The sequence below is a fragment of the Platichthys flesus genome, chromosome 19 (assembly GCF_949316205.1).
Source record: "Platichthys flesus chromosome 19, fPlaFle2.1, whole genome shotgun sequence".
Classification (NCBI taxonomy): Eukaryota; Metazoa; Chordata; class Actinopteri; order Pleuronectiformes; family Pleuronectidae; genus Platichthys; species Platichthys flesus.
The window spans coordinates 4,385,526-4,673,883 of NC_084963.1; the positions used below are offsets into that span (position 1 = coordinate 4,385,526).

The window sequence follows — 288,358 nt, forward strand, 5'->3', positions numbered from 1 at the left end:
TGCCTGTGACAGAGTCTGATGAATCCCAAATGCTCAAGCTGCCTTTTGTTGTCTTTGTGAAAGAGGCCTTTAAGACGTACAACTGGTCGGAAATTGCTCCGGCGTTCGGGGCTCCACTTCCCACATTACAAACATGTTGTCATGCAGGGTTCAGCTAATGAAGTCCAGGGACCTCGGCTGTTCTGTCAGGTGGACGACTTCTGTGTCTTTGTAGACAAGGAAATCTTTGCTTACGAATCTTTGGCTGAAGTGTGTTTTGGTTATTTATTGATATTTACTTAGTGTCTGTACGTTTAGATTCATTTTCTGTTGCTTTCAAATTAGGTATAAATATTCACTTGGACTCACCGGTTAGATTTTGGTGGTCAAAGGTCAAAGGGGCCTCAGAAAACATGATTTTGGCCTCTTGAATGTGACACCAACACAGACTCCGTGGTCACTTGGACTTGAAGATGATGTGATTTGCTTTCAGTGCTCGAAGGTCAAAAGTCACAGTGACCTAAAAGTGAATCTGGAAAAAACATGTTCATGTAGATGGAAACTGCACTTGTTGCTTATGAATTCAACTTGAACTTCCTCACTGAGAGAAAGTTTCTTCTTCTTTTAAACATAACACACACACACACGAATGAGATAAACAGCCTGTCATCACAATGACTCCGGCAGCTTATCACTGTTGCTTAAACTTCATGTTCTTCACAACCTGATAAGAATATGTGTTATTGCTCTGTGCAGGGTGAGGTGCGGCTGGAGAGAGCAACACAGCTTAAGTAGTAAACCTAGACTTACATTTTACAAAGTCCTTTAACATGTAACTTTGAATTTAAACATTTGGTTTTTGCTTTATTCACCATTTCCTGCCAATTACTGTTTGTTTATGTTGGTGAAACATAAATATTACACTTCAGCATATTTTCTACTTATAGCAAACATATTTCCTAGTAGAAACCTGATGAAGGTCTCATTTTGATTCATTATGAGTTTGAATCCACTGTGCGAATGTGCCACCTGTATTAACGCAAACCCACACAATATATACATGATAGATTTTATTGAGATAAAAAGAACACTGCGTGAAATCTTCAAGCTATTCACATTTTCTCCAGATGAAAAACAAAACTGGAAAAAAACAAACGACAAATAAATAACATAAAATGTGCAAAATCCAACATAATATTGCATCAATAAAGGTCACATGGTAAAAAATAAGCAGCAGAGAATGAGATTGTGTTTGACAGTGAATGACACAGCGCCCATGTCCATCCTGTTCAGGTCACAGCTAAAGATGGTGAAAATATTACCTATAAATAGTTCACGTCAATAACTTCTGCTTTGAACTGTGTTTGCATAATTCCACTGTAACACGATAATTAAAATAAGTCGGAAAACATAATAAAAATAAAGATTAAAGTGCGAAAAAATAAAAAAAGCAAACCTATAAAACACCCAAACAACAAAATATATAAATAAATATTCTTAACTTAATCCCATATACCATTTCTGTCTCATTTCACGACTCTGAGCCCAACTCCACAGAGAGAAAATATATTGAGATATCAATCGAGAATCACTACAGCTCACTGCCGCCACCTAGCCAACAAAAAGCATCACTACAACAGCTTCACAAGAAAAAAAAAACAAATCTTATGGAAATTGAAAATTGTTTAGTCCCAGATTTGAGAAGTATTCAATGTAAAATTTTAATCTGTATAGGTTGGAAAGAATTGGCCATTTTATAATTCAATCATGTACATTCAAAAAGTACACACCTCTAAAACCCATTAAATACACTGGATTCCATATTGTTGTGTACTAACTAAAACTAAGTATTAACACTACTGTTTAAGAATGTGTGTGTGCAGTCTACATCTAAAAGAGTGTGTATGATTTCAGCTGTGTCTTAGTGATTTATAATATTTATGAATGACATCCCTCATCACTGAAAAGCCAATTAAGAATTCCAACATGTTGACTCTACTGTACATTATAATTTAAGAACAGTAGCATAAGAAGAAAATAGCAACAGGTCACACACAGCAAGTTAACATGTAATATGTAGATATTACTTTCAATGAACACACTATTGTAAAAGTTACTCCCTTTAGTATTTATAATAATTACACAAGATACTGCCGAGTTGAACTTTAAATTGTCTTAAAAGCTTCAGGAATAATTTGTCATAATTTCACTTTTGCTGCAGCAACTGAGCCAAATCCGTAGATACACATGATGATTAATCAGCTTCCTGTTTAAAAGTGGACAAAGAATTGTTTTACAACGTAAGAATAAAGAAAGAAATGTAAAGCATCTTCAACAGAGCATCTTAAAAGGTGGAATAATTCTCCCTCCTCTCTTTCCAGCTAAATCAAACAAAGCTAGATCCAGGTCAAGATGCTGTAAAGTCAAAAACAAACAAGGAGTAAGCACCAGGTCAGAAACTCCACAATCATCGTCCATCACAAACATTTGGCACTGAGAACCGCTGCTGCAACTCAGAGGAGCAGAAACTGGCTCCTGTTAAAGCTCGATCAGTCACAGATGATTGTGGTTGTTTTGTGGTGGTTTTTAAATGTTCTTTTAAAGTATATTGACTTTTACTGCTATGGCAGACGAAGACGTTTCAAAGCACAGTGGAGTAAATGTGGTGAGAGTGACACTGCTGACCACGTGCAGGTGTCCAGCAGCCTGTAGTTGACCTTTGGTTGACCTTTGGTTGACTTTTCATCGAGTAAGGACGAGGGCAGCTCGTGGTAGTGAAGGTGTTTAAGAGCTCGGGGCACAAGATGTGATGTGAACGCTTGTAGGTTTGAGTCCCTCGTGTTGGTGACAATGAGCAGCCATCGACAAAGTCTCTGCTGAACGATGTGTCAAAGCTTTAAAGGTCGGAGACAGTTATTGAAGAAAAACGAAAAACGTGATTAAAACCTGATTTTGAAAAGCTAATTTGTCCCAATCTTTTTCTTCTTCATCTCATAGCAACTGTTCTTCATTCAGCAAATAAATCAGAAAAAGATTGATTTGTCTTTCCAGCAAAAATCTTTCAAATACAATTTCCACGAAACTTGAGTCACAAACATCCTCCAGTGATTTCAAGTAGGTAAAAGTTGTTTCTCACATTTCTTTCGACACGGGATCAGCACCAGACGACACTGGTGAGTCAGTGGCCTCTAAACGTCAATGGCCACCCCGTGTTTGGTGGAGATCACATCCCTGGTCCCCGTCAGATACATGAGCACCGAACACAGGTGAGGGAGCGTGGCCGTGGTGCTGATGTACAGCCAGTAGGGGATCGGTGCCGTGTTACCGAAGGGACACAGCCACAGCCCGTGGCGCACGGCATCCCGGACGTGGTGCGTGGCCATCGAGATGAAAATCATCCAGGGCAGGGAGCACCAAGCGTCTTTGAGGCGTCCGATCCACATGAGGAAGCGGAGGGAGAGACAGAGCACGGGGATGATAGAGGAGCAGTGGAGGGGAGGACGCTGAGGGAGAGACACGGCCGCCTGGAAGGAAACAGGGACAAGGAATCAGCCGTAAATATTTTGAAACTTGTTCTTTGGTTCGAAGAAATCCATCCTTAATATACAAATATCAATATTTCAAACATTAATTGCAAGAGTTCTGCAGAAATTGAAGAAATTGTCAAATAACAATCAAGACTTTGCTTGATTTTCATCACATTTCTTCTGGCTCATTTTCTGTAAAAGGTTTCACCTGTAAAAAACACATTGAATAAAGAACTATGATTAAAAGTGGTGCTCTTACCTTGAGTGACAGGGATCCAGCCATGTAGAAGTGATCCAGGTCTATGATCGACGCCAGCAGACCAGCCAGAAGCACCTCGTACAGATCACTCTTTTTCCTCAGTCCAATAACAACCGCCCACGACCACAGGCCCACCAATCCGTGTGTGGCGTTGTCCAGGGCGGCGCGCAGCCACAGGTGGTTCTGGATGACCGACATCTGGAGGGTGTGGTCGGCCACCACACAGAACATCCCCAGTCCTGCAGACGCCAGCAGGGAGGCGGAGCTGAAAGTCTGTAGGAGGGCCTGAGCTTTCTCTGTCTCCACAGCCAGGCTGAGGGGGACAGGGGCCCCTTCGCCCCTCAGGCCCAGGCCCAACAGCGGGGATGAGGAGGGGGAGGAGTCGAGCTTGGAGTAGAATCCTTGCATGTTGACAGACGGCTGTGGGGGCCAATCGCCACTGAAGGTCAAAAAGATTCAGGTAGACTGGAGGAGGAAAGAAGGAGAGGGATTAATGAGGGCGTCACCATCTTTCCTCTGCCTTCACTTCTGCTATGAGGCCACGATGGCGATCGTTGAGGGGGGGAAACATCACCCTGTTTTACTCTCACCTTGACAGTTTTAAGCGAAATCAAGATTGTTATGCACTCAAACTACCAAGGGGGAATAAAAGTACATAAATTGAGACACCTACAGCCACAGGAGGGCAGTGAATTACACCATGAACGAAAGGAGGCATTTTAACATCAGGTCTGAGATGAGAGGAAATATATCACTTCCACATTCGAGTCTAATGAATTGGAATAATCAAGAAAAATGGAAGACAGGGATATAGATAGATACGTGGACTGATAGATAGATAGATAGATAGACAGATAGATAGACATGTTGACTGATAGATATGTGGACTGATAGATAGATAGATAGATAGATAGATAGATAGATAGATATGTGGACTGATAGATAGATAGATAGATAGATAGATAGATAGATAGATAGATAGATATGTGGACTGATAGATAGATAGATAGATAGATAGATAGATAGATAGATAGATAGATAGATATGTGGACTGATAGATAGATGGACAGACAGATAGATAGACAGATAGATAGACATGTTGACTGATAGATATGTGGACTGATAGATAGATGGACAGACAGATAGATAGATAGATAGATAGATAGATAGATAGATAGATAGATAGATAGATAGATAGATAGATTCCTGGTCTAGAGGTTTAAGATGCAGCTGGTTGACTCCTTGTTTAACCTGATGGAGAGGACACAGTGTTTTCATGGTGTGAATCCACAGATGTAGTTTAATCTGATTCTGTTTCTCACGCAACACTGTGAAATGTAGGATAGAGTCACGTGACATCGGAATCCACAACAAGTCCTCCATCTCTTGAAGGAAGAAACGTTCTAGATCCTCAGAATGAAACAGGAAGTAGCTGCTGGTGAAAGTCTGCACCTGCTCACAGCTCCAGGTGAACGTTAGCATGCTAACTGGGGTTAGCACCGGTTTAATGTCATTCATTATTCTTCATCGCTTATCTTGTTCAAAAAACACCAGCATCAATTGAGCTAACAGCTAGCTCAATGCTAACCGGCTAGCAGTGACAGATGAGGCTAACGGCTAGCTCAAAGCTAACCGGCTAGCAGTGACAGATGCTGCTGCTGCTGCTTTGTGTTGGCGGACAGCAGCTAATTAGCAGCTTGCTAAGCTAACACCGCTAAATTCCGTTGCACGACACGCGTCACGTTACGTTAAAACACGTTATTAAACTGTTTTGTGGTAAATTATCGTTTTGTTGTGGTTTTTATGAATAAACACAAAGACACTCACCACATCTCCCTGCATCCGCTGTCACCAACACTTCTTCTCTGGTGTATTCTGTCAGGGTTAACGGGTGAAGGCTCTGCTGCCACCTGCAGGTCAAGAGAGGAACAGCCGGGAAGAGCAACAAGTAAGAAACACAATGAATTTCAGTTTCATGTTTTATTTGCCATGTGCAGGTTAACACAGGGTCAAAATTAAAAATAAGTTAGAAAGAACTTAATATAAGAAATTCAAATACAATACGGAACTAAAATGATATACATTCAATTAACTGTATGGAGTGTGTAGTTAGTTACTGCACTGTGTGTGTAACAGCTGTTTCACATTTTTTCCAATCAAAGTGCAAACAGGCTGCTGTGTAACTTTAGAAGCCTGATGTCCTGATGGTAGAAGCTGTTGGTGGTGCTGCTCCTGCACCTCCTGCCAGATGGTAACACAGAGAACAGTCTCTGTGCTGAATGACTGTGGTCCTTGAGGATGCTGGTGGTAAATGTTCAGGATGGCTGGGAGACTGTTTCCATTTCCTTGTCTTTGAGCAGGTTCGAGTGTGATGACAGGAAATTGGAAACATTACTATATTTAAAAATGAAGAATTTCATCCTAAGAATATTATCCAACTAAGGATTATGGGTAAAATAGAGCCTATTGGAAGAGAGGGCTATTTTCAACATGTGTTTAGTTTTTACACGTGTTTTTAGTGTGTATACACTAGTGAAATCTAGTGGTGAAGTGTCATGTTGCAGCTTGACACCTCTCACCTCACCTTCTCCTTCCAAACATGATGGAGAACCTGATGAAAGCATCAGTTTTCCTCAAACCTCAGAAGATGATTAGTTTGAACAAACTAGGGTCAAGGAAACAACAATATATTCAATAGATCCGTTTCACCTGAATCTTACACACTGAACCTTTAATGACACCTTTTTTAGTTGATACTGTATTTTTACATGCACCAGTGTAGCCTCATACATTGCAAAAGAGGTTTGGCCTAATTTACTGAATCTGATATACTGTACTTCAGATCTAGCATCGCCACTACTACTGAATGAAAACCCCTGTTGAAAATAAGGTAGATGTAAATAAGGAGAGCTAACAAAGATAAGAGAGCTTCCCTGAGAAGGGGATCGTCATCGTCAACAAGACCAACACATAGAGCAAAAGTAAGAGTAGTAATCAGAATAATGACTTGTGGCCTTCATTGATTTGTGAGATAAATTGGAATAATTCAGCACCATGGACAGACACAGTGACAATAATTGTGTTCGAACGTTTCAGCACCACAGACAGTGCATAGTCTCTGCTGCCCTCCAGTGGCCACAGCCAGGAACTTCATTTTTCTATGACATTTGTGCAACAAGTTTACAGCTGTGACAGAAGATTAAAAATAAGATAAAGTTGCACGAGTTAATAAATGGGTTTGAAGGTTCATCTCCACTGTGGTTTTCTGGCATTGCGGAAAAATCTGTATAATTCAAAGGGAGAATCAGAATGACTCTTTAGAAGCCATGAAACACAAGTGAAAAGAAAAATTTCTAAATTACTTTGTTTTTAAACGTGAATAACACATCACTGCCATTATTAAAAGCTCAAGTGACGAATTAGCTGCTGGAGCTTATGGATTCCATTGAAATGGTATGGAAAAAATAATTGAAACAATGGCCAGAGCAGGGAATAAAAAAAATGGTATTATTGTAGAAGAAATGAGAAAACTAATAATGTGACTTGAAAGATTTACAGTGAGATGGGTCTGTCACTGGGAGAGGCTCGACATGGAGCCCAGGAAAGATGGAAGCAGATCGTTGAGGCCTTATGTCTCTGAACGGATGAGGAGGATGAAAGAAGCAAGTGAAAACAGGACATAAACGATGGAGAGAGAGAGAGCGAGATATATATATATATATAGAGAGAGAGAGGGAGAGGGAGAGAGAGGGAGAGAACCAGAGCAACAGACGATACGCTGAGGAGAGAGCGAAAAGCCGGGAAGCAGAGATTGTGTCATTCATCCAGTTATCAGTGAAAGGTCAAACCAGTCATTAGAGCAGAGCAGCACTGTTAGAACTGACAGGCTCTGGATGAGACACACACACACACACACAGACACACACACAGACACACAGGAGGTTAATGCGGATCACATTGTGGCTGCACACAAAGAAGAGCGTGTCTGAACATTTCCGCTGCCGTTTAATTAAAGCTCAGTTGAGGTGAAAAATTGTAAATCGTCACCTATTAACTTGTTTTCATTAAACCCAGAAAATTGGATTTTCTCCAACACAAAAACAAGGAGAACAATAACAGAGGCGTCCTCCTCTTCACCCCCATTCTTCACGTCATGCTCCGTCATTATAAATATTAATTGGGTTCTCATAGGCGCCACAATCTAAAAAGAAAAGGAAAAAGAAAGGAGGAAAGAGTAATGAATGAAACACCCACACGAGGAGCTACACGTGGGAGTGGGGCTGACAGCTGTTAGATGGTGTATTGACTCGTCCTGGGTCTCGGGAGCACTCCACCAGAGCTCGTCAGAGTAATGAAAGAACAAGTGCTGGGGAGAGAGAGTATTGGGGGGGGGAGAAAGAGAGAGAGAGAGAAAGAGAGAGAGAGAGAGAGAGAGAGAGAGAGAAGGAGAGAGAGAGAGAGAGAGAGAGAGATAAAGGTCAAAAAGGAAATCTGGCCCATTTATGGCCCATTTCATCCTCCTTCCATTTTTCTTTTGAATATATCTGTCGTTATTGTAAGAGTCTGACAAGTGTTATGGTTACTGTGGTTTCAGTTATAGTTTTACTTCAATCTGTTGTTTTGGCAGAAAAGTTGTCTCCACTTTTATTTTAAATGTGGTTTTCATATTGAAGCACGATGGATGAGCCCCAATATCAGCTGTGTCCAACCAGCCGGTACTTCATGATGTCAGACAGGACAATGAGCAGAAGCTGCCTGGCTGCTGGTGAGTCCGGAGGCTGGTGTTGAATGTAAGTAAATAGAATAAATGAAGGACTACAGACCACACACCTGATTTCCCTGTGCCTCACATCCTGAGCTGCCCTCATCCAGCAAGCAATGATTCATAATCCACCTCGTCATGTGATTATCATTCGTCTGCATGTGTAACCTTTGTTAGGGGGCGTGTCAGAACAGCCAGGGTCGATAGTTTCATTGTCCCCTGGCTGTTCCACCAAAGTGTCAACCATCAACTGATAATGTGTTTCAGGAGCTTTTGTGGTTTCCGTGGCAGAGACGAGCTCCACAGACTTTTTAAACTCTGCAGAACTTTTACATTTACAAAAAACCTTCATAACACACTGGAGGAAATAAAGTGAGAGAGCATCATAAGTTCGACTTTGAAGTCTTCAGTCTGATTGTTGCTTCCACCGATGAAGAGTTTGCAACTGGTTTAATAACAAACAGCCGTTATGGGTGAGCTCAACATCTGAAATACTAAATATCAAACATATCCAGCATAAGGATATAAAAAGATTATAAAATAATAAAGGCCACAAATCCTCAGCGGTGACAAAACCAACTGAAAGATACATTTCAAATGTCAAGAAAGAAACCGAAGACCTATGAAACACCAATTCAATAAATCCGAACTGTAAATATACCTTGCCCCCGGCAGCCAAATTGAGAGAAAATGTTGTTGCCACGAGTATTGATCTGTAAAACTTGAAATGAGATGGTGTTTGTTTATGGCTGTGGGAGCTAAGATGCATCAACTCTGTTATTACACTGAAATATGATTTGGGCTGTGTTTAAAGGTTGATATATTTCCCCCCCCCCCTCACCTCCATCTTGTAAATATCAGGTTCTGATACTCAGTGTTTGAAAAAAGGCGAAATGAGCACGAGGCCTCGGTGTCGTCATTCATTGTGAAATGGTCACATTTAATGGTTGAAACCTGTCATTGTATATACATCTATAAAAAAGACCCCAGGTACAGGTTACGACATTCTACTGCTAATACATACATTATTATTATTATTAAATAATAAACTTTTTGTTCAATGTTAAAGTTACATATCATAGTTTACAAAATAGGATCAAGGAGAATTAAGCCATTATGAATGTCTGAAAAAAAGGAAAAAAAAAACTAAAGTCCTATATGTGTGTTTTTTATTATTTGTCCATAAAATCAGAAAAATACAATAAAGCACATCAATATTCCTTTGAATAACATAATATTAACTGGTGATATTGGCTACTGAAATGTAAACTGCAAAGAGACTCTTGTAAAGGCGTCAGAATCGGGAAAGCAAACAGTATTTTTGAGATATTGTATTTTACAGCACAGAGCAGAATGAAAAAAAACCCAACGCAGCTCGTTCTAAATGCTTCACTTTGTCGCCCTCGTTACGAAGTCGAAATCCAAAACAAAAAAATGTGTCAGGGAAAGAAATACAAGAATTGTTCAGTCTCAAATCCACTTAATTCGTTTTGATTTACAATCCAGGTCCTCGTCGCCGGGCGCTGAAAGCAGAATGTAAAGCTAATCGTCTAAACAAGCCAGACTACAGATACCGACATTTTCAGAGTGTTAGTCCTTGTATCGGAAAAAAACGACAACCGGCTGCCGCCGCCGCCGCCGCTCCTGACTGGGCCATCGGGGGGGCGAACAGATTCAGAGTCTGATTGAGTATAGGCTAGATTTGTGGTGTCTTTGTTAAATGGTTGGTTTATACAAACAGGAGCTGCAGGGTTCCTCCGATTCATCCCAAAGTTTGATTCCTGTACCGTTTAATGCAGGACACACACACACACACACTCACACTCACTCACTCACTCACACATGCATTCAATTTTGCGGGGTGTTGATCCCATGACGAAGGCAGGCACAGGCTTCAGGAAGCTCGATGAATCGTTCGGGAGCCGTCTAGTTGGGGGTGAAGTTGAGTCTTTGGCATGATGGTTTAGCTGTATGGGGACTGCTGTGGGAACTATACACACAAACACACAGGCTCGATATATGTGTGTGTGTTTGTCTGTGCAGCGCTACGATTTTAGCGGAGGGTTAAAATTAAGACTAAATCAATCGATCGATCAATAAAAATAACAAAATAAAATAACAGAAAAAGGGTTTGTTCTCTTCCTGGAGTTGATTTTCTTGCTCTGAGGAGGAGATTCCCTCAGTCAGTCTGCTGTGGCCCATCACAGCCACCAGGGGGCAATATAAGACTATTGGTGCTGATGTGGTGCTTGTTGCTGCTCCTGTTGCTGCTGTTGATGATGATGATGATGATGATGATGATGTCACTTTTAGAAGCTCCTCTGAAGATCTTCCTTGTCACCATTTAATCCCAAAAATGCGGAGTCGCATTATCATTGTCTGATTCCAGGTCTGTGTAACCTTGGTGAGTGAGTGTGTGATGGACAGAAACGATCAATGCACTGAATCCTCGAGACATGTGCAAAATAGAAAAAAGACCAGCCGCCTCCTCCTCCTCCTCCTCCTCTTCCTCCTCCTCCTCTGACTTCTCTTCTCCGTTCTGGAATAAGACGTTTGAATCTGGAGAAAGAGACAGAGGCACAAATTAGGAAGGTTAGCGCCGGTTTTAGTGACCTCTGGTGGTGTGTTTGCAGATTGCATTGAACTGGATAAACCCCTCCCTTCGAAATGTATATAGGAGATACAAAGGCTTCCTTCAGGTTATGTACAAAATGTAGAAGACCCTCTGTAAAGACGATGTTAAAGTAGTTTGTGTAATATTGTTAACAAACGCAGACAAAACCATAACCTGTGTCTTAATATCATCGTCTTTATTCTCCGATAGATTTCTGCACACTGGATATTTAAATAGAAACTTCTGTATAAGAGGTCGGTGGTCAAAAAGACAGAATCACTGGTTTCCTGGATTCTTATCACATTTGTATTCATCTGTCAAGTGACTAACTTGCTTTGTTGTGGAGTAGAGCCTCTCTTTAATGTGATGAAGTATAAAGTAGCCTTACTTTGAAATACCAAACATTTTACTCGAGCAACGTATTTGTTCCTTTCCACCTCTGCTGGCTGTGTGTTCACTTCCTGTTTCTCTCTTCATCTTCCTTCAGTGTGTGTCCACATTTTAAAATAAACGCTGCGGACCCACATTACGGAAACAAATCATAAATCTGTCGTTCTCCTTCCACCATGCGTGAAGTGCACCTGACAGATTTATCCACCGGACTCGCTTCACCCTCCAGTGGTTCAACCCATCAGCTGCCGCTCTCTCTCCCAGGTGCAGCCATGTTTATATGTCCCGTGGTTAAAGGTGTCGGTATGGTCGAGCAAAAGCCATTTCCTGTTTGCCTTCATCGTCAACATAACCGCCGAGCACGACTTTCACCATCTCAGCACAGGTTGTATCTATGTCCTCCACGAGTCTTGTGATATCACCTCATGATTTACAGGGTGAAACCTTTCAAAGAATGAAATGGGACAGCTTTGAATTTCACTTCAGTCCCAGTAGGGGTTCCACAGAGAAACGTGAAGACCCCCCTCCCCCCCACACTGACACCCCCAACCCCCCTCTCGCCTGGGTCATAAAACGAACCCAATAGTTATTGCTTGAGACATCAGTAGACCTGCATCGACCTGCAGATATGTGACTGAAGTTCCAAGATCAATTCCAAGATGAGGGGTTGTCGACTCATTACTAGAGGTGTGTGTGTGTGTGTGTGTGTGTGTTTGTGTGTGTGCGTCTCTCACCACATGAGCAGCAGCAGCATTCCTAACAGCAAAGGGGAGAAGAAGGTGAGGAGCCTGGCAGCTCTGCCCACTGGAGGTTCAGCCTTTTGTGGTGCGTTGGAAGATGGGATGGGAGATGTCTTGGTCTCTGGAAAAAAGAAAAATAACAACAATGAGAAAACACAACAATATTTGCTGGGCATATTTTTTAAATCAACTCCAAAACTCGACTAAACCCTCGTTCTAATTCGTCCTTTATATAATTCCTGGTGCTAAATCTTCCCCCGAACATCATTTTGATGAATGGACACTGAAACATGCTCAACCTGCCGGGGAAGAAGCAAACAGAAAAAGAAAATACAGTACAGAACCAAATCAATTCTAATCTGCAAGCCTCAATCAATACATGACTTGTCAAGGCAGTTATGAAGTGAACTGGACAGAGGAAGAAAAAAATCTCTCTCACAGTGAAGTGGGGGGAAGAGAGAGCGCGAGAGAGAGAGAGATAATATATGGAGACAGAGAGAACAGATAGCGAAGCGCAGGATGAGGTAAAAACCCTGAGGTGAAGAACAGGAGGTGGATAGATGGGGAAGAAAATGGAAAACGTGGAAGTTAATAAATCGTTAAGGAAGCAGATTAATACACACAATGAAAACGTATCCTTCTACACTCCCCTGATAGACTGTAGATCTGGATTTTACAGCCCATACTGAGACTGGTTTCACATTCAGGTCACAGAAATGAGGATTTTTAACTTTTTATGCTATCGTCCATCAGTTATTTTACCCTCTGTACCATCAGTGATGCCAAAATTCCCATAATGTATAATGATGTCATCCTTCGGTGACAGATTTAGGAGTAAATAATAATCAATACAGTTTATTTATGTGTTTATTACATGTTTTTTTTTTTCATTTGGCAAGATGTGAAGGTTCAATACTTTGTCTAAACATCAGCTGTGTATTGATTTATTGATATTACTCTTCTAGAATATGACTCACAGATGTTAATTCGCCCAAAGTAATGTGCACATTTTAAGCCTCTGTTACTTGAACATTTCCTGCTTGGACTCAAAGTTGAGCTGTTTTATTTATTGACTATATTTACATATACAATTTGAGAAGAGTTATGATTTCACTCTCCTGCATTTTTCCAGTTGGTACAATTAAAAAGCTTGTGGCAAAAACACCAACGTGCTGAAAAGTTCCTGTGCATAAGCAGGTTTTCAGAGCTTCACTTTGGTTTTTACACGTTGTGACAAATACAAATATCACAGTTTAATGGTTTAACGTTTTCCAAAACGTGGCAACTGCTACAGCTGCAGGCGGCACAATACGTATTAACTTGTGTGCACTGTTTGCTGCTTGATCTAGAACCCAGAGCATTTCTTTCTCTTACTGGAGAGAGAATATGATTTCCCTCTTCTTCCAATTAATGACTGTTGTGTGGCGTCTGGGGGGGGGGTAGATATTAGGAAGAAGCATCCAGGTGTGAAATAGAGAGAGACAGAGAGAGAGAGGTGACGGCGTTCAGTGCTAAACACTTCCAGCCCGCAGCCAAACACTGTGCTTCAGAGTGGTGAGGAAAATAAAACATATGCAGAAATGACGTGGCAGCGGCGAGGAGAGGAGAGAACCTACATGTTAAGTTTTAGAGCTTTTCTATGCTTATCGATCAACTTAAAGTTCTTTATACAATTTATATTTCTGCTGGCACCAATCATGATTCTGAATCTTGCCCAAGGACACAGCCAGGGATCAAACCACCGACCTTATGCTAAGTGGACGACCCGCTCTATCTCCTGAGCAACATCTGCCCACCGGCCACTTTGCAGCTTGATAAAGTGGATTTCCTGTTCCTATTCTTTGGAAGCGGTGGCTGCTTATTAAACACCTGCAGTCACATAATCTTGCTCCACGACATTTTATAAATATTTCTTGAGGTGAAGGATGAGACAAGTGATTCATCTTTTACAAGTTCAGTGCTTTACACTGTCCAGGTTGTGTCTTTATAGAGGAAAAGAAACAGAGATGGTTGCAACTGGTCCACTCGCTCATCCGATGGGCTGAACGTCAATGGACAGAACCAAACCGAAGTGAAACTGTCTCCTCTTCTTCACGGAGTGTGCGTCACCTCATGGACACAATTTAACAGTAACAAGGGAGGTGGAGGAAACAGGGCAGAGGCAAGTGGACAGAAAAGAGAAGAGAGGAAATGGAGAAAGTGTGAATGTGTGATCAGACGCCACACTACGCAGTAAGGAGTCATTTAATTTCCTTTTCGGCTGAGCGGACAGGATTGGTCGGAGTGTAGATGTTAACAAGCCGAGTTGTCCCTGAATGAACCTTTTGTGTTTATTGGTCCAGTCATCGACAGGCAATCAGATATTTTCCTCGTTTCCCTGCAGATGTGATTCAGCCTCATGTTCATTGACAGACCGGTGGCTGCAGATTGAATAATTAGTTGATTCACATCCCAGAGTCGCATTTCTTGTAAATGGTTTTTAAGTAAATACGTGATTTGTTTCTGCTTTTCCATCAAAAATGTTCTTTTGATGCACATTTTCCATGAAAATGTGCATCAAAAGATATATCAAGAGATATTTTATACATCAGTGGGGAAAAACAAGCTGCCCACTAAACAGATGCAATCAGTCATTCAGGAAGTAGCATCTGTAAATAAAGTGGAGTGAGGCCAGAAAAAACTGATGAAGTGTGACGTAGGAAGGAGGAGAGGGAGAATGAGAGGGAGAACGAAAGAGAGAGAGATCGAGAGACCTTCAGGCTAAAGAGGGTGAAAGAGAGAAGAGAAAACGGAGAGAGGGACGGGAAGCAGGGAAGCAGCAGCTGGATTGAGAGGAGGCATGAGGAGAATCTCAATAACCTCCTGTTCTGTCCCTGAGAACAAGAATAACACAACAAGTACTGAGCGAGTGTGTGTGTGTCTGTGTGTGTGTCAGAGGGCGACGCTGTGCATGTGTGTGTGTGGTGCTGTTTAGACATGTCTGAGTTAGAGCAGCATGTTCTGTGTGTACCGTGTAACATATGTTTTTCTAAACAAGCTCCTTCAGTGACGACTGTGGTGACGCTCAGCGTGTGATGCCGCACGCGTCCAACAGGAGTCACTGTTGTATCGCAAAAACCTGAGAGTTGGGAAGTGCCAATGGACAGAGACAGACAGACCAAACATTTTAAACAGAGAGAAATGAAGGAAGATTTCACACTGGGTCGTATTCCACAGTTTTGCCCTGAAAATGTAACTTTCATGTTGTCCCATTTCAAACGCTCCTTCAAATGCAGCTGAAAAGTAGCATCCTGTTACTCCTGAGCAACAAAACATCCAACAGGTGGATCCCTCTCAGGTCCAACCTTTCCCAGGATTCATTGCAAGAGAGCTAAAGAGCTAGATACTGTTCATGGGTGGGAGATGCAAGGCCAACAGCAGACGCAAATAGGATTGGTTTGGCTTTAACTCTGCAGACCGAGTCCTCTGGAAGGATGTGGCTTGGGGATCGGGAGAGAGTTTATATCTTTGGCAGGTTGACGTTACTTGCTGGATCATAGGAAGTCTCAAAATATTCAATCACACGCTACCCCTTAAGAAAACGCTTTTTGTACTGGGCCTTCTTATATTTATACACAGTTTTCTAGTAACTGATGTAGTTTGGGATATCGTACCGGCCTGGGAGGCATCTTGGGACGGTGCATATGAATCTGCAATCTAGAAAGTTCCAATCAGCCACATGCACGATGAAACCTGTCCACTTTCATTAAGTGTTCACACAGAAGCTGCAGGGACGTGCACGCCGCTGCGTTCAGACTTGGAATGTACATCTCGTTGTTCATGGATCATCGGCACGTTGACGGATTTGGATTTTGACAACAGAGCCATTTTTGATCTGACACAAGGATGTTGTCCTTGAGTGTGTTAGAGGGCGTCAGGGCACGCACAGAATATAATGATCTACAATGATCTTCATGTTAAAGAATCATTTATAATGCTTAAAAAAATGAAACTAGAAAGAGCAGTGCTGTTATTCTGTAAATTAAGTCAAATTGAAATTGTAGCAAGAGACGTGATATGGCGGCGTCTTTTCTCCCGGAGGCGTCGAGCAGAGGCTCTCAGGCTGATGTGTGCTGATTTGTCTGGAGGCGGCCGGATCTTGCAACTTAAGCCGCGATAGAAGTTCAAGGCTATCAAACGCTTTCAGTATACTCAATTTAATGATAAAGGAAGTTATTAACTGAACTTAATTTCATACCTAACTGGCTCAGGAAATTAACTGTGTGACAGCCGCCAGCACAAAGAACAACATTAAACCGGAATCCAGCATTATCTTCTTCACGATGGTAATTCTACAGCTCATGCGACTTCAACATTGATAGAAACCAAACTGCATTAAATAAATATTCCTTCCTGACTCTATTCTATATTTATCTTCAATCCACTTGATGTGTGACTCGTGGAAAATACAGTCATGATCTCCAGAGGATAAACTGTTTGAACTTTCCTCTAAATGTTCCCCTAGTGCCGCCATAAGAAACCAAAATTTGTCTTATCATCAAATTAAAACAACAACGATAATAAATATAATACTTATTAATAATCTCACTTGTAGAGGACTTTAAAAACTAAAACAGATGGTGAACAGGTTCAACTTGTCAAGTTGAATCAGTTCAGCTGACTGGTTTTGTTTAAGAGCAGCAGAGATGTTTTGTTTTGAAGTCAACCGGCTCCGGTACTTGACTCAACCACTGAGACTTTCTCCCTGGGGAAGGAACAGAGAGTTTAAGCTTTAGCAGGGGTGTGGGGGGGATAAAACTCACCGGTGGGAAAGTCTCCTTCAGTCGTGGAGGTGATGGGCAGAGGATCTTCAATCCAGGGCGTGGCGTGGACGGCGACGCTCCAGTCGCTCCATGTTCCGATCTCTGTGTCCTTGGCCGCCACCTGTGGATCACAACATACCTGATTCATTTATTTAGACACAAGTTACACACATAAAATATTTTAGCAAATTTAAACAGAAGATATTGTGGTAATTGCATGAAAGGCATTTTTTCGCAATCAAACCATGAACTCTCTGATTACTGGACGACCCGCTCTACCCCAAGAGCCACAAATCTCTAACTTTTAACATCTGTGAATTCTTAACCTCAGTCCAGGCTTTATAATGTGATAAGATCATTTCAAATGACCAGACTTTAAATAAATTTACTGTATGTAAAACAGTTTTGACTTGTTCACTTGAGCAGTGAGATGGAGGCGTTACCTGGATGATGTATTCCTTCCCCGCGTAGGCATCAGTGATGGTGTGGGAGATGCTGTCAGATAACTCCACCTAATCCAAGGGAGGAGAGCAGGTGGTTAATAGTGATTAACAAAATAAATCTTATTCAGGATTAAAGTTCTCATGACCCCAGGGATATGGAATTCCTCCAACATCAAGAATGATGAAGTAAAAATAGGAAGTTATGAGTTCCTGAGTCAACTTTGGGCCTGGACGTCCTTCCAACCAGAGCTCTACCCATATATTATGTGCTCAGTATAGAAATCCAGGCCTTTAATGTTTTATGGTGGGTAGATTCCACCGGGCCATAGAGTTACCATGTTTAATTCAACCTCATTTATTGACAACACACCTTCATCATTATTCTGTGCATAGGTCAGGTCTGTTGCTTCATTCTCACTGGGTTTTACATTTTCTCTGTGGAAGCGATTGAACCTCCACGTCCCTGCGGTCTCCACAGGCAGGCACATAACGACAAACACACACACACGCACACGCACACACACACACACACGCACACACTCGTGCATGCAAAATACCAGCAGTGTAATTGATGATTACAGCAGATAGCTCTGGCATCAATGCCACATAATCTGGTAACATAATATGACGCACGGCAAAATTAAAAAAATCCCTTTTGTGCAGACTTTAATTTGCAAAGCACAGCGGAGAATGAACTGCATGTTTGAGTCACTGGGGAGTGCATGAGAGAATGATTTGCTGCTGCTCTGTAATTTATAGTTAGTGGTGTGTGTGCACGTGTGTGTGCATGTGTGTGTTTGTGCGTTTGTTTGCCTTTTGGCCAGTGTCTGACGGACCGAAAGAAAAGGGAGAAGGAGGAGGGCGCTGCTTTTTCTGCTCCTGAAGTGAAATTGAATGATTTAGTGACGTGTCTGTTGCTTTCTGCAGTCTGCCAGTGCAGCAACACACACACACTGTCTGTACACACACACTCAGACACACATTAGACCGACTCAAGAGCTGCAGGTTATTTGAAATCCTTCGTTTTAACAAATTGATATTTCGCAGTATTATGTAAAATAGACAACATACAACAACAAAAACTCTTATTAAAATTAATACAATTTAACCAATTCTAAGGAATTAGCCAGAGGACTTAATGTTTAGAAGAAAGAACCTGCACTACATTATACTGTCTTATTGGATATTTTAAGGATTTATACACAAAATTTACTTACTACAGGTAGATGTACATTTATATCTCATAAGGCTGGAGATATTTTGCAAATTTAAAGTTTTCCTCCACGTTGGGCTTCTCATCAACATGCTAACATCTGTGTAAGTCAAGTGAACTTAGATTTCTACATATTCCCGATATCTCCAGTCTGCAATTTGGTCGGAAAGCCCCTCACACCAGTGCATCCTTTTAACAACTCTCCGTAACCAAACCCTCCGACTGGGGTTTTCTCTCCTCAGTTCCTCAGGATGTGCAAATGTGCAGTTGATCTGACAAATAACCCCCTTGTACATCCCCAGCATCTGTGCCCACGTCTCTCTTCCTGTAATCTCCCTCTCATCGCTCAGCCTCTCCGGAAAGTTGACCGCTCAGTTTTCAACATCGCCTTGATCTTCACAGCCTCCATTTATCTGCTCTAATTCTCTGTCTCTCTCTCTCTCTCGCTCCGCGGCCCCACCCTCGCCCTCACCCCCTGTTTTGGAAGGAAAAGTTCAGGCCCTATCTGTCCAACCGAGCGCTACATTTACAGGCTTAATTTCATTAGCGGAATGCAATAACAACGTCATCCGAGTGTGCATGTGTTACATGTTCCCGCTGAGTGCTGTGTGCCTGCGTGGGCTGTACTCGAGGTACATTGTATACAGTGTGCGTGCATGTGTGTGCTAACAGACATGTGTGCGGTGTCTTCCGCTGTTTACATGTGCACCAACCAGCGTATCCAACCATAGCTTCTATCGACATTCCTTCCAGACTCTAATGTGCACATGTGTTTGCATACAAACGTTTATGTTTTGTGAAAGTTCAGCTCGAGTCTGCGTTCATGTAAATCTGTGAAAGCGTCTTTATAGTGTTATGAGAAAATATCCCGCTCTCCATTTGTTTCTCTTTGTACTCGCATGTTTAGACTCATGTCAGTGTTCCCCTGTTGCTTTGCTATTGGTGTTTACGAGGCCAAAGTGGAAGTAGTGCTTGTAGAGGCAAGAGTGCACATGTGTGTGTCTGTGTGTGGAGGAGAAAGTAGCATAAACAGCTTAGAGATAAACATTTCCAAAGAGATGGATTGTGTTGCTGCGTTGCCAAGTGGCTAAACAGGGAGCAGCGAGAGCAGTACTTAATATCATGTAGTATAGGGAGCGGGGGGGGGCAGCGATGACGAAAGATGAGGGGATGTGGTGGTGGTGGTGGTGGGGGGGGGGGGGGGGGGGTAGATGGAAGCAAGATATGTTTTTTGGAAAAGGCTGTCGCTATCGCTGCCAAAGAAGAAACCACAGTTCACACTGCGAGACCGAGCATGTGAGCTGCCCAACCCTCAACGTTAAGATATGTAGAAGTGAACTGCCAGAGCACGACCTCTGACACCCTCACGACCTGGAGGAGTGAGACTTGTGTTTGGAGTTGATTATGTGTGACCTTCCAGTGGATGAGTTGCTTAACAACCCGGCCAACGTGAAGGACGGTGAGGGTTACGCCATTTTAAATTTTTATTTCTCTTTGCGTTTTTTAAAAGCAGCTCAAATGATCCTCAAGCTGTTTGGGTGCTGCAATTAAAACAAAGTCTTCATGAGCATATTCACTAAAAGTGTATTTGCAATTGTGTGTGACTCACCCATACACACCCACACACAAATATTTATGTTCCCATAATTGTTGTCCCCCTGACTCAGGGTAAATATTCAGCAGACCACAGATATAATATGGTAATGATAATGATAAAGCCAAATGGACTGGCCACAAAATGGATAATTTTTAGAGTAATGATGCCTAAATGTCGTCACTCTGGAGAAAATCTCATGCGTAAACACCTAATGTCTGTTTGGTGTAAACAGGGGAATACGAGCATGGATGTTTAAATATGAACCTGAGAACACGTAGAGCAGAAATCCACCTGGATCTCCTGACCTCCTTCAAGGTGAGAAACCCAAATGCATTTCTGCCTGCTCCCTGAACCAGGGTTCAATCGCTTTGCTGTGGAATAAATCACACACATGCACACCACAGACACACACACACAACCACACACAGAGCTACAATGCAGACACACTTCAAGAGCTTCTGCACAAATCCAGACAATGAGAGGGGCAGAGAGAGAAGATGTGAACATTCCTCAGGGATTGCATAAGGAACTGTGAGGAAAAGAAGTGACCCTTCACTTTTCACACATCCTCTCCTTTCCTACCGTCTTTAACAACTTTTCAAGTGGGATCTATAAAGTTTGAATCCATCCAATCTCCTGCAAATACGCACGTGCACACGAGGTCTTATTATGGGCCCGGTAAGTCCAATAAAATCACATCAAACATTTGAATCTGTGGAATGAATCCTATATGGCCTGATATATTTTATGGTCCCAACTGAAGCAGCAGGTCAGAGGTGGAAGGGACAATAAAACAAGCCCAGCAGGAAGAGGAAACACCAGAACAAGAGTGAGAAATTAGGAGGAGAAGAGGAGAGGGGGATCAGGGAAATGCAGAAAAGTGAGTGTCTACAGAGAGAAGGAGAAGCAGGGAGAGGGAGGCTGGGAGAGAATTGGCGTCGGTGGTCAGATCTAATCCAGTGAGCATGTCTGTTGTCCTGGAAAGGAAACCCAATTATATGGCACTTCTACTGGCCCAATGGCACTCTGTGTGTATGTGTGTGTGTGCGCACTGAGAAGGTTGGTCTCATTAGGTTGACTGACAGCTCCCATTTTTCCACCATGCTCTCCTCCCCATTTGAGAACACACACACACACACACACACACAGAATACGCCAGGTCCGGGGGTAATTTCTCGGACAGTATTTCTCTCTTTGAAGCCCCGATCGCCGCAGCGGCAATTACTGTAAAAGGAAGTTAACCCCCCCCCCCCGCCTTCGGGAGGAACCCGGTTGCAAAATCCCGAACTAGACCTTGCACTCTTTAAAAAGCGGGTGGTAGCTTCAGAAGAACGGCGAAGGCGGCGGCGAGTATTAACGGCGTAACGCTGGCATGTCAAAATGTTTCAGACACAAACGCGTCATGAGAGATAAAACTGAATTCAGAATTGATCCCCTGCTTCCTCCTGTACCGGCTCTGAAAACACTCCTGTCAATGTCAGCAGGTTTTTCTCTGCCAGCAGCTTTTGGATCCTGAACAAATGAGGCCGGCAGCGTTTTTAGATTGACGTCGTCAAATGTCACGAGTGGCACGAATGATTGAATGTTAGCTGATGGAACCGAGGTCTACAACCGACCTTGTGAGGGGCCTGAGGTCATGCATGTGTAGATAATGCATGTATGTATTCCTTATATACGTGATAGATATATTTGTCAAGTGGATTCCTACATTGCAAAGTCGTGACTTTGATTTTAGAGGTGAGGTACAGGGCCGTACTAAAGAAAAACATGGTTCACCTTCCACCACGACTCAATCTGAGCCGTCAACCATTTCAACGTTTCCCTAATGGATAATTAAACTCTGGATTACAGAGACATTTTCCTGGCTGCCTGTTTGAAATCACAACACATTTGTCTTACATTTGACGAACAGATTATCTTTGAATAAACCGATCAGACTCAGACATGGAGGCAAATTTAAATCTGGGGTTTTTGCCAAAATACTGAATTAGAGCAAAATGAAGTCCAATAAAAACAAGAGTCGTGCTGCTTCAGATTGAGCTCAAGCTGCTCAAGAAACCTCCAGAGCGGCATCCTCACTAGGAACATTTGTCAAAAAGCCTCAAACTACACAACCCCCCCCCCCCCAAAGAAACGTCCCCCATGAGCTCCTGTCCGATGCAATGATGAAAGCTTGAAGCTGACAGCACATGATGAGCTGTGAAACTGCTGCACGCTCGACCACCGCTCTCCCAAGACGTCCGCGTTGCCAAACGGCAGCTGGCATCGCTCACTGGGAAGTTGTAGCTTTTAGCGAAAACATTTTCAGTCTCTGTAAAATGTTCATGAATATCTAACAAGACGGGGAATAAGGCTGCACACAGAGATTATGTGATATTTTCATGAATTTCAATGCAATCAACAGGATATTCTAAGTCTTGGATGACAGTGGGATAGACATATAGACCCTGGAAGAACCGAGGATTCAAACCTGTGTAACTGTTTAGGAGGTGCATCGGTTTCAAACAATGTCACAGTCGGTAACTAGAGGGCATCGCAGAGTTGAGAGTTTCTGACGACAACAAACACTGCGTTGGCGGAGGAGGTTGAGATAATGTAGCTCTAAAGAAAGCGGCAAAATTGTCCACGTTGAAAACTAAACGCAAGAATTAAAGCAAAGTACGACCAGAGGGCTCCGTCACTTCACATATTCTTATGTGATGTTAAGCAAAAATAAGCTTTAAGGCATCGGTACTATCCTCAAACACTGTGGAGCCTTTGTTTTGTTCCTTTATTTCCTGTGTTCATCTTCCTGAGCATGAAAAATCCTCCCTTGTGTTTCAGATATTAACAACCTTTGTTGACTTCCTTGTTTCTTTCTATCAGAACTTTATTGGCCATGAGACACCAGCTCCCAGGACGAGGTCAACACAGTGTATATATATATATATATGTTTGTGTGTGTGTGTGTGTGTGTGTGTGTGTGTGTGTGTGTGCTGACTTATCAAGAGAGGATCGCAGTGTGTGCGTTTGAAAGCCCGAGGATTGACATGGTGATCTAGAAATCAATAGAGGCAGAGGAGAGGGCAGCGGCCCCCATTCGTCTTCATTCACCCCTTACACAGTAAGTTCTCCAAAGAGCCGTGAATAGAAAACACTGAAATATCCCAAGTGCAATCTGGGTAACACGCTGGAGATAAGAGAGCTCGTTCTCCGATGCTTGATCTACGTGACACCGCTTTATATAATAGTGTTTAACGAAGAGAGCAGCCGCCTCCATGTTGCACGTCTGCTTTACTTTATATACTTCCCCCTCTCTCCTTACCTTATACATTTTATCGTTTTCTATACTAACAGAATGAGAACAGAAGACAGATTTAAATTAAAGGAGATATTGTTGATTTGAAGCTCACCACAGATGCACAGTATTTATCCCCATTTGGATATTGGTAAAGAACACAATTTGAGTTTAATGTAATTCGACAGCAGAGGCGAATGATGATGACTTTCATACTTGACAGCACTGAATCTGCTGCTGTGTGTGTGTGTGTGTGTGTGTGTGTGTGTGTGTTAAAAAGATGGGATTTGATAAATGGTCTGTCTCTGGCAGTGTCCTTTAGATGGGATGTTTTCCCCAAACAAGGTCTAAACATTTATCATGTCCACCTATGGATACAAATGGATGGCTTGAGGGACGGATGGTTAGATAGCCGGCTTAATGCATGGATGGAGGGATAGAGGGAAGATGAGTGGGGTGATGGTGAAACCCTGGGATTGCGGGGGGGGGGGGGGGGGGGGGGCAGTGGTGGGTAGGTGAAAATGAAACCGGGAGGACTGCTGGAAACTGCAGAAAATGAGGGAGAGGGAATCTGAAGCACTCATTACCTTCAGTGTCAGACTGGATGGAATAACCTCATATTCAGTGTCAATCTCTCTGTCATAATAATAATGTAACCATGCACCATCACATACGAAGAGTGTATCTACTGTCTGTGACGTACTTAGCATCACACAACACAGACACACACACACACACACACATCCCCTGGCTCCCTATCGATTCATCTAAGTGCTCGCAGGGACGGGAGTGACTTTTGGCAAAGATACAAAGACCATTACTACGCGGACGAGCTGGTGGAGGAGACGACCCGCAGCAAGGTGGAATGACACCGACGAGGAGAGCTGGGGAAAGAGAGGAGGGAAGGATGGAGGGAGACAAAGTGACAAAGGAAGTGAGAGGGGGAGATGGATGGGCGGCTGACGGAGGGGCCGATGCAGCGTGTCAGGCAGAAGGACGACGGCAGAAAAATAAATGTGGGATAAATAAATGAATGAAGCTGCTGTCGGTCGAGCGGATACAGATCAGACTAAAGAAGAGTTTTAAGTGCACCTCTCTGCTCCAGCTGCTTCGTTTAGTCGCTCTGTCTGTGGCTCTGAGCCTCTAATCTCATTTTCTACTGTTTGCAATGTTTTTTCCAATGTCTTATATATGGAGGACCTGTAAATCTGTAACACTACCTCACATTTTTTACACTACACATGCCTGTAAAAGAGGAAAACACCGGCTTCGGGTCGGGACACAAAAAACTGAAAATCCTTTTGGTTTGGGGTCGGGTTCTGTTTGTTTCCTCTCAGACAAAGAGGTTTCTTAAACGCCACAACTTCTGCAAAGACAAAACCATCTGCAGCTCAGGAACGTCAACAGAAACATGTGATCTTTGACTTTCTTGTGTGAGCATTGTGTTCTTCTTGAGAACTGTGGGGATCAGTGTGTTGACTGTCTGTCAGAATATCACTGATTATCCGGGACTGTGTGTTTGTTGTTATTATTGGATGTAAACTCATGTGTATGAATATAAGAGAGCTCGGATTGCATTTGCATGTATATTAATCTTTCAAATTACGAGAACCAGTCTACAATTGCTTGTGCGTGTTCATTATTCATATGCTCAGCAGCATTCACGAGTGTAACTGCTCTGTGAACAGTATGCATGGCTTCGTGCACGAGAGTGTCTGCATTGAAACGCTGGTTCTCAGCAGGCTGGAGTTCAGCCACGTCCCCAAAGGGCAATTACCGCACAGCAGATGCAGTTTCATACCGTGAAGATGATATTGAGCAATCTGAAAATTGTTCTTATCACGGTCGCTGGACCATTGCTTTAATTGCTATGAGAGTTCGAGTTCACGTCTCAGCGAAGGGAGCGCGGGGTAGGAATGGAAACAATGCAACATGAGGCCATGGGAAACAGAACAATGTGCTGAACTCTTGCAGGCATGCAGATGAGGCGTAGTTTCATCTGTCAACTCTGTTTGACGACTAGCTCTCAGTTACAGAGGTACAGGAGAAGGTGCAGGAGGGAAGTGCAGGGAAACGCTCAAGCCGATTATTCACCGCTTTATGGTTTTAGACTTTTTGATCGCTCACTTAAGTGCAAAGCTCAGAAGCCGTTGCACATATTGAAGTGTCATTTGATTTGTGTCATTCAAAGTCTGCAGCACACTAACACACACAGAAGTGGTAGTCGAGGTACGGCCGGGGCCTGTCGCGGCGGCAAATGTAATGAAATTGCCACTTTTCCAGAGCGCTGATGCACGCCGGGAATGAGACATTGGCGTCTCAACTGTGGATGTGTGTGTCAACAAGCCATAATGCAAGAATTCAACACTAACCATGTGCGCTGCCCTGTGGAGGGAATGTCCTGAAATGGAGCTTGTTGCACCTGAGTGAATGTTTCTGTACCAGCCTGAGGACAATGCATCTTAAAGTAGTTTATCATAAACACGCAAAATCACATGTATACTATTTTCAACAATATCAGGAAATCTCAGATAGGTCGGGCTGGGTACCGTTGCTAATAGATACAATCTTGATTGTTTGTCAAGCTTTACAATTCTGTCTGTATTATTCTCCTGCAATAACACAACATTGTTTTGTCTTTGTGTGCAAGACAGGGAAAATAATAAAAGGTCTGCACCACTTGCAAAGTGGTAATTTGGGTTTGGGCATATTCAAGAAAAGACAAGAACAGCAGCCGTCGACAACTGGTACAGCAGACGGGTTAAATACTGTATATGTATATAATAATCAGTTTACGCATGAATAGTAATAATATATGATTAACTCTATCTACATAGCACTTTTCCTGTGAGTGGTACAAAGTGTTTTACAAGGACGTAAACCCTCCAGACAGATACAGTGAACAGAGAAGAAACATGGAACAACAGTTGTGACAGCTGTGGACAGTTAGTGAGGTGGTGCTGCAGCTTCACGGCAGAGACCTGCACACAGCTTAGTGAACTCCCCACGGCTTCACCTCTCATGACCACAGACGAGAACCGGAGCTGGGATCAGTGTGCAGTCGATCTCTGCAGACGTACACCATCGTTTGATTCACTGGGAGATAGTCTAGAGTCCGGGAGCCACCTCGTGAGTTGTGTACTGATGCAGCAGGGGGGGGTTCTAGTGACACATTAACCTGCAGTTTTTAGGACTTTAGTGAAAGAAAGTTAGTGAAGCCTTTTTTGGGGGAGTTTGAAAAATATCTACAGACCTAGAAGCTCCTGTTAAAGGATTTAATTTGGCTCGTGACATTTTTCAAACTGTCAATATGTTTTAAATCCAGCACCCATCTTTTTTAAAACCTTTTTTTCATATGAACTAAAACTTTTCGGGCACTTTGTGTGTTTGAATTTTACATAAATTCAAAATGAGCAAATCAAATTCAGGTTGGAGTGTATTTTTAATTCCTTGTATCTGAACAAAATAAAGTCGACTCAGATTCTGATTTCCAGTTTTCCTGCCTCGTGTCGTCTCTAACGAGTTGTTTTCTGAAGTTTTCAAATCACCCAGCTGCTTATTATAATTATCATTTACTTTTAATTGTTACTTTTAAAGGTAAAATCCACCAACATTTTTAGGTTTCACTCTATCAGTATTTCACAGTCAAGCCAAAGTTCTCTTGTTCTGTTCTTCCTCCTTCAGCCCACTTTTTTCAAGCCTAACATATTCCAGAAGTTTTTCCATTCCTCCTCCTTTTCATCCCCCCAACCGTTCATCTATCTTCCTTTAACTTGAAACACCTTGTAAGCGATGGCTTATACAACTTCCCTTTCAAAGTAGCCTCTCGTGCTCCCTTCTTCCTCTCGTCTGCGCCGCTTTCATCCATTTATCTATCGGAGGCCGACGTCTCTCCATCCATTTCATTGCGCTCCTATCCACACGCCAGTTTCTCTTTTTTCCCCTCACGCATCATCCATTTATCTTCCAGTGTTCTGCAGTGTCGGACTCATGTGCTTTATTTGAAATATTAAAATACAATAAGCCTAACATTCTCTGCCCGTTGTCCCTGGACATGTAAGACTCCACAGTTTAATCACCTCCCACACTCGGAGCCTGTTATTCATTCTAACTACATGTGAAAGCCGTTCTCTCTCACCTCTGCTGTCAAAGAAAATTGCTCAGCAACACTTTAATTAGCATTCAACCTCTGAGGCTACAATTAATGATGTATATAAACGGGGGTATCTTATTTTGACAGCCTCGTTAGACACCGCTTTATGATTTATGTGAAGGGATGATAATTTAATATCTAAATGTTTTTATGATACCATTATCCATTTTCTTTTTAAACTAAAGACTGGAGATTGGTGAGAGTCAAATTTTATGCAAAACAACAATCAGTTTTATGTGCTGGCTGTCTCTGATTTCTATCACAAACTGACCTAATCTTGAATTAATTTGGGCTAATTATGCAAATGAAAATTCCGAGAGCAGAGATCAGTTAATTATCTATTAACTACATCACACACACACTTTCTTGTAGCACCGCCGACACTGTTTCCCCTCAGCACTTCATAAACTGGTCAGAGGTGCACCAGTAAAGAATGTCCAGAGGTGACGGGTTCAGACGTCTCCCATCTGAAAACCACACTAAGTGTCTGCAAAACATTAAAAACCCACGACCGCGGAGACATTCATCAAACGGCACGGTGCGAAAAGAAAAAAGGGAATACTCGCAGTTTTCAGCTGTCATCGACTGCATTTGTGTAATTTCCAAATTATGTGTTCGTAACCCAATCCAAATATTGACTTAAGGTTTCCCGCCCTTCACGTTACGCATTAGTTCACATATTGATTGATTAGTGGTGAGCGGGGGGGGAGAAAGTGTGAGTGTGTGTCAGGTTTAATAAGCAGTTCCAACCACGGGGATCTGAGGCGTTGCGTGTGTGTCCGTGTGTGTGTGTGTGTGAGAGAGAGAGAGAGAGAGAGAGAGAGAGAGAGAGAGAGAGAGAGAAACATATAGAGGAAAGAAGAGAGAGAGTTAACTTATATCTTTATGTGAGTAACTGTGCTAGGTGTCTATGCAACATGTGATTTCTTGCACATAAGCAATCTGTGAATAATTAGTTAACTATCTCTAACCAGTCTGAACGGGGTCATTGGGATATTCAGAAAACAAACCTCAGCTGGAGGTCTATCTTGTACCCCCCGAGCATTTAGTCTTTCAACCACCAGAAACCTATAACAAGTTCCCAGAGGATAAAAAACAACATGTTCCATTTCTTCAGATTGTTTAAACCATTAACCCCAAACTAATTCAGTGGTCGAGAGCATAATAATGAGGAAATCTTTACACGTGAGAGGCAGAATCCACTTAATACTCGTCCACTTTATAAATCACTTGAGTGTGTGATTTTAACGCCTGTGATTCATTTGCTGTTGACCGATTCCAAAGTGTAAGCTCCCAGTTTATCTCAGTAGAGGAGCTGAGAGCAGCTAATTCAGGAGGAGAATTAAAATCAAGGAAGCCTCAGGTGCATTTACTTTAGCTCAAGTTGTGTGAACCTGGTGAAAACAAGTAATTACACTTAGATTGAAAAGTGTTTTTACACTGCTACACTGATGTTTTACATTAATTTATTACGTATATTACATATATAATGTACAGACTAAGAGAGCCCTATGGAGATTTCTATAAATGAAGAAGTCTTAATATTACAAGAATAAAGCTAAATTTAATTTATGAAATGTCAAAATACAGCAAGAATAAAGACCCAATTAAAAAGAAAGGTGTAGTATTACAAAATCAAGTTGTAATTTAGAGAAAAGTTGTGATATTACAGGAGTTAAAGAAAGAAAGAAACTATATGTTATATATGTATTATACGGACTACATTGTACAGAATATAAGAAAGGTAACTCAAAACCAAAGAAAGTGAGCTGCTGTGATAACAGGTGTTGAAATAGAGAAAAAGACAGAAAAAACCAAATGCATATTGGTGCATCAATCATATACGTGTGCACGTGTGTTTCCATGTGCAGATCTGTAACCTGAGTTCTTGGAACAACACCTCTGCGAAGCATTGACGTGCATGATAATAGCGCCGCAGCGTTAGAACCCGAGCAGACAGAGCTTTCATCCCTGGAATTCTACAGTGGACAGATTTTGCTTTTGCCCTCAGGGGAACCGAACCCACAAGAAACAGTCGGCTGCAGTAACATAAGCAGGTGAGCGATTATGTCTGGCTGACCACAGATCAAACTTAAACTGCTGCGGGTCGGACCAGAGGCGTTTCTCTGGGTCACGACTCTTTTTGTGTCTGAGATCCTGTTAAATTTAATACTGTTACTAAAAAATTCCACAAAAAAAAAATCATATTTATTGCAAAAGAAGCTCATTCTCAGAAACACCTTATTTATCAGCTTCTAAAAAGTCTGCATTGAATTCAACTGTAATACGTTAAAGGGCGGATTGGTTTCTTTAAAGCAGCACTTTCCAGAAACGAAACAATAACCAGAGGTTTTCAAATATTAAATAACGCTCTAACAGGTGTTTTCCACTGTCGACTTACAGCTCCTGGTTATGGAGATCTGAACACTGACCAATTATAACCCCCTTTGTTTTTGGCTCGGAGAAACGATTCCGTTGGCTCCTGTGGATTCAACCTTTTTCCAGACTGTATTCCTTTGCCACCTCAACTTATTGTCAATGACGAAACTTGAATATCACACACACACACACACACACACACACACACACAGACCCACACACACAGACCCACAAACATACACAGAACTCACATGCTGCCACTGGTCCCGGATGAGTGGTCGGTACCGGAGGAAGTACTTCAGGGGGAAGTTGTCGATGTCGGGCCAGGTGGCCGGGCTGTGCCAGGAGACCTCCAGCCTCCGAGGGTTGAGACGGATCGGGGTCGCTGTCACTCGCTCTGGAGGATCTGGTTTGACTGTGGGGGGGGGATAAGAACAATCATATACCACCAATTTAGCACATAAAGCTGATAAAAGGTGCCACACGAGCGGTGGAAACAGCTGTGTGACATCTACTGCAGCTCAGAAGAAACACCGCCAAGTTTAACGACTATATTAAAGCAGCAGAGTGCCACATTTAAAGGTTTTTGTCAAAGTTTTTGTCAAAGTTTTTGTCTGGTCTCGATTACAAAGACGGTTTATCATTGTGCAGTTCTGGAAATCTAGAAAAAAAAACATCCTTCGGTTGAAGCTGTGGCCGACAGAGATTGGAAGCATCCCCGAAGATCAGAGCAGATTGGCTCAAGGTTCAACACATTTGTCTCCACCCATCACAGCACAGCACACAAAGAGTTAATGGACGGGGAAGTGTGGAGAATCTGTCTTTCTTTGTGTCACAGTAATATTTACTCCCTTTGAGGTTCAAGGCTTCAAATAGTTGACAGGAAATCAGAGTTTCAAACTAACCTGAGGCAGCGAGTTTAAAAGATGAGGGAGGAGAAGGAAAAACATGAGTTTTGAAGCTCTGCAGAAACTTTTCCTTGTGTTTCTGTACATGTTCCCGTTTCCTGGGTCGTGGGTTCAATCTCTCGGTCTCATTAAACTCACGGTTCAAGAACCTTGACTGTGCTTAACCTCATCATAATATTCTTCAGACTACAATGTCGTAGATATCCATATTTTCCTCATGCCTGTTCCTAACCAGTATTTCCTTTTCCTGCAGGATACCTACACCTGCATTCAGCTGTGAACCTCCCTGAATTCACTCAAGCTGCAATTAATGATGCGAAGCTTACGAGCTAGTTCAGGAAGCCGACTCGAGCTGCACTGCTCCAATCATGGGATATATCTCATTCTCCACAATCCTCTATAATACAAACCCTCCCAATTTGGCAGTAAGCCATCATTCCCTTTGCTTGCAACCTCAACTCTTCCTTCACGATTTATGTTGACATGCATTGTAGCATAAGATTCAGGAGGTGTTAGCATTGCACAGTCTACAAACATTAAATCTGATGCTCTACCAAATTTATTAGATCCATGTTGCACAGAGCGGTTTGCAATAAACCTATTATTATTAAAAGCGCTATTTCTGCGGAGAGAGAGAAGTGGATCCAGTTCAGAGCGAATCCAAAGTGAAGTCCGAGGAGACCAGGGAGCAGAAATACTGCTCTTTGTTCACATCAAGCTTTGTCCAACACATGCAAGCAGAGAACAAAACTGAGGGAAATCTGTATGGGCGGGATTTCCCCAAGGCCTTTAAAGCATTCATCTGACTTGAAACACATAGCATTAGCTTTGTGTTGCATGAGCAATGATATCATCCTCCTTATGATGACCGCTGGGAAGGCACCTGAAATCTGACCGAGCACAACTAATAACACTAGAACCAGAAAAAAGACCTTCTCCTACACAAGAGTTTTGAAATCTACAGAGACAACGGGGGTTTATCTTCACTCAGCGGTGCGGCTTCTAAAGGAAACAGTTGGACGAAGGTTCAAATGTACAACTGATGATTCATAAGAGAAAACTTTCACAGTATTTATAAGATTTAGACTTTAAAACATGGGATTAAAAGTAAAAATATGTTTCAACCCAGGTAAAAATAGAATAAAGAAATAAATAATACAAGAAAGTTGTGTGATCATAAGCGTCTCATTTTATCAGATCCAAGATCTGTTAATGCTTTGGCCTAAAAACATCCGTCATGCTTCCCATGGCGCTGTTTATTCTAATTTGCGTCCACATCACTGTGGCTCTTTCCTGGTTTAAGCGTCACATTGCAGAAGTCCCTGTGCCCTGTCCTTTATCTTTCAAATAGCTTCACGTGAAACCGTTTTATGTGGCGACTGTTGAAAATGGACAAGACACTAGAAGGCGGAGCGACTAATCTTTCTTTCCATAAAAGGAAAAAGAAAAGTGATGCAAACTGTCCTCACAGCAGAGATTAAGCAGCAGAAAAGCGATAAAAACATTGTGAGATCTGCAAAAGCTTAATCTGCATGTAGAGCTCAACGTACCAACGCATGTCTGAGCTCATCCAGGTTTTTCCCTTCTCTCTGGTTGCCGTTTTTCTAAATCCATTATTAGCTGCCATCGAGTTCTTTTACTTAATGCATCCAGGTGTGACCGCCTGACAAAAAACAGGACATAAAACTCTGTAGCTCCTCTCTCATGCCCTCACAACTGACCGTCAATGCTCTGTAATAAATAGCTTTTTCAAAAAGAACCCAAAAAATACTGGATGATGACATCCATCAGTGCACTTGAACAAATGGGTAGATACAGAGTGTCAGGATCTACAGCGATACCTCACAGAATTACTCAAAAAGGACAATGGAACAAAAAGGTTTTAAAATAAAAAGTCTGCTCTTCAAGAAAAAGCTGCAATATGTGATGTAAGAGCAGAATATGAATGCTTCTCCATTCACAAAGCCCATGGTTTGTTACCAAAGCTGATATATATAAATATATATAATTTAAAGTATTAAAATCTTCACTATGTTAAAAGGTTCACAAATATTCAGATATGTACTGAATTAAAACAATTCTTATTCTAATTACCTCAGCTTGTTTGAGGTCTTACTTGGAATAAGCAATAATCATATTAAGTCAAAAAATATTCAATTATCAACTCATTTAAACACCATAATCAAAATAATGAACATTTTCCAGGTCTCTACCCAAATTCAGTGCAGTTTTCTACTGAACAAATGTGAATGAATGTGATTCAATCAACTTTCTTCATGCAAATATTGAGTCTTAGGAAATCACAACAACAGCATGAAGCACTTATTAATTATCATAATTATTTATGGCATTCATGGCCAATATAGATATTATGCAACTAGTTTAGATTCATTTACCACAAATAACCGCTCAACATCCCCAGAAATTAAGCATTACACAATCCTACTCTGCGTTTTCAAGCAGCATCTTGAAACTCTGACAACAATCTGACCTCCAGCTTGTGTCGTTCTTTCCCTTGAAGCGGCTCTGCAGGATTTGGGTTCTCTTGGGTTCTAGGTAATTCCACTACTGCTCTTCAGAAACCTCCTGCTCTCCTAAAGACAGTCTTACTTGTTAGGTTTTTTTTGTATGGCAGCAATTAAGTTGGAATGACTCTGCACCTCCGCCAGGTCCAGGAGGGCTTTTTATTCTGCCGATCTCTGACCTCCTTTTGTAGAGGCAGCAGGAGTCAGCAAGATATCACAACACGCTAATTTTCCTTTTCTTCTGCTAAATGAATAGACCTGAATAACAGATCAGCTCATAAAGTGAAGCCTGGAGATTTGGTGGCATGAGGAAAACAAACAGAATTATTCTCTCGCTGTCATTGACCTGTTCGCTTTTAAAATCTGCTTTTTACTGACTACTACAGAGACAGAGTAACTTTAAATGAACCCTGGACACAATCACTTTCAAGGTAATGATGCTGCCTCACCCGTCTTTGGAATTCGGTTACACTCTATTCATTAAATCCCAGTGAATGTGAAACACGGTACCAAATGACAGCCGGGGCCCAGGTGGTGTAAAAGTTTTTCATTGTCGTGTGTATAAATGGTTTAACTGCGGCAGCCTTTACACTTCAGTTGTCGTTTGATCACTGTGACACTCGAAAGTTTTAATCAATCATTTGATGAGTCTGGAGCTTCCTTCAGGGATCTCTTTAACTGTACACACACACACACACATAGGCTCACGCACATGCACACACATGCACGCACAATCTCATCTCATCTAATTTCATCCCAGCTTTGGTCGGATGAACAAGGACAGTTGAGAATTGTCTTACTCCCACTCAGAATTCAGAAGTGCACCAGGAAGCATGAAATTGTTTTATTTATTTACGATCTGCCTCGTTGTCCCCGAAAATGAATGTGACTTACAACCTAGAATGGCATGAGAGAGACTTTTAACAAGGAGGCGATGAAGAGGAGGATGAATAGTACGACGCAGAAAAGCAAAAGAAACAGAAGGGAAACAGGGGAATGATGGAGGGGAGACCAATTTGAAAACATGTTTTTATGAAGTTTTGCGCTTTTCAAACTGTGTTTTCTTTGACAGTAACAGGTCTTTTCGTTATTTTTGACCAATTACAGCAGCTGTGTTGATTTATCAGTTATACTGGGGGGAAAAAGCCAGTGGTCTTAGCTTGTTAAAACAAACCACAGTATTTAAAGTCTGTGAATGGATCTTACCAGAAAGTGGTAGTACCTAATTTTATTAATTTCACCTAAGATGGTAGATATTTATCGGTGTCTGATTGTCAGCAGCGTTACACAAAAACTACTGGACGGGTTTCCACAGAACTTGGCAGAAGCATGAAGTATCGGTTGGATCCAGATCAGGTTACGGATCCAGGAACATCTTAACTTTAGGGAGTTTGAAACCTGTTTTGATGATTGTTAATTTGATGCAGATCCAAATAAAGATCCAGATGTAGTGAATTTAAATGTGGAATAAAAAGCTGATTTCTTATTTCTTTTTGGTAATACAACATTTTATTGTTTTCTAACTGCAAAATTAAGAAGTTTGAGAGAGAAATTGCGAGATATGACTTCTCAAACTTAACCCGAGAAGATTTGGTTGACAGCATCGAAGGGATAGAGAAGGGAAAGAGTTAGAGGGGAAGAACCAGGAGGGAAGAGAATAATAAAAAGTACAAAGTCAGGAGAAGGGCGTGCAGGGATGAATGGGAGAGCGGAGGCAAAGAAAGGAGCAGTGGGGTATTTTGCTATCACCAATAGTTGTGGGATATTTCCTCAGCCAAGGCGCTAATCCGGCTAGCATTAGCATTTTCATGAGTCCTGTGTCCGGCGCTTGGCAGAGCATGTCACCGCCTCATTTGGTTACTTATATGTACACACACACACCCACACACATGCACACGCACACACACACACACACACACACACACACACACTCGCTCTTCCCTTTTTCAATACACCCTCTCAACCGACTCGCTCCCCACAGTCGTGTTTGTGCGTCATGCACACCCGTATCGCACTCGGGGCAATACAACGGCGCTGAGGACAGCCGGCAGCAACTTCCCTTATCTGCCAAAGTCTTCCTCATTCCTTCTTTAAAATGAATTTCTCCTCTCCGCTGCTTTCCAAGCCTGAGCCGCTTATGAATTCTAGAGTCTGTTTGGTATTATGTGGCCCTGTGCAGCCTATGAGGGAACAAAAAATTCACAATCTAAACCTGCACTTTTCTTTACGAGTACTTACCGAGCAACTATAAAGGGGAAATGTAACAGTCAATCAAAGCACTAAGTTTTAAGGTTAATTTTAAACATTGATTTCTGTCACTTCCTGTCCAAGTCTGAATTAAAAACGTTCTGATGCAGGAACAGGTTCAGAGGTGGACTGGTTATTATCTAGTGCCTCTGGTAATGACCTGGGTGCACAGTCAGTGGGTTTCTCACTAATGGACTAAACTGCTGGTTAAAGAAAAGCTGAGCCTCTCTTCTTTCAGCCCGTCGACATTTATTTGGCCGTTGTCTTTCTGGCACCAAGCAGAGCTATGTGTGTGCTCAACAAATCTCCAGAGAGGGAACCAGAAGTGAATTAAATCAGTCACCTGTCGTGCAACACATTTCTAAATTGCTCAAGGGTTGGAATCCTCACAGAGATGCCGTGACACTCGGTATTTTAGTTAATTCCATGTAGGAGATGGGTCTTAAATTTGTCTCTGACCTTAAAAAGCCCCAAAATCGTTGTTAATTAACTTTAATAAAAATATTTTTAATTATTCTGCAGGTAGAATCATTGAGAGAGAAATATTTCAAAAAATATTCAAAATACCTTTTTTCTTTTGAACCATTGGAACTTTAATTAAACCATTTGGTTTGGAGAAAATAATATTTTTATCATGTACAGCTTCAACAGTGACCCACCCTGTGATTCACTCTAAATCCCATTGGTCCTGAGTGTTATAAGTTTTTTAATACAACACCTGTCACTTTATATGTGCTCTCACAAGAAAATTAATGAAGTTGCGGCAAAGGAGAGTGGAAGGGAAAACAACACGACGCAATCAAAACGTACCTATACTGGACTCCTCGAAGGAGATGGTGGTGGAGGCTTTCCCCAAGGCGTTGACCGCCGTCACATTCACTTTGTAAGGGAAGCTGGAGAAGACCTCCGGAAACCGGACGTGGCAGCGGTTCTTGTGGACGGAGTCTTTCTGCACCTCCAGTGAACGCTGGTTGTGTCTGGAGAGGAGAGGGGAATTCAAAAGCAGGGTTACACAAAAAAAAAAAACCTACTTGACAGGTTTCCCTCGAAACTTGGTGGAGGGATTGAACGTGAGCCGAGAAACAATCCGTCACACGGTGGTGGATGAATTCTTCTGGATGTTGATGAATAGATGTTAAGCCTTGGTTCTGCTCTTCTAGTTCAAACATTAAAAAAGTGCTGATTCTACCTCCTGCTATCCTGTGACTTTTACTATCTTACTTTGCTTTGTGTACATTGTCTTTACAGTTTTACTTCTTTATTTTACATTTACAAGTCGGCCACATGTTGTCATAATGTTAATCTACATTATGTGTTATTGCAGAACAGAAGTCAGATATCAGCGTCTTACAACAGAGCTCACAATCACAACTAAAGCTTTACGCTCAGCACTGACCTGCACACAGTTTGGTACATGAACTGGACTTTTACCAGCTTACTTTTATTTGTTTTTTTACATGCTTTTACTTATTAGAATTTATATCACATATGTGTGTAGGCTAAATCTTGTCCAACTTCACACAGTAGATTGAAATTCTGTGAATAGTGAGTCAGTAGTCTCAAGGGAACAGACAAGGACAGGAATAATTCTCTTTTGTTAAGATCTTGAGGGGAAAAAAACACACAAGGCTGTTGCTGATTTGCAAGAAAAACATCAGAATAAGCATCTCTCCACCTGTTGAATGCTTCTTTCCTCCGTGCTCAAAAAACATCCGCTGCCACTCTCCCTGCTAATCTCTTTATAGTCCTCTTCCTTTGGGCCTCTCTCTCTCTCTCCCTCTGTCCCCCTGCTTCACTCCTCATTATTATTCACACAGAATAATGCTGCTGTTACAACATTAATGAATCCACCTGCTGCGGCGGGAGCTGTGGGACGCTGTGATCTGGGAATATCAAAGGGAACATGACAGAGACAGACTCACCGGGTTTCCATCCACACGGCGTGAATATTTAAGATCGGCCCACTGTCCTGTTACAACGCGCCTGCACCCCCGGTGACACCGAGCGAATGATATTTTTAGTTTTTAACTTAAACTGTAAAGTGTCTTGTTCACATGTTCGTTTTTTGTTTTTGTTACAATGCAGTGTTTTTCCTTTCTGTTCTGTATGTTTTTTAAATGAATTTGGGTAAAAAACATTTAAATTTAAATCTAATACTTTGTAAAATCCAAGTGAATCATAGTCATCTTAAGTAGTAAGGTCATAGGTCGCAGGTCACAGGTCACACCAACATATGGAGATGAATAAAAGGCGACTGAATCAACAAGTTGCACCCGGACACTTTGATAAACTTACTGTACGTCCACTTCGAACGTGGTGGGGATGTACGTTGCGTAGAGCTGGTGCCAGCTGCAGTAGAAGCCTTTAGGGTAAGTGTTGGATCGACAGGTGACCGTGGGCTCCCGAGGCGGAACTACAGAAAGAGAGAGAGAGAGAGAACAAATACAAGAAACTGTTACATTCTGAGTAGAATTACTACAGTTTCACAAGTATTTCATATAGAACTCAGTCAGACAAACAGAAAAGTGACAGTAACACTGATAAATAAGTCGAATTGGTTTGTTTTGACACCATCTTGCTTTTAAAGTTATCAGGTCGGGTCCAACATCACTCAATCAATCTATCTGAGTCAAGTCAGCTTTTAGTTCATGTTTAATATGTAGGAAATGTTCACGTAATATTCTGTGTATATAAAAAACTCTCAAAGAGAATTTAAGCAGCACGTGGAAGTGGAAAACGTAAAGGAGACGGGAGGAGGAGGAGGAGGAGGAGGATGCTGTGTTGAGAAAGGAAGGATATTGGAGTGGTGGAGCAAAAGAAGAATAAAAGAGGTTGGCCGGAGAAAAAACAGAAAAAGGAGCGATGTGATGTTATGCCAACTCTGGCCTCCTCCAAGATTAGTGTCTTTTCTTCACAGCTAGTCAACCGCATACTTGTCTACCACTCCCTCTTTCTCCCAGCAGCGTTCTACCCTCTCACCCTTCCTACCCCAATCACACACCCCTCATGTACAGTATGTGTCTAGCTGCACTATCCAGAAAGTCAAGTTCCAATTGTATTATTATACTAAACAAGAAATATTTATATATCCTCAATAACTTGTCTTTTCTGTTCCTCCATTTACTCTCCTGTCATCTTCTTTTAAAGGTTTTTCATTTCACATGTGGTGCTTCATTGTTAAGGAGTTTTTCAGGTAATTGCTTTGCTCTCCAGAGATTAATTAAAGTCTTAAAACTCAACGTTCTACCTTTTATATGATATATTTATATATTTTTCTATCCCCTCCAAAAGATTCCTTCATGACCTTACAATGTCTTCACCTCAGTTAGTTTCAAAGATCTATGAAAAGCTAGTTATCCTCTGTCTCTCATTTCCTGTTGGGCTACTGTTCGCTATAAAAAGTCATGTAGTCTTATATATGTATCGCGCCCTATAACTATTGAATGTGAAGGTGAAAGATAAGAGGAGCCAACAGGCTTGACTACGTTATCTAACAGCTAATAACGTGCTGCTAATATTAGATAAACTTCCCCCGTTGGCTGCTCTGACTCAGCGATAATACAGATAATTAAACCTGACTCTGCCTCGGATTCGCCTCGCGGTGAAATGAGAGGAATCAGAAGTTGCCGACGGGGAAGTGATATGGAAAGCTCCACCGGTGTTTAGTTCACTCTCAATATGTCTTTATATGGATAATACAATGATAATTAAAAACATTTCACAAGGTTTGTTAACTTTCATTGAACAGGCTACACAGTTTTTATTGGCCTCAATGGAAAGCAGCCAATAAGTGATGTACACTACTGATAGGACCAGTTCACTGATAACGGCTCCATTCAAAACTATTTCATTCTTCCTTTCATTTACAGTCGGTAACACACACCGGGGTCAACCCGTCTTTAGGAGCCACTAACCCCCCGGCATTGTTGCAAACATGGGAAAAAACGACATGAGCTGCTGGGCCGGACAGGATTCGTGTCCCATGTGGGGGAAAACGATATCGGAGCGTGTTTGCACAGCTCACAGCTTCCAGGGTGTGTCCAGGAAAAAGAGGAATCAGTCAACAGAACCATGTTACAGAGACGGGTCGGAGATGTTTCCAGCTAATTCCAATAGTTTGATATGAGTTAAGTGTGAATGTCAGAGGTCAGGGGGGGATTTCCAAGTTTGTTGTTTTTGGGGATTTCTAAAGTTTAGATTCAAAGCTTGTGTTTTGGAATTTTACTCTGAATTGTTAATCATCAAATGCCTTAAGGTCAATCTGGATTTATCTTGGGAAGTTTGAAAGTGATGACATCTGCACACAACATGAGTACAAAGAATACAGTAAATTTCAAAAATCCCAGATACATAGTAGTGATATATAGTTTGTGGTACCTAAAACAAATGTATTTAATAAACAATATTTGTATGTTAATGTAAATAAGTCAAATAATCCAATATAAACTGTGAAGAAGTGATTTCACAGAATTGTTGTGTATTATTTTAAGTGTCAATGCCATACATTACAGTAAATTACTTGCGTTCAAAATAAAAACTCAGTTGTAATACGTATAATTAAGATAAATATATTTTCCACGTGTTTTTTCAACTGATTAATGGTCTTGAATGTAAAATCACATTTAATTCCATGTAAAAAAAAGATGTAAATGTTTTTGCTGCCACAGTTTTTACCATTTTCTTCTTCAATTCTACACAGTGTACGTTTCTCATCTTTAGGTTTATAAAATAAAGTGAGTGTCCTGATATCCAATCAGTATCCAGAGTATTTCCAGTGGCGACCAAGTGTCTCCAAAATAAGAGGTGAAGAAAACCAGCACACGAGGAAAGACAAACCTTCGGGGGGGGGGGGGGGGGGGGGCGTTACAAAGAGCAGACGGACATTTCACTGCAGCATCACATCTAAGATCCGCTTTTACTTCTGCATGTGTTTTCTATCTGTAACTCTAGGAGAGAAACATGCGACGCCAGCGGTGGTGAGTCTGATTCATCCACTTATTACTTTGAAGCCTCAGTTTTCATTAAATGGAGTTCTGTCACTTTTTGAAATTGCAGCACTTCCTAAATGTGACGCTTCTTGTTTTCTATCTCGGCCTCTGTTGGTTTACCCTTGGCTTATCTGAAATTCCTCTTTTTGGATCAATAGTCCTGACCTTAATTTGAGGAATCCCATTTATTTTTATTTTTTTATTTATGGCTCTATGAAGATGAATTGCCAATAAAAACTTTTCTGCAGCAGCTTTCTGTCTAATTAATTCATGATGTGAATACGATATTGCTGCTGCGTCTTTTGTCCATGGATTCTCTCAGTGTGTATTTGGTCAAACACACACACACACACAAACACACACACAGGCCTACAATTAGAAGGCGTGGGCATCACTGGCTGCCGTGGGGTCACTTCACTGTCACACACAGCTGCGTGTAAGCATTCACCCCGGCAACTAATTAGCCTGTCAATACAGCCAACAATGAGATGCCAGAGACGACGTCCAATCACACTCCATTAATCACAGAGAGTAATTGGGGCCATCTCAATCAACCCGCTCCTCATCTGAGAGTGTCAGTTAAAGAAGTCACAATCGCACAATTTAGAGCACAACACACCCACACACACACACAATGGGAGCTGCAGGGACCCGGTTCAGGCTTGGTGGAATTAGCTGTAATCAATCAAATGAGCTTATTAGCTACTTAGAGGAGTTCAAAGATGAAAACAAAGGCTAGAGGAAAAAACTAAAACCTGAAGCAGTGCAGGATGGAGGAGGATGAGAATAAGTATTCGCTCACGTCAGCCATGTTTGGAGCGAATTATTCTAACTCTGGGGTGTTTACTCCTTTAATTGAACTAATTCCGCCCTGAGTGAGTGGCGTCAATCAAACCTCACAGAAAGAGACGTGGTTTGTTTTGAGAGAGTGAGATCGTGAGGTCTGAAACATCGATGCTAAATGACCGCACGGCATAAAGGGTGAGAACGTACAAGGAGACAGATGTTTAATACCAGCTGCTCAACACAGTTTACAAGGGCGAATCAAAAACCTGGTCTATTTCTGACAAACTGGGTTCTTTTAAAAACAGTTTGATTAACATTTAGAAGACCTCAATTAATCATTTAACTTGAGGCTGAACATTTCTACAGAGACGTGGCTCCTTTCTCTGAGGCCGCCCGTCCTGAGAGATCCAATCAAAAGTGGTCAGCGCAGAGTTCTCGCTTCCTTGTGCGATGTGCAAATAAACACGTACGTCATTTGTGTTTTGCAAAGACAGCATGATGTTGTTTGCCAGAGTTTACAGATGTGTTGATGGCAGTGTTTGTGTATAAACTGCTATTTAGGGCACATATGCACTGTTTTCCACCTCTAGCCTTGGTGATCTTAATACCAAATCACAGTCGTAAACAAAAGTGACTTGTTAGCTCAGTGGCCAACAAGTACGAAAATGCCACAGGATGTAGAAACATCCAGTGTCTGAACATCGAAGACGAGAAAACAGAAGGAGGATAAGGAGGATGTGATGGGAAAGGACGGGTGAAACCAGAGGCGGGGATGAAAGAAGAAGAAGAAGAAGAAGATGGGACAGTGGCAAGAAGAGAAGAAGAGAGAGCACATGAACAGCAGACAGGAGATGAAACCGGACATCATTCTTTCATCAGATTCTACTAGAGTGGCCTTCAAAAATATAATCAAATACACAAGCACATTCAGCTGCAGCTCACTCGCTTTACAGAAAACAAAACATCAAAAGCTTCCTATGCATTAATGGAAATTGATTGAGGAGAACAGTGTGGAGAGGACCATGATAACGCAGCTGTAGGAGAAAATAAATCAAAGAACAAAGACAGAATGAATATTAAAGGCAATAAAACAGTGATTCTAATTAAAATGATATTGTGCATGTTGTCCCCTTTTTCCCTGTGAACCACCCGGTGAGACGTCACCTGAGTCGGTGGCAGACAGGACACCACTCATGAATAAATGTTATTTGAATTAGGGTGCTTTCATCATCTGGTTTATGAATTGCTAAATGTTGAATGTGATTTGGCGGACGCCCTTTGTTAGCCCCATGAAACGCACACCTGCACGTGCACGTGAGGTGGCTGGGGCTACTTTTGAATGATATCAGGTCACAGACTCATGGCTCATAAATCATAATGAGGAAAATAGGAGTAAAAGAGAGGAAGAGAGACACCAACTATTCTTTGAGAGCCTCGCTAAGCCTCACTCCTTTCGTTTTATCAATCAATATCAAAGATTCCATCAATTATTCATTTTAAGTTTAACCAGGCCTTGGCCTCTGGCTCTAATGCGGAACTCTTGCAACCACACACATTAAAAAAACATCTCTGATTTCAAGTTTCAGACATGGATTTGAAATCCAACCTTTTTCTGTTTCAATATGTAATGTTATACCCTGTTTAAGATCAGCAGAGAAGAGCAATTTCTACCTCAAGAAAGTTATGATGAAGTGTCTTAAAGTTTTCATCAATTAAAGGTGGGCAATCGCTTAAATGGCACATGCAACAATATATAAGGAACCTCCATTTTTAATCCTTGAGATCACACAGTGATCTTGGTGGATTATTCTAAACCTGTCACACAACAATTCTGGGTTTTACAGACACACACACACACACACTAGCACACAGACACACACACCCACAGAACTAAGTTCAAGCATCATCTCTATCTTCCTAAGGACAGTCACATGTCTACCCCATCCCTAACACTAAACCCAAACTCTAACCTAAACCTTTAAGCCAAGTAGTAACGCTCCCGGCGCCCTTTGAAGATGAGAGGACCGACCACCATGTCCCCTCTTTCCCAACATGTCCTCACTCCACAACACTCACACTGGTCCCCACAAAGATGGAAATTGAAATAGAGAGACACACAGAGACAAAAAAAAAAAATGTGATGAGGGACAATGACATCCAGTGGCCTGGTTGCTGGGCTGCAGACCCAGTGGTAATTGGTATTTGCTTGTGTTGGTTGCCTTCCTGTCGCTTTGTGTGTGCGGCTGTGTTCATGTGTGTGTGCACGCGCCCTCCTGTGACAAAGATCCTCTTTCGCGAGACCCAGAATTTTTGTGTGACAGGTTTAGAATAGTGGAGGAGAAGAAGGGAGAGTTTCGGCTTAGTGGGAGTATGAGAGAGAGAGAGGACTACAATGACACACCGATTATACACCGGCATTCTGCTCCTTCGTTGGCCTTGGTGAAAACACAAAAACCCCAACTTTCCTGGCACAGAGCATCTATTAACCATTTTCTACTTTCACAGAGTCCACTCGACAAACTCTATTTTCTGAGCACAGCTAACAAATCCATCTTTCTCTCCAATCCATTTATTAGTCCGTTTATCTATAATGCACATCTCGTTCGGTTTAAAAATCACGTTTTTCACATTAGGAAATCCTACTGGGACAAACCACATCCTCTCGGAGCCTGTGCTGCTCTGAATGGCAAAACTTGTTTGGGCAGATGGTTTTGGTCTCTGCTTGCATCGGCCTGCCAACGCCGGGCTCCCTGCATTTTAGATTAGCTCGGCCCGTGTGTCGTGGGGGGAAAGATTAATGTAAATAAGACTGTGAGGGCAAATCTTAGAGAGACAGAGCTGGTGCCTTTTTGTCCAGACCGGCTTTCATGGCGAACGGTAATGTAATTGTGGTGTAATATTTTTATCCCGGGCTCTGAGGCTATCCTGATGTATGCACATGTCGGTATGTACGTGGCTTTATGCAATTATATGCGGTAAAGTGAATATGCAATTCTATGTACATGTAATTGAATTTAATGTGCGTGCACTTTCCCGTAAATGACGTGCACTTGAATTGTCTCTTTTTAAAGTGTGTGTCTGGTGTATGCACAAAGCAACATTTTTGTATTTCTGAAAACTTTACGGATTCGGTAAATAAAGTTAGGTCAAAACCGAGTAATAAAAAAAACAAGTGTGTTCTGCATTTGTGTATATTTCTGAGTGGGAGTGTCCTTTATTGCACTTCTATTTGATTACACAGCGCCTCCAGTGTAGTTTTATACAATCGCTGAGATTAACTTAGTGACTCAGTGCATGAGAACTGAAACATATGCACCAAGCATTCCTTCCTTTCCTTTGATTCTTTTCTCCCTCGCTCACAGTCCCTGGGCCAGAGAGCGGCTCTGAAACACGAGGGATGGAGCTGCACAAAACAATGATGCCCTGGCATTCCAGGAATGTCTGTGGGCCAATTGGAAACAGCCATGTGTGAGAGATGAATGAATGAAAGGAGCATGAATACCTTATGAGAGCATCAGGAGCTGATAAGTGAAAGAGAGAGCGAGACAAAAAAAGAAACCCTGAGGTGTGTATGATGACGTTAAAGCGGTTTGACTAGATAAATGATCTGTTAAATTGTGTTTCTCATCCAATGTTCCCAAAATATACAAATATAAGACCCAAGCTGTTGTAAAGTTGAATCGCCCTTTAAAAAACACTTGAGGAGAAGGAGTTAAGGGGGGAAGGAGGTGTTGAAAGGTTCGTATTGACCTCTGCAGCTCTGCGGGTCAGACACAGGAAGGCGACCATTATACCTGGACACTTAAAATTCGCCGTCGCCCCCTCGTCTGTCTCAGACACACAACCACACACACACACATTCACTGACATCACAAATCTCATCTTGTTCAAAAAGCTTGCACATAACGGCTTAAATTTCACAGGAAATAAAACCAGAATCTCCTGCAGCTTCACACTAATAAACACGATCTCACGTCAAACACTTCCTATGGAATCGTTCCGACACTTCTTGGCTGCCGAAGCCTCTGATGGTGAAGGCTGCAGATGTTATGGGAAAGATAGAGTCATCAAGTCACTCAATGCTTCACAGAATGTGGGTGTGTTCTGATGAGATAGCAACCCACTGCGCAATGGAAAGTTTTCAAGTCCCCCCAAAGCTCAATGAATAATCATTACCTAATGCTCGTTGTTTAATATTTCAGGAAAAGAACAAAGTTGCAAAGCTCAAACTGTGAGTTTGAATTCCGGTTTGCTTGTTTTTTTAAAAGACACAACTATTACCTCACAGCGGGAGATCAAATTCCTTCACCGCACAGTATATCCTTTCCAGTTGTTTCTCTTTCCTCTCAATTTTCTACTCTCCCTTCCTCTTTCTCTCTTCCTCTTCCAGTCAGCAGACATGTAATGGTTGATTTGCATCCTCACTCAACTGGAGAAGGCTACGGTGTCGAATAAAGGAAAAGAAAAAACATCTGAAAGCCGAAACGCCCTGAAGAAGTACGACGGATTTGACCTTTTACACAAATAAACTGATTTACTGCGTATTTTTCATTCAGACTTTTCTTCAGAGTGTATTTAGTTTAACCTCGGACCTCTGCACAAACTAGTAGCATTGAATCCAGAAGCCTTCGAGAGGCCAGGCATTCCTTTCATGCGACTTCATTCTTACCATGTTTCATTATCATTTATCCTGACAAAGCAGTGGAGATCGCCAGGAAAGTTCGGGGAACAGCGACTGATTTGTTCATTTAAAAGTAATCTCCTTAGCGAAACCCGGATTTTTACTTTTCAAGCTGTAGCCTCACATGCCGGGACATTTATCCACACTCTTTTCTAATTCCTGTCTTGCCACAACAAAGGTCCGTCAAGACAAAAGCAGCTAAATAAGATTTATCTGACAAGTTATGGACTTTAAAAGACATAGTAGGTCAAAAGCACTAACAGTTGGGCTGTGTCATACTTAACATATTACAGTGTGACACTCAATAGTCATTTCCAGTTCTAACCTCTGAGAAGGTGTTCATACTTCTGTTGATTCGTTTGTTGGTTGGTTAGTTTGTTTGTCAATGAGGTAACACATCAATGGATTTCCATGAAAATTGTTGGGAGGATGGGAGATGGACCAAGAAGAAACTTGGTGTTGATACAGAAAAAGGGCGGATTTTATGGAATATGAGGGGGATGACATCCACCAGTTTCGACAATTTCTTGCAGCCTTACTGAACTTAAGGGAACTGTTGGACCATGGAGAAGGTCTTTGCTCTACCGAGAAACTTAGTTTCCCTCTGGTGTTCACAGGTACGGGTCAAATCCTTAAAAGTCTAATTCCCTATGTTGCACTCAAGGAAAGACATATTCTTCTGCCTCTATTCCATTTCTATACCAACCTCAGCCCTCTTCTTTTTGCTGAAACATAGTGACAGCCAAAGTACGAGTACATCATCCTGATGCTGGACAAGCTACTTGAAGAAAGTTGCAGGTGAAGTGAAGGAATACGTAGGAAAGTTGCTGAGGTCGATGCGGTGCCAGCACATTGATGAAAGTAGAAATTGCCACTCCATCAGAAGCCAGGCAGCTCCACTAAGCAGCATTCAGTATTAAACCTTGCAAAATTGAAATTTGAGTGCGTTAAAGCTGTTGAGTTGAGATGTCTCTAGCACGGCTAAGAGGTAAAGCTCGATGACACCGTGGCAATAACAGCCCGAGGCTCTGTCAGAGCCTCTCAGCCACAGTTGTTGGCGATGGTGACATGAGTGACAGGCCGGGATTGACCAATCAGAGGTGTCAGTCTGCCAAATGCAGAAACGGCTAACTGCCATCACTCAGGGAGGCAGAGGAGCAAAACAGGCAGGTACCACCAGGGTCCCCGATGTTTGAGTGGAAACAGCTGACTCTGGTAAATTCAGCTGTCAGACCCGGAGCAGGACGGGACGGACAGAGACAAAGACAGGCAGGGAGACAGAAATTAGAAGTGTCTGGCCGGTAAAGCTGGAGGCCTTCATTGTGAATTCAGCCGGCTGCCCTGTGGTGCGCTGTCTTCTCACATACACCGTCTTCTCTTCATGGGGTTATGAGAGGTGTCACGTTACTGTGGCGGCACAGAGGGTCGCTCTGCACAGTCTGAGTAGAAACCTTTAGATACGAGTGGAGAGCTGTAGATAAAGGCCGACAGGTAGCAGCAGACACGCTGAGACAGCCTGAAAGCAAGCGAGCAAGACCGGAGCACACACACAACCAACACAAAACTGAGAAACAAAGAAGGAGGCACAGTATTCCATGCAGTTCTCTGCACCTTGGGGCTACTATAACACTGATTCTTGGTAATACTGTAATGCTATTCTAATGGAATGTTTGCACAGAGACTTTACGCCTCATGGTTTCAATCAGGTCCTCCACACACCAGCTGTGCTCTCGCCGATCGAGCCCCGGCTCCAGCCAAGCTGGGAGATCTCAGCTCTTGGCAACTTCGGCTGAGAGAAGACATTTCATCTCAGTCTGTATCCACAAGGAAAAACAAAAAGGCAATTATCAGGGCTGCTCACATAATGGTTGTGTGTGTTAGTTAGCTGATGATACAGTAGGTGTGGTGTTGGGGCAGAAATATCACATGTGTTAGGCCGAGGGACACATCAGCATTTACTAACAGTTTTGGGGAATATTTAACAAATAACTGTTATAAACGTCTCTTTCCTAAGAAACAGTAGATTCATGTTTAATACACTTGAGGATTAACTGCCGTCTCAACTTCCTGTAACTGGTCTGAAAGCCCATACTATCAAGTTCAAAACCTGCAAATCATCCAAACTGTGGTTCAGTGTGATCTGAAATACATTTTGGTCTTTTGGTCCGAGGCACCTTTAACACATTAATAAATGTTTGGGTCAGACTAAAGCTAAAAGTTTGAAGGTTTATACAAAACAAGGTCGGTTTGAAAGAGCTACTGAAGAATTTGTAAGTAATACAACACCAGAGTAAAGATACCAAATAACTTCCATAAAACCTGCTAATGATCTAGTCATCATAGAGTATGGTAACTATTAAGTTTGTGCAGCCTGTGTGTTATATTAGATGCAACCTTTTCCCCTCGGCCGTTGCTCAGTTCACTTCTGCTCAGAGTAGAATGACCTGGTCACATCCCCCCGGAGGTGATTTATTGCTCTTCAACAAAGATCAGGCGTCACAGCGAGGATACGACGGCCTGAGGAATTAAGGACATATCCCTCGTAATGCTCTAACGTGTCCTTCTGTGACGATTCCCAAGCAAATAAAGTGTAATTATAAAATTCGATACCCTTGTCGTTGGGGGTTGATGTTCCCCCTAAGTTGCCAGTTGTGGAGGACAAGCTGGAGAGCCACAGTAAATTCTGGTAATAAAGCAAGTGGGAGTGGGTCTGCATGGTTCAGTGGAGGAGCAAACGCTGATGTCATTCTCTCAGCAGCCTTGTGGAACAGGCACAAGTGCAACAGGATGCTCTTATCGCACCTTTTCTCATTCCTTTTGAGGCTTGTTTGGATTTGACAGCGAAGACACACAAACACACAGGCCTGAGCCTCGAGTGAGGAGTGTTGCCCTGAATCAAGAGTGATGCGTTGAAGCGATGCATTCCTTCTCCTCCTCCTTCCCCTCCCTTCTCTTATTCCTCTCTGGCTCTGGCCAACTCCACCTCCTGAAGTTGATTGCGTGATATGACAAAATGGAAAATATTTTTGGGGGTCCAAAAGGGATCAATATAGAAAAAAGAATAAATGTAAAACACATTGTTATTTTTCTTTGAGGGATTTCTAACACGATAAAGTGAACTTTGCAGAATCCCCGAGACGCTGTTCTGAACCTTCGTGGCTTTTGGTCCTTTGAAATGAAATTTACTCAAAAACCCTTTTGTCGCAGGCTGAGGTTCAACCCGAGTGTTGTGCGATGAAAACGTTGGTGAAAAAGAACAGAAACACAACCTCCACGGAGTTGGATTTGTGCTGTATTTGTGTGCTTGTTAGCAGGATTACACAAAAACTACAGGGCGGATTACCACAGACGTTTGTGGGTCAGGGAAGCACCAACTCCATGTTGGCAGAGAACTCGGATACGGATGAAGGGATTTCTTTAACATTGCCAGAGGCCTATTTTGATGTTTACAGCAAATTCCTATGGGGGTTAATTAATATATGTTGTTGAAATAAGCATCTGGTATATCTAGGTGACTGACATTGTAGCTTACGTATCTTTTTTATATGTATTTTCTTACAAAAGTCTTGTGCCCCATCCAATTTACCTTGAAAGGTCACAAGCTGCCACATACCCTTTAAGAGTAAGTTGTATATGTATCTCAATCTTTTCGCTCATAGGCTGTAAAATGGGGCTCGGGCTGATCGTTTCCACTGATGGAGATTTGGAACCCCTATTTTAAAGATCACTGCTGAAAAGTTTAGACGTTAAAAAAGTTTTTAAATGCCTATAATGCTGGGAGTATCACATAAAGATCAATAGTTTCTCGGAGGGAAGGCTGAAGGCAGAGGGAGAGAACGCTGTGCATCTTCTCTTTTCTTTTTATCTTTTCAATCACTCTCCCTTTTATATCAATTTCTCCTGCATTTATTTTTCTCAATGCTTCCTTTCTCTATCTTTTTTTTTTGTGGTGATTTTAAATTACGGGTATCAACCAGCCTCAACCCTCGTGACCTGTCATTTGTTGATTACAAACAGCTTTACTGGAACCCGGGGACCTCGGCTGTATTACAGGGCCTGGAGCGATACGGCAACCTGTCATTATACAGTATTTTATCAGCCTCTTCCACAGTGTAGGGTTGCTGAATCATGAGCGTATAAAATGGTTAGAGGGGGGAGGCGGGCAGACGGCGAGGGAGAGAGGTGTGTGGGGTGGGAGGGGTGGTGGGGTCAGAGATTAAAAGCAACAGGGGGAACAGAGGGGTGGGGAGGGGGGGATGAAAAAAAGAAAGTGAGTGGGCAAGAGACAGAAAAAGAGGATAAATGACGCTCATTGTTCCTTCATCTCGCTGTCAGTTCTCAGTAATGCTAATCATTAGGCTAATCTGACAGGATGGTACACACACACACACACACACACACACACACACACACAGACACACACACACGGTGTCCCCAAGTCCCCCGCCCGTCTTGCATTCCAGTGCCCAGTGTCAATGAGAGGGAACCGCCACATTACATGGCTGTTTGTTCCCTTTGTAAGCTCGCCTGCAATGCTAGTAAGACCAGGGAGTGTGTCCGAGTGTGTGTGTGTGTGTGTGTGTGTGTGTGTTTGTGTGTGACCAAATTGGCTCTACTTTTAAGATTAATTTCACCATGGCGTTAAAAACACATTCTTGGAGGAGAATGGACCGAATTTGTCAGTTTACTTAAAACATCGACTTTGTGTTGCCATGCGGAATCAGCAGCCGCAGTAACTCCATCCTGAGGATTTAATTAAAAGCAGGCTGGAGTGAAAAAAAATATAAATAAAGAAATATCGCTCCACTTCTGGCTTTGCTTTAATGAAGGAAGTTGTTTGATTTAAAGCATATTTCACCCCCGAGATTTACTGCCATATTTTTTTACACTCAGTCTGGCGACAGTCGTATAAGTATGATTCGTTTTTTTTTTTTTTATTCCTTCACAGTCATGGTTTATAAACATAAACATAAAATGAGCCTTGATTTCAATTATATTGGGCTGTAATCCATCCGACATTCCCCGGGAGAGGAGCGGGTTCTGCCACGGCCTTGAAGGAGCGCTGCCCCCCCCCCCCCCCGTGCAGTGTTTATCTTCTGGAAGCAAATAAATGACAGGAGGACTTGAACCAGTAGCTGTTTTGACTGTTCACTATATTCTAATTTAATCAACTTGCTCTTCTACAACTTTATACGATCCAGCTTTCCTGACATCTAAACATTCTGCAGAAAGCAAAGTGAAAAAAAAAAAGAAAAAAGATTCCTCTCACTTCAGGGAAAGTTGAGGAGGCCACACAATCCTGGGCTTAAGTGCGATGCAGTACCGTTTGTTAAGTGTATACGTGTGTGTGTGTGTGAGTTTGTGTGAGTGTGTGAGTGTGTCTGGAGGGAAAAGAGGGATCTTGGTTTAGAATAGGTAACAGTGGAATGTAATTGAGCTGAAAATTGAAAAGCGGAGCCGTAGCAAAGCCAAGCTGCTTGTGCGTGTTTGCGTGAGAGTGTATGTGTGTGTGTGTGTGGGATGTGCAGACTTCACAACGTGTGTACTTCCGTGCACGATTTTGTGTGCGAGTAGCTGTGTTTGTTTGTGTTTTAAAACCAGAGTGGGATGCCGGTGTAATCCTTGCAGAGCCGGACCCCCAAGGATAACAGAATTTACTGCTGAGTGGTGGAGCCACACAGGCATGCATACAAGAACACACGCACACACACACACACACACACACACACACACACACACACACACACACACACAGGTACACTCAGGCCCATGCCAACTACCTGAGAGGATAGAAAAAGAAAAAAGAGGAGAGGATGAGAGCGTGCTGCGTCTCGCTCCCCTTCTCCCCAGACACACTCGGGAAAATTGGAAAGAGCTCGGCCGTCTCCTGCAGGCGTCACTCATGAAGGTTCATTTTACAGTGTTTACATAATACGACATATACAGGATTCGCTGCTACTTTACAGTATAAAGCCATTTTTAGCCAAACTCAAAGAGTGCAGAGTTTCCCTCTCGGTCAAACTGTAACCCTGAGTCCATGATTAACATGAGGAGCGGAGCCACAGATGTAAACAAGGACACAGCGTGTGATGGAGGTGAAGCTCCCTGCAGCGCTGTGAAGATGAGGTTATACAGGTTTAATACCTCATCTAGGAGCAGAGCTGTGACGACTCGCTAGCCTCGAGGTGGAGAGAGAGAGAGAAGCGGTGGAACCAAAAAATCCACATATTCAAAGTCTAGAAACTGCAGGAGGGACATGCGGTGGATTGCTGTGTGCACCTGTGTCTCTGATTCACCACCCGGTCGTACATTGTGAGGAGCCTTCAGCCCTGTGGACGCCACAGATCTGCAATTACACAGCTGGGCTCTCGCCTCAAATCTGCGGAAAGACCCAATTTATAAAAAAATACCGGTAATGAAATGTGACACTTTAAGACTGGTCCCATCCCATTTAATACAAGTCACAGATAAATGGTTCCCCTGTCATTTTAAAGCTCGTTTCCATCTCCATATTTATCTGAGCACCACGCTATCCCTAATATACAGATAACAGCATTTGAGTGATTGTAACAGCTGAATGGGAAAATAATGTTATTTTAATAGAGAGCCCTTAATATTTACGTTAACTATACCACTTATTTTGACAAAGGTAACTGACTTTAGGGTGTTAAAAAATATATGTTTCTCTCTCTCCAGCTTCCCCAGTTCTTCACCTTCCATCTATTCTGCTGGTCCATCCTCTCTGTGAGCATCTGAGAGCACGCTTGTATCAGTGTTAGTTCATGCCTCTGTGTGTGTGTGTGTGTGTGTTGTGTGTGTGTGTGTTGTGTGTTGTGTGTGTGTGTGTGTGGTCTACGGAGAGGGCTGTTTGACTGCTCGATAAGCGAGACACCCAGGCACTGACAGCTTCATCCATCAGTATGTCTGTCTGACGGACAGGCCTCTGTAGGGAGGTCACACTTCACACGCATATGTCTGTCTGTCCCAATGTGTGTGTGTGTGTGTGTGTTTGTGTGTGTGTGTGTGGTCAGATATAAATATTCCTCTGTGGACACACACACACACATTGACTTTGCCTCAGTCAGAATATCAATGTGAATCTCTGCTCTCCTCTGACGTTACCTCTTCTTTATTCCTGTCTTCCAGTGCGTCTGTTATTTTTCTTTTCCTTTTTACCTCATTGTGTTCTCATCCCTTCTTTCTTCTTCTACTTTTTCCCCCAAACCTTTCGTCCCATTCCTTTACATGAGTGGAAGTTCGGATCAAGGGAAACACCCGCAACATGTTCTTGTGTTTACTTCACCCATTAATCACACGCTGGTCACGCTGGCATGTGGGTTTATTCACTCTGCGGCCTGACAACCTTGGGAACTCTGCAATGTTCCATATGCATTCATTCACTCGCACACATGAATGACAATATCGGAGAATGTGAGAAGGTGCATACCAGACCGGTGCAGGAAGAAAGAGCGCTGTCACTCATTTCTCCGGAGGATCAAAACAGTTCCCAAACACCCGACAAGGAAGTCGGTCCTGGGCAACAGACGCAGCTAAAGGAAGTGAAGAGGAAACTGACCCCTAATTTCTGGACTAATTGACCTCAACATTTTTCCTTATTGAGGGACAACTTTGTTATGGGAACCTGATGCATTCATACCAGTGTCGTCATTGTGTTTGTCATTGTGAGATAAGCTGACCTGGGGGGGGCGCATCATTACTAGTCCCATTGTAACTTAACAGGGTCACAATTACCTCTAGGGACATTTAGTTAAACTACTGAGGTATTTTTGTGAAATCTGTTTGGTTTTAGTAATTTTTTTTTGAATATCTGATATTATCGTGACATTGTTTGATATTTAAAAACTAAAAGAACACAAGACGAGCTCTTTATTTTCTATTTATCTTATTCATAATCTAGCCAAATTTAACTCATTCTACTTTAAACCAATTAAATCATGCTTTTAATAAGTGTGACATTTACAGTTTGATTAATATATAACTCACTCTAATCTATCTATTACTTTTTACGCAGCCCAGTCATTCTTTTAACAGTCACTATATTATACTTAAAATGTCATGTTAACAGAGAGGAGAAAAACTGCATACATGAATAATCTGTATTTATGAAATGTGTTATGACTGAATATATGTTATACGATATATTAATTCATTGCCTTGATTTGTTTAACACAGCTGAAAAGATGTCACGGCAAACTTTAGTGCGTCCAACAGGGATTCTCTATTTTGATGTTTACCTGAGCTGGAATCTAATCCTCATGGGTTTTCAATGTTATTCGGTGGATAATTACAACTCCAAGTAATTATGCTCCAAGTTATGCTTTGTATAATGTTACTATTGGGTCTGGGAGTTAAACCCTGAGCGCTGATTTTAGATTGATTAGACAAAGTTAACAGCGTCCTCTGTTTGCCTTGTAACTGCGTATTTCCAGATAACCATCACTGAATTACTTTGATACTGTGGGAAAACTATAAAAGTGATACTTAAGGGGATTGGTGGATGGTTTTCTATGATGCACATCCGACATAATGGTACTTTTAGAAAAGTTTAAATCACGAGTCTGAAAAACACTGTTTGTCATGATTCGTCCATGTTCTGACACAAACTGCAGCGATGGGGCGTTAAAGGATTTTAAATACCTTAACCACCATGAGCTGTCTTTCTGTCTTCTACAGTTTCATGAAACCAAACACCTGTTGCATATATTTCAAATTGAGGATATTTTACATAGTTTAGATGTAAAAAAAACAACAAAACACATTCTATCTGTGTCATACGATTCACTGTGTTGACATTTTTGTGACATCTGACATTTTATCTCCCAGTTTTTCACCTCTCGCTCACTCTCTCTCTCTCTCCTTGCCTCTTTCCAAACCATCCTGAGTCTCTCGCCCTCTCACTCTCTCTCAGTCAGTCTCACATTCCAGACAAGCTTGGCTCCTTTGTCCTGAATGACATCACAGACACAAGGCCGTGACAGGCAGGACAGGAGGAATGCAGGGCGAGAGACGGAGCGAAACCATAAAAGAGATATATGATATATGGAGAGAGAGAGAGGGAAAGAGTGAGAGAGAGAGGGAGGGAGGGTAAGCAGATGATGGAGAGAGAGAGAGAGAGAGAATCTGTGAGGGAATGAGAAAATGTGAAAGAAAAAGGGAAAACCAGAGAGAGGGGAGAAAGAATTCCATTGATTCAGCAGGGCATGAATGGACTTCACAGAGGACTCCTCAACCAACACACACACTCTTGCCCTCCTATAACCGTCCACTCCCTCCCGCTCAGTCTCTCTCCCTCTCATCCCTCGTCTGTCCCCTCCTCCTCCGTTTGTAGGCCTTTCATTAATCTCCTTTAGAGGAATCAAACAACAGCGCCCCCGCCTCAAACCCACAGGGAGAAAGTTTCCACACAGGAGCCACTCAGTTACACAGCTTAAGACAACAAGGTTTCACCAAATCAGTCAGATGGGGCCGATAAGAGCTGCGCTGAGGGAGGTTTTATTAGACTATAAACTATCTCCTGATGGATGAAGTTTAGAAATGTTTACCTGCTTCAACGATAACTTTTCTGATCGTCCGTAGAGATTTGCTCTTATATATGAATGAAGGTTGTTTTATTTCATTCCAGGTTAAAGTACCAGCCACATGGACAGTTGTATCAACAGTATTTTGGCTGTTGATAAATGGGCCCTGTCCTTATCAAATACAATAAACTAATTGCAGCATCCTATAAGTACTTCATAAAAGTACATGTTCAAGGTGGTGACTTGCCAGCGTGAGGTCAAATCCACTTACTTATAAAGGGCCTTCAACACAAACAAGTTTGTTAGAAAGCACTTCATGATATTAGGGTGGAAGTTAAAATATGATGACATAAAATAAAGAAGACCACTCGTATAAAAATGCAGCAAAGCAGTCGCACCGAGAGACAACAAAATGAGAGGATTTAAGAAGTTTTCAATATGGAAATGGCCTTAATTTTCTCAAAGTGCCTCATTTAATGTGATCCTGCCACCTCCCCCCTCCCTGCTTCACCCTGGCAAGGACCTGTTTGGAAGCTGCTCCGGTAATCACAGCGGAAGGCTGCAGGACACCGTGGCCTTCCAGAGCCGTTACGGTGGAGAGCAGAAAAGTGGGACTGACGCAGGATGTGGGGACGACGGGCTAGAACGCTACGTGAACCTTTAACTCTGTGGGCCACAGAATCACACCCGACAGATCGCTTCCCCCCGGACGTATCAGTGCAACCACATCACAGGCTAGAGAGTCGGTCATTGTGTCCGGGGGGAAAGTAAGGGAGGATTACAGGGGGAAAAAAGAAAAAGAAAGAAAGTCAGAGGAGTGAAAAGTGAGACAAAAGAAAAGTGAAAGAGAGAAAGACTTCACGCACTGACCGCCAGGCCACCACGGTGACACAATCATTTGCTGTCGGATCGATAAGTCATTATCGCATTCAACGACAATACTGCACACACATATATGCAAAAGACACACACACACACACACAAACTCACACCCATACACACAGACGGAGATTTGAGATATCGAGTGGTTGGATGAACTTTTCCGCAAAACCTCTCTGCTGATGCGGTGAAATAATTTCACCCCATTAAAGGCAGCAGAGCGGCCTCGGCCAAACTAATTATGGAGAACTCTGTCAAACTGAAGCGAAGGGGGGAGTGGTAAATAAGATAGTGTGTGTGTGTGTGTCTGTGTATGTATGTGTGTGTCAGTGTGTTAGCAGATGAGGTACACAAGTCCAGAGCAAGCAGTGTGCCATCTGCGGATGAAATTAAGAACCGATGCTGCGCATGAAATCCAGAATCTGCTGCAATAATCTAAACCAGATCCCCTTCATTCTCCAATCAATATCACTCTGAGTCCATGATAATCTCCACGAAGGCTTGAGTGACACGAAGCAAAGAGACTCCTGGACGCAGCTGTCAGACGGCGTATCGACGGGGGCGGATAATCGAATCCATAATGGCAACGATAATTACTGCAGGTAGGAAATAAGAACGACAATAAGTGATCTCTCCATCAAGACGTCGGTTATTATTAGATTAGACGTGCTAAACGGAGCCGCCTCTGGAGTATTTTAGAAGCTTAGGATTGGGATTCGCAGATAATAAAGAAGGTTTGAGATTTATCTTTTTTCTTCACATTTCCCGTATTAGCGCGAAGAGAAAAGAAAAAGATCATCTTGCAACTGTGTGAAACACAAAAGCCTAATCTGGTTCAACGGTGCCAATTAACATTTAAATGAAAGCGCAATCTCTCCTTTCACTTAGTTCGACAACGGGGCTGATTAACAAACATTCATTTTCCCGGAATTCGTCTTTGTAAGAACAAGAAGCAAAAAACAACACAAAAAAAAAGAATAAAGAAAAAGACACATTCTACACACAGAACTGCGTCTGACGACCGCTGTGCCCTGCGAGGAGATTAAAATCAAGCGCACACACTTACACACACAGAGGGAAACACTGAGCCAGCGAGTCATTAGTGTGTGAGTGATGGTGTGTTGTGTTTGAGCTGACTCCGGTCTGCATCGGGGCCGAGATGCAATAACAGCAACAGGAGCTGATCAGCCAGACAATTACTAATAACCCAGGTTTTTGTCTGCTCATACATTTTCCTCCACATTCTGTTTTTCCATCTTCTCCCTTTAATACAAAATCCACCCGTGTTTTGCTTTGTAAAAACCTTCATGAGCCCGTTGGTCTCACTCATGCTTGTCTGCTGTCTTCTCTTTTATTTCTCCCCCCATCTTTTCTTTGCCTTATACTCTTAACGCCGTCATCTTTCTTTCTCTTTTCTCTCCCCTTTTCCTCCGACTGGCTTTTTTACATCTCCTCGGATTTCTTAATCTCTTTCTCTCGATTCCCCCCCGTGGACAAACAGCTGTTCCATTAAGGGCTTTTGATTAATTTCATAAACTACACCCCCCCCCCCGCACTTTTCCATGTGTGACAAGATGGAGGAAGAGGAAGAGGAAGAGAGAGAGGAGAGGACAGGAAGAGGGCTGATGGCACAAGAAGAGCTTGTCTGTTTGTTTTTAGTTTATGGGTTGAAATATTAAATATTTGGTTTACAATAACGTTAAGTGGCCTGGGCCTGAGTTATGGTGCCGTGGTGGCTTCTCTGTTTGTTTTGTTGTTTATGGCTCTGAAATATTAATCTTTTCTCGTAGACTAATAAGGCTAAGTGGTCTGGGGGGGGGGGCGAGTGAATTACGGCCCGTGCATCGGCTGCCTTAAGGAGCATCGAGCACATCTACCAGCTCGCAAGGCTCACGTCCCATTAGCGGCCGTGCATATGTCAATCTTTGCAAACACACAACAGCGTTCTCACGATTTCAAAAACACTGACACATGTTTTCCTATATGGCCATTATTGTAATATCTACTCCGTTTTTTTTACAGAGGTTACAGTAAATTCAACGTCTCTGATACACTTGAATATGGAGAATCTGTAGGCGTGGGGCAAGATTTCCTGTAAATGTTGAACAGCGAGACTTGACTCAGATATTCACCGTCTACATTGAGGGCACCGAGTATTGGCCGTTACGACCAGAGGCTAATTCATAATGGGAAGATGATGCTGAGGCAGCTTTAAGAAAAATTATACATATATTGTAGAAAAGTATCTACAAAACCCTGGAGGAAAAACTAGAAAAAAAAATCTGTGCTCAAAGCTGCTCCTCTGTTTTTAAAGAGAGCATCTTAGTATTAACCAAAGTACAAAGAAGTTAATCTTATTTGTCAGAATCATTAACGGATAACAAGAAACCCCCTCCGTGTGCTCGTGTCCATGTCCTTCACAGATAAGAACACAACTCAGGTTGATAAAGTGAGTGTGTGCGAGTCGCTTTTGTCAGCTCAGAATCATTTGGCGGTCGGTAAATAAGAACCTTTATTTTGGTTAATGGGAAGTAAACTAACTAAAATAACTTTAACAGCTCTTTCACATTAATTACATGGCTGATTGACACACACATGCTTCCCTCTCTGGATTTCACCAGGGTAAGACGAAAAACGTCACCTCTCAAACTCTGAACTTTGCGATCTCTCCGCACTTTAGGAATCAAATTCCAAAATAGTCGATTTGTCTTTTTTCCAGCAGATCCTCTGCTCTGTGAAAGGAGCCGCGGGGTAAAAATGTTCAATTGAACTTTGAGAGCAAAAACAAATATAGACAACAAGGGTAGAGACTTATCTGTTAGGGTCGGGGCCGCTCTGTTGGCATTTTTCAACACAAAAACAGAGGTTTAAATAGTTTTACTCACTTTCGTATGCATGTGTGTGTGTTTGTGCAGATTGGCATGTGTTGCTTCCTGACTGTATGTGTGTGGTGCGGGTCTCTGGGGGGGGATTATGACTGCATAGAGTAATGGCTGTGAGATAATTAATGGGATTAACAGATTAGACAGAAGATTACTGGCTGTTTCCATCGCGACTCCATGGACAGACAGTGAGATTGAAAAGAAGTGAAGGAATAAGTGAGATGTGAAATGAAAAAAAGAGCGAGAGAACTAACTGTTCTAAGGTCAGAAAGTTATTAGTCATAAACTGACAGAAATAAGTTCATAGCACAGATGTAGAAAATGGTCATGTACTGATTTTATTACTTTTTTAGATATTGATATGGATCTTGAAGTTTTGTTTGCTTGTATTGAAACAACATTTTACAATTGAGAATTGTGGCTTTTTTGCTGAATAAAAACACAATTGTACTTCTACAAACAAATTGTGCAATTCCATTGAATGCTCTTTCCAGTATTTATGTAAGTTTGGTACAAAAGAAAACCAAATTGTTTCGTTGGTTGTTTGTTTGAAAGCAATTACACAAGAACGACTGAATGTTTTCCATGAAACTTTGTGTAATTTGTTTTTGTGATCTAGTGAATTTAAATGTGGTTTCATAAGGAGACCGAGGCGATGGCGGAGGTATGCACTCCACTGAGAATCAAGTTTCTTATTATTTTTGACCTCTTTCTTCTGCTCTAAATAATAATGGACAGCGTGAATGTGAAGCCTTCGCTGACTCATTCGACTAAACTTTAAATAAGTGCAGGGTTATTGTTCCACACCTGGCGTGAACCCCAGGGGACCTCACCGGAGTCGGACTGAATGGTGAAGCCCGGATCACGGTTTTGAGGTATGAGTGTGACAGCTTCTCTGTGCTGCACCTGGATCTGACAAGAGCTGTCACACTTCACCAGATGTACCGAACGGTCTGGGTGGAAGAAAAAGAGAAATCCTCAGAGACTTAATGGGAGAAACTCACCTCCAGTCTCCTCACACTGGTCTCAGGAACAGGTCGGACCGATTCTTTCTGTGAAACCTCCGCTCAATCTCCCTTGGTTTGCATGCCGGCTTGTAACAGCAAATATTATATCCTGGCAATAACATCCAGCAGGATGTGTCCTCGTGTATTTTAATCATGCAAACCCCTTATTAGATTGTTATTTCTGTGTTGCTCAAGTGCCGCTGTTTGGGAAACAACAATATAACCGATTCCCCACGTCCGCTCTGTATTTGGAATATATTGAGGTTTTCGGTTTTGTGCGCCCCTGTGGCTAAAAACTACCTGCTACCATCAACAACCACGGAGGCCGACGTCACGTATCCTCACACAAACACACACATGCAGACACAGAAACATGATGAACACTATGTTCAGTCTTCGGCCCACACAGAGGCAGACTGGACAAGGCCATGGTCAGAGCCAGCCGAGGCCACAGGTCTGCAGATTTCTTGTCATAACATCGCAGCCTCCTCTCTGGCTTCACACAGGAAACCTTGGGTCAGGTTTTTTTTTTTTTTTTTTTCTCAATGTAAACACAAAATTGTCTGTAGTGGAGAAACACGTATATTTGTTTTCTACTGCTTGAATTCAGAGTATCCAGACTTCCGTATCTGCATTAACTACTTTAAATTGTAGTTTTTTTGAAAATATTTAATCGAGGTGAACGTGGAAGATATGAAACAAAAATCACTTTTTACAATTCACAAACAGTTCATCTACATTTCCTTACCTTGCTATTGAACTAAATTAAAATTCAAAAGGTAAAACTAGAAAATATTACTGCCCTGCTCTGTCACAACCAAATTAAATATTTAGTCCACTTCATTATGAAAACTCCTTTGCAAACCGTCATGCGTGGGAGCCACAAAAAAAGAAAGAGGAAAGGAGTGCGTTAGGGGCAGACATCGGTAATGATTCACTTTGAAATTCATTCATTGTGACATTAGTCATAATACACTTGTTCCTCATTATAAACACATTAGTGTGCTGCTGGCAGGTTGAGAGCTGCTCCGCGCCTGCTCTCCATTACACCCAAACTGCACGGAAAAAGAGAAGAGCTCATTGTTCTCCGGTCCACTCCAACGCAGAGAGGGAAACATATTCGAGGAGGATTGATGTTCGAAATGTATTCCTGCAGAGCCTCAATCTGACAGTGAGAAAAGAGCCGGGCAATGTGGAACGCGCTGAGAAACTTTTTGGGAGGAAAAAGCACAATCCAAACCAAAAGCATGGATCATATTGTAATAGTTAGTCCAGGGGAAGTGGAGCTTTACTTATTAAAAGTAATTTACAGTCAAGAAGGCAAAAGTGAAGAAAATCTTGACCACAATTGCTTGTAATATGCATATGACTGTGTGTGTCTGTGTGTGTGTGTGTGTGTGTGTGCTCTTGTATCAAAGGGCACTCTACGGTGTTAGCTGGATGTGGATGGAATGTGACACGGCTAACCGCTCCGTGCTGAGACACACAAATAACACCAACGTCACCTACGAAATGGTCCTTCTCTCACTCTCCCATCTGCAGACACACAAACGCACATCGGCATAGTAACAGTCACCTGGGGTGTTTGGGGAAATTTCTATCAAAATATCCCTGTGTAATAGTAGAACTCTTCACACAGAGCCATACGTGTGCATGTGAGTGTGTTCATTCATGTGTGCGCTCAGCTTCTCTTTTTTTTTATCTTCGGCGTATCCTGCAAGAGCAAGTCTGTGAAGCTCTGTGGTTTCTCTATGCGTGTGCATGCATGTGTTTTGGGTATCTCTATATATGTTTATATGTGTGTGTGTTTGTGTGTGTGTGTCTCTCTCAGGTTGGCATGAGGCCAATGTCAGTATAATTCTTGTTAGTGCTCTTTGGATCTGACAGGACATGTAGAGGCACATAGGCATGCCAGTAAGGTTTGTGTGTGTGTGTGTGTGTGTTAGGGTATATGTGTGTGTGAGAGTGTGTTTTAATTTACAGCAGAGAGATGAGGGAAGCCAGTCCATCATCTAAGAGCTCTCTTTTTCTCTCAGTATTTGCGTTTGTGAGTGTGCAACAGGAAATATGTTGAGAGGAGAGTGGCAGATTTAGTCACTTGATTTTTCAGAGCTGCAGAAAAGAGCCTCTGACACCAACTCCTAAATCTCCTCATCACGAATCTCAAAAGACTCCAAAAAACATTATGTTCATTGACGTGCTGCTCACAACTGAAGCATTGAGGGAGCGCTGTCGTATCATAATCACAAAAATGTTCGCAAACTCCCAGACATCTCGGAAAGTCAGTGTAGTTAACAGGATTGACCTTTAATCAAATCTAAAACAAACCCATTTCAAGGTTCCTCCAGGACCTGAGAGCTAAATAAACGCTTTAAAACCTGCAAGACTAATTTGTCCAATTATTTCCTTCTCGTCTCTGTCCACATTTTGAATATGCGCTGCAGGTTTCTGTCGCTAAAAGAGGTTTTGTCCTGTGTCTTGTTGTGGTGATATAGACGGAGCTTGTTGTTTGTCACGACAGCAAAAGTGGAATGCAAGAGCATGTTTTCTGTGTTGAGAGTGCTTGTGCCGGAGAAAGGCGAGTGTCAAAACAAATCAGATGTCAGTGCAAAAAACAAAATGGAATTTTTGGCATCAGAAACATCGGTGAGTGCGGCTGCGCCGAGCCGGAGTAATCTCATGTGGTCTTGGCACAGATGCAGGTGTCCCTTAGAACTACTGAGGCCCCCAATCATACACAATTCTCTTCACATAGGTTTCAATTTGAGTTCTTCAGCCATCGGAAATGTTTGCATGCAACAGCAGAAATGCAGTTTGGTTGGAAATGGGGTAATAAATTGAGTACGACACAGTCCGTACCGGCGGAGGTTGAGAGGTTATTTTTCCAATATCCGTCATCCAAAAGTGTTTGCAGGACGTATGGAAGCTTTTTGCCTTTTCCTGGATTGCATCCCCTTAGTCGTCTGATGGCGGCAGAAATGCTACCCTTCATCTGCAGCATTTAATTAAAAGGGATGAGGTGCATACGCGTGTTCAACAGCTCAATGGCTCATTCACTGTTTCTACTGTGACTGCACTTGTAGGTGCAACAATCAGCGAGCTGTTGCACAAAAGGTACAGACGTTTGTTGAAATATCTAATATCAAAATAGTATTTTCTTAATTGCAATAATCAAATCAACAGTTTTAAGTAGAAAGGACAAAATGCATGTGAATCTATTCAAAGGAGTTTCATGCTTTTTCATGTTTTCTTTTCTCTTGTGTGTCCTGTAGGTTTCTGTGTATGTAATGGTCTGAATAGTGAAAATGCCAAAAGTCCACATGCTCCTGAAGCTCCTCAAATGTCTTCAGCAAATACTTCCAGATCCAAATACTGCACAATGCACCTCTAGTGGCTGGTCTGGCATGTTCCCTTAAAAAAGTCAGGTAAACTAAAGTGGAAGCCAATGTTTCCTACACACATTGGAAGCAGGTGACTAATCACAACGCACTGGGCCTGTCAGATCAAGTGTTTCAGACAGAGGCTGAAAAGAGGAGCTGCAGCAATGGACAGGTGACATGCTGTGAAAAAGTCCTGTAAGCTTTTCACCATCTCCAGAAGCTTGAATTTTAGTGTTTTGGAATCTTCAAACTTCTCTCTCAGTCAACTTTGACTGAATTACCTCCTGATGAAAAAGTCTGTGGCTCCTTCACTTCACTGATTGGCCGTGATTGACATGAGCCCAAACCACACATACCAATTATCTATCCCTAATGTGACATCCGTTGTAACTGAGCCTCAGCTGCACAGACACTTCTGGTCGATGAAATTACACATAATGATAATCCAATGGTCACACTCAAGCGAGTCGCTGAACGAGCTGCCTTTTGCATTCGCCTCTTGATTCCAGGGTCGTTTGGAGTCTAAAATCGAGCGCTGCAGGAAAGTACTCCTAATAATACATCGGCCGAACCCCTGGCCCTGCATCATTTCACAGAGGGAGAGAGAGACTGACCAGAGGAGACAGAGGAGGTGAAGACAGGAAGCAGACAGAGGTAGGGAGAGAACAAGACAAAGCATTTAAGACAAAGGAGTTGACAGCAGGAGAGAAAAACGATGGAGAATGGAGATAAAAATCAAACAAGAGAGTGAGGAGATAAGTGTAAATTTACACATGAGAGAAAAGGATAAGAAAGAGGGAGAATATTAAAGGCTGGAGGACGTAGAGAGGAAAACACTGGAGCAAGCTGCAGGAGAGATGTGAAAGAAGAGAGAGGGAGCATGGGAAAGAAGCAAAGTGTTTGAGGGAGCTTAATGTGGCGCTTGGGTTGATGGAATCTTGAATGACCCCCTGCCGTGATCCGCTCATTGAGGAAGCGTCCCCACTCACACTCACACACACACACACACACACACACACACACACAGAAACAGACTTTCACACAAACAAACACAGACACAAAACGTAGGCTTAAACGTGTGGAATTCACATTGACGAAAATGTATACATCTCCTCTTTTTGTGCAAATGTGGTGACACACGCCCCTTACACACACACACACGCATACACACACACACACACTAAACCCCTTCTCTACCACCGTCCCAAGCTTTCATAGCGTTGTCCTGCTTCATTCCCCTTCCCCTCTCCTCACGCTGAGCCCTCTGCTCTGCGTCCCCTCCACTTTCTTCTCCTCTCCATCACTCCTCACACTAAACGTGAGGTGACAGTCCGTAGCCGGGGACGAATAGATCAACACAGGAACGAGAGAAAGAGCGAGACGGGGGGAAAACCAGAGGGTGAGCAACCTCTCGACCGGAGGAGAGGGGACGGGATAAAGAATCAAATGAAAAGGATTTAGTTGGAGAGATATGGAGGGAGATAAGGGAGAGTGTTGTTAATGTCAAGCTACAATTTCACTGGTTTCTCACATTTTATTAAAAAAGTTATACAGGATAAAAGTGTTGGTGCCTGATTCAATCCATCAAACTCTTTTTCCATGATTAGAGAATGATAATACAAATAAACACATTGCAAAATGGGACAAAGGCACAAACTGAACAGTAAATATGAGGCTTATAATATATGTGCAAAGTATTGTTGCCTTAAACCGTTGAAAGCCTTTTATCAGACTCACACAGAGGACACAACTGCTCTTTATGATGAACAAACAGGCGCCTCTGAGGTTAAAAGAAAACTTACCACACGCCGCAGTGGCTCTGAAGTTTGGTCTGGATTTTTCTCTTGTTCTCAGGGCGACTACAAATATTTCAGCTCATATTCCGCTTATTTCCCTGCAGGTTCAAATCTCTCTTAAAATAAAAGCTGCTTGCTAATGATTTGCCCTTTAAAAAGTAAGTTTGAAATGCATCGTCCAGTGAAGTAAAGCCGCCTAATTCTATTTCCTCTAGGAGGTAAATAACCTTCATTACACACAGATAACTGAGACAATAACACAATGACAACAAATACTCACTTTCTGTTAATGTCTCCTGCTCAGCTGAGGAGCTCAAACAGGCAGAGAAATATGTACGTAAGGAAAAAACATTTTAATGTCAACTCAAACAAACTATCCCCCCCAGCTCTAAACATTATTAAACACAGCCGCCGGGTCCGCTCTAATGTGCCGCCACTCCTTTGTGCCATTAAAAAGAAACAAGTGCATAATTCAGCTGCTATGAGTGTGTTTGAGGCCAATGATTATTTCAGGAATTCAAAGGATATGTTCTCAGCTTTGCTCATTATTTGGAGATGATGACGGTAAACAAAATACTGTGGCGCCATTTCAAGGTGTCTGAACCTTAATTACATTTTTAATAAACTCCCTGGCATCCGTGTGTGTGTGTGTGTGTGTGTGTGTGTGTGTTTGAATGTGTGTGTGTGTGTGTGTTTGTGCAAATTACCCACGAGAAAAGCATTTTGTGTGCGTCATTGTGCTTCTTTTGTTTTTTTCTAACGGGTAATTTCTTGACAAAGGCACAGGAACACACGCACACAAAGTTAATGTACTGTACACATATGTACACACACACACACACACACACACACGCACACAGACACAGATACGCACATGGATGGCCAGATGCTACATGGGCCATATCTGGTGAACTCCAAGACACGTTGATATTGAAGCTTCTAATGGCCGTCATTAATCACATGATACTAAATCACTTTAGAGATAGAGAGGGACGGAGGGAGGGAAGGGAGAGAGAGAAGAGGGGGGGCAGAGGAGGAATAAAATGGAAAATGTGATCAAGGACAAAGGTAAGAGAGAGTGAGAATGGATCTGAGGAAGAGGCAATCGGAAAGGAGGAGAGAAAAGGAGAGCGATTTGAGGGATCAATAATTTACTATGATGACATTGATTTTTCAGAACTCTCTCACACACACACAGACACACACAGACAGACACACAGCCTGTGGCGATTGCGTGTGATACTTGCAGCAGCTCTAATGGTGTGCTACACTTTGTGTTTTATTAAAGATCATGTGATAAACTGCTTCTAGTTTCTTAAATTTCAGGGTGACCTTCTCATTACATTATAAATCAAGATTTGATAAATATATATATATATATATATGTAGTCAATTTACCAATTCTAGGGAAACTGTCTGTGGTTGTCTAAAAAGTATTTGTTATCTAAATATTGACCTATTGGAGCGGCACTACACTTTTGTGTCCTTGAGCAGTTGGACTTGGATACGATGAAGTTATGCTACAAGCTGGTGCATATCTGTGTTGTTTAGCCAACACATCTGCAGCTCAATGTTTCTGGCTGTTCTGCTAATCCACTGCTTGTTTCTGTTAAAACATTTGTAGTTTGAATTAACACTTCCACTCTGGTGAAGTTGCTCTTTGTAGCCCGTAGCATTGTTTGGAGTTTATCTATCCAGCTGCATTACATAATCATGGCATAAACAACTCAGGAACCAAATATTCTTTAAGAGCTCATTACCAGTTTTTAAGACGGGTGTTATCGTGAGCCATGAGATGTGATACTTCCCCCCCCTCCCTAAGAACAGGAGAGAGAAACCAAAGGAAGAGATGTTCTCTGTTTCCTGCCTCTGGCTTGTGGTTTGCTGTTTGTGTGGCGAGACCAAAGGCGGCACCCATATCATTAGCTGTGCAGACGTATGAACACGTCCCGTCTATAAACAGTCAACAACACTGAGGCAAAACACTTCAGCCTTGAACGTGACCCAAAAACCAAAAAGCACACATCAGTAAGGCTGCCATAAGAAATGACTGGCCTCACTGTGTGTGTCTGTGTGTGTGTGTGTGTGAGCACATCACATAACCACTGTGTGAAGGGTAAATAACCGGGTTTGATGCTGCCAGGGGAAATTCCCCAGTCAGATTATATACAGATCAATTTTCATGTGGGTTTAGGGGTAGACAGATGTTGCTATGCATTTATCACTTCTTGGGCCTTAGTACACACATACACACACACGCACACAGACACACACACAAGCAGATGCCATGACTTCATCCGCAACACCCCGGACATCAACACTGAGACACACACAACTAATTAAATGGATTACTTTCACCGTGACAGTTAGTGCACTTTTTCTTGTTGTGACATTGGATACTGTTATCAGTTGACCCACTGCTCTGGTAGAAAAACCCACATATTTCCATGCTTGGCCCGGCTCACAGTCACAAATGTTCCTATGTGCACAGAAGACACGATAAAGCATCTGTTCACTGCAAGACCACAAGTCCTCAATCGAGCTGACAGTCGCCCACTTTACATTTTTCATTAGCACTGTTTGCTTTGAGCAGATGTTGTTTGAAATGAGTCGAACATAGATGCCAGGTGGGAAAAGCTATTTTTTTCAAAGCAAAACAAAATAAAACTAAGGTGCAAATGATGAGATGAGAAGAACATGAAGTGATTCTTCAAGATCTGCATTTCTATTCATGAGAAAAGATACGAGCGCCACCGTCAGTGGAACCGGAGCGAGACGACGGTCGATCCCCTGGTGGAGAACAGACACTGAGGAGAGGTGGAGCAGTGACACCTCCGCTACAAGGAAGAGGAACACAGGTGTACACAGGCTGCTCAGTTGAGCTTCAGTGCATCACACCGGTTTAAAACAGAAAGCGATAAGCCGAAAAAAGGGCACTGAATCTGACACTAGAGAGGTGGTGGCAGCCATTGGAGGGAGGGAAGGTTGATAATGTTGCTGGCTAGGATGGACGGATGGATAGATGGATGGATGGATGAATAGATGGATGTATTAACTTCTCCACAAGAGCTCATTTTGGCAGAGTGAAGCTTGTTGCAAGTTTTTCTCATCTAAAAACCAAGATAGGGCCCAAATTTTTTTTTTCTTTTTCTAAAAAGAACATTAAGAAAATGCTTCTTTGAAAGAGTTGAAAGGAAACTTCAAAAGGATAATTAATACCCATTGGGAATTTCAACCATACAGATTTAATAGTTCATGGCCAGGGGCCGTGTTTCTTGGACTGCACAATGAGGATGCAAAACAATACGGGGAATTATGTTTTTAGAGAATTAGTGGTCACATAACTGGAAAATAGCTTTTAATTCTTGGGATACATCCATGGTTCCAACAACAAGACGGCTGAGAGGGAGTGAACAGTTGTCTACTTGCTCTAGGTCATGACATGCATCTTCTTACGTCCTACTAAGCTTTGCCAAAAGGTAAAGTTGATCTAACCTCGACCATATTAGCACTAAAAGACAAAAACCCAGTGGCTCAGTCAGTGCAGAGCGGTTCACTGGCTAAGCCTTGCCTCGGTTTATGTAAACTACTTTTAGAGGGAAATGCAAGCACACTGAACCACTGCCGTGTTCGAGGAAAGTCTGAAGAGCCATTAAACCAAAGATCAAATCAATAATGACATCCTGCATCACATTACTCTGCTGCCTTCAGCCTATGACACCAGTATGTAATCGAATAAATTATGTTCCATTTACCCATGAGGCCATTAATCCCAATCTAATGGCTAAGCTTTGTGTCTGAATTGACTTTCAATAGCCTGTAATACCTTCAAAAATCTGAGGACAGGAGGGTAAGTGAGGTTCTACCAAACGCCTGATTCTCTGCCCTTACCCTTGACATTGCTCTATCCTGTAGTTTGAATTTTATAATAGGCAGCCATCCGGTTTCCTATATCTAAAGGATTTCTGAAGATATGAAAAAGTGTTGTCATGTAGAAACCTCAAATGAATAATTCAGTTTTTTCCACTACAATGGACAGCAGACATAGTCTCCCAGGAAATGTGTCTCGAGCCTTGGAAAGGAAAAAAACACGAGATTGAATTCTGTAATGACAATAGAGGCCAGATCTAATAAGCTGTGCTAATGCCTCTTTTAAAGGGGTATTTGATGCTCGCCGTGTTTGCCGTTAGCCCGTCATTAACCTGGAGGTCACGGTATCAAGACGGTGAGGACAGAGATGGAATTTTGAGCACATAGGCGGGTTCTGTTTAACATGGACAACGTGACAATAGAGAAATCACAAGATCTTCACAGCATTTCTTTCAAAGCTGTAGTTAAATAATGTAGGATGAGCTGTACATGTTGACGCAATACCTAGGATATTAATAATGCGGAGCTCTTTAAGGTGTAGAATACCTGTATGATATTTGGTATTTAAGTAAAAATATTTAACGTAATAAGAGCAAAATGTACTTTAACATAAATTTCAGTTTTTACATATATTCTATATACACAATACTATGTTTAATAATGCCAATAGATGATTAATACTGAATAATCTGTGCGTGAAAAGCATGTTACTTATATATATATATATATAGTTATTAGTTAGTTGTAGTTACTGTTAGCAGCTGCAGAAGATAAAACTACTTTACACATGGAAATACTTAAGCTAAGCTCAGTACTTAAGTTAATATACTCAATTTCTAAACAATGCACATACTCTCCAACCAACTTCTAGGAGTGAGAAATGGCTGGAGCAGGTTCATTTAAAAAAAAAAGAAAAAGTATCATATCTCAAAGATAAATATTCACATTGCCTCCATTCAACCTCCGATGAAAGACTATTTGGTTTCAGAGTCTGACTCGGAGAGAGCTGCGATAACACACATGCACAGCGGAGTCGGGCTGTGGATGGATGAGTTCATTAATGTGGGGCTACATGTGCCAAAAACAATCTTTTTGTCCGTGTAAAAATGTGTGTATGCTTTGCGTTCATGCATCTTACATAGTGTGTGTCCACTCTCAGTTGTGTGTGCACTGTAAGGGTGAGTGAGTGTCTCTGTGGGAGTGTTATGTATCTAATTGCTGTATGCTTTAATAATTTACATTCTCTGCTCTCTGATGCCCATCATTAAGAAATGAGGGAATTACACCCAGCTGCATGAGTGCACGTCAAAGTGAGTGTGTTTGCTCACATATGCTTGTGTCTGTGCAACTTTGTGTGTGTGTGTGTGTGTGTGTGTGTGTGAGTGTTTACATTGTTGAGTGTATAATCGAGGAGGTTTGCATTTGTGCACATACAAATGTGTGTACATCTGAGTGTATCCCTGCCTGCTCATGGAAGTGTGTGTTTGCATGCATGGCACTACTGTTTGTGTGTCTGTGTGTGTCTGTGTGTGTGTGTGTCTTCTCTGAACCTCTTCCGACCATTACGGTAAATGTACATTATTCATTGTGACCTGCCAAGATCATTATCAGCAGAGAGCAGAGACGGACAGAAGGAAATGAAAGGCTGGTCGGGGGAGCAATGGAAGCAGCTTTTGTCCTGTTGGATAAATCACATTTTACCTTTTGTCGCTGACTCCGGCTTGATCCAACAATATTTTATCCGATTTATCTGAACCCTGATGCATTTGTTTTTTATATTCCCCTTGTATCCACCTCTCAAGAGGCTTCATAGTGAGATTAGACCTGTTCCTGCTGTTTGTTCTCATTGTGATCAAGCACAACCATAAGTAGGGACTCTGAAGTTATACTTTATTAGACTAATATGTATCTAGAACAGGTTTCAAAATAAATATTTGCCTGAGCCTGATGATGTACCTGGACCTCATTAAGGTGGCTAATGAGGGTAATATATACACATATTAACCTCTAATCTATTGTCCTCTTATTTTTGCTATTGCCTGGATATTATCTTTTTATTTATTTGTGCAGCAACGAGCCATGAATGCTGAGTAATTCATGAATAATATTTCCGAGAGGCTTCATAGAAGGAAATCTGTAATTCGGTCATATTTATCAGGGTAAATGAAGGAAGGCCGATTGATACAGTAAATCATTTCCGAATAACTCCATGTGCTACACACAGAATCACAACAGCTGAATATGCAATGTTGTAAACTGTGTCCAAAGGCAAACACACATTCAAACACATCCAATTATCCCATAATAAGCACATATGACATAATTTCCAGTAACTAGGGGAAGAAAAATAAAGTCAGTTAATATGCAATTTGCTTTGGCTATTTCAATATGATTTCCAAGTAATAGTTGGAAAAAATATGTTTGATAAGTGACATACAATCACACACACACACAGACACACACGTCTGGAATAATTCTGTAGTCATGCTCAGAGCAGCGGTGCAATCTTATTATTAATTCTGCCTTCATTTCCCAGAAGCATTTTCACAATGTCAACCATCTCCTTTCATTGAAAGTCAGCACTGTAACAAAACACCATCGGGAAACCGCCCGTAGCCAAAAGTGAATTAGGTTAATTATCTCTTAATAAGCTTTACAGAGATAATACAACAGCAGCCATAGAGAGAGAGAGAGACATACATGACGAACCCGAGGCCAACAAATCCAATTTTTACTCCGTGGCTAATCACAAAACGCTGAATGTCAACACTGCAATTTACTAAATGACCACAGTGGATGTAAATGGACCTCTGCTGCCATTACAACGTCGGTTATCACAGAAACAACTGGAGCGGGAAAATGCTGAGTAAGGACGCTCAGTCATGTGTCTCCATCATTGTTGGCGGTTTTTTGTCTGACGCCATTTTGTGCCGAGAGAAACCACATCGAAAAAACAATGTCAGACAACAACAAACCTTGATGTATATGAGGAAACATTCCCACTTTATTATTTTCATTTCAATTCCATTTCATATCTGTTATTGTTTGAATTTAAGTTTTATAGTTGTCTACATTATGTTCTCAGTCCTAAGTCGAGGTGATATGTGACAATTTTAAAGTGCCATATATTGATTTAAAGTTCAAACTGCAATGGAGAGAGAGAACAACACTCTGTTACTGTTGAATTTACATAAACCATGATCTGTAAAGGTATGACCTGAAACAAATTGCAGTTTATTTCTCTTCTCGGATGTTAGAAAAAAGATAAATGAGCCAAATTATAAGATAAATCACAGATACCAAAGCAAATTGACGTAAACACAATATGACAGAAAGGACAATGAGGAGAGTGTCAAACAGAAAAAAAGAAGAAAGGACAAACAAAGAGGGAGAAGATGGAGAGAAATCAGATGGAGAGAGAGTGGAAGAGGAAAGAGAGTCAGTCGAGTGTAGTATTGCTAATAACTTGTTTCCATCCAGACATGCAGAGAGAACTCTTAATTTTTCCTCTCGACTCTTCCGATACGGTTAAACACACACACACACGCACACACACGCACACGCGCACGCGCACGCGCACACGCACACGCACACACACACACACACACACACACACACACACACACACACACACACACACACACACACACACACACACACACACACGTTTGCTGAGAGAACATATACAAGATTTATTACTCTCGTTCTCTGTTAAAAAAAATAACTGCTGAACGAGTCTGTTATTCACCACAAACATATTTCATCACCAAACAGATTCTTCTCAACACTAAAAGGAGATGGAGGTTAAGTATATAAAAAAATAAAAACTCATCTGTCTCTGATAATGATTCACATCACGGCAGATGACTCCGTTGTGGATGGATGCAAACTAAAATAACTCCAGCTCGATATATAACGAGCTACGTCACCTACAGAGCATCCAAGAGCAAACAGCTGCTTCTCCATGGAAACAATATTCTAAATTTGATAAGTTGATAGCAGAGACGGTTCAGAAGTCTTAATTTAGCATCTGAATATGCATTTGCATTTGAATACACAGTACATACAGACATATTTGCAGTTTTTGGCAGATAAGTAAATACTGGGAGCATCTGCAGCATTGCACAGATTCATATATCGATGTTCCTTCACAAAAGTTCACTATTTCTTAATGGCGAAAATTGCTTATATGTTCCATAGTGCAGATGCTCAATCGAAGACTAGTCTGACACCTTCGATTGGAGACAATCAAAGGTGTGGCAACACACAGGAAAGCAAAAATATTGTGTGATCATGATGTGTTTGAATAACTGGGAAAACATTTATTTCCAGACTGGGATTATTCCCGTGAACTCAAGTCTGAATGAAAACTTAGAAAGGTGGGAACATTAGGTTACAGAAGTCGCAGAGCAGCTAAAATCATAGCTTATATATCAATCAACATAATTAACTTTCATTTTGATGTCTCAGAGGTTTCACTTTTTGCCACTAGACTGTTCAGCCAAGACAGACATAGTAAATGATCAATTTGCATATGACTGAAATAAGGTATTAACCCATCACATCTGATTCTTTTACTTTGCTGTCTTACTTATGACATATGTATCTGTATCAGTGACTCAACTGTCTCTCGAATACACAGATCTCCACAGTAAAGCTTACACACAATATATAACAGAACATGAAGCCATGTCGAGTTGAAAGATTTTCACATTAAAATCAAAAGGCGAAAGCATTGAGTAAATGTTTTGCAGTTCATGGAGGATTTGTTGAAAAATAAAGAAACACAGAAGGAGACACACACACACACGTCATTAGATGCACAACTAAAAATCTGCCAAAAACATCCTGTTTCAAACTGTAACATACATAATTAGACTTGTGGTTGTCTGTTTGTTTTTGCACGCTGACTGCTTGATGGGAAGCCTGCACAAATAACTAGCGCGCATAAGCTTTAGTTGGTGCACACACACAGACACACACACACTGATACAGCCCACATTCTTGTCCGGCCAAAACTAACATCTCTGTATTTTTCCACAATAAGAGCAGCTCATTCGACACAGGAGCTAGGTTTGTGCGAGACTCCTTTCATCCGCCTACCCCGACAAGTGTGTGTGTGTGTGTGTGTGTGTGTACATCCAGAAGGCAGTGTTTGTTTACCCTGAACACAAGTGGAGTTCCTGTTTCCAATATCCCTTTCTCTACAGCTTCTTTTTTCCATATCTGGCGACTACCTCTTTTTTTTTAAACTCAACCACTTCTAGAAGGTATATTTCTGTAGATTCAGCTACTGTGAGCTCCAAAATAAGAATTGTTATATTAACGCCTTTTTCAAGCTCTAACATTGATCGCACTGTTGCCTTCTATACAATCTTACATTTCCTGTCCCTGCCGTCTCCCTGTCTTTTCCCAAGCTGTTGTGTTCTGTGAGTATATGTGTCCTCTGGGACCGTCCCATTTAGCCACACTCCAGGCTCACAGCTGCCGGGTCCCCAGAGAGTGGACCAACAGGCTGCTGTAATTGAGACATCTCCAGTGCTGAAGCTACAGTGTGTCTCACACTTGGGTTCCCCCGCAAAACACAGCAGACCTCTATTCATCAGAGACACACATCACTGTGCCATTGCTGCTCCTTAAACTTTAACATTTCTCTCCAGTCCGACAACTTTCACTATTAAGCTTTTAAGTGCTGCTCTTGCTGCACCTAATCCAAACACTACACGCTGTGCATCCTGTAATTTTAGTTTAAAGTGAGATAATTACTTCTATTCGTAGTTATGCTCTAAACAGTTTATTTTAGCACAACTACTGTTATTCACAATTTTATAGCTACCAGTCCTCAATTTGCTTCTACAACCACCCACTACATCTACTTTAACATAGCCGATGACAGACACTGCCCACCAAAGGAGAAATGCTGTTTAAACAAGAACCCAAAGAATGACGTACACAGGAACCACATTATGGAAGTATCCTCACCAAATAACACCGAGCCAAAGGTCCAATGCCCTGAAGATGGGATGGTTAGAACAGCAGCTCAATGTTCGCTACTAACAAGTAAAAGGCACCTCGAGAGTTCATGTGTCCACCAATGCTAAGTCCCAAATTCGTCCATGTTAAAGACTGTGAAATAAAGACCTGAATCCACCGTTTATAAGAATTCGGCATTAATCCAGAGTTTATTATCTTTGTGTTATCCTGCAAACTCACACTGAAGAAAAACATAACCTTCTTGGCATGTAGGTCCTAACTTTGTGTGGAAGTGCAGTTACAGAAACACTAAACAAACACATTCTTCTCCAACTTTGTCTCAACAAAGAACTCTTCATTGACAATATCAACAATTTCGTTGGAAAATGCTGCTGAAGATTTCTCTCTTTGTGTCAGTGCAGCAGAAAACACTTGTGCAGCTTCTTAAAGGGCGACCCTGTCCGCCTGTATATTATCATCACTTTAATAAGTCACTGAGTAAGTGGAAAACAATCTTCTCTGGAAGTGCAGATTAGTTTGAAATGGTCCAAATCCACTAAATGGAGAAGTCACTTTTATCCTTAGGCATGAAATTATGTTAGAGGATGGTCCATTACACCCACACACCCACACTCTCACAAATATAGTGAGCCTGCACACTCTTCGAAGATGCATGATAACACATAAGCATGTTGGATTCTACATTCCCACTTCACACATACGTGCACTCTTTCTGCACTCTGCTCTCTTGACTTACATCAATGCGTTCATTTTCTCTCCTCTCCTTTCATTTGTTTTTTCTGACTTTCATCCAAAGACGCGTTGTCTCATTGTGTCTCTTTGCGTTACTCTCTCCCTTGTCGAGCGCACAACTCTGCACACATCACAGTTTGTCGGAGCCCCTTTATCCGAGCAGATGAGAGTCAAGGGGAAACCGGCTAATTCTCTCACTTCTCCGTGTCAGAGCTTTACAGCAGAAATGGAGGGCTAAAGAATATAGATGAAACATTTTGGAGAACCTAAATAAAAATGCACAGTGAAACCTTTATGTCATGTATGGAACGGATTTCATACCAGTTTGATATGCTTGTAAACCGGAACCCTGTCTGCAGGAGTCATATATGCAATATTTTATGGTAAAAGCTGCCGGTGGCTGCGCAGGAATTTAAAATTCTATAACGATGAGGCAGACAATCTATTTTTGATGAGTTGCCCTGCTGCTCAAATGTCATAGAGAATATTAAGACAGTTTCAAGAGACAAGGTTATTAAGTCGTAGCTTCACTTTAACAGGCATGAACCACTTCTCACCTATTTTCAAGGATAATAATTGACTTTAAAGCTTTAATGGAGAACTGCTCACAATCTGCTTGGGGTGGGGGGGGGGACACGTTGGACTGAGTGGATGTGACAGAGCTGCCTGCATGGGTCATCAGGAGCGGACAGTTTTACCTCTCTGAACCATTTGACATTTGGACACACACACAGACAGAGAGAGAGAGAGAGAGATGTAGAGATAAATGGCCGATGAGCATGTTTTCATGGATATCTGACCGTTCCTTAAATCGCTTGACGTCAATGGAGCAACCTCACGACTGGACACTGAGCCAGGAGGAATAGTTTCTGGTCAAGCCTCTTCTTTCTTTCTCTCTCTCGCTCTCTCTCTCTCTCTCTCTCTCTCTCTCTCACACACAATTACCAACACACGGACACACACAAAATTGTAAAAAGGGCAGAGACAGCCTAGAAATTCCTGTTTCACTGGATACTAATCAAGAGGGAACAGGCATTTACCTTCCTGGCACAGACACAAAACACACAGTGACAGCCACTGAAGCACACAAACACACACAAATGAGTGCACACACACACAGACAAAACCGCAGCTTTGAATTTTGGCAAAAACAAAGTCGACACCCACAAAGACAGTGACAAATTAATACGAAGCGCACATCGAGGGGCCCACAAGCAGCAACACCTAGATATACAAACCACAAACACACAATTCCCTGACATTTGTGTTTTGCTGCATGTCAACTGTGGGAGAGCAGAGCGAATACAAGAGACAAGATAATAATACAGACAGTTGCTTTTTTCCAATACCTATGGAATGACTGAGAGAGAGAGAGAGAGAGAGAGAGAGAGAGAGAGAGAGAGAGAGAGAGAGAGAGAGAGAGAGAGAGAGAGAGAGAGAGAGAGAGAGAGAGAGAGCAAGAGAGCGAGAGAGCGAGAGAGAGAGAGAGAGAGAGAAAACAAACCCTGACTCACCTCAATTTACAGTTGGGAAGTGGAGGAGAAAAGAGGAGGAGGAAGTGGAGAGGTGGAAGATGAAGGGGAGGGGAGAAGAAGAGGAGAGGAACATTAACATGGAAATGAGAGGCGAGGAAGGGGAAGAGGAAAGGAGGGAAAGAGGGAAAGAGGAAGTGAAGAGGCAAGGGAGAGGAAAGGGAGTTGAAGAGGAGAGGAGAGAAAGATGGTATGATTGGATAGAGGGAGAGACAGATGAGAATGGAGTAAAGGAGATGAATAGCAAGAGATGAGGAAGAGGAAGAGGAGAGGAAGAGGAGGAAGAGAAGAGGAGGGAGAGGAAAGGGAAGGAAAGGCGTGATTGGATAGAGAGAGAGACAGATGAGGAGAGGAGAGAAAGATGAGCGAAAGATGAGAGGCGAGGAAGAGGAGAGTAGAGGGAGAGGAAGAGGAAGAGGAAGTGATTGATAGAGGAACAGATCAGGAATCAAGAGTCAATATTCTCAGTTGCAGCAGAGAAGACGTTCAACAGGTGATGACAAACGGAGATACTGAATAATGTTGTACCTTCTTGAGTTTGATATAACAAGAGGAGGCGCAGGGTTATTAACAGGGAGCAAAGAACAAGGAGGCGAGAGGAGCCTCTGTATCCCACACTGCCAATTACCAGACGTATTTCCACGGTTTGTTCCATGCAGAGCATCTGAGTGGAACGGAGCGGGAGCAGTGAGAGTTTAATTGGAGCGAGGGATCAGCGTTTTAGGAGATTCGACGTGACGCTCTGGCCGAGTTCAGCCTCCAGTTTGCTGCAATTGGCTTTTTGTCTGAATATTATTTATCCATGTGCCCATTAAGCTGTTTACCAGCAAAGTTCCACTGTGCTTCAAAATCCCATTGCCTGCAAAACCCTATTACTTATTATTCTATTTTAATATGAGAACACATTATATATTCTCATCAAATATTGAGTTTCCTCCTGTTTTACAGAGGAAAACTCACATGGCATCTCACCGTGTTCTGTCTTTTTCCTCTTTTAGAATTCACAGCAGCTGTTTTACTTTCTCTCATCGCTGCATTTGTGTGTTTTGGGTCTAAAGTGAACAAGGATCTGTTTTCTGTGATGGCTCCTGGTCCACGTCTGCATCCACCTGGTTCTTAACTAACTTCTGAAACTTTGAACTAGATCTGGACGAGTTGATCCATAAGCCCTTGTTTTGAAATTGAACTTCATCTTATCGTTTGCCGTGTTGCTCTTCTTCTAATCATCTTTTAACAACCTAGCTAAACTAAAATGACCAAAACTCATCCACACAGACACACAGGGAGACCCCCCCCCCCTCCCCCCTGGTCAAATCGCCTGTGAACCCCTGGTGAGGACAGCGGGAGCCAAAACATCCCCATATTAGAATTTCAGCAGAAGCTTTTATACACCAAACAAGCGAGAGAAAGATGACAAGGGAAGGAGCAAGTAATGGGTGATGCGGGAGAGACTAGGAGGCAGCATAAGAGGATTAGTGAGAGAAACCGAATGGGATAGAAACCACAGGATCGGGCAAAATTCAAAAAATATGAGGAAGCAAAAAAGTAGATATAAAAGTAGTAATTGTAGTCAGGGTGAAGTCGGAGTGAGTTTGAAATGAAAAGTACTGAAAACACAAAAGACGCGGCGTGAACACTGGACTCGAGTTTGTGAGAAAAAGAAAACCTTTGCCGGTGTTGTGCAATAGTAGGAGTAGAATTGACGTTGGCTTATTATTAATAATCATGAAATATGATTATTAAATTAACAATTATTTATTAAAAATAATCAAAAATGATAAAGCTATTAATTAAGAACAGTAACACATTTAATTAGAAATGATACGGTTATCCATTAATAATAGTTAAAATAATTAATGAAAACAATAAAATTATCAATTAAGAATAATACAAATCTGTAATCATTGCTTATTGTCGCGGGGCACCACCCTGGTTACAGGGACCAACAATTCAATCTTTAAATATCAGTCTCATAATGATAAATGTCAAATCAATAATCTCAATATTTAATATTAATAATTATTTAATTAACAGTGAAGGCTTCTAAGTTCGAGCACAGGCAATCATAATCCAGCTGCAATCACATACATATGCACAAATAATCACAGACTACAGATACTTTAATTACAAAAGCATTTATTAAAAAGGGGAAATAAAGTTAGTGTTATTTAATGTTTCATCATTTTAACAAACTCCGATATTTCAAAGATAAACACAGCAGCGGCACTTATCACAAGTCAGAAAGTACATGTAAAACCGGCGGTCTACCTATGTATGTCTGTCATGGTATGCGTGTGTGTCTGTGTCAAAGTGTCTCTCTGTGTGTGTGTGTCTATGTGGGTGCATGTGAAATACAGTTAGTGTTATTTAATGATTCATCATTTTAACAAACTCCCATATTTCAAAGATAACAACAGCAGCCGCTTATCACAATTTAGAAAACACATGTATTCATCTATGTGTATCTGTGTGTGTGTATCTGTCTGTGTCTATCAATGTGTCTCTGTGTCTGTGTGTGTGTGTGTGTGAGAGAGCGAGAGAGAGAGAGAGAGAGAGAGAGAGAGAGAGAGAGAGAGAGAGAGAAAACGAAGGGGGGGCGTGGCGATGACGAAGTCACGTCACATCTAAGATGGCGGCCGATCATGATTCGTGGAACCAAGGCCTAAAAACTCTCAAAATGGCGAATTGACTACAAAACAAGATGGCGGAGCCGTTATGAATTTAGAGCCAGAATGGGAGGAGAGTGAGAGAGGAGGCGTGGCAATAATAGACTCAAAATGGTGGTTTAACTTGCGTTCTTCAAAATGGAGTCTATGTTAATGACACCATGTGGCCGGAGCTCACACTGGTGGTCACATGAATTACACAAAGGGATTTTCAGACAAAGAGAATTCTTTGTCTCTGCTTTGGCGTTCGGCCGCATGGCTTCCAGATGTGTCCAGCCTCTCTGAATATAGATTTAACTATGTCACATGAACTGTATTCTAAATACAGATCGGATGTGTGTATAGGTCGGTTTAGAAGGAGAGAGAGAGAGAGAATACAAGGAGAGAGCAAAGCTCTCTAAAAGCACCGTCAGAGACAAGTTACATTTACTTTACCACTCAGCACCCAAGTGGCGTTGTGTGCTGAGGTTTGACCGGTAAAGTATCTTCAACGTTGTTCAAACGGTCACAATGAGCTGGAGACGCTGCTCACGGCGCTTAAAAACTATGGCACAAGGCCGTAACCGGAAACCGGAAGTGGCGAATAGCCGCTAAAACACTGGAGACTCTGCGGTCTCATACAAAACAAATACATTCAAGTATTAAAACAATACGCTACGTATTAGATTAACATCTGCCCAGACAATAAAGCCTCTTACTGTGACCTTCACGGTGTTGCATGCGCGTGTCGCGCGGATATTTCGGAAGTCCAGTGAATAATCGTGGCCGCTCAAGCTCTGTTGCGCTGGTTCCTCTGTCGCAGCGGCGTCGGCTGGGCCGAAATAGGAGCGGATTCTCTTGCTCCTCAACGGGATGAACATCGTCCTTCTTCTTCAGGGATGTGGAGGTCGTGCTCCTCAGCGGAATGAATCTCGCGCTTCTGCAGGGGACGGCTGTGGAAGCCGTTTGTAGATTGTTGGGGAAAAGAAAGTAAAGTCCGTGGGGAAAGTGAAACAGTCTGAGATTGTTCCGCGTGCAATTTCCTGTTTGGTCTTTTCAAGTTAAAACAGCAAAAGTCCTTTTGAAAATAAAAACGTCGACTGAGATAAAAGACAATGAAAGAAATGAAAGAAAATAACTCTGGTTGCCCCCTTTAGCAACTAAATCATCTGGAAAGACCCGGAGGGGTCTGTTGACGTCTTCAGAGCAGGGTAAAAATGGCTGATAAACTAGAAGTTAAGGTTACCCCCTTTAGCAACTAAAACAGCTGGGAGGCCCCGAAGGGGCCTCATGATGTCTTCAGAGCAGGGTAAAAATGGCAGCGAGCATTGATGTCTCAGTGGTTTTATTCTACCTGAGAGGTTCTGCCTCCTTGAGGTGCTGGTCATGGGATGATGCTGGCTTTTAGCCAATTGAGTGTCAGAGGTCAAAGGAGAGTGGGAGGGGCCAGGAGCAGAGCAGGGGTTTCTGGGGAGACCCCAGGGATTAAGTTAACACCAGAAGATACAATCTCCATGCTGGATCTTAGAGGGAGACTTTAGCTGGCTTAATCTTGGCTCAAAGGCCCCGCTTTTACGACCCATTGTGTGTGGATCCTTACACATGGTTAGTTCTGTAGGGACTCTTGCCCAACAGTCCCCCTTTTGGTCTGGAGAGTGGGCTGTGACCCCGGTCTCCAGGGCAAACTATGGTCGAGAGTCCAGCGATAATCCATGAGAGGTAATCCTTGAGTGGAGTTGAAGCATTGAAAGTTAGTTCATTATGAGGCAGAGAGGCATAAATGTCTTCGAGGCATGAGTCTAAACAGAGAGAGGTAATTGTCTGGGCAGACAGGCTAACTAACATATATTCTAAAACACGGCACACATTTTCAATTTCACATAATGCTTATCAGCAGTTATTGTTAAAATACCAAATGAATTTCGGTGAAGAGTGAAATGAAAGAAAAGTGGAAACACAAACAGAAGAAAATGTTTGAGTAGGTGCTGGTGTTTTGAGGTAAACATGTGTTATCCTGTCAAACCAAAGCATTTAGAACGGCAAGTCACGTTCTGTTGTTCGCTAATCTGTGAATTTATGATAAATCCTATTTCTAGGTTTTCAGATCTACAGATATTGGAATTTCACTGCCAAGACTGAATTGCCAAGTGTACCCGTGAGGGCTGCACAACCGTAGTGGTAACGACTTCAAAATCCTCAACGAGGTCTAAGGAGGTTCACTACCTGAACTATGTTATACGATTTACTGACAGAGGGTCTAAAGCATGCAGCTACTGATGGAGTGAGTGGTTTGAGCGGTTTTTGTTTTAAAATTGGGATTTCTTCCCCCCCTTTTCAGATGTGGAGGTGAGAGGGGGTTTCTGGCAGCGCCTTGGTCCTTCCCCGTCATTGAAGTCATCTTTGGGAGTGGAGAAGGAGGGCGTCTGCTCCTTGTTTCGCCAACGGGGTTCAGTGTCTGGTCTCTCAGTGGAGCCTGGAGGAACACGTGGCACAATGTCTTCTCATTGCTTCATCCACACATCTCCGTATTTACTCCTCTGTCCCAGGATGCATCCCATGTGTTGGATTTCGGTCACCACATCTATACTCCTGGTACTGATAGGGTTTCCGTCTGTTCCAGCCCCTGCTTCTCTGTTGAGAGGGATTCAGGTGCTGAGGTCGAAACTGTTTGTGGGGCTGGTTGAAATCCTCACCCCCTTGGTTTTGTGGGGCGCCCTGCTGGAAGGGTCGCTGTTCCTGGTTCTCTTTGCTGGGGTTCATCTTGGCGTGGGGAAAGTTGTCATCTTCCAGCGCCGGGTCCACATTTAGTTGGATTTGAACTGCCAGAACCACGGTGTCGTCTTCGTTGAACCCTCGGTTGTCTGGGTCGAAGCGATAAATGTCTTTTTTTTTTTTAAGGGGCTCTAGCTGCCGGGTGCAGATTTCCTCTCTTTGAGGGGGTGCTGAGTCATCAGGGTCTTCTGACTCGTGTGTGCCACAGTGTTCATCTTTGTGGCCACCATCTCTTGCACCGGGAGTGGAGGACCATCCAGGACGCGACCGTGAGTCATGGTGCGCCCCTGCCTGAGTGGCAGACTGGGAATCTCCTTCAGCCCTCCAGGACGGATTCCTTCCGTCGTTGTGGTGTGGATCAGCATGGCTCCATGCAGGACGTGTTCCTTCTGGCTGGAGTGGATGCTGTGTGTCCGCTGGAAAGGCATTTGGAGTGCCTCATAGCGGTCCCAGGTCACTGCACGTCTAGGGGTTGAGTCCAGCCCCCCCCCCTTTTGTGTCGAGGGGGTTGGAGCGGTCGACTGCTGGGTGTGTCTGGCTCTCCAGAGCAAAGCTTCCTCTGCATGAGGGTTGCGTAGCTGTGCTCGCAGCTTTTCTCCCAGTGTCTCTGTTCCGCTGGCTCCACCGGAAATGACGTCAGCTCCTGGCCCTGTCATCAGGGATATCAGCTCGAGGGGGGGGCAGCTCTGTCTGACTGTGTCCCCCTTTCTGCTGACCTTTGACCTTCGCGTGCAGAGTTTCGTGCTCCTGCACCGCCTGGTCCTGTTCTGTGCGGGTCTCGATGATATGCCGCAGGTGGGAGTTTTTCTCCTGCTCCGCTCGACATGCTGCTTGCATGGCCTGGAGCTCCTTCGCATGTTCTTGGGCCTGCAGCTCGGCTCTCTGCTGGTAGAGGAGTGTCAGTTGACCCAGAGCATGGGGTATTTTTGGATGCGGGCCAGTGGGGTTGATCAGGTGAATGGACAGTTCTTTAATCTTATGATCGCAGGTACTTAAATCATACTCACTCAACTCACTCACCGCATCATTAGAAAAATTTATCAGACTGCTACAGTCTCTTATAGGACGTCTGGTCCTGAGGGAGCAGTTGCCACATGGTGTTACATGCTACTCATCTTCTGAGTGCGAAAAGGCACCTGGTGGACTGCTCACGCCTGCTTAGAAAAAGTGGGTAAAACACTTAATTAAAACTACACAACAAGATGCAGAGGTGCGCTTCACCCTGTGTCTATATAGTGTCACTGAAGGATAGCTCGATGGCTCAATCCTTAAGACCTAGTTGGTTAACCAACAAATCTCAACAAAACAAGTCTCTCAAATCTAGTTTGTTTCCTTAAAATTTAAAAAAAACATGCAGAAAATCTCCTATAAAAATAACTAACTACTGAAACGCAGTTAGCAACCAACCATAATTTCACAAAAGTCTGTTTAGCAAAGGGAATTAAGAATGAAGAAAATTCAAAAAGAAATGAGTTCTAAACCTGTTTCTCTCTTCAAAAATTAATCATAATTATTGTGCATTGAAATGACACAACCACTGATATGCTATAAGCAACCAATCACGTATACACAAGGCACTAGTATACCTGCTTGGGACAGGTGCAACGGGATTAAAAATAAAACTTTCAAAGAGAAATTAATTTCCAAAATTCTTTCTTTTCCTTATTATTTATGATTATTTGTGCATCGAGAACACAAACACCGCTTGCAATCTGCAGCCAACCATGGATACACCAGGCACTGGTATACCGGTTTGCTAAAGGTTCAAATGTATTAAAAATAAAACTTTGCAAAGAAGAAATTTCGAAAATTTCTTTCTTCTTTAACAACGAATCATGATCAATTCAAAATGAGAGGGGAAAAAATGAATTTTTCAAAAAAAAAAAAAAAAAAAAATGTTTTTATTTCTGGGGAAAATGAATCTGGATTATTGTACACAGTATTATGATACAGCTGGAGTTAGATTCCCTCACACGGGCTGCACCATTTATGTTAATTAGGTGCAGCGTTCCGGCCTCACACGGGGATCCATTTATGTTGTGCAATAGTAGGAGTAGAATTGACGTTGGCTTATTATTAATAATCATGAAATATGATTATTAAATTAACAATTATTTATTAAAAATAATCAAAAATGATAAAGCTATTAATTAAGAACAGTAACACATTTAATTAGAAATGATACGGTTATCCATTAATAATAGTTAAAATAATTAATGAAAACAATAAAATTATCAATTAAGAATAATACAAATCTGTAATCATTGCTTATTGTCGCGGGGCACCACCCTGGTTACAGGGACCAACAATTCAATCTTTAAATATCAGTCTCATAATGATAAATGTCAAATCAATAATCTCAATATTTAATATTAATAATTATTTAATTAACAGTGAAGGCTTCTAAGTTCGAGCACAGGCAATCATAATCCAGCTGCAATCACATACATATGCACAAATAATCACAGACTACAGATACTTTAATTACAAAAGCATTTATTAAAAAGGGGAAATAAAGTTAGTGTTATTTAATGTTTCATCATTTTAACAAACTCCGATATTTCAAAGATAAACACAGCAGCGGCACTTATCACAAGTCAGAAAGTACATGTAAAACCGGCGGTCTACCTATGTATGTCTGTCATGGTATGCGTGTGTGTCTGTGTCAAAGTGTCTCTCTGTGTGTGTGTGTCTATGTGGGTGCATGTGAAATACAGTTAGTGTTATTTAATGATTCATCATTTTAACAAACTCCCATATTTCAAAGATAACAACAGCAGCCGCTTATCACAATTTAGAAAACACATGTATTCATCTATGTGTATCTGTGTGTGTGTATCTGTCTGTGTCTATCAATGTGTCTCTGTGTCTGTGTGTGTGTGTGTGTGAGAGAGCGAGAGAGAGAGAGAGAGAGAGAGAGAGAGAGAGAGAGAGAGAGAGAGAAAACGAAGGGGGGGCGTGGCGATGACGAAGTCACGTCACATCTAAGATGGCGGCCGATCATGATTCGTGGAACCAAGGCCTAAAAACTCTCAAAATGGCGAATTGACTACAAAACAAGATGGCGGAGCCGTTATGAATTTAGAGCCAGAATGGGAGGAGAGTGAGAGAGGAGGCGTGGCAATAATAGACTCAAAATGGTGGTTTAACTTGCGTTCTTCAAAATGGAGTCTATGTTAATGACACCATGTGGCCGGAGCTCACACTGGTGGTCACATGAATTACACAAAGGGATTTTCAGACAAAGAGAATTCTTTGTCTCTGCTTTGGCGTTCGGCCGCATGGCTTCCAGATGTGTCCAGCCTCTCTGAATATAGATTTAACTATGTCACATGAACTGTATTCTAAATACAGATCGGATGTGTGTATAGGTCGGTTTAGAAGGAGAGAGAGAGAGAGAATACAAGGAGAGAGCAAAGCTCTCTAAAAGCACCGTCAGAGACAAGTTACATTTACTTTACCACTCAGCACCCAAGTGGCGTTGTGTGCTGAGGTTTGACCGGTAAAGTATCTTCAACGTTGTTCAAACGGTCACAATGAGCTGGAGACGCTGCTCACGGCGCTTAAAAACTATGGCACAAGGCCGTAACCGGAAACCGGAGGTGGCGAATAGCCGCTAAAACACTGGAGACTCTGCGGTCTCATACAAAACAAATACATTCAAGTATTAAAACAATACGCTACGTATTAGATTAACATCTGCCCAGACAATAAAGCCTCTTACTGTGACCTTCACGGTGTTGCATGCGCGTGTCGCGCGGATATTTCGGAAGTCCAGTGAATAATCGTGGCCGCTCAAGCTCTGTTGCGCTGGTTCCTCTGTCGCAGCGGCGTCGGCTGGGCCGAAATAGGAGCGGATTCTCTTGCTCCTCAACGGGATGAACATCGTCCTTCTTCTTCAGGGATGTGGAGGTCGTGCTCCTCAGCGGAATGAATCTCGCGCTTCTGCAGGGGACGGCTGTGGAAGCCGTTTGTAGATTGTTGGGGAAAAGAAAGTAAAGTCCGTGGGGAAAGTGAAACAGTCTGAGATTGTTCCGCGTGCAATTTCCTGTTTGGTCTTTTCAAGTTAAAACAGCAAAAGTCCTTTTGAAAATAAAAACGTCGACTGAGATAAAAGACAATGAAAGAAATGAAAGAAAATAACTCTGGTTGCCCCCTTTAGCAACTAAATCATCTGGAAAGACCCGGAGGGGTCTGTTGACGTCTTCAGAGCAGGGTAAAAATGGCTGATAAACTAGAAGTTAAGGTTACCCCCTTTAGCAACTAAAACAGCTGGGAGGCCCCGAAGGGGCCTCATGATGTCTTCAGAGCAGGGTAAAAATGGCAGCGAGCATTGATGTCTCAGTGGTTTTATTCTACCTGAGAGGTTCTGCCTCCTTGAGGTGCTGGTCATGGGATGATGCTGGCTTTTAGCCAATTGAGTGTCAGAGGTCAAAGGAGAGTGGGAGGGGCCAGGAGCAGAGCAGGGGTTTCTGGGGAGACCCCAGGGATTAAGTTAACACCAGAAGATACAATCTCCATGCTGGATCTTAGAGGGAGACTTTAGCTGGCTTAATCTTGGCTCAAAGGCCCCGCTTTTACGACCCATTGTGTGTGGATCCTTACACATGGTTAGTTCTGTAGGGACTCTTGCCCAACACCGGAGAAATTGTGTTTTTCTTGCTTTCCCCGCCCGAGCTGTGCGAGTGTATAACCTGACACACAGATGCATTTAAACCTCTGTAAGGACAAAGCACCTTGTTACGTTATCAGGAGCAAAGAAAAGCCGCGTTTTCCTGAGGTCTTAGTGATTTTTCCCCACATTGCGTCTCCTTGAAACAGTAACACTGAGAGGGACCTGGAAAACAATCCATCTCGCCAGATTACTGCTGATACCCAGCGGATACACAGAGGCCAAAGCACACAGTGAATCCCTCTCTCCCCCTTTTTTTAATATGTCTGCGTTCCCTCGTGGCTTCCCATTGACTTCTTAAACTGGGCCCATTTTCCTATTTGTTATGGTTGTCTGCTGCAATAAAGTGATGGGAGATGCTGTTGTCCTGCAAATAGAGCAAAAAATCGAGAGAGGGGGAGAAATTGGCGATGTAGAGCGGAACAAAAAGGAGGAGAAACTGAAACTGGAGGGTGAAAAAAAAGGAGAAGAGGGAGAAAGAGGCTGATGCTGGGGATAAACATTCAGATTTTACAGCAAAAAAACAACCGAATGTTTCAATAAAAAGGATAATGGGGAAAAATGAGCACATTTAATTGGAAACTTCCTTTAGATCAATTTATGATTTTAAATTGTGTCCCGTGAAATCCTTCTCTGAACAAAACACTGGAAAAATTTGATGAATGTTTGTTTAAAGCATTAACATTCTGATCAAGTCATTTTTCTGACATTATGGGTTATTAATTCCTGTGGGGAAGTCCTAGTTATTGTTTCAGACCAGTCAGAGGTCAGCTGGAGAACAGCTCACTCATGCTCTATTTCAGGAACACTTGGTGGCACTGCGGACTTAGACCAAACATGAATTTAAAACTCTTATCTCTGATACAGTTTCTCCTTATGGAGATCAATATTTACGCAGATTCTCTTCCCACGTTAAAACAGGACGAGTAAAAACTGAATCAATTTCCTTTAGCTCTTGCAACATAATAAAAAAAATCCCTTTCCACCAGGGTGTCATCAAGATTTTCTTCCCTGACACTGTGGCTTGTATGTGTCGCTCTTCCAGGTGTTACCTTCCAAACATGCATATGAATTTTTAAAATTCTCGTTCCAGCACACTTCTCACGCTGACGGAAACAAGACCCCCGAGACTGGCCGGCGATGACAAACTGTTGAATTCAATTCCACAGCTGTGTAAATCCGCCACGCGAGTGTTTTTCTATTTATTATGATTGACTGGGACAGGCAGAGAGGGGGAGTAATTAAAATGGAGGCTGAGTGGCTCCAGCAGTGGCCTTGCATGTGGGGCCAAACACTTCCCAGTTTAAGCAGGAGGTCCCAGAGGAGGAGGCTCTACCAGTTCACCCTCCTCCATAGCGATCTGTCTGCAAGGAGACAAGACAATTCCATTACCCAGCAATGTAGCACGGGTCCCCTGTGTGTGTGTCTGTGTGTGTGTTATGCTGGGGTCTACACACAAACAAGCTGCCCAGAGAAAGGGAAGAGAGACCAATTGGTGTCTGTGTGAGAGAAAAAGTTGCCTGAGGGTAAGAGATGCACATCAATTTAACAAGAGAACTCACTCCTCCTTCAAGTCATCTGTGGAGAGGCTGACGGGCCTGCATGTGTGTGTGTGTGTCTGTGTGTGTGAGTGTGATCTTCCATAGACATAGAAATTAGATTTGAGCAATTAATCAGGGATGGATTTTGTCAACTTTATTAGTTAACTTTTCTTAAATGATGTCCTTGGGTAAAGAAAAGTTACTGGGCTACAACAGCTCCCATACAAATTGATTTCAATTCACTAGATCCTGATTATTATTTGGAGTTTTGTATAATCCTGCAAACTAACTAACAAACTAACTCAGATCAAAACAAACCCTCCTTCATCAGTGGAGCACCTTCGTGTACCAAGGCCCCACAGTCCCCTTAAATTCAATCAGGCTGCACCAAATAACACACACACTCACATATCAGTCTACTAAATATGCCTGATTATTTTTCAAAAGTAATGAATTATTCCCTGGGAAACTGGGGGAAACTATTTCTACGTGTGCCCCTTTGTCCAGATCTGTGCCAGGTTCTCTCTTGGCTCCAGTCCCATCCCTCCATCACATTTCATTAAAATCTGTTGAGTAGTTTTTGTGTAATCCTGCAGACAAAATCCACAAACTAGGGCGAAAAACAAAACCTCACCAAAACTATCCTATCCTAATAAACATTTAATAATAACCGGTTATCATAAAATGTGTTGTTGATGCATCTTTAGCAATGTGAACGTACATGTTTATTCTTATTTGAGAGCGAAACAGAGAGAAATGTCCAATGGAGTTGGAAAGAATAGATTTAGTTTCACATGTGACCACAATGAGCTTCTCCTTCTCTCGAGGCTTTAAACATACTAACCACATGCACACAAAGAAACACATGTGAGTACACACTCTTCAAACTGAGCCAAACGGACTTGTGACCCAACCCACACACCGACAATACTGGTGCTTAAGACTTCAGTCATCACTTGTTGTCTGCACCACTGTGATCCGAGAGCGGCTCAGACTGGATTTGTTTATAAGAAGGATTCCGTGCCAAAGACCCCCCCCCATGTGTGATGATTTATGGTATAAATTCATTACAACCCTCGCTCAAAATAAAAATGTTTTTCCCCCCGGTTACAGCTGTTTAAAATCTTGTCATTACGGTAATGTGAGTGCTTTGTCTGGAGTGGCCTGATTGCCCAGTGAATTGTCTGTCAAGAATTTCGAGAGAATAAAAAAAAAAAAAAGAGAGAGAAGAGGAGAGAAAGAGAAAGAGAGAGAATGGGTTCTCGTCTCGTGTGAGCTGGCAGCCGGAGTGAGTGGCTGGCACACCGACGGGCTGAGTGACTGGCTAATGGGCTCTAAAGACGGGGGAGTGATCAGCGATGGAGCTTTTAGATATGCACGTCCTGATGTTTGGAGGGGCCATCGCAATTTCACAGCTCTGTATACGGCAATTCATCTCGTTTAGGAACCGGTGCTAACAGCAGGAGGAGAGGGGCCCACGTGCAGCAGCAACCTGAAGAGTTAACGAGAACAGGAATAGACGTGCATGTGTGAAAAGGGTCTGGAACTGAGAGATACATCAGTGTAGGCTTTTTAGTGTTTGAAAAGCTGTTTTATGCATAATATTTAGTTTTCATAATACAAATTAAATAAACTTTTGAAGGCAAGTCCATACCTACACACAGGTATACACATGTGCACACTCTTAACAAATACCTGTTGTGTTCATCATAAGTTTATTTGGCTAATTCAAGGCAGAATTTAAGATCTAACCTATGTGGGCCTTATTTTTCATATAAAACGTCATCTGTATTGTCTAAACATTTACTTTGTGGACTGTATGAAGTGGGACTTACACTTCATAGTCCATCATTAGTACAATTGATTTGACACCTGAAGCTACTGCACCATCGAACAGTCGGGCCGTCTACGAGCAGAGCATGTGTCTCACAGGCCGACGGTGTGACAGGTCATCAGGGTGACTGGCGGGTTGTACATATACGAGGCTCTGCTGTAGATGTTGTGTTAGCTACGAGCCACAATAACTGGTTGGGTGCAGTTGTGATGCTATAAATTGTTTAGCTGACGGCCAGTCAAGACGACGAGAGATGGAAAGTTGGAGAAAAACAAGCAATAACACCCCGTGTTGTGACAGCGAAGGAAAGAAGACACTGTGTTTCACCAAAGGGCTCCAGAGCTTTATCACCTCTTGCTTAATAAACCATAATGAACCTTTACTTTCCAGGTAGAGGGGTGAAATATACAAAGACACCTCACAACTGTGGGGTTTGTGTGATTTTGAGGCAAGCACACGTACACACAAAGTCCTTGCTATAACAAACTTGGATGTATAAGAGATGAGGTGTGTGTTTGGGAGGGGGGGGGGGGGGGGGGGGCAACATATGAATTCTAATAATACAGAAATGTATTTATAAAGAAGAGATGAGGAGAGAAAGTGAGACGGACAAGAAACAATCACAAAGTTTGAGAGAAACTGAGACGAGGTGTAAAGACTGAGAAATTAATAAACATAGACAGATGGCTCTGTGCTATTCTCCTGATAACAACGCTATCTGTGCAAAACGTAACAAGCCCCCGGTGCAGGTCGTAAACACTGCATAAAATCAAACTATCATCAAGATGGTAATCACAACAAGTGTCGCCTGTCATCGTGTCATTATCACTGTATCTGCACAACACTTTGCTTTCCAAGGTGACAGGTAATGTAATGAAACTGTGCAGATAAAAAAACGTGAAAAGTGTTTGATGAGTATATAAAAAAAGAAAACGCAGATTGTTGCTATTTTAAAAGGCGAATGTGCGCTATAATGTATATTGTCATTATATCAGTGGTATGAAATGGTCTCAAAATAACATATCATATTATGTATCATCAAAATGTGTTATTGTCATATAATGAATATTAATAATATTTATAATAATGCACCAAGTGAGATGTTTCCTTGCACATCTTCTCTAATATCCAAGCAAAATTGGTATCGTACAATTAAATATCCTTAACTGAATGGACGAGTATATACTGTATATACAGCAACAACAAAGACCACATCACCCCCCCCCTGCGGCAAACCTTGTGATCCACAGGAAACACTGCAGTGAAACTTCTTGGGGTTGTTTCAAAGTAAAAGCACGGCAGCGGTTCTGTTGATTGAATCACTTGATTTGATTTAATAAGGTTTCTATTGCTGATGCAGGGACCAGAAGACGCGTGGCTTCATAGCGTAGTGTCCCAGCATTTAGTTGAGTACATAGGCTTCTTTCATTCAAGGAAAAATATAGTAGTCAAACCAGAAACCTCACGTAAGCAGCACCACAACAGACACGATGCCTGCTCGACGCAGCAGATCAGCGAGGCAGCCGTCAGGGGCTCCTCGCGGCCCCAGTGTGGCACAGGTGTGATTTTAGTTTGAAATGCAGGATTAAAGTCGACGTGGCCCGAGCGCACGAGCCCCGAACATGTCGTAAAATCACCAACTGTTATCAGGGCAATTATATTCACTGCCAGGCTTCTCCACTGGGGTATTGTTCCAGCAAACGTGTAATTCACCCCTCATGAGTAGTTACGCCATGTACGCTTTCCCGCACACAAACACACCCACACACAATGTGAGACCACCAAAGTGTCATTATGATGCAGATAATCCCCACAGGTAACAGCAACACATGCATTCACACAAACACACACACACACACTCTGTTTGTTCACATGCGGTGTACACTTCTCTATCTCAATCTTCACCCACACACACGCACACACTCACATTGTGGTCTTTTCTGTTTGTGCCTTGCATCGCTCACCCTGTTGACACAATCCTCCAAACATAAAACCCTCATTAATTTAGTATTATTTCAGCATTCGGTAATTCATCATTGCCGATATGATTAACCAAACTGTCACACTCACGTACAGTCTCATTCATCAAACGTTTGCACGGAAATGTTACGTTTACCGAGAGCCAGGGAGGAAATCTTGATAGGTGATGAGGTGACGCGCTTGGCTTTCTATTGGCTCTGATGAAAAGATGATGGGATCATACACTGGAGGTGGGGTTTCCTGTTTAAACGATGAGGGCATGTGTCGGCCAGATTTTCTAAAATTCTGTCCCAAGGTGATTTGGTTTTACTCTCGTTTTACGTCAAATGGCATAATTAAGATCATTTGTTTAGGGCTTTTAGCAGATTTACATTAAAGCAATTTACTGTAATGACATATTAACTCAGCACAGGAACAGAAACAGAACCAACCTTCCTTTCTTTCTCTCTTTGACTTTGACCTGAGCTGCTACGCCATCATATTTTTCATAGCCCTGGGAGTGATAACTTCTCCCCATACATCAAAACTTGTCACTTTTTGGCATCGTGCTGAAGTGGTCTGCCACAAATGATACCAAAGAAATATTACATTTTACCTTCAACAATAAAGTAACAGTATGATTCCCGGGGGAATTTCCTTTTGAAATATTGCTTGTCCCGAAATTATACTAACTCAAACAAAAACGTTATATCACTGTTGAGTAAAAACATATGTTTCAATTTGTTATTTAATGTGCAGCATCAATCGTGACAGATGTGTTTTAACAAGGAAAACTGAGGGGGAAAGGAGGGGGTCAGATGCAGTTGTCAAAATTAATCTGAGTTGTTAGTGCTATAGTAACTATAGTTTTTGATAGTTATTAAGCAAGTGGCCTATTAGTTAATATTGTGAAACCATTTGAATCATAATATGCAAGAACAATGAGCTGATTTGTATAATGTTTTGCTTTTTATTGAGTATAAAACATTCACTCTGCAGGTCTTTCAACTTCAAAGAAAATAAAAACCAGACATTTATCGTGGTATTTATCGATATGGACGATTAGGAAAATGTTTTATTTTTAAACATTTGTTGGTCATATGGTTCAGCCCTTGTAAGAATTAAGTATTAAACAAATATTATCAAAGAGAAAACCGTCAATAAAGATAAGGACTTCCAGCTCTCTTGTTAATTTGGTTTTAACTCGGCCGTTTTAGAAGGTTGACACGCGGATGAACGGAGATTGAGCTAAATATCACATTTACCAAAAGTCTTTTCAGTCCAATTACCCTCAGGCGCTCTGGTCATTTACATCTCCGTCCCATCTTAACACCATTATTATGCACAGGCCCAGTGAATAAAACCTTCACCATCAGAATAATGGATCTCGAAGGAGGCCATTGCCAACTCACAGGCCACCGTGACATGCTGTTAAATTGACACTCATTTAGCTTTTGTATGATTATTAAAATGCACAGCACTAACAGCTAAATTACCGAATGTCATCTTAACAACTAATCATTAGAGCGTGTCAGCTGGCAGTGGCTGGTTACCATAAGAATTTAAGTTTTATATTCACAATTAAAATTTAAATGAAACGCCCCCCTTTCAAATATTATAACTTAACATTAAAATTGTCATTTACCTAAAGGGTTTTTATTATCCAAGCAACAAGAATATGACCTCATGCAAATTAAGTGCATTAACATTACAAGGTCTGTGACACAAAGTCAGCGCTTGAAATGATGTGTAAATGCATTCAGCTCCGTCGTGGCAGTAATAGAGAGATGGTAATTGCTCAGATCGAGTTCCTCGACGTGGCTTCTTTTAACAACGGAGCTGTTTGAGCTGCACAGACTTCAGCTGCAATCAACAACCTGCAGAACGGCTTCTCTGTCATTTAACAACTTGCTGATTGTGAGTAGCTGGATTTACCCATAGTGCGTCATTTGGGAAATCAGGCACAAAAACCCACAACTGTGAAAATGCAACCCACAGGTAGTTATACATGTAAATTCGCCAAAGTAGTAGATATCTAAGTATATGTATATATCTAAGCAGTAATTCCACAGTTGCTCGTGTTTTGTACAAACATGAATATGGCTAGAAATGGTGAAAAATGTGTAAAAGCTAACAAGCAGAAATAACTATGTCAACATAAAACCCCACTTGTACAGAAGAATACAGGGCATCCTTGCCATTGTCAGCATCAATGCAAATTACTGTATTGTTTTATAGGTGATTCTGAATCACTCACAGTTTCATATCGAAGAATAATGATAGACTTGCATCTTTATCATTAAAAAATTGTCCAATTAATTAAAATATTCAACCAAATCAGCTACTACTGTCATTTGGCAACAAAATCCTTCTCTAGATAAATTAAATTCTCCTCTTTAGAGATGTGACTATTGAGAGATATAACCATATGCCACCATTGACACATTAGTCTCTTGATAAAGTACCACCATAAAACATGAAACAAAGAAAGAAGGAAGTGTCCACAGTGGTGTGAGTTTGAGGAGAACAGTTCAGCACAAGGTCAACAGGTCAAGAGCAGAATGTGAGAAACAGCAGATAAACACCAGAGTAATAATCGGTTGTCGCCCAGCTGAGGAAAGACAGTCGGTTTAGAACCAAATCCAAGCGGCTACATTTCAGCCTGCGATGCTGCGGGTTCAGATGTTTCTGGTCACAGTAATCACATTAGCCGTATGCTGACTTGACATGAGCGGACAGCACAATTGCTGGTTTGCATTGAAATGATGTACGAGATGATTCGTGGGCCAACAGAATTTAATGCACCAGGATCCTGTAATTACCAGTTTGCCAGTAAATTGCATGGTGCAGGAATCGTTTTAAGTCAATGCCAGAGCTACGTCCAAACTGAGCAACCTTTGAACTCACTCGCAGCTGGTGCAACAGTCTGTGTATTATAGAACAGAGCCAGGATTATTGTAAATGATCCATATATCTGTTTTTGTTTTTGTGCATACACATAAGACTGATGTGAAATACAAGTGAAGGCCCTGAAAGCCATTTTCTTTCACTCTGTACTGCAGCAATGACCCAGTTCCCCTTTGGGACGATTAAAGACTCGTCTTATTAGATTTGATATTTGGTCGGCGATTGCCGGGGAACTTACTGCCGATGTGGAGGAGGATGGTGTCGCGCCTCTCTCCGTGCGGGTTCTGAAAGCAGCTGTAGAGTCCGTTGTGGCCCAGGTTCACTTGGGTCAGGATCAGCCTGGGACCTTCTAGATGGTGCTGGGCCTTCACATCTGTCCCGTTCACCTTCCATGACACCGACGCGTCATTGTCCAGGGAGCCGCACTGCATGGTGACATCACTGGCCATTCGCTCATACTGGTTCCTGGCAACTGGAAGCACACAGAGGCAAGGACGAAGGGTTAGAAACATCAAAGGTGAATAACAAGGGAAATATGTACGACTGGGAAAAGGGGTAACAACAAGAAAGCATGGACTGGAAAAAGGAGGATGTAGAAACAGTTTTAACTGGCATGCTGAACTGAATATTCCAAATATCATTTTTGGGATTATATATTTTGTAAGCACTGTTCTGCCTATTGCTGACTCAATGATTTAAGTTGACAGTTTTTAGATAATGTTAAATCATTTATACATGAATGAAGAATAGAAAAATAAAGTAATATTATGTTTCATATATTTAACGATATGTCAGTTCCTCCGAAATCTTAAGAGGAGGCTCTGCACAGGAAGATGCTACTTGGGTTTTCTGTGATGCCTCTTTCCTTGGTTCAGTAAAGTCATGTGTGGGACCATGACCACAAGGGTTGAGAGACAGTAGAGACTTAAGGGCTTCTTATCCCGACACGGGGTTCGTAGCCCTGCTTTGTTGATAAATCCCCCTAACACACTGGGTGATGACCTCCGATTAACACTTAAACACAAAAGGATCAACAGCACTACAAGGTACAACAATAAATGATTGATCCCCATCTTAGGAGAAGCCCCTTTTTCTGATGTGGGATCAAATGGCGTCCTGTATCCTCGTCTTTCTTTTTGTCTGCTTGTCCCCTCCCTCATTCATTTTTCACCACAGAGCCTCTCAACTTGCTGTTTTTCCACCGGAGCCCTCTCCCTGCTCTCCATTTCTTCAGACGTGCCTCTAAAACGCAGCCCGACACAGATGTCAACCTAGTGTTTCATGTATATTTCATGGCCCATAACAGAGCCATCTATATTTAATAGGATTTAACAAGATCCCTGTCCCCATTAACATTAACCTGACACTGTTTGTTCTCTCTGTCCTCCTCTGCCTGTCGCTCAATCCCTCTTAACCTCGCCAGCCCTCGCTCGTCCTCGAACAAATGCCATCTCTACTTTTCTTTCCTTTTATCGCTGTTCTTTTTCCAACCCGTCCGTCTCCATCATCTCTGCATTTTTCTCCTCATCCAAATATTATGCGTGTGTGTGCATGTCAGCGGCAAGAAATGCAATGTTTCGTCTGATCTCCTCTTCTGTCAAGTTACTTTGAGCAGATGTGTGACTTTATTTACATAGAAAAGTTATACGCATCTTACTTGGGGGGGGGGGGAAACCCATACAGTTTGACTTTGATGTTAGCTTTGATGATGTGCTTGGTGCCTCTTGTGCTTTCTGTGGCGACTAACTGTGCGGAGAGAAGAGATGACAGACTTTCCCTTAGTATTGTATAGTCTTCACTTTTAAGTGGTTTCTGGACAAATTATAATTCTACAGGATATGCTGTACAGTCTTATTAAATCTACTTATTCTTATCAAAGTGAGAGAGCGTATCATCTGAAATGTAATACCATTACAAAAGGTCCTTGCCCAGTCCTTTCACTGCCTTCAGGTGGCATTAAACTGTTATCTGAGTATGAGAGTGAAATCACATTCCTCCTCTAACTGACGTCATCAGAAAGGGATATTTAGAAGTCTGAAATATTTTATTAAAATGGTGAGGAGCATGCCCCATCAGACATTAAGCTGAAATTACCTTTTTTGTGGATTTTCTTGTGAATGTCCTTGAGTCTCTACACAGAACCGATTGCTTGACCTCCTCTCCTGCCACATCTCTTTCTACCGCTGTCCTTTCCAATATCCATTCATCTCTCTAACCTTTGCTTCTTCCAACCCCCCCCCCATGCCTATCGGTTAAATTTCTGCTCTTCTCCCGTGTTTCTAAGAACGTCTCACTCTCCTCTTCTTCCTCCACAGTCAGTGTCCGGGCTCTATATGAACAATGTAAGCTGATGGTGCAACTGCATTTAAGGGCGTGTCCTAATCCATTTTTGCTGGTGTAATGGTGGAAAAAAAGGTTGTAGCACCATCTGATTAGCTGAAGTGGCAGCATCTTGGTGAGACTTCTGGAATCACGTATTTAAAGAGGTCACACATTTGAAGTGGCATATGCCGATTGAATGAAATTTTGACTCAGATCTTGCCGAGGTCCTAAATTTGGCTGCAAGTGGACGTATCGGTATTGAAACCATCCAGCGTGACCTCACATAATTCTCACTGTCTCTTTCCATTGTCTCGATCTCCCCTCCCTGCTCCTCTTCCTCTCACCTTGAACCCGCTCCTTCTGAATTCAGCATTCATCACCGATAATGAACACCCTGCACACGGGCCACACACACACACACACACACACACACAACGCTCGTAATGGCATCAGTGGAAACACAAGCAGAAACACTTGTGAGTACACTCATGTCCTCCCTCACACATATGCAAAGGCCCTCACCGTGCCCTGCATAATGTCCTTGTGCTTCATCAGCATACAGACAAGCAGGCCTAATAACCATAATGACATTCAGCTCAAGTGCTATTGATCTTTTGGTAATAGACGGTTGCTGTAACAAGCTCGAGGACAACGTTGTGTTGTAGCAATGAGATTTAAACCATCAATGTCCTTCAAGAAGCTCAGTTTCTTACAGTATTTACTCATTATTTAACGTGTGTATGCTGATGCAAGACCATTGGCTCTCTCAGGAATAAAGTCTTTGACTCTCCTAGAGCCAAAGCAGCTCAGATAACTCCAGTTATTAGCTTTTGTGTGCTGCAATAAATAAGTCAAGTTTTATTGATACTAAAATAATGATTTAAAACACGAGGTGAAAAACAAAAAACAGAATCAAGGGCACTGCAGGTTGAACAAACATTTGGATCTCATGTGAATCGAATCCTATGACGAATCAGAACGGAACATGTTCCCTGATCTTTTGGGTTTCAATGAGGTCCAACATAAGAGTGCATGCTTTTCGACATGTAGGATATATGTATGTATTTTTATAGGAATCTACCAGGGTTTTTATAACTACATTAACCTAACCTAAAAACAACTACTTTAAAATTCAATCTGCAGTTCCAAGGTTTGGAAAAAATACACATTATACTTTGCCTGAAACTCAAAGAAGTGGGAACAGCGTGTATATTTCACACACGTTCCTGGTATAGGGCGATGTTCATGTGCTTCAGTTTGTTGGAACAAGCCGGGTACAGTTTGTGCAGTTGTCTTACAATGTGGAAAAATAACAAGGAGCTCCAGGGGTTAGTGGGAAGACGCAACTCGTTTCTCGCCATTAAAGGGAAGTTGAACTTTTTTTTATTTATAGCAGAATTCCACTGGGCGCTGAGAATATTGTAGTTCTCATGCATTCTCCTGGTGTTTTCCCAGAGCAGCACATTATCATAAACATGTTGTGTTGAGAGGTCAACGATGCTAAGACCTGCAGGACCTGTCACACACATACAGTGAATGTAGGTTCTAGGGCAGGTCATGTATACAAAGACGGTTATTGTCGAGACCACAGCAAGTGAGATAATACTTATGTTGGTGGTGGAGAAACAGAAAGAGAAAGAAATCAAAACCAATATAGAGAAGGGAAAGAAAAATAAGATAATGGTATAAAGAGAATTGGACAGAGTGAGATCCAGTGAAAAGAGGGATGTAGGGACACAGTGACTGTGCATTGTGATGTCTGCTTTAAATGAGCAGAGTGACACTGACACATTCACATCTCATCCTGTTCACCTTGATTAACTGTAATTCAACCAGAGAGATCAATTAAGGTCAAAATATCATTAGCCGGGTATCAGAGATGATTTCCACGAGCTCAAGTAGCTCGGCTGTTTGATGAGCTGATTAAACAGCCTCTAGGTTGACTTGTTCAAACATCGAGTGCCGTCGGGCAGGACATTGTTCTACCTCCCCCCGCAGCATCATCAAATGTCTGTTGATGAAGTGAGGACATCGACATCGGAGGAAGATGTCAGCTCAAGGCTTAGCGGCGTGAGGGAAAGGCTTTAAATGATTTGAGGCGGCAGCTGTGATTCGGAGTTAGCCGGCCACACGACACACACATCGATACTTCAAAGAAAGAGCAAACGTTTCACACAGAGCAGTTCGCTTCACACACATGGACACGTTAAACACCAAATTAAGGGTTTTAGGGAACTTGAGGGAAAAAGGGAAAGCTGCTGTTTAAATGTGAAAGTAATTTCTACCAATCTTGCAAATTACATACTAGAACAGGGGCATGACTTTAAATACCTTAAAAGGAAAATTGTGGATACAGCTACTACTTAATCATATGTAAACAATCTGTTCTTCACTGCCTGATAATCAGCTGTCTTGTTAGTGGAGCACTTACTATAAATAAGGACATAAATTGAATTATTTTGAATAAAATATATTGTGGATTAAATGTAATATCAGAGGAGTTTAGACCTGAGTAGTGACTGCAGGCTGAACTGAAACTCCACCAATTTGTCTATGTACCTGTGTGCACGTCAACAGCATTTCACTCCGCTGGATTTTGGCACCGGGACAATAAGAAGATTCTGTTCGGTTCAAAAGAAGTGAGTCATCCTCGATTCTTGTCGCCGTGTGAGATTCAATTTCCTCCTTCTCATAATGCCGAGTAAAACCTCAGAGGTGGCAGAACACAACACTCGTCAAAAGACTTCATTTCTACAGCAGCCGTGTGCATCGTTCTGAAAGGTTCTGACTGTTCAAACCGTTTTCAAAAATACACACGTGGTTATTTCAGAGGAACCATGATGATTCTTAAGGTGTAAGATTTTCTAAATTATCAAAATAAGCATGTGTGCACGAATACACAAACAAGTATACATGCATCTAGCAAGCATACAACCCATAAAACACACCAACACACACGTAAACACAACACCCTCTTGACCCTCAGTTTTTTCCCCATGGCAGTGGGGCTCACAAACAAGCCCCCCCCATCACACTGACTCTGCTGACCCCCCCCCCCCCCACCCTCGCACATAATTTATAACACTACATTATTGGCACTACCACCAATCTTTGCACCTTAAAACCGAACACAACACATTTACTGTATATATTATTTTTTCGATATTGTTGTTTTTTATATTGATGTTTATATTGCTCTATATTGTTGTTTTTATATTGTTGTTTGTAAAGTGCACCAACCACACCAAGGCAATTTCCTGTATGTGAAAATATACAAGGCAATAAAAAGAATTCTGATTCTGATTCTGATTCTGACAAGAGTACTGCTGGATTTAGATTATGGAGAACCAGTTGTGTGACACTGTGTGTGCATGCATGCATTTCAATTCACAGAATAGACGCCCCCCCTCACATGTTCAAGAGGGCGACTCCATCATTCTGCATCTCCGACCTCACTCAGCCATGCATGTGTGTGCGTGTGTGTGTGTGTTTTTTTAAATTGTGTGTCTGCGGGTAACTGGCTGTAAGTTATGATCCGGGTCCACGGCTGCTGTGTGAAATGAAATTGAAGTTCAGTTCAGGCCTGATTTACTATCTCAAAATGTTATATTCTCTGTGTTTGTGCGCCTGAACATGCTATTTCTAGTAAACCATGGGTGTGTGTGTGTGTGTGTGTCTGTGTGTGTGTGTGTAGACCTGCTTGTGGATTCATTGGCATGTGCGTATCTGACCGTGTCGCTTTCCAGCCGGGCTGTAACTCACTAGAACATTTATCAGTGAATCGCATTTGTATGCCTAAGGGGGGCCGTGCCTTTTGAAAGTCCAACAGTAAAATATTGGATTGGCTGAAACACGGAGATAGAGCCCGGGAGAATGATCAGTTTAGGTTTAGAGGATCAAATTTGTGTGGCACTGTGTGGCTGAGCATTCCAATGCTGCTTGGGTTTTTCTTTCATTCCGTGTTTTCATTTTAATTGGAAATTCAAAGCCTGGATTTTTATTGAAAAATATTCTTTATTCAACACAGTTTTTTAATAGAATATAGTATCTCAAAAACTGAATACTTTGCTGAGTGACTGTATGGATACCTCTCCAAATTTTTGAATATATATATATTTTTTAATCCATTTTTGATTCTAAAGGTTTTTCTGTCTTCATTCCTTCAATCGACTTTGTCACTAAGTACAGTAACACAACAGCTGTGTTTAGTCAGAGTGGTAAGCAGACAATACAAATATATTAATGGGGGTCACACGTGGGTTATTTACACCTGATTGGTCTGTTGCTCTGGGCCCCTAATCCACCAGCTCTCCTCCGGCGTTGCTCTTCACTCCTCTTCTCATCAACCCCCCCCCCCCCGTGAATACAGACGCTCCGCCATGAAAAGCAGTTAACAAGAATATTTCCTATCCTGATGCAGCATTTCTTTGTGAAAAATCACAATCATAAGCACAAATAAGACTTTGTTTGAATCTGGAAAGTGAAGCCCAGGCTCTGATCTCATCCTGCAGAAGGTTTATAGCTTGAATGAGGTTGTTTCAGAAACAGCAAACAAATACTGACTCTATACTGAGGGTATTTTTACATGTGCAAGTATAAGCACCATTAAACGTTATTGTGCCTTCTGGCTCATTATCATCACTGGAGCACTTGAACAGAGCCGAACCACAGTTCATGTTACAGCTGATAACTGTGCTGTTTCTACTGTTACGAGTCAAAATGACAGATATGAAAGATGCTGTTCAAAGTAACAAAGAAAAACAACAACATTCACTGATTTCAACAGGATTTGCTGCCTTTGCTTGTTTTAAATCCCTGTAAACTGACTATTATGCTTGTTGAGAAGACAGTTTCCTATTTTTGTTGACATATTTGATTTCAAATCGATCATGTCATTGAAAAAGTATTTATAGGTTGATCGATAATGAAAATAATCAAGGAATTGTTGGTCACTTTTTGCTTCGTTTGTCAGGTGAAACTGTTATGGATGCATATGACTATTTCCTGGTAGGTTATAGACAAAAACAAATACTTAATGTATCAGTAATAACTCAGAGATTCATCAGGGATGAAAAGTAATCAGGACCTGCAGCCCTCGTAATGAGCTTTCATAAAATATTGGTTTGAATTATGTGCACACTCTGCTTCAGTGGACCATATTTCAAACAGGTAGTGTTTTTCTAATCATTTTTTAAAGCCACAGAGACGCTGTTTTCTTGCCTCAGTCAGCATGTGCCACAGCTGGTTAGGCAGGTTCCTCAGATGTGTCTGAGAGGTACGACACGGAAAAAATGCTAAATGCTCCCAGCGATTCACGAGACACAGATCCGATTAACTGCTGTAAGTATCGGCACCAAAGTGCTGTTGACACGTTCACAGTCGTGCACATATTAATGTACTGCAGACACACACACACACACATACATGCCACACAGTCACCATAATAACAAGCAGACTTGGATAAAGGTACGCATGAACATGGCACACTTCTGTACCCACCCACACACACACTTACACTCTCTCTTACACACTCTCTCTCACAACTACACACACACTTCCTCTGCAAATATCTTGGAATTAAGTTATCACTATATCCTCCCCTGTCTCTTTCTTTCCAACAGAGAGATTAACATCCACTCTCTGCTTCTGCGTCTCCTTTCATGTGAGCACTGAGGCAGCTGCAGCTGTGCAAGTGTTTGTGTGTGTCTGTTTTCTGTGCATGTGCATGTGTGTGTGTGTGTATGAGTCAGGGCTTCAACGCTCAAATAAATCCACTTCCTGTTTCCTGCCATCTTATCTTGGCCCCACCGCACATGTAGATATACAGTGTTCAGTGTGTGAGTGTGTGTGTGTGTGTGTGTGTGTGTGTGTGTGTGTCAGTCTGATCATTGCCCTCATCATCTGGCTTGCGGAAGCCACTGGAGGAGAGAGAACGGGGTTAATTGATACTTCACATTTTAGACGTCTGTGTTCTGGGAGGAATACGGGAGTGCACGAGATAAGAGGCGGCGTGAAAGGAGCGGAGGAGAAGAGAGATGGAGTGGAAAGATGAAGTGGAGAGAGCAGTTAGAGGAAAGAAAAGGGGGACAGCACAGGAGGGAGGAGGAATTGTTGAGAGCGAGTAGGGCAGTTAATATTTTACAAGCCTGGATTAGAGAGGTCATGAAATGAGGAATGGGAGAAGGATTCCTGAGAGCCGGCTATACGGGGAGAAGGAGTGAAAAGGATCGGGACAGCTGGATAACACCGCTTTGATCTGAAACATCTGTAGGGTTTTTCGCGGCGGAGAGAGAGAAAAACAGAGAGTGGTGGGAAAAGAGACGACTGCATCCTGCTTCATCCGTTTGTCTGGACAGGTTTCAGTCTGACTTCCCCTCTCCTCCGTGCTGCCTTGCTCGTATTCAGGGTTGAGATTAACGGATCACATTTGTGAGATTTTAGTTGACTAAATATAATAAGTCACACTGGTTAATAGGCCGATGGTTCACAGATATACAATTACAGCAATATTCAAGATTTGTACTATGAAAAACAAGATTTTGGAGTCGACAATCGCAGGAGGAAATGGTACACTCATTTTCTAATGTAATCTGTATGAATAGATTAGATCAGAACTCTAATGTGGCACCATGCAAACGCTGATGAGTTCTGGGATTGTTGTTCCGACTGTTGCAGCGCAACATTAAAAAGCATTTAGCCGATTTATTATAACCACTCATGAAATGTGCGTCTACGAGACAAGATGACATTTCCGCCTTGGGCCAGCAGCAGATCAGCTGGAGACATCTCAGGCAGCGATGGAATAAGAAGCAGCAGCTGCAGCGAGATGAAGAGCTGCACACCTCCCAGCTCTCAGCGAGGTAACCCGCTCCCCTCTCTGTGCCCTGCTGCTCTCACACTCTCACACTCTAGCATGGCATGAAAACAGATCTCGGCTGCTCACAGGACGGTGGAAACAAACACACACAAAAAAAGACAGCTGTTGAATGACTTCTTTATTAGAAGAACACAGACTTTTTTTTTTTGCTGCCTCCAGAATTCTGTGACCTGAAGTGTCAAGCCACATTTGCCGTCTCCACCAGGAACTGCAGATGTCGCCAAATCAAGCAGGACTGAAACCGAAAAATAATCAATACGGCTTTAAAGACAGCATGCACAGTGGAGGAGCGTGCATGTGTACTCCCTGCTGACCTTTTTACCAAATTGCACAATACTTTTTAATGAAAGATTTACCATCTGGGTCTCCACTGTGTCATCAGGCCCGACTTGCAGAGACCTGAGTTCTGCTTGACATGAGCAATCCATCACGGTGGGCACTTCATCAACAATAGTTTGTCAGATCGGCACAAGAAGAAACATAAACATCCAACACTGTGATGTCAGCGACGCCGTCTCTAACCAGACCGGCTGCCTCAGATCACAACAGACTGTCGCTCTTTAGTTTTTTTGGAGGCAACGCAGAAGCCGACACGTCCTCGGGATTAAGACAAAAATGCATTTTCCAGCTCATGATCATAATAAAGTGAAAGAGATACGTTGAGATGGTTCTTGTGAAAGAGAAAAAAAGAAGTGCAATATCAGAGGGGGGTGTTATCTGCTTTTTATAGAATATCATGTACCTAATACATATGTTGTCTGGCTCCTCTTTGGCAAGACTGTATAAGAATGATAATCACACATAAGCCTAGAGAAACCTCCCTCCCAGCCCTGATCTTATTGGTTAATAACACGGCTAACATCACACTAAGCCTTCCCAGAGAGCCAAACTCTGAAGGTCAGCGCTAATACCAGACCGCTCCTTTATTAAACCAAATGGAGGGGGGGGGGACAGAGGAAACATAAAGAGATAAAGAGCAGGGGAAAATAATAGAAAAAGGTGTAGGAAAGGTAAAACTATGCATAATGAGAGACTGAGACGAAAATAACAGCTGAGCAATGAAAAGCAAAAGAGTAAAGGGCGTATGAGGGTGAACACGGAGGAATTTAACAAGAGGAAGAGGGAAAGTATGAGGTGATGAGTGGGTGGAAGGGGAGATAGAGGAGAGGAGAGTTTCAGAGGGAGAGATGAGAAAGGAGGGGGCCGGGCAGAGAAACGGATACTTAATTAAAGGACTGTAATATATGACGATATTCTCTGGCTTCCAAGATAATATCGGCAAAAGTTACTGCCTTCATCAGGGGGCTTCACTGTGCAAATATACCACGACCTTGACAGAGGAGCCGAAGCGACAGGGAAATTAGAAAGGGAAACTCTGAACGTGTGTCCTGCCCGCGATAAAAAGTTATGATAGCTCCAATTAAGAAAGAGGCTGATGAAAAGTATTTTCCTTGCCCCTTTAAAAACTGGCTGCAGGAGCCAGGCCAGCTCATATACACTTAAAAATGTGACTTGGCAAGATGACTTTGTTGACACATTATACAGGCTTTCATTTTTTTACCTATAGGATGAAAATAGCTCTTCACTTGATTCAGGTGACTTAATGTTTAATTTTTTAGTTGCATTGGAAATATTCACAGCAACACACAGTGAACTGCAATTGTTTGAATCCACCACAACTGCAAATTATATTTAAATTGTAACATAGCAGCAAAGCAGAATTAGCTCACCAAGGATGAAGAGGTAAATAGAGAAGCAAAAAAACATTATTGACACAAATTCATCTTTAACTTTAAAGTCTGATCTTATCATTCAATTACTGCAGCAGGTGCAGGTTGAAGAAGTTTCAGTTAGAATCATAAGAGAATGTTGGAATTGAAGAAGTGAGAGAACAGAGGTCATTTCTGTCCTGCTGCTGAACTCCAGTGTTCAGCAACTGCCACAGAGCGATCAATCACCCAACATCAATCAGCCTGTTGATTGGTGGAGCGCCAGCACGACACAACACAACACAACACAACCCCACAACAGCGGAGCTCCCGGCATTATTTTCATTGTTATTCGAGCCGGCTATCAAACGGACCACCATTCCAAGTGGGACTCGAGGCCATTTCCCTGAACCACAGAGGCTCGGTGAAATTCAAGAATGATTTTTCTTGCGGCCGTGCTCTTCCAGTGTCGGCTGTGTGACGGGGTTTTCTCAAGTGGTGGTGGTGGCCACCGAGGGACGGGAGGAGCTCTGAAGATGCTATCAACTATGTGCGACTGTGACAATGTAACAGACACAGTGTGTGCACAGAATCAAAGATACAAAAGCACATACACATCTATACGATTAGATACGTGTAAGGCCACCTGCTCACTCTGTCCCTTGTTCAGCAGAGCACAGCACATCTGAAATCCAAGCGGCAGAGAAACGCACAGATTATCGCTGCGTCCCACGAGCTTCAGCTGGCGTGCCACGAAGGGCCAGACACACAAAAACAATGTGTTGAACAAATAACTTTGGGAGGAGCCAAGTGGTCCATGCACTGAGATTTATTTGAACTGCTGCAGAGCCGCCTGTGCTGCTGCTCCGTCCTTCATGCTGAAGTTTACTCGCGGTGTCGCGCTCGTCCTCTTATCAGAGGGAGATTAGCGTTGCGTGTTGCGTGGATGAAAATCACAATCAGTGGATCGCTTACCCTGCAAGCCCATGCAAGTATAGCCCTCGTTAATACTTATTGTTGTTATGAGTTTAAAGGAATGTGGGGTAATTAATGCAGAAGTTTGGAGCCCTGATTATAAATAACTTCCTTTACCATAGTAGCCATGTGATTAGTACGAGGAGGAGGATTAATCACTTCTTAAAATCTGAATAGAACGTGATGGGAAAAAGACTGTGAAACATAGGCTACGTCTGTGGGTGCTAATATACATCATGTGAGCTTGAGTGTGTGTGGGTGTTTTAGAAAAGTCCTGCAGTTCAGGTCTTTCTCTCAAACACACACACCAGCAGAAAAGAAAGCAGCTCTAAGCCCAAGGCCCACACGGCCCACACGCACTGTGAGGGGTAAAAAAACACTTAGGGAAAAAAGTGTGTGGTAACTATGTGATATATGTACATGTGTAACCAGTGTATGCATCGGTTTATGTTATACGTTTGTGTGTCCATATCTGCACAAATAAAAGCCCAGAAACAAGACAGTCACTGGATCACACACAAACAGGGTTTCAGGAAACAAATTCAGAATTGAACTAGGTACTTTTTTTCCCCTCTTTTAATATTGAAAATCTCTTTCTCTCTATGAAGATACACGAGAAATAATTGAAATAGTCTGTCAGATGCACTGAATACAAACCGCACAGTGCAGGACACGGGCAGCAGCTCTCCTTAGTGAAACAGCACAGAACAGACGCAGAAAGAACCAGCCCCGTCGACACAGCCACAATCAATACACCTCTACCTTAAAGATCCAAAATCACTTCTTTCTTTCTGTCTTCCTAAATCAGGAGGCTTGATGCTGAACAAGGGTCACAGCCGGTGCGGCTCGGCTCTGTCCCTCTTTTGTGTGATGGCTGCTAGAACTGCAGGGAGCAGCGAGGCAATGGCACCATCATCATCACCATTACTTCCATCACTATCATCATCCTCATCATCATCATTACTGGCTCAGAATCCAAAATACAAAATCGTACTGTGTGTTAAAAGACCTCTCACTCAAATTAACCTTCATTTGTGTCCCCCTCTCTTTCTCTCTCGCTCTCTCTCTCTCTCTCGCTCTCTCGGATAGACACACTCACACACACACGTAACCACAGACAGCTCGGCCTGTTTCCCGCAGACTGTGCAACCGCAGATATGCAAGAGATGTCAGAGCTGTAACAACAGGACGTCCAAATGGGAGAAATTAAGGGGCTTTGTTGGTGGAATGTCAAAACACATGTTATGGATGAGTGAGAGGAGCGAGGGCTCTTTGAGGGGGAGAGAGAGAGGGGAAAGAAGGGAGAGAAAGTAAGGGAAAGAAAGTTAAAGAAAACAAAGGTTTGTTTGACTAGTTCAGTTTTGAGTAAAGTTTGAGGGAGAAAGACAGAAAGGAACCTGTTAAATATACTGAAAGATAATTACAAGGGATACCAGCTCGCTCATCAACTGAAACACAAAATGTGCAAAGACACAAAGTGAATGTGTGGACACTTACACAAAAAAAACATATGCACAAACACACACACACAGTTAGTCATAGGCCTCTCTATCCAGCAATAAGCCGGTCTGAAGTCGAGCTCTAACGACATCCAGGGATGTTTGCTCTTCATTTCACACGGCTCATCGCAGCTCCAAACAAGGTATCAGCACCGTTTGTGTGTGTGTGTGTTTGTGTGTCAGATGTCCGTGTTATTGTATACACACATGGATTGCTGTGTCCTTGTGTACATCTGCGTGTCAGCATATTTGTGTTGCTTTGTCCATGTTCGCCACATTTGTTGGAATGTGTATGAGCTCATGCAATCAAACGTGCATTAGTGTGTGTGTGTGAGTCGGCAGAACTTTGCCCACATGCGTAGACTGAGTCCTCTCCCTGCAGCTTGTTGACATTCCAGTAGCTTGGCCTCTTTGTGTGCACCAAACTCTACTCACACACACACACACACTCACACACACACACACACACACACACACACACACACACACACACACACACACACACACACACACACACACACACACACACACACACACACACACACACACACACACACACACACACACACACACACACACACACACACACACACACACACACACACACACACACACACACACGGTGACTGTATCCACAGCACTGTCCAGTTTATTGTTAAGAAGACAGATTTCCAAATGTTCACCGCTCTGTCACAGTAGACAGTGTATTTAAACTTATCAAAAACTAACAAGCACGTCCACCTTTCATCCTGCAGGGGAGGGGAGGGGGGGGGGGGGGGGGGGGGGGCTGAGTAATAAAGATTAAGCACGGTTTACGCATTTTTTGGCATCAACAGCGTCATTGTAAACGTGTGGAAAATTTGATCAAGAGGCAGTTTAAATCGGATGAAAAGCTTTACCGCCGCTCTGGGCTGTGGTTCTGCAGAGCACAGTCAGGTGCACCCGGCTCTGTGTGTCGGAAAAAAGTGCCAGGGGTGCCCGGTGAATCAGCATTGCACCGGGATGGGATCAGGAAAAAAAATGAATACATTATCATCCATTACAGGCGGCCAAGCGAGAGGTTGAGAGAAGCAGCCGCTACATGAGGCGGTGACAGGCTGGGAATCCTGCAGAGTGTTTTTCTCAGAGATCTTGAAAGTTTCAAATATGAATACACTTGCTCAAATATCCTGTCAGTGGACTTTTGGATTCTCTCTGACCCCTGAGAAACGTACAAAAAGAAAAACTATTTTCCACACGTCCGTTTCAGGTGCACCGACGCCCGGGCACGCACACCCGACTGTTGAAAGGCTGCATTTTGATTCGTTTTGGAGGCATGAGCCTACATGTGTAAACTCCATGAACGAGGACAGGTGCATTCATGCCTCATGTGCTCTGTTGAAGGAAGGTTTCTTCAACATGTACATTTGTCTGAAGCACACATGAGCCTGCATGTTTCACCGCCACACTTCTGGCAGAAGTGTTGATGAAAGGATGAGTCTTGACTAATGGTGTCTCTCAAAAGTGAGAAATAAACTATGCATAACCAACCCTGCTGCACCACTGGGTCTTTTCTCTGTTTTTGTATTTCAGACTTATGTGGGTGTGCGTGAAAGTCAGGGATCCAACCTGCGACCTTTCTCCTGAAGCCCTCACCACCACCACCCACCACTGCCCTGACCTCGGCACAGAAAGAAATATGCTGCATGAGAGGAAAAGAAAGAAGGATGAAGGAAGTGGCGAAGGTGGAAGCAGATGTCGTGGATGTTGATATGCGGGAGAGGGGGAGAAATATTTTATCTCTGTGTTTGTGCATGAAAGAGGCGGAAATTGTTGCCCTCTTGTGCCTAATACCTGATTCTCCAAACAGCTGTCGAGCTGCAAGAGAAGAGGCAGCAACTGATACTGGACTAGATGGAGTTTCACATAATAAACATCCTAATGAAAAATAAAATGATTTCAGTAGCATATAATAATAGTGAAGATGTTCCCATGCATGTATTGATGAAATGTATTCTTAGATTAGACTCAATGTAACAACTTTTCAACTCCTTTGGATTCAGAAATGTGTGATAAAAAGACTATGTTCAGTATTTTAGTCTGAAGATGATCATTATGGGAATGATGCTGTGCAAGTTTTGACATGTTTTATTATAATGACGCAAAATATTGGCAGATATGAGACGTTTCTTATGCTGAAGTCAGAGATATTTTTGTTTTGTTAAGTTGGTCACTAAGACACATCAAACAACTATAGATACACCAGAGAACACTTTGACCAATCAGGTGCAATGATAACAGCATCAATTCTCTTTTGCGTCATCATGCATGAATCACGGTCGATGTGTCAGAGGTGAGGAGACAGGAGAGTTAACATCAGACCTGATCAGACCAAACATGACGGATGACAGCAACACACACTTTGCATAAAACAAACAGAAACATCTATTTCCGATGTATTTGTGTGTATTTTAACGCACGGGGAATCTTAAGAGTATATAAAAGATAATCCACTCTTGCCCCATGCTGCAGTTTGGACTTTACTTACAAAAACTGTGAAACTTAAGACTTTGCCAGTGAGTTTTTAACACCCTCTTACTGACCTTCTCCTAAACACATGCACTCTGCAAAATGCACCTCATGCTGCACAGACATGCAGGGACACACAGCACAGAATTCAAAGAAGCAAAACCAGTGGCCAGACCACGAGCAGGGAAGACAAGCAACAGCAGACAGTGGACAGACTGACAAAAAGATAACAAATCGATGGGAAAGAGTTAAGATGGAGCCACGTTAATATTGTTCCCCGTCGTCCGTTTGCCCACGTTGAGAATGAGATGTGAGTGACAATGGAAATTCTTGACTGTGTCTAGAATTTCCATTGTCTCTTGTATAAACACATGCAGACACACACCGAACGATCCAGGCTTCTTATCACGGGGAGATAATAAACAAACAGTGCAGATGCAGTAAGACTTGAACTGGGAACAAATGAGAAAATGACTTTCGTGTGGAGCATGTTTTGTATCCTTCCCTATTTTCAACAAAAAAAGGATTTGTAATAATAATACTCAATGCATACAGATTCATAAATTGACTGACAAGATAAATCATATCATATTCAGTCCAGATATCCACACACATGCTCCTCGTTCTCAATTTCTCTCCCACACAGATATTCCCATGTATGAGATGTGCCATGTGCCTTCAAGGACAACACTCTGCTGAATGCTCTCTTCACCATCACGGACGTGTTGCATTCTCCTGCATGTGTGTGGGTGATGGGTGCACTACACAGTGATATGGAGGATTTCAGCCATGCTGGCTGGAGACGATAAGAAGCCTAAGTCCCCTACGCATTCTCGCATGGATAACCAGCACTATAGGCTCCATCTATGGAAAACGCAGAGGGCACATGGAGAGGAATAGTAAGGGTGAAATGGAAGAATTATTTTCTTTTTCCAAGCCTTGAAATCTGCGAAAAGAGCTCAAGCTCATTTTCCAACTTGCAATCTGTGATTTATTATGCAGCGACGTTTTGGTACTAGACCTTTGTCGGGCTGAACTAAATCATGTAGAGCCACCACAACACAACCAATATAAGTTCTGCTTGTTCTATTTGTGCAAACATGCTCCTGCAGACAGGTGTGAACTGGGTTTTGAGTTGTCTCATTGAAGTGCCTAACAACAAAGCACAATGTATTTTGATCCAGTATTGGTTTAAGATTAGACTCAACCTTTCAGAAAGCGTGCTGAGGCGAGTAAGAAACAAGAGCAACACAACACTGTGTGAAGCTGTGTGGTGCGCGCACACACACAGAAACACAAACTCTTCCAAGATTAAAAAAGCAGCTGTGTGTGTGAGTGATTGAACGGCTTCAATTCATCACTGTGTGTACGGCCACATGTCCTGACATACAGGTCTTTCTTTGGTGTGTGTCAATGTATGCTTGTGTGTGTGTGTGTGTGTGTGTGTGTGTAGGCCGATGAGGTGCAGAAAACTTCAGCCAGAAGGATAATGCTGCCTCTATTAGATTACCTGCACAGTTTGTGTGTCCTTGTGTGTGTACGTAGGCCACTGTGATAAATGTGGTGCGTTACAGATTGGACGGATCTGACTTCATGTTACTCTGGTAAAGTGCCATGTCAGACACACACTCACTGTGTGTTGCATTGTGCGGGAGTTGAATATGTGTCGTTGAGTCATCACGTTGGATATTATTAATTTGTTATCTCACATTTTGTGTCATGTCATGTTTTGTTGGTTTCAAATGCCAACTTTGAAATATAAAGGGCTAAGTATTATTGGGGAGTCAGTGCCAGCCTGACCTTCACTGTGACACCTACCAAAGTAATTACCTCTACAAAGGGGGGGTGATGTGTTCACCTCTGTCGGTTGGTAGGTTGTTCAGGAGGAAAACGCACAAATCAGATTCCAACAAAACTGGGACATGGACCAAGAAAGAAATCAATAAACTTTGGGTTGGATTTTTTTCTGTTTCGTTTTGACTATTTCTTTTCAGAGTCATTATTATAATTGTTAACAATAATATTTTCATTTATTGCGATTCAAGTTATTCTTCCAGTATTGTTGTAATTGCACAGCAGTCAGTGTAGAGCAGGTTCACACTCCCCTGCCTCGACACTAACCTCCCCCGGCACTTTATCCTGCAGATGTTATTACCCAGTTTCTGGCGTCTAAATGAGATACCTCATCACGGTGCCATGGCAGGCAACCCAGACTATGACAGCACATTACACTGCATAATGACCGGTTAGTCCTGCTGGATTATGCGATGCGCTGTCCCAAGGCACTGGCTGGGTCTGCAGGTCTGACAGTGATGGAGCAAGCTGGGCTTCAGTGTCTTGCTTAAGGGCATGTGGTTATTGTACAGAGCCAGCCTGTTATCTATTAATAATGGAACAATCTCCGAAACCATTAGGCCATCATGCCGCCCACAAGAGCTACAAGGAGCACTGAAAACTCAGCAGACACTTTTATGTCCAAAGTCCCATCACGTGGCTGAAGTTGCAAAGCACTTGTGCTGAATGGATTTCCTGTATTTCAGTGCAGAGCCGCCTGCAGAGGAGAAGGTTTTTGTTTGTTTGTTTGTTTGCGATGAAAACCCTGAAACTGAAGCACATTAAAAGCTGTTAGCGCTTCGCTGTAGGCGATGAGAAATCAAAGAGGATGAAACAAAGTAATTAACTTGAGTGTTCAGAGCATAAATCCATCAAAGCTCCTCAGTCCCTAAAATATGAGATAAAGATTTGTATTTTCCGAAGATCCAGAAATCATTACCAGCAATTTTCAAAAATACGCAATCTCAAAGAAAGTGGAATAAAGAAAAATATTAAACTTTTGGAAACATACTAAAGACAAACACACAAACAATCAACACACAATTATCTTATATGAATTTGTGCTCAGTCATACCCATTAGATTTTCTGGTTCTACTGCTGGGTTAGACCTCCAGAGATCTCACATTAACAAACACGGTACAACACAAGCTGGTGCAGCAAGGGAGCAGGGAAACGTGTGTGTAATTGTGTAGGCGTTGGTGTGGTTTCATATAGAGTAGGTGCATATTTTCTTACATGTGAACAAAGTGTTGGATGTCACCAGCACACATTGTTTTTCCTTTCAGCTTATCAGAGCTACAGTCAGGTGTCTGTGAGCGTGATGGACAAGAGAGCTTTGAGAATTTCAATCTGAAAGAGCTGCACAGAGACTATTGTGCCGAGGATTGAGGGTTTGGAGAGCGGATACTTTTTTCTTCTGTGTGAATCCAATTTCTCACCAGGAATTCCCACCTCGGCTAAAGGGGAGAGAACTGTCCTTGGACAAAGACACAGGCGATAAATACACAAACGCATGCACACACAGAAGAAACGGGAAAAAAAGACTAACACACACACTGTTGAAGATGGACGCGCACACAAATAAGTACAGACTTCCTCCCTCTGCCTGGCTCTCTTTTGTTGCCTCTCCTCTACAAGGACAAACAGCTCTCGCACAGACGTCCTAATGTTTTTCTGAAGTCCTGTCAATGTTGGTTCTTTCTTCGCTACCCATGTACTGGCTCAAGGAGCTGCCGTACACAGAGACGCTGTGTTTTCAAAAAAAGTTTTACAAAAGAAACACAAAGAGACACAAACGCCAACTGACAGCGAAAGACAAACCTTCGTTTTCATCCCACTGCAAAGAAATACTTTCAAAAAGGATCAAAGCTAAAAAACTGTAGGAGAAATTGCTTGGGTTTTAGGTGTCTTATGTATTTCTGCAAATGCAGGATGCTTCTATAGCCCAAGAAGTGATCAGTTTTGGTTTAATCACCTAACTTGAAGTCATGTGTCTTACTTTAAAAAGGTCAGTTGTCTGGTCTTGTTGCTGTGGGAGGCAGAAAAGCTGGAGTGTGTTGGCTTTAAACTCACACAGTGCAAAACTCCGAGAGGTTAAACGACAATGTCCTTCATCTCAATATTGCTTTTTTAATATGTCAAATGAGTTTCCCGAGGCTTTATTTCCCCTATGCACTGTTATCTGCTCCATTTTTCATTTTCCAATCACACGCAGTTTGTATTCCAATCTATTTCAGACCAGTTTATTTTTTGGGGCCTTTTCATAGTTTGTATTAAATGCAACATTTAAATTCCACGCACCCAAAACCCTAATAGGTATACGCAGGATGTGCATGGGATTAATAAATCCCATATGCAACAGTTACTCCTGCTGGTATTGGGCTCCATTGTTTCGTCTATCTTTTCTCGGGTTTCTGTCTTTTTCATTCCGCTCTTCTCTGCCTCACTGCACTCAGAAAGCTTCTCTCCGTTTCTTCTTGCACTTGATTAGAGGCGGAATGACATAAGTCGAGAGGAATGGCAATTAAGTTGAGCTAAACTAAATTAAACCGAATTTCAATGTGATAAATAGTGATCTTTCCCCGCTATCGCTATCCTACTTCCCTCCCACAATGCGTCACACTGAAGACTTCCCCGTTCACGATAGATCAAATTAAACGTTTATATTTAGACGTGTTGCACCACTGGAGGGTCCGAGACCCCTTTTAAGCCTCTGGTGATTCACTTCCAACGTCTTGGAAGAAAGTTTTATTGCGAAGCCACATTAGCCAGAACTCTAGCTCACGCTGGCTGGAATTACATTAGCTTCCTGGCAACATTAACTTATTGAACAGTCTATCAGGAGGAATTGGGGGAACTATTGGGGGAGCAGTGATTTTAACGGCACAACTTGAGATTTAATGGGATAGAATAAACAGAACGTCTTTAGGAAACAGAAAATCTATCCTGCAAATGGTCACCCGAATCAATACGGGCGGCCCCATTGTGTTCATTTACAAATTAAATGCTATTTTGAATAACTGGAATCAATTAATTTGTTAAGTTGATTTTCTTTGAAAACGCAGGAGGCTCTTTTGTGTCCAAAATTGCCTTTTTCCCTCTTATGAACACCAGGATTGTCTAAAAAAAGAATCACACGCTATTCTGAACCTTCTGAATCATTTAAACACATCTATCTCTCTGTCTCTGTCTCACACCGGGGACAATTGTCAAACAACCAGATGCGTAAAGAACACAGCGATACTTCTTTTTTTAAACACAGCAAAAGAACAAAGACATCTCATGAGCAGCAACATTCGATTTAAAACAGTCAGCTATAACTTCAAATATAAGATTCACTGCCCTGTGAAGGCAAGAGAGCAACACAATAAATCAAGTATAAATAAACCATCCAAAAATGTTTCCTTATCTGTATTCATGAGTGACCTGAATATACAAATAAGCAACGGCGCTGAGGTTTTTCTATTTGTATTGTAATTAGAAATACATTGAAACACCCATGAACCACAATCACAAAGGTTAAGAAACACCACTTCATAAGAATTCATACAATTCAGGTTATTATACTCTACTGAAAGTATCACTGGGATTATTTTTAATTAAATTTCTGTTAATAGATCCCTTTCACCTGATTGTTACACATTGAACTTTTAATAACTAGAACATTTTAATCTCCTCAAATATTAACCTGGACTTTACTTGTACTTGTGTTCGCCCGTGTTAGGATTTGCCTCCACACAGACGCCCACACACACTCAATTAGCCGCACGACGGGGGGCCGAGGGTGGAAAGTTAATCAGAGCATTACAACAGCCACATGTAAAAAGTCACTGAACCACACACATACATATATCCACACACATAGCAGAGTGTGTACTCATCCGGACGCACAACCATGTTCGGCAAATCTGCCCGACACATCTGCGCTCGCACACACAGAGAAAGAAACACCTGAGTGTTGGGTGTCACGTGATGTGGTTGACAATCTCATCCCCCTCACACACACACACGTTTAATGTGTGCAAACATGCCTGGTGAATTATGGTGGAGCATCATTCCCACGTTACAATAATATTCATTACACATCTCCATCCAACGCAGTGTGTACACCTCCGTGTGTAAAAAGCTGCATATGTGTCCACTTAAATGTTCGTAGGTGAGTAAAATACTCTCTGGCTAAACGTATTGCTTTAGCTCCAAAATGCTAAATGCTGTCTGACCCTGAAGCCGTCGCGGCATCATTTATTTGTCATTAAACACTGGCTGGCTGTGACCTGCTGTAAGCCTCATTAGAATACACTAAAGTAAATGACTCACATTAGGCAGGCACACACACTCACACACACACACACACACAAACCAGGGCTCGGATGTAGTTCCTTCTTTTGATTAACTGCTCAAGACAAAATAAGCGTATACACTGACTGATGCAGGATAACGCTGCTCAATAACAGTTGCACCTGCGCGTCCTCCTTGTCCTCCATCCGCTTTTTTTTTATCTGAGGAATGCCTTTGAAAGAGAGGAGCACAGGCAGAGAGAGAGAGAGAGAGAGAGAGAGAGAGATAGAGAGAGAGAGAGAGAGAGAGAGAGAAGAAGAAAACGACAGAAAAAAGGAACTCTGCGACTTCCACACTGCGTTTTTTGAATGTCATATTTCAAGGAAGCCCGTATCTTTCTGTTGGATGTCGTTAATGGAAAGGATTCTTAGGTAGGAAGGGAGAGGAGGAGTGAGGAGATAACTGACAGCCGTGGAGAGAGGGAGGCGAAGAAAACTCTGCCCAATTGTGTTCCTGTGGACATCTCTCATAATGTTCCTTTTCAGTTTTGGAAGGTCATGTCTGAGGAAGAACTCAGGTGAAATGAGAGAGGGCAGATTTGTAAAGGATCAGGACTGCCTCGGCCTTCGATGTGTTGATGAGTTATAAAATGGTTTGGATTATGTTTTGCTCGCTGTCACGCTGAGAAGTCAGGGGCTAGAGTCACATTTTCAGAACTGTAGCTTTATTAGTCCTTTCCAATGAAACCTAATTTTCTAAGTCTTTTGTTTCAACGAGAAAACGATTAATTTCCACCAGCAAGGTCTTCACTGCCTTTGTCTCCCAGCTCCTGTTTTCCCTTCTACTAAATTCACAGTGTCCCCAGTAAACAAACCCTTGGAATTATCCCGGCATCATCTGGACCATCTGTCAATACACCAGGGTCAGGCAGAAGAAAACACAGTGATGAGACGGACACAGTTACTGTCTATCACGTTCTGTATGTTATCAGGGGGCACATGTCAAGATGTGACACTATAATCCCGCCTCCACGCTTATTTAAAAGATTAGTGGGAGAAATGGAACCGAAATGAGAGAGAGAGAGAGAGAGAGAGAGAGAGAGAGAGAGAGAGAGAGAGAGAGAGAGAGACTTGATCAAAGCTTTACTGGGAATCCCTACTTAAAGATTAATGAGTTAAAGGAGTTGGACAACACACAGACACACAAACACACACTCGCCAACACGCAGACATTAAGCAAACACACACGGCTCAGACAGTGAGATTCCGAGATTCCATATCTTAGCATATAGGGCCGTGATTGGTTGGAAATGGTCCATTACCAGACAGATTTTATCGGACAGTCGGGAACCCTGTGTCTATACTGGACCAGTTACAGGACTTTCACGACGAAACAACAATGGATTCTACAAATATTTGCTATGCCTTTTGAAAAAGGACCAACAGAAGACTGAATCCTGTCTTGTAGAACAATCCCATCGGTTACACTATGTTTCATAGTCTAGAAGTTGTACTGGACAATCCTCGTCGAGACAGAGCTGAGCTGGAAGGCAATACTTCAAAACTATGAGGCGATCTATTCTCCAACCCCCCCCCACCCCCCCCACCCCCCACAAGTATATATAAACATATTATTTAACCCTTTCCTAAATACCCACGACCACTCTTCTCTTAAACTCCCAGGGCCATAATCTGGCCAGCCAATCAAGAGGCAACAACACAACCTATGTATCAGTGTCAATTATCAACTCTATCTGCTGCTGTATCTTCTCAGATTCTGCAATCAGACAGGCACTCAGCTGGACAGCTTGATTCCTGTCTGCCTGTCCTTCAGTAGGGATGCAATCCTATTGAATTGTGCTGTAACTTTAAAAATGCAATTATTTGGGTCATTGTCTCTTTGTTTCTGCTCTCTCTTAATGGCATCATTCACACGTTGTGTTTATTTTCTGCATTTGAAAGCAACGCCTGAATGGGATTACCTCACCCCGCCTCCCTGCCAATCATCCAGTCAGTCAGTCAGACTGTAATCCACCTGCCAATCCAGTCAGTCAATCAATTGGTTGAGCTCCAGCTTGAATTTAATACCGAACAGGAAACACTGATTACACTGAGTGCTACTCAGGATAATGAGCGCAAACAAGGTTCCCTGCCAGCACATACAGGCAAACAGACACACTACACACAGACATCAATGTTTGTGTTTATTTAATTATTTACAGCAGCTGTCTGTTTTCTCTGATGGCACATCAGAGTTTGGTTGAATCCCATGAATAATGGATCATATTTAGTTGTCTGGATTTGTCTTTTTGCACTTGTGTGTCCTTGCTAACAAATGACAAACAGCCCATTTTTTTGTTTTGTTCTTCAAGTCATCAGAGCTTTTGAGTTTTGCTGTCATGGTTCAAAATACATCACTGAACTTGACAGTCCAGCATGTTTCATTGTGTTGTCATCAAAGCCCAATGATTTTTCTTTATCCTGCATAACTTGTATTACTCCACGGACTTCTGGGCCTTGTATATATACTGTATGTGACCATGTATGAATCTTATTATGAAAATCAAAATGGTCAAATGTTTCTCTGTCTGTGGCTCGTTCATCTTATGGGCTTCACACTTGGTATGTGTATTGTTAAGGGCCCCGGGAAGTGCTGTGTTAAATTTGGTAGAATTTGGACACCTGGGATGTTCAATTTGAATACAACTTTGATTAAACAGGCAACCAGTGCTCTGTTGCAGCCTCAACTGGGACTAATCAACGAGAGTGACGTTGATGATCCCGACAACAAATCATTCACGACAACGGCAATGACAGTTCTCCTCTTCGCGGTGCTGTGTCCTGATTAGAGTTCCATCAAGCTGATGGTCTTTACTTGTCATGGCTCAATTACTGCAGGTCAGTTTCAGAGAGAAAATCTGCAACCGGCTTCACCACAGGACAAACTGATGCTTTCCAAACAAGAACCGCACCAGTAATTGAAAAGCCGAATAATCACAGTCTGGATAGTATCTGCAATTACACTAGTTTCCCTATTGATATACAACGCTAACATTAAGTCTACAATCTAGACTAAATAAAATACTCATTTAAAGAATGGGTTTAATTAGCGCATAGAGAAATAATTACCTGTATTACATAACACTGTGTATTTTCCATATGATTTTTGTTTGGGGCAGAAGGGAGGGGGTTCTAAGCTATTAATGCTAATTACATCCACCCATGTGCACGCTGTCATCACATGGATTACTTTCATTTGACCATTGAACAAGGGTGTGGATAAACACGGCTGTGTTGAATCCCGGGGGTTCAGGAGCAGACATGTCGAGAGAGTCCATGCAGCACGTGCAGAATCCTCCCATAAATACAGCTCTGACAGCCGTAATACCCCGGAATTAGTGTAGGAGTTAACCACTTACTCTCCTCTGCTGCTCTGTTTCCTGATCTCCGGCTCTCTTCCGCTCTCCCTGCTCTGTCCACAGTAATTAGATGGAATCAATGTGAGGTAAAGAAGCTCCGCGAGGGGCAGAGAGGAAACACAAAAAAACATTTAGTGATGGCGGTGCAGCGTCAGCAGCGGGTGATGTCATGGCCGATAAATCCTCTGTCGACCATTTGGGGTGATGGATTGAGGGACGGGAGAGGATGTGGAGGGAAGAAACGTCCCGTGAGAGGAAGTGATAGAAAGAATTAGGAGATGAGAAAAAGGAAAGAAGGTTGACTGTAATAATCTTTTTATATGTCAGGGCAACAAGTGCGGATGATGGGGATAGTGAGGGATGGATTGATGGAGAGAGCCATAGGGGAGACAGATGGAAGGAGAGGGAGAGATGGAGGGAATAAATGTACGCTAGTCTCTCAATCAGGATATGGACTCTAATAAATAACATGCTCTCTCAGCGAACAGCATGATGTCACCACATTCACACACTCACTATCACACACACACAAGACTCACATAAACTCAGAATCTGTCTCTCTTGCACCATATTTTCTTTATCCTGTATTTAATGTTAATTTATTTTGCTCGGCTTCTCTTTCTATTGAGCGTCTAGGACTTTGCTCATTTATATTCCTGCCGTGCTCGTTCTCAGTATTTACTTTGGCACCCCCATTAACGGCATTGCAGGACGTTCTGGCGCATCTCCGGATTTAAGTAAGATACAGCGAAAGATGCAGAAGGAGAAGGGTAAAAAAAAATAAATAAACAGAACAGAAAAAGAGATTGAGACAAACGGCGAGAGAAAATACGGGAAATTTTCGCCACGCAAACGATCGATCTTCAGGTTGTCCACGCACGAGAGGATTCAGTGTATGTAATGTGAGTGATGGTATCATTGAGGAAATAAAACAAAGTGGGAAAAATGGAGGCATCCACAGCAACCAAGAGTAATGTGTTGAGTTTCATTTGAAAATTCATTTTTTTACGTCATGTGTGTGAAGCTGGACCGTAAACAGGTATATTGAATCATTACCAAATCATCAGCCATTGCTTGCCGGCCTATTTTGACAGTTTTGCAATTGGCAGCGAGTGTAATTGTTGGACATCATCATAACTACATGAGTGGAAAACCCAGAATGAATGTGCAAAATGAACAGATCTGCAAGGGGACAGTCAGAACTGGTCCATAAGGAGGTGGATCTCTGTTATCAGCATGTTGAGCCATGCAAAGAATCATTAGACACTAATATTCTGATATTTACCTGATTTAACACAACAAGAAGTTTGTGATATCAACATATGGCAAATCATGATGACACATGCCCTGGATTCCAGAATAAACAACGTGTTGATATGAGTCACAATAAGACGACATGCTCTGTGCTGTGGAAATGGGAATATGAATAGAATATTCCATTAGCAACATCAAAATGGAAATACTTTCTTATTCAGAATAAGGTCAATAGTCGGATTATTGTCGTCCACTTCAATTTAAGAAAAGCGAAGCAAGAAATGATCAGAGAAGGGAATCAATAAGACATGAAGCCACACAAACCCGCGGCAAGAGAACGTGGTTCTATAGATATATATTTGTCCTTTTTAGCTATTATTTGCTCGTCCTATTTCTACAGAGCGATCATGAAGTTCAGAAACTGCATATGCATACAGGGTAGTGATACTTTCATGTAGCTCCAGTGAACTTGTTCTGCTGGCAGTGAATTCCACTGTTCTTTCTTCTGAATAAAATAAAGTTATTAATCCTTGAAAACCTGGCTTCTCCTCCTTGTGGACCACAGGGGGGGTCAGAGGTCAGCTGCAGTGGAGCCGAACAGCATGTCTGCTCCTAGTTGACATTCAGCGTCTTGCTTGAGGACAGCAGGGGAAACAGTTGTTAACACAGACTCTAATACAGCCGTAAATATTCAAGGAGATTCATGGCGACTGGTGCTCCCTTCGTTATTGGTTTATTCTGAGGTTGAAGCAATATTTTTACATTTTCTAACGGATGTCTGTGTGAAGGTTGAAACAGGTCTGATCACCTGACTGCTAGGATTCCCCCTCTCTGACTCCACGTCGCCCACATCCTCTCTTCATCTGTCATCTGTTCTATATCTTCCCATCTTCTCCACCCACACCATCTCTTACCCCCCCTGCTCTCCCCTTTCTAACTATCTCATCATCTATTTTTCACCGGCAGTCAAAAAAAATCAAATTCAAAGAAGCTTGATTGGCGTGATCTCTGAGTCTCACTCTCTTTTCTCTCTGCGGGTTAGCTTTCAATTATTTTCTGCTTCCCTTTGTGGGTTCGATGGATGTTTCCAGGAGGAATTGTTGTTTCCTTTGCTTTGGTTTCCATTCAAGTTTTTTTTCTCCAACACACTTAACAAAAAGCTGGTTGGAAATGGTACACTCACTTAACTTTGCTCAGAATCAGAAAGATAGTTTTTTGTTATTTGGGGGCAAAAGTCTTAAATTTACATTATAGGTGGGAATATGTTATAAATGACATATTGCCTGTTATGCAACATCTTTGCATTAACATATAAAAACATGTAAATGCAGATATAAGGCATCATGTTGATTTTAATATCTAACCAATTATTTTGGTTATTTGTGTGTCCCATCTTAAGCCGTTTTCTAGCCATTTTTGCTGCTCTTCAGTCTTGTCTTCCACCATCCTCCTGTCTTTCAGGCTCTCTCTCTCTCCTCTGTCGGCCTCTCCTTCACTTCCTGTCTCTCCATCATCCAGACAACATCGACGTGGAGCACGTTTCTAACCGACTGACTCAGCCTCTGTATGTGTTTACTACCAGTGTTTCTGATTATCTTTGTTCAGCAACACACTATTGCCATTAGTTATGAAGTCCCGGATGGATTTCCAATACACACACGCAAAGACGCACACACACACAGACACACACACATACACATACAGTGTGTGACTTCAGTGCCTTTGTACAAATTGAGTCAGACCCAGAACAAGAGAGCTACTTCCCCTTCAAATCCCTTTGTACTCGATATATGTGTGCACAGGCATTAGTCACTGTGTGTGTGTCTGTGTGTCAATGTGTGTGTGTGTGTGTGTTACTCTCTGCCAAGTGGGGCGTACCCCAGGGATTCCTGTCAATCAAACCGGCTTGCAATTTGTCAGAGAAATAAGGCACTTTCCAAGACAGACAGATGTGTTTGTGTGTGTGTGTCACTGAGTGAGTGTGTTTATTTGCGCATCTGTGTTGTGCATATGACACACGGGGCAAAAGCACATCTGGAAATACTCGAACCGTTGTGTGTTTATGCATTTGTCTTGTGATGGCTTTACAGATGTGTTAGACAATATTTGTAAGTACGTGCGTTCATGTCGTGTGTGTGTGTGTGTGTGTGTAGCTGATTCTGTGAAGCATGAAAAACAAAAGGGAGTGATAAGCAGTGACAGATCCACTACAGTGCACTCACGCACTCCACCTCTCTCTCTCTCACACACACAAGCACACAGAGGCAGACAGACAGACACACTTCTTCTGAGAGACAGAACTGTCAGCTCTCTTTCTTCTGTTCATGTTATTCATTCTTCCCTCTCTCCACATCTCTAATTCCCTGAAGCGCTGCCTTTTCACCCTTTTTCTCTCTCTTTGCTTCACTCGCTCTCTCTCCTACATTCTTTCTCCTTTTTTCAAAACGCCACAAAAATATAAAATGACCAAAGACTGATGAGCACAACGCAGCTGCATTTTATTAATAATGCATAAAGTCCTACATTCAGTCACTGGAGTCGTCTTTCACTTGAATTCCAAAAAGGAAAATTAAGTTGTTTTACTTTCAACACATATAGAACAGTTGGAGGCACAGCGCTCACCGTCTCCGTCTCATTATAACAAACATCAATTGTTATTCCTCCGGAGTTTCATTTTCAATTTGTTTTCCTGTCTGTTTCCATTCTCCTCCCATCATCTCTCCATTTTCACAAATCCTTCCACTCTTTGTTCCATTTTCTGTTTTTCTTTCAATCTCCCTCTTTCACTTCACTTCCACGCTGCATTTCACCTAATCTCCAAAGACAACATTCCCATTTCCTAAGCCATTTCTGCCCAGTTGGTGCATGCATGTGTGCGCTTGTTTGTGTGTGTACGTGTGTGTGTGTGTGTGTGTGTTTGTGTGTGACCCTCGTGACACAGTGATCTGCGTCACTCGAGACTTATTGACTTCCTTAGACTCTTTCTTTGGGTGAGCTGACTTTAACAGCCCGACCTCATTGGCTTATAAGCCAAGGCCACTCTTCACTAAAAGTCAAGTGACAAATTGTCTCCCCTGTTCTACACACAGACACACAAACACACACACACACAGACACAGTCTAATTTATGGCCATGCATCCTCTGTGAACTCGCAGAAGAGCTGCACTCTGTGGCTCTTTTCAGCTTCTCTTTTCTCCCTCGAGAAACCTCAGCTCACAAATCATTTGAAACATGCTCATGATCATCAGTTGACATGACTGGCTTCTTTGTTAAACCCTTATTTGCGATGGGGGTAGCCTTGGCAATGTGGGGCAAAATATTAGCACCGAGCACCGGGGGGGGAGGGATGACGAGCATATCGGCTATTGTTGCTGTGTTTGTGAATGAAGTGGATTCCACCTACGCTTTATCACAGGTACATGTTGCTTTCGACTTCTGCTTCTTTAACTCTCATAATACTAATAAACAGGGACTTAAGTGTCTCTCTCTCACACACACACACACACACACACACACACACACACACACACACACACACACACACACACACACACACACACACACACACACACACACACACACACACACACACACACACACACACACACACACACACACACACACACACACACAGAAACATGAATTCACCAAAATCACAGCAAGAAAGCCAGGACCATACCCCCCTAAAGGAAAACAAGCTTTACAGTTACGGCCACTTTAGGTTTCTCAGCTTCACATTGGTGGTAGTTACAGGTTTCTTACCATATAGTAGCTGACAAAACCCTACACCCCAATGAAATCGCATTTTAATTGCTGTTATTATGATTTATTTTTAATTTAAATATCCAAATAATCGATATAAACCCCCCTAAATATGTCTGAATTGTCTCAAGATGTGGAGAAACACTCTCTCGCACTGTTTAAATGAAGTGAATAATTTTAATGTATGGATCAGCAGCACAATTGAACTGACTCTTCCCTGACCCACAATGCATCCCTCCACCATGTTTCATGTTTCAAGCCTTTGTGCAATCCTGCAAACTAACAAACAAACGCAGATGAAAACACAACCTGCTTGGCAGAGGTAGTAATAAGCTCTGCAGTCCCAAGTGGGATAACATCTTTGTGGCCATATATAAAACAAGATATCTCATAGCAGCAGAAAACATTCAATAACAGCAGAGAGGAAGCTGATTAAAGAGATTTAAGTCGAGTAAAATAGTTGAGAGGAGTTGGAAAAAAAGTGGAGCACCAGTACTGAAGCAGTGCATCCAAGAGGACGGGAAAGTTGTAATAATGTGCTCGAGTGGAGCTCCGAGGAGAACAGGGAAGAGGAAGAGAAGAGCACAGCAGAATACATTAAAGTCAAACAGGCCCATTTGGGTCCGAGCAGACAAAATAAAATCAGGTTGGGAAGCAGAGGCAGTGGGGAGGGAGGGGGAGGGGGGGGGGGAGGGGGGGGGGCAGTGTAATGAAGATAAAGTGCATACTCACCAAGCTGACTGCGTCTCTGAGCGTAGGCTACCACCACCGCGGCCAGAACTACACAGCACAGCGATGTCACAAGGTTTGCCATCTGTAGACACACACACAGCAAAGTCATCAGCGTGAGCGCGTGCACCGAGAGTGAGCGTCCCCCTGTTGTCCCGACTGGCTGACGGACAGACCCATAAGACACCTACAACACCATGGAAGAGATGGAGAGAGAGCTGCTTCCTGTCCTCCCTCTCTCTCCTAAATCTCCCAGTGTCTCTCTCTCTCTCTCTCTCCTTTCACTATTGTAGTCCCTGAAGTGGCTTTTTCTCTCTATCCGTTTCCCTCTGACTCATCAACTCGCTTATTTTAAGAAGGGATTTCCTTTTCTCCCACTGTTGTTATCCCTTTGACTGTAAAACACCCCCCACTCTGTCTCTGTCTCTCTCTCTCTCTCTCTCTATTTCTGTTCATCAGCCTAATGTGTCCATCCTCTCTGGGATGGGCCATGGCCAGCAGCTCTTAAAGGTATAGCACACCACAAACAAACACACAGCTTTCATGGAAAACAACAAGACTTCGAGGAAAAAAACACTTCTCATTGTTGCCATTGAAAAACTTGATAATTAAAAGTTTTGACCTTCAAGTTTATCATATTTGTAAAAGGTGAAGTTTGATGGAGGCGCAGAAAAGTTCTCTCCTCTCTTACTTTTTGATTCATCATTCTTTTCTTTATCTTCTTGCGGTTAAAACATTTATTCCTTTGTTCAAATTTATTTGACAAATGATCCAATTAAAACCAATCCATGTATTTTATTTAAAGACCGTATCTCGAAAGTTCCTTGCCCAGAGTTAGAAAAGATACCAGGCTCACATCTGCAAGCTACTAGATAATTTATTCTTATGGTTATATAAATAATTCTACAATATATATATATATATTTATATATTTATAATAAACCTAATAACAGTTATCTGTTTGTTAGATAGTTGGAATGCAATAGTAGAAGTCGTCTTATACAAAGCAAACAGGAGATTGCTATAAACTTGGGATCTTAACTTTTCATCTCGGGCTATAGGAGAGTCAAACTCACAGGCACGACTCCACACTGCTGTTCTTCAACAAATAATGCAATCATGCAAATCTCACTTTTGAATTTCTGCATCCGTTTTGCCTAAGACAGATAAGATATGAGGTCAGAGGTCAACGGAACTACACCACTAAAGCTTGCATGAATCCACCGTCCGGTTCAAGGGCACGAGCAGGATAGATGTCGGCCAACGAGGGGGCCTGAACCCAGATCCTCCCCCCGTCATCCATTAAAACATGTCCTCCCTCTCCTCTCTTCACCTTCTCCTCTGCTCGTAGAGGAGAGGAGGCCGCCTCTCCTGCAGACCGGGGTTGTCTGAGGGTCTGCTCGCCGCTGAGTGGGTACGATGTGTGCGGAGAACAGAGTGAGCACTCCAAACAGAGGCAAAGAAGGGAAAGTGAATTTCCTTGTTCTTTTAATGCAGGACTCCAGCTGTTACAAACAACTGTCATCTCCCATTACATCTTGCTCTTTGTTTAGCTTTTGCTGTTTTTCTTCTTCATCCTCTTACTCATGCTCTTGACTCTCTTTTCCACTCATCTTCCTTTCCCGTCTCGCTCCCACTTCACGCTGTATCTATCACATTCCATCCTTCGCACCGTGCCGTTCACCCGCTCTGTCTCTCTTTGTTGAAGCCGGACATAAACACCACTACACCACGTTCGAGCATCTCGGGGAAATAAAAGAGACATAGCTGCGAGCGCTGCCGAGTGACGTTCGAGAACATGCAAAAGCTTTTACAGTCGGACTGAGACGTCAAAAGGCAATAAACCAGTCAAAGACATGAAACACACGGGGGAATGTTTTCATGAACGGCCAAACTAATGGTGTTTGCTAAGAAAAAAGCTTTTACACTCAAACAGCTTTTTTTTTGATGGTGAGGTTCAAGGTTTACTTCAACTACAAAACTCATTTTGTTGACAAAAAAAGAAAGAAAAGAAATAACTTCCACACCTGAATTATTTATTCACAAAAGAGGGTTTATTTTCTTTCTTGTCAAAGCAACAAAATGTGTGCGGGAGCTGCTTCTTTTCATTTGGAAATCAGAAAGAGGCCGAATTCCCCTGGTTTGGTTTGGAGCTTCTAACTTTTCAGTTTTGTGAAAGGTGCTTCAGACCAAAGTCTGGAACAATTTTAATACATCAGTTAACTACTAACTCTACACAAACACACCAATAACCTTGAATGTGAATCAAGCAGTTCATTCCAGCTGTGAGCCTCAACTCCCCGCTCACAGATTGTTTGGATCGACTATGTTTTGTTAAATATCAGCGCTCCATTTTCTCTGTTCAAATGGAAATCACACTTATTTTCTATGTACTATATTAAAAGATATTAAATTAATTTCTACATTAGCCAACAATCCATGACAGATGCACGCAAGTCCACCAACCAATCAAAACACACGTAGGTGATGACAAAATCTGGATCAAATGTAAATATCGTAACAATGACAAGAACCTTGGTTGAGACCAAGATCCAGACTTTCACATGTGAACACGAGCTAAAATAACATCCCTGAAGAAACTCCCTGCAACATACGTATCTGTGACTGGGACCATAATCCAAACTGGATCCACGACCGCTTTACTGCAGAGCAGTGTGAATAAGAGAATAATGAGCTTTTTGCGTTACATATATGAAAGGATGGGCTCCTCTTTGAACCTGTGACTTTGAAAGAGTCAATGAAAGTTTGTGTCTGTGTGTGTGTGCACGCTTTTGTGTGTGTGTGTGTTTGTCTATTTGCATGTTTGAGTGATTGGCAGTTCATATGTTTGTCATCCGAGCAGATATTGAGGAGATTGACAGGGGGTGAAATTAAAATTGCATCCCTTGTCAGAGCATCACAATCCCCATCTCTGCTCTTCATTTTTCTAAGTGCTGGTTCGCCCATCAAAACCCAAATGGTGTGCGCCTGTGTGTGTGTGTGTGTGTGTGTGTGTGTGTGTGTGTGTGTGTGTGTGTGTGTGTGTGTGAAACTGTGGGGGTATTTAGTCCGTCTATCAGCACACAATACAGTTTTGATATGTGACAGCCTCAGATCGCTGACATAATGACAGCCCACAGGCGGTTAGTGCTGCAATCACACAAACTCAATACAAAACCCTCCTCCCTTTATCCATCCATCCTTCCCTCCCTCCCTGGACCCTCCCATTTATTCCCTTCCTCTCCCCATCTTCCATATTTATTTATTCATTTCTTATTGGAGGGGAAAGGGCTGAATAGGCGTGATTCTTTTTGGCTGCTTAATTAAAATATATAATTCATGGCTGCGTCAAATGATTTTTTGCCTCTGCGTCTTTGTGGAGTCCGATTTGGGAACATTTGCATTTAAATTGGAAAGCCAGAAGGGAAAAACACTAGGCGGGCCAGGGTGCTTGTGTGTATATGTGTGTGTGTGTGTGTGTGTGTGTGTGTGTGTGAAGATATAAGGCGTCCCTCTTTTAAATAAATGCTCATACTGTACAAACTCTTCCTCGTTCTTTCTTTGGTCTTTTTTCACTCATAATGTGAAAATCACACAGGTACACTGGTCGGTCAGATGGCACAAAAAACACATTGTGTAATGACAAATATGGCGGTTTGACCTCTGAAATAACAACTTTGTCCACAAGGTAATTATTAGACTGATATTCCACATTTCAGGAAATCCCTACTACACTAAAGCTCCGTCGTAAAACAAACGCACACAGGTTTAATTTTAGTCGTTCCCTTTCTGTCTCCACCTCTCAAAAGATGAAACAGCCAAATTCCCCCCTGTCAGCACACTGTCACAAACTGAATAGTTCATTAGGAACGTGTTTGCAGAGAAAATAAAGAAAAGCGTTCTCCTGGGTTACAAATGAGCTTCGTGATTTATAGCAAGAGCGTTGCGTTCACAGCCCTGAGGAACATCAACCATATGGACGACTGGAATTCAGAAATGCATCAGCGGGGAAACTGCAGGTGAGGGTATTTCTTTCAGAGTGAGGAATCCATCATGTGAGGGAACATGACACAAAAGCTAAGAGATAGGATTGTGTACTAAATTGATATTTATGGACAAATCAGGCAATTAAGACAAATATAAAGTCGGCTGTTTTTAAGATGCTGAAATCAGCGAGTCCTGCACCATCGAGCACATTATGGGTATAAAGTGTCACAGCAGTGAAACTTTCTGCACATAAGCAGGAAAATCTACCTAATATAACCAGAGGGAGTAAAACAAAAACACACAACTCTTCTTTGAGCTTGAAAGGGTATCGTCCCTTTAATTCCAAAAGTTTTTAAAGGATACGCAGAGTCATGAAAAACTCTCAAATGATGGTGATTCACCGGCAGAAAGAAAAAACAACTTGTGTACAACAAGGAGAAAAGGTGAAAAACTTCATATACTTTCTGGTAGAATATTCTAATTTCATCATCATGGAGAATAAAACCTTTCAATCTCTGAGGCATCTCATCCAGCGGCTGCACATTATTAGAATTCTCACTGTAGAAATAAGAGCCCTGCTCTGTGCACCACCATGTGAACTGATGGTGCATTTGTCCTACCCTGTGGCAATGATAGACAGGTTAGTGATATTTATTTACAAGGTGACAAAGACAACCAGTTCTTCTTTGGTATTTTGTACAAAAATCAAGAACAAGAGAATCAGCTCAAAAAGTTTAGTCTAAGACAGCATCCTGAAGTCAAGATGCCTTGTGGGTAAATACAATCCCAATGTTCAGTGCATTGAGTTTTACTACAATCAAAACAAAACTAAATATTGTTAGAATTCAATGACAAAGAACCATTTGAACACATTTGAACCTTTGGCTTAACAAGGGTTCATATGAAGAGTCTTTAGACGTTTTTGAGTTGTAAATAAAAACCTGAAAAAGGCAGTTATTTCCAATTTATCCTAAAAAATAAAGTTTTTAAAGGTGTATTGTATCAGATTGATTTGACTGCTTCCAGTTTTTCTAACAACACCAACAGAAGATATTCTGACAGCGTCCTGCAATTGCCACTTCTGCCTAGAGAGGCCACTGTTTCCACTACTCAGCAGAAGTTACGCGGTGCATAAGTCATTTCAACTGTCCATAATTTGAGGAAAAGTGAAATGTCTTATTTTAAGTAATTAAATAAGAAAAATACATCCAGCTTTCTCTGTAAAAACAAAAACAGACTTTTCCTTTAGTGCTTAAGGAGAGAATTAACATTTGTCTAAGGCCCGGCAGTGACTGTAAACCAACTGACAAGTGTTTATACACACAGGATTCAAGCGTTAATTATCTCAAATGTTAATGAGTTTGCTGAGCCTGTGACCCCGGCAACCATAATGGATTTATGGCACCTCATCCATCAATAACTGTACACATACACAAACAACTAATGGCAACAAACTGGGGCCTGTGTAACCCTTAATGTCGTGCTCCATAGCCAATAATAGAACGTCTTCATTCCCATAATGCTTTACTTTGCTTGGCAACACTAATTCTTTCATCAATCAAGCAGGATTTCTGCAGATTAGCAGCGCTGTTCGAGGGGGGTCCTGATAGTTTGGCTGCCGGCATTTTGGTACATCACTGACACAAACACACACACACACACTTGCATACACAATTACGCATGCACCGATGTGCACTGCTGGCATTTGGGGCTGAAGTGTTGATAGCGGCATGACTCTGACCTTTATTTACTGTCAATCTGGCTGTAATTGCTCGCTAAAGACAACGTTGATTGTGTTTCAAGAGGTAGCAGGGGTCGAGCTCACAAACACGCGCTTGTGCACGTGCACGGGGATGATGGCACTCGGCTCAGAGTGACAAATTTGGCCATTGATCACATGTGACTGCTCTCAGCTGGCTGAGTTCTAGAGGAGCTGAACACGTCAGCTAACGTGGATCATGTATCCCACAGCACCGGCGCTGCTGCCGCGAGGCGGCTGGCGAACGCCTCGCGTCACATAACTGCCGCATCTAAAGTGTTAGTCTGACACAGCAGCAGAAACTGCACACCTCACGGGGCAGTGGAATGAGCCTATGATTAACGACCAGTATTTGTGTACCGAGTTAAATTATCATCTGAGCCTAATATCATTACACACGCTCAGGGCTGTGTGTGAATACATAGCACAAAGCTGCAAGTAACGCATCTCTGATGTGCACCTATGAATGCTTCCCATGTGGGACTTCTGCACTTGTATTTTTGCTTGAATGTGTGTGTGTGTGTGTGTGTGTGTGTGTGTGTGTGTGTGTGTGTGTGTGTGTGTGTGTGTGTGTGTGTGTGTGTGTGTATGAGAGAGCAAGAGTGTGTTTTTGTCTCCACCCAGCCATCTGGACCTCCTTGTGTGTGTAGCAGCAGATTTAGGTAGTTAGAAAGCTCTGGAAAAACACGGTGTTACCTCCAGCCCTCTCACCTCTGAACTCTATAAGTGTATCAAAGCTAAGAAAACAGAGCACTTTGTGTGTCTGCGAGTGTGTGAGTGTGTCTGTGAGTGTGATCGAGCGTGTGTGTGTCAGCATTCTTGAGGCCTATAAGGCTTTGAATGATGGGTGTAGACTCCCCTTTGTGAACAGGGAGCCTCCAGGAGCTGCACAGCATGTGTGTGTGTGTGACTGTGTGTGTGACTGTGTGTGTGTGCGTGGGTGTCTCTGCGTGTGTGTGTGTGTGTATTAAGGAGAGTGTGATGTACGGGCTGTGATGTTCTGAACAGAGGTGTTTTTACAGGGAGTTAATCAGAACCAGAGGTGAAGCCTCGCCCATAGAGGATGAAACGCGCACATGCATACACACACACACACAAAAGTGCAGACACACACACACACACACATAAAAGTGAGAAAGTCACCTACCTTTCCAAGCTTCAATACCACTAACCTGCAGTCTGATAATCACCTTTAAGTACCTTTTAAAAATGAACAGTTTCTCTTCTCTGTTTACACGTATAGAGCAACAGAACATATATCTGTGCACAAAACTGCAAACTCATTTATTAATATTCTCGTTTTCATAGCAGGTTTGAATTTGCGTTCCTGTGACCGACAAACAGGCCAAAGGACCAATATTCAATTACTGATACTTCCAATCAAGGTAAAAAGGGATGAAGATAGATGTCTTATTACAGTGTGTGAGTGTTTGTGTGTGTGTGTGTGTGTGTGTGTGGGTGTGTGTGTCTGATGAGCTGGAAAACTAAAAACAGTATATGTACTCAACCTGGTTGCCAAGCCTCTTCAGTAAATAAAGCGGATACAGTAGCGGCATAGACGACGTTCGCACACACTCAAACACGCTCTCACACATCGCACACAACCACGCACACATGCACCGCACAAACACTATGTGTTCATCTGCCCGCTAGCGTTTACCACAGGGGGCTATTTGCAAAGTTGATTCCCATGGCTGTCATGTAGGTCGGTCTATTACTCTGACTTACAGCTCACACACAGACACAAACACACACATAACGTTTACCTGATAGACAGATGCACAAGAAAACACGTACATGCACATTACGGCAAAAACAATACAAGTTGTGGATGAACAAGGACACACTTTTGTAGCTATTTACACACACGGAACACAAACACAGTCACACACAGTTATGCATCCACGTAAGTTCACACAAACACACACGCCTGGGTGGCCAAGAACCTCGGTTACCAGATAAACACACTAAATATGCTTCTGAATTCACCTAAGTACAGATGAGTGTCTGTTGCTTCTCTACGAGCAAACATGCGACTGAAAATAGTTTTGTGTGTGTGTGGACATTTGAAACCTCGTCTCACCTTCTCGGTACAAAAGAGTCAAAGAAGAAAATGAGAGAAATTAATATGTTGAATGTTTTTATTGTGCAATTTCCCCTCTTTTGTCCAGATATCAAGATTGTATTTATATTTATTATTCATCTAGATTAATATGATTGAGGGTAATTCAGTTAATGTGTATAATTTGCTTTTAACCTCGACAAATCCATTTGTTGAATGATTTCAGTCGACCAAGGTTTGCTTTAGTTGACTATACAACCTGAGTCAAGCTTATTGTGTCCTTTTTCTAAAGAGAATCTGCATGAAAATGTACATATAAAAAGTATATAAATATAGTGCGTACTGCACCAGCTTGATCTAAACTAAAACAAACATTCATGCATCTAAAGGCCTACTCAGGAAAATAAGGTAAATTCATTTTTTCAAATTTTCTGAGCCTCAGTAGGAGCAAACCTTTGTGGTATTTCATTTTATGATGAGGAATATCATATGCAAAGTCATTAACTTACAAGTATATTGTTCAAAAAGAGGGTAAATAATAAATCACTGAATTATCAAACACAAATTTTGACAGAAATTAACTTTTTTTTTACACTACATTGACCTGTCAGGGTTATTCAGTCAAATCTATATAAATACAAACTGTTTTTTTCTTATGAATCATTATTTGTATGCGTTAATAACAGTAGATCATGTGACTAAGATACGACCCTGTGATATGAAGACATGGTGACATGTTATCAAAGTCATCTTGTGAGACTTTCACCACGGGATGTAATGAGCGGACTGCGTTCATCTAAACCTGATGATCTCACACTCTGCAGCCCCGGGATGAACAGCACTGCTCTGGAGAACCACACTTACTCATCGCTGACTTAACACTGATGTCATTATCTAAGCTCAGCCTGTGTCTCTACGTGTGTGTGTGTGTGTGTGTGTGTGTGTGTGTCAGACAGTGAGAGAATCATTCATTATCTCAGCCGACTCTCTCTGTTCACCACGAGCCATATCGGCACAGATCCAGTCAGCCGCTCTCTTTCCCTCCGTCTCTCCCCCTGACGCGATAATTCAACATTTTAACTCAAGCTGTCCGTCTCTTCTCTTCCCCCCCCCCCCCCCCCCCAGCCCTCGATCCACATCTCTCATTCCACCTGCCGCTCTCACATCTGTCATCCTCTCCACACTTTTCCCTCTGCCCTTCTCTATTCACCTCCCGCGTACACGCTCTAACCTCTGTCAGTCACAATCTCTCTGTTTGGTCTTTCCATCTTTTCTCCCACTGCTCCTCTCTCTCTCTCTCTCTCTCTCTGTACCCCTCCAGCTCTTGTGTCCTCCAGTAAACGCTGATGACAGAATTTCCCATTTCCACGCGGCAGAGAGCCATGAAGTTCCTGGAGGAGTTGCAGTGATGATGATACGCCAATGAGTAAGCAGGGACAGTGACATCCTCTGAATGTAAATCTGTTCCACTGTCCATTTGTCTCCATATCCACTGACTTAGCTTGGACTTCAGCAAGTGAGTTTTGATTCAATGAGAAAGAGTTTGAATTCCCTTGAAGCATCATTGTGTGAGGTTTTAGAAATACAAATATAAAGAAAAGGGAGCTTGTGTATAACAGTTCATTCCTTCAAATGTGGGTGGGAAACATGAATCAGCTATAGCTCTGAGGCAAACTGTTGCTAAGATGCCTTTGAGCAAAGAATAAAACCTTCACCTTCTCCATTGGGGCCCTCCCTGCACTCAACAATGGAAACTAATCTAAAAACAATTCCCTGTTGTTGATAAACACAGCAGCATGAATGTGAATCAGAGCTGAAATGAACGTCGACATTACCTTTACACGTAAAAGGTTAAAACATTTTAAATCAACAACAGCCTGCGGAGGGTTTTCCTCTTGGTCATCTTTTATTTTCTAATTATATTGTTGAAAGGAGCTGATTGCAGAAAGCAATAACTTTATTTATCTTTCATTCCGAGGACCACGAGTAGGTTGCTGTTTAATTTATAAGAAGCAGCTATTTTCATGAATGTTATTACCCATGCAAAGAGGCGATGAGAATTGAAAGGTGAAAACAAGAAACACGACGCAAAAGAGTAAATCTCCAAAGGTAAAAATCTAAACACACCACTTTGGATGCAGGGCTGATTGAAGCTACACATACAGTGTGGGTGTTTGTGTGTGTGTGTGTTGCTTTAAATAAACATTTGAGTCATCAAGGTCTTGACAGAACTATTAGCATTCTCTTCCCATTTGTCCCACACACACTGTCACACCCCCCACCGCCTTGCTCCGTCCCTTTCATTGTTTATTAGCAAGGCAATCCGTTATAAAGATTTCGGCCAAGCACCGGTGCTGCCTGGTCCCCGTGCTCACACCTTGAGTCCGACCCCAGCTGCATCTAAATGACCTGCTGTGGGGAAATAGCCCATGAGCGGCGTCTCGAAGGTTGCGGTCACGCCCGTCAGAGCAAAAACTAAATCCCAAAACATAACAGCAAAAAAAAAGAGAAAAAAGGAGCGGCAGGGACTTAAAAGGAAAACAGAAAAGGTAGTGCTTAAAAAATGAAGACGTAGATGAAGTTGGACAAAGGAGAAGATGAGGAAAAGGGCTGAAAAAACACAGGGAAGAATGAGCAGGGTGTGAAGAATGGATAAGAAAACAAGAGGAAGAGGAGCGAGAGGGAGAAGAGGCGAACAATAGCACAACAGAAAAGGAAAGCGAAAGAGAGAAGGACATGAAAACTCCCTGTCTCCTCACGCCTCAACATACTGAGGACAAAGCTTACTCTTCTCCACGCTCAAATACACACGGATGGTCGCTCGTGTGCAGTTTATGTAACTGTGTTTGTCCACCGATTATCATGAACTCATTTAAGACTCTTATGCAACAGCACTTTATATTCAACATGCAAAATCATATTTCTCTCACAGGATTTGTGAAAACTCCCAATAGCCAAATATCTAAAAACCGGCCGAGCTGAAAGAAGTTCTCAGACTAACCGGCTGAAAGAATAAAATATGAGCGAGAAAGAGTGAAATTTACTTGAACCCTGTATTGTGATCATATCAGTCACAGCAGGAGTTTGAACATATGTTGCCCGGCACCCACCAGTGGGAAATACTGATTGACAGTGGAAGAGAGAAAAAATCATGAAGTGCAGCCCACGCTCAAATTCCAGGATCAATCAGTTCACACCAGGGAGCGTGTGTTAGGGTTCAAGCTCAAGTGGAAACCTCTACTGCTGCTTCCTTACTTTACCCACTGATACAGAGGTGAACGTGCATCTCTTTAGTCTCTGGCTATGCTTTCATCCACCTGGAGGTGAAGCAACAAACGTCTCTCAAGTGGAAGGTCGGTGGCCCAATCCCTGGATCCTCAAATCTGCAAAGTAACCTTGTGCAGGACACTTGACCCATATTGTCCCTGATGTCTATTCGGTCAACTGCTGGACAATGTGTGATATAGAAGAAGCACTTAAATAGAAGCGCTGCATGAATATGTGTTTTAGAAAGTGTCAAGTGCTTTTAGAGGTCAATAAGACTGGAAATAATATAAAAACATTATTTTCCTTTTACCTCTGCAACCTGCAGACATCTTGAAACATGTGTTAGAATAACCAGGTCTGCTTAAAGATGAGGATATGAATATGTGAGTAGCCTCAGTGAAGACAAAGGGCCCAGTCACACATGCACATACGTGTCAGTGGCCAAACCTCCATCTCTTGATTCAATGAGCAATACTGCAGCGTGTCTTTCCTTGGGTCTTTGTGTGACTGTCTCGTCATTATGACAAAGAAGGATGTTCAGGTCTAAGCAGCCGGTGGCATTGAAGGCAGCTGAAAACATAAACACTGAATAAACTGATATCAAATGTTTAACACATGTCCCAGCTTCATTTTAGCTCTGTGCAACAATTATTAATGCAGAAAACTTAGCATTAACAGTGAACTCTTTGCATTCCTTTTCCACATTTAAGTTTCGAGTAGGATTCAATCAAATTTGAAACATGTTGGTAGTGCAGAGAGGCTTTGCAATTAAGAACAGGAATATGTTAATTGACAGAGATACACAATACATCATTGTAATCATAATGTGGAATCAAAACAGCCTGTTTCATTTCTTGAAATAAGCAGATTGCCATTTTTCTTGCAAATGTTGAAAAGGAGCCTCCACTAGAAAATGACACACAGACACACACACACACACACACACACACACTTTGATCCATCACAAAGACAATAGAAACTATTAGCTGGTGCCAGGTTGAGTGATGTTTTTATCTGATCTCTCCTCCAGATGATTCTGGCTCTCTGATTGGGTGAGCGAAGCTAAAGAGCACGAGTTAATGATGCAATAATGGTTTTCTACGTAAATAAGAAACCCCTCAATTTTAATCCAGTCTCGCACCCCTTGGGCGAGCGCGTGTGCGGTCGGTGCACGCAAACGTGAACGCGGCTCCCGGCTAGGAGGATCACAGAGGACATTTAGGCTAAAACAACATTTCAAGTAAACGATGCTGTTTCCAGTGGAATCTGGCTGTTGGGGCTTGTGGACACTTGGATGACACCACAGGAGCAGTATGGAGGCATTTTTATGTTTTACTTCTGTTGTTATTTTACGTTTGAATACGTGTTTGATTTGGCTGCAACGCTGTTTACCCCTAAAACTCCAAAAGTGTTTTGTGGACACAAACACTTACCCCTACCTCCATCAGTGTGGTGGTGAGTAGATAGTGACTGAATTCTCATTTTTGGGTGAACTATCCCTTTAAAAAGGAATATTTTTCATTTAACGACAGGCTGATGCAGTGGCTGTAATACAGGCTTATGAAGTAAATAAACTGAAGCTGTAAATGACGTCTGTATAGACAAGCACCCAAGAAAACAAACGTGCAAATTGGGCTTTAAAAATGGCCTGGAAACACGAACACACAAATAGGATTCTAGTTCATGAAACATGAGTTACAAGGCAATTCTTCAGAAAGAGTGGAAACAAAAGGATGAATAATGACTGAACAAAAGTAATCTCGCAGTGTTGTTATCCGGCACAATGGGATGACAAACGTTCAGTGGTGTACGGCAAAGTGGCTATAATGGTTTTTATTGTTTGGAGGGGCCTCAGAAAGGAAGTGATGCAGAGATGGATGTTAATCAAATGCTTTCTAGCTCCCGTACGCACACATAGAAATGAGTGGGAGCATATGCACAGCTTTTTGGAGCTCAATTTTAGATTCGGTTTCGCCGCCCGTGTGAGATGACTGACAGTCGCTGTCAGATTCCACTCCATTACTTGCATGCACACTGAGACGAGCATATATATTGATTACTGAAGTCTGCAGCCTGCGAGGGAGGAGGAATATGCAACTGCAGGCACTGGGGAATAAAAGGGTTTGTACAAGGACACAATTTTTCAGCGTCTATCTCTCACAGACAGACACACATGTCACAGAGATTAAACCAGGGCAAATTCCACCTGCTCTCCGTTGTCTCACTTTATTTTTCACTTGAGGAGCAGCGAGGAGAGGAATTACTCTATTAAACTTGTATAGGCTAAGATTAAGATTATTATTGACTGAATATTATTCCTCTGAGAGGCAAAGGGCTGCTGTAAGAGCACTAATACTCCTGACTCGTGTGTTTCCTATTTTGGGAGTTGCTTGTAATGTTGGGGAACTACAGCCAGACTTGAGGCTTAATCCGCTGTTGCATTTATTGTAAGCTGCAGATGCATAAAAACTGTCAGCTTAATGTCTGAAATGTGAGGAGGGGAGGGGAGGGGAGAGGAGGAGAGGAGAGGAGAGAAAGAGAGACGAGGAGGGGAGAGGAAGAGAGACAAGAAGAGCAGGGGAGAGGAAGAGGAAGAAGAGAGACTAGGAGAGGAGACAAGGAAGAGGAGATACGAGAACAGGATAGGAGAGTATAGGAGAGGAAGAGGGTAGACAAGGAGAGGAGAGAAGACACAAGATGAGGATAGAGAAGAAGAGGAGAGGAGAGGAAGAGGATAGACAAGGAGAGGAGAGAAGACAAGAGAAGAGGATAGAGAAGAAGAGGAGAGGAGAGGAAGAGGATAGACAAGAAGAGAGAAGACAAGAGATGAGGATAGAGAAGAAGAGGAGAGGAGAGGAAGATGATAGACAAGGAGAGGAGAGAAGACACGAGATGAGGATAGAGAAGAGGAGGAGAGGAGAGGCCAGTCAAGAAGATGAGAAAAAACATATAGGGGAGGCAATTTAGAACCAGATCAATGTCAATGCAGGACTCAGGGTAAGAGACAAATCTGTTTTGAACTCAAAACACTAGTCTGATCACTCACACTCCAAATAACACACCCACACAACCATTTAGCCAGGAGCCAAAAAGCACCTGCCACCCAGACGTGCAGGTTTCGCTCTCCCTCTTTTATTGCCTCGGTTTTCCATTTATACCTCGTTTCTGACACTTTGGCTTGCACCTCTCCCTCCCTCTCTCTCTCTCCCTCCCTCTGTCTCTCTCTCTCTGTGTTAACCCACCTCTCTGCGTCTGACTATCTATGTCGGCCTGTGTTCTGCTGACCTGCAATGGAGAACTTTGGTTGCACAAGGTGTGAAATGAGAAGGCATCGATCCGTCTGCCTGTGTGGATGTGTGTCTCAGAACGTGTTAAGGTGTGTGCGACAGAATGAATGAGAGAGAAAGAGAGATCTGCCCCCCCGTGTCATTTTCGGCTAAGTCGGTTTTTTATTCTTATTAAAGTGAAAGTGCAGCGTGTGCACAAAACCTAAACGAGTCAGATAATGGCATCATCATGAGATCGCACATGTGTCATTGTCCTTCAGTGACATATATATGTTCACCAATGTGATGTTATATAGGCCTATAGTTGTCTGTTTGAGTGTGTAACTGTGCGTATTGTAGTTGTATTGCTGCAGAGTGCATTGAATGTCTAGATGCATAAATATGTTCTTGTCATACCAGTGTGGGTTGATTGATCCTAAGTCACTCAACCCTAATAAAACGTATTAATTCAACCACACTGCCTCAACAATGTAATGTGATGCAAAGAAGATAATTGATTTTTTTGGGTAACGATGCCAACACAGATATTGGGGAAAAAAAGAAGCATTCAATTTTTTAGCTGAAATGTTAATATAGATTTACTTTTTTCTGCATTGTTTACTCTGTTAGAGAAAAGTTGTGATATCGGCGAACACAGCAGAAATCTCCACACGTCTGTCGGCCGACTTTTTTATCGATCGACCGATAAATCATTCAGGCTGTAAAAAGTCCTGGAAATGGCTTCAATGAGGCAGCGAGGTAAGAATTTCTCCTTCTCATCTCCTGAGATGCAAAGATGCTCAACAGCAGACCACACATGTTAATGTTCACCATGTGGTTCGAGACTAAGGCCAAAAGATAACATTCAATTATAGATGAAGCAAACGTTGGCCACCTTCCTGAACAGCTGGTCTTATTTCAATCACTCCCCAAATCATTATTGCTGCAGCATTTGCATTCTTGTCGTCTCTGGCTGCTCCTCTGCTCAGGACATAACTATTCGGGAACCAACCCTCTGACATCCCCCAGCTCCTGTTTCCAGCATTAGGGAACTGTCACAAATCCCCTGTGCCGTCATACTGGCTTTGACATTACTTCCTTGTACAGTATTAGCTATACACCAAAGAAATGCATTTAAAAAATCATCACACATTTTATTTTATTTTCAGCGTGTGGGAGGATCAGGTACAGGGTAAAAATAATTATGGTTCATTCAGGAGAATAAAAATAGTTATAGCATCCGGCTCCTTCTTGCATCTCTCTTAATTCCAAGTAAATTGAAATCCGTTTAACACCCTCAGCATTTCACTTGATTTCCTTCTGCCTAAGTCTCTCTTTTACAATCCTCAACGTCTAACACAATATTTGTTCTAGCTCCTCTCTTGTTCGCCTCCGCCTTCCTTCCCTCTCCGGCCTCATTTTCTACAATTTGATCATTCCCATGCCTGATCCATCTAGCCTCCACAAGCTCTTTCACCCTATTTACCCCTTATCCTTCACTTCCTCTACTTTCTCTTCATCTCGTCTTCCACTCTCCAGCATGCAGCCTCCCTCCATCATCTTCACCTCCTCTGCCCTGCTTCTATATCCCCTCTCTCCATCCACTCCCTCCAACTTCCTTCCTCCTCCCTTCCATCCCCCTTTCCTTTGTAAGATAATACATTTGCAGCCTGAGTGATCTATTGATTCTCCGAACCCCAGCGCCCTTCAGAAAGGTAATTTTTTAAAGGAGGGAAGACGATTAGAAAGAAATGCAGCGCATTTCAAGGTGAAAGGGGCTTTCCCCTCGCTTTACTCATCGATGGAAATATCTCTGCTTTTCATTTAAAGAGGGTCACGTTTGATGAGTAACAATCCAAAGTGCTCGGTCCTGCCCTGCCAGTCTATCCTCTCTTCTTTCTATGACTCTTTCTATCCTCTCTTCTTTCTATGACTCACATGCTCATTCTCCTCTTTCCTCAGAATCTGTGATGAGTTTGACAGAAGACGAAACCAAACTTTGGGGCTCATTGCTGTATATTGCATTTTGGAATTTGCTCGGTGTCCGGGTTCATGAAAAGTGTCTGGCAAACCTGGGGTCCAAGCTTATTTACTCAACTTAACTATGTCAAGCAAACCCATAAACCAGGGGAAGAGCAGCGTATATTGCCAAAAACTAGCTTAACCACAGTTGACTGATGCTGCTGATCAATCTTCTGAACAACCGAGATGACACATTGCTGAGATAAGATAAAGATATTGATTACACAAGCTTCTCAGTGAAGTGAGAACACAGTCACTCCCCGAGTCCACCAAGAATCCGGTGATGTCACAGAATCTGGCTTCAGGATACAGTTTATGAAAGAACACCGGTGATTGTGTGTGTTTCAGTCCATTAACTCCATTGTTCCTGGTTTGCTTTTGCATTCAGCGTCTTCTGACTACATCAGCTGCCGAGCAGATGAAAACCAAGGCCACTGCAAAACGTCAAACATTATTATCAAATGATTACTCTGGTGTGGAGACCTGTTCGCAATGTACACCGCCTCTCTGCCACTGTCAGCTAGGATTGCCTCCATCCCCCAAGCGACCCTCAAAGGATAAACAGTATAGATAATGGATGGAGAAGAGGTTTGCTTTGTTCTTCTCGTTCGGTTTAGTGGCCGGGCGGCAACCAACTTCAAAGTGCATTACAGCAATCTACGGTGTTGGTGCACCTTTCCTGGAGGTACTGCGATACCAGGTCGATTCGTGGAGTGGAAGGAGCAAGCCCTGATTCTCTCCACCTCTAGGTTTAGGCATCTACTGCACCTTTACAGTCTTTAAGCAATGATGGACAGGCGTTATCTCTTTGCAAGCTCCCTTTAAATCAACAGTGAACTTCATGTTAATAAATAACAATCTAAAAAGTAATTAAAGACTTAAACCAAGCAACTCCTGTCTTTTAAAGGTTATTGGAAAACCAGTCTCCCTCTGTTTGCATCATCTTATTTAAATTCAGTTTTAGTTCTGTTTGCGGCCACCAGAAGGTCACAGGGGAATGTTCGGACCGCGTCTCACTTCCACTACAGCACTTCTACGATGGGGCAGATTTATATGAAGGACCTCATGAAGTCGGGCACAGCCAAGTCATCATGAGGTTACGACTTCATATCAGCAGCAGCAGCAGCGCTTCTCCACTCGAGGTTCCCACCGCTCCCCTAAATTTTGACGTGACCCCACGATCCCAGAGTTTGTCATCCGATCAGTGGATGTCAAGTCTGTGACGGGCCATCAGCAATCACTCTGCATCCTCTCAGGAGGAGTGGCTCAGGGAAGTCTGTCTCACGCTCAGCCATGAATGATTCGGTTTAAAGGGAGTGACCCAAGGGGACAAAGAAAGCTGTTCCAGTGGAAGCGAGTGGCTCAGCGACCGGAGACTAATGCAGGTTATCGTCAATGGTAATTAGCCATCATGTTGCTTTTATGTAATGACTGGGACGGATGCTGGGGCATTAATCCGCACCATCAATCAGAGATACATTTTTATTTGTTAATTTATTTATTATTTACGGTGAAGGACTTTGATATATCCAGTGTTGTGCGGCAGTTGAGTAAACTCATTACTATTCATTACACGAACCATATCATTGTCATGCCTCTGATTTGCATTCAGCTCGTTCACTTACCTTCATAAACAAGTACACTCATGAGATTAAATAATTTATTCCGACATGGCATGATGACTGTTCAAGCGTCATGTTGGGTGTTTATCCTTTTAATGAAAAATTGCCTGTATTGATGACGTTTTCATTTGTCCCTTGGGTCCAAAACTGTCTGTACTCCAACTTGAAACTTTCCCAGCTTAACCTCAAGGTCACCCCAGGTCTGGAGAGGTGTTGTGGTGCAGAACAAACAGCACAACTCAGTTTCATTATCGAATAGAGCCACAGGTAAAGCACCGCTGCTGCTTCAGGATTTATCCAAACATTTTGATGAGATTAGATGCTCTCCCCGTTTTCGGTGAGCTTGACAAGAAAGAGGTTTGACTGTGCAAGATTAACTTTGGGGAAATGGGCCGATTGAAGGGGAAGGATGGGAAACTGTGTTGAGGCCCTAACAATTAAACTGCCAAGGTGGGTTGTGGCAAATCTTGGCTGGTGCCGATAGGTAGAGGAAAGAGAAATGGAGGTCGAGAGAGCTGCCTCTATCCCTGCCAACAGTCTGATTAAGTTTGGGGTTTAAGAGGTACGCAGGAAGCGGAAGGCTGAAGTAAATAATAGAAAGTAGAGCTTTGAGTGGCAAAATGAATGATAAAAATGACTAACAAGCAATTTGGGGAAGAGAAAAGCCGGCAGACACAAGAGATGAGGAATACCTTAGGATCACCAGATCTCATCCCAGTGAGTCCTCCCTCACCCTCCTCCTCCATTCTTCCCTTTTCTACTCATCTTCTTTTCACTTCTCTCTTGTAGAGGAGAGGGGGGGGGGATAAGTATTTATCAAAACAAATGGGCCTCTGTGAAACTACTGCACTTGTGTAATTGCATGCAATCAAAGCAACTCTGATGGTTTCTGTCAAGGGCCTGATAGCGACCATCTTGGCTCGGTCTACTCTCTAGTGAGTTCCAGCTCAACTGAACCCTTGCATCTTCTCATATTCTCCAGTTTTCTGCTTTTCTCTTCTTCAACTTTCCCCCTTTCTCCCATTTATCCATTCTTCTTCTTTGCCGTTTGGCCTCCGCGCATCTCACCATCCTCTCACTGCATAACCTCCCATCCTCCGGAACAATCTCCCTGTGATCGATATTACTGCTTAGCCGCTCCATAAATGGTGGTGTAATGGATGTCATAGCTCACTGGTATTGTTGCTACGCATCACCTTAACCATATATTCAGAACTACCTAGAAAATGGAGCCATTTCACCTCGTGTTTGTATGTTTATGTGGAAAAGGATGCATTATGCAGGAAAACACATCACACCTGAGTAAAGGCATGAAATTTACAACTCAAACAGAAAGAGGTTTGTTTCTTCCAAAGTCCAAAGACATACAAATGAAGTTTGGCTGGTTGGAGATTCTAAATTAGACTGGATTAGGCAACATAGAAAATGGATGGACTTTTACTCAAGTCTTTATAATAAACCGTGCCTCATTGTGAAAACCTTTCCAAGCATATGGACGCACAATCCCAAGTTTGAATATAAGCATACAAAGAATACAAATGTAAGTACCCTAAGCCTGCAGAGAGGAAGGTTGGCAGACAGGACAAATACAAGAAAGAAAGAAAAGAAATGCAGCAGGGAATGTTGACTAACAGCAGGGGGATGCACAGAAGCACTTATAGAAAAAAGGGACAAAGTCAAAACAGAGCAATATGGCTGAGAGCACAGTGTATGCATTCAGCAGATGGGCGATGATAATTAGCTACTGAGTGAGATCTAGAGCGCACCGCTGAGCTCTCCTAATTCACAATATGCTAGATTCAATGCACAAGGTCAGTTCGCCTCCATGTGCCTTGTGGTGCTCGTACAGAAGTAAAGAGGCTGGGGACATTTTCTCCTGGTTTTAACAGACACTCAGATACTCAGCTGCTCAGGTGGAACTGCTTTTTTCCGACTGACAACACATCTCAGAGTCAAAGTGACACATTCAATCTCTTCTCAGCGAGAAGAACTCGATGCCTTCACAGCTTCGACCTCAGCCTCCTAACTTTTTTTACACAGAGAGGTGGTCCGATGTGTTTCCTCCCTGAGCTTGAAGATGGCTTGAAGGTTTGAGTTTACTCTTACTTTTCTGCTCCAGTGCTCATATTACACGCTCACTTTGAAATTCAGGGGCCATCTCCTTCCCGGCTCGTGACTACCCATGTGGCGGCCAATCCCTATTCGGCGTACTCTTTATTAATCCAATCAGCTGCTTCTGTGACAATCTGCTTCCAGCTCATTACACCCAAGCCAACATTCAACTCCCTCCCCGACCGTCACTGCCAACATAAAGACTCGATGTGGAGACAGTGGCAAGGTGGCCAAGCGGGGGGGGGGGGGGGGTAATGTTACTCAGCAATTATAGGGTTTATCTCAGTAATCTGGGATTGACTCCAACTGGACTCTCCCAGCAGCCTTGTATAATCTTCGCCTCCTCAACGATATTTTATCTTCAGGAATTAGTTAAATTATTCAGTGACTGAAGTCTTGACGATAAAAGTCCCTTAAGCTTAAGGTAAATGTATAAATCCTAATTCAACTAATTGCTACAGCGCACTGGTCAATTTATTATATCCTGAACTTATTTTAAATCCTTGGAGACCCCAGACACGATGACATGTAACCAGTCTTTATCATGAGACAGTCAAGGCACAGGGAGAGTGGCGATTCCCAGAGACTTGGGAACTCAAATGAAACTCGTTTATCAAACCTGACTTCAGAATAAAAACAAACACAGGAGGTGGACAGCCGGCGTTGGACAAAACAAGCTGCCGCACTGTTGCCAAAAGAGATACACAAACCCCTGAGTTTGTGTATCTTCTATTTGTAAAAAGAACAGCAATTAACCCAAAATAGACGATGAGAGTGAGCTGACCGAGAAGCGTCACCAACAGGATGTAGGTGATGAGGCTCTGATTCAGTCAGTGCCATTGTGATGAAGTTTGTTAACTCCTCTTACTACAGGGTCATTTGTTCAGATCAACTTTAAATCGTCAACTCCCCCAGGATCATGGAGACGGCTGAATTACATCCAAAATCAGCGCCCATGTTTTTCACCTTTTCTTTCAGCACAATAGTCTCTAATTATCCTAAAGGACTGTTCATTTGTAGTCTTGTGTCTAATTAGTCATAATTTCTTCTATAATTACTATAATTACTTGATGGGCTTAAGACTAGTTAAGGACCAATCTTGTGTATTATCTGGACTCTCTCCATTGTGAACCATCTAATTTACAGACATTTCAGAAATGTAGAATAATGATTTAATTAGCGCACTGAATATATTCATATCTGACCAATAAACCTCTTATCTCCTCTGAAACCTCCACTGTGGATAACTTGCATATCTATGTAACTCTTGAATGTCTTGTTTTATGCATCGGCAGCACTATTAAAGTTCACGGTTTTGGTATAGGGGATCTCCACTGGTATTTAGAGATAGAGAGGTATTAGAAAGGAGGAAATGAAAAGATGGTAAGACAAAGAAGCTGATGAAGATGAGCTCAGTCGGAGGCCGGACGGAGCTGCCTGTGGAGAGAGGCGGTTTGAAAGTGAGCACCAGAGATACAGAGGCAATAGAATCAATTGTTGTATTATAACAGTGGGAAGCAGGGAAGTTGAAAGCCATGGCTTGACTGACAGAAGATAGGCGAGCCGTGTGATCCACAGGGAGAACATAAGACATTTCTTTGGCCCTTGCTCATATTCCTCCACCTCCTTCTCCTCCTCCTTCACGGTAAGTGATAGGAGTTAGTCCTAAATCCCCGAGCCTGCAGGCCGACGGGTGGATTAGCTCCCCTGCTCTTCTGCTATTCTCTCTGCTATATTCTACTGTGGTTTTACACCAGAGGCGGGAGGCGAGGAGCGGCGGAGCTGATTTCATGGCGGCTTCGCTCAGATTAGACAGGAAGCTGGAGAGGGTTGCCAAGAGAGGAGCGGACACCTTTCACCCCTTTACCTCCGTGGGTCCCGGGGGTTAACGCTCCCCGTGTCTGTGGGCTTGTGGCTCCTGCTGTTCCCTGTTTGTCTGCTCCGACCTTTTTAGTCTCGACTCACTTCGATTGTCTCCTTCTCACGAGTCTTTCTCCTCTTCCCTTCACACACACGGCCGTAATATTTTGTTGGCGTCCTCCAATTTTCAAGCTTTCGGGGAGAATGAGGAATTTTATTTGTTTGGCTCTTGTAAAGTTGTTTATCTTTGCTGCTAATCAGTTTCTCAGCAGGCGTCTTCCACGCACAGGGGAAAATTTCATTTCTGAACTCTCAACACAAAATCAGTTACAGTGACTCTTCTCTCTGTGGTCTGTGAGTGTTGAGAAAACAGAAGGCTCCTTAGACGCCTCAAAGGATGAGACGGTTTGAAGCCTTGTATTTCTAGTGATCACACACACTCTCACACACACACATACACACATTTATTCGCTGCCTCTACACACCCTTTATGAATCAGAGGAGTCTTGCCTGAGACATTGTAAGCCGACAATCTCCCTTGGCAGGGCTGGATTTCACCTTTGGCTGACTCGTACACATTTAACTTCCCACAAGAGAGAATCTGGTTTGAGATGTGCTCTTCTACGTTTACAGGGAGAACAACAAAGGGTGACGGGTTAGAGCAGAGAAGTTTGAAACAAAAGAGATCAGGTGAAATTGTTATATTTAAAACCTAAAGTGCACAAATAGAGGTCTTACTAAATAAGTGGTTTAACTTTGGATGCTATATATTCTCGGAAAGGAAACCATTACCTACACACACTGATTCAGCATTGGTGGATCTGGGACAAGGCTGTAAACATCAGATTATTGGTGTTGACAAGATCCTTGTTCAATTGCTGCTGCTCTTTAAAATGTACTATTTATAATTAATTTTGTTTCTGTGCTTAAAAATGCGAGTAGGTCTCACTTTTTTTTCCGAATATCTAATTTTTCAAGAACAACAATCTGTAGAACTCAACTGTCTAGAATTTGTCACTCAATGTGCCTGAGTTTCAGCCCCTGGGGAAACAATACAACATCTAGTGTCCTTGCACACTCTTCAAAACAGTAATTTCTCGAGTATAAACTTGATATGTGTCTGCACCAGTGTCACAAACAAAACCCTGCGCTGTTTTGTCACTTGAAACTTTCCAAACGTCAATTACGATAATGTGAGGAATACGCTATTCACCGTGTGGAGGTTGTTTTTCTCTCGTCTCAGTTTAGTCTGTAATTGCGAATCCCTCTCCGTTGTTAAATGTGAGCTCTAATTAACCTGCTCAAACTCTCCCTTTGCCTGTTGTACATGCACAATTAGGATTCTGATTCTAGTCTTCACATTTCCAAAGTACAATGTAGGTCAAAAGATTTTATTTAATTTTTTTTAAATAGACCCACAGGAAATTTAATATATAAAAGACTTTTTATAGACTAAGTGCATTGTATTATATTGTAGTAAAAAACATCCCTGTTCTGATCTAACAAAGAATGTTCAGACCACTATCGCTAACCATTGAAATCCCCATATTACCATTATGTTGCTACTTTGCCAATTTCCTTTATCACTACTGGCTTCAAGCAATGACAAATCTTCAGACAGATGGTTCACATTAAAAACATGCATCCATCTTGCTCAGTTTTATTGTGAAACATCTGCAGTATTTATTGAGTTATATCAACAAGGAGCTTAGTATTAATCATTAAAGTGGTTTGATTGGTTATCAAAAGAGTATTTGGGTTCAAAAAGAAACTCAAAGCAGTGGAGTGAGAATGGTATGTTGTTGTACCGATGGTTATAGGCTACTAACTTGTTATCATATGATACACTTATACTTTTGTTGTAAATTAATCATATATTTACAAATTCAACTGCTTAAAAAAAGCTTTTTCCATGAGGTTACTATGTTTTTGTATCGACTGCTCAGGGTTTGTGTTCCTGCTGCCTTTGTGCTCAGCTCCCTGCTCCTCCACAAATCCAATTACCTTTGTTTCCCAAAACAAAACTCCTCATAGGAAATATGTTTCTACTCTGTCACCGACAACATCTGAACTCATCTCGGGGAAGTTTCTACACAACTGAAACAATTTAACCTCGGAGTCGCATTCACAGCTGACAATGTGCAAAAGGCCTGACACGGCTTTCCCCTGTTGATAAACACACACTTGTGTTTGGTTACATTTTGTCTTGATTTATTGAACTAACTCTATAAACAGGCAAGATAATGACTGCAAAATATTACAAACACTGTCAGAATTGTGTAAGACCCAGCTCTTAAACACACAATTGGTGATGCACATACACAAAAACACCCTCCCATGTGCATTCACTCTTTCACACACACACACACACACGAGGTAGTTGCTCCTCCCAGACACACACCATCACATGACGATCTGAAGTCAATGATGCTGTGCTGCCTGCAGCCAGCACAGAAAGATGGTAGGAGAAAAAAATCAATATATGAAACACAATGAAGCACATGCCACATTTATCACATGCACACATTTCTGACAGACTGCTCCACATTACCAAGGCACATTGACTAAAACATTTGCATGTCTGTTATTGGGACAGGGAGTATCAGAACGTCAATATGAGCTATTAGCGTAGCAGGGCCGGCTGGTGCAAGAGGATGACTGAGATCACACGAGGTCACTGTCTGCCCGGTACTGGCTGCCTGGACGCAGTTATGGATATGAGTGATGACGATGAGGTAGAAGATGATGTGCTTCAGCCTTTATGTAGGTGTCAGGGTCAGTGTGCTGCTGCAGCGACAACGTATGCGAGTGGAGGTCAGATCAATGCCGACAGCGGTTCATGGATGCAAAGATTTACTGCTGAGCCTTGCAGAGAAGCTGAAGGTCTAATTTATCCAAACATATCAGGGTTTCCCCCAGCACTATCTTGTTAAGGCGGCCGCCTTAACAAGACTAGGGCCCCGCCTTGACTACCAATGTACTGAAAAAAATATTGGTGATTGGTCCGCTAACGCCAGCATTTCGGAATGGAAACTTCCTGTTCCATTCCCTACATCACAATAAACCAAAATCACAACTACGACTCTATAATTCGTGTGACAAGTGTGTTAAGCCAGCAGCGTTGCCCGGCTGACGGTGGCTGGTTAGAGCACTTACGGCACGTGTGTACGGTCACATACTGTTATAACGAACTTTCATAACGTGGCTAGCGGGCTAACCACCATGCTAACTGCGGTGGGAACAGCGCAAAAACCCGCTGACTTTAATCCCACGGCTCATGACACTCTCTCAAACACCGTCAGGTTAGAAGCAAACACTTTAGATCGATACTAACTAACGGTAGTAGTTAGTATCGGGTGTCCCTGCTGACTGTGTGTGGAAGCTGGGGGGAAGCTAGCTGCCTCCGTGTAGCTTCAAGCTGTTGCAGCTGTTGAATTAGCAACGCAGTTTGGAAACAAGACCGGGGAACCGCTGCGTTAAGACACGATAACATAAGCATTATGACCCGCTGGGTGTCACTTTATTCAGCAAAAACTGTCGCGTCATCAACATCCTTTTTCTGTTAGCTGCCATCGTTCACTGTGTGTGAGGAGCCGGGAGGACGTAAATAAACCAGCGTGGACTTCTTCTATATACCTCATGAGGTAGGCTTCTCTAAGCTCGACTTCAGTTGCGCCATCTACTGTTCTGGCGGTGAATTGTTTTCACAACAAAAAGGCTCGTAGAACTATAAATCAAAAAGGGTCCGTCCGCTCCGTCCGTCCGTCAGTCCGCAACGGACTCGGAGTAGCATACATTGGCCTTAAGCTGCGTAAATGTCTAGTAATATCTCGATTTTAATTGGTCCATGAATGATATGTAACGTAAAGGCTTATGTGGCATACCATTTACGTAAAAAAGGCACAAAGAATGATGCTTATTTGCGTACATGTTAAATCATACAGAATCAGGTGCGCATGCGCGAAAACTTTTTTTTTCTTGCCGTCCACAATGAATAGGCGGTTAATTTGAACGGAATCCGACATCACAAACTGTCATCTTCAGAGGCAGCTTGATTTTTCTTAAAAACCGGCTTAAACCCTATTTTGTAGTGTCTGCATGTTTTCCACAACATTTGTACCTACTGTTGTTTATTTATATTGAAATAAACAGTTGTTTATTTCATTCATGCGTACTGGCATCTTTGAGCAAAATACCCCCAAAAATTTTCCCCGCGCCGCGCCAACAGCGCCACCACCTGCTTACCACCTTGACTGACAGATTTACTGAGGGAAACACTGCATATATAGTGGCCACTCACAGCGACCTTCATGACATCATGTTTCTTGGCTCTTTATTTTCAAGCCATGTTTTTTTTTTCAAGTCGCCGTCCATTTGGAAACTGATTTATCTCTTAGCAAACTTTTTGGCCTAGAGCTACAACATGCAGCAAACCATAACACTTGCTGAAGGCAGATGAGCGTCTGTGGTGAGTTATTGTCACGAGCAATGCCCTTGATATTTGATGACGCAAATCATTTTATAAGTCATTGAAATAATTGCAGACATTTTTTTGGGGGCATTTGATTGATTATCATTAGAAAAGAGGTGGACAGGAAACTACATGGGAGAGAGAAAGAGACATTCAGCACAAAATCCACAGCTAGAATACAAAAATAACTTTCCACCCCCAGAGCACTTCTCTCTGTATTGTTATTGGTGGCTGGACATGAAAGTTGAACGGTCTAATGAGGTTTATTTATATGCACAGTAGTGACCGATTGGAGAATTCATCCACTGGTGCAATGACATTGTTAGATTGGCAGCATCACTAAATATGACCCATCTTAATGAGCTGTCAATGATAATAATGTGTAGCCTCAGGCTCACAGAAAAAAAATCCATAAATCCATATCAAGCTACAAAAATATGGAGACAGAAACTCAGCAGTGATCATTAATGCTGCTGCCGAGCATGATCTAAACTGGGTAAATGAAGGTATGACCTTTCATATGTTGCACCCAGTTCAACCGATAACATGTCACCAGCATCCTTAGGTAACTGAAAAGTTCAGTTTCACGACACCTCAGTTGAGAAGGGATTCAATTCTGAGAATTAAATGGTAAATGTGTTTGTCCGTCATGAACAACATTTCAGTGTTAATATTAATAAGCCTGAGTGACAATATACAAAGAGAGACATGGAGAAGAATGAAGAAGACGCACTAAACCAGAGGACATACTGGGTTGTCTCATTGTGTGTATGTGTGTGTGTGTGTGAGATTGTGTGTGTTTGTGTGTATGTGAGAGACTTCTCTTCAAGAAGCATTTACAAAGCAGAGAAAGACACATTTATTTTCAGCAAAATCACATTATTTTCCAAGGAGGCTGTGATACGTGACAGTGTGTGAGTGTTGGTGCGTGTGTGTGCTTGTGTGTGTGTGTGTGCGAGCGTCCACGAGGGCTGAGGTAAGAGGCTGCTGTGCTGTGGAGTGAGACGGAGGGCATTAGTCAGATTTGACCAACAAAAGGGGCTGTGAGCACACAGCCGGGGGATTAGACCAACACCACAGACTTTCATTAGTCTACAGAGAGGAAGAGGAAAAGAAAGAGCAACAGAACGGTGCAGAGAGAGAGAGACACTGGATTACAAAGATAGTTGGAGACTTTCATGAGTCGAGGGAGAAATGTACAGATGGAGGATGAGCAGTGAGATAAGAGGTAAAGCGAGGCAGACACTGAGAACACTCCACCGCTGGATTAGTCCAATACCGGGGACTTTCATTAAATGGGATAAAGGGAGATGGATGGATGGAGTGTGAGAACAGGACAGTGAGGGAGTGGGGGCAAAATAAAATAAGAGAAATAAATAAAAAGAAATATGCAAGCATGGCAGGAAGAAGGGGGGGGGGGACATGCAAGAGTTGGAGAGGAAGTGAACGAGGAGTAAAGAGATTAGGTTTGAAATGGAATAAAAAAGATGAGTGGAAGGGGCGGAGACAAAACGCATGAAGGGAGGAAGATAGAGGGGGGGGAACGAGAGAGGGGTGACACACAGACAGAGAAAACAAAAAAGGAAGAGTGGAAAAAAGAGGAAAGGAAACAGAAAGGGTGAGAAGACAGACGAAGAGGGAGAAGAACAACAAGTAGCGAGGATTAGCCCCTCCGATGCACATGCATACACACACCCACACAAACACACACACACACACAGACATACATACACAGAGGGCCTGGGAAGAATGTTGCTGTGCCAAACTAATTAGCTACAAACTCAACTATAGCTCATGAACTGCAGCATAACCAGTGGAGACCAAGGCCTGGTCTCACTGGTGTGGATGAACTTCTCTCCATATCGTTATGTGTATTTATGGCCGCCACCGTGTGCGGTTGTGTCTGTCTGTGTGTGTGTGCGTGTGCGTTGTGCTTACACTTCAATGAGACCATGACAAATTAAACGTCTCCACTCAGAAAGATAATCAATCAACTCCCGGGCGATGGCAGTTTATTTTTCTTCAGTTTTGTCCGATTTGCATTTCCCACTGCCCTTACTCTCCAGAAGCTGACTTAAACATTCACTACAGGCTTTATATTACTTTCTCAGCCTAATTTATAACGGCTGCAACGCTCGCTCATAAAAAGAAATGATTGCTTTCGATTTATCAATGGAATTTCTATACGGACAATAAAATGTCAGGAGATATTAAAAAAAAAACGCCTATTGCAGTTTCCCAGAATCAAAAGTGATGTCTTAAAATAGCACTTGTTTGGTCCAACCAACAGTCCAAAGCTCAACGGCATTCAAAGAGAAACTGATCTGAGACAGATTGGCGGACCGACTGATCATTAACTTATCGGCACCAACAGATTTGCAAGCTCGTTGGTTAAGTCAGCTCAAGGCTAGCTGCATTCCAGCTTCAACTGAAGAATATGACCACATCTGGATTAGAGAGGCCTTGTGGAGTTTCCTGGTAAACAAACATAAGTCGTCCTTAAACTCACTGTTGCACTGGGTGTATCCTTGAGCTTTCACAAAGATTTGGTACTTTCCATTTCCAGTAAAACTTCTGCAAAGCACTTTAACTACAAAACGTTTTGACCATCCTTGTGTAGTAGCAGTGTTCTTCTTCAATGCACTGCACTCTAACCCGATGTAGTATGAGGAATAAACAAATTCCCAGTAATTGGAACATCCCTCCAATAAGTCACCTACATCAAAATTGTACAAATGTTTACGTTACTTGATCTTTTTCAAAGAGAAATTTGTGCAGCGTACATTTCTAATCCTTGAATCGCATTTATTTCCATAGTTCATTAGCACAAACATGATCTTGGTCCCCTGCATGTCTCCGTTCCTGTTGGAAGTGTTTCTGAATCTTGCGTCATCAAACACGTCTGATCACAGAAGCTTTCTTAAAGATTCGCAGCTTCATCAGAAAGCCGAGGGAATCGCCGTGGTCACATCAATACGGGGACGTTTGCCTTGGAATAATTTCTCCCTGGCTTTGCTTTTTACATGTGGAGAAGAGACTGCAAGGTTTCAAGTAAACCCTGTTTTAATTTGACTCAGTGGGAAGTGACAGTCTCCCACTGACGAGTCAAAACATTTCACGTTTGAAAGAAGGATAGAAATGCCGTTTTTTGCTGCCTCTCCTTTTTTTTAAGCTGCACTTGCAGAAGTGTCAGTGGATTTCTTGAGGATTTTTGATAAGCACTGCGAATGACAAACAGACATTACATAGTAGGATTGGTGGGATGCGTTCCTCTTGGTAAGTGACAGTCTTTACCTAGTGTTTATATGGTATACTTCTATAGTATACAGAATCTGGTTCCACTATTTTTCATGCTATATGAGAATATCAACTGTGAAGGACGGACATCAGAGACAGGGGGGAAACATCTGCAACAATTGAATCACAACTTCCAAACATTTAATTGTTGTTGACATTATTGTGTTCATGCGTGTCAGGAACAATCAGACCTGACGTTGCGACCCACCCTCAAGAGGCCCGGCGTTGATTGACCTTGACGAAAAGTCATCTGGTCCGGAGTCAAACTCGCCCCGACAACACACGCGTGGCTGAGATCTGCACCGAGCTGACAGCCCGGCGGTGTCGACGCCAGAACAGATGTTGTCTTTTGTGATCAGCCGTCAAAGAAAGACAAAGTCCCCGTTTGTCAAGGCATTGTTTGATTTCAATTAACCATTTAAAGCAACTGATGAGTGATGCGAAGGCTTTTATCCCGGGAACAAAGCAAACCGAATCAAGGCTCTTATGTACACACGAAGAAGAAAAATCATATTTGTCAAGTTCACATTGTAAACCCAAATTCCCAAATTGCGTATTGTTCCAGAATTGAGAGACACCAGGCGAACGGCTCATTTGCCAACTAATATAATCAAGTTTCATTTATTTCGAAAATAGTTTCATTGTAGAACACACTGAACACTGGAGATCAGAAAATATAACAGTGACTGTAATTACTCTGATTGTTTCCTCAAAGCACCATCGAGCAGCGAAACCCGTTCGGAATTGAGTTTGCAGTTTAGCGGCGCACCTTTCATCTTCTGTGCGTGTTCTGTCGGGCTAATGTCGCACTTCACTACTGTTCCACTGACGCTCTGAATGCACCACCAGATGTTTTCTTTGTCATAATGTGTTTTTAATCACCATTCCTGAAGTCAGATGCCAGCAGGCGGCTTCCAATCCGATTTGCATCACTTGTTTCCCCTCATCACTCTTAAACAGCTGAGAGGGAAGGCAGGCATCCATCACTCTTAACTAGCAGCGCTGTCAAACATCTGCAGCCCCGCAGACACTAACTGGACGAGCACCAGGTCCACACAGGACACGACATCCCCACGATCCCATCCCCATGTTTTAGACATGACACAAGTCAATTAATCTCATTTTTAAATTGTCACTCATTGAGTCTTTTTTGTGTTTTTTTACAAAAATGGGGCATGACCTCATGATTGACAGAAGTGACACTGACTCCTGATTGGTCAAGAGGGTGCATCAGCGTGACCTCCACATCATGGCTCCGTTCCCCAATCACCAGGCGCATCGTCCATATTAGTATACAGATGCTGATGTGGACAGATAAATGTCTTCTGGTTACAATAAGTGTGATGACACAAAAACTGTTCTTCTCCATTTGTCTCAGATTGTGTTATAGAGGCTGCTGGGTCTGTCCTTGATGCATTAGTATTCTTGCATCACTTCATATTACATTTAGTTGTTTTAAGGTCACTGTCCAACAATCTTCCAAGTATCCTTTATGTTGTCGTTGTTGTTGTTGTTGTTGAGGGCAGCGCAGAGTCAAGAGTGTCAGGAGTTAGAGGTAAGGTCACTTTTAAGAAAGAGGACAAAAGGAGCCTCAAAAGGTTCAGCCACTCTTAAAATGTCTTCTACGTGTTTTGTCCGTAGTCGTAAGCTTTCAGAAGACGTGTACAAATATGGAAATCCAGATCATAGAGGGGCCTCAGTCATACACAGCTTGCTTCATCAAACCACAGCAGCCAGACAGGTCCTTGAAAATCACACATATGGTTGAAGAGACACAAGAAACCATCTTGAGGTTTCCATCTTGATCATTTCACCAAGGCGTTTTTTTTCCCCTGTTGAAGAGCCATCTTTCAAGGCCCAAAAAAACAAACCAAATCTCTAACCTTTCTCATCACGTTCCAGACAAACACCTCCGTCTGATGTCTGGAGAGGGAAAACTACAAAACATAGAAGCACTGTGGAAATGTTATCACCGCGATACCGTCGGTGTGTGTCGGCTCAGAGAAAATACAGTCCATAAGAAATTAGATCACCTTACAAATGTAAACAACCTCCCAGGAAACAGAGAGGACACCCAGGCATGGCGTGAATCCTCAAACCAATGTTGGGTATCTTGAGTAGTGACAAAGGAGGCACTTGCCACGATTCCACTCTCTCCTCCTCGTCAACTTCACATCCTCTATGCAACACTTCAAATAACTTTTCCATCCTAAATTCCATTCAACACAGTCCTTCATTTTCTTTCCATAAGATTCTTTTGTCAATAGCGACACAGCATCTAAAGATTGTGAACAGACCAAACCTGCTGCGTCTACTTTGAAAAAGGCCACTGCTTTGTTTGCGAGAAAAACAAATGATCTCTTCAATCCACATCCATCAAAGGCCTCACGCTTTAGAACTGACTTCTGGGAGGATAGAGCGTGTTTTATTCTGAAAGCATCGAGAGGATCCACTTAACCTTCCTCAGACGAGCTCTGTGTAGACATATAAACGATGCTTAACCTTTTAATTGTCGAAGATATTCACAAGTATGTTGATGATGAGTTGAAATAGTGTTGGAAGCTTGTTTTGAGGGGAAATGAGTGATTTAAATTCACACAATTCTGTAAATGTTTTTTAGCTTCGATACATATCTATTTTTTTTTAATTTTTAGGTTTCCTCTTCTGTTTGAGTGCAACTAATTGGAATACCTAGAATAAAAAACATTAGTATTATGAAAATGCCAACTTGGGGATAGACTAAATATTCATCCTACAACTATTCTCCTTCAGTATTTTCTTCCTTCCTTCTCTTGTTGCTCCTGTGCTCCTCTATTTGGTTTCCCCTCCTTTTCCTCCCCTCCCCTCCGGCCTCTTCAAAGGTAAGAGGCCGTCGGCAGGATTTCAGCAGGAGAACCACACCACGATCAGAAATGTCAGCACCTCGGACACACATACATGCGTCAGCACTTCAAACACACAGACACACACACACACACACAACCACACACACACAAGCACATGCCATTAGGGGGTCCACATGGCTCATATAAACGCTTGTCCAGCAGGAAGGGAGAGCGCGGCACAGAGGAAGGCGAGTGGAGGGTGAAAGAAGAAAGTGTCGGAGCAAAGAAAGAAGAAGGGAAGGGGAGAAGGTGAAGACAGGATTGCTCTAGCAGGTATAAGGAAGGGAAGGAGGGAGGAAGGGAGTAACAGAGACTAGGAGGGATGTGCTGAGCTCAGTGGGTGAACTCTGAGGATTACCAGTCACCAGGGGGTTGTTCGACCATCGCTGAAGGAGCTACAGAGTGTGTGTGTGTGTGTGTGTGTGTGTGTCACTAAATCACTTCCTCCTGTTCAGCTCTCTGTGTGTTTTCACTGGAACAGCTCCAACACCTTTTAACAAACAAACTACCTGTCATTGCTTTCTGTCACTGCGCTCTACTGCTTTCCTCCTTCCCTCCTTTTCATTTCCCACATTTCCTCCGGAAGACCCTAATTTTCACACTTCTCTTATTATTTTTGTTCAATTTCCATTCCTTTGGTCTTGGTACCTTATTCACTCTTCTGGGTTGCTTCATCATTTCATTCCCTACCCTCCATCTTCGAGATTCCTCCACCCCATCAGTCACTCCCACCTCCATCTTTTACTTTTTTGCCTGTTCTCAACTACAGTCACGCACCGAGTACCGTGAGCGAGAGAATGGAAAGTGAAAAATAAAAGCCATTTGAGAGACCGACAGGAAGCGAAAGAGAAGTGAAGGGAATAGCAAAGAGAAGGAGGAAGGGTGGAGGATTTTTGGCAGATGGAGATAATAGAGAGAGATGTGGTACCAGGAACGCAGACTGGAGAGTGCAGAGAACGCAGGGTTGCCAGATACAAGCAGACAGAATGAGAGAGAGAAAGAGAGAGAGAGAGAGAGAGAGAGAGAGAGAGAGAGAGAGAGAGAGAGAGAGAGAAGGAAGTTGAAATGGCCCAGAGAGGGAAGGAAGGATAATATAGAGAAAGAGACGAGGGAGACCAGAAAACTGTACGTAGGGGGAGTAGAGTGCAGATAACACAAAGGGCAGAAAATGCAAGAGGTTGAGGCAGACAGTGTGGGAGTGCAGCGAGAGAGAAAAGGCGAAGAGAAGCAGAGAGAGGAGAGGAGTCTATACTCAGATCAATGGATGGCCTGTCCTCTGCTGCGTCTGCATTTCCTCTGGTTCACACAACAAGGCCCTCTCACTACATCCAGCAGAGAGAGAGAGAGAGAGAAAGAGAGAGAGAGAGTGTGCGAGGCCGAGTGTGTACATGTGTGCATGTTTGCGGTCGTGTGTGAGGGAGAGGATTTCATTCAGGACTGAAAATGACCCCTCTGCACTCTGGGCTCTTCTTAATGTTGGGAGTCAACGGTCGGGCCTGCGATGGAAATTTCAATCTGTGGCCTCTCGCAGGGCCCCTGGACGTAAATCTACTCCGTACAGGCGGGCCTTTATTTATGGCAGAGTGGATGTCCGTAGATTTTGTCTGCTGGATGCAAGAGTCAAAGTGTTTTTGTCTCAGAGAGACTACAGGCGGTGCTTCCTCGTCTTTCACAGGACACACAGATGGATGGAAGACGTGGAGTGATCATTTTAAGACTAATCAATGACTCATTTATCTAAAGGATGTCGAAAAAACAGTGACTCCAGGAGGCCGTCAAATTGGTGATAAACAGTCCAAAATCCGATAAAACGAGAATCAACAATTTTGTTAATTGACCATTCATTTCAGGACTAATGGACAAATTGCTAAATGGATGCATGACGGACGCACAGACGGAGATTAAGGCTTACTTGTCAGAGGCTGGCTGCAAGGAAAACAGGGAGCACATACTGGTGGTGGATGATCTGACGAGTAGCTGCGATACAACATACCTCAAATCCATCCTCTCAGACACAAGTATTAAATGAATATAAACTGCCTACCTTTTGGATTTAAAGAATTAAAGTAGCTTTTTAATATGATTATAATAGGGGAAAACACAAGATTTAAAAGTTTCTTGGTTGTGTATTACAGCAACACATGAACAAATGGTTTCAAAAGGTTCAAAATAACAGTATATTTTGCTTAAATCCCTGAATAATCCTGGATTTTAAATTTTGAAAATTAACCTACCTGCTGCCAATCAAATTTCAAGCTTCATAATTCCAAACACGCGGAGCTTAAAATTGGAATTTGCAGCTCAGCTATACGTCTCAACCTCGGTCAGGCCTTTTAGCTATTGTGCACGATTTCCATTTATTTTCAGAGAGACAAGTGATTTGCCCAGAGACAGACAGCAGACTGCTCGCAGGTTGCAAGGGCACAATAACACAAGGCCACGCGTTAGACCTGCACAAGGGTATCAGCTCTCAGGGGTGTGTGCGCGAGTGTGAGAGTGCATGCGTGTGTGTGGGAGAGAGAGAGAGAGAGAGCGAGAGAGAGATAGAGCGGGGAGATGGGATGAGACAGTGTGTGACGAGGCGTGTGCATGTGTGTCCTCCAGCAGCCATGATGCATTAGTGTAACCTGATCCCTCTCCTCCCCTGCGAGCCCTAACCTTGAGACAGACAGGGAAATGCAGGTTGCTGAGCCGCGTACTGTTATAAATGAGGCTGTTGGTCTTCATCCACCATTCTGTCTAGAATTAGATAACAGGGGAATGTAAGAATGTTAATGATCCATTATTCCTGTCGCTAGGTGTCAGATGAATCCATTCTTTTTTTGTTATTGTTGTTTTTTGCAGGGGATTTCTGTGATAAGGATTTAACGCATTACTTCGCCAAAGAGGATTCACCACGAGCTGGAGGGTGTGTTCATGACATTTCCATCGCGGGACAGAAGCATAACTGACCAAAACAAACAAAAACAACAACAAAATATATCATAGATATGGGAAAATATGTTTTCATGGAAAGATATATTCTAGAGCTTTTGGTAATGAGGGCCGACGCCGGTGGTGTTGTTGTGCTATAAACAAAAACACACAATCTCCAAAGCTGAATTCATAAATCCAGCTGCCCCTCACCAGAACAATCCAGAGATTTCCCTGTTGCTGTGAACGCATCTGATCGATAATCTCCTGCTGCGTTCTTCATATGTGTAAAAACAAACTCCAGAGAAAGTCTGGATAAAATCTAGTTCCTCTCTGAAGACATATGTAGGAGTGAAAGCAAAGCGAATACTATTGCAATACAATGTCATGACCTTGCTGCATCTTCCCCCACACGAGCAGTTATATAGTATATTTTTTCTACTTTTTATCTTTTACTTTATTATCCTGCACTGATTAATATCTGAAAATCATTAAGTGAAACTCTGTGCTAAAGCATAAAATCCTGCTTTCCTGTCACACCACAAACTTAATGGGGGAGAGATGTTTCATTATATCCTTCTTACCTCATTGTAAAAAACTGTTATGCCTCAGAGTCATTCCTTTCATTAAGGAACCTGCGCCATCAAGGGCCCCAAGTATAACGAAACCCACAATTTAAATTCCTCATCTCGAATACATTTAATAATAATGGGGTATTATTCCTCATCTTATTCCCCTACATTAAATAATACTATTCCCAGAGCCCATTAGGAACCTTAATCATCGGAGGGTGTGATCCACTGCGGGGAGATAATTACACTTGATGATATTCACAGATAATTCACAGATGATCACATGATTCTGCCTTTCTCTGTTTCTCTGTAGTTTCACTTTCTGCTTTTCTTCTGCAGCCCGTCACACCCACATGTCACTGTGATCTGTCAAACTCCAGTATTTTAAAATTACCCAGGGAGCCAGATGAAAAAAAAGAGTCAAGTCAGAAAGAGAAGATAAAAGAAAAAGAGGTGAAATGGGAATTTTAATCAAAAAGAAGACAGAAGGTATAAAAATAGAAAAAGGCGGAACAATACATAATTTACGTACATACGTTGGGGTAAGGTCATGAAGTTTTAAATATTCATTATGGGTGTCAAGTCGAAGCTTTTATATCTTGTAGGATTCAGTTTCACATCTCTGCTCATTCAAGGTTTATGTTTGTTGAATTATGCATCTAAATAAATGTTATAAATACACTTGTGCTTTTTGTTGTTTCCTTCAGAAGAAGCTCTTGTGTGGCAACAGCGATGCCAGAGTTCGAGGTTTGAGTTCCCAGCGGAGTTGCTCATTGTAAAAGAGAATGAACCTTGGGTCACTGTGAGACACAAGCCGAGGAGAAAACATAAAACATGTTCCGAGCGGCAGATAAATTCATGCTAGGTTAGATACTGCACACGGGGGAGAGACAGGAAATGCATGGAAGTGCAGGTTGACATTTTACATCTGAGGCATTTATCCGCCACATTGAACATCGGCTGCACTCTAACCGGACAGCTGACATTTTGACGGACATCGAAGAGATCAAATCTGAGAACTTTCCATTTCAGGACGGCTTTTCTCTCTGATTTCACAATAACACTCGAGGCCTCTGAGTCGTCATCTGCAGAGAACAGCAGGTCGGAGGTTTATCGTCCGGCTCAAAGACACTTTAACTTGATTCAGACGTCACAATGATGGTTTAGAGTAACGTTTCTCAACTATGGAAATGTCATGTATCCAAAAAAAGTATTAGATGGGGATTAAGAGGGCTGGAGTCAGGTTCGAACCCTGAACCTTCTTCCCACTGCACCACCATGTCATTAACAGGGCCAATTAAACCATGGTTAACCTTAGGACACTTTGGGAAAACAAACCTGTCATTAAATGTTTTTACTCATATTTGCTACAGATATACATGTTGAGTTCTTCAGTAGATTTAATAAATGAGTGGCTGAACACAACAGAGGATACAGAATGCCATGCAGTCACTTCTGATCAATAGTCTTTTAATTTAACATCTCGATCGTATCATTTCTTGTTATTTATTTCTTCTGGTTTGCTGCTGCCATTGAATTGATGCTACTTCTGAAGAGGTCCAACATCATATTATAGTATTGGACATATTTTTAATACATTTTCTGCTTTCTTCACCTCCTCTTTCATCAGCTCTTATTCGTTTTCCTCCCTGTACTTCCTGTTCCCTTCTATCTGTTCATTTATCACCGGCCACATCTTCTCTCCCTCCCCATCTCCATCCCCATCTATCTCTCCTTCCTGTTCCTTTTCCACTGTCCACTCAGCGTACCCCCCTCCTCTTTTTTCTTGTTCTTCCTTCTTCTCTTCCTCTTCACTCATTTCTCTTTCTGTCTCTCTATTACCCCCCCACCTCCCTTGCACTCTCTGATGGGTGTCCTGTTCCCTCTCTCTCTGGGAGTAGCAGACCTCCTGACGGCTAAGTATTGATCGTCCCATCCCCTCTTCTCTCTCTCCGTCTTACACACACACACACAAGGGTGACAAGATAAAAGGGTTTGTATGCCCCAAGGCAAATGCAGCTAAACATGAGACCAGGGGCTCTCAGCCTCCAGCTTACGTTTCAAGAACAGACATATTTAACAAACCCAGGGCTGCAAACTCAGTCCCATATCTCTAACTGTCCAAAAATTACCATTAGATATATTTACGACGAGCTTATTTTTATCTGCACGTTAAGCTCGGCATGAAACAACATGAATCTTGTAGAATTGCTGCAGTCGAAACATTCTTCCGCTGTTGCCTCAGAAGGCTCAGGGCAACCAGCATGCTCTTGTCTGTGTGAGGGAAGATTTCCGGATAATAATACTATTTATAATCTTTGCCTCGGGGCGAACACTTGACTCTAACGGGAAGAAGTTTCCTTGTTTTTCTGTAAAAAATACAGTTCCAGCAAAGCTGTCTAAGAGGCATGTTTAAGGGCCAGTGTGTATTACATATGTAAACAAATTGAAAAAGGGAAAAAGCTAAGTTTGGGTCTGTGTTTGATCCCTTTCATTTATCTCCATTGTACTCAAAGGAGGGTAGTTCTGCAGAGCGGAAGATGCAAACGGACACTTCACTTCCCCGGAAATTGGAATTTATTACTGTGGATGTAGCCTAAGAATCTAATTCATCATTACAATCCTTAATGTAGAAGCTCACCAAGGGACCGGGTCAATATCATTCAGCTGCAGAGCCAAAACAACACAGTAACGTAGAAAGTTTAGATAAAATCTTTCAAGATATTTATAGAAAACTATTAATTGTCTCTAAATCTCATCTCTGGAATCACACACACATTTTAGAGCAACCTGCAGTTAATTGTAATTATAATTTGCAGTTACACCTTGCTGCCACTTGGAGACGGAGCACAGTTGTATTGAGTAAGATTGGTAAATAAATCACAAATAAAATCAATACACAACAGAGAAACAAATTCTGTCGAATAGATTCAGTTTATGAAGCTTTCTCCTTTTGCCAGTTGCCCGGCTCAGAATTTATAGTGAGATGCTTTTGTCAACAGCACCTTTCAGATGGGAATACAACCCCCTAACTGTGGCGGTGTTAGTGTCCCATCCACTGCACCCCAGAGCTAATAAGGGGTTGTGGGGAATCAATACCTGGCACGAAAAACAATGTGACTTTCAGCTGCCGTGGCCACATCAATCAATCTCATTGCCATTAGCTCATCTCTGGACACCAACTTGGACTTCTCTCTCGCCTGCTACCTCACAGCCCCCCTCCGCCCACGATGGTCGCCGGTTTCCCTTCCATCCTTCACCTCTTCGCCTCTCCTCCATTCTCTGTCTCCCTCCCTCCCTCCCTCTCTCTCTTTCTCTCTCCCTCCCTGCCAGCTCAGCGGATGCCCCTTGTCACAGCTCCTATTTCAACCTTCTGAAGTTTCCTAATTGATCGCAATTAGAGCCGCTATAGAGAAAAGGGGTGGGGTAGTGGGGGGGGCAGACAAACGGAGATGGGGAGGGAAAGTGTGTGTGTGTGTGTGTGTGTCTCACAGTGAGAGAGGGTGAGCGAGAGAGATTAAAATCAATGAGTCTGTTTTGAAAGTGGCTATATTAGCAACTGGACTACATTCGACCACAGACTGCTGAGGTAATAACACAAGAGACGGGGGGGTGGGGGGTGGAGTGACAGAGAGACACAAAGAGACTTTGACTCACAGCAAGAGGCAAAAACAAAAGAGACTACTGATGGAGGGAGTGAAATGACGCTGAGTGAACGATATTAAAACAGTGACTTGGAAAAGGGAACCCGTCCAACACTTATACAAGTGTTAAGCTTTCTTTCTTTCTATCTCACACAGGGTCACATTTTACAACTATATAACAGTCAGATTAGATTTGGTGCTGAAGTTTTGGTTTCTGTCCATAAAGACACAGTAGTACCAAACCTGGAAATCAACTACAGTTTGGAATGCTGTGCAGTACAATGTGGATGCCCAACCTGAGCCCATTGGGACCAGTCAGGACACAGATTTCTAAATTATATATGAGTATGGATCGGTGACATTGGCTGGGTCACATAAGCCCGATTTTAATGCAAATTTCTGTAGGAGGAGAAAACAAGTAATAAACATGTGTGTCAGGGACAGGGCTGGATCAGGTTTTGACCAAAATAAAAGATTGCCCATCAGGTTTGGTTTAGTAATCTTTCTGGCCTCTGTGCAGAGGCACAGTTTGGGCTCCTACCTTCTCCATTTACAGATTGCAGTTAACAGGTGCATCTTTGATATCAAGGAAGATAGTAAGTCATCCAGTTGAGCTCTGGCAAGAATTTGAATCAGAAAAAGCCTGATTCTTAAGAAGAAGGAGGAGGATAAAAAAAAACAGAATAAGAGATGTATTAAGGGTGAAAAGACATATGTAGAGAAAAACAGATACAGGGATAAGTTGGGATAAAATCAAATGAGGCAGACAGAGAGTTTTGCGAGAAATGTAGTTGCCAAGTGAGAGCGACGGATGGCAAGGGATTTGTAATAGAGAGATAGAGAGGCAGAATGACAAAGAGGAAGAATAACAATGGTGCCAAAGCCTCTTCCATCCTCCTTGCAAACGTCCCTGATCCCGTTTTTCTCTCATTTAAATTCCTCTCCATTGTCATTGCAATCCGGGCCTAACCCCCCACAGCCTGGCAAATACACACTCATTGACACACACACAAACACTCATGGACATCAGAACACACATGCATTGACCTCCAGCAGCCACCACGGCCATCCCAGGGAGCCGGGCTCACACATCTTCCACTAATCCCCATCAATGGGCACACACATGTACACACTCGCAGTGTTTGCTGGAAAGATAGGCTTGAGTTTCCCCAGACTGCAGATGTCAACGTGACCCTCGCCGTGCTAACATGGGCGAGGAATAGCAAGCAGCTTGTCACCAGGCATCCAGTGTCTTGTCGGCAACACAAGGCCGGGCAGGGCTGGTGCCGAGCTCACTTAGGCCTTGTCAACATGCATAGACGATACAGCTATAGCTTTAATTCGGCTCCTCGCCTTACCATCTCCTGGTCAGCGGGGCTTACAGCCACAGCACCCTGGCTTGTCAGCAGCAGTATCTCACAGAGCAGACACACGGGGCTCTCAGTAGCATTAGCCTCCGATGTCTTCAAAGCTGTCCAGCGGGAGCAGCGGGGCTAGGAAATAGCCTCCTGTCAGCATTGGGCAGGACATGGCTGGGTTAATAGAATTCCTTGGCTTATCACTCCCTTGTCAGCAGTTCTAGGTCACGGAGATGGCACCCGGAGCTGATCTTAATATTGCCTTGTCAATGTGCACAGGCTGAATCTGGACTGCCAGCAAAGCCCGGGATCACGGCAAGAGAGAGCGAGACACGGTGAAATGAAGCCTTGTCTGCAATTTCACCGGTGTTGTGTTGACTCCTTATCACTCTCATGTAGACAATGATAGAGCAGAGATGGTAACTGCTGATTCCAGGACGGTCGTCTGGCCTTCCTCCAGGATCATAAGAAGAAAATGTCCGTCTTACCTCTGGAATATTATATAATATTACCTTTTATTAAACACGAAGCAGGAACAGCCTCAAAGAAAACAAAAGCCTCGGATGGAAACTTTAACTGTTGTATTGCCGTAATATTTCTCTAGTGTGGTCTTATTTTGCTTGTTTACAATCAACTCTGGGATAAACTTGTGAGTAATTGAATTATAGTTCTCTTACAATCGCTCTGTAACCTCCTCCACAAGTAATGAAGTTTATTAAGAGCTGCTCTGGGCGAAATGAAAGAATATTGGATATTCCAAAAAGGAACAAACACGCATCCGGATGCTTGAGATAATGAGTGAAACTAGCAGGGCTCTCAGGTAATTTTGAATCCATTAAGCCAGAACAGACTGACACACACAAACTCTCAAGGCAAGAATGGCTGAAACGAACGTGTGTACGCAAACAGACAGGGTATTGTGTAGAGAGATCAGTCATTATGTTTATATGCACATCAATTTCCCACTGTTATTCAAAATATGATGATATAAAGAATTCGATGTATACAGAATTTTCTGTTTGGATTATCTGAAATTGACCTCATTCCACCTTTAGAATATTCTGATTGAGATGTGGGATAATAAATAAATCTTAATCTTAATCTTAGATATATACAGGTTTTAAGAGACTTATACCAGGTATTCTGAATATGCGTCTCAGCTTAGTTATCGTGATTTGCAAAATAGAAAAGCCCATATTTGTGGACAGACGGTGAAACCAACCAACAGTACCTGGCTGACTGAAATGTGTGAGTGATCCCAAATGTTCATAAGGGGCTGAGTTAGAACTGGAGTCAGCCAGCCAAGGCTCCCCACTGGCCATTTCTCTTTCCAAATGAATTGGTGCAAACAGCCTCTATTGGCTCAACCCCTTTTTTGTGGAAAGCAAAGCGACAGATCTTGCTTCTATCAGCTTGCTGGATAATCCCTCGCTTCTTTCCATGGATGAGAGTCATCAGCGCAACCTGCGAGAGGCACAGCTCTCTCTCCTTTCATCTGCTCTGTTCAGTGAGTGGCAGACAATCGAAGCAGCTGTTTGCTACTCAGACGGAGGCTGGGCACGAGGGGTAAGACAGAAGCTCACCCAGAGGAGCTGTATGTGTGAACTCAAATGACCAAATCAGTTCCACATGACATTAAACTGCAAACTTCCCGCTGCCAGCTCCCTGGTACAAAGTCTGTGAAGTGTGCGAACGGATAAAAACTGCTGGAAGAAGCCAATACTGGGCAGAAGGGCATTTTGACATGTCACTGTAGAAAAGCAGCCAGAATAATTGAAGTGAACTGTGCTTTTCCTACTAAGACATGTAGACCATCTAAAGGGAAACACATCGTCAACTTCACAAACTGACCATAACATGCCCTGTCAGATAGTAGGTTTTGGGCTCTTGATAAGACTTAGGGTCAGGGTTGTGTGCTGTATGAGTCAAAGTCAGGAGAATCATGTCTAGACATCCAGACCCTCTTGTGTAGGCTGCAACACTTCCCATCCTGTTAGAGCAGAGAAGGCAGCATGAGGCAACAGGGCTTCCTTGCAACACGTCTTAGTAAAGTAGCCAAGCTTCACATATTAAATCAAGTCCATGGAAAAGTGGCAAATAACTCAGCTCCTTTGTGCAGACCTCTGCGGAAGTGTGTCAAATATGGAGCCAATAATGTTGTTGCACATGCTGAACTCTTCACAGAGAGATGGATGCTCACATTAATAAATGTAGAGTCCAACATTTTTTGCAATAATACAATCAAAAGAAAACAACTTCATAACAAACGGGAGAATAAAGAGGTTATATATCGTGGCTGGAGTAATGTGACTGTTAACAGGTTTACATGTATCAGCCCTTTGAATCTCCTGCCTTCCAAGTCCAAGTCATTTTATGTGTCTTGTGTTTCTGAATGTCAGCTCTTTGCTTATCATCGTTATGCAACATGACATATGACTCGCTGCGAGGCCAAGCGCCCCGATGGGAAGGAAAATAAATTCCTGAACTTGAACTCAATTACGGTTAAGGGCGAAAACAAAGTCGCAGAGTAATTGGGTTGCATTGCACCTGGCTGTCAGCGGTACCCTAAAGCGCCTGCGAGCTTGTGTCCTCGGTTCAAATCCCTGTGCCAGCATATAGGGGAAACATGACTGAGCGGAGCAAATGAGTTATGCTCCCACGTCCCTCATTGACTGCAGTCAAGCTTCCCTTAAGCAAGGCCCGCAACCCCCATTTCTCCACTGCTGCCGCCGAGTGAGCAACAATTTGCATTTGGTAAATCTGTATGCAAACATCATCGGTCATTCATGTGAAAAAATAAATCTGTCTGCTTTCGACAGCAGCTTTTCCTTGTAGAGTTTAAATGAGTGGCATTAAACTTTATCCTCAGGTTCCAATGAGTGAATACAATTGTGTACACATACTATTAATGTTCAAAGCATTGCGGCGGGCACGGACTTCCCTGCAGGTAACCTTATAGCCCCGAGCTGTCAGGATGAATGCTGTGGCCTGCGTGGAATCTGGGTATCTGTGTGTGTGTGTGTCCACCGCGTCTGCGTATTTCCAGTTCCAGTTTGTGTCCGTGCATGTCCGAAGTTTCCCCATCTGACCGTCGACATGTGGATGCGTTTGTCGCTGGCATTTCCCCCCCCGCACAGGGCAACTCTATCCGCCTCCATGGATTCCTTTCAACGCCCGCCGCCACACACACAAACATACATCACACATCCTATCGCTGACACACACATGTCACCACGGCAAACAGATACAGCGGAGGACCGGCTACTGACGGAGAAGCAGAGACCACCATACTGGCAGGCTAAAGGTTTTCAACGTGGGGAGAGTGCAGCTGCTGCGGTTGCTTGTTGAATCATGACACACATGTTTTTTTCCAACAATATCCTGGAACTGAGACACAACAACTAAATGCAGTTCACTCAACCAAAGCTTTGACTTGGTAGACGGTCCGCCTTGTTCCCACATGTGCTGAACTGGTTCACGGTATTCCTCTTCACACATGTGCTTCCTATTGTCAGTTTGATTTTGCACAAAGCACCCGGTTCGTAAACCATCATCCTGAAAAGTGGGGATGGGCAAATTTCACGTGACTGCAGAGCAAATTTTACAAGATGATGCAGATTCACTGCTGATGTGGTCGGGCTGGGAAAACTAAGAACGAGAGCAACACTCCTATCTATTTATAAAGCGAGTGAAATTGGTTTTCATGGACCCCTGGCTCGTAAAACTTACTCAGCACAAAATAAAGGAAGCACCACATAAAAGTCTAAATTCAACAAGATAAAAACAGTCAAGCAGAGAAAACAAACAAAGTCCCAGTGAGCTCACCCTACAGCAAAGGCATCTACAGTATATATGCAGGAGTGGAATAAAATAAAAGATCTTACCTTGGACAGATTAAAACGTCAGCACAATCCTCCTCTTCACCCTGTTAAAAAACAACAAAGTGTCATTAATCTGATCTGGAGTCAGTCAAAAACAGATTTCAGTTTGCAAAAGTAAGTAAAATATTTAATTATTAGACAGAGAGTCCAACAAAAGATCATCCAATATTTGGGAATATTAAACTTGGAATTACTCATGTATAAAAGGGTTAATATCCGGCTTAAAAGCAACCAGAGGACTGGAAAATGGAATAAATTGTTTTAATAGCTTGCAAAGATTTTACCGGACCCCGACCATGCAGAGAAAACAGAAATAGCACCGTATTGCAGAAAGATTTTGTATAAATTAGGGCACTTGAATTTCGAAGCAAGGATGTCTTTGCAATTCTCCCATTCCATCCTCCCAGCAATGTGTCATCAATGATTTTCCTCAAATCTACTCTCTCCACCCCTCCGGTCATAAATGGTGTTTAATCAGTCAGCAGTTCAACAGCAGATGAAAAATCTGAATGTATATGTATTCAGAGTTATGAGTTCATCGCAGTCTTATCTACTGTGTGCACCAGCTTCTCCTCCTTCCTCTTTCCACCTGGTTTCCGTTCTGTCCACCTGCCCATCAGCGAGCGACAGGTGAGCCTATTACACGCTTCCCACACTGTCTGCTACACACTCACTCTCACACGTTCACACACACAGACACACACGCAAAGCCGCACCAGCTCTACTTCATGGTAGCTAAGCGCGCCACGCACATCAGCCCGATCTGCTGCGCTGTAAAACGGCTGTTACCGCAGCCACGTCACGCTCCTGATGAAGTGGTCCAGTGTCGAATACGAGAGCTGCAAAGAAAAATGCCATCACCGGAGGATGGAGGGGAAACCGGCGAGAACGGCCGTAATGGAATAAAGAAGGTCGAGCCCTGGAATTGAGCTTTAACAGGCAACAGCCAAATTTAATTAAAAGTTAAAGCGTTAAGTGTAACCGAGGTAAAGACCGAAGAGGATTTCAATATTAACGAGACAGCATCTGTAAAACACAAGGAGTTACATTTGAATCACTGTTATTGACAATGAGATGGAGTAGATAGGGATTTTATTTCCCCAGCAGCAGAATATATTCACACCCCGAGACAACAACCGAATAAATGAGAGTCTGTGTGAAGTTAAACAAAACTCACAGCAAAAGATAAACTGCTTTCAGACAAGTACCGGACTATTTTTTACTTTTCTCCAGAGGAGGTGCACATGTGAACCTGCTCCGTGGTCCGCCTGGCCTCCTCTTATTGTTATTTACAGAATTACCCCAAACGGACAGTAGTACACTTGATATGTGGGGGATTTAAAGCAGTCTCTCCTTCAGACCCCCAAAATATGACATTCCAAAAGACAATAAGATGTTTTATTCAAAATAAAAATTCAGAAAAACCAATATTTCTTTTGAAAATAAAGGAAAAAGCTGAAACTAGAAGACTACTTTGTTCACGGGGGCTGTGCCTTCTGACCGAACAACATAAATGTTACATGACAGCGCTGACCAGCATGATGGTAGTTGTGGAACACCGTGTTCTCTGAGAGAAATGGAAAAGGCCACAGGATGGAGATATGAGCGGCTCGCCCACTAACGGTCAGTACGGCCGTTCAGTCCTCATGTTGAAGTATCCTTGGGTTATGTGAATGTGATGTACGAGTGATAGAGAAGAGGTATATATAGAAATGTATGACCTATGGTGTGAAGTGCTATGAGTGGTCGTTAAGGTCAGAAAAGCTCTAGATAAATTCAGTACATTTGGAAAAGTCAATTTTTTTTGTTGGAATAAAAGAAAAGCCAGTGTTGCTTGTTTACAGGATGATGAGGGGGTTAACTTATTTAACTTAAACATCACTATTGGAACTTCCTGGTGTGACTTTGTCTTTAATAATAGAAATAGAACACTGCATTTATCGATTGATTTGCACTTTAACGACACAACAGTTTTACTGACTCATTAGAAAGGGATTATGTACTCTTGGAGCCTGGAGGTGATAATCAGCACACAGTCGCTCGTCCCTACGGTATAAGGTGAGGGCATTACAGCCAGGGAGGGTCTCAGTAGTGTTCCTTAATATGGATGACAGGAAAACACATTATGGCTGCTGTGCATCTTTTAAATCCTCTTGTAATCACAGTAATTACTTGTAATGGACTGGTTTCCCCTTGTGCATTCTCCAACATAAAAAGAACAAGTTGAACTTCTGTAGGCTACATGTGTTCGAGTCAGTTTAACAGACAGTTTCCAGTCGTGATGTCTCTCTCACATCTTCTGCCACAGATCCTTCTGACTTCAGTATCACAGCTCGGACATGTTTAGGCGATTTTCTACTCTGTCGAGTCGAGTCAGTGCCTCGCGGTGCCTCTACATCCATCAGTGGCTGAAAGGCTATTTATTTATTTATCCATTTCCAGAAAAACTTGACTGGAAGAGCGAGGGATTGAGGGAAAGAGGGGGAGAGGAGGAGACGGACAGAAAAAAAGGGGCTGGCAGGGAGGGGGGTGAGTTTGTTTACTGTTGATGCCGTGCAGCAACATGGCAGAGCGTGCCATATCGTGTGAGACATCGGCTTTTAGACAACTGCTCGCTCTCTCTCTTCTCGTTTGTTCTTCCTCTACCTGCCTCCCCCTCATCCCGCTCTCCCTGTCTCTCTCTCTCTCTTTGTGCTTCTCCCCAAACGCACACCTTTCTTTAGTTTATCCTAATTCTCTCCTTCTTCCAGACCTTGACACCAGCTGTACATTTCCAACTCAGCAGTTCCCCAGCTCTCCAGATGACGCAGTGGGATTTCACGCCAGCTAAGAACTTATGAGTAAAAATAACACTAAATCAAAGAGAAAAAAACAACAACAACAACAAAAAAATCAAGGAAATCAGCAAAAAAACAAATCCCACAGGCCTCAGTGCAGATCGGGACCTTGATGGAATTAAGGAGGCCAGACTAAATTTATTTATGTTGAGTGGAAGAATTTTAATGCAAGAAAGAAAGACCAGGCGAGAATAAGAGGAAGAGCTAAATATACAGAGGCTACTACAGAGAGATGGATTAAAATAGATGAGATGTGATTGCGAACAGTGAGAGAAAACCCTCAGAGATAATTACGCACTCAGCGTGTGTCTTTTCAACACCCCCGTAACAGCAGATCACCCCAATTCCACAGCCACACAAATGTAAAGGCCGTACTCTTTAATAATATTGTTCGATCGCAGCTCTAGAATGTCGGGTTTTCTTTCCAAGCCGGGCCGCCGAAGCCTGGTGAAATCTGAAAAAATCCTGCCTGTGCATCCTGGTTCAGGGGATGTGAATTACTATTGCTGGCAGTCGGGGCTACATTTCGTAGACTTTTGTTGCCGCCCAATGGAAAATGTTTTCCAAAGATGTTAAATCCGGGGCCGAGGTGTTAAACCAAACCGATTGTTCGCCTCAAAGCCGGCATTTCCACCCTTTTTGATCTCGGGGCCGACTAATGCGGAGCAGACAACCTGGAGGGTCTTTAATTTGCAACACAAAGGGCCTCTCTTAATGGGTTCTGTGACCAACACTGGATTAACTTTTGTAACCAGAGCACATGCACTGAAACTAAATGCTAATCGGGATATTTATTTACCCGTAGGTGGTCAATTTGAATTACTGTATCCCTCAAGTTTTTTTTGTCATCAAGCTCGCTCAGTGAGTGACAGTTTGTCATGTCTACTGGCCACACATAATGCACTTTACAAACAGATGTCTTCACTGCATTGTGAGTTTATTGCAGGGATAAGGGATTACAGAGAGAGAAAACAAAAAAAAACGGGGGGGGGGGGGGGGGGGAGTTTCACCGCAGCCACCAGCCAAAAGCTGGGATTGCATTTATTCATTTGTCTGTTTTCTGTGACTTCAGTTCCAAGGAGCTTTCAGGAATGAGGTTGAATTGTATTATTCACTTTTCTATAACACAATTCTGAACGTCATGTTTGAAGAATTCCTTCCCAATGTATTTTTTTTACCAGTCACTCTGCACTGGAGGACTGAACATGCTTCTCTCACTGCAGAACATAATGGAACTAAAGAAAGATACAGTTGATTCTACGCAGACAAAAACCTGCAATATTATTTCTTTGTCAAAAGTTTTTATCATTTTATTCTGAAGTCTACGACAGGCAAACATGGATGAACTTTGGAGTAAAATAACAAACAAACACAACCCTTCACAAATACAAATACAGACAGTGGATTAAAAGGTTACCCTGGCAGAGTTACTACTATAAATCAATGGGCTAAAAGGAGAGCTGGAAGCCACTGAACTGCACGCTGCACAAAATCCAATGTGAACCCAACCGACAGTCCCCCAATTCTTCCCTTCTGCTCTGTTTGTCTGCCCGTTTTTTAAAACCAGGGCTATTATTAGTAGCCAAGGGGATCAGGTTAAGAAGATGAAGGCTCAAAGAGCATGGAGGGACAGAGAATTTCAACATGAGCATAGAGAGGGGTAAACCGGCAGGAAACAAACAGACCTGCAGACCAGGTTTACAAACACTGTGAATGAGAGGAATCTTCAGAAACTATGTGTCGCATAATAGCTTGAATCTACCTGGAGCGAAGGTGTCTTCAGATAAATATAGCGATACAGGTTTTAGGAGTGCAGTTTAGTTTGAATGTCTTATTCATGTCTTTAAATAGAAGAGCATTCAGAGAGTGCATACCTGCCCTGAGGCCCCAACATTCCCCCTAATGAAAGCACATTCAAATCCCTGAGATCTGAATCAAATCGCACATACTTAAATAATAATTAGTCCAGTTAAACATGCACCAATGTTTCAGCAAATCAATGAAAATGGTAAAGAGAGTGAAAAAAGATTCCTGAATTTTTCGCCTGATCCAGATTCACACCAGAATATGATGGGTTGTTATTAAACTGCTTCCTCAAAGACAGAAACAGTCGGACACTAAAAAATATCCTCTTTGGCAAAGATAATAAGATAATGGTGAGTTGATGCTGCGGACATTGAAAAAGACAAAGATGCAAAGAGGGACAGGTAAGGTAGGAAAGGTCAAATGGGAATCAGGTAAACTTAATAAATGTGTCAGAAATCATTAAACTTTAAAGCTGCAAAACTTCAATAAGCAAATACTCCAGAAAATAAGTTAGAGCGTAACATTAGTCCCACCCTGACCCAATTTAAGTGCCCAAAGCTTTATCTGTCTATGTTGAAACAGCATTTTGAAAGCACAACCAGGACCAAGGACAGACAAAAATTCATAATAAAAACTGATTGTCCAATTTGTGCATTTTGTGCCGGCTGAGCAATGGCATCACCCTGAAACCCACACAAAAAGAAACCTCATCAGATAACGGTGGGAAAAAAAAAATCTATATAAAATGTGGCAGTGAGTGGGAAAGGATTGCACAGTGGAGATGTTAGAGGTTAAGCGAGCAAACAGGAGGCAGATAGTTCAGACTATAAGCCTCGTAATCTGCCTCATAGCTGTCATCTGACATCACTGCAGCAGATGCTTCATCTTGGATCCTGCTCTATTCTAACCTACTGGGCGGGGGAGGGGGGGGGGGGGTCTCTCTGTCTCAATGTAATGTAATGAAAACAGAAGAGAGGATGGTAGGGAGATGGTCTGGTGCTCCGTGCACAGAGGCAACGACAGACAGCAGGTCAACAAAGTGATGTTAGGGTGTGTGTACGTGTTAATATGCAACCAGATAAGTATAGAGCCTTTAAGTGACACTTAAGCAAATGCACCATAAAGCGAATATATAATGTGTTGATTTTTATGTTTATGGCCCCAGATGTTTTGCATACATTTGATGGTTTGCCTCACGCACAGTGGGGACAACCTGCGCAAACGACTGACCTGGTTCTAATTAAGTTGTTAAAGGCGAATGAGGCAGCTAAGAGAGGGCGGTTAAAATCAAAATTGGCTACATGTGCAGTCGGTAATGTACAGAAGCACGGATGATGAATAATATCTCCACTTGAGATGTTCACCAACACAACACAGACTCTCCAAGACTCTGAAATTAAAATGAAAGCTTAATATCTACTAGTGTTGTTACGTTTTTCGTGTGATTAATAAGAATTGAGTTTTCAATGAAGTTATGAGGATCTGCCAAATATCTGACCATTTTCTGCTTCTTCACACCAATTTTCAAGTGATTTCCAAAAGCTTCCTTCCATAGAGTTACCAGCACTGCTGCAAATACTGCAGGAGCCTCTCCTCCACTATACTGCAAATGATGTGGAGCAAGCTCGTTACAAAACGTCCAAAGTGTTGGGGGGGCGGGGGTAGCTTCATCTTAACAGCTCAGCGAGAGAGAGAGAGACAAACAAAGAATCGCAAAGAGAGGAAAAAAAAAATAATGAACCCTGGAGCCTGTGAGAAGGACGAAGAGAGGAGAGTGAAACCCAAGAGGGACGTTCAGGAGATTCAAACTCCTCTCATCAGTGCGTCCGCCTCTGTGCCACGAGATGTAAAGGCAGTCAAAGCGAGGGAGAGGGGGAGGAAGAGACAGATGAGAAAAGAAGGGGAAGAAGAACGAGGGAGGGTGGTTAAAGCATTTAATTGTGTTCTCTCCTCTGGCAGACTGATAACAACTGTCTGACTCACCTGGAGATGGGAGTGAAGGGCAGAGAGAGGAGGGGGGGGGGATGTATGAGGCAACGTGGCTGGGAAAGGGTTTATTCAACAGATTGGAGATTTGAGTTCATCTCTGGTGGGAGATAAACTGGGAGCACACAGAGGAACTAAACATTATTCTGCATTACCTGTGGTAGATTAAGCAGAGTGGGAACCAGCTATCTGACGTTACTGAGAAGGACTGAGGAAGGAAGTTCAATTGTTTATGATGTGATCTCCAGAGTTTTATGAGAATGAAACCTAAAATATCAGGTGGAAGATATGTTTTCAAAGCAAATGTATGACCAGGCGACAAATTACACATTGCCTGTTGGGCCTTAATGAGAGCAGGGAATCAGATCAGCATTTTAAAATCATGCAGGAAATGAAATAATGTGTTGCTTCTAAGTTTAGCTCAGAGTTTTCAACTTTTTCAACACAACCATTTCTTCTCCCAGGTGAGACGAAAATAAAACTCTTTAATCTTCGGGGCCCCATTTCCATGTCAGTGCAAAGACTAGAGGAAGCAGCTCGGAGCATTTAGTAATTTCTTGACTTTGACATTTGCTTTCCACTGTCAAAGTAGAATTTTGATAAACACAGAGTGAAAAGAGGAGAGCAGAGGCGGGTGGTTCATTCAAATAAGGATTGAATGGATTGAAAGTCACTTTTTTGTTTGGTGCGTTGCTCTGAGAATTTCCATCAAATCTATTTTTTTTTTTTACAACAAACTTCCAGAAAATAACCACACACACACCGATTCACTTAACTCACTGGTTAAAACTTGGTTTTCATTCGTCTATTCAGGACACGACAGATTAATCTGATTCATCATTCCAATGTGTCACTCCCTCATTTCCAGTTTTCCGTTTTGGCAAAAGTTCATGGTTTACTCCTTAACTGCATCATGGTGCAAGCTGTTGCTTTAGAATATAAGATTTGAGAAGATGATAAAACATGATATACGGTAGAAATAACCTCAAATAATGTTTTTTTTACTTCTAATTTGGTTCTATCATCCTAAATCAAACCAGTAAAAAAAAAACACATCATCATCATCTGCAGATTTGTGTAGCTGTGCGTTGACGTTGCGTCGCTCTGCACCTTCCAGACAACAACATGATTTGTTGAGCGGCTGTCGCCATGCGTCACTGTGATTGGCACAGCTGTTTCTGAGAGATGAGACCAGTGATGTGTGTGTGTACTCATTAATCAGCCCAGTATTCAGTTCCCATTCACCTTCACCAATCCTTTTTGCACTTTGCACTGCTGTGCATACAGGTGCACTTACACAAGGTGTGCACGGTGACGCGGGAACAGTCAACGCACCAACTGCTCCGTCCTTCTGCAAATGAAATAGGGCCCCTCAGTGTAAAATGCCTATAGTTCCATAACTTGTTCTTGAAGGTTAGCAACTGACAGATGTAAATCACCAGCCAGGTGAAATTAATTTCGGTGCACAGGGCGCCCCACAGCTCAGTTTGGCAGACTAAAGCGGGACTAAAGAGTGTCAGCATCCCCAGGCAACACAGGAGGAAGAAACACAGAGATAGAGGAAAAAGAGGGGGAAATGACTGGCAGATTGATAAAAAGACATCTCTGCTGGGACGTGAATAAATGGATGATGGGGTGGTAGGGATGGATCAGAATGTAGAGCGGGGGAAGTGAGGAAAACGAGTGAGGTGGTTTATGCCAAAGTGAACCTCCTCCCCTGAACGACTGCGTGTGGAGTCAGCCATAAAGAGAAAATACAAAATTGGGAAGAGCAAGAAAGGGAGGGATGAAAAAAAACAAAACGACAGAGTCAGGGGAAAAGCAGTTTTAAGCAGGATGGGACCCGATGTCAAACTTGGCCAAAGACGACGTAGACTGATCGCCAGGCCATGTGGATGGGTACCAAGAAAGATCAAAAGGGGTGGAGGGAGAAGAAGTGAGGGATGAAGGGAGAACAAAGAGGCAAAACCGGACTAAAACGGGCTTAACTGCCCATCAAAAGGACGGAGGGAGCGAAACGAGGGATGGAGGCAGAGGGGGAGCAAATGGTGTGAAATTGACATGAAAATGAGGGGATGCTTGGGGAGAAGCCAGCCCAATGCAACACCTGAGGTTTGCGCGGGTTTAGGTCGGGTTGGCTCTGGACGATAAGATAAGTGCCACCTTATCTGTGTCTGTCAGACAGTAAACAAACCAACCGACACATACAGACAGTTTCCTTTGGCTGGAGGAGATGCAGACGTGGACAAAAACACTATTACAAGATTGGCAGATAGGTATTTGGGGCTGTTGTTGGAATTGACTCAGATGGTTATTTGTCTGTGTGGCCATCTGTGTGTTGTTTTTCTGCTTATACTGTATGTGTGTGTGTGTATATGTGTGTGTGTGTGTTTGTGTGTGTGTGTGTATGCAACAGGGGGGGTTAACTATTTGCTAAGGGGTGGGGGAGCATCATTGACACTGATCATGGGGTCCAATTATGAACTCATGGTCCATGCCCATCATACATAAAGAGTGTGGTTCAATAGACCAAGACCAGTGGAAAGTGTTGGATTATTGCGTAGTTTTGTATGAAATGTGAAAATGTGTCACATGTTTCATCCCTTCAAGCTGCCACAGAGGCTGGAAATGACCCTGTATCCCAAAAAGCCCCAAACTCATTGTGAAAATTGTGGGAATAAAACCCAGATAGAAAGGTGCAGTGCACTGGTGTTGGGTGAATCATCTCCATGCTACACTCTCTGTCTCCACTGAACATTCACTTAGAATTCAAGCTGAGATTTTCATTCACAACCACAAAGTACGAACATCAAGCAGGTTAGGAAAACAACATGTTCTGTCTATCTATGAAGAATCAGCATAACAACCTGCAGAGCTGCATTGGTCAGTGAGTGTGTTGGTGTCCTTAGAGTTTGGACATATGTGGGAGATACAGACATATAATCTGGGAAATTGGATTAATATTAATTCAATACGACTACTTCTACTACTATGAATAATAGTAATTTAATAGTATATGTTATAAATAGGGAATAACCAATAGAATAGTCAAATAAGTCATTTTTACGTTAAATAAATCTGGTCGTAACCTATTCTTGGATTACATGAACGTACGTGAAAGTCGAGGTTTTCTGTGTGTCTATCTGAATCCGTGTTAAATACCATTGTGGTTTCCGATTGCATCGCCTCGGTGCATGTTTTGTGTGGTTGTAAGCCACACAATTTCTCCCACATTGGGTTGTATATGCAATCAATGTCTCAGGGAAGCAGGCTGGTCAGCGGGGGGGGGGGTATATATATAGTACAGACTTAGTCCTTTGTGAGAGGAAAAAGCTTAGAGGATGTAATCAATGAGAGTGAGTGTCATAAAAGGAAAGAAAGAAGAGAGAAAAGCTGGTAACTGTGTTTTTGTATTGCATCACAATATTGAGGCTTTAAGTGCTGGATTGAGAGAAACTATAGAGAAACTAAAATAAGTGTTTAAAGAGGTAATTTATTCAACAGATAATCCACGTTTTTATGTATTAATTAAAACATTATGAAGTTTCTCTCGATGAAGCGACTTTGAAGATATGAGTGGAAATGGCAACATGGATTTTCAACTCTGCCATCGAGCTTGTGTTTTCACCTGTTCGTTTATTTGTAAGAAGGATTATGCAAAAGAGCAGCGAACCAATCTGCACCGAGCTTGGTGGAGCGGTGGGGCTTTGAATCTTGGTGTGGATCCAGTCAGAGAGGAGGATCCAAGAGCTGTTTTTTCCACATTCTGTTGGATTTTCATTTTCATCAGTTCCTCTGGATCTCGATGTGTTTAGAATTGTCATTATTGTTTTTTCCTGCAATGTAAATAGCTGTGATGACTGTGAATCTCGATGGAAAGATATATCGGAATCTACTAAATACACAAATAGACCCTCAAATGAAATATGAAATCCCAAATGCTATAATATCTCCACAATTATACTCACAGATTCATATGGCCCAGGAGGACAAACTATTACCAAATGTGTAAATATTTATGATAAATACCTAAAAGGAATCTGCACCGTTTAGATCCATAATAAGAAATGGATCAATGATGAAGCGGCATCATTACTTTGGCAGTTTGAGAGTCAGGGGCAGAGATTGGATTTTTATACTCTGGTTGCTCGGCTGTGATGGTGAGAGATCCAGTCGGTCATCTGCAGCCATAAATGTTAATTAACAGCCTTAGCTACTGGACATTAATTCCTGCTATAGCCAAAAGGGAGGATTCATAAAAATAGGGTGCATGTGCATGAAAGTATGTCACATGTGTGTATACATGTCCTTTTATATGAGGTTGTGTATGTGCGTCCACTGCGTCTTGTGTGACAACTTGTGAACGTCTGCGTGGTCCAAGGACACGGGGTGATGAAAACTGTCCCAAGGCTCCTCTGTCCTCTCCTAATCAGCCGTCAGCACAAACCATAACTAGCTACTCACACCGCGACAACATAATAAAGCTGTACAGGGACAAAGTCAGGTAAAAGTCACACGTGGCGACATATTATAGAAGCACCCACACAAACACGCACATACACACTAGGTCGGGTGAATTACACTCCGACATCACAAAGAGCAATAAAAGACGTGGGAAAAGTAAAAACGACACTGTGGACTCGTATTACAGCTCAGTGTGGTCGGTGTGAGTCGAAGGTCGGGCCCTGTAACAAGGTAACACCGTGACCTCACAGCACGGCTATAAAACAACCTCATTAAGGCGAGTCATTGTGTGATGTCATGGTTTGAAGACCGCAGTGAGTCAGAAGAATCGCAACGACGCCGTAAAAATCACTCTACATTTCATAGCCGGGTATCAGGCGGCCAAAGTAAAGTCTCCATCACTTACAGTTCATTTCTGCCCTGAAGAGGTGTTTAGCGATGCGTCAGTGCTTCAGACTCAGACCTGACCAGAGGTGACTGGATAAAGGCAGATTTTCAGTTCATAGAGAGCTAGAGTTGGCCCCAGTTGGCTTCATATAATAACCACAGGGTGTCTTTAAAGATGGCTGTCATGACTTCTCCCCAAAAGTCAGGGGGTGGACTTTGGATCCAAAAGTAAAAGAGGGCAGCGTTCGTATCTGAGATGTTTTAGCTCTAATTAAAAAATGATGTTATTTTTTAATAACCCTGGTCTTGTTTGGTGAATCTGGCTTATTAATGAAGATGGAACCCAAACCACGAAACCACCAGTGTCTGTGGAAAACCCAGCTAATGGAATCGAGCCATAACTCTCTCTTTGGATCTCACTGTCGACGCCTCTCTTCCTCCCCTCTCCCTTTCTCCCTCATGCACCATCAATCAATCTGTTTATCTGTTCTTCCTCATCCATCCACCAGCTCCCCCCTTATCTATCCAAATGTACTGTAGGACGCCACCATTTCAGGCCAGGGTAGTGTTCCTGACCATGAAGATGTTTTACAGCACCCCCCACCGCCACCCTCCCTCACTCTTGAACCTCACCTTCCCTAAACAGATAGGAGAAAAGCCCCCGTGTTGGAGTCACGCTTCAGTGGTTTCTAATTATGTGTTCACTGTAGGAGGCTGGTCAGAATATTTCATATGGACCCGGGAGAGTGCAAGAGATAAAAGAGACTGAGAGGGGAGGGAAAAGATAGAGAGGCGTGAGAGAGAGACAGAGGGAGATGGAGAGAGGAAGGAGAAAAGCAACACACGCGGCACAACGGATAAATACAGCAGATTTATTGTTTGTGTTGTCCAGGGATGACATTAGACAACCATACGGCGGAGAGTCAGAGGAGGAGAGGGAGATGTCAGGGTTTGTAGGAAACTTAATCTACGATATATATTTAAATGCACGTCTTCCATCAAAAGGGTGGCATGATGATGTCGGTCGCCCAGGGTGTTTCTGTGCATCTGTGTGGCTTTTCTCCAGGTATGCAGACTTCCTGCCTCTGTTCAAAGACATGCAGCTTGGTTAATTGGCACCTAATAAGTTGAATGGGAGCATGAACAGTGCTTTCTATCTATATGTCTTTAAACTCTATGGCCGATTGACTAGTTGTCCAGGGAGAATACCACCGCTCGCCCAACGTCTGCAGGGATTGTTATATTCCTACTGGATGAATGGATTCTAAAAAGAGATTGAATATTTACGGTGCTTGCAAAACACATGTTTTCCACAACAGCGTGGGCGATGGTTGAGAGTTTAGTTCTGCATTCGATACACTTGTGCTACCTAGAGGGGATGTATCACGAGCCAGTGAAGCGATTAAAACACTTTAAATCCCACGTGTTGCTCATTAACGCTTTCCTGCATCTCCTCCGATGGCTCGCATCCCACAGGAAAACAAAATGCCTCCCGGCGTTAAATGAATGCTAGCTGGAGATGAAAAGTAAAGCTAACTTTGAGTTGTTGGAAAATCAGCACTGCACATCAGTCCAGTTTCATTCCTACCATAAAGTTAAATATCTGTTTTCAAACTATTCTTTTGTGAAGCATTGGATTCTGCGATAATGATAGCGTCGTCCATTTTGAACTTTCAACCTCTCCCTTCCCTCATTGGACAAGATGGGTTCCTGTTGATCAGCACAAAAAAATCTCCAAAATAAAGATTTGCCCGATTTGAACTCACTGCACTGATTCTATTGCATATGATTTATTTTAACCTGTTAAATGCTGGTGTGACCACTCATTAAGGCTTTATTGGAATTGGCTATCTAGACCAAATGCCATGAAATCCACATGAAAATTAAAAAACCTACACGACTGCATACATTAGCCCTGCAAAACCCCTGAAGCGTCTTTACCGCACGATAAAAAAAGGTTAAAATGTCCACAGACGATGCCTTTTAGTGATTAGACAATAATTAGAAAGGACTCCCTGACCTTGCACATTCAGCCTCGGGAAGACTCGCACAGATCGGCTCTTCTCAGAGCTCTTAAATGACTGGTGTCATTAACGTTGGTGTGCGGTTGCCAGCTGTAATATTTCCTGTGGTCATTAGACCATCTGGTGGGACTGACTCGTATCTCCATCCGTCTCTCTCTTCTGCTGCAGCTGCCTGTTTGCCTACATGTACGACTCACTCCACGTCTTCGTCTCTACCTCCAACATATCCCTCATTGGTGTTTCTCTATCTTTACCTCTCCTTGTACCTCTTTCAGCTGCACCTTCCCTCTTGGATTCACACGACATGTGTGTCATACTGATTCTTTCAATTTATTTTTTACTCTCACACTTATCCTTTTAAACCCCATCCATGCCTCTTGCCCCTGGCCACTTCACCCACGTCTCTGTAATGGCAACCCACTGATGTATGCAGCCGCTTCTCCACTTCAATATGTTAATTTAAGAGATCTTGCGTGTCATCTCTGAGGAAGGGTCAACATCCCTCGAAATTAAAACTTCATCATTGCTGTAATTGCGACGTCTTGGCATATATAACAGCACTAGTTCAACTAACACTTCTAAGATGTATTTGCATAAAGCAATTTTTCTAAACTTTTTAAATTAGATTGGATTAATGGAAATTTAACAGAAACGTATATTTTTGTACTAAGCCCAGAAACATTTACAGATATATAACAGACATGGTGGCTTTTCGTGAAGTGACCTCCAATAGAACATAAATGTGACTCCTACGTCATCATTTACAATGTAAAACATGTTGATTTGCATTTACAGAAAACATCAATATGGTGTTAGAAGATTAATATGGCAGAATTAACATTTCCCCTGTGTCTCTGCTTACAACTTAACCTGAACTATCATCAAAAATACATAAATACACTGATGTGATCCGCTGTAATGGAGCAGTCTCATTTAATGCACAGTTCCATGAGTAAGGGTCTCCATTATCTCATGTGCAAACATTGATTCAAAAGGCAGTATCAGCCATATGTTAGTAACATGACAGGCGAGTCCTTAGCAATCCACACACCGACCCACAACCTGTGTGAATATACACAATCTCTCAGAAATGGCTGTTATCGCTCTGCCTCAATCTCTGAATTGCTCCCTTTGCTTTTTGTGTTTCAATGGATCAATAAAACCTTGAGGAAATTTAACTATTCCTGCAGCACATTGAAAAAGCTTTACGAGCCAAATACAATCTGAAATTCACCTTAACATGCACACTGAGTTTCAGAGTTTTAACACATACACATTTAGGATTTTCACAGTCTGTAAATAAAATCCTGCTCTTCTATCTACCTTTAATCCACCAACCCATGAAGCTAAGATATAATGGAGTGACACATGGCAATTTAATATTTAACATATCTCAATATCAGATATGAATTACTCTGCATAAAAATATATAATTGTTACACAAAAAAGATTACATTTTCTTTTTAAATATATTGCTTCTCTCACATGTTTGGTCTTGAAGTTAACGGTGATGAAGATTCAACTAAAGAATGAAGCTTTTATTTCAATATTGGTGTCAGTGCTTTGAAATGTCTTTGACCATCTTCACAATACTATACTTAAAGAGCTCTTATGCTCACTATTGATGTGAGAGTCAAAAGAACAAAATAATAACTATAATAAAAAGAATCCTGCTCAGGCGAGGGCTTTCACAAAGTTGACACTTCTCTATCAAGGAGGCGGCAGATTGCTCTGGATCTCATGTCGATCAGAAATAGAAAAAGAAAATGACTGAACTATTACCAGAGAAAGATCGTACACGTTTCTTTCTGCAGTTCTTCCCTCTAGCTTTTATCACTTAAATCTTTAGCAGAGAAGAGTGGATCCGTGCTCCATTCACCTCTGAGACAGCAGTGACAATCACATCTGTCTGTTATTGTCAGGTTCAAATACAACAAGAGTGGCCTTTTTGTATTTTCCTTTTCCACCAGGAGGGCTGAGAAAGAGGGCATAGAAATCAATGGATACTTAAAAGCCACCAGATGAATGTTCTTACAAATTGGCTTTATAAATAATAAATTGGTTTAAAAATCATAGATTAAATTTGATCTAAAATGACCAGATGTGATTTAGTCCATTGCAGTGCACATTCAATCAAAATAGTGTAGTTGAAAAATACTATTTGAACTGGAGTAAACAAAGTTCTATCACAAGACACTGCGGCTTCTGTGAAGTCTATTTCTGCTCAATAAAAGTCATCAGTGAAGCCGGTCATGCCACAGTTTGAAGACTTGAACCAAATTTATCTGATTCATGTGAAAGTCATCTGAGCACAATTTATTGTTCATGGGTTTTAAGACATCAACAAAGGGAAACTGTGTGTTAAAAAAATACATAGATATGTATATGTGTTGTTTTGTAAATTTGCTCAGTGCCATGAAAGTATCCAACGTTCGTATATTTTGCCTTTAATATTTTACCTTTGACCAAATTCTTATAATCAAAACTGAGTTGCACATTGTGACCAGACTTTCAATGTTTGCTTAACCATTTCAACAACAACAACAACAAAAAGAGACGTCATCTGCCCTTGGAGGCAAATTTACAATCTTGAATATTCATAGGGTATTATTCCTTTATTTTCCTTTTGCCTCGCAACTCTGCACCTCCAAGAAGACAGTGCGCAGACCTCGTTCTATTCCTCTAAAAAGAACGAAGCCAGGACACCGCATAATAAAACTGTCATTGCCTCATGGCAGAGAGTGCACTGCTTTTGAAGGGAATTGGAGGAGCTGATTTGATTGGCCACTGACTGATGCCAGCCTCCCACACACACACGCGCTGATCATATTGTTCTCTTAAATACTCAAGTGTGTAATGTACAAATCCCCATTTCTCCCATGTAGACCTTGATCTTTTCAAATTAGATTAGGGGAATTGAGGGGAGTCAGGAAACATGTATTGTACAGTCTATTGTGTCAATGGAAATCTATTTAAAAACCTGGTTTACATATTGTAGAACAAATCAAAAGACCATCCCACTCCATGTTGATGAAGGGGAGCTGAGAGCGAGTACAGGCATTTGCATTGAAAATGAGCTGGGGCTCCTCGCCTCTTCCTTGACCACTAAGCCGGCATAAGTTGGGGTTTTCTACGTTGAGAAGCCGTGACACAAAATCCAGTTTAGAAGTTTAACTGCGATGTTGAGTCAGAGCTCCACAGCATCTCCGGGTTCAATGTAAGCAAGGTCTGTGAATGCTGCTGCGGGCGGGGGGGGGGGGACTTCGGAGCCGGTGTTTGTTTCTGAGGTTAAGTGTGCGCTCCGTTGTGGAAATCATATTCCTAATGAGGGTGTCACAGCCCCGTGAGAATCCCTTATGCCAGTCTTCTGAACATAAAGCCTTCTAAGAGGAGCTAAGTCAAACGCAGCCCCGAGAACAGTGTTCCTGTCCCGGTAATATTGATAATTCCCCCCTGACACAGGTTATCTGTTCTTTATGTGTGTGCGTGAGAGTGTATATACATTGTGTTTAAGCAGCACTACCACGTACTGTACATCAAAGGTGACTGCTGGAGCCTTGGGTGCTGCCCAATATGAATGATGTCAACCAACTGGGAGCAGTTTGTGCTGAAGAGTGAACGTGTTATCTCTGCCGATTTCAAAAGGTCTGTTCTCTTTCCTGCTGCAAGTTTGACCCATTTCTTCTGGGGCAGCTATTTTTATATATTTTCTCTTTGCAATTGCTTATTATGCAAATTACTAAATTAACTAAAAATGGCAGTATTCGTCTGAGGGCACTTTCACACCTCCCTTGTTTGGTCTGGGCCCTTTTCAGTTTAGTCTGAAGCATAATAACAGGTGAAAGGTGCCGTGAGCCACAGTCTTGGACCAGTGGACCAAATAGTCCAAACAAAAGAGGTGGTCTCGTTTGGGATCAAACAGTTTAGAGAAGGTTCAGACAGCATGAAACTATAGAAGAAGAGATTGAAGTGGAAGTGGTTCGCTCATAGTCTTCACCTCTGACGATATTTGAATGACATGACGTGATAGCGATACCATAGTGAGATTGCAGTGGCAACAGAATAAAACAATTATATCCCTTTTTCCATTTGAACAGATTAGAAGACATGAGTCACATGCCCTAAGATCGGTTTGTTTTATAGTGAATCTGAAGCTGTCGTCGTTTGTTGTGACCAGGGATCGTGAGTTAGACGATGGAGATGGAACATTGTTGAGTAGGAATGATCTGGTGATCATTTCAAGATTTGAAAATCATGCTTAGTCAATTAAACTGCTGCCCATAGGCCCTCACTCACAGCCATTTATCAGTGAATTGAAGCAGCAGCAAGAGCCACTCAGGAAGTCTGACTCAGCAGAAAGTTTGTTTCTTATGCTGTGGTATCGAGACTATAGCACAGAAGAGTTGGGATTCTTTTAAAACTAATTAACACCCCTCCGGCCGGTCAGAACAGGATGCACGCCGAGGCCTCTGTGCTATTTAGGAAAACAGCCCCGAGAGGATGTACAGAACTTCACTGCGACTGTGATGCAAGGAGTTGCAGCCATGTACCAGTTTGTGTGATCAAAGTATTCACAATTGAAACAAATCATGTGACAGCAGCGCACAACACACAACATCACACAGATACAGATCAGAAGCATCAGCTGTGTTGACATCGAACATCAGAATGGGAGGGGGGGGGGGTATCTTTGTGAATTTGACCATGGTGTGATTGTTTGGAACCAGATGGGCTGATGGGAGTATTTCAAAAAGAAACGATCTACTGGGATTTTAACACACACTCAACAGTCTCTAGAGTTTAAAGGGGGGGAAAATGATCGTCAATGGACTGTAAGGGAACAGCACCTTCAGGTATCCAGTCTTTTCAAAATGTCGTCAGCAGAAAACCTTGAGGTGGACGGGCTACAATGGGAAAAGGCCACAGCAGCCTCCACGCCATTCAGCCGAGAGCCGAGGTCTGAGGGCTGCAGTGAGCACAGGTTCACCAGAAGTGGCCAGCTGGAGACTGAATTAACAAACAGTCCTGGTCTATTGAATTTCAGTATCTGCTGAGGTTGCAGATGACAGGGTCAGACTTCACCATCAGCTTCCTGTATTAACACTCCAGGCTGGTGTTGGTGGTGGTGTGGTGAGGGGGACATGTATTTGGCACATTTCGGGTCCCTAAATGCAGATCAATCATTTGAATGCCCCAGCATTTGAATTTGAATATTGCTGCCCTTTACAGCCCACTTTGCCATCTTTTCATGGCTACTTCCAACATGAAGAGACAGCAGGTCACAAACCAGTGTGGTACAATGGGAGATTTGCAGGGATTCTGTGATGCAATCATGTAAACATGGCACAAATCACGGGGGCTGTTTTCAAGAAAGGAGGTTCTACCCACTTTTAAATTACGCTGTCTCTAATATAGTGTATCTTTCACTCATATACTAATTTTTCAATTTCTGCTGAAGGATCTCTGTGGAAGCAATCAACGTGAACCCACCAATTATAGCCTGAGCAGGTGGAAATGTATACAGCGAGGTCCTAATTCACTGTATTGGGCGATTTAAGTGGGAAAATTTGAGACAAAAACCCACCATGTAACCGTAACCTGACTTCCTGACACACCCACAGACTCACACATACACCCACAGACTCACTAACACAGACACACAAACACGTAGCATATGCTGTGTAACTGCCATCTAAAAAGAGGCTTTCCAGTCCTGACAACTCAATTTTCTGATTATTATAACATAATCACGGCAGTTAATAGGCATTCTCATATTTCATTTAGGTTTTCATGGGAAAAAAAATGCTAGTTTGAGGCCATATTACTTCTAAGTAGGCAATTAAAACAAATTGCTCCAAGTAACAGAGAAATATGGCCGCTTAAGATAAGTTCCATATGGACGTTTCTGTGTTTTTGAGCCACCAGTCGCTGGATTAATGCCACAGTGGAAGGTCGTGAATTATATCACAGACGCACACATTTAAATGGAAATGCCAGGGAGACACACTCATGCGAGTGCACGGTCGTATATTCTGTGACAAAACTGTCATTACAACAGAATTGTGCGCGTGCGTACATGTAAGGGCAGATGCTAAGACACAGGCTCGCGTTTTCACACATACACATTGCATCTCGTCAAGTTGAGAATAACCGAAGGGCCTGAATACGGATTTCACACTCGAGCTAAACCTCCTTAACTTTCCTCAACAATATGGACGCCTCAAGCTATGTCAGCTCTCTCTCCCCCCCACTGCCACTACAAACATTCACTCCTTCTTTACAGATAATGTTCTCCCTCTGGTTTAAAACCTCATTAAAGAACATTGTTTCTGATGGAGGAAAGTCGGCAGATTATTTTAATGTCTTTCATGTATCTGCTTAAATGGACTGAGACGGGATACTACATGTTTTGTTATTACAAGCTGCGTTCAGTTCCACTTCGTTATGAGTGCGGGCCGACAGCCTCAATGGATCTTTTGTAGGCAGGAGCACTATTTAACAGTGGTGGCTTTGTAACCGCGGCCAAACAGCGTAAGGTGCATCATATGTGTATAAATAATGAAATAAGAAGAGGCTAAATGTAGCATGACCTCCGATCATAAAGTGGTTCCACGTCTAAATATTACGAAACAAGAAATCCCTGGAATGTAAATAAAACGAGACACTAGGTCTTGGAGTGGATGCAACATTGTTGGCTCTACATGCTGCTCTTGCTTTCTTTCTCTTTGCCTTGCTTGCATGAGCTCCCATGCAATCCGACACTTCCCAGAGTCTGAGAGACAGAATATGTGGGACCATATAATGTCCATGACCAATAATGCATCAGGAATGTGTTGCGAGGAAATCGAGGAATTTGTCATGGGGAGGGAAAAACTGGACGCGCGGCAGGAAATTGAGCGACTGTTCAACATGCCTTCACAGTGAAATCCAATCTACTTCTGAAAGCATGCACGCGCATTCACATGCATGCTTTCACTTTCTGGCTCTGGCTGTGACTCTCAAACACTTATACGGACTCTACTTACAAATTGTGTAATCAGTGAAATGCCTAATTACAATCTGGGCAATCAGAAGTGAGCGGATTTATATAAATCAATTGTCGGCCAGAATTAAAAGTCACATTTGGTCTCATTTAGCTAAAATGCTCAACTCCATCATATGTGTATAAAAGGAAAATGCCATGTCGTTAACATGTGAGACACTAGAGGGGAAAACACTTCATAAAGTCGTTTATTTTAAAACTATTTCCATCTGTAGATTTAAATTAAAATCCATATGTTTAAAAGTATTTCTTTCCAAATGAGTTTATTCTCTTACTTTCAGAGCCCCAGGACTCAAACACAAACTTTCCAGTTGTATTCCTACATCCTCTTTCAAGTTAGTGTTTGTTCATGTATCATTCATAGATTGAATTATTGAATATTTTCTCCCTAAAAACATGATCAAAAGAGTTTTGTTTTTTTTCCGTGGCTGATGAATATCCTATTTATAGACTGAATAAATTATAGAGTAGTGTTTGTCTCTAATGTTCTAACAAAATGAAATAAGAATTAAGAACCTGGTTTTATTCAATCAGCTAATCAGCAAATATTTAATTAGATAAAGCCTTAATGTCTTAATGCAAGTAATCAACTGATGATGTCTCTAACCCTGTTCACCCGGAGCGTCCTGTCTATCACTGAGGTGGATGGGACCAGTTCCGGTTGCACCCATCAGCACTGGCACCACTGCAGGGGGCTGCTGAGAGCAAAGAGAGCCACATATGGAGCATGTAAAGGTTGCATCTGGAGGGAGACGTGGCAGAAGGCGAGCATGACTGCAGCCTCTGGGCTTTCTGGTCTTTGGTTCCATTGGTTTTCAAATGAGTCTTCTCCAGAAAAAAGAGAGAGAGGAGATAATGGATGCAGCAGTGGCAGAAATCACCTTGAGGGTTTTTGGTGTGATTTTGAATTGTTTAAGTAGTGTTTTATGTTGAAGGAAATATGGTAAATTGAGTTATTGGACCATGTGTAAGGAACTTTAGAGCCTAGGCCCCGATTGTGCTATAAAGGCTGGTTTTAAAAATACGGGATCAAACAATAAGCGGGAACTAAGCAGACGGAATCCAATCAACAATCTGTGACGGAGCCATAAATAAGCACCAACAACAAGATGGCAAGCTCCGACACCTGGCTGAAAAAACCTGAACGACAACAGGAACACGATGGCAGGAAGTAGTGGGGTGACAGTGATGCCCACAAAATGACAAGGGAAATAAAAAACAAATTAAAATACCTATCCCTAATGAGCGGGATCGCAGGGAAACAGATGGTGTGTTCAGCTGGTGTTTGGAGCGAGGGTTTTATCCAGCAGGCATCGATTTGTTGGCCGTAGATCTGTGGCGCTTCAGGCAGCCAGTTTACATGCTCTGACCGGCTCTGCTTTTGCCAGAGCTGCTTCCATATTTACAACGTTGGGCTTCTGGAGACGGGTCGAAGCGAGCGAGTGTCGACGCTCCCACAACCTCTTCGTGATTGCAAATAAAACAAACCATATCCAAATCTCTATTTCTGGAACAGGATGTATCGTTTAAGTTATGTAAAAGGCTCCTATCACACAGATTCTAACTTAATTCAAACTGCGACAGTGAACAGACATAAGACACACACATGTTAAGGGTGGAACATTAATACGCAGTGTAACACAACATATGGTAGATGCAGTTAAAGAAAAAGTAAAACACAAACACAAAAAGACAAATGGAACCTGAAATAATTTACAGTGTGGGAGGTTATTCTATATATATATATTTTTTTTTTTCAATCCCTCCTGATAAGGGGCTATTTTCTGCTCTGGCTCCATGTCAAAGATAAGTCGGCGTTATCTCTTTTTCTCGCGCTATCTCATGCACACACAACAAACACACACACACAAACACACAGATATACACATAGAAATGGAGACCAGTCCCATTCAACCTGGGGGGAAAATCCTGGGAAAAGGATGATATCCAACCCTGACAGACCAGCGGCTGTCTCTCTCTCTCTCTTTCTCTCTCAATTTGCGTCTGTCATTATGTGACACTGCATGTGACTCCACTGTGAACACACGTGTCTGCGTGAACAGCAGCGGTTGTGTAGAAGTGTTTGTCTACTGTGACATGAGCTGTGTTTGTATGTTGTCACTGCATTTAGTGCACGCATGTGCTGTATTTTTGTGTTATACTTGTGTGCTCTCTGATATTAAGTGTGTCTGTGTGTGGGTGTGTGTGTGGCTGTGTGTGCGTGTGTGTGTGTGTGTGTCTGATAGATATGTCTTCTTAGCCACAGGTGCAGAGAGATGCTGACACGGCTTACAGAGAGACACAGTGCAGGGGAATGAGTTTATTTATCGGTCTCTGTCTAGTTCTCTCTCTCTCCCACACACACACAAATGCAGGAACTTAGAAAGACAAACATAAATGCCACAGTGCTACACAGACACACAAACACTTGTACGGAGACGATAATGCCTGCACACACACACAAGATTCCTGCACACAATAACACACATCTGGGATGAGTATGGGACCTCAGGCACCTCGCCAAGGTAAACAGAGGAAATTGCCAGCCTTGACATTTTTGGGTGCCGAGCGAGGCTTCTCAAGGTGACAGCTTTCGCTGGGTGTTAGTGGGAGATGAGGATTGGTGCTGCCTCACAATCAACGCCCTGTCAATTGGTGTCTGTGTGCAAGTGTGTGTGTGTGTATGAACAGGAACATGCATGTGTGATAGTTCACTATGTGTTTATGTGTGTGTTTGCAATAGTGTCAGACACTGTCCTGTGGTTGCATCTGTTAACATATGTTGTTCCATGTATGGTTTTCTCTACAGACTAAAATGTTACTCTGTGTGCTTCGTTAATTACAACAGCTTGTTCAAGATTAAAAAAACTGGGTTTTCTTTAATATGATGTGCTTGAGGAGAGTTCATAATTACGAGTGATAACGGGATTTGGTGCCATGAAGGAATGATTTGTAAGAGCAAAACAAGTTCCAGGATCGAGCAACGGCAGAATTATGAATGCAACTGATGCGTTTATGATGCAAGACAAATTAACTTTTCAATGAAATTAACATTTCAGAGAGCGGTGAGGCCTTGCATCTTCAAAGACACACACTCCCTGACTTAGGAGAGTTATGGCATTCGATTGGGATTTACAATTCAGGTTAGCTCACGAATTTGACCCCTTTGCGTTTAAACGATCGGCAAGCACCCGCTCTCATTCAGAGTTCTCCCTGGTTTCTGGGGGCTTAGGTGCTGAGGTTTGGAATGGGCATTTTTACTTCATTACATTATTCATAAACAACACAATGCAGGTTGTTGTTTTTCACACTAAACTCAAGACACTGATGAAGTTTGTGCCCTGGGCTGAACTAAGACGTCGCTGCAACACTAAATAACAATGAAACTACACTTGAATTGAATATGATTGATTTGAAATGCAACTTTCTCTTCCTCCCACAATAAATCTTACAACGTATACACATCTGTAGACAGACAACTAGAGTCGGCTGACTGAGGTGCGGCACCAAGTCGATGCCCAACTCATCATTTTTGGTCGTTTTGTTGGATTCCTTTGTTTCACTTCTGCCGTAAAGACACCAGGAAATACTAAGAACTTCCTTTTCACTTGTGAATTTATTTCTTAGTTGGTAGCAGAACATGTTGCAGCAGAAACTCCTGCAGGTTAAACTGGACTAACCAAACACTTGCTAGCCGAGCAACATCAACCTCTATTCAAAGAAGGAATATATCTTGTAATGAATGAATATGTAATTCTTTAGTCCTGAAATGTAAGAGAATATACACTTTTTAAAGCTAAGGTGTCGAAGCGTTATATTTTCTTTTGTTAGGGTGTGTGTATAAAGTCCTCTCTTTCCAAAGCTATTGAGAAATCTCATCATAGACTGATTACAGCTCAGCCCTTCTTTGTCCCCATTCAGTAGTTTTCTCTTTAATCAACTCCAATACAGTAAATATGTGTATTTCTCTGTAAGTGGCATGTAGATGTGACTCTCATTATGTCTTTCAACAGCACAAGAGAACATAAACTGGTTATGTAAATAACCCCCAACTCCATTCACGACAACACAGCTCCTGTGCACAAGTGTTTATGACCCAGTGTCACCTTGACTCCCTTTGTGTGAAGCTGAATACATTATGGATAAAAAACATGTTTCTGTATGAGTGTGAGCGAATGAAGTTATGAAAGGAGGTCAAACCTTTTACATTAAACTGCAGACACAAACACTAGAATAATGGTTAACATGGTTCATCACTGCAGTCCCCCCTCCCCTCCCCCCCTCATATCTCACCTATACTTCTTCCCAATGACTAATTACGTTTGGACCCATGACGACCAGTGCAAACCACCAGCCTCACATTCCCCGACAGCCTTCGACCCAAAGCTGCTCCCATCAGATCCAGTTGTCAGGTTCAATAACAGAGCCAATCACTTCAAGTTAATCAAGGCCTCTCCCCGAGGTTTTTGCTTCCGGCCGTGATACTCGACATTGTGTTTGCTGTTGCAATTTAGTTGTATGCGATGCCTTCAATCCATCCACCTCCAGCTCTCATTCATTCTGTGTGTGTCATCCTCACATAAAAACTCCACAAGCTTTTACAGCAACTCCAGCTGCGATGAAACGTACAATATGCAGCTTCGGCCATTGAGGGGTCTCTCAATCAAACTGATGACAAAAGACCTAAATCTATGACGTTGAGATGTCGCAAGGGATCGTGGGAGTTGTTGTCTTCGCTAACGTTGCTGATGAGAAACTACCTGACGCGACTCATGTGAACAAATCGTGTTCACGGATCAGGTAATGTAGTTAAGTCGTAATCACGTTACGCAGCCAATGGCAATGAACAAGCGTGAACCATTAAGAGTGACTAAAGCAAACAGTGGGAGGAGAAATCAGCCGACTGGCTAACTGGCTGGCGGCTAGTTGTTCCTTCGCCATATGTCTTTCGCCCAAGAAGGTATAGCAGAGATAGACATAGTACTAAATTGGTAGATTTTTCTTTTTAGACATTTTAAAAAGAGGAAAATTACATATTATATTTTCAATTTGCTGCTTGAACACTGAACGCCTAAAAGCCTTTTGACCACAGGCACATTCAGCAAATCCTAATTCTGTTATCCTTTATAAATAGAAGCTTAAAATGATAAACAGAGGAAAACATCTTAATCTAATTAGAACAAAACACTCAAGTGCTGTCCCTGAGGTGTTGGGTTTTACATTGTTAGCCACAGCACCTGCCTAGATAACCATTACAGTCCGGTGAACACAGACTTTTCAGATCATCACTGACACTTTCTAACATTTCTAAACCCAACTTAAATCAGCATCACAACATATTTTTTTCAGGTTTCTCTGGTTTTCCAGCTGCTAGGCACTTAGCCATTATTTACACGCAGCTAATCCCTCTATGGACGTCCACGATGGAGCAAGGCGCGGCTGCTGAGCGATTTGTGATGCAACTGCAGAGTTTCTATTAGACAGCCACAGAGGAGCTGACTGGTTTGTGTAATATATTAAGACAGAGTGAGACTACAAACCACTGCAGTACTGGGGTCAGGGTCACTTGTGTCGGGATTATAATTTCTCGCTGGATTCTTTTTTTTTAATTCCTGTCCTGTCTATTGACCCCTTCCTTAGTTTTCTTCTTGCTTAATCCCTAGACAAGGTAACCAGCTCCTGCATCCCCCCCCACCTTCCCTCCACACAATGTTTCTTTGATTCGCCCTAAATTCTTCCCCCCCCCATTTCCCCTTTTTCTTTCCAGCTCCCTTCTCCCCGTCTCTTTAGGCCTATCCCCCCCCCTCTCCCCTCGTCCCTGCCCATGTACTCCCTGTCCTTTCCCCTCCCTCTGTCGGCAGTAGCTACCCAATAAAGGATGTTGTTAATATCATTAGGCAGACTTCCTCTCCGGCCCAGCGCCCGGCCCACTCCCTTTCAGCCATAATCAAGCGTGCACACCAACTATCAAAGGAGACATTGCTAATAAACTACCACAGTGAAGCGGAGAAAGAAAAAAAAAAGAAACATACGCACTCCGGTAAAAATAAATGCGTTTGCGTGCATGTTGAATCCGAGGGCACGGGAGGGGGGGCGGCAGGGGATGGGCGGTGGGGGTGCATGTAACCCAGACAACGCTAATAAAGTATACTCCAAGGGCTAGCACAGTCTAATGCAAATCCGCCACTTAAGTATAGTAAATTAATTGGGGTTGAGGGACATGTACACAAGCGGACGTTGCTAATAAAGTGTGCTCTGTGAGGAGGCAAATACCATCAACTTAGTGCGTTTAAAATGGGGAAAAAAGCAGGAGGGGGGGGGGCAAGTGTGGCTTCTTGTTGCACTGCAGTCATTTGCTGTAAATTATCCCTAAATCGGGAGGGCATGCCGTCAGCTGCACGGCTTGGAAATGTTCTCTCCCGACAGCTGAATGATACAGTGTGCATTTATCACCAGTGAAATGTGGTCTGAAGGGAATATGTGACGCAATACTGCAAGCAAGGAGCGCGCTTGGTTTTAAAAAAGGGGGGAGACAGAGGGGAAGGAGGCCGGTGACAGGAGTGCGTTGCATTAAAAAAAAGCACATATTCTAAAGCAGGCAGAGGCAATTATCTGTTTAAACGTAAGTAGGAGGTGTCAAGTACACACATTAATCATCCTTTTAATTGTAACAGATACTGATGAGGCAGCCCCGGCTTTGCCTTTCCATTCTTTGAGCCTCCTGATAAAAAGAGGACTTTTTCTGTCTTTTTCTAAATCAAAGAAATGCTCATTATTGTGTTTACCAGTTTGCTGAGAGGAATAGGAATTTCCTTTGAGCGTTGAACTATAATTCAAGTTGATCAAATCTTGGCTCTGGTTTCTGCAGCATTGGTAATTTGCCCTCGCCAAACTAATTGCCCCAGAGCTGGGAGAAGGGGTGTCAGGTTGGGGAAGAAATGTGATCAGTGCAACGATCATACAGGTTTCATGACAAACCCCCTGAGGTGAACAACAACTAAACGATTACCGCCACTAATGGAGGTTTATGTTTTTTGTTTTGTCTGTCAGTTAGTTAGCACGATTAAGAGTGACAGCATCACAGTCTTAAGTGTAGTAGAAAAGTTCTCTGATACCCCTTCTTATTACGCCCGCTTTTTTCTCATGGCATCTACACCTACCTCCAAGTGTTTGAGAGTTGAACTGTTGGCTTGTTTACCACCGGTGTGACAGCTCATTTCTTACCCTGTCAGAGGGTGGAGTGCTTTCACCATGTCTCTCCAGCTCAGGCACTGTTTCCGTGGGTTCAATATTAACTTGGCCGATTGAAACAATGACCAAAACGATCAAAATAAGACCTAAAGTGTCAGCAACTGGAAATATAATAACACACTGTAATATATAATTGAAAATCAGCCAACCTTGCAGAGGGACTTTACTTGCAGCCTTATTACATACAAATGGGATAGTGAATACATTTCTAGAGACACACTGTCAGTCAAGGGAACAGGAAGTTGATTAGCATTCATTCACTCCACTGACGAAGGAAATGGTCGCAGAAAACAACATTTCAGAACTACAATAAGTACGTGAGTGTCAAAATAATGATGATGGAGAAGAATCCGCCACCACAGAGCACAGCAAACTGTTTTTGACACAATTAAGTCGAGCCTCTCTGTGTGTGTTTGAACAACCGTGGGGATCTTTCATTGTTATGTGGCCGCCACTGAGCTCCACGGTCATGCTTTATTTATCCCTTTCTCTCTGCACTGTAATGGAAATATAAAAGGGTGCATTGATTAGTGTTTAAGGATCAGGCTTTAATAGATTAAAAGCCTCCAGCTCTGAGAGAGGCACTCACTCATACACGCTTGTGCATAAAAGGCTAGTGTGCGTCGTGTACACGCCCAAAAAGCAAACCTATGGACGGTTGTGGAAAGAGCTTGACATGAGCAACAACAGACGTGCACAGGCAGCGGCTTCTCACACTTGAGTGGACACAGACATTAGAAAGACATAAGGATACACAACCGTAAACACACACAAAAACAAGCACACATATGTACAGTTATCAGTGCCAGAAACGGAGCACTAAGGCTTTTAATAGCCCATATGCATTCGTTAATATAATAAATATGAAATAAATAGCTTGCAGAACCAACAGGATGTAGATATCTGCATGTCATTATCGTTTAGAGGAAGAAAAAAAAAAAACGTGCCCTAATGTTCACTTTCCAATTGATGGAAAATTCATGCATTTTTAACGCGGTGCATTATTAATAATACGGCAGCATCCCAGAGCCGTTTTCTACACACAGGGACGATGATGTCATGTCTCAGCTTGACTTTGAAACAAAAAGTAAACATGCAAATGAACGAGGACGCGGTGATGAAAAATCTAACTTACTAAGATTTCAGGTTACTTGGGTAAAAACTAAAAAATCCAAATTGTGACACCAACTGCATTTGAAACACTTTTCCCTCTTTTCCCGTTTTTTTTAATCTTCGTACTTCTACTCCGTCTCGATCAATAGAGGCCATAATTGTGTTGAGCTCCCTCCTGCTCACCATCTTCTTCTACTCCAGTAACAAAGATTACAGTCGTTCGTGTTAGTCATCTTTCCCTCATTTCTAATTCCCTCCCGTCACCCCCACACACACCTCCTACATTTGTCTATCCTCTCATTGCCACTTTCCTTCTGGTCCCAATCACGGTATCCCGTTGTAAAACTGCACCATGATTGAATCTCCAGTGTTTGTCTCCTTTTTCCTACCACAATCAGTCTTGTTGTTAGCCTCCCCCTAACCTTTCCAGTCCTCTTCACAGTCATCTCGTCTCTCTCAATCTCTCCCTCATGGATTCACAGCCTCTCCTGTAAGGTCCTCCTTGTCTCCTGTATTCCCTCATGCCGTCTCAATGGAGAACATCTTTTCTCTTTGTGATACTCAACTGTTCGAGCCACTTCGGTCGACCTCCCAGTGTCTCCTCTCCTGCAAGAAGTCCCCATCATGTCTTGTCTGCAGTTAGCGATACCTGACCTCCCTTCTTTAGCTTTTCTCATATCTCTTCATTTTATCGCATTCACACTTCCATGAGGGGGCAAAGAAGTGCAGATTCTGTGCCAATTGTGATGCACTCAATATTAAAACAAATTAAGTGACGACAACTACTTCTCTTGTTGGGGGTTGTGCTCATTCCAGCTTCACCAGAGTGGGAATAACCAGATTTCAGAAAGAAAGCTGTAACCTTTCCAAACAAGCATCTCTGGAACAGGCACTGAACTTGTACATTAAAAAAGGCATTCGAGAGTAATGTTGGAAAAAAAGTGCAATTTAAATAAAAGTGGTGGCTTTATTATAATATTTCTTTTTACAGCACTTTCAGGATCAAAGATTAGCCCTCAGCTTTTCCTTTAAATGATTAATGTATATATCAAACTACACATATCCGCTCACATATGCATTTCTTCAAAAGGAGGTAGAGATGGCAGGCGTATAACTGATGACAGCAGATATGTTGCATTTATCAGAACTGCTCAGGACTAGTCATAAATGCAGTGAAAGGGAGAAAGGTCACAAATATAAGTAGCTTTTGATCAATGGCCAACAAACTCATGGCAGAGCAGAGGAAAGGCATCCACAGATGGCAGATACATGTAGATGCAATTGATTTAACCAATTTAAAAAGGTGCTACATGCTGTTTTTATTAACACGGTAATGTGATAACAAACAGGATTTATTTGCTTTTATCTAGTTGGACCACAAGTGAGCACCAGGATAATCGTTCAGCCGATATAGAAAAAACATATCCTGAGCTAATTGGCCAATATCATTATTTCCAGTATTTAAGGATCAAATACGTAGCAGGTTAGTCTGAGGGACTGGATCCTTAACAGAGGATGGATGAAAAACCAATCGCACATCTACAGCTCAGAGATGTGCTTAATGACTCCAGCACAAGTTCCATCATGTATTACTGCACTGGATACATACTTTACTATATCGCGCTTTTGCCCGGAGGCATATTTACTCTGCTCTGCTTGTCCTCAAGATGCATTTAAATATACAATGTGCTCGTGTCGGAGGAAATTATGTTGAATGCGAGCACTTAATGTGTCTCCATGCAAAGAAGGGTGTGTGGGTTTCTGGGCATATGCACGCACTCGAGTTTGCTGCACACATGTCGTGTGGCGAACTGCCTTCAGATGGCAGGAGACAGAAATTCCGACATTCATTTGAAAGTTAATATTCTAATACAATCTTTGGAGATAAGCACTCAGGACAGTTTGGAGTAGTTTGCCTCGTGATCTAGCAGGAAAAGTTTGCTGAGGCCAAACCAGTGCAAAAACGTGCGTCAAGATTTATCTGCAAAAATATGGAGCCCATAGTTGACGAAGGGGGATCATTGGAATGCATTCTGAACAATTGTGTGTCATTTCAAATTAGTTTTAATTTCTGGAAGACACGTGACAGGCCTAGAGGAAACGTTGGACGTGTGTGTGTGTATGGATGGCGGCGGGTTGGGGCGTACAGAGTCATTAACAGTTTTCTCAGTTTCCCTCCTCTCATCCCTCGTTAGCTTTGATCAGAGAGTTAGGAGCCAAAATGTTCTATCGTCTGCGCTGAAAGAATGCTACAGGGGCTGAGTGGAGAAAGTACAGCGGAGACTCACTATCATACGCACACAAACTGACACGCACACTGACCCACTGGCACCCACAACAGTTGACAGATAAAAAGACAAACTGACAGACCCTGACTCTGAGGCACAAAAAAATTAAAAGCAGGCAAGCAGACGCAAATAGAACAAAACGGGCAGCAGACATAAACAAGTTTAGAAAAATATCAATTTACAAACCGAGCACGGAGACTCAGAAACCACAGAAAGAGACTTGTCTTAACATATATTTCACAACTTACCATAATTTAAAAGGTCCCGATCCAAAGTTGGAGGGCATGCTATGAGCTGTGGCATGAGAGAGGGTTTTAACATCTTCATGTTCTCGCCATATTAAAAATGTACAAAGAAAGCACACGAGTCGTTTTGGATTACCGAAATAATTACACACCCAAATCCCCCTGTGAGCCAGATCTTCCAGCTCCGGGTGCAGAGAGGAAACAGTCGCTAAACTTGGATCTCTGAGACACATGTGAAGCTGCTTAATTGGGGCCAAATCTTAACAAAATCTTGTCATGTTCTCAAACCCTCAGGTGCATTTAGATAAAAGCACACAGCAAGCGGCACATCTAACTAAAAGAGAGACACAGGGTACACAGGGGAGAGTGGGAGCGCTGGCTTTTTCATGTCTTTGCCGCCTTTTGGAGACTTGTTGAGTACAAAGCTCACACCCGCATTTGTTTCAACAGAGGCATGTGAGACGTCTGTTGGTGCATACACACACACACACAGACACACACTTACCAAAATCTACCATTCAATTCTTCCCTTACGACTCTAGATTCTCACTCTTATCAGATCCAAATCCTTTCAACGCCCCTTTTTAAAATCTAATGAGGTTCAGCTTTGAACATTTCTATCACTTTTCTTTGGTTGAGAAGATTCCAACCGGTTGACGTGTGAGAGAGTGGCTCCGGAGAAACAGACACATCATCAGGCATAAATCCAATGTTTCTCGTGCCAACAAGTTTTAGCAATGAATCTGTCCATTGATCAAAGTTGACCCTGAAAGTTTCCTGTGACGCTCTTTGCTACCAAAAAGAAAGTTTCAGGACTAATCTCCCACTCAGAAAAACTTTTCAAGGTGACTAACTCTCCCTACCTCCCTACCTCTCACCCCGCTCACACACAGCTCCACACCGGCTTCCAATTTGTTGGCTTTGTGTATGTTACAGCAGTGAGATTCACGGCCCCTGCGCTGCTCTGATCAGACCCCGCACTCGGACATCTGTCGGAGGATGTTTACCCAGGCAGTAAGTATGTTAGGGGAAATATTATCCTAGTTTTACCTTACCTTTCTTCTGTCTGAAGCATAAACACCAGCATTGCGAGCCAGGGATGGGAGAGGAGAGGAGGAGGAGGAAAAAAGAGGAGTGTAGAGGAGGTAAGACAGAGTGGACCTCAGGGAGTAACAGTGCGTTCACACATGTGGATAAAAGTAGTTGGCGGTATCTGGCCAGTTATGAATCACTCGTACTGCGGGTGTATTTAACTTTTATTTTCTGCTAACTTGAAGACAGGTCACAGAGAATAACATTTTTAAAAAGTTCCTTTGCATTATGTCACAGTAAATAACTCTGAGCTTCCGTTTCCACTGAAATCAAGATGAATGTCAAGATGGCTGTCGCCCCGACTGTGTCTGAGCCTCTAAACTTCTCCCTCTCAAAGCCGCGACTCATTCACAATGACAGCAGCCGACGCTGTCCCAGCTTTTATGAATCCATGCGTGTGAACAGCCCATAAGAGCAGGAGCGAAAGAGGGATGAGGGGGTAAAGGGATGAGTCAGTGAGAGGATGAGCGATGGAGGTAAAGACAAGTACGTAAATGGATTAGAGAAGATATATCAGGCGAGAAAGAGTTGAAAGGAAAGAAAGAGAGGAAGGGAAGGAAGGGGAGAGAGGGAAAGTAAAGTTCAGGAGTATATAAAAACTTTGATGTAACCCTGACACTGTGAATATAAACTAGTGTCAAATGATTTCTTTAGTATTTCATTCATCCTGCTTCCATTATGAACCTTTAATCTCTGCTTATTAGCCTGTTGGTAGAATTTTTCCCCATAGACTCCTTAACTAAAACCTTGACATTCACAGAAACCTTTATTTATTTTTAGCCTCTGACGCTGGTGGAAGCGTGAAATAAAATTATTTGAGGGCTGGAAACTTTCATCGTGTATAATTGCATTTACCCTGTAAACTGGATACGGTTGGAAACGAGCACAATTGTTGTGATTTCCAGTTGCATTTCATGTTGTGTTCTGTTTTCATTACACGCTTCCATCAGCGTCAGAGGGAAATTAAAGGTTTAAAAGACCCTGTAACCGAGCCACTTACTAAACTTTGACGAAGTGCGACTTGAAAAACTTTTTCTTTGGTAAAAACTGCACCAAATAAAAAATTCACGTAACACATTTCATCGAATTTTCGGAAAATCGGTAACACATCTTGAAAACAACCAAACCAATGACAAACACACATCACAGAGGGAGATTCATATGTTGCATCTGGTCTAGATGGGTTAATCACATGCAAGTTTCCAATTTCCAACTTTTTTATCATATCAAGGTTTTAAACCGCAACTTTTTATTCGTGCTCTGAGAAAAAGTTCCCTTTAAACTGAAAATCTTTCAACGAGGAGCCAAACTTCCAATTTTAGGGTCAATGTGCAAAGAAGTCTCTGCGGCTTTTTATCGTCTGTGAAAAATCTATATACGGAGACTTCACGTGAATGTATGTCTGCTAATTGACATAAAGGGACACAGACGGGCACACAGATGCTTAACACACACAGACACACAAAGAGTTTTTTCTCATCACAAACACACACACCCATGCACACACAGGCCTCCTCCCGTGTGGTGTTGTTTCCAGCCCAAAACCAAACCATGTGTGGGAGCTATCCTGTGCCGGGCTACACTGTATATGCCCTGTTGGTAATCGGTCCCTCCACTGGAGAAAAAAGACTAGAACACTGGGAAGTCATGTACAGCCTGACTCTCCTCAGCTTTGAGCTCCTCTGTCTGCTCCTGACAGCCACTGTCTCTGCTCTCGTCTGCACTTCTTCACCTTTTCCCTTGTTCTGTTAATCATTACCATCCCTCACTCCTTTCGCCTCGTCTCTTCTCGCCTGTACCATTCATCTTTTAACCCATTTCTCCATCTGCCTGCCCTGCATGTGCGTCAATAGCTGCCTTTTCCTCCCTTGAACTCTTTCTGTCAGTCTTTCTACTTGCACCCCCTTTCTCTCTCTCCACCCCCCCCCCCCCCCCCCCAGCACCTCCCATCTCTCCCACCCGTTCCACCACCAACTAGGCATGAAAACGGTGCTCCATTAGGAGTGGCTGGGCTAAGCCCGGTCTGACACACACTGCTTTGATCAGCCGTGAGCTGGGCTAAACACCCCGCTAAACTCCCCAGTCTGAGGAGGCGGGGGGTGGGGGGTTGAGGGGGGGCAAAAAGTAGCGAGGGATGGGACTGGGGAGGATCAAAACCGAGGAATGAGATGGAGATGCTGGCACAATATAAAGGGAAAACACACTGAGACTGAGGAGACGAGCTCAATTTCCCAAGCTGTCCACTAGTATATTTCAACCCACCATTCTTGTCTTTTACTATATCTTCCTTCACATCTCTTTTTTATAAGTTATCCATCTCTCTCGCACTTCCACTCCCCTTCTCCCTCGACAACTTCCAGGAGGTCTCGACAATACACAGGCAGCGTCTGCAGGTGCACACCTCACAGAAGCCGAGACACGTGCAAGTGGAAACGCAATAAGATCAGATGTCTGACTGGAGAAGTCTCAGGGCAAATCTTTGCAGCTTCTTTCTCAGAGGAAAACTGTCTTGTGATTAAATAAATATTGTTCCCACTCAAAACACACACACAGAGAAAAGTTGTCTGGGAGAAAGAAGTGAGGGAGAGAGAGAGAGAGAGAGAGGGGGGAGATATATGGAGACCAGACCTCCATAACTGACAACAGTAAGAAAGAAAAAAGAAAAAGAGCCAGAGCTTTGCACATTCATGCCGGCAGATACTAAACCAGCAGCAGCAAAAGGACAAAAAGCTCCCGTCTTTTTCTCCCAAGGAGTGAAGAGAAAAGGGATTTCCGCTCAGTGCTAATCAATCAGGCTGTGATAATGGCTCCCATGCCTAGCTGTCGACTGGAGGGGTCAAGGCACCCCGTGACCCAGCGCCCAGGGCCCAGGGGCCAAAGCCCCTCTCAGAATAGCACCCCAGGACGGACTCCCCTGGCTAATTGTCCAAGCCAGTGTCAGCCTTTTCAATGCCCCCCCCCCCTTCCCTCCCCTCCTTCCACTTTCTCCTTCATTCCTCTCTCTTTCTTCTCCCCTTTCCCTCCCCTCCTTACAACTCCGCGATTCTCTCCCTTTCTACGCAACTGAGCAATCTCCACCAGTATGTGCCAGCGTGGGGTTTGTGAGGTGGTGCTGGTGGTAGAGGGGGGGATGCAGATAGAGTGGAAGCTGGATGAAATAAAGAGCGTGTAGAGCTTAGGAGACACACAGAAACCGAGGGGGGATATGCAAACAGGGAGAAAAGTTAATGAAAAGATGAGGACAGAGACGAGGAGGGACAGTGTCAGAGAGGAGAGATCAGTGGCGGCAGCACGCAGGGGAAATGGGAGGCGAGGCAGGAGGACAAGAGAGGGACAGGCAGGAGAAGAGGCAGGCGAGAGACTCTCTGTCCCCCCCCCCCCCCCCCCCCCGACACATCACTCATATCGCTGCAACTGAGTACTGTGACGGGTCCATCATCTCCCGTCTGCATATCAATACATTTCTATAAATCACAGCCGGACCAGCGTGCGTCTCGGGGAGTCCGCTAAGCATCCGCTCGGCCGTCCTCCACAATGCAGCCAGCATACAAAACACAAGAGGACAGGGAGGACATGGGACACACACACACACACAAACGCACACAGAAAAGAGTCCAGAGCAAACCCCACTCCAGCTCCGTGCAGTGGCATTCCTCTCATTCCAAGCGCACGCTGCTAATTAACAGCATTAGATCCCACGGACAGAGGGAGAGATTGATGGAGAGGTATTCTGCTGTTGCACTAGCCCCACATCACTATCCTCTGCCACCTCTCCTTTGCTTCTGGCTATTCCTTCCTTCCTTCTCTTTTTTTTGTGTGTCACAGTCCCTCAGTCCCTTCCATCCAACTCTCTTTCCCTGTCAGGTCCCGGTCAGGCAGCGCTGAAGAAGAGCAAAGTCCCCCCAAAAAAATGCAACAAAAAAATATAAATTCAAATCAAATGAATGAAAATCAATGGGCTACTCACTGTGAACCTCCTCTTTTTCTGTATTTCAGTTTTTTCCTGATATGTCACTTCTTATCCTCTTCTCCACTGTAGCAAAGAGGAGTGTGTCTATCCCAGCGTGTGTGGTGTGTCAGTCCGATAGAGGACAGTTGCCGTCTGCGTGCATGAGCATGCGTGTGTGTGCATGAAAGAGAGCGGGGAGAGAGGGAGAACGTGTGCGTCTGTCTCTGCGTCTCGCACTGCTCTGAGAGAGCAAGCCGAGGCTGTTTTAAACAGGCTGCTCTCCCCATGTGACCAGCCCAGCCACAGGCAGGAATACATTACAAAGACACACACACCCACACACACACACTCTCACTCTCTGTCTGTTGCTCTCTCTCTCTCTCTCTCTCTCTCTCCCTCTCTCTCACCCATCCAGCCAGCGTGTCCATAGTGCACCCCCTAGCCACCGCTCAGGGTAGTGGAGGGAACAGCCCACACACATAATAGATGTGCACACACACATGCACGGACACATAGCATGTGCACACACATTTACAAACAGTGAGAACAAGAGGAGCAATGGTATTCAGATGCATGTGTGCAAGACACACACACACACAAATACACACAGTTACAGTATAAACACTAACACTGGCTTAGGGTCAGGTTCGGTCCCAGTGGCCAAACAATATGCAGCAAACATTTGATTTTGTGAGTTAAACAATTAACCTAAAGCCTTGTTATTGATTAATTACAATAAACAAGTTGATACAACAACTAAGAGCTAGTGCTTACATTAATTCTGTCGGATGCAATTAGTTTCGCACAAATACCCCCAAAAAAAGACAAGATGGACATTAATGTGCATCGTATTGTTTCCTATAACAAAATGTAAAAAGCAACCAAGTGAACACAGATTCACACGGAAAACAAAAGAATAATAGATCCAATGCAATTAGAGACAATTCGTCCAATTACATGTTTTGTTCCCATGCTTTTGACGCTTCCCTCTGTGGTGTGCTGGTGCAGCTTCACACCTGGAAGCACTGACCTTTTCAGTAATGGAAACCTTTTAAAGCTGACCTTCTGTTGCAAGGCTGATACAATTGCATAACAGCTATTACACCTTGAAGAACAACAATGGAAAACACCACAGATGAAGTGCATCAAGTGAAATATATGGTGGTCGCCCCGAAGAGGTACATTTCCAAAATGCCACAGCCATATTTATTATTTAAAGCCACAGCAGGATATGATGGCGCGAGTTGAGGTGATGACAAACTGTCTTTCGAGAGAAAAGGTTCTTGGAAAATAAATCCGACAGTTCTCCAAGACCACAAATCATATCATTATTCATCATAACTAATGCAGCCGGTGCAGCATTCAGACTACATGCATACCAATGGATGGTTGATCAGCTCCTGACACATTTATCATGTAATGCTCAGGAACATTCAGCGTCACGTCGCTGCTCTGGAGAACCTCAGGACTGAAAATGAATCACCGCTGAAAATCATTTATTATCACAATAACACCCAGGAGGACATTTTCGATGATTACAAGCACAATTCAAAACGCCAGTTAAACACATCATGGCCTGAAGGTGTGACTGTGACAGAGCCTCCATACAAAAGACATCTGACTTGGCCTCGTCTCACAAAGCCAGGCTCATTCAGCATTGTGGAGGTGAGACTGGCTGTTCTCATTATTACTTTATAGGGGAACATTTACTTTCCATCAGGATGCAAATTATCTGCTTTTTTGCTGCATATTCACAAATCAATCTCAAATTGAAAAAACAAAACATTCCCTGATGTGCTCACAGCTGCTTTGCAACTCACTATTGTGTTGAAATCATTCTGATGCATTTACCCTTGGCTTTTTAAGAAGGATTTATTTATTAATCATGTGATTTTGGCACAGCATCGGTGAAGTCACACTGTTTATTACCAACCACTGTGCTGCTTGCAAACACTTGGCTTGTGTCCACGTGTGGCATCATACCACTAATTTTGATCTAGTACAAATCTTGTGTAGCAAGCACAGTTTTTTGGATGAAAGTACTGAGGGTTTCGGATGAGCAAAACAGATGCAGACAAAATCTCATGCAAACAAACTTTTATAAAAGACAACACAACACAGCAAAAACAAAAGAAAATCACTCTAACGTGGTAACTGTTATATTGGATCTATGGACAATGCAATGTGTGGAGTATTTAGGTGCAATAAAATGTCACTTATTAGCTTCATCTCTTTAAATTGTTCTGGATAATTTACAATTTTCATACCTTACTCCTTGTTAGGCAATTTCTGGATTGCCATGTCATGTATTTCCCCTCTTAGTAATTTCATGGCTGTGTTACCTTTAATGTTGTGTAGTATTAGGTAGTCAGCCATTTATGGGCAGTCTCAGCTGTGGCTGCACAGATTCCATCTCCATCACTGCAGGTGAACTAATAACTAGGACTAGTGGAGCTGGTTTATCAGCTCTAGTCTCTACATTGTGTTAAAAGGCTGCGATCAGCTGCTGCCAAGTCTGATGGAGACAGGCTGTGATTTTGACTACATGGCACGATGCCGTCACTGATACTGTGGCTGTGCTCGGGCTGTTAGGAACCATATTAGCCGATAATGGGTTTTAACACTACATGCCTGTTGCATGTGTGCAGTGAACTGACATGTGCTGGCTGTTATAGTGGAGGCACTGTCTTCCTGCTTCTTCATACCTGATGGACGCAGTGCAGCTTCAGATCCCTGGAGAATTCATCCTTCCCTAAAGTTAATATAATAAAAAGCAGTAATGAGTAATAACTGTAATTACTGTACAGCGACAGTCGAGTTACTATAGCTTTATATATTCACCCATTAATGCAGTTCCCTGATTTGACCTCAATTTATCACAGTGCCCTTCATGGCAATTAGTAATAACTGACAAAAAGGCCACAAATTATATGAATGTCCCTGAGAGAAATAAACTTGCTTCTAAAATAAAAAATGAAAATCAGCTGTGTAATCACATTCTGCCTGAGCTTTAATGAGATTGCATGAAAACAATGATGCAAGTACAGATTTTTGGTATTAATCACTTACTTTTATAACGTTACGTCTTACTTTAATATGAAATGGATGCCCAATTTAATTTAGAAGCTGAATAAATCCCAAAGTTCAGAGGACTCTGCTTAAAAGGAACTTGGTCGATGATAGAACTTTCCATCACATTCAATAAACATCTTTATCGTTGAATCATTAATGTCAAATTATTGGATTAAATCTATAAAAATCTTAACACCTATACTTTGACTGCAGTTGGACACAGTACCGTACAAGTTTACAATCAGAGGAGCTGTGATTGGAAGAAGACAGGATAACCCTGAGGAGTTGCCACCACAGACGCCCCAGGAGGAGGAGACAGTCGCCCAATTACAACCATGATAGACAGCCGGGACAGAAGACGAGACAGGAATTGAATGAGCCAATGAGGACAGAGGCAGAAGAGTGGTCCCATCCTATGTGTAATGTAAGGTATAAGCTGGAAAACAGACAATAACCACAACTCTCTGTTCCCATACCTCTAGATTCGCCGTTTGCGGAAAGTTCCCAAATGTTCCGGGACCACAAAGAAACGTTTCCTGAACTACATTAGGGGAACATTGACATTTGGGTTCAGAAACACCCAAACCAAACAAATGCTGGCAAAGAACAATGGTGACAGTGAATATAATGCAGGAGTACACCTCCGTGAGGGTTTTGCTCCTTTTTGATCCCGGGCATGAAACCACAGCTTTGCCTCCGAGCCAGACCTAAGATGACTGATTTCAAATGCCCTCTTCAGGACACGTCAACAGATTATCATAGGGTCCCACATGACAGACAAACACCTTCAGTCAATTTCCAAAGTATCCACAGCTCAGTGCAGATGCGAGGACTGATGGAAGGCATCAAATGAAACTTGCCACCGTTAGAATCAATTTAGGCAAGTAGGTCAGACACTCTCTAAAGAGCCATCTCCTAATACAAACCAGCCGTCCATGGGTTATATTTGGGTTTGTTAAGCGGGTTAAATGTTACTTATATTGCCCTTGTTAAACAGTTTGGGTTTTTTTAGGCATTGCGTTGGGCACCTTGGCCTCAATATTCCTTTTTTGGGGCCAAATGTGCCAGTCAGTACTTTTATTGGCTCTAGTGCTATAGAGGTGTGTGTGTGGGGGGGGGGGGGGATTCAGCAGGGAAGAACTGCAGTTGAAGTACCTTTACTGTATGAAATATGCAAGTCTAGTATCTGCCAAACAATTGTTTCTTTGAATCCCACATCAACTCCGTCCTCTCACTGACCATGAACTCCTGAGCCAAACTAAAATAAAACTCACTTCATCATTAGCACCATAGTAATTACAGCCGACCCTCGTGTGCTCAGGTTCATCTTTCGTATTTCTTTGCCAGGAATAACTTCTTAGAACAAAGTATGGAAATGCACGTCCCCTGGGATTGCATAGAGCAAAAAGGCATTAGTCTGAGCAAGGGCATCCATGCTGAGCAGCGTACACTTGCCTACAGCCGGAGAAATCCTAAACAATATAAGGGTTAACAACTTCTTGAAATGTTGAAAGGCCCAAATTGGGTAAAAATAATTGAAATTATTAAATCATAAAATTATTTATAAGCTGCCATGGAGACGTTTTTTATTGTTGGACCCCGGTAGGAGTAGTTGTTACCAAGGCAACATTCAATAGGGATTCAAATAGAGAATAAATATAAAGAGGGCACCACCACTGTTTTATTCTCTCTCATAACACATTACATTATGTAGTCTTCTGCACTTTAATAAAAGCAACTCGAGTTGAGGAAGAGGAAGAATTTGTCACTGACATTGTTGAAGGGCAAATGGATAACAGGGACAATATTCAATGCATTCTAGAAATACAACAAACAGTTTTTGTTCCCATTACCCAACAGCACATAATAAGAATCACTCTGCTATTTGGGCTTAATGGGGAAACCGTAAAACATAATTTGAAACCAGCTTAAAATAAAAAATATACAGTTTTGTGTGACATCACAACGTGCATCACAAAGTTTATGTGGCTGCACATTCAAACCCTGAAAAAGAGTTGTTGCAGGCATTGGGATATTTTTAGAAAACATTGAATAGAGCAGATGACACTAAAACATCACACTGCAGTCTCTGCAGGGCTGCAGATAGTGGGAGCATTTGCATAGGGTCAGCTGCAGCAGGATTAAATACTCGATGCAGCAAAGTGGCTGATCAAGACTTGATGAGGCCACAAGAATCCTCCTTGGATAAAGGAAGTTGTACAATTTGTTCTCACTTTCAAGAACTTTGCAATTAGGGACTTTAAAACCACATTTTCCAACGTGGCACGAGGCCAAGGAGCTGCCATTTCAAGATTAATAAGGAGGTTTAGCCAATTTGATTATTTTGGATCTTTTTCATCCGATTCTGCATTAGGCTTGTTATGACTGACTTCAGGCTCTATATGTTGTTAACAGATAAAAGGTTTTTTGGGGCTATTTACAGTAGCACTACACAGACTGCAGGTTTTCTTGTCGTAATCCCTTGCTCACCCTCAAGAGACCGGATTTACACAGTTGTCATGTAATGGGTTTTAATGGATTTCCATCAGTTTTTATAAACTGGTCAAAACAAAATGCTTTAGTGATCGTTAGAATGTGAGAGGGACTCAAATCAAGATACATTTTTTTTACCATTCACCCATCAAAATCACCTGTGGATTTACTAATATTGATGCGTCCTTGACCGCGAGAAGTGAGAAGATGTTGCTGTGAGAGGTATTATTGATTATTCTGTTGATATCATCTTCCCTTCTGAACCATTAGTGATCATTGCACTCAGGAGCCTGAACGAGGCAGCTGGTTTTGTATGATTGAGCTTTAAAAGCCTTTGAAATGTGCAGATTGGCAGTAACTGAAGTGCTGTGAGTAGTCGAGGTGTTGCAGCACAAAACTGATGACGAGCCCATGGGTTAACAATCGGCCTATTACCTACCACAGGTAAATGTCATTGTTAAGTGACCACTCACAATGGCCGGTGATAGACAAACAATGTCTGCGTTAGGAGGTTTGGGTGTGAGTTTGTTTCTTACATTCACACAATCCAACCAACAACCGCCAGGAGTTCCACACTTGAGTCACCTCTGTGTTTCCTTTCTATCCAAAACCATTCCATGTTTTTTTATTGAAATCATGACGAAGGGCCTGTCACCAGAACGGCCCTAGAAACGAGCAAAGCCTAACTGAGATTTTATTATTGTAAGCATGACGGTGAAGGTTTCCGGAGATGCTTCAATGGAGCGTGGAGGAAGAAGACAGGGGCCTAACGCCGGTTTCACACCGGATGCGGAAGCGACGCCGAAGCGAGGCGTAAGGCGTTTGTACGCCAGGGCCTCCGAGGCCACAGCCCTGAATGTTTAATGAATAGCCCAGGATCTAAGACAAAAAAAAACAACTACTGAAAAAAGCCCAAGTAGAAGTTAAGTCCTCTGTATCATTCCCAGCAGCTGATCTAATTCTTACTACTTGGCATGTGCACATTTTGTGTTTACTCCAGAGAGAGAATCGGAGAGCAGCTCTTACAGAAGTTTATTCACCGGGAAAAGTCTTGACTGCTGTGGATATAAGAATCTTTTTCAAAAAAGACAGGATGAAGGTAAAGAGGCGGAGGAGGAGATGGAGGAGGAGTAATCTCCTGTTGCTGTGGCAGCAGGTGAGTCAGGATGAGAGCGTACAAGCTCTGGTTGGTGAGGATGAGGGATCTTTAGCTAGCTATGGGGCTTAGTGGTTTTCAAACTTTAGCGTATAGCTTTGTGAATCATCATGAATAACACAACAGGGACAGGGAACTAGAAAGGCCAACAAGGGCAGAAGGTGGAAGGGATACGGTTATGATGGTATGGAAAATAGATTTTATCAGACACAGTTTCCATCTACTACATACAGCAAGTAGAGTATTATGGAGAATTTTAGATCTACTTTGGTAAATTTGATTCCCTTTCACTTAGTATGCATGGTGTTATTTAGTGTTGGCCTCTCTTACCCAGGATGACACAGTACATAGAGGAAGGTCAGAAGAAGATTCATCACATATTTGTGTGAAAAGAAGTATCCGTAGAATCCAAGGCTGAGTATAGAGGCCAAATAAATACAGGAAAGTACAAAAGAACTCTGCAAGAATGTACTCTGATTTTCTTGGATACAGATGAGAAAACAAAAGTAGCGTTAGACTAGATGAGACAATTTTTTTTAAATATTTGTCCAACAGAGAGACTCTACAAATTGGAATTGTTTGTGAACATTTGGACTTTGTCGGCACCTTTATGAAAGGACAGCTCAGATTTGGTGAAAGTTATACAACTCTTAACTTCTTAACATGTGGCTCATCTACCGAGTCTGCCTGATTATTGAGAATACTTCTGCCTAAGACATCGCCTTTTCCAGTAAGTCCCCGATGGACGGACACATCCTATCGAGGAACTGATACCCAATGTTGCACTGACTCAGCAGCACGGCCAAATCTGTCCTATTATACTATCTAAGCAGTCGCTTAAGCCCAAATTCTGCCAAATAACAAATATCATTTAAATTGTACAATACAGTTACTATCAACAACAAGTGCAAGATAATCAAATCAATCCTGCACTTGTTCCCTAAATGTCATCCTAAAAGGTTTGTACTCAAATTAAAAGGATAATTCATGTTCACAGAATGTGCTGAACAGTCCCCGGCGCTACTGCAAAAAATTCAATACCGTGTCTTACAGGTCAAGAGTTTATTCGCTGCCATACACTAATCCTATTATATCCCATGCAGAGATAACAGAGTACAATGAGTGTTTGAAGCAAAACTGATTCAGTCATTTTCTAAAAGGTTTTAATTATCAGCAGATGCCAAACTCTGCCTCATGACTGGGTTCTCATCAAACATAATCACCTTATTCAAAGCATTGTGAATATGTGTTGAAATACATGGACATTTTTACCAAGAAATTGGTAAACATTTTTACCAAGAAATTGGTAAAAATGTGTAATTAAGTGTAATTGTTGGAGAGGGAAGGAAATTATCACTCCAATTACAAATATTAACAGACGACTGGCCTGGAAGAAAAAAAGATTTATAATGTTATTTGTGACATTGTCGTCCTTGAATCACATTGAGCAGAAATGTTTATTTTAACGTACTCGTCAGGGTGAATAACGTCCAAATGGCTTCGCATCAACCATCCAGACCAGTAGAGTGCAGTTCAAAGACCACTATGTACAGCCTGTCATGAATGATGGGATACATTTTACTGTGCTGCCTCCAAAGCAACACATGAACTTCAGGCAATTTTCACGCTACTAACTTCATTTATGACGTTTTTTAAGCCGTCAATATCAGCTCTAGCAACCTGGACACAAAACCATTTATCTCTTAGACTTTAAGAACACGACAACATTATTTATTTCTCATGACAAATACAGTCTCATGTGGACAGTGACATGACCAAATTTGCCTTTTCTTTTTGCAGCCAGTTAAGAAGATTCAATTTTCTTGATTGGACTCAATTCTAGAATAAATGTCATTTTACAGTGGTAATCATTTGAGTGAAGTTGAGTAACTCCATGTGAGCCGCCAACTGATGGCGTGTCTGGTTTCATCAGAACACCATAGGATTAATGTCCATCTTTTGTTGCCCTCCTGAAGGGTTTCAACACACTTACATCATCTTTTCTTAAATATTAAATGTCCCTGCTGTGTGTATGTGTGTGTCTGTGTGTGTTGATATAGGGGGCATATTTGTGCATCGGTAACACGGTTTACGTTTCTTTTCTTTGACAATGTTTGTGAGATAAGGAGGGTGTGAGAGAGTGAACATATGTGTGTATTCAGATTTTCTTTATAGAGGTAAAACTAGACAGTGCGAGTGTGTGCATTTGTGTGTGTGAGAGAGAGAGAGACAAGGGAGTGTATGATAAATATTCAGTGTTTATCAGCATGTCTGGCGTGTTCGCTGAGGTCAGGGAGATAGATTTCTCCTCCCTGGGAGACGGCAATAGCATTGCACTTGATTCCCGGAATCATAAACAGCATGTGGCCCACAAGCCTCCATCAGCGCTAAGCTAATATTTATTTGCGCTGATAAGATGAACACAAAATGTCATTGTTCGCCATGCAGGGTATTATGTTTGCCTGTTGGTCTGTTTGCCCTTCCAAAAATGGAACTCTTTAGCAGTGATATCGTCGCAGGTTGTGTTGCTGTCATTATGTCAAACGCCTGCGCGCATCTTCCTGTCGACTTAGGCACAAGTTAACACACAATGGCGAAACAGGGTGAAGGGATACATGACAAACAACACAACAGATATTTCATTCGTTAGTTTTTTTAAGTCTCAGGTTGTTTGTATTGGGTTTATCAATAGTTACAGCTTGTTTACAGGAGGTCCAGCAGTTTGTACTTTGAGTGTCAAGACTAATTGGATGTCTATGGTTATGTTTGTATACTTTTACTGTTTACTTTAACTGTTTATACTCATTGTACCACTTCTTTAAAGTTATCTTAACAGGTGGAAAGCTGCTTTGAAAAACAGAAAATCCAACTTAGGTGCAGAGGCTTTTAACTGTTGGAAAGTAAAGCAATGCAGCCAATAACTTATGCTATTGAGTAGAGTACCTAGTAAACGTTTTGAAATAAGTAATATACAAATCAGTAGTTGACTGCCCTACAGGTGTTGATACTTTCTTTCCAAGCCTTGAAATGACGATGGTAAAATTGCAAACATGTCAATCTTAAGAATTCAAAGGCAACTTGACCTTATCGGTGTGGTCATGAAACAGCCAAGGGTCTGCACTCGAATACTGTGAAGTCCAAGCATTAGGTTTACTGTGTGTGGACATGGAGGAGGCTCAGGGAACGTCCAGGTGAACCAGAGGGGATTGGCCCAGTTGAGACTTGTTGGCCAATCAACTCACCCTGGATTCAAAATGCAGCAGCTGAGCCTCTAGAGGCAGAAGGACTGGCACACACATGATGGAGACACACACACATGATAGACACACACATGATGGAGACGCACACAATGGATACACACACAATGGATACACACACTTGGGAGAGATACAACAAGCCAAGCTAAAAAGCAAGCAACATGAAAGAGGTTATGTGTTGGACACTTTAAGTTGAGTTCTGACTTATGTTGGCTCACATGTGTGGTGTTTAAAAGATGCTAAAAAGCAAAGGTTTTGTCCCCGGTGGCATGGGACACATTGCCACCCCCTGAATCTACTTAACTAAATGTCACAACAACTGTTTCCTTACCACCTGTTGAATTGAAATGAGAACACTCTTGCTAAATTAGTCTGTGTGTTTCATTCTGCTTTTATGATTCTATTTCTCTGTCAGTGAAACTGGGCCAGGTTGCTTTCGTCATTCGGGAGCTGTAATAAAACATTAGTTTTACATAACCGAAAACTATTGTTCCTGCAACGTGGCGTTCTTGACATTTCCCTTGGTTAATAAATACATTGAGTGCACCTGACATAGATTAACATCATAGCTGTTGAATCTGAGAAATAGACTTTCTGGTTCAATCATTGTTTTTGCCTCCCTTTTCTTTTGCAATGTCATCATCCCCTCTCTATCTCCTTTATTCCAGTTTTCTGTCTCTCCCACCTCTTTTCTTTATCGCCTTCACCAGTATCATCTTTCCCGCCCTCTCTCTTCCCTCTGTTGCATAACAACATAAAACAGAGAGTAACCTGACCCACTTATGTTTTATATGTGTTCATACAGTCTAATAGATATGAGGCTCAGGGTTTATTAGAGACACAGTGAGGAGAGGAGGTATATGATCCAAACTCATAACAATTAAAATGTATCATCATTTAGGATTAACAGGATCCAAATCAAGATATTAGCGATAGTGTTGAGAGCTGTAAGGATGTACAGTCGCACAAGTGTCAGCGTTGGTGAGCTTCTTTAGTTCAGAGTTACATCACATCTAAGGTCCTCTCATCAGGGCTGTTGGGTTGTACCTGGCTTCAGGCTGAAAAGGAGACGGTGACTTTGAGGTGTGGGGTTCCTGAACCTTGGAACTCACTCCCTTTGGACTCTGCAGATCTGTGTCCACACTGGACAAACCCTAACTCACCCCCAATCCCTTCAAATCTCTCAAGACTTTTCGCCTCAGACAGCATCGTGTCTTCTACAGATGAAGCAGCCTCCTTTGAGTTAAATACACATATTTGCTATGAGATGATGTTACATGTTTTTATAGCTGTGGCTCTTCCTGCCCGTTCATTTCGTGCGGACGCGTCACTTTGTCGGGACGAGCGTTGACACATTTCTCCTGTCAGCCATATGCAGTTGATGCTCCTAGTTTGACACCAGTCTAATCACCAGCCTGTTAAATATTAGCTGGATTAAAATCGTGTTGGACTTCTTTTTTTTTTTTTTAAACCACCATCGCATGCAGCAGTTTTTGGACTTGACCCCTAAAGTCATCAGTCCAGCCCGTTACCCAGAGGATTTACATGCAGGCACGTTGCCTCTCCGCTGACAGCACCAGTCAAACACATCACAACGGGGCGTTTAAAAGCTGCCATCAATGCAGCACAGTCTACGGCTTATCAGGGAGTTAAAATCCTCACGCAAGACATTCGAGAAAGTTCCCTTCACATGACACTGCTGTGCACTTTGGCAGCAAATCAGACCCCCTGCTGGGTGGCTTGTAAATTAGGAAGGCATTGACTGGGCAGAGAGCTTTGACTCAAGTCTGTGAAAACGGGATGTGAGTGACAGAAGCCCTGAGGACGGAGTTAATTACGTCTCAAGCTGAATAGCTAACGGAACATTTTTTGTCTACAAAGATCTGTTTGATGACTAAGATGATTAGTGCCAATCACAACGCAGGCTCAAGTACTGCTTTTACTACACAGAAAGTTTATCCATTGTATCAAACATTAAGTCTTCTTGACCACCTGTCGAGCAGCAGGACGATCTCAGCACTGTTTTTATCGGATGCCAAAGTAGCTGCAGAATGATTTCTGGTTTTGATATGTGATCCGCTGATGTTCTGTACATGTCAAATACAAGATTATTTCAAGGATATATTTATGTAGAGGGATGTGAAAGGAAGATTAGCCGCATTTGAATGAGAGGCAACTAGACGTTTTTCATGTCAAGCGCCATTTCAGTTTTCATAACTAGCTTTATAGGTTTTACTCACAATATCCCATTGACCTCTGCGCTGGGCTGACAGCAGCATACATGACTTGCCCTGGTATCATCTTTTGTAATGATGCCACACACAAAAAAATGTTGTTTTATTGCAGCCCAGAGATAAAAACCAAGAACTCTTACAGTGTCTTTCAGTCACTATTGTCTATGTTGCTTCAAATCAGTACAGAGCCCCTGAAGGCTTGTCAGACAAGAGAAATAAGTTGTGTGCACAGAGTTGTGGTCGATCTTCTTAACATAAATATCTTGTGAGCACAAGATAAGTTCATCTATAAGTCAATTTTAATTGTAAAGCACCTTTCAAAACAAATATCACCAAAACAAACTTAAAGATAGAACCAGGAAATAACTTAGTAAAACAGGAGGGGAATAAAAACTACACAGAGGAATGACCAATGAGGACTAGACCAAGTTTTTAAACTGTTGATGGTCTTGGAAGGTTCCAGAGGGTTGGAGCCATGACACAAACTGCCAAGTCATCTTTAGTTTTAAATCAATAACTAGTTCGTACAAGGTTAAAAAATATCTTTTGGGACTTCAGAGGCCCCCGAAAATCAGATATTCAACTCTGACAAAACTTTAAGTTCTAAAGCATTCCTAAACTGACGTGCCAGCTCTCTCACCTGTGAACGTGCTTGTTGGGCTCGAGGCTCCATCACCTTCCTCCTGGCGCTGGTCCTCGTCATGGTTCCCACTGTGGATGTGGACTTCCCCTTCCTTGACTTCATCGTGTCGTTCCTTCCTCTCGGAAAAACAGGCAACCTCACGCACCTGGTTCCTGTGACGGTAACCACGTTGTTAATGTCGTCACGTGTACGTGCTTTCTTCTCCCTGCACGCGCCCTGACAGGTGCGCAGCCGGAAGGAACCACCGTCTCCTTCTTCTATGTTTTTCTAGTTTGTTCAATTGTAAGTGTGTGTGTGTGTGTGTGTGTGTGTGTGTGTGTGTGTGTGTGTGTGTGTGTGTGTGTGTGTGTGTCTGTGTATGTGTGTGTGTGTGCATGTGTGTTTGTTTGTTTTGCAGTCTGGATGTAATTGTCTGGGCATTTATGTCCTGGTGGTCCCACCCCTCAATTGGACTAAACCATTAAGATGGATGACATCACTGCCCCACCAAAATTGAAGTCAAATAGTCCAAAACAAATAAATGCTTTTCAAAGATTGTTTCTGTCTCTCATTTTTGTTAACACTCAGTCTACCCTGGCAACTGACATTGTCAAAATAACAGATGTTATATATTATGTATTATGATCAGAGTATCACTACATATCAGTACATACTTTGTAGTTATAAATTCCAATAAATGTTGGGTCACTTATCTAAGGGAAGGTGACAGGCATATTTTAAACTGTGAGGAGCCACCTACCCGATATTAAAGGTGTTTCTTTTCATACTGAATTTTGTCCAAGTGTTTATTTTTGTGGTTAGCTTGGTTTTTAATTATTTAATGCTGTAAAAAATAGGGTGAAATGATGTGATTGGCAGCTGAGGCAGGCTCATCGTTCATTTTAGGGATTAGCTTAATTTCCTGAGGGAGGGAGGAGGTGAAGATTCAGGCGTCTTTTAATTTGGTTTATTGACTAAACTGTGACATCCTACTGACTTTAAAACACTAGAGACTAAATCACACACAGCCAAATAAGCTCTAACTGCACCCATAACTGCTGCAAATAATAATGAAGCTCCTCCAAAATGCCTCTTAAATAAATATAAGCAAATCTAATTCAGCGATAGACAGTTATGTCATCATCGCTTATAGAAAATGATGACACAGTCGAGTTTGGTGGAAAAAAAATAAGGATTTGCTCTGCAACAAGAATTCTGCTGGGAGAACTAATCCCCAATTAACCACATACATAAACATTAGATGTGAGTAAGTTCAACAATACTTAGCGCATAAGGAGGAGGATGGGGGGGGCAGAAGATGCTGGTGTGAAGGAGCCTGGTCACAGTCGCTGCTCAGACATGATTGGATGTTTCTGATGAGCCAATGAAAAGTGCAACTTCAGCAAACTGTCGACTCTGTTACAGGATTATAATGTAGTCTAATGCAAGGATAATTAAGGATACAAAGCAAATGGCAAATTAAATCTGACTGAACAGAAGCTTTTTCTTAACTCACTTTCTATTTGCAATGTCACACCACTGTGACAAAACCCCTATAATATACTGGAATCTGCTATTTTGTCTCAAAGTTTCCAAGTTTTATGATTGTTTCACTTTTTATTGCTGCATTTCGATTTCTCTTCAGTCTCTCACCTTCTGCAGCCAGCGGAGGAAATGCTGCAGACCCATTTTGCCAGAAAATGAACCCTGCATTGGAAAATAAGTGAATCCTGAGGAATCCAATCTGATATTCTACGCGGGGCAGAGGTAATAACTGTTGCTGAGAGGCTTAACAGATTAGGTTTGTGTTAAATCAGATGGTTAAACCCATTTGGGCTCAACTATAATCACAGGTATTAATTGGTGATGCAACCACTACAGGAGCAGTTTCTCCAGTAGGACAACAAGGAGGACCAAGTGGTTTTGTGCACTTTGCTGAATCGAGAGTTGCAGAAAACCAATGAGTGCTTGAATTTAAAGCATCTCTAAAATTGAACTTGTGGCACAGTCTCATCGATTTGCCATTTAGTTTGTCCTCAGGATCCTCTCCGCACCTAATTATTCTTGTGTTTCAGGAGGGAACTCAAAATGCAGTCCTATTCTGAACCGGCAATCTAACGAGGAGCCCTTCCACCATCTCCATCCTCAACGCTGCCAAACCATTGAAGATTAAAAGCTCTTATTAGCCCTAAATACTCAATATGTCTCCATAAAATAGGCCCATTGAAGTTGGAGCAAAACAAGGAACAAGATTAGTCCGACGTATGTCGCCCGCCGCATGCTCTGTTTGTCGGCTTCAATTATCCACAACACTCTGCCCTAATCCTTATTGCAATTAAAATTCCAATTAGAATTGGAAAAACATATCCAGAAACAGAGAGGCAGGAAGAGGACTCGGTCAATATTAACCTTCCACACTCGCAGACACAGCATGAGGACGTCAACTAAAAACTCTGTGTGTACAATAGCTGAGGGAGTCTCGGCATTTAAAAGGCTCCATGCATATGCAATCGCCATTAGCGGAATAATGTTGGCTGAATAACGGCACATTGATTTCACAAATTAAGTAATTGGATAAGGATGATTGCATTAGCATATTTAAATAGCAAAGCGATCGCTGCAAATTTTATTTTCCTCTCATTATCTGGCATTGATAAACACTCTGATACAGAAACAGTGAATATACCACAATTTTTTCGGGTCCGGCTTTTTTTTGCATTGCTCAGCATAAAAACTGGGGTTATGATGATCTAGGAATATGGCTCACACACATCACATATGTACCTATTGCATAAGTAAAGTACTGCAAGTATAGTGAGTATATATACGTATAATTCATTTATTGGTCTTATGTAACTGATCACTTGACCTTACAACAGCACAAGATGACGACAGAATCTGAATTTTAATCAAATCTCTAATAAAACTGTGACTTACAATCTTATTACATCTGCAAAGCGCAATAAAGAACTCACATCATGATGCTATGAGCAAAACACAACAGCACAGTGCTATCAGCTGTCAAAATCCAAGCCCATATACTTCAAAGTCCTCTTGTTCTTATAAACTTTCACAGTTTGGGGCCTAGGACAAGTGTCTGTATTCTATATTTATCCCAGATGACTATCGGTTTGCCTTCTCTCTAAGCCAGCACCACAGACCAATATCCTGCTGTGTGTAAAGGGACGAATCAGAGGCTAAGAGAACACAGAAGTTCTTCTGAGAGAAAGAAACGTTATATTGCTCACACACACACACACATTGTGCATATGGAGTTTTACCAACAAACATGAAGACACACAATGACATTCACTCGAGGCATGCAGATGAAACGCCCGAGAGAAAAAAGAGCGGCCCCTTTTATTCAAGAAAAAGAGGGTCCTAAAAAAAAAGGTGGGAAAAAAATTCTGAATTCTGAAAATGCAGAAAAAGCCGAGAGTCAACCACAACTTCAGAGCTTCACACATGCCAGGGTGAGAACTTGGCTGCTGGGGGAATGTGTCAAAGCGAGGCCCCTGTCTGAGGAGATTTAGGCCTCAGCCAGAGATGAAACGAAGCCTAACCTCAACACAGAGCCTTGCGGTCTTCTGCCTCACTCTGCATGTGTGTGTGTGTGTGTGTGTGTGTGTGCTTGCATTTCTCGCACCACATTTGTTCCTGCATGTCTCTGGGACACTATAATAGTGTGCGCGTGCAATGTGTGAGTCCATGTGCATATTCTGGATTCTTTCATGTATGCATATGTGTGTGTTAGTGCGTGTGCATGCTTGCGGGTGTCTAACCACACTTTCCGCGCTCAGATCCCTCAGCCTCGGTTCTGCGGCACAGCTTTTATTAGCAGCCCTCTGGCTTCCCCTCCGCCATCTGACTCTAATCCTCTGGCTTCCTTTGACATGCATCTGACTAATGAACGTCAATATTTTGGTTAGAGCGACCAGGATGTAAAGACAGAGGGTCTTGGTTAGGGTGAGGAGAGTGAAAAGAGTGATGAAAGGCGTGTGTGTGTGTGTGTACTTGCATGTGTGTGCGTGTGTGTGTGAAAAATGGCTTGGATATTGTGAAACCAATGTCACCAGCCTAAAATTAACGCAAGCTTGAAGAGCGAGGACTTTTGTGCCATTTGTGTGGTCTTGAAAGTTTCAGGTTCCACTTGTGGTTTAAGGGTTTGAGTCAAAAACAAATTACCAGCTGTTTATCATATTAATCCATACGGACTCGCCCTTCTCCTCTACATCTGGACGCGTGGCTCTCATTTGCACTGGCAGCTATAAATGGCGTCATGTACCTGAAGTAGTCCTGCCTGAGGCGATTCTGCAGCGTTCCACGTTGTGTGTGTTTGCGTGTGTTTGTGGATTCAGGTCAAGCAAAGAAGAGACACTTGACACTTGTAAGTGAGAGAAGCCGGAGGTAATGTGTCCATGTCCTCTGTTTCCCTTTTTCACTTCTCCCTCGCCCTCCGAGAAGACGAGCCGAGTTCATATATATGCTCCCCCCCCCCCCTTCAGCCGCTTCTTCACAATCCCTCACTTACACACTTTCCACACCTGGGAGCTACCGAGTACAACACACAGTATTATACTGTTGGCTGTGAATGGCTCCACTCGGAGTATTTAGGGATTAAGCACTTCCCTCAAGAGCAGCTCAGTGGTGAGAATGACGGAAGAAAAGTATTTCGCTCCCCCCTTATTCCCAGATTCCCTCAGACACCCGGGGGGATTAGAAACACTGACCATCTTTTCAATAAGCCAGTTTCTCACCTGTTTTTTTCCTCTCTCCTCTCAACGCGTACTCCCACCATCCCTGTGTGTGTCTAAGTGAGGCAGTGAGCACGGGTAAAGACACAGAGACGCAGTGATTACAAATACAAATGTTTCCCTGGAAGAGCAGTTCAGACTGAATTTGCAGAAAAGTAAATACATTCAGTGAGCCAGGGCAGAGCCAAGATCACACAAACATGAAGGTGAAACTTCCTGCACTAATAAATAGTGTCATTAAATTCATTTCCCAGGACGTCATCGTTACAGCCTCACTGGGATTCGGGCATATTTGTATTTCCAGACGGTGAGTTTGGTTTGGGTTCCGGCCGAAACTTTAAATATGGACGTTTCGCGCACAGGTCAAACTTTAAACAGACTTTGAATTTGCTATACGACAAAATTGGCAATTATAAAAGCTTTTCCTGCATCCTATGTGATCCACAGGATGGTCATTACCTCCAGCAATGAGCTTCTGTTTTCCTCATGCATTTGTTTGTAAGTTAGCAGGATTATAAACATAACTGCTGGACAGATTGTCATAAAACGAGGTAGAAGGATGTTGTATGAGTCAGGGAAGAACCCGTCAAATAAAGAGATTTCCCAGAGAATAGTTCATGGATCTGAGCATTCTAGTAGATCTTTACTTTTATACCTCAAGCTGTATTGAATAAATAGATGTTGTGACTCTTGTAGAATAATTGCAAAAGGCTCCTGAAAGAATTGTCGGGGCATGTTTGGGTTAGGGGTCGTGCATTTGCAGAAAGATGCTGGAGGAAGTTCTCTAACTTCATCTCAGAGTTTTGAGATGTTGCAAGTAATGTCGTCATCTTGTAGTGAAAACAACCTCTAGGTGGGTTTCAGGAAGCTGCTCAAAATGTCTTCCTCCTGATATTACTGTAGTCATTGCATGTGAGTTGAACTTGGAATAACATGGATTTACAGGCCGATGTTATGGAGAAAGAAAGTAAGACACATTTAGAGGAAGGAGATGAATTAATGGGAATTAAGGAGCAGAAAGGAAATTAGCAGAATGAACATATGAAATAAAATGACAGACATTGAAACTTAAAACTGAAAAATAAGAATGTACAAAGAAGAGAGCGACAGACATGAAAAGTGCACGTCTGTTTTTTAAGTGTGTGCATGTGTTTGCGTCACATCCCATTCTTAGCGGGCCTTCAATCAAGAGGTGATTTATAAGCCCGGGTTTCTCTGACCACATTTTACTGCCTACAGGCCTGCGAGCGGTGGCTTTTATTTGGCAGGGGCTTAAACCCGAAGAGTAACAAGTTGGGGATTTTTATTTGGCCGTGGTTTGAAACTGCCATGGGTGTCTCTCGGTTTTCCCGACCGCAGAGCGAGAGAGGGAGGGGAGACAGGGGGGGTGTTGGGGAAGGAAAAGGAGGAAAGAGCGGATGAGTCTGAGCAGCCGGAGGAAGAGGAGGAGAAGAGAGGTTAAAAGTGGAAGACGGTGATAGAAAGAATTGAAAGGGGGTTAAGAGAAAAGGACAAATGCAGAATTGAGTAAAATCTCTTTATCAACACAGATGGGCTCATCTCTTACATTTCAATTAAAACCTATTCTGGATAAGGTTAGAAACAGACATGGTGGTGATGGATACATGTGGGAGTTGATTGTCCACCAGCACCAGATGAGCACAGACCTTCCATCGCACAATATAACACAACAGTCTTCTGAGCTCATTGTGATATTGTTTTTACTGTGAGTCAACAAGTTCAATAAAACCGAGCTGCATGGTCCCGGAGAGAAAACTGAATTGCCTCAGCTTGCACATTTATTTTTATATGGTTATCTACTTCTCTTGCTGCAGCCGGTCTGAATGAAAGTAAGCTACACTCCCCTTGCTACTAATCTTTGACCCAACCGTAACTTAACAACACTTTTGGGAAAAATTTCCCCTCATGAGCTGCTGGACTCTGGAAATCAGACACGAACCGTCTGTAATGGTTATATTCGCATTATACATACAGTGTGTATCATCCAGCAAGTAATAACATCAAAAAATAAGTGCTTGAACTTGATCATCTGTATGTGAATAAGGACACGTTAAGGACAAGTAAATATATTTTCCACATAAGCTCTCAGGGAATCAATGTAAGTCAACACAATGTCCTCCAGAGGGAAATAGAATAAGTTGCTGTGTGTGTGCGTGTGTATGAGAGAGAAGAAGAAGAACAGAGAGCGAGGGATATAGATCCAAGTGCGGACGTGTGAACATGCATCTTAAGAGTGTGACAGCACTTTCACAGACTGTGCATCCTCACCTCCCACACTGATGGTTCTCCGAAAACCTGGCATGCATCTGCCTCAGTAGCTCGGACAGATGTCGACAGATGTTGACCAACAGATAACAACCCATGTCGCTCACTGGGCCGAAATATAATGACTATCAAGGGAGAGTCAAATTGGTGAGTTGGAAGAAATGCTTTGTGTACGGCTGATCTAGATGAGAAGGTTAGTCTGAAAGTAACAGAGAGAGAGAGAGAGAGAGAGAGAGAGAGAGAGCTCTGTTGGAGGTGTTGTGTTGTGGCTGGGTGATGCTGCTCATCTCCAACTCCACCCACCATCTTCCATTACCCAGCGCAGCAGAAGGCCTGGTGTCAAAACAATGTTTTATAAATGGAGACAGGGATAAATCAAGGACGGCTTCACAAACTATGAAGGTTAGGGACAGAAAGGTAAATCAAAACCTGCTGGATCTGCTTTTGTGTTTGTGTTGGGGCCTTCCAATGTGCTAGAAACTGGCAAAATCCATTGGCTCAGCAGTCAAGTCGTTCCTGTAAACCAAAAATGAGTCCAATCGGTCGGCACCATCTCGACTCCCTCAGGTCTCCACGACTTACCCCACAACTCTCTCATTTCTTTAAAATGTGGCATTGAGGTTACGTTCACAATGACTCGTCACCTCCTCTGATTCTAAGTGGGAAGGGGTGTTGGGTCTATCTCCCATTAAAACTTACAGGGGAAACCAAGTGACCCCAAACGATTATGGGAGAAGAAATGGTGGTAAATGCAATAACTCCCATGATCCCACGTTGCTTCACGACGTCATCAAACCAGGTCTTTTGTTATTGTTTTGCTTGAGACCCCTTAGAGGAAAGAGTTACTTCTTGAACAGCTGGCTACTTTTCTGTTGAATGTGAAAACCCATTGAAACCCATTCACATCTCCTCAAACCTCAGAAAGCAGGACAGCCGTTACACTGATGTGGGATCTGACAGATTTTCTGAAATGCAAATAAAGAAACTCAGCATGGACCACGGGGGGGGGGGGGGGGGGGGTACACACTTTGCTTCCTTCACCTCTTTCATCTCTGCTTCCTGGTTCCTCTCTTTCGTTGTATTACTTGGATTCCCTCTTGACCTCCCCCCCGCCCCTCATCTTCCTTACAAATACAGTATAATGCTGTCTAACAGAATTAATAGCACATCCTGTCCAAACCAAGCGTATGTCTGTGTGGATTTGAAACCAGACTCACGCTACCGATGCTGCAATCTCTGATTATTTGTCTTTCTCTGGTGCTGTCAGAATGACAGATCAAATATTGCGGGAGATGGTCTTTACTTTGGAAGCAAAATGTTTTCATTGGTGTCTAATAAGCTTCCATCTCCCAGGGCTGCACATTACAACCCCACAATTTCCTCCAAAAGCCTCCAGATACGTCTTCCCTGATGGATTAGAACATAATTGAGTTTTAAAAAGCAGCTTGAAACACGCTGAGAAGGGACGATGTTGTAAGGACAGGTTTTTCAACAGCGATTCACTGAGCATATGTAGTAATAGCGGAAAACATCAAGAGCTCTCTAGACAGATAAAAGCATATATATATATTTTCTAAGGAAATAGTAAAGCTCTGATTTGAAGGATGATTTATGTTTACCCTACTTTCTGAATGCTAAAGTCAGCCACACACACACACAATATGTTCTTTTATGAATGTTTACCCACAGGAATCCGTTCACCCAAATGTCTCTAGATCAGAACTGCTGCAGAGGCAGCAACACTGTCAGTCTGTCGGAACAAAGTGCTCACCTCTTTGCTGAATCTTTTCCAGGGAACGCTTTCATCATTCGACAAAAAAAGCTGATTCTGTCATGATGAAAAATTTATTTGAATATGCTTGAGGTACGTGTAATTCATCGTGCCAGACACTGAGACCCCTTAAAAAACCGAGCAGATTCCTTGAATGTTGAGTGAAAATATAATGCGCTTTTTGTTCCCTCTGTCTGTCACCATTAAATATTTATCTAATACGCTGTCGAGTTGACGGTTTGTCTTTCATTAAGGCGTTTTGTTTTTTGGTGATTTTTTTTAATGTTGCATTTAACTCCTCTGGCCTCAGTCCTGAATCTTTTTGCAGGAAGCTAAAAGAAAAAAACAAATAAATTGGCCCGTAGCTGATACATCAAACAGGTTTTCTTTTCTGGCTCATGTTTCTGAGTTAATTTATTGTGAAAGGTGTGACTGAAAAGAGAGATGTGGCTTTTTGAAATCCTCCGCTAGGTTCCACCACAAGTGTGACCCAAAAAGAAGAATTCAAATTCAGTCTTCAATCCAGTTAGTCAGTGGAAAAGAAGAAAATGCCTCCTTCGGTGTGAACAAAACACAAACTGCTATATTTAATATGTTTAATACGATTAGTAAAAAATGTTTCTGTTAGAGATGGACACACATGACAAAATCAATATTTATCATAACTTAATGAGACGTAAAACCAGCCTAAATGTCCTCACTTCATTATTTCTGATCGTCTATTTTGTGTTTGGTAAAGCTTACACCCAGAATGAGGCTAACTTAAGCTTGGATCTCTTCATTGGTTGTTTTCTCTTTTGACTCCTGCTGTGCACCAACTGTCCGAATGGATTTGTTGCATCTTATTTGGCTGGTACAGCACAGAATAAAAGTTTGCACCACTTTCCACGTATTCTTGTTTCTGATGAGGAAACTTTGCAAACCTGGAGGCAGATTAAGAGGCTTCCAACTGGAAAAAGATCAAATATGACAAATGACGTTGTAAAAGTGGACAGAAATGCCAGCTCGTCCTTTGGTACAGACAAAAGTGTTTTAACTGGAAGATGGCTTCTCGTGAAATTTAGCACAGACAGGGAATGAATCTCACCGACTCCACTAAGCCCATTGTACTTCTCGGTGCCTTATAATGGAATCTAGTTAAACAACGATTGATTATTCATTCGTTCCAAATTTACATTCATCAATTAAAGAGCTTAAATGTAAAATGAGCTTCCCCTTGTGCCTTCAATTAACCCAGTGGTTCAAAAAGGTGCAATGAATTTCATTCGGGGTAAAATGGGTCTCGGTGACAATCAGGAACAACTCTCCATATTAGCTTTAATTGGAAAAATACAACACCACTCCTAATTATGAGACAGAATTAAAGGCAATGGGGAAATAGATTTTCTTCTTTTTTTAATTAAGAAAGGAAAGCAGACGGATGGATGGACGCACGAATGGGTGTCAGACAGAGGATAACAGGGGTGAATTAGAGAAGCAAGAAATAAGAAAGAGAGAGTCTGGCACATGCAGACAAAAACAATGGCCTCCAGATGGAGGAGCTGGGCGAGAGCTGCCCCTTTAAAGGAGGAGGAAGGCACAGAGGTGGTCTGACTATTTGAGGACTGATCCTTTTCATGAGAAATAGGAAGAGAGAGGATGAATAAGTGTTTTCCTGCTGCCTACACTGTGCTGAGGCTAAAAGTAACAGAGCAGTCGTAGGTGTTTATGTAATGTGGGGAAAAGAAACAACAAGGAGCTTGAATCTACACAGTGGAATTGTATATTTATACATTAAACATACATGATATTAAACTTGATCACCGCGATGAACATCACAAATTAATGTTTTCAAATTGTGTCCCATTGACCTTGTAAGGAAGTTTTAAAACAATAGAGAGCATTGGAAAATAAAGTTAGAAGATAGCCATACTCTCACCAGACTCCTGATTGTGTGTTTTGTGTGTCTGTGTTTGTGTGTACGTGTGTGTGTGTGTGTATATTGTACATCTGAGGTACAGCAGGGTGAAGCTCACCTCCCAAAATCCCTTAGATCTCTTTTGATCTCCTTGCAATCCCCACTGTATTCCCAACGCCCCCAAAGGACTGACAGGGATTTATGTACAGTGGCTTCTAAAATATCCAGGCCACTTCACATTTTCACACCTTATTCAGCTGTTTCTATTTCGATAGTCAATAACACATAATTATATTTTTTCGGACCCTTTGGTGAAGCACTCCAACGTGTGGCTAAATGTTTCCTATTGGGTTAAATAGCAAGTCCACAAAATTGAATTGACCGAACAGTTTAGAATTGACACTTGATTAAACTGTGGCCAGTAAAAGATGAGGGGTATAAAACCATGTCTTAAGTTTTGAGTGTTCCCACGATCACACCAGAAGTTTTTAAATATCACAAGTCTTAGAGTCGACCAGAAACTGACAAGATGAGCCTTGTTTACGTAGATGACCAATTACACAACTATCTCTTTAACATAGCTACCGGAGTCCTCTGCAGAGATGGGGGAGAGTATCAATCTGGCCTTTCTGGTGCAGTGGCTAAACAGATGCAGCTTTCTTTTCAGGTGCATCACACACTGGTTACAGTTTGCTGAGTAGCATTATAAGGATCCTGAGAGCATGAGGAGGTGGCGTGGTCATGGAGATGGGTACGAATTAAGGAAAGTATGAATGCTGCCAAATTCAGAAGGGTCCTTGAATAAATCTTTCTCTAGAGTGCACACAACCTTTCAGCGCTGCAATGATCCGAAGCATACATCCGAGACATTTTATGGACCAAATTCTGGTGTGCAATTATTGAAGAGACGTACCCAAGAAGAATTGAAGCTGTAAAGTTTAAATGAAGGGTCTGAACTTTTAAATTTGCAAGTGTGAAGGGTAATACACTCAATACTTTCTCAATCTACTGTCGATGTAGAGGAGATGAACTTGAAGCAACCGACTAAATGTTGGATGCAATGGAATATCTTGACACCTCATGTTTCTGAGAGATAATGTTTCGCATCTGTGAACTCAAAAGACTCTTCCTGCTCCCGGATTCATGCAGTAATGACTGTGGATGCAGCTTTTGTTTTCAGACATTTCCTGTTTTGCTTCTTAAAGTTAGTTTAAATTGCTTCATATGCTTTTTCCACATGAGCATATCAGCCTCGGGCCCAGATTTATGAGGTCGGAGCAGATGACCCCTTTGAACTTGATCAGCTCCTCCGTCGAGAGACAACTTAATGCATTCAGGAGTTAAACCGCATTGAGCACAATGCGCACATTTGTTTCCGCTTGCATATCCTGGAAGAAGGAAAAAAATGTGTCTGGAAACCAAAGGGGATGAATCAGTTTTAACCAGTATATCCTGGTAACTGGGAGGTCGTCTGTGGAGGACGCACGAGGGGATTTTGAATTCATCGGGGAGGATTGTGGCCGCATTTCACATATTCCAAGATTGTTTTGAACATTTAACAAATTGGGGAATAATGTGACAGATGCTGTAAAATGTGGTCTTTGCACTTTTGACTACGAAGACTTTTTTTTGTTGTCGATCATGCTTTGTTTTGCTTTGCAGGGATCGTACATTATACCCTTTATGGCTTGCTTGACTAAACATTGTGCTGTTATGCTTCCTTCATTAATTCAACTACTGTTGTACAATGTGAACAAGGGATCATGGACAATTTGTTGAGGGTTGTTGAGTAATGATGTCCGACAAGTGTCTATCGAGCCTTATTTGCTAAATGTTTCGTCAAAAGTAAAAATGTAACTTGCCAAGGATCAATAGCCATAATGATAAAACCCAGAGCAATAAAACTCTATTGGAAAATGCTGTGAATTGTTTTGAAACTTTGGATTTTTATATTTTTTTCAGGAGAAGTTTTCTCAAAAAAGATGATAGGTAAAGGTAAAGAGAGTGATTATTGATTAAAATAGAAAAATCCATCTCAAACACCAAGTTGCAGTCACATACTTACAACCTTTATGTTCCATCTCTGTCGTCAGGAACATTTTTCTTTCTCATATATTAAACCTGTTAATCTAAGTTACCTTTCTATGTGACAGGCTCAGATAGATTTTCTCTCCCTGTAATTACACAGGTGTCGTCCTCAGAGTTCAGCAGGACTCAAAGAGCCGGAGGCAACGGGTTCCTCTCAGGAGCAGATGGCAGAACAATGCTTCTCAATTTAATTTGTCTCGTTTTGGGAAAACAAAAAGAATGTGATCCGATATTTGTAGCTGCACACAGATGATTTCATTAAAAGGTTTTGTAGGCAAGGGTGTTAATGTTAATTAAATGAAGTGATAAAAACCCAGAAACAATTTGTTAAAGAGAGACAATCTGGGTGTTTTTAGACAGCACAAATTTATATAGAAGGTCCAATAAAGTGTAGAGAGACATTTTAAAGGAAAATGAGGGATGTTCATTTCCAGTAGTTTTTGCACATCTGTTTGAATGCATTGAAAATACTTTTTTGACTTTGTGTGTTTGGATTTCTGAATTTGTGTTCTGTACGTGGTTGTTTGTTTTGCACCTTGAGTTTCTACTTTGCAAAACCTGACAACATGGACGTGTAAATGTTTTCCGATCCATCCAGAAGATGTTAAATTATTAACTGAATCAGTGAAAAACTTTGTCCTGCTGGTGGCGCTAAAGAAAGTCAGAGGATCATCAAACAACACCCTGGTTGGGAAAAATATACATGAAAATAGTTAAAAAATGACATGAGGAAATTGTGGCAAGACAAAGATGAGGGGTATGGAACCACCTCTTAAGTTTTTAAATATCACGAGTCCTAGAGTCGACCACAAACTGACAAGATGAGCCTTTTTTACGGAGATGACCAATTACACAACTATTCCTTTACCAAAGCTACAGCAGTTCTCTGCAGTGATGGGGGAGAGTATCAATGTGGCCTTTCTGGTGCGTTTATCATTTATAAATAAACACGTGTGCATGTGGAGGTTAAGACACGATTCCTTTGTTGCATTTTTATCTCCCCCCCACCGACATTAGCATCTGAGAACAGTCCCAACAAAACCCTGTAGATCTACTCAGACATGAGTGGACTGTGCGTCACTCTCGGAAATGGATCGCCACCTCCTCAGAGACGCATTAATACAGAGTCCATATCTTATTCATGCAGTGTTTCAATTCTCTCTGTGAATGCATTAGTCCATTCGGTTCTTCAGCCAATAGCTCACAGCCACACTCAATCAACTAATCCATTCATAAATGTGTTCATGTATTTCACCATTCATTCAGTTTGCTGCTTGTGATGTACTGAATTACATCCATGCCATCCGTACGTCCATCCAGCCATCCATCCATCCCTCCCTCCATCGATCCATCCCTCCCTCCATCCAGGTTGTTGCCAGCCCCTCTTCCCAGGACCCTAGGTGGTATTGATAATGGATGGATTGATGGATGGGTAATAAACGTAAATCTAACAAAGAAGCTCCTCTAATGAGACAAACAGGACATGCATGTAATAAAATGGTGCATAAGGACTCATGAAGGGATTTTCCACAGCAGAGGGATGGTTTTGCAGCATTTGCTTGTGTTGTATTTGCAGCGTATTGGCCTTTATATGTTTTTTGTGTTTTTGTCATGACAAAGATGGGTTCAAATATCAGAGTGGAGCCTTTGGGGCCACTATTCCCAATTCAGACCAAAGTGCATGCAGAGTACAGGTGAGACAGAAGTGATCATAAGAGAAAATGAGATCAAGTAAGGGATTAAATTATATTTTACTTTTCTCCTCCCAGTCATGCTCTCCTGTGCTTGTAGTAACTCCACCTTCACTGAGCGTCTCCACCCCCAAGAGCTCTGGTGCAGTTGCGTAATGGCAAAGAGAAGAAGAAGCCTGGCAGCTCCCGAGTGTCACTGTGACTATTAAGTGGGGCTTTGCTGGAGAAGGAGCAGCGTGTGTGTTCCGCCGGCTTCCTTTGAGCCGACGGAAGGTTAAAAAGAATTTTCTCCTCGGACAGTTTCTCATTTTGAGGGTGATTTCTGTAAATGACGGGAGTTTCCACTCGGGGGCCCTGCATTAGAAGTGGCTCCCTCGCGCCTGCCTTTGGTTGGGTTCAAAGGTCGAGCCACCTGAAGCTCGCTCGTTCGACTCCCCGCGGTTCAGATTTGTCCTTTTCACACATGTGTGTCATTACACATCGCTCGGCCTCCTAACATATTCCTGGCCACATGTAAACTGGATTAGATGTACAGCTGTGAAGTGGCCTTTTTCTCAGAGAAGGAGAAAGAAAGAAAAAAAACGTTTTCAAATGTTAGCTGTACTTGGAAACCAGTGCCATATGTTTATGGCTCCACTTTTAACTTTTAATACTCAGTTGTGTTGCTAGGGAGGAGTCGGGCGGAATCAAAATAAAATCGACAAACAACAACAAACCAGACATTTGGACGTTTGTATGATTTAGTGTGAGAAGGCTTGTGATGCAGGGAAGGAAGCAGAGGCACTTCTAGGAAAAATACTGAATCCAGACCTAAACACAAAATTCGAACCATATCTTTCTGAAAGTGTTTTCATTTTTGAAATGGTGACTCTTTGTGCCGTCTGCCCGTCTGAGCAAGCTGCATCGATTCTGAGGGTCCGAGTCGTCCCATTAGTCTCTGATCATTAGCACAAGGTGTTTTCTGAGCTGTTACTTTAATTACATTTCAAGCCAGCAGGGTCAACAGCACTTGAAGTGAATAAATGTTTATGATGCTGAGTTGTGCAGTAATGTTTCCCCATCATGAGGTCCAGGTTTTTTCACCACTGTCTTTTATTTATTTGCTTCTCGGTTTGTTTGTCAGCAGGATTGCGCAAGAGCTACTGAATTGATTTCCTTGAAACCTGGAGGAATCCTGGGACTTTGTGTTGGCACCAGATTTAGGACAAAGGGACGAATTGAGGACATTTTCATCAATTTCCCGGGAAAGATTCATGGAACCTAATGGGGGGGAGCGCAAGTCAGCATATTTAGGGCAACTGATATCTCTGTGTGCAATGTGGTGCAGCTTGATTGAATTTAAAGGGTCTGTTGGGCCTTGGAAGGGGAACATTGTAAATGGACAGTTTTTCTATTCAAAGCACTTTTCCAGTGTTAACAACCACTCAGAGTGCTACACAATACAACTCACATTTAAAGATACACATATCTGAAATACTGTTCCCCATTTGGGTGTCTGTATCTTGCCCAAGGACACTTTGTGAGGGATCAAACTAGTGACCTTCTTGTTAGCGGACGACACTCTGTACCTCCTGAGCTCTAATGAGTACTAAGTGTTTCTGAATTATGTCTTTAAAACTCTAGACTCTGTAGCTTGTATATATATATATATAATGGAATAGTAGAATGAGAGTTGGCAGGAATCACAGATTGTTAATTGATAATACATATTTGAATGTCTGATGCTAAAGCAAGAAAACGTCACTAATGTTTGTGGCTCAATCCCCCAAAAATACATTTCCAAAATGATGTCTGGAGCTGATTCATTGCACTTCCAACCCTCGTGCCCGCTGGACTCAGACCTTGTCAGCAGATGGAAAGATGGGAGATTACAAATTGTGATGTCTGGATTAACTTTGGGATAAGTTGCTTTTCCTCGGGGTGGGGGGGGGGGGGGGGGGGCTAGTATTGTAAATATGACGGAGATCAAAGAGAGGAACGCAGCGTTTTTGTGTTTTCTCAAATATGACGCCAGCATTAGTCATATTGTTTCAGCCAGCGAGTGAATCAGCGCCTTGGAGGATCAAAGGGAAACGACTAAGATTTAAAGTCGTTATGATTCTCTAGTGTGAAGAAAATCACCGATTTGGAAATCATACATTTTAGTTTCCCTCCCGTTCTTTGTCTTTTTACTAAATCGCATATATCTCAACCTCCTCTGAGTTTCCCCTCGCTGTATGAGAGCACACAGAGCAGCTGCCAATGCCAACGTGTGTCCACTCATAACTGGCTGCTGTCGGCCAAACTTCCCTCATTTCTTTATTTATCAGCGAGGAAAACGTTGGCATTTATTTTTTTTGCGTTCGTTGCTATTTTGCGATACAGCGAGTAATCACTATGTTTAAACTGGTTGGATGGAGAAGCCTGCGGTTCCTGTTTCCTGTGTAAATGCAGGAGGCTGAAGCTCTTCAACAAATCTCCTAAAAAAAAAATCCTCCTGCTATTTTATGTGTCAGTATTGATTTAGGGTCTCATATTTTACACTTTTCCTGTGTTTTATTGGAAGTTTTGATTTCCATTAGGAGATATATTTGTGGTTTTTAAGCACCGACAATCATCCCAAAGTAGTTTTATATTTTCTCTCTCAGGCTTTTGCCCCCCCGAGCGAGAACAGCTTAGTCAATAAGCAATCAGGAGAAAGGCTCCCTCGCTTAATAGAGATCACATGAAAATGTAGAAGATATTTAAGGTGAAGGAACAAAATTGATGGTTGGATGGTGGGTCATGTTCGGCATATTTTAGCTGAGCACTACATTATCACTGCTGTCGCCCCTCTGCATGAGAGCAGAAGTATAGTGAGGCAAAAGACCCTGGATCTGAAAAGCGGTTGTGCCACGGAAGCGGATTCAAACATCTTCCAGCAGCACTGACACAGGGACTTGAATGGTACCGCGAGGATAAGTGATGCTTTTCATGGACTCCAGGGTGCAGGGAATGTGGCTGCTGTTCAAGAACAGGGATTCAAGTGTAAAACTTGTACTTTTGTTTTATTTAGAAGAGGCTCCACTAGATAAGCTTCCCAGAGGTGGAATAGCAATGACGTGGTTCAAAACTTAAAATCATGAAACCTTATAATGCCAATCAATCGATACATAGGCTCGTATTTCTTTAAATTTGTTGTTTTGTTGCTTTATATATAGAATGTATTCACTGATCTATGAATTCTCTTGGTTTTATGTCTTATTACAAATGCATCTTTCTTAAATAATCTGCATATAAGTACTGTTATTTTTATCAATATGGTTAAATGCATGTTTTCATTTACATTAATTGTAGTAAAATAGCTTTAAGAATCCTTTTAACTGTACTGATAAAGCCAATTTCTCAGATGAATATTTTTTACTCTTGTAATTGATTCTTTTCATCTCACCCAGCACAAAAAAGTTGCAATAACAAATTGTACATAATCAAAGTGCCTAAGTCAGCGGCGATGCCAGATTTAAAAACTGAACATTTTTTTTTTGTATCCTTAGTGACAAAAAAAAGCACACAATTTAATAATGTATTTTGCTTGAATATTCCTGTGTCTTCTTGCCATCTCGAGTCGCCTTCCCCCCCAAAAATGAGATGAAACCTGTGCTGAAAACCAAACACAACATTGGCTGCGGTGCCCAAAGTGAGAGAGAGAGAGAGAGAGAGAGAGAGAGAGAGAGAGAGAGAGAGAGAGAGAGAGAGAATGAGGGAGACGAAGGAAAGTCATCCAATTTTCATTTGTTGGCCGCCGCAGCCAAAACTCTCATTTACTGTATAAACTCCAGGCGGCCAAGAGCTCACGTCCAAATCAAATAGCAGAGCACAGCAGACACTAAAAACGCTTCCACTGCCGGACTCTTCGGCCAATTCATATTTAGTCTAAAATGAGCACAGATGGGGGAAGGACTTTTTTTATTTTGTCTCCTCGTGCTGGTTTGTGTGAATGGAGGGGGAAGAGGGGGGAGGAGGAATTTGAATTTGAAAGGGACACATGGTGATGAAAATGTTCTTGTGATTGTTCTTATTGAGTCATGAATATCATTTGAGAGCGAGAGGTAGCAGTTGCGTTGGTGAAAGAGAGAGAAAGCGGTGAGGGAGGTGTGTGTTTGTGTGTGTGTGTTTGTGTGTATGTGTGAAATGCTTGGTTTTAGCTGGTGTGTGTTGCAGAGAGGGAGCCTTCAAATCCTCAACCTCATGTCCACAGGGAGAGTCACACTAGGGCTATGCTATTCGTCTCATATGCATCTCATCACACTAAAATCCAAATGAAAATACTTCATTTGTCAGCGAATGCCTTGACTGCCGTCCAGCATCTGGCTAAAAGGCATCAAGTCGTTTAAAGTGGTGTTTGTCCACCATCAGTTCCAGTGTGGAGAGGGAAAATAATGCAGAAGACAAATCACTGTTTCTCATTGTCCTCAAACTTGAACTGTGACACACTCATTCGGAAAATCCTTCATGTGTGTACTTTGGTGGTTATTGCATTTGCTTATTATGCCCTTGTGTGATGTGTTGAGATATTTTTCACAGAGACTGGAAGGTAGACGATAAATTAACATTCTGACATTGGGCCAGTAGCCAATCAGTGAACACCAGTAGACCGTAGTTGTGGAGCTGTGGTTAGAGCGGCTGCACAGACTGACACGATGCAGTGGTTTTCCTGAATGCATCACCCAGTCAGCAAGAGATGCCTACTCACCATCCACAATTATATGATGACACATTCGTTCAGATTTCAGCAGAGGGTGAAAACTATTGAGAACTGAGGCTGGAGTTTAGATTATTTGTACAGAGTGTGTCCCTCAAACCTGCTTCTCAGAGCTGATGTTCAGTATTGAATTGGGAATACAAAAGGCTGCATTGGTTAAGTAACGATACAACAGTAAATGCAGGAAAAGGCTGGCACTGTTTCACTGAATCATATCTATCTAACTCCAAATTACTGGGGTTAGTCTAATGTCCGTGACAAAAGAAAAGCAGAGCGAGCCAGTGGAATAATGATTCAAGCCGGTCTCTAAACCGACCGACCCCGAGTATCCAGCGTCTCCCATCAGCCTGGACGAGCTCCACTCACTAGAGTTCTCTGTCTCACAAGGTTCCCACATAATGGATTGCACATTAAATTTCTTTTTACTTCCATCCCATCACCTGGTGGAGCCCTCCCAGATAAAATGTCTCTTTTTCAGTAGCGGTCTGCAGCAGTCCAAGTCAGCATCCCATAATTTAATAAAAAGAACAGGATATACAGAGTTTTCAACTTAAGAGAATTTTCATTATCTGATCAGATATTAGAGCGCAGGTTTTCAATTATAATTATGAGCACCATCTTCTAAAATGAACAAGGACTTTATTGAACCATTTGTATTCTGGTATTCAAGTTACCATCCAAATTATTAAACCCTGAAAGACTGATCGTCGGTCTAAAGAAAATATGGCATAATATATTCCTGCTGAAGTAATAAAAGGTTAATGAAATTTTGCAATTCATTTATTTAAAAAATATCATTCACGTCCTCCACTGCAACTATGAGTATTAAGGCCATGTTGAAGAAATACAAAATCAATTTCAGGGGTAAAGTTCTTATATGAGTAGACAGTTGTGTATCAGTACTTTGTGATCATTTTCAGCACATTTACACAACCCTGTGAAAGTAGTGATTACAATAATTTTGGAAACTTTAATAGATAATAGTTAAAGTCATATCTCACATCTCAGAACCACAATTTGCAACCGTTGTCGTGACATTGACATGCGTTATATTGTGTCATTTGTGTGTATGACCTTCTCGATTGGATTTCAATTTCCCCCCCAGGTTAATCAATCACCTTTAGGTTTGAGTTTTAACCACGTGCCTTACTATTACCGGTTGGAGCGCTGCTGAAGTCGGGTTTCAAGCTACAAGGCAAATAGGGAGGTGATGGCAGTGGCAGCGCGGGAAGGGGACTCATAAATCAACCAGCCGGGCTAAACGTGTCGCTGAGAGAGCCCATTAGGAAACACAAATGAATATGCATGGGAATTGATTTGGGGTGTGTGTCTGTCTGTGTGTGTTTGTGTGCGTTCGTTGGCTCCTTCAACAATCAGGGTCATCATGTTTTTGTTTTTCTTGTTGGAAAAGAGGAAATCACCAGAGAGGCTGTTTGAAAGAACACACAAGGAAGAATTGAAGTCTTTTACTTAACACAAGCAACAATACAACTAATATAACAATAGATGGAAATCATTTTACATCTGCAAGATCACATTAGTGTTTCAAGGCTTTAAAAGTGTTCGAAGAAGATCATTGTAACTAGTTTATATACTTTTGAAGTTACCTTTATTATTATGTATTATATACCTCTATGATTTTACAAGGATTAGAGATATTCATCAATAACATACAACATAAATACATCGAGGAATTGATAATATTGCACATTAACGATGAAGAGCACAGACCATGACTATTATCAACTACTGTATGATTTGAAAATAATATAAAAAGTATTACACTGCAATTTCTATTGGAGAAGAATCACATATATAAGTAAGTATATAAGTACAGCAAATATTTACAATACTCTTAGTTCACCAGATTTGTATGTGGATACAGTGGTTTAGCTCGTGCAGGTCGAATTCTGTGTCATATACAGGTAAATAAGGAAGAGTGTCACTTTATCCCTGTGGAGGTAATACTCATTTGCCCGTCTGCACACACACACACACACACACACACACACACACACACACACACACACACACACACTAAGACACTCGGCTTCCCCTCCGCTCTCTCCCTGTCACACTCCGTATCCCACCATCCTCTATCTCCCTCCTCCCCTTCTCCAGCCAGCACACCCAGCAAATGTTTAAATTACACGACCAAGTAAGCAAGATTAATTAAAATGATAATCTACGGGGCGAATATATTTCACAGCTAGCCAGGCGGCGGTTTCAAATTGTTGTGCGGGGCTCTAATGTCGGAGTGGAGTGTTGACCTATTCATTCTGCTTTGGTGAAACAGTCATTAGCCCAATTAAGAACTCGCAGACAATGAAATCCCAAACAATATGCAAAACAAACACCCCACAAGAAAAAACCTCAATGCTATAATAAACTTCATTAATGTAATGTATGGTAATGAGAGAAAAAAAAGTACTGTTCTATTTATGTGAGGCGTGAAAGTTAAATAATGTATAGTACTTTTTATACAAGGTATTTGGAGCGCTAACATCTGTGCCAATAGGGTGCTGATATAAATGATTTACCTTCAAGGCTTGAAAAAGAGTAAACAGTCATAATTTCTTTAATCCTGCTGTTTCATGAGGCCCATTACACCACATGAGGAAAATTCCATTTTCCATATTTTTACATTTTAATCCGGCATCCTTGACTAAGTTGCTTTATTTTTTGGTTTATGCTAATCGACAGTAGCTGTTCGTCCTTTGGGTTTGAGGCACAGCTACAGCAACGATTTCCTGTTTCTCAGTTGCTCCGTCTCCTCCGAGCTTAATCGCAACGCGGGTTCGATTCCCCGTTCCCTGGATGTGGGATAATCCTCTTATGGAGTCAGTGTAAACCCAAAGTTGAGAATGTCTCATCAGTCTCTGAGTCATTCTCACCACAACACAGACGAGCAGCACTCTGTCGTACGAGCCCCCCCCCCCCCCCCGACATGGGGAGATTTTATGAAGATGGTCCTCAATCAATGTCAATTAGCGGCTAAGATGGTGTGATCTGTGTGTATGTTGTGTGTGTGTGTTGTGTATGCCTCGTCGGGCATTAGTGTGCTTGTTGCTCAGCTCTGCAATAGCCTCCTCATCTCCATGCTTCATTTATCTGTCATTAGCAGAATTAATGGCTGTGGGTATGAGCCAGGGATGGAAGGAGGGAAGATGGCGTCTTTCCAAAAGTGGAGTGCAGGACAACTCTGTGCGACGTTACACAGGGTTGAGGTGGAGGGGGCTGATGGATGAGGATGAGGATGAGGAGTGGACAGAGAGAAGACGAACCGGTGATGGGGAGACAGATGAGATGCAGACAGGGACAGAAAGTATTACAAACGATTGTCTTGCAAGGGAGGATAGGTAATTTGTATCACTGGCTGAGGGACAAATGTGTTGAGGGAAGAGTCTGGAGATGGAGGGAGAGACAGACAGGAACAGATGGTGTTCATTTAGATTAAACTAAAGGGGGGGGGGGGGGGTGGCTATGCATATAGAGAATGGCACAATGTCTTATTCGTCTATTATTTCCAGTCATGTCTGCCCTGAATAAAACCTGCAATGTCTCTTCTTCTATCTTTCTCAGATTTAAATCAACACTACGGCAGCTCTATTCACACACTTAAGGAAAAAAACACAACGCCTGTCGAGTGGATGAGAATGAAAACGCAGGCGTTGTATTTTACAGCTGGTCTGAAACAAATGAAGGGTTGTTATGTACAGGAGTCCACATTGGTTAATATACAGCATTTATGAAGACCTCAATATTAACCTCTGTCTGCTATGAAAGTCTCAGTATTTATATTTACTAGTTAGTTTAATTGACACTACACTAAGGATGCCATGACGTTTTGTTCACACATTCATGATCCCCAGAGGATGAACCCTATCTGTCTTTAGTGGTCTTCAGGGTTTTAAAATGTCCCCTATGTGTGGGTTTGATAGTTGGTTGTTATTGACCTTCAGACCAGAATTTTGCTTTGACCAAATTCTAGGAAACTCAAATCCCTGTCAGCCTGAGATGTACTTTGTATGAAATATGAAATGATAATGGTCTTGTTAAATCACCAGCATGTTCACATTGCATGAGTACAGCATTGTAATTTGCTTTCAGTCCTGTAGGCAACTGCTAAAAGCTGTTTCCTATGGTAATACTGTGCAAATGGAAATATTTTCACTTTATCATCATGCTGAACAGGCAGCTTGTCGTGTGGCTGTGTGCAAAAATACATATCTTTAAATATACTTGACACAAAAAGAGCAAAATAAGAGAACAAAAGGTGCACAGGCAGATCAACAAGTGTCTGGATCAGACAGGGAGGCTTCTGTCCTCGAATCAAAGTGCAGAGATGATTCGTACTGGAGACCTGAAGGTGGAGGAGGTCACTAATGTAAACCACAGAAATAACAAACAACAATGGCTGCATTAAACAGACTTTTGTTCCCTGCTCCTGGATGTAGTTCCCTGCTCCTGGATGTAGTGACAACCTCAGATGTCCAGACTCTCTCATACAAACGACTCCGATGCATTAAAATACGAAGGGGATAGTGAGGAACACACTCAGATAATGGATGCAGTGGTTTTTCATCTCAGATAGAAGTAGATTATTTGAAGAGCGATTGGTCTTTTGAAAATATGACAACACGGGCTTCAAAATACGAAATCCTCCTTCATACCTTTCTGCCCTCCTCCATATCAATGCCCCTACCATTTGCTCAAAACCCACCTGTTTAGGCAGGCATATAACTTTTAATGTTCCTGTCTGCTGAAGTTGTTGTTCTGCTGCTGCTCTGCAATGTGCATTTTAAAAAATTTTAATTAACTGTATTGTTGACTGTTGTACGGCGACCTTGAGAAAGGCACCTTATAAATAAAATGTATTATTATTATTATTATTATTATTTGACGACTGCAAAGAAAAATTGAACGAAAGACTGAACAGCGCAAAGAGGGTGATGGATAATAATCGCATTGGTCAAGGAGAGGAGAAATAATTGTGTCCCATTTAATTTCTAAACAAAGTGGAGCCTTGGTTGCAAGGTAAGCACTCCACCAGCTGTACTGTATGGCTCCTCTGTAAGCGATTTGGTCCACAGGGGCATGCTGGGTAGAAAATGAAAAGCTTTGACCTTGTGCAGTTCAGTGCTAAACTACGATACTTAACCAAAGACCAAGTCTGTGTGTTTTTTTCCACAGTGGCTGGATAGAGAGAGAAGTGAAGGATGCAGGTGGCGAGGAGCGAAAACGAGTGAAGGGAGGATGAAACGAGGCTCGTTAGAAAGAACAGATGAAAAGAGGACGAGTGGGAGGACGATTGCTGAAAGAAGTTTAACATTACGAACTCTCCCTTGTTGCGAATCAACGTAATAAGGGAGAGTTTCACATAGAAATGAGGTGTAGTTATATTTATAAAGATATACATCTTCACATAATGAGGTAATCATCGTGTAAGCTCAGCAAACCTCATTGTTCTTCATCAACAGCGGCTTGTTGTCTTCAGGGTTTTTAGTTTTTCCTGGAAAACGCAGTCAGTGTCTTTTGATCCGAAGGGGAAATCTGAAAAGCGAGGACATGATGCCTCCACATGGAGATTAAAAGCAGAAAGTGTTGACACTTCTTTTCTTCCAAAGCCTGTCAGAAGACAATGAAAGCAGATAAAACGGGAGGTGGGCGGGGGGAGGGGGGTGATGGATTCAAGAGCAGGCTGTGGTGTTTTTTTTGTTTTTTTTCCCTCTTCAGTGCCACAATGGGGGCTTCAGTGAAGCAAAGATGCTGTAATCACACCTTGTCTGGTGCAGCTATACTACCATTGCTAAAGGTAAAAAAAAAAGAGATCTAATATGACTTTGCATCACAATGCAAACTGAGAGGCTGCACTTTGAAACAAAGGGATAGAAGCTTTCACTTCAACTATAAAAGAGCCAATGTAAGAGTGTGTACAGGCTCAGGGTCAGACAGCTACTGCAGAGAGAGTGGAGCAAGTGACTGACAACACTGTCTGTGGTAGGGGGGGGAATGGGAGAGGAACACCGAACTCACACACACACACACACACACACACACACACATGCACACACACACACACACACCAGCCTTTTGTGATGTAATAGCTCACAAACAATCACACCTCCAACCTGTGCCATGATCATCCTCAGGCTCTGAAAGGCTCATTAGGCTGGCAGGGCGCTAACATTAACGTGTGTGTGTGTGTGTGTGTGTGTGTGTGTGTGTGTGTGTGTGTGTGTGTATTTGTGTGTGTGTGTATGTGTGTGTGAGTGTGTGGGTGGGTGACAAGGTATACTAAGCTTGTGCATCTGCTTTTGTGCACATCTGTGTTTGTTTGCCAAATGTTTGTGTGTGCATTTGCTTCATTTGTGTGTGTATTCTTTCCTGCATGCAGATGTGTGTGCGTGTGTGTGCCTGTGTTGAAGGGTGGGGGGGGTGGGGGGTGTCAAGCAGTCCGGGCTGCAGAGGCATGCACAGAGTAATCGAAGCGGCAGTAATTAAAACTGTTCAAATTGTTTTAATTGGTGTCATTAAGGCAGCGAGGGTCAGATTGCTGACACACACAGATAGATACACACTGACACATACAGACCCACACACACAGACACACAAAGACACACACTCACCTATAAACATATCCTGGGTTTGTGCTGAGTGGAAGTTTAAGCTCCCTCATACTGTCATTGGTCAAACCATCAGTTTTATGTGATAAACATAATATGAGAGCCATCATTCAAACTGTGATTATAATAAGAATACAACGATTCAATTAGACTAAGACTGGTGTGAAGCTCAATAATCAGAATCAATAAGACAATATTTTTTTATCCCTGGTGTCAAACAGGCTCCACAGTAGTTTTTTATGGAGTGAAATAAAGTTTGAAGGAGAAGTTCAGGGGCCCAGTGGGAATGAAATATGTCACTTTTCTAAAATCCCAATCGTGATTTGGAAGAGTGCAATTTCTCTAATCTCAAGAGGAACGATTCCCATTAAAAATATCAAGATGAGCAGCTTTAACAAGATGTGAGACGTGAGAGATTCTGTCAGCTGAAGATAACTGTGACTGGCAAGTTGTGTAGCTAATTAACATTTAGTGCATGAGATGACCAGACTACAACATTTAAAAACTATTTGACTCTGATGAGCTGGAAATGGTTTCTTCATGAATCCTTCTGATGTTTAAATTGGACGTTTAAAAGAGTGGTGAGTGGGAGAAATATGCTGCTGGTAGATTTTTTGTTTTCTCAAACCAAATTCATTTTTTTGCCATAGAACTGGAGCACGGAAAAATACATGTGCCTCTGGAATGAACAGGAAAAGCAACTCTCTGATTCCATCATGTTGAATCTTCGGAAACATTCTGTCACGGCCAAGCTCTGGAAGAAATGTCAAATAAAAGACGAAGGTCAAAACTAAGCTTTATCTGAGAAATAGTAACTTTCATTGAAACAAATTCAAATTCCAATATTTTTAATTGAATTTTGATGGGAGCCAAAGCGATATCAGATAACATAATAATACAAAACTAAGACCTTATTGTGGGGAAAAAACTGGATGAAGGCATTGTGAATATGAGAAGCTCATTCTCAATTGTGGGAGAAAAAAATTCCCTAAAATAATTAAAGCCTGTCAACTGACAAATTGATGCATGAAGGCAACAGTGAAGCTCGGCTATCGCATAAAAAGGACAACATTGAAGATTTCAGTGCAACACCTGTAGTTTACTGCCAACAACAAATGTACAGTTTAATATTTCAGGTCAGGTTATTGTGGAGGCAGCAAAACAAAATCGCTCTTGTTCTGACACAGACGTCATTCAAGAGTTTTTTCACCATTCTGTGGGCAGCACTGTGAGAGCAGCAGTGGAGCAGTTACCTGGCTGGTGGTCAGCCTGTCGCCTGCAGCTCCTCATCTCACGGCTCCACTGTAGCTGCTGCTGCTCGTCACACGACTCCCTGACACATTCCAAATTGATCCGCCGTCCAGAAAAAGACCAAAAACAACATTTGTCTTGTGTGGTAGACCCGTGTTTGATGAGCGATAGCGATGCCAAGCTAAATGATGAAGATATTTCATACTTGCTTTTAATGTGAAGCTCAAATCAATTGAAAAAGCCAAAGAAAAGGTTTGTTTTGTTTTAGCAACAATCGCAGAATAGATCAATTTCAATTAAAAACTTAAATATGAATATATATACAATAGATTTATCAAAACAAACCAATACTATTTATAGTCTTCATACCATTCTTTTTCCCCAACTAAAGATGTTGTATAATTATATTCATGTAGATTTAATTACACTTATTTAACTTCACTGATTTGAAGTGTCTTTAACCACCCACCCCTTCTGTTCTCTGCAACATTTTATGAATCTGCTTTTTCGCAACCGCTATCCCAGGAAATTGTCCTTTTCTGTTTTTAAAATGCAATAACCAGACTCATCAAATGTCTCCCAAAAATTACGTGTTCATTTCCAAATTGCTTTTTTTGTTTTGAGAAAGGTTTCTATAAAAAGTTGTCTGAGCTGCTGTTTGAAACACAAACAGAGGAGCATCGCCATTATCGCCTCTACAATTTAGAACAAGCAGATTGAAGGAGGCAAAGTCCAGTATTTTCTTCGAAATGGCTTTTTAACAATTATGTCGACTTGACGTTCATGTAATTATTCTTTAATGTTGTGTTCTTACTTTTTATAGCTTTTGTTATTATTTTTTCCTCCTTGTATATCTCTCTTTTTGTCCTGTTTTGCTAAGGACAATGTTCCCACATGAAGTGTAAAGGTGCAGGCGCTGAACGTGGATCACAAAAGTAAAAGACATTTTAAGAAAGGTTCATATTCACCAACTCTGAGGCCTTTTCTGTTACATCTCTGCAGCAGTTACACAACATATTATCAGTATAATTTGGAGATAACAGCTTTTGATTAAGAGGGAAGACGGTTGAAAAACAAACAAGTATATGCATATTTCCATAATTCATTAATTGCTCATTGACCCATGTCAGCAAACATTGTTCCATCATCTCCTCCCTCTCTCTCTCTCTCTCTCCCTTTATTCAACTATGATCTTTACTTTGGTAACTCCACTGAATCAATGTGTGTGAGAGAAGAAAAAAAAAAAATCCATTTGGGATCTTTTAAATGGATTTTCTCCGATGTATAAAGAACAGTGTTCACATGATGAGGGCTCGATGGAGTAAGTGGAGCAAAGACACGATGTATGATAACCTGAAAGTCACCCACAGGCTCAATTAAAAGTCATATGTGTACGAGCTTTCATTCATGGACAACAAATAACGACAGAATCACCTCCACGAGAATGAAATTGATGCTCCTGCCGCTTGTAAAACATGTAAACACAGTAAATAAATCTCCCACTGATCCATGGACGCACAGATTTGACTCGTATTGAAAATCTTTCTCTCGCCTCATCCCTCCAGTGTATCTCTCACTGAGCAGACACGCGTTAATTGCATCGTGAATACTTCCCAGCTGAAGCGTTAATCACTCCATGTCAATGACCCGACATTACAAGATCTTTTATTTCCTGCCACACGCCCGGCGCTGCACACGCCTTCGACATTCCTCTCTCTCCATCACGCCGCACTGTATCCATCGATTCCCTGTGAAGGACGCGAAGGTCACGCTCTCGATAATTACAACCAGTGGATTATTACGCTGTAAATAACATCAGCATCATTAGTGCATGTTTGAGCAATTAGAGAAGCGTCTGTCTTTAATCACAGGTTGTGAATACAGAGCCGCGCCAGCAGCACCACGTCGCCGCGCCAGTAACCGTGCAATCACACTGGAATATCTAAAAGTTGTTTTCATCGTCTCTGCCTTGTTGTTAATTTCTCGTGCCTGAAATTTAAGTCATTTGCATAATTAAGCAAAACGATAATTGGATTTCTCGGCAAAATGATTGGAAATTGCAGGGAAGGAGCTGAAGGGTTGTTTAGTTGTGCCGGTTTATCTTCTGTGCATTTCATCCCTTTTAAAAAATCAAAAGAATGTTGAGTCTAAAACGTCTTTGGAGAAAATAATAATCACATCGGCAGTTTCATTTCTTGAAAGCCAGAATAATACGTTGTTGAACAAAGCACCGGAAACATCAGTTTAATAAAAGATAAAGATCTATTCACACTTCAGAAAGTCTTTGAGCTCTATAAAGGTAATTCATGGCCAAGCTTTCGTATAAGGATACATTACATCGTACACAAGCACTACATAAAGTGTAACCCTAACCCTATTTCAGGTATGCACACAAACACAACCTGACAGACACACACAGTGAATGTACAGCTCCAATCGAGCACTTCTGCAGTTGTTTCTAAAGCTGCAGCAGCGTTAACGTCTGAGCTGAGAGTCAGTGAGTCACACAGAGATCCTGTTCTGGCCCCTACACGATGTTTTCTGTCAGGAAACAGGGGTAACACAGTGAGAGGATCAGCCTGAGGTGAGAGGACCCGAGTCACAAACACCAAAACTCCTCCTTTACCTTTTTAATTTGGCGGCAGCTTCAACTCGACCTCAGCCTCTGAGCTCTGTGTGTTTCAGGCTCTGAATGCACATGTCAAGAGGCATCGCCCAAACAAAATGGTAAAAACACACAACCCACACACGCTGTTGCAAAGTGGAGAAAAACAAATGCTTCAAGGTTTTAATTTTAATCTCTCACAGTAAGACTGATTTGCTGAATTATGACGCACGATAGAGGAAAGACACAAAAAGAAACATTATCATAATAATTATGATACGAGTAGGGGGCTAATTGCCAACTGCTAATTCTTCCCTGTGTCATAATGAAATAATGAAAATATCACTCGAAACACTATTAGAGAATTATACAATTTTAATTAGACACCCCAAGAGCCGCTATACTCCGATCCTTCTTGCCTTTTTACGACTAACAGCACTTGTTTTATTCTGTTAATATTTAATAACTGATGGAATAATTAGTGGAAGTATGGAGCAGCTCAGCTTCTAGGACCCGATTCAATTCAAATAGACAGGTTTACCACCCTCTAGGATCAGAGTGTCTGTCGGAATGTCTTGAGAAGCATTCATCTTATCGGCTTCACACTCGGCATGTTTAATGTTCAGGGCCCAGGGAAGCACGGTGTTGAGTTTGGAGCAGTTTGGACAAGGCAGTGTGTCGTCAGTCTGTGGACCGAATGACTCATGTATTCTTCTACACCATTTGTCTAAAAGCTCAATGTGGACTTATGTTGTTGCAATGCTTTGTATCGAGCTGAAGTACAAAGCTTTTATTTTGAAAGGACGTGAACCTGGGTGTGAAGAATGTGTAGATCTTATCTTTACTACAGATAAACCAGGTAGGATTAGCACAACGTGTCCTAACTTCATCCCTGCACACAACTGATAAAAAAGTGACTGTAGATTGTGACGTGCTCCGGAGCATCAACACAGGTCAAGCAAACCTTCCGAACAGGCAGGTTTACACCAGGCGCTGCGCTTGTGTAGTGACAGAAACAACTGAGCCAGGGTTAAGCGGGGTGAGGCAAAAACGAGAAGGTAAAAACCGTAGAAGGTATTAACAAAATTCAAAGAGTCGGTGTGAAGCCCCAGAGGAACGACTCATAACAGATGAATAGAATCGAATGTCGGCGTCCTGCAGGGACACCTGCGACTGAAGACGTCAATTTGTGTGTGAAGTCGATTTTCGAGGCTAATATTGTGAAAAATAAAAGCCATTGGATTGAAAGCAGGCGTCAGTTTCCCGCTGTTCCCTCTGCTGCTTTTCCTTTGGTTTTAAATCTCAAGAGACTCAAAATAGTTGTTGTGTTCTTCCTCTCTGTTGTGACCTGAGACTTATTTTGGCTCTATTTTCCTCACCAATCTGACCTTGTCCTATTTAATCAACCCACACTGATGTTATTTTGTTGTTCATGTTGTTGTTGAGCGAAGGAGAAGGTTTGAAAAACAAGGGAAGTCAGATGGAGGACATTGGAAAGTGGTTGAGTCAATATGCTTCCACGTTTAGCAGGTTAAATGAATGTCTGATTTGAAAAATACACATTCAGGTGTTGCAGCTTCAAAGTGACTTTTGCTGCAGGTAAAGGGGGAAAACAAACCACCCTTTGAAATATTGGCTAAATTTCCTCTGAGCTCAGAAACTCACACCAAGGTGCTGTCAATGCGTCTATATGGTGACGCATTGAAAAACACAAATACTGGAATAATTTACATTCCTGGGGACACAAACTGTATCACTGAAAAATATGAATTACTCTCTCGTGTGGCATCTCCAATCTGAACATGCACCAGATGTGACAGGTTTCCACTCACTTATTGATGTTCTATATATTACATATACATTTTTTATAAATATATATATATATAAATATGTATAATGTTCACACTTAGTCTTGGCCAATTGAAATAATAATACACTCCAATTATCTTTTAACTGAGTTATAGATTTAACTTTTGATAATTAAGTGCAGTTTCAGATTGTGTAGATGAGTACACAATGGTGCTGATAAAGTTTTGTTGATTTTCTGCGGCTTGACGAAGGTTATTTTTATGTTCCTGATAATTAAAGCACTTGACTTAAACACAAATGAATTGCCTCAGGACCTTAATATGCAAAGTCCGGTCACCCTATGTCACCAGTCTAAACCTAAAATCTACTGGTTCTACTACTCGAACTATCATTGGTTGGCAGGTCTTAGATTGTGCCTTTGAGGATCGGGGGTTAGCAGCTCCATGATATAAGTGGGGGCCGGACTGTGCTGGGCAATAAAAGAATTATAAAAATAATCTTAAAGTCAATCCTGAATTTTACTGGCAGCCAATGAAAGGAGGGAAGAGTTGGCGATAAGAGCCCTATACGCTTTTTGTGGGTTAAAATGTAAATCACAGCGGCTGCAGGGTCGAAACAAGGATAGGTTGACATTGTTGGGAGTGAATGTGAATCTCTCATCGTCTCATGACTGTGACAACGTGTAAGAAGTCGGGGGGGAACATGTAATTTCTTCAAAAACTAGATATGTAGCTCCTTAATCTCCGGCGCCTCAGTTAGATATATCCTCATGCGTTACACACTGACTCAGCGCAGTTTGAATTCCAAACTTTTGTTCCAGTTTGCCTTTAGGTGACAGTTTTTAAACCTTTTAAAGTAAGAACATCCTATTTTGGAGAAAAGGAAAAACACTGAGAAAAGTCTCGGAATTTTGGAAATTAGATAAGTGTGTGTGTGTCTGAGCATCGACTGCTCCTGGAAACCATTCGACTTATGTGTGGAGGATGTGCACACGTCACAGTCTCACAGTCTGTACATGCAGCACTAATTAAGAGCTGAGAGGAGGAAGCATGGTCAGAATGATCCCTCCTCCTCCTCCCCCTCTGTCTGTCCTAGACACACAGAGTGCACAGTGAATGGAGGATAATTGGTCTGGGCACTGGGAAGACACTGCATCGTGATAGATTCTTCAGCCCGTGTGGTGTTCCATCAGTGACTGACTTCACAGGCAGCTTCACTGTCTCCCGACCGACCCCAAGATTCAATACAGACTTCTGTGGATTTTCACGTTTTAGGGGTTTGGTCATTTATTTCATTGGAATTCTAAAGCCACACCAATCAATAAGTATGTATCTACAATGGACTAAATTAGTACGAGTTATGTAGATGTTTTTGTTTTTTGTAACAAACCCACAGAAGATATTTTTTAAGCTTCTTACCTGACCACACTGCACAGTCAGCTGTTGTTTCAGCACCATGGACAGCTCTGTTTACCACTGTGTGAGGTTGAAGGATGGATCAGGTCTCGTAGAACCTGGTGTCAAAATCCATCTTACCTCCTTTTCTAGTTTGTTTCATTCATACCCCGCATTTAATTGTGGTCAGATCTCATGCCCTGCTCACTTTGTGTGTGTGTTTGTGTGAGAGAGAGAGAGAGAAAAATGGATTTAAATCATTTTAAATAGTGCAAAAAAAGGATTTCTACTTAGGTGCTTGTGAAGTAGACAAATAAATGAACGTATGGGAAACAATGAGAGTTGAACGTTATCATTCTGAAACTGCAGAGGGTCAGGGGACGTCGGACGAGTCAGTGCCTCTTCTCAAACGTGTCCTCAATGCATTCTGGTTGAATTCACAGCTGTACTTAGAGCAGTCCATTTGAAATGGATCACTCAGGACGGATGTTAACACCAGGTCTGACCAGGGACTTCATTTGGTTTATTAGCCGGCTTACTTAGCTTTGTCATGCTTGCCAATATTGTTGTTGTGCAAAGACAGAAGGGAAACGACAGGGAAGTTAAGGGAGAAATGACGAGAGGGATGTGAAAGAGGAAAGGAACAGTAAATAAAAATGCTAATACTAATCTTACTCCACTCATTCATTCAAAATGTTACTCCAACTTCACTGTGAACAGCTGTTTTCAAACTAAACTGTCCCTAAGCAGGTTTACAGGTGTTGGTGTCATATTTTGTTATTCCTTAAACAAATAACTGAGGTTTTACCTTTTTGGGAAACAGCTTATTACAGATGTCAAGATCGATATCGAGCTGTTTATCTTAGCTGAGCAAAGAGACTGGAGACCGAGGGGAAAGAAAGGCAGCATTGGAACTAAGAAGATATGACGCTGAGCAAGTAAGAAACACATTAATCTTTTCTTCTCGATGATTTTCTTACTTTCCCACACAACTTGTCGAAATCCGGTGTTTGACTTAACATTAATTAACAAGCATGCTCTGTGAGATTTAACATCTCGAACCCCTGCCCTGCTCTGTTTTTTTACTAGAGCCATAAACCCTTGTTCACCTCGACCCAAGCAAACACAGCAGTGCTAGTTGACTGAGGACATTAACTTTTCATTGGCCATCGGGCTAATTGGCTGCTTGATGTGACAGTGTTCAAAGCGAGCTGACTCACATTCTTTCTCTCTAACACACACCCACACACACACACAACTGCACAAACTCACACCTTCCTCATCCTTGTGACAGCTAAATTGGGATTAACGAGCTTTTAGGGAAAAGCTTCAACAGCAGCTCCTTTTCCCTCCGTTTTTCTTCCATTCACACCCCCGTGCTCGGCTGTCTGGCAGGCTGCTGCTTGATCTTGCATCAAACACAAATGTTTTCCTTTTTTTTTCTCCTCTTGAGTAACGTGGCGTACACCTGCTTGGAATACAGAGCCTGCGGGGCGCTGGGCTTCTTCCTGGCACCACACCGGTCAACAAACACCGCTTTGAGATCACGTTGGATTTTTTTGAGTAAAAACGCAAATACTTGGGATGAAACACGCCTTTGAGGATCGACTCCAGTCTTGTGCTGAATGGCGAGATACTCTCTCGTATAAATAGGACAGAACTAAAGGAACAAAAGTTAATGGGCTCTAATATTAATGTGACAGAACCCGGCAGATGGTGGGGCTGCGAGTTGGCAACGTGAGAGTAAGTTGAACCCAGCATGATGTGGTGGTGCCAGTTTCGCACCACGCCATACTTCATGCTGAACTGAAGCTGCACAGCGTGTGCAAACATTGTGGGAAACATTGGTCTTTAGTGCTTTTCACACTTAATCCTCACAAATACAGTTTTATTAAAAAATAGCAATTGTTGACTCTTCTTTTGAGGCGAATGCTCACAGAGGCCGTCACTGAATGAGAGGCACAGCAGAGCTTTGTCTGTGGTTTTGTTGTCATTAACGAAATATTTTCACTTGCTCTTAAAAACCACGACTGAAGCTCGGGTCTGTGCTGTTTCTCCTGACTCATGTGCACATGAACCGATTGAGTTTAAAAGGCTCTCCGGATCTCTGAGCGATGCCTAATGACTGATGTCCACATGTCCCATTTTCCTTTCCCTTTGACGGGCACTGCTGGTCTGAGCTAGTGCTAATTACCAATCAAGTGCTCATTAGGTGGCTGTATGATAAACGTCCCGGTTTAATACGTGTGTCATGCACTGATGATGTGGAGTCATTGTAGTTTAGTCCTCGAGTGACTGAAACGTGCAGCGGCCAAAAACTGAAAAAAGACAAAAAGGCAAAGAGTTTTATTCACCAAATCTGGATTAGTGCTTGTATCAATCCTCTCTCAAATGTCAAACACCAGAAGCCAGAACCTGCGGCTCCAGGGTTGGTCGCCATTGGCCCAGATACAGCGAGCACATCCTTCTCCTCATCGGCCACCGTGAACATTCTCTGGCACGTGGGCACACGCCATCTGTAAATTCGAGGGGGACGCCTCGGTGGTGATAACCAGCGAGCTCAACTTCACCCCGGGGAAGAATAGAGCTCACTCCGATGCTCCTCACAGTCTCACCAGGAAACATGTACCATCAACCCCCCCCACCACCACAGGCCCCCTTACACCTTCTGTATGTCCGCGAGGGGTCGGCCGCCAAGGATGCCAGAGAGGCTCCCTCTGCCTGGTCCTCGGCAACGAGAGCCCATCTGTAGATGTGATGTGTGTGTGTGATGTGTGTGTGTGGTCCAAAATGTGACCACACATGCTCCGTGTCCTATTCTGTTCATTCAATATCTGAGGTGTGAAAGCGCTAAAGTTAGAAATACACACTCATAATCCAATATACAAATTTAATTATGAAATGCAACACAATCTAGATAAGATAGAAAAAAAATGCTGTCATTGACTACATTGACATCATATAACAACTTTTATTAAATTTATTCTATCATACTCCATGTTATTGTATTCAAACTAAGACTTGACATTGATTATAATGCTACTAGAATGTTCTATTCATATTCCCATGTTCCCATGTTCCTATGTTGCATTATAATACATATATGTACACAGAGTGAGACTAAGATCTGAATACTCAACAACTCATTTGATTGTTTATTCTGAGTATCAACCTATCTGGGTGAAGGTCGTCAGAAAAAGCTGTTTACATGTCGGGGTCTTATTCAGACTAATCTCTTGATCTAGTTCATATTGGAATATTGGTGTCCATGCAAACACAATCAATGTTCTAATCAAAGCAGGTGATCCAGATAGAGACTTGGAGGAAGATGAAACGTCCAGGCGCACAAGTGGAAAGGTCAAGTGTGATCCTCAGTGGCCGCATCGTTCATCACGAACAGCGCTTCCTCGTTTGATCTACAGATGCTCTGCAGAGAGACTCGATAAAAATAACCGACTGAGGTGAATGTACATCTGATTAAGGAGTCGTGCACAGGCCAATGGGTGAGGAAGAGATTTACACAAACCTTTCCTCGTCAGAGACTCAGTGGTGATGCCCTGCATTTAAATCCAAATTGTTCTTAGATTTAATAATAATCTATTTGTGAATGTTAATGTGCCGTGGTCTCTAATTGTGTTCTGTCTTGTACTCTTTCTCTGAAATGTTTTTACTGGAGCTGTTGGATCCCCTAAATGTTTTTTTTTTTCCCCACTGGGAGCAGAAGTCATCATTAGACCGAACCAAACAAAACGTGTGAGTGGTTCTCTCATTAAGGTTTGAATCCAAACAACAACCGAAACCTCGTCGGCTACAAGTTTACAGCTAATTGCAGCTCTCATGCAACGTGTTCATTGCTTAAAGAAATGATTAATGAGCAAACTTCTTTCGTCAAGTTTTCCCTTCTCAAGTGTGATTTCATGCCACATAATCTTTAAACTCACGACACCAGAACCCAAAAGGCCATGAAAGCGACCCACGGAAAAGCTTCCGATCTAATTGCAGGTTGAAGCAAGTAACTCACATTAAGTGGGAAATTAAAAACTGTAAATTAAGCGCTATCAAAAGTGCATCAAGGACTTCAAGTGGAAATTATTTTTTGTGCGAGGTGATTAATTAGTGTTAAAAAAAGGTTAAGTCTGGTGTTTCTGGAGTGTGTGCAGCACGTGTGTGTGTGTGTGTTCCGTGCTTTTCTTTCAATCACCGCCAGAGAGATAAATCAGTTGCTCCCATCTGTTGGCCAGGCCCAAAACATAGGGAGGAAATGCAGGAGGAGAATAGAGTGAGAAGAGACGGATGAAAGAACGAGAGTGAGAAAAGATATTCATGAAAAATACTCTTCTGGTTAATGATACGTTTTCCCTGAGAACACAAAAGACACACAACTCTTTCACAGGCTACTGTTTCAGGTTTGTTGTTTTTTTAACTCAAAACCCAGCTCATCTCTAAAAAAAGGGACAAGTACACATTCAAAAGGTCAGAATTCATTATCTGGGAAAAAAATTGATTACATGAAGCTGCCTTAGTCTCGCTCTTTCCTCGTGTTCTGTCCCTCTTCCTTTCAGAGCTCAGCAGAAATAATGAGATGAAAACAGAAAGGCCCGTTTGACACCTGCTGTTCCACCGGCTCTTTCAAAACGGTTTCTCCAGGAAAAAAATACTCCCAAAGTTTTCGAGTATTCTAAACACGTCAGCAGTCGACAGCAGTGGGCGCAGATGATGGAGGGGAAGTCTATTGTTCGGTGTTTAAAGTGACGCAGCTGGTCGTTCTGCATTTGTGTGATATGCAAGTGTAGAGTGAGCAAAACTGACACAATGATGTCCAACACACACACCAGCTGATCTTGTGTGGTCCCTGGTGTTTAAACATAGCATTCAGCGACAGTTGGTATGTAGTCTAAAGAGTAAGAGACCCACAGGCTACACACACACACACACACACAACTGGATATTATATTTAATACTACGGAAATAGTATATCCAGTTGTGTGTCTGTGGCGCGGACATCTTAAGAACTCCGTCGTCTTCTTCATCGGGTTAAGGCCACACAGGAAATGCAGCTTCTCAATCAGACTACTTCCTGTTTCCGGCTGTTTCTCATCCACACTACCTCTGGTGTATCTTATTAAAACTCAGTTTGGGGGATTATTCATTTTGGAATTGGCAATATGCAAACGTCAGAGATTTGGGAAGGATTCATTACTCCCAGCTCATGATTCAAGGCACAGTGTATAGAATACTTTTTTCTAGTTATAACTTTTAAAGTGTTTTCATAAAGTTCCTACAGCTTGAATCTTCATTTCTACCAATGACCCCTGCAGAGAAAGAAAATGGCCACTTGAAGCCTCAGTGGTAAAACCCCTGTTGCAGATTGTCAATCTTATATCACTTAAAGTAATCATACAGCTACAGCAGGGAACAATGAGCCCTTGTTAAGAGATACAATAAAGTTTCCCCGTGCTGTAATTCCTCAGCTGAAGTGTGTCCTCAGTGTTATTATGTGAGAATCCTCTGTGATTACCCATCTCACTGTGACGGTAATCCTTCCTCTTGGCAGCTTCCTGGATCACGCTGGCGGCCATATGTCCGAGCGATGGCTGTGTCCAAGCCCTTCTGTCTAGGTGATAGACTCGGCCCAATTAACACTAACGAGATTCAGAGCGGAGGAGAGCGAAGCCGGCCAGTGCTCCTCTTCTATTATTCTGAGTTTTGGAAGTTGTTCTCTTCTTTCCTGGCTTCTCCTCTTCTCCTCTTCTCCTCTTCTCTTCTTCTCAAACTCGGATCCATTCTCTTTTTTTCTTACCTCTGCCTCAACTCTTATTCTCACTTAGTGTCCTCGTTCAGTCGCCCTCGTTTGGGCTCGTTCCTCCTTCTTGTCCGTCTTGTTTTGGACTATCCCCCCCGCCCCTTTTCTTTACCATTGCATCCTTGTCCTCATTCCTACTCTTTTTTTATATTTGATACACTCTTTACGGTATAAACCTCAATTATTATTGACCCTTCAAATCACGTTCTTTACCAAACCTCATTCTTTCTTTTAGTCACTTTCCTCCTCACTCACTTTAAAACTGAATGTTTTTATCTCCCTGCACAGGTGAGATTAGAGGGGCGGGTTTGTGAACGCCACAAAATGACAATGGCTGCGACAGAGAAGACAAAAGACATAACTGCACACCGCACACAGACACACACACACAAAATTGGATGACAGACACCACCTAATGTTCTGCAGCCCCCTTAAGCGAGTGGCTATTGTCTGTATCAGCCGCCATGTCAGAGTCCCGGTACGTGCAATTACAGTCTGTGAATAAATCTGAATATATTTGCTTCCCAGTCACCTGTGTTGGTTTGCTAACTGACGGATGCCCTTTGGGTGGATTGCAGTCTTTAGTTGTACATTTCATCTGCTGCCTCTTTTATTCCTGGCAGTGACGCTGGGGCTTCGTTGTCTCTTTTCCTCTCCCTCCCATCACGGAGAAGGCAAATCGGAAATATGAGACTATCCCACCGCGGCTTTGTGTGTATGGTGCCATGCGATAGATAGATATAAATACAAGCTGCAATTGAACTCGTGATCACAAAGTGCAAGACGTGTTTTGAGGGAACCGCTGTGAAATCTGCTTGTCGAGCTGCGTCACCCGTTGTACGAGTCTGAGGAAAGGAGCTGTTTTCACTTGGTCTCAATATTGTACATCACTTAGCTGAGCCCCCTTTTTTTAGCTGTTGCCCTGAGCACTGCTCTCATCATTCACTGAGACTAATGAGCTGTCTTTGCTGATGTAATTTACCTCGTTTTGTGCCAGGCCCTATGAAAAATTCAACCGTCGCCATGAAAGATAGTTGTGTTTTAGCTCTTAATTATGTGCATATCTTTGCCAGGCAGACGCTGTCGATACCGAACGGAGTCTTTCATTTGAATTTGTTGCTGACTCGTGATCATGCAGGAGACACGGAGGTTTATAGCTAAACATATACACAGAGATAAATCAGCAGCTAAATTATAACTACATGCTAACACACATGTAAATATCGACTTCAATTTATGCATAATGCACAAATACAGATTGCATCCCCACACAATCATCCTTTACTCAAATACATTTCTCTAATCTAGTATCTACATATTCTTTGTATTATTTAATCACATTTTTATTTTCAACTTTATTTTATTATATTTCATACTTTCATGTGTTCTCTTGCCTGGAGTTCTAAATCACTGCATCAGTAAAGCTTCTGCTGTTGTATTCTGTCTTCTCTCATCTTATGGGATGTACTCAGGGGTTTTATATATATATATATATATATATATATATATATATATATACACATGAGACAAGTGCAGGCTATGTGGACACTGAAATCACAATAATTTCCTTTTTGGCTAACAAACACACAGTATTCATATAACTCATTTCACCTTCTATTACGATTCCCTGACTAATTAGACTTGTATCATTTCTTAAATGAATAATTTAGGAAGAAGGACTCGTCTGGTGCTGAAACCCTGCTTTACAATAGCTAGAAAGCATTAAATGTATTACTGTACAGTGGCAATAATAGCACAATTACCAAATGAGACATTAAACACTGGAGCAAATACACATATCAGCGGCTGCAGAGGGAGAAGAACGGGCAGAGAGAACCCCGGTGACCCCCCTGACAGCCGCTGACTGTTGTGTATGCTGTTATCTTCGTTTTAGGGCTGCAGGACTAGTTTATCATGCACAGCCGTATTCATAGTCTCTGCACAGTCGACTATTCAAGATCCCCATTGTTACATACCCATGAATATTTACAGCTCATATAACCAGTTAAAGAAAATAAGTTTATTCAGTGGTCGGACCTGCCGGCTTTGTTACTCGTGCGAGAGCTGAAACAGTGAATTTCATCCCGGCAGCGTCTGATGACTGAAGGCAACAGCTTCTCGCCTTGGAAGCTGAAATTCAAATGCGTTTCATTAGAAAATAATTCATGTTTGTATACATTTTTAATTTGTTATCCTCCTGTTGCATTTTTTTTCGGTTTGTTAATTCAGCCCAAACTTTCAGCCCAGAGTTCAGCTTCTTGAAGCTAAGTGGAGAGAATTACATCAGGTGTATTCTTGGCAAACTTCTACTTTCGTGCATTGAGAGAAGTGCATGCTGGGAAATCACCAACCTTGACCTTGCATCAGTTCAGCTCGAGACTTGTTCAGATTTATGAGACATCACATCGCGTTAGTCACTGCAGATGACATGCTCCTCGAAATAACAGGAGAGCAAAATGTTCAAAATAAAAAGGATGGTTTTGTGTGTAAACCTAAAAACAAAAAGGGATTATGTAAGTTTGGCATTGGGTTAGATTGAAGTTAGGGTAAAATTTTAATTCTAGTTTAGCCAAATATGCATAATATGTGTTATTGCTTGTTAGGATACGTGTTCTCAGGGCCGCATGTCATCTTACTTTCATATTTCAGTCTTGAAAAGCACTTTTTTTCTCATGCCTCGCTGCCATTCTGCTCATGATAATTTGGTATTTCCAAACACAAAGACTGATGTGCAGACATTTCAAGGGAGCCAACTCACAACCCGCCAAGCATCATGGGATTTAGACTGATGCATGACATTCTGGGAGGAGAGGGGGGGAGGTCACTCACCAAATCCCTTTACTACTTTGCTTTTCTATGTGTTGCACAAAGAGACACTTTCGAGGATACCTCAGATACCCCTTGAAATCTGTTATCACCTTTTCTTACACATGGTTCGATCCATCCGTCCGAAAACCTCTCCGTCGCTTTGTCTGCGCTCGGCCAATAAGAGCTGATTTAAATAACAACCTGTTTGATGAACGAGGGGACTTGACATTCAGGGATCCTCATAATCGAGCTGTGAGCACCCCTGATAGAAACGACACAAGGTCCTTTAATACATAATGTGAGGCAGACATGTGAAGTCCACGTGTGCTGCAGCCAAAGCACCGGCTCATATCATCGGCCGAGTGCGTGGCCAGGCGAAGCAAAGGCCTTCATCCACGAGCCAAATTCATTTCTTTGTCTGAGCTTCGGCCAGCTTTTCTTTATTTCTTTTTTTTTTTTTTTTTTGCAGATTTGAATTATAATGCACACTTACAGGAACTGTTTGCTTCTCTCAGTCACCTTGTCTTACTCTGTAATTAGAATTTATGGAATAATGATACAATTGGCAGAGGTTTGTTGGTTTTCTAATGAATAATAAAGTAGACGGGCAGACGAGGAGAGAGGTGGGGACACAAAGGGGAGAAAATCACGAGTACTGCAGTTGAATGGAAAAAAACAAACCACTGCAGACATTTGCAGCAGGAGAAAAGATTATATTGATTAACTTCTTTAATTGAGCATAAGGTTTAAGAGATAGAAGACAGCCACTCGATCATTAAGCAGCTAAGGTAAGGTTTGTTGTCAGGTGACCTCCGGTGGCCGTGGTCACAGAGGACGTCAGGTGTCACAGCCAGGCGACAGAGTCGATGTCAGAAGAAGGTCGAGTGGATCGATCCGTCTTACACGTGTTTCCTCTTTTCAAAGCAGCAGCCAGCTTTGTTTCTTTTTATCCACGATCGTTCCAAAGCATCCGCCCATTCATTATTGTTGATATGAAAATTACGTTCTAGTACTTCTGTACCCATGTGGTCATTCAGGTTGAAGGCCATTTTGTGCTGTCCTTAATGACAGGACGACAAAAAGATCAGCGGTCTGCGTCATTAAAGAAAATTGAAAAACCAAAATAAAGGGGTCTGAGAGTGAAAGTTCATATGGGACATGTCCCCCACCTCCAAAGTCTTGAAGCTCAAATTGTAGGCGAGTGACTGTCGGACGGTGCTCGTGGGTAAAATGTTTTTCTAAAATTCTCCAAGACCGACATTCAAAACCACTTCAGACAGACTGGTTTGCTTTCTAGACAGTTTTTCTTTGAATTCCAACAGGTTATTACAGTAAAGATACTTTGAGACTCAATTTTGTCTTTTTTTTTAAGTTGAGGCAGCCATTATTACTTGGAAAAGTTTAAATAAATATTATATCCTTGGTTATGAGAAACAAACTGACTAGTTATTAGAAAGGGAACTTGAAGAATGGAAACCTTAAGTTCGCTCAATATTATGAGTTAGAAAATATTTTAATTATTGTTCAGTCACAGAACATCTTGTCTGAAACGATTTTTTTTTTTTTTTTAAATGACTCACCTTGGGAGGATGGGGACGAAATCAAATGCACACACAGACTCACAAACACACAAAGAGCTGATTTAGGGAGTGAATAAACCGCTTGGAAAATGATCTAACACACTTTGACTGTGAAGAAATTATTAATCACACTAAGCCCATTACTGCTAAATTATTCATGGTGTGAAATTATTTCCCTATCGTCAGAGGAGCCTGTATATGTCAAGTGGCTCAAATTAACCGCATAACACGATGGAGCTTTTTCCTGTTTTCACTGCGGGGGGGAAAAAAATGAATATTACGTGGCCTTGCAATTAACTGTAATCCCTGTCTGATGACAACCTGTCAGGAGAACACTGGCTGGTGCTGCTAGGTCCATGTAAATCAGACTTTCCACGTATGTTGTGGTCAGGTGTTGAGTTGTGATGAGATGTGTTATGTTCGTTTATATAACAGAAAGTATTAAAAGATTTTGTAGATCTTTATCAATCCCCAAACTAATGCATTTTTCGGTGTGTTATATACAACGGGACTTAGGAGCTGGTTTTGTCTGGTTGAGAAAAAACTGAATTGATTCTGACTCCTTCAAAGTCCCTGAAAACTGTTAATGAGGAAAGAGTGAAATCTTCTTTTTCTGGCCCTATCTCTGAAGGGTCCAGATATATAATTATAATTTATCCTTTCCCGGAATAAAGTCAAATATAGTTTAACCTGTTTCACCTCTCATCTGCCTATTACTGTGCAGTGGAAGAGAGTGCGAGTGAAAGTCACATTGAATAGAAGATGTGTGATTAATGTTTTAAGGAAGATAATTTGTTTCTTAACAGGTGTCAACCAGTTAAAAAAAGATAAATTAGCCTTTAGTTTGACTCTGTACTGTTAAAAACACTTCTGATGCTAATTTACCAAAGTAATTAGACCAGGAAATACAAGTGATAACACACGAGTTCCAGCCAATTCTAAGAAAAACAAACATCTTCTCCACCTCAGCTCTTCGGATCTAGACAGAGATGTATCTTCTCCCTGCTATTTCTTCCTTAATTCAACAATAAGCTCCTTTGTTTTGTTCAGCAGTTAATTATTCTCTGAACCACTTAGAAAGATTGTTGAATCCCTCCTGATACAAATTCTCATTGTTTGTAATTACAGTCGTGTGAACAGTGGAGGGCCGAGTTCACAACCCTGGGGGACTCCGGAGCAGGGCACCACAGTGAAGGAGGCGTACCCATCAATCTAAATCGACTGGGGGGGGTTTGTTCATGGGGGCGCCACAGGGCAGCAGTCATTATTTATACTACACGCTGGTGGATGTCCTGAAGTGACATCGATATGTTAAATCTGTCAGTAATAACACTATTAGCACTCAGACCCAGCAGCTCGGCTCACATTGGATCCCAGCAGGAAGCTCCTCACTGTGGATGTCGACAGTGGTAAGTCCTCTGGAGGCGGAGGAGACGTTGCTCTTTGTGGAGGAGAACATCAGATGTGTTACGCTCATCACTGCCTCACTCACGGCAGCAGTGTGAGGCTAGTCCTCTGTTGTTAGCCTGTAATATTGTTGATCGCCTGTCACATCCCCTCTGTGCTGTTTGTGTTAAGACCTCTCCATCGTCTCCGCTGATGCCTTCACTCTTTTGCGGTGATGTTTGCTGCCATGTCATCTGTCTGAACTGCAGTTTGTTTGGGGTTTCAGGATGGATATTTACTTTTAAGTCTCTCTGTGCTCTTCCCTTTTATAAAGTGAAATATATTTCCTCTCATATTTTCCTCTGTCTCTTTGCTTCAGTCTCTTCTTCTTCCGCATCACTCTTCCTCACTTCTCCATGTCGGAACAATCACCGTTTCAAGAGCCGCGGAATAACACGGCATTATTTTGCCTCCTCTCTTGAGTCCCTCGTTTCCTTATCCGCAAGGTCACTGTAAGAAGCCCTTGACGTTTAGACGGCAGAGAGAAGGCAGCGGTCTCGGACAATGTTTCGTCTCCAGTGAGTGATGATGATTAAATCTGACACTGCTGACTTTGACTCGGCTTTCTCGTTGTTGGGGAAGCGGTGCGTCGCTGAGATCATACGTGGTCCAGATCGCTGAACAGAAGTAATGAAGCAGCTACAGCTGAAGGTGTGTGCAGACCTGTCCAACCTCCAGGTTCCCAACTGCAAACCAACAGGGAAATCTCCTCAGAGGAAGGAAGAGTCTTATGATTTCTGATTCTCTGAGCTGCTAGCGTGAAGGTCACCTTCAACAACAAACTTAACCCCAAGCTGGGCTTCAATAGAGCAGCAGCAAGACAAAGAAAAGTATCTTATGGTGCATCTATCTATCTATCTATCTATCTATCTATCTATCTATCTATCTATCTATCTATCTATCTATCTATCTATCTATCTATCTATCTATCTATCTATCCATCTATGTATCCATCTATCAATCTATACATACATATATACACATCTATCAATCTACTCTATCTATCTAACTATCTATCTATCTATCTATCTATCTATCTATCTATCTATCTATCTATCTATCTATCTATCTATCTATCTATCTATCTATCTATCTATCTATCTATCTATCTATCTATCTATCTATCTATCTATCTATCTATCCAAACATCCAAACAAACCAATGGAGAGACTATTTAAATCCCAGCTAAATAGAATCAAGTAAATTAATACGGACAAGTGCCATATTTGTTTAATGAACAGAATATTCAGAAACCACAGAACATATTGACTCAGCCGTGAAATCCAGCTCGTGTAAATCTGTGACTGCAGAATATAAACTCATCCTCAGCAGTGAAAATTCCCTAAAACATTTGATGTATATATAAAACCATGTAGAGCCCATGTCTTTGGTGTCCTCGATGGCAGCTGCGTCCCTGACCTCAAGGAGAATCAGGATAAGCCCTGTGATAAAAAGAGATTTTATATTTTTTTATGGAGAGATTTAAAGGATGATATAAAGTCAGCCAGCCTGAAAAGAGGGGATGAAAACAGTGTCACAGTGTCTCTGAGAGTTGTGTCCTGCACCTGACAGCCCAACTGGAACAGGACTGGGCTGAGAGGTGGTTTGAGACACAAAGAAAACCATGTGAGTCGTGAGCAGAACATTTGTGACACACAACAACTCTGCTTCTGTTGCTGGTTGCACATATACGATTTCCAGGTCTCCTCTAACAGTGCTAACAGCTGAACGCCACCGAGAGCCACCATCACTGAATAAGGATTAAAATGCTGTGTTTTCCTGGTCGGTTTGTTTACAGTGCCAGCAGGTGAACTAAAGTGTGCGTCTCTGGAGTAAAGTGGGAGACACGTCCGGCATGTAGAGCAGACCAGTACAAGGACCACGCTGATGGATGCAGAAGGCTACTGTTGAAGCAGAGGGATTGAAATGATCGACGAGGTTGTGATCACTGGGGTCAGCATGTGATTGTGTTGGTCTGATCTGTGGTGACCTTGGTTGCAGCTTAGCAGGTAGAGGTCAGAATTGTATTAATAAAAACAAAAAGTCTGTTCTGTTTGATGCCACTGCAGTGATTGGGTGAACTTTACCAATAATGACAATTTTATTTGATCAAAGAATCTGATTTTAATAATGTCGATGTCACTTAACATATTATTACTATATGAACTTAAGTGAAGAAGGTTTAATGAAGTTTTTCTTTCTTTCTTTCTCATTGAAAATTCCCTTATTCCAGTTTAAGTGATTCCGGTTTCATGTAAATTAAGAGATGACATGTGTGTATATTGCTGCAGGAATTCCTCTTCTACGATTCTGGGCATAAAATAACTCATGTTTATAATCTAGCGAAGTTTCAAACAAAGGCGGTTTGTGATATTCAAACATAATGGTGATGAGATGGAAACAGGCCACATGGTTTTAATTGGGACAGTGTAATAGGATGATGATGAGGATGGTTTCAGGAGCCAAAGATCTAATGGGATTTAAATACTGGGATTCCACTGGGTTTCTGACATATGGGAAAAAAGGAGTAAACCCTCAATTGGAATTTATTCGATTCTATTATTTGCTGGTGATGTTTCATGACGAGCACAGGATCACATGGTGCTAGTTGCGTAATGAGTGTGAAGACGAGTGCCATGAGGAGGAAAAACATTATCCCATCATGGCTGCATAAATCACCAAGGACATTGATTTCGCAATTTAGTATTTGGTGAGCGTGTGTTTATCATTTCACGATTTTGACACTAACGGTGGTAAATAAGTGTAATCTGTTTTTTCCATCGTGTCCAAAATTATTTTTGCAGTAATTTCTTCTACGTGTGATATTTCTGAGGCAGCGGTGACATTTCAAATTGCCGCGGTGCCTCGTTATCGTTGAGGAGATGCAGAGCAGGAACCGGTGACCGTCAAACTGACCATCTGACGCCGCAGTGAAATCTCCGTGGGGGGTCTGGTCGAGGCCTCGGCTCTAATCTACGTGTGTTTTTTTTATTGCCTTGGTTTCTTTCATCTTTTTTTACAGATAGCCTCCCTTTACCAGATCCTGTCATTTGTTCCCATGTGAACCAAAGCTCTTTTCAGCCTGTGACCGCACCACACACAGACATGTTCAGACTCACACGGCGGCAAAAGAGGGGGGAAGCTGCTTTTGCCGCCTCAACCACACACCACACACAGACACACACACACACACACACACACACACACACACAGAGCTTCCACAGCGGCTTCCACTTTGACCATACGTTCTTCACAATGACAGGCAACACACACATGCACATGATCAAAAAAGCATCCTCGCTGCAATATATATATTTTATGATTTGCTCATATGGACGCCTGGAGATGACAGCACCACAGGACCGTGCAGGGGCAGATGTAGATTAAACACATGTGCCCCGGAGCTGTTTTTAGAATTTGAATGAAAAGAAGCACACAAACAAAGCAGGAGCGTAAAGTTCATTTGCACTGGGCAGGAGACATAGACCCACTTAAACCAGAGTGGCCAGGCCTTCACCACTGGGAACGCAAACTATACTGTGAGGTCCTCTTGTGTTGGAAGCTGAGACAACACCATGTCGATTTCCGGGTGCTCATTACTCGTGGGTCAGACCACAGCAGATCACCACCACACACCTGTGAACACCAGTGGTGTGGTTCACCAGATGTTAACTGTTAGTACAAACCTGCCTTTGGCCACAAAAGTCACATGTCCCTCTCACCTCCTTCCTGACTGGGACTGTTTTCAAAGTCTCCTTTGCTGCAGGAAACAACAACAACAACAACAACAATAACAACAACAACAACAACCACTGAGCTGGTAACTTGCGCACACTGAAAACGGTTCTAATGAAGATTTGAATCATGCAATCACACAGTCAAAGTCTTTAACTGTCATGTATTGTCTGGTACAGCAGCCTCGGTATTAACTCTTGCACCTGGTTTATATTATGAAGCTCCATGATTCATCTACAACATTAACTTGACTGATCAAGGATGTTTTATCTTTAATTAACACTTTCATATTAGATCTAATCAACGTATCTTTGTTAACAGGCTGCATCTTACAAGCTTTTAAGTTTGGCTGTGTTAAACTTATCAAGTCTACATTTTAGCTGATTCCTGATCGACACCAACCTCTCACCCATTTCTGAAATCCTCCCAAAAGCAAATATGTTTTTATTTACATATGAATGTTTTGAAGTTTAAAGAATGATACTCTCTCGGCCTCGGACACTGAACTCGTCTCGATTCTCTTTTTATTTGACACCATCGATCACAAGTTTTCCAAAGGTTCATTCCTTGGATCGTTCATTTTCAACTGCTGTCCTTCCTTTAGGCAATATCATCAAAGCACCATATCCATTTCCATCCCAACACAGATGACACCAAACTTTATTTACCTATGAAGACGGAATAAGCTAATCATACAGTCGAACTTAAGGAATGCCTTTTTGAAGGACAGCTTCTTCCTCCTGCACATTATGAAAATTAGAAACATCCTGTTCCACAAGGATACAGAAACACTAGTGTGTCACATCTGCATTTAGTCTAATGTAATTCCTTGTTGTAAGGATGTCCCAGTGAATTTGTGAAAAGCTTCCAGTTCACCCAAATGAAGACATATAATCTAATAAATTGTCAAACTCACATTTTGGGTGTGCCTTTAGTTTTGACCAACGATACAGTGCTTTTAGAGAATTGGGCTAAAAATAAACAAAATGTGGCCTGTTTGAAAAATTGCTGGATCATGTGTTGCCTCTTGCCCCATAACAGAATGTTAAGGTCAGTGTTTTCCCCGGATTCCAGGGATTCCTTTGAAGTGTGGCCGTGTTATCATGACTGGAACATAAAGCCAGAAACTACAAAAACGTGACCTGAGCTGTAATGGAAAACATTTTTGTTCTTGTGTAAAACGCAATCAAAAAAAATTCATATTATGAAAACTGACAACCCCCAAAAGTTTCCAATTACAAAAGCCCCGGGGGCATGGAGCACTATTCATTATTTTGGAGGCAACATCCAAATCGCAAGAACCAGCGGAGCAGCAAGACAAATTCAAATAACTCTCTTGTCATATCTATTCTCAAATCTGAATAAATCTGTGTTTCTCTTTCTGTTTTCTTTTTACGGTTTGTACTCTCTGTGTTTTAGACAAATTATTTACGTGTGGTTTCATTTTCCGTGTAAAAAAGAAAATAAGGCAGCCACAGTATCTGTAGCTTAGCTGGAGTGCTCAAGCATTTTCTATATCTCTCTGCTTTATTTTGACACACAGTAACACAAACACACACCACAGTAACACAAGCCTCTCATCGTTCTTGGCTTCAGCTCTGACATTTAATGAAAGCCCGTCTTGGGACTTCAACAAACTCACTTCACTTTCAACAGACTCTTTTCACAAGTTAAAGCTCTTTGGTTGCAGCCACCTGTGTTTTCCCATTTTCTTTTTTTGTGTGTGTGTGTCTTTGTTCAACTTCAAAACAGAGATGGAGATTCAGCCAAGCTCGTTTGGAGAAGTTTCTGTGGGGACAGCGGCTGTTGACCTTCACTGAGGAGTGGAGCAGGATTCCAGTCGTTCCGTCTTGTCTCAGTTTTTTTATCATTTGTTTGCTTCTGCACTTGTTCATCTTCTTTTTCTATTTCCAGCTTTTTTAATCCTCTCCCCCCACATGAACCTTTCTCCACTGAGGCTATTAGATGTTGTGTGTGAGTCTGTGTGAACAACTTCTCCCAAAGCACCAGAGTATTTTTACACCAGCTTACAGGAGCTGAAATGACCTTAAAGGCACAAACTAGTTTGAAATTAAATGGTAATATGATTTCTGTGGATTTTTTCTTTTGCAGCTTTCTTGTTGCCAGGGCTGCAACTTGTGACAGTTTTCATTAGTGACTATTTTTTGCTTTTACTTTTTCGAGATTCTAAAATGAAAGAAATAAGTTTCCCTCAGCCCAAGGTGACGTCTTTAAATTGTTTTCTTCCTGCGATCAGAAGTAGAAGTCTCCCCCCCCCCCCCCCCAGGAGGGTTGTGTGTCTGTGTGTGGCCGGTAGCTTCAGGAGAACTCAAAACACCTGTGGATCAAAGAACACAAAAAGGGAAATTGGCTTTAGCATTCACCGTCTGGACTCGCTGTGGCACTTCTGATCTCTCCCTGGTTTCACTTTGGGTTTTGGGGGCTGGTTTGTGGCTGCACCCACTCTGGAAAAAAACCCCTCTAAATCTTGAACACAGAACTGGAGACAAGAAGCAGTTTCACCCAATTAAAAACTGAACAGCAGAGCCAGGAGCAGGAACTCATGTACTTCAGTTATCTTATCAATTTATTCCCAAAATCCAGAATTAACCTTCACGCTCTAATCTGGAAAGACAAAAACCCTTCTTTTCTTTTTTAAACATTCTTTGCTCAGTGCACAGATCCTTGTTTGTCTCCCATTACAATTTGAGTCGGACCAGTGAGACTACAGACCACAGTAAACTGATGCTATTCACCAACTCATTGAGTCAAACAAGGACATTCCTTGTTCTTATTTAACATTTTCAAAGCCTGCACTCAAAGATAACATTTCCTATTTTTAAGCATAAAAAACATGCTTTCTTTTTAACAAAGAGTAACAAACAAACAACTGTTTCCTTATCGTGCTAATTGAGGCTTGTGTGAGTCGTTTGAAATCCTTAAATTTGTCCCGACATTAGAGTGTTTGTGTTGGAGGACAACATCAAGAGGCTTCCGAACCAGGGACTCAGCTCCCTTGGACTATTACAGTTTATCAACACAGTGGTTTGAGGATGAGGGCCCTGTCCTCTGCAGTCCACGTTGTGAATCTGAATTGTTGTTTTGAATAACAATCCAGTTTGTGAGAGTGACAAAGGGTGAAAGCTTCAAATCCAGTGGAAAGAAGTGGGAGATTTTAGACCATGTTGGCTGCAGCCAGGACAGCGTCTCCTAAAATGTGCCGTTTCCTCATCCTCATCTGGAACAAAAGGTTAATTTGGCCGTGCCAGTCTTTGTGCTGGTGTCATTCTGCTGCTCGGTTTGATAAGTGCTCATGGCAGCAGATGAACTTGTGCTGTCAACTCCCCCCTCCCTTTGCTGTGCCCCCTTTTCTTTTCCTCTTGTCTGCACAACACTGGATTGTTTTGTCAGTTTAAAGTCAAAATTCATAGCTAGCAGACTCAAAACAATGCAGTCAGGGCCTGAGAAGCACAAACAAGAGTCACTCACAGTGGAGGAGGATGGAGAGATGTGACGTGTGCTGCAGTCGCCACTGTTTGCTCGTGTCTATTTTTTCTGGGGATAAAAAAAATCAGTTTGAGTTAGAAAAGCATCAAATATGCATTTTAACTTTTGAATAATGTAGAAAAAAATAATATTCACAATGAAGAAACGTGCTGAGCGAGAGATCAACTCCTCTTCTAAACAATCACGACTACAAAGTCTCAAGCTGTTAAAAGTTTTCAGAGGAGTATTGTTGATTTCGTGTTGAAGCTGCAGAACTGGGTAAACACCGGCACTACTGAGGGAATATTAGAGGCACAACTCAGGAAAGACAGATCAAGGTAACGATGTGATAGGTTCAGCTCTGTCAGTTGTTCCAGAGGAAATCCGTAGAAACTTCAGTAACTTCCAACAATCATATTTAGCCACTGCGTTAGTTTCTGCTGCAGGTTTGGCCACAAGATCATAGGTGTCTGTGCGGTACTCGTGTGATCAACACAAGTTAACACAACCCGTGATTATCGTCTCAGTCTCCTTTGGAAAAGAGAACACAACGTCCACTTAGGTGACAACAACTGCTACGTTTTACCTGTTGTAGAAATGCAGAAGAAGCCAACTTCTCCTCCAGCTGTGTCTGGATGACGCTTCCAGCACGACATGAGGCTGACCAGTGACCAGTGGCCAGTTAGATGACCTACTGGATCGGGTGCGGTGGCAGATCCTGTTCTTTGCATTGATCCAACCATACAGCCGACAGACCGACAATGCTATCTGCCGGTAGCACGGCTTAAAGAAGGTGCAGCATTGTGCCTGTTCTGCTTTTAGATTTAAACTGATCCTCTGCAAATGGTAAAAAACACACATCTGGGTTTTAAGCTCTTCTCCCACCTGCATCCATCTTCCCCTCTCACTCTGTAAATGCTAATTAACATTTTCTGTCCCTCCTGTTGCTGTTTGTCTGCTTTGGTTTTGATTTACATTGTCGCCTCTGACAGATTCCCCCCCCCCCCCCCCTTTTCAAATCAGCCTCCTCTTTATCTTGTGAGCTTGAAATAGTCCCTGGCTTGAAGACAGAGTGCTGTTCACGGTTTGTGATCCAGGGACAGAGATAGAGAGAGGGAGAGAGTGTTTTTTGAAAAAGGACCAGATAGCTCAGTCAAAACTCAGACTCATATGAAACAATAGGTGTGAATGGAAGTGGCTGTTTGTCTCATGATGTTGGCCCTTCGATACCCTCGTCACCTGTCCAGGGTATGGATGGATGGATGAATTGATGGATGGATTGATGGATATATGAATGGAAGGATGAAAGAAGTAGCTTGATCTGGACATTAATCTGAACCATAATACAACAAGTCCAATCTTACAAATCAGGAGGGAATGAACAAACCGCATCAAGAGAAAATAATGTGTAAGAACAACTTTGTAAATGAATCAGACGTCTCCAGACTCGTGTGACTGACCAGGATGTAGCCGGGATGTTTGCCTCTGCTGCGTCGTGCTTTATTCAACACTATGCACCAGTTAAACATGTGTTTTACAACCTAACCATAAAGCGTCTCTGAAGAAGTCCATGCATACGGTGATAAATGCATATTATGCTTCAATGCAGCTCAGACTTTCGTAACATCTAACTCCAGGTCCTCGCCTGATGGTAACCACGTGCTTTGAGCTACAGAAACATCTCCATTAGTGCTTTTAATTGTGTTTCAGTTGAGCTGTAATGCAAATGTTTTTCAATGTCAGTGGATGTTCTGCAGATGTTCGCCCCCCCCCCCCCCTCTCCAAATGTCGTGATAAAAACCATAATCCAGGCACAGAACTGTAATATTCCCCCACAGAATGTGTCCGCTAAATCAAATTAGCCCTACATGAAAGGGATTTTAGGAGACGGGGTGGAACATGCTCATAATTAGAGACAACAAGAAGTGTGAACTTGCCTCCCTCAACATTGCAAACAGCTCGCCTGCTAATGCACAATGACAGCCACGTTGAGCTCATATTCATGCACTGTCAGAAGAATGACCAGACAATGTTCAGAGCAGCCGGCGCCGCCTGCAAAGAGGCTCCCTCACATGGACGTGAAATGAGAAGTGGCAGAATGTGTTTGCCTTCGCAGACAAAAGAGGAGAAAATCCACCGCTGAATGGATCCTCTGCATCAACAGCAAGAAGCCGTGGGAGCCTTATCAAACTAAACTGATTCTCCGTCTCTTTCATTTTGGCGATATCAAAGAGCTGTATTTTCTTTCCCCTCAGCTTTATTCTGGCATTTTAGTGGCACAGACTGTAAATTGAATTTGCGTTGGATTTACGGTCAGAGTTGCTTGTGTCTGAATTATTTGAGTGTTGTCTATTTCTGTAGAATTGCACTATTAGGGCAAAATTAATGGATTTTTTTTGAACTGTGCTTACCACTTACTGTTGAAAATGAATAACATATCTGTATCTCTAGTTTTTTTAAGGCTTTTTGTGGATTAACTTTTTATTATATTGCCTTTTATTCTTCTTCGGAAATGAATTACTTAAGTTAATTAATGAAGAGAAGTAGCTCTGTTTATTGTTTTCAGCAAGACGAAGTAGGAATAAATAATTCAGGTTAGTGTTACAGTGATTATTAATAATCATATATGCATTTTCCCGTGATGATGGTTGATGTGTTTCAAAGTTATGGCCTTTCTATTGGACAGTGGAGGATCACGACCATAAAGAATGACTCAATGCACAAGGCAAACCCTGACAAATACTATTTCAAGAATTGAAAGTACAAGACAGGTGCAATGTATAGTATAAGTATAGTGTATCATATTATATTGTAGTATTATTCTATATACGTATCCCTGTGCATTTAAATCTATATACCCAAACCAACTTCCTGTATCTTTTGTCTGCATATTGTAAACAATTGTAGCATACAATCATCATTTCTAAGAGGCACTGGTTACACAAACACTGTGTGAATGGTAACAGGTAACTGGTTTTAAATGGTGAAGAAGCACATGATGTATTCTGGTTTCGTGTTACAAACCCTCACAGACGGAGACTGGACATTTTTATAAAATGGGATTTACCTTCTTGACAATTGCATCCAAATCTGAAATGTTGGCAAATTGTATAGTGTGAAGGGAAGACAAAATTAGTTTAAAATGATGCTGTTTCCAAATGTCAGTGGTGTTATGTTGGATTTTCCACTATCACTGATGAATTGAGAGGAAGAAAGATGTGACACTTCCTGTTAACAACCCTGTGCAGAGATGTGGTGATACTCTCTGCTTGAGTGCGATGCTCATCAGCACTATGAACGATTAGAGCTGCCACTGATTGATGTTGATTAAAAGTCAAAAGTGTGGGGTTTGGTGCGATGAGGGCACAATCAAGCCCGGGGAAGAAGACTCCGACTTGGTTCCTTATTCCTCCTACAAGTCAGAAAGTCTCACACCTCACTCTGCGATGAGTAATGGTGGTGTTCAAAGTTTCATGTGACAAAACTGGGAAAGGAGGGAGGTGCTTTAGATGCAAGACGGAGGAAGAGGAGTAGAGTGAGATGGATATAAAGTATTTCTGATCTGCAGATGACAACCTTCTGCCTCACCACTTTCACAATCCTCTCACACATTCTGGACTTAATGTATTCATAAGATGTCCCTTTGGTTCCTTCATCTGTTCTCAGTATGCAGAAGCATGTGGTGGACATGTTGTGTTAAGCTTTAATGAAAAGGCTTAAACAAAGATCTTATGATGTCACAAGTGCGAGTAACGCAGATCCCACTGTGTATAAATCCTCCTTGGGTTTGGTCACATTGGCTGAGGCTAACTGCCAGATCCTTTCCAGGACACAGGGCAGCTGTGGCTGAGGGGGGAGAGCGGTCGTCCTCTAACTAGAAGGTCAGTGCTTTCGATCCCAGTCTTCCCCATTCCAGGTTTAATTGGGCAACAACACTACGCCTCAAAACAGCCCCTTCTCATAAGGGAAGTGCTGCACATAGATACATGTATGATGTGTTTGAATGGGTGAATGGAAAAACTGTTTTGACATACATACGGACCATTTACCACTTCACGTTCCTCGTACACACAAACTCAAGTTCACGCTGTCGAGTACAGACGGAGAATTGAGGCTCGAGCCTGAGTGAGCATCTGTCGACCATCTTTATTAACACGCTGAGATCAGATCAGACACAGTCCCGCAGCACAGTTCCCACGTAGCCAACACGTGTGTAATACTATCGACCACAAAGGGCTACAGCGTAAAAACGGTTGCACACAAAACATACATGCACCCTGAGAGAGCCTCATAAAGCAGAAGCACACACACACACACACACACACACACACACGCACTCAGAAGCAAGGAGGCATAAACTGTCAGCCCAGCTGTCAGTGTGACAGATGTCTGCTGTGAGGTGGGTACACTCACTAAAGGGTCTAATCAGTCAGACACAGCTACTTCCACACTCTGCGGTGAACGGCCTCGCTCACTCTCTGGCTCCTTCGTGCACAAACACACTGCCACTGTCCTACATACATACAAAACAGTGGCGTACTTACGCACACACACACAAGCATTTTCTGTTAACCACACAGCCTTTACGGAGATACTACAATCTATAAAATCACTGACCAGTGAGAGACAGATGACGGAGGGCAGGGACGGGGGAGTGTCGCTGCAGGAGAAACCAATGAGGGAAAGTGTAGTGTGTGAAATGTTGGAAAGAATCGAGGAGATGGGATGAAGGGGAAAGAAAAAAAAGATGTGCTGGAGAAAGAGACAGACGTGTGAAAGGATTTGAGCACAAGGTAAAGAAACTAAACTGGGACATGAGTTGATGTGTGCCGTGAAGTTTGAAGGGGCACAGCAAAGCCATTTCAACTGTCAGGATCCTCCCATCTTTTCTGGAGTCTGGAAAACAACAAGGGAATTTCAAACTAAGTGCATCTATCTGAACAGGTTATTAACTCCGCCAGCGAGGTTATGTTTTCATCGCCATTTGTTTGATTGCCTGTCTGTCAGCCGGATTCCTCAAACGATTCCCATTTCATTTTGCAGAGGGGGGAGGGCAGGACCCAAGATTGTCCCCACATAATTTTGGCTTAGATAAATGATAAATTATCAAAATGGAGGGATATAGTTGGTATAGAAGACTCATTGAGCAGGAAATAACGGAAAAACATCTAGAAAAGTTTGATAGAGGCAAAGACGTGTGCACAAGCCTGTAGCGGAACGACATCTATTTGAGTTTCCTCCTCTTCTTCTATCTCTTTTCTCATTCTCACCTTGTCACCAGACAAGACGAGGCCTGAATGGTCGTCATACGACATGTCTGCTATCTCACTCTCTGCCGACCCTGTGGAACTCCACAATCTTTCCAAAGTAAACAAGTGAAAAAACAACATTTGGGGTCTTTTATCAAGTGTTTGTGTCGAATCCAGTGAAGTTGCAGATCTTCAGGATTTTTAAACATTTCGACATTTATCAGATGTCCTTGCTCGGCGAAGCGCTGGGAGGACAACAAACACAATTCCCCTCCGCTACAAATCGCTCCGGGGAACAGAGGTTCCTTTCAAACACAGATTATTGTTTTTGAATTGCTTCACAGATAAGAAAGAAGCAGCTTTATCTGCATCACAGGTCAACAAGCTGCACATGTTTATGCTTTCTCCCCCATATATCGCACTAGTGGGCCTCTCACGATGCTTATCGGGATGTGTACACTGGAAAATAAGCAACATCGCTCCAACACAAAAGAAAAAGACAAAAGGGTAAAAGCAAAAGATTTCGATTTCTTTTCTACAGTCATAGCCTGTGGCATGTTGCCAAGTTAATTTTTTCCAAATCACACTTCTCACTTCACTGTGGAGGTTTATGCACTTGTTGTTCAGAGTTCGTGCTTCTCTTATAAATAAACACAAAAAGAAGAACAAAGAATTTAAAACTGAATCTATGAATAATTCGTTTGAAAAGCTGAACACAGAGAAAAACCTGCTATCACTGCATAGATAAGATAATGGATTATTCTTTCCCTTAATTGTAATATAAGATCAGCCCTGTTCTCACTCAGCAAATAAAACCAACCAGTTTCTTTAGTTCTTCACTTCAATTTGACTTATTGTCCCCGAGCTGCTGTCTCACCTGATACCTGTCATTACTGTGGCTTTATCAGTTATCAGCAGTTGTTGTGTTGTTCGGGCTCAAGCTATAATCTAATACATGAGTTGTCTTTTGCTTAGGCAGCACTTTGGAGGACGCTGGAGCACGAGTACCATAACGAACCACCACCAGTGCCAGTGTGGCTGTGGTTTCCATTGTTGCGGTGCATACATGCGTCTGCTTTACAACTGCATGTGCTGCCCCTGTTTGCTGACAATGGGCTTTCTATAACATCGGGCGAGTGTGGGTATTTCCATTGTGCGCTGTGTCATACGTTTTTCTTCCACATGCACACGGCCGTCTTTGTTTGCATGTTTTGTACCTTACGCGCGGCAGCATCTCCATTATCCCGGCACAAATGAAAAAGACCATGAATTGAAACTGCATTCATGAATATAAATGGATTTGAATGGTGGGCTTCTACTGCTTGAAATAAGTTTTCTAATGCTGGAGCTGAGATAAACAATTCGTGCAATGCCTCAGATATGAAGCGAGTGTAGCAGGAAATCAGCATCAAGTGACGTTACAAAGGAAGCTGAGCACTTTGAGGAATGTTCTGCATCAGCTGGTTAAACCAATGACACCTTGACCATATTAAACAGTAGACTAACATTTTGTGAGGCCTTTAATGGTTAATGCCTTTGGGCTCTTAGCCCGAGCACTCAGATATTCATTTATTATTTATTTTGCTTTATCTATATCTTTCTTTTGATGTCTGTCCTTAATATTCAGTATTTTTTATTTAGACTTTTTGTTTTTAAATACTTTCTGCATGAGAGAGCACTGAGTAAGAACTTGGATTTACCCGTTTTCAACATGTGCTACATTCATGATTCTGATTCTGATGATTCTGTCACTCAAGCATGTTCCATTATAAACTGACACCTGTCACTATTTCTCTTTTAATGCATTTCAGTTATGTTTCCTGCTCTCGCATTGACTTTGGATTCGGGTCACATCTCTTTTCAGACTGAGGTCGCGTATTATCTATCTTGATCTGTAACTTAATTTAGAACCACACATGAAAGTGGCTCTGATTTGAAAAGATCAGATTCCCTGTGATTTGTACTGATCCCAATCTGACCTGGATCAGATTCGGGCCACTTGGACCTGCTGTGTGAAGGAAGTGTGTGCTTTGAGTCTGGCCCGGACACATCTGGACCTGCTCGCACTGGGTTTTGATCTCAGCCTATTTTTAAATGCAGTTCGTACAGTTTGGCCGCAGTCGTCCTTGCTATTAGATCCAGATACAACAGTTTACTCCACGTTGAGCAACAACCTGAGATTTACAGCGTGTATAAAATATGACGTAATACATTGCAAAAATGTTTGTGTGCGATATGTTAGAGATTATATCACTCTCAGAATTTGGACACATCAAAATAAAATGGCAGACAGTAAATATAGTTCACAGGGCTGTGATGTTTTTGTAGATTTGTGTGAGCCCAGGCAGCAGAATCTCTCTCCTTGACCTGAGATGAACCATGTCCCTAAAAACCAGTTCCACCTACTGTGCAAAAACAATATAGACATTACTAGGAAGTAACAGGTGCACATACAAAGGCCCCTAATCCATATAATGCAACAGATTGTATTTTAGTACCACTTCCCTTCTCCTTCCAAAATGATTTACAATACCACACTGTGAATAATCTTTAAATCACTGACCAGTGCAGTGTGGCGCTGTGTGTTTTAATTGCATGCTGTTTCTGTGTTTCCCGCCTCTGAAGACACTCTCCTCGCCCGTCCTCCTTCCTGCTGCCTCATCAGTTCTGAGGCTCCAGTTCTTAGGATCCTGTCAACAGAGCTTTGGTGCAAGAAGTGATGGGAGCGCCGTGCTCTCTGCCGTTCTGAGCATTAGTCATCTGAACACCTCGCCTCAGGAAGGAAATCGATCTCCTGCCAAGTTCAGGGGAGAGCGAGGAGAGCAAGAGAGATGGGTGTGTGTGGGGGGGGGGGGGGGGGGGGACGCATCCCCACACCTGCAGCTCTTCCCAGGTAGAAAACTGTGATAGATCTTCTGTCAGGGTGAAGAGGGTGTCACTTAAACATTATAACAGATGGCGTTCTAAACGCAGAAAATAGACGGTGCATCGTGACGTCTAATCAGCTAAAAGCCGGAGGAGGAAGGACCTGATTATGTGAAGCTGTTTACAATTCCAGCCTTAATTGAAGCTGCATTTTTTTTTTTTGCTGCCTTCTCTGTTATCCGTGTGACCACTGTTGATTCATCACAGCAGGAAACGGCCGGGGATAAATCACTTGTGGTGAATAACACCCGGCCCGAGCTGAAATTACACGACTGAAACAAAAGGACGTGGTTGTGAGAGATCCATATTTATTTTTCGATATAAACACGTGCGTATGTTGTGCTTGTTTTTTGGTTGAAACAGAACAATGCAATAACATTGTTCAGACACAAACCAATCACATAAACATATCCGGTTCACTCAGAGGAGAGTTGACTGACGAGGATAATGGAAGACAGCTAAAACATCCATAATGTTTTGAGGGTCTAGCGCCTCAAAGACAGGTCAGTGTGTTTGAAGGAGACAGAGCGCTACAGAAAATGAAGCAATGCCACGGAACTTCTTTTGTGTCATTGTGAGAAGTGGAGCAACTCAGTCTGGGTGATTAAACACGACACACAACTTCAAGTGCGGCCGAAGAGTGAAGCTGCCCAAAGTGAAATCTAACATTATGAAGATATAGAGTGGACAGAATCAACAATTATACATCGTTTCCGGTGTAACCAGTATCACTTGGTCCAGACCCACAGGAAGAAAACCATCTGAGCACCTTCTGCTGTTTCACTTATTCCAACATGACAGTGGCAGAAATCATGTCATTCATTTTGTCACATCCTGTTTACACCGTTGTTGTTGTTTGTCTTTGAGGCAATTAAAAAAGGAATAAACCCCAAAAGTAACCCATGTCAAATTATTTTTCCCCCACCATGACTCCTTTTGATGTTTGTCCTTTGATGAAGTCCTTTATAAAATGGTGAGACTCAGGATGAGGCAACATCTGAAGCCCACTCTCCCATTACTGTCGCCCTAAACCGTGTCGCCGATCTGGCCACCAACAAAATCCTTCATGCTACGGTTCCAGCTGAGCCAATATTTGGCCTAGTTGCTGTTTGTGATTTGCATTTTTTTTCTTCCTCTTTGCACCAAAACCTGTCCCTGAAAAATCATTGAAACACACAGACTTTTTCTATTCTTTTTTTTCTGGGGACTGCACTTGATGATTTGGATGTGAAAGTTTTTCAAAGAAGCCTATCTCCTTGTTAGTGTGTGTGTGTGTGTGTGTTTGTGTGCATGTGAGAGAGCAGGTTTGTGGGTAGCGCGACTCCTGAAAGCCCAAATGAAATAATAAATATGTAAATGCGTCGCCATCACTTGCAGGGCTTCGACAGCAAAATGCTGGCTGCCATCCAGCCATGCCTCCATTCCAGCATTCATACAACACAGCGTGTGTCGCTGGCATGTGTTGGTGCTGCGTGTCTGTGCGCGCGCACGCCACACTGAGTGTAAATGTCTTGTGTGCTTTATCTGAGTGTGTCTGTGAGTGTGCAGTGAATGTGATTACTAATGAGACAGTGGCAGAGAGGCAGTGTGTGAGCGCGTGCAGAGACGTACACTGTAACCTCCATTGCCAATTTATGCAGCCCTAAGATCCACATGTGAAGTGGAGCAGAAAAGGCATCTCTGTGTGTGACAGTAATCGCTCCTCTCTGCCTTTTATTACTCAGCTGGAAACAAACAGACTCGCAAATGATTTACCATCCAGCTGAAGGTACCAGGAAAACTATCTCTGAAGATTTCTGAAATTCTGAATCACAAGTATGGAGCTGCGTGCACCAGTGGGAACACTGACCACAGACCAGGACTAAAGGACTTTGTAGACACACTCCTCACATAACAGAGGAGATGATGAAACAAGAAGGCCGGGAAGGGAAATACAGTCGGGTTTAGTTTTATCTTTGCAGACCGGGACAATAAAGATTGCATCTTCACACTGGAAGCTACTGTAGGAAGAAAAAGTTTAGTTCTGGAATATCAGGAAACGGAGTTTCTAGTTAAAGTTGCCTAAATTTTGAAAGACGTGCAGTCGCTGCTTGGTCTGTGGTGATGCTGGTTGTAACTTTATATCTGAAACTGCAGAGTATTTGAGCTGCGGCAAATATACAAGACCGGCTGCTACAGAACCCTGATGCTGCACAAGAGTTGTTCAACTCTGAGGTAGATATGTTTTTTGGGATAATTTTTCCTTCATCTTGTTGAGGGTTAAGAAGCCCTATGAGACAAATTATGATTTATTAATATGGGCTATACAAATAATATTTGATTGATTGATTGATCATTATCTCAAGGATTTTACCGTTTGCTGCATTTGCTAACTTTTTGCTTCGCCACAGTTCACACACCTTCTCCAAACATCATTGTATTGTGTTACACTCTGAGATGCACAACAGAAATAACAAACCTCAAAAGCCGAAGAGTTTAATTGTTATAAGTTTACACCATATGATCAACGATTTTCATTTTACTTTGGCGTTTATCCAATCATATAAAAGAGAAGCAGAGGAAATTAAGAAAAATAATTGTTGAGTGAGTACTTTGTTTACTGTGAGGTGCGGTTAATAAGTGAGACGTGTCAAAAACAGTGAGAGGGAAACAGATTGGAATTCGGAGATTGCATTCTCCAGTTTTGATTGAACAGGACCCAGGTGTTTTCCTACATGGCACTTTGTCACAAAACACTCGTCCTCACAAAATTGTTCCCGGCGCACGCCACCAGCTTTAATTTACTCCAATGGCCCTCACTTCCTGCAGAGAGCACCTCTGGGATCATGTGGAACAGAAGTTTTACAGCAGGAAAGCAGAACTGAAAAATCTGTGGAAACAACATGTTGCAAATGACAATGTCCTTGAATCCCTGGCAATACATGAGCTTACCAAGAAGTTAGACGGTGGTGTTAGTGCACAAAACACAACAATATAATATGTGTAACATGGAGTCTTTCTTTGTCATGCATCATAGGATTTCCCAATCTTTTTGGTGGGGAAATCTTTTAATTGATTTATTTTTATAATATTCATATTTATTGAATCGCAGTAACTCATAACTGCAGAATATTTAATCCCTTGTTTTTGAGTAAAATCATGTTTAAAACAGGCATCACATGTGTGTCAGCAGCTTTGAGGCCATTTATCTGTAAATCCCTCAATCACCAGTGTGTGGCATTTCATAATAACACACGCACACGCACACACACACACACACACTCACACACACACACACACATACACACACACATATGTTTTGTGAGTTGGCTGCGGTATTAGAGTATCTCTAGCATTAGCTCTCGTTTTTACAAAAGGAGGTTAATATATATTTATATATATATATAATCATTGCATGAGAGGGCAGGTTTTCCACTTAGCTCTGTTGCCAGTAGCCCCTGCGAGTGGCTGATTGTTCTCAGATGATTAGTTTGGCCTTGGCCTGGTGTATCACTTTGTTAAAAAGGGGTTTGTGCATTAGCGGCTGCTCCAGACTTTGTGGAATCAGGGGTAGTGGACTGGGCTTTGCCAACTTCTCATTTCTGGCAAAGCTTTTTTCATTTTTATTTCCGTGCCATTTTCTGCAGTGAAGGGCGATTTGGGACTCGAGGGATTTTCCCACGTCACCGTTTTAAGCTACAGGCTTCAAACCTGGCGGTGGCTCGTGTGTCGATATGTTAGCGACATGTCACCAGACAGTAGCTGTTGGAATCTTTTTATTCCATGAGCCAAGGTTGGCCCATTGTAACTGATGGGTTACTGAACAAGTGGTTACGGTTTTTGAAGTGATCGTGGTCGTACTTGGAAAACAAAGAGTGACTCGTGTGCTGTTCTGTGGAATCATCCATATTGACTCTATCATAATCACCAGACTTCTTCAAGCTCTCTCCCTTGAATGTAAACATGTTTGTTTGTTTGGGAGAACTTGTCGAAACAGACGGACACAAAAACAATCACCATTTGCAAGTTATTAAAATAATATGAGCTGTATGTGAAGCATGAGCCAATCATATTAACACAATGTGCCGACTTTCCAGCAGCGTCCATTTGCATTAATCCATTTCTTCTTCAAATACAATTAAAATTCTTTTTTACTTTAGATTTATTTACAAATGTAAAAAGAACGAAAGCTTTAATGATCTAACTTCATTCAGTTAATCGCATCCAGACTGTGACTCTTACGATTCCCAAACCTATTTTGGATAATATTAAATTCCCATCGCAGCAAATGATAAACTAGACGCTCTTTCATTACTTCACAGCCTTGCTGTCGTTTGTTCTCTATAATTATTTTCTTGTGTTGCATTTCAATTATTGCTGCTTTGTGTTCTTGGTGCTCGTGTTACTTTGTGACCATCGGTGGCTGCATGTCTCTTTCTCTCACTCTCAGAGTTAAGTTGTTAATAAGCACCTCTGCAGCTTTAGGGTTCTCCCGGGCTTGACGGATCGACCCGGCGAGAGGCATTACAGTGATTTACATTCTACATTATGGCCACATAGAAGTCCAGAGAATGTACTGCCGCACACTTAAGGGAAGATGACTGGAACGCAGCTGAATCGCAGTGATGATTACAGCTGACAAAAGGTGAGGGAGTGGAACTTGGCTCGCTGCCTCTGTTTAATGAAACGCTGTCATCCCTCACTGGAGTAAGAACTTTGTTTGAATGTAACTTCTCTGTGACAGGTGACGCTTGTGATGATGATTTGCTTTCTCCCCTTTGTGCAGGTTCAGAAGTTTATTAAGCAGATTCCGTTTTTTTTGTGGTGAAATATACGACGGAGGAGCAGATGCACGTGGATTTGATTTCATTCGCTGCAGCTACTCCGAGCTTTTTAGGTGTTTGGATGATCCACGCTGGAGGGTCGTGTTTACATGTCCAATTTAAACACCATCTGCTGCCTGAGCCTCATCAAAGGTGGACATCCTCACAGATGAGCAGATGCACCCACTCGACCAGCATGAATAAGTCCAGCTTTTATAGAGTTACTCCATCCTGACCACCAAACAGTGAAGTTGAAACATAAAACAAGCGAGATTTAATACACCGACGTCTGCAGCAGTAATATAACATCATTCTTTTACAATCATAACAGGATGCGTGTGTGAGTAAACAGGTCTGTGTAAGAAATGGATCATAAAGTATATGTTTCATGAGTTTGTAGGTTGTTGTAAATGGGTCCCCCGACTTCTTTGCGCTCTCATTCAAAACCCTGCACTCTCATAGCACCTGCTTGTGCTGAGTAGTCTGCTTGTGCTCAAACTTGCACTCACATGTCCTGCACTCCAGCTTCATCTCCACCTCATCTACTCGCCAACCAATAGAATGCCAGGTGTTGACAAATGAGGAAGAAAGGACTGAAGATGGATCTTAGTGATCCGTCCGAGCAGCAAAGACATTTGAGTGCAAGCACACGGTTTGAGCACAAGCAGAGTTAAACTATGCAGGAGAAGAATGCGTCTGACTCCAAGACCGAAAGTCTGCGATGGATGAAATGTACATCAGCAGATTCTCATAATAACTAACATAGAACGATTTTACTCACAGTATTTATATTAATACATTCTGGGTAAGGACACATTCAGTGTAAATCTGCACCCAGCCTCTCTTCTCCGGATGACACCTGTTATCCTTCAGAGTTAGTTATCTGTTCAGGCAGCCAGACCCTGATCTCGCTCGGCAGAATGGATTCCTCCTCGCCTCCTGACACGTCTCCTTTCTTGTCACTTCAGTGTGTGAGCCGCTTCAAAACGCTCCAGCTCAGAGAGATGGTGACACATCAACTACACACAATCATACTGATGTTTAACAACCTGGCCAGGAGGCAAAACAGTCAAACATCACTCTCTTTCTTCCAGATTGAACATTTGCTCAAATCCTTTTCTTGTATAGTTTCAATTCATGCGAGAAGTAAATTCACATGACTGTGTTACTCTAATGATGTTAGAGCCTATAGCCTGCAGAAACAGTGAAAGTGTTGATCCCTGTCGACCAGCTTTGTTCCGGCGAGCTCACAGAAGATGATGCACAAAGCTCACGCTTGTTAAAAGATAAAATATCAAAGCTTTGGCATTGACCCTCGTTTGGAAATAATTTATTGCGTTTAAAAGCCATTAAATAAATGAGCATTTGATGGTTTTTCTCAAAAGGATGAATGATTAACCTTCACTCATTGGGATCTGTCTCATAACACACACACACATTTTAACAAAAGAGATGAATGAAAACTAGATTTTAAATTATTCCATGTAGGCCCCTCAACCAACCAGTGAGACCTCCCACCTGCAAACACGATTTATTTGTATGTTCAGGATTCAGTTCTCTTTTATTTTTTAAATGCCTCATCGTCTAGAGTGGTCATTAAAGTAGTCAACATGGCTGCTCTATCTTCACCCGCAACCCTCGACTCATTTTATATATATATCTATAAAGTTAAAACCCACGCACGTACCACAGCTGGGGATCGAACCCTCTGGCAACAGCACTACCCGCTGTCCCACCGTTACTACACGTAGTTCTTTCTCCATTTCCTTGCCTCCTTCCCCCATGGTGCAGAGATAAGTCTTTTTCCCTAGGAGACCCCTCCGGAGCAGGCCTCATACATCATGCTGTAACACGGAGACTTGCAGGGTTTCAAACTAATTAACTCACAACTTGTAAAATACAACATTTGATGATTTTGCACCAGTTAGTCTTGAGGACTGGGGTGTTAAATTAGGTGAC

At 42.3% G+C, this 288,358-nt stretch overlaps 2 protein-coding genes across 2 annotated transcripts; both read right to left on the reverse strand.

The window, feature by feature from the left end:
- Nucleotides 1–1,036: 1,036 nt before the first annotated feature.
- Nucleotides 1,037–5,621, reverse strand: tmem267 (transmembrane protein 267). Its single transcript, XM_062413627.1, has 3 exons — nucleotides 5,593–5,621; nucleotides 3,766–4,230; nucleotides 1,037–3,503 (listed from the first exon to the last, which is right to left on the reverse strand). The coding sequence occupies exons 2-3, from the start codon at nucleotides 4,171–4,173 to the stop codon at nucleotides 3,168–3,170; spliced, it is 744 nt and encodes a 247-aa protein (XP_062269611.1). The 5' UTR covers nucleotides 4,174–4,230; nucleotides 5,593–5,621; the 3' UTR covers nucleotides 1,037–3,167.
- Nucleotides 5,622–9,438: 3,817 nt separating this feature from the next.
- cntfr (ciliary neurotrophic factor receptor) lies at nucleotides 9,439–209,072 on the reverse strand. Its single transcript, XM_062413558.1, has 11 exons — nucleotides 208,858–209,072; nucleotides 172,359–172,399; nucleotides 127,381–127,462; nucleotides 96,450–96,683; nucleotides 38,111–38,228; nucleotides 36,626–36,792; nucleotides 30,387–30,550; nucleotides 17,517–17,585; nucleotides 17,074–17,194; nucleotides 12,266–12,392; nucleotides 9,439–11,086 (listed from the first exon to the last, which is right to left on the reverse strand). Coding segments are annotated over exons 3-11 (1,083 nt in total). The 5' UTR covers nucleotides 172,359–172,399; nucleotides 208,858–209,072; the 3' UTR covers nucleotides 9,439–11,085.
- Between the last annotated feature and the right edge of the window lie 79,286 nt (nucleotides 209,073–288,358).

Excerpts from the sequence above, each read along its gene's own strand:
- tmem267 (XM_062413627.1), bottom strand. The coding sequence starts at position 4,173 with ATGCAAGGATTCTACTCCAAGCTCGACTCCTCCCCCTCCTCATCCCCG. Across the intron at positions 3,504-3,765 it reads CTGGATCCCTGTCACTCAAG|GCGGCCGTGTCTCTCCCTCA; the intron begins GTAAGAGCACCA and ends GTTTCCTTCCAG.
- cntfr (XM_062413558.1), bottom strand. The coding sequence starts at position 127,462 with ATGGCAAACCTTGTGACATCGCTGTGCTGTGTAGTTCTGGCCGCGGTG. Across the intron at positions 30,551-36,625 it reads CTTCGAGGAGTCCAGTATAG|TCAAACCAGATCCTCCAGAG; the intron begins GTACGTTTTGAT and ends CCCCCCCCACAG. Across the intron at positions 17,195-17,516 it reads GGAAGGAATACATCATCCAG|GTGGCGGCCAAGGACACAGA; the intron begins GTAACGCCTCCA and ends TGTGATCCACAG.